This window comes from Micrasema longulum, unplaced genomic scaffold (assembly GCF_059751315.1).
Source record: "Micrasema longulum isolate JH-2025_06_02 unplaced genomic scaffold, ASM5975131v1 h1tg001802l, whole genome shotgun sequence".
NCBI lineage: Eukaryota > Metazoa > Arthropoda > Insecta > Trichoptera > Brachycentridae > Micrasema > Micrasema longulum.
Window position 1 is genome coordinate 891,294 of NW_028278976.1, and position 288,358 is coordinate 1,179,651.

Genomic DNA, 288,358 nt, shown 5'->3' on the forward strand with positions numbered 1-288,358 from the left:
TCATACTCACATTACAAACTAAAATTTAATGCGTACATATTATAAAAAAGACAAAAAATATATAAAGAGACTCTTGTCAAAATAGTAGGAGAATCCTGCTCCGGAGAACCCCTTCAGATACATGGAACAGATCAACATCCAGAGCGATGTTGTTTAGCATAGCGGTAGCCCTTCCAACAGGCATACCCATCGGCAGATTGGTTCTGTATATCGGAACATGAAACAATCTATGCTGACGCTGTCTTAGGTAATTATCAGGAACTGATAAAATAAACCAAAGTAGGGAACAAAATGCCGAACACACTGTCAACAGGCCGGCTTCTCCTGAAGAGTTTTAAGTGGTTTCCTCTCCCCATGAGCAAATGCTGAGAAGTACCTGATTGGCCCACATTAGAATATCCTTCCTGATGCCAACAGTTTAGCTAAAATAATTTAATACAATAGCAGAAAAATCCTCTTTTTGAAATATATACCTTGTGTATTATTAGCAATGTAAAAAATAATGCAACCCCAATATAAAAAAAATATATTTAAAAAATTATCAGGAACATACAAACCAATGCTTATCATAATCTCAGAATTATCGATCACACCGCACAACAATCGATAAAAATGTGTAGTCAAATACACATTCCTTCTAGTCTCTAAACTCTTGTAGCCAAGCATACCCCGGAGAAACTCGGTTGGGTAGAGCAAAGGATAATACCCGGACATTCCTTTAAATTTAATAATAATTACAGAGCTTATCACATGTATCTATATTTAATAAACACTATTGTACTGATTTTTTTTTGAACGTTTTATCTAGAGTAATTAAAAAAGCATGTTTAATTATTATTCAAGGACGTCAGTAGTAAATTATTGCACGATTATAAAATTTATTGTATCCGAAGATATTAATTACCATTAACCATTTGACGGTCAGTGATACTCAATAGCTTCCTAGGGAGAATATAATCAAATAAATTGTTTTCATTATAAATCAGAATCATGCATGTTGGCATTTATTAGATAACACTTACGATTAAAATGAGTTACGATTATTTGAAAATACATGATTATATTTTTTATACAGTACAGGACAATAATTCCTGACCACTTTGGAATAGAAACTGAGATTATGCAAGATAAGCGTTGTCCCACACCAATACATACAGGTGTTCTTTAAACCCTGTCTCATCCGAAACCACAATGATCAGTATGGGCAAGAAGACATATTAAAAAATATATTTAGAAGAAAGATTTTTTTCCAAAAAAAAATATTAAAGAAAACAAATGGTAGCTTAATTCTGCAGGGGAGAAGTAAGGGGAGTGCGGCGCAGTATCAGACTCCCCCCTCTCCCTCCTCGTTTCTCCCCTGCAGAAGTAAGCAACCAATTGCTTTTTTGGAAATTATATTTTTTTAAATTTAATTCCTTCTAAAAAATTATTTTGATATGCCAATATGTCTTCTCACTCATACTGATCATCGTGGTTTCGGATGTGACAGGGTTTAATGAACACCCTGTATAGTGTTCGTTCTTACCCGCTACTACAATGAAATTCCAATAAACCTTTATGTAGCGATTTGATATATAATATAAATATATAAACGTTTATGTAGCGATTTGATAACTATTTCAATATTACAAAAATTATGAATGCACAATGATTTATTTTGATAAAAATAATGACGAATACTGTCCCTCCTGATTTGGTTATTACAGTGCGAATTCCTCCCGGGAATCTTAGGCGCATTTTACTCGAATTGTCCAAACCCATACGGCACGGTAAAATTATTTATTCAAAAATGTTTTGGGTATGTCCAAATGTTTGCAGAGAGGTGTCAATTTAAACCAGCCGATGACAGGTCATAAGCCCTGTTAATCCCTAGATTTCCATATCCCTTCTCAAAAACGCTTTCCCTCTCTGTTGCAACAAATTTAGATCTAAGATTATTTATTATATTATTTTGTGTATATTTTTAATTTACACAGCGGCTACTCGTAGGCAAAAATCCAACAAAAGGAAATCGAGTGGCGATTAGTCGGCGTCACGGTGTACTGGTTATTGCGTTTGCCCGGCGAAATAAGCAATAACAATCTGAAAAACAATTATAATTCAATAAATATCAATCCATTATATGTCTGTATGCGAGAAGTAAACTACAGTTGCTCCAAATATGATGAAATTGAGTTGTAAATATGTCGAAATTTTTTTTTTCGTCCTCTTTTACATGGTAAATAATTTTGACTCATAATTTCTTTAATAACAAAGATTATTGTTTTATTATAAAACCACACCAAATTAGAGGCTAATGACAGTAGGAAAACATACGGTACTTCCAAAGATATTTAAAATGTGTATGCTTATAATGTGTGTCAGTAAATTTTAGCAAACAAATTGGATTTAGAATCTCTCATTGAAAAATACAAGATATTTCTAGTATGAAAAATCACCAATTTATTCTTACTGAAAAGTTAGGTTTTTGGAGATACTGTAGTTGATCCCTCGCATACAGATGTATTTCATCGTGCCGTGTGGATTTTTACCACGATGTAAAATAGGCCTAACTCTTAACCACTTTACAACTTTACAAGGACACCGATTCTCATCATCTTGGATGTCCAATGTTGACAATACACCGGAAGCGGTAGTTCGGTATTGAAAGGCAAGTGGTATTATATGTATATGTCGCCGCCAAATCATTATATCAGCCACTCAATTGGACGGCAGGGCTGTTCATTAAATGCCAGCTTTTGATTGGATGGCTAGGCCGTTCGTTGAATGAATAAAGACAGCTCAACGTTCAACGTGTTTACTGGATGAAAATTAGGCCTTTGAAAACGGCTGAACCAAATACCACTAATAGGTTGGGTTAAGTTACAAAAAAAAACATTATTTTTATTATTGAAAAAAAAAACCTAATCTAACTTCACATAACAAAAGCAATTAAATCATCATCATCATAAATATTCCCTTTCCGCATCTAATGATGCATAGGGCACTGCATTGGTAACCAATCGCAGCTTATCTTGATCATTTTTGTTACAAGAAGGTAAGACAATCAGTCTAACGCTTCAGGTACCAGTCCGGGGACTATGAAATATTCAAGTGTGAAAACACTCTTTTAAATAAATCTTTCATATCAACTATATCGGAAATCGAACCCGAGACCTCTTGCATGGTAGGCAAACGCGCTGACCATTATTACACCACGAGGCCGATTTTATTACGAAAATATTATTATATTTATATTACGAAAACAAAACGATTATTATTGTTTTATTAAAATTAAAGAGGCTACGCAATGTTCAGCCTTTTAGTTAAAATATTATTTTTTACAATTTGGCCAAGCGTCCGTAAGCTGTTTAATTGAATACCGGCATTTGATGAACAGCCTAGCCGTCTAATTGAGTAACTAGTTTAACTATTTGACGAATACATTTACATAAAACATATCTGATATCCGTATGTAGTTAATAATACAATTTATTTATTTATTCGTTAAAAATTACACTCTTTTAAATATTAATGAATTTTTTAAGGCTTTTTAGGCTGTGCCCGTGTCAAGCCATCATAATTGAGAATAAAAAATACATGGTTAAATTAATTAGATTACATTTTATTGACATGTAATGCAATAGAATAACAATCCAGAAAAACAAGGTATAAATAATAAATAATATAATTCCAAAGAACACAATGTAACAAAAATAATCAGATATAAATGTTAAAACATAAATTATACAAATTAAGATATATACAAAATACTGTTATCATTGAAATCAACAAAATATGGTTTCGGTATAGTAAGAAATAAGAGTAATAAATAATATGCAAATAACAGTGAGTAATAAATTTAATAATATAAAAATACCTAATGAAAAAACATAAAAATACCATTAGTAACAATTTTTAATAAAAATAGAGTAATACTTAAAAAAGCATTTTATTTATAAAATAAATTATAATTTACTTCCACAAATAATGCTTATTAAACTTGTATACACATTCTCAATGTGATTTTTTACCTACCTTTATTTATAACAACCGGAAATAGCATCGAGGCAAACATTATCCAGTATTATATATTTTTATATTTAATCTATTTGATAAAATGTGTCTGCATTTATGCAGTCATCTGAGTATCAACGCGCTTATAAATAGTACTGTAAAATACGAATATAATCAATGAGGAAGTGAATGTTTTTTTTTTTAATTGTTAATAGACTATCAAACTAAGCCAAAAAATAAATTATGTGTTGTATTCCATCGCTATGAGTTTCGTGATTTTAAAATTATTTCACCTGTGACGTCAAAAGTTCTCTACAGTGAGTTCTGCTGACATTTTAATATAGAGCTCTGTAGCGTAAAGCTCGGGTTTCCTAGGACAGCGGTGCCCGTATTTTAACGGCCGTAGTGAACATTAATGCGGTTCACAGCCGTCGTAACGGTGACTAGAGAGTGGTTTCCTATAAAAATGGTGTTGATAACACCGTTAAAAAATAAAACCACTCTCTAGTCACCACTACGACGGCTGTCCACCGCATCACCGTTCACTACGGCCGTTAAGATACGGGCACCGCTGTCCTAGGAAACCCTAGCTTAAGAAGACTCGTACACGGGTACACGTAACGTTGAAAAAAATAGCTATCGGAAAACGGGAATCTATCACATCACAACAACGCTGTAATTCATAGGTTGATTCTAAGGAACTTGTGATGTACTCGTAGTTCAAAATAGTTGGTTTTTATCAAAACCATTTTTATATTTTTTTTCATACATTAAATGTTCTAATTTTTACCGTGTGTACAATTTCCCGTAGCACTGAACTTCCTCATTGGCTTATTTTTACTTATAATTGTAATATTTCAAACAATGCCGTTTTCGGTTCATTCTTTCGTTAGTAATATAAAAAATCTTTTTTTCATAACAACATGATCAAACTTGTTAATGATTATATTGTGTTATTCCTATTTACGTAGATACATGAATGTAAGATACGTAAGTATGTAGATATATTTTAAAGTCTAACAATTTCGGTAAGTGGGAAGAAATTACCTTAAAAGGCATAGACTCGCCCTTTTTTATGCATAAAAACTGTATATTATGTGCAGGTATAAAACTTTTCAATGTGGATGATCATTGTAAAAAATCTTTCTATAAACACCATATAAACACGTTAAAAAATCTTTACACATCTCTACTTAGAAGCCAACTAGATTATAATTCTCCAATATGGTCACCTTATCAAATCACTTTCTCAGATTCTATTGAGAGAATTCAGAATAAATTTCTTAGATATATTAATTTTAAGATGGGTTTTTCTACTAATCAATTAAATTATTACAAAATTTTAGACTCTTAAATTAACTTAATTGCAAGAACGAAGAACATCGACCGATCTTACGACTTTATATAAAATAATAAAACCAATGTTTGATACCCCTGATCTACTGAAATTGATTTCATTCTATGTACCACCTAGATTAAGCAGAACATCTACAATATTTTATTGTCAAAATTCTCGAACGGTAGCTCAATATAACTCACCTATTGTTAGATTACAGAATACTGGGAATGAATATGCATCACATTTTGAAATATTTAGTTTATCTCTGCCTAACTTAAAAAATAAAGTGACAACATATTTTTATCAAAAAGAGCAAATCATCTTCAGAAGATTGGGTTGGAATAGTTATAATTTGATTGATTAATGTATTTTGTTATTGTATAATTTCTTTAAAATATATATGTATTTTAAGTAATTAATAATGTGTACAGTACGAGTATATTAATATTTCATACTCGATTTTTATTTTTAAGCACTCTTTATACCACATATATGTAAATGGCAGAAATGCCGTATATAAATAAATAAATAAATAACACGATATAAAATTGACTGTAAATATTTAAATACTTTATGTTTTTAATTATTTGGTAAAATTTTATTATGGTAAAATAAATATATATACAAACCTTAATAAAAAAATTAAGTACTTTGAAGTCCACATAACTGATGATGGAAGCATGCACAAAAAGCTCGCAACCCGCCTAGGAATTGCTGAAGCAACTTTTAACATTGTACGTGTTGTCTGGAACTCTAGTCTATACTCGGTCAAAACGAAATGCCGAATCTTGGCACCTTACCAAAGCTCAAAACACCAAACCTCTGAGTTTTGAGAGTAAGTGCTTGAGAAGAATGTTAGGAGTAAGGTGGTTCGATTTTATAACTAACATTGAAGTCCGAGAACGGGCGCAGCAGCCCCCTGTTACGAGCGTCTTGAGGGTGCGGCGGTTGACCTGGCTTGGACACGAGCTGCGCATGCCTCAGGAGAATCTAAACCCATGTTGTCTCGTCTTTGAACCGAAGGCCGTCGATGACGGTCTTTCGGCCTTAATCGGCGGAACTAATGGGCACTGGATTGACGAGGAAGGATGCGAAATTGCTGGCTGGCGATAGGGTCTCCTGGACGCAACTGGTGGACGCAACTCCTGGACCACATGCTCCACTTAGGAGCGGATGTGGAAAAGAAGAAGAATAAAAATAAATTATCATAGGATAACTGTAACGCAATGTATTAAATCAAATACTCCCTTATGTTAGTTAGGTAAAATGATTTGTAATAAACTGTTAGTAGAATTAAGCGTCATAACTTTCAAATTATTAATAGAATTCAATTAAGCTAGTCAATTTTAAGAAACAAAAATATATTGACTTTTTTATGTTGTGTTCACATATAATTGATGAACAATATCTAATCATAAAAAATATTATTATTATACCATTGTCGTATGTATTGCTTATTGTTTGTAAACCATAATAAATCAAGTTAATAAATAAATTTATGACTTTATATGTTTTATTTTTTTTTCCATCTCGTTTTTTATTTTCAAGTCTCTACTGATCTTATATTATCGGTTTTCAATGCTCGGCGTAGTCATTGTTTACTCAAGTGCACATTGCATATGTGAATTCAAGAACATGTAGATGTTTCTTTGAGTCAAAATGTTTCAAATTACCAAACACAAAATACTTCATAATTAACAATCGTATCGTTATTTTAAAAGATCTTTACTAATAACATATAGGACTAGTAAGTCGCGGACAATTTTTGGACCTTAAACGAAACAATCGGAAGAACTTACAGAGAAGAACCTCTGACGTCACATGCGAAGTTATTTCAGAAAAACAAAACTCAAAAAATCATAGCGCTGATAATACGATATATAAAAATACATTTTTTTCTGTCTTAGTTTAATCGTCTAAACCCTTACCGGTCCAATGTCGAATTTCATTCGACATCGATTTTTTCCGATATCATACTTTATACAAATAGCTTAATACTACAAATCGAGGTTTATTTTTTTAATGAAAAATTCGTTTCTCTTGAAATACTATAAATCTATTGTGGACCTGGGGGAAAGTTTTTTTTTTTGGGGGACCGGAAAGGGTTAACAAATAAATTTTAAAAACCCTGAACTTCCGCATTAGGCCTTCTGGCCCATTGGAACTGAAAAATACAAAAAACCAAAAAACAAGAAATTAAATTAAATTCATCTTTATTTATTATGGAAATCATACAGCCTTTTTAATAAACAAAAGGTATAAGAAAACAATTTTAAGACTTAAGACCAATTACAGATTTCTCATTTATATATATTATGAATACAGATGGAGAGCGGAAAAAATAAATACCAAAGAAAGAAATATTTTTTATAAAATGAAAAAAATAATGTACGCATTATTTATCATTTGTCAAAGTAAAAAACACATGAACATGTTTTGTAGATTTGATTATTCACTCTTTTCGCAAAGCGCTATTATCTTAGTTTTACTTTTCTATGGCCGGTTGTTTTCTGCATAACCATATTCATTTCAATTCTCTCCTCGTCATTTTCGACCTGATTAAAATTTTGCATAATTTGGTTAATCCAAATCTCCTTTCTGCCTTTCTCCTTATTTGTAAAATCTCTTCATCGCTCTGAGAAAGCTGTATTAGGAACTTATTATATAGCACCCTTGCTTAAATTTATGCAAAAACAGAAATTTAACAATAAAAAATGCAATTTATTGACTGCATGAATTTTTTATAAAATGGAGAACCACTGGGATATCATGATAAAGAGGAGACGATAGTTTGAAGACATCGTGGATAAGTCCATTGTATAGTCGTTTCCCAGATCTTTCGACATTTTCCCATCCGTCGCAATAGCGATACCAACTTTCTCCGAATACATTGTCAGTTTTTTTCTTATTTTATAAGACAGCTTACACTAAATAGGCCACATACAAAAGAAACAGTTGTAATTTTATTTTGACAAGAATGACTTCATCGAGAATATTATTATGAAAGTGCAACATGATATAACGTTCAAAAATCTGCATTACGTGCGATACAAAGTACACGTTTGTTTAAAAAGTAACCCACTGTTGTACAGATCAAGGGTCAAGTTGGAAATTGGGTATTATAGTCAATTGATATTATTATGGATAACTTATATAGCGCAATTTTCGTAATATAATACCTCAAGGGAGCTTGACAAAGTGATTATATAAAGATATAAATTTAATTTTCACTTTTTAATTTAAGAAAAATAATGTACTTTGTCACCACATGCTAAGAATTTATTCAAATGATTTAGAGAAAAAGTGGGTTTTAAGTTTCTTCCGAAACATCACTTCAATCTCACAGTTTCAGACCTCTGCTGGGAGAGCATTCCATGCCGGGCCTGCAAATGCAAATGCGCGTTCGCCGAATTTAGTGCGCTGTTTGCGTAGAGGTATAATAACTTTTCCTTTCGACGTATATGTAGCTGATCTAAGCGTAAGACATCTGTCAGCTAGTTCATCTGGAATGCAGAGTTCCCTTAGATATTCTGGAGCAGAGTTGTGCAGTGACTTATACATAAGCCATCAGAGTTTGTATTCCACCCTCTGTGGAAAACGTAGCTAGTGTGATTCCCGAAGTAGTGGAGTGATATGACTGAACTTAGAGATTCGGAAAATATCGCTAAAGCAACTTAAGGTAAATTTAATATTAAAAAATAACCCATTAACAGGTATTATTATGTTTTTTTATTTTTTTATCAAAAGCATACAAAAATTAACATATAATATATCAGGTCCTACTGAACTGCATAAAATGCAGTTCGTCAGCAGGTCCTTATAGTTAAGCTTTAATATACATATATACATAATCTTATTTCTTAAATTATTTAAACATATAAAAATTCTTATTACTTCGGAAAAAAAGATTTGTTCATCGAATATAAAAAATTGTCAAAATAAAAAAGAAAAACCCAAAAAATTTTCAATATAAAAAACCACGTTCTAAAAGCCAGATTTTTAGCAGACGTCTTTCTCTTGAGCCAGATAAGTTTTTTTAAATTTTTAATGTTTAATGGGAGCATATTTTTCATTTTTGGTATATTGTACTCTAGTGTTCTTTTCAATATTTATTATTAAATTTATGGAGAGCTAGTCTATCTACACTAGTGAACCGAGTATTATACATATACGTGCTCCAATTTATTTCTATATTCAGATAGAAACGCATGCTGAGAAACCAGCTTGGACCATGAAATAAAATGAGGACATCTTATGTGATGTGTTTTTTTCCAAGTCTTTTTTTTGTCCCGACAATGTGAGCATTTATTATAAATGAGTACAGTAATAACTATAGGTGACATATATTTTTTTATGGTATTTGATGTACATTTTATAAATTGTATGATTGCTAGCTATCTCAACAGATATGCTAACCTGTTCCGAGATAGAAAGCAATGTGTGTAGCAGATAAGTTAGCTCTTAAAAAGTAATCGTATTCGGGTTTGCATTAAAGAAGTTTTTTTTTGTGAGTTTCCAAAATAATAATTTAATGATTTTTTGAACGAAAATCATTGTATTGAAAGGGTTTTCTTTGTTTACAATGAGTAAGTACTTTAATTAAGTAATTTAGCATCGACTTTACCCTTGTATCTGTTTTTTATTTTTTTCTCGGGATTCTTTTTGGAGCTTTGTTTTGTAATATTGTGAATTTGTTTCAAATGTTTTGATCTCTTTAATGTTTTTATTGCATTCAAGTGATACCTTTCAAGTGTACATTTATATTGTTTAGAAATGTTAATAATTAGTATATATTTTAATGATAATTAGATATAAGTTAATATTAGGACATTCATGTATTATGTTTGTACTATTTTAAGACCAAAAAAAAATAAAAAAAGAAAGAGTAATAATGCACGAGAGAAGCCCTTTAGCTCTATTGTATACAGGGTGTTCTTTAAACCCTTTCACATCCGAAACCACGATGATCAGTGTGAGCAAGAATACATATTGACACATTAAAATATTTTTTTTAGAACAAATTTTCTTCGTTCTAAATATTTTTTTTAAATATGCCAATAAGTCTTCTTGCCCATACTGATCATCGTGGTTTCGGATGTGACAGGGTTTAAAGAACATCCTGTATAAAAAATACGTTCCAAAGTTTTGGTATGGTTTTAGTTTGGTTTTTTGTTTAACAACAAACGTGTAACTGACGGTTTCGGTTTGCGCTTGAAATTCTTGACCTGAGTACCTACGGCCCGCTGTATTGCTGTAATATGTAGCTAACTTCGTGGTTAATAATCATAAAATGGTTTTTCCATATGGGCGACTTTATTAGCCAGTAGCGTATTATTACTCTAAGGACAGATATGTTTTTTTTATCGCTACTATACCAAAAGCGAATTAAGTTAAAATACCGGTCAGCGATCGCATATTAATATAATGACAAAACGGACACGAAATCGCACCGATCAGATCAAAATAAAAATATGTCGTAGGTGTCAACTGTATAATAAGCACGATTAAATTTATTACCGGTTACTTTGTCTATTATGCAAGGTTATGCCGGACGAAAATCGAACCAATTGATTTTGTTTTTTTCCAAGGTTTATTTTAGTCTAGTCCATGCATCACTTCAAGCCCGAACGAGATCAAAAAGTATAAATATTAATCTCGTATGTTCGTGCGTACAGCGTAGAATTGTTTAAGAACTTTGGTTTAGGACCTACTTTAAAGTTCACCATGTACATACATAAACCGTCATGCAAAGTGTCTTGAAAAGAGCAACTTTGTCAATTTATTCCACAAATGAACGCGAGAAAGAAAATATAATTAATGAGTTACTTATCTAGGATAGAAATATGTAGAATGTTGCTGTGGAAACATTTATGTTAAGAGAGATTAACCAGGATTTAGTTGACGGCAAAATAAATATTTAGAAAAAACTACAAACTAAATATACTAGCAATAAGGTATAAAAAGGAGTTAGATGAAGTCTTACCTGATATAATATGTCATTTCAAATTGGTCAATATTCGTAAACGATTCTCATTTAGGTTAGTGATTCAGTATAATATGAATTAGCTTTTGGGAGGCAATCACATGAGATTAGGGTTAATGTGAAACGATTTTACCCCAGTTATGTAGCTCATTATAATATTATATCCGGTTCGTAAAGGTTCGGGCTTCAGACATTAAGAATATTTCTTCGGACGTGACTACGCACCGGGAAGAGAGAACATCATAATATTATGTGAAATATTTACGCATACATCATTAGTGGTTTCCAGATACCATTTCTGGGGTGGTATTTCAAACGCTCTCGCGGCCGTATTATCTCGTGTATTTACATACAAAATACGCGAGAAAAACTGTTCGTGCCGCGAGAGCGGTTCAGAATAGCACCCCTGGACCGCGATTATGAACGGCCATCTTCATCGGTATATACTGAGATGGTACAAACTAATATCGATATTTATGTACGAATGTGTGAATATTTGTAAGAAAATTTAGAGTATCTTTGTCGGTAACCAGTAATTGAAGATGTTAAAAATTAAAAAAGGTGTAACGTATGAGAAATGAGTACCTACGTACGTGCAAATTCGGAAACCTCACGATGTGTATATGAACATGAACTAAAGTTCCGGATTCGGTTTCCGGTGAGTTCGCAATAATTAAACGTGATTTTTCTCAACCCTGGTTGTTCAGCCCTGCTAAGTCTCAAATATTGTAGTTACGAATTTCTGTGGTTGAAAAACATATTGTAAATTTTTAATCTGTTTTAAGATGTTATTTATGGTAATTTTTTTCATTTATACAATTCATAGGGTATTAATATTACAATATAAGAACAGTTAAAAACATTAAAAAATAAGAAAGAAGCATTGACAAACATAAGGGACATCAAGACAGGATATGGACTATTTATTTAGTGCTCGTTTAAATCGTTGTAAACTTAAACCAAAAAGATCCAGATCTTGTCTTGAGTTAACAATACGACAAAGACGGCTCATTGGAGAATTAAGGCCATAGTTTGTTCTATGCTGATCGATGAACCGTTCTTCATTGTTTACGAGTCGGAATATGGAAGTTTACCTGTTCCAGTAATGATGGCACATCGATTATACCATTCAGTATGCTGAACATATATATGGAGTCAATATTAGTTCTACGTTTTTGTAGACTAGAAATATTTTACATTGACTCTATTTCAGCATATGAATAGTTACCTCTCTCTAGTCCAAGCATCCACGCTGCTTTTCGAAGCGAGCGATGTTGGACTGATTCAATGAGATTTATGCGATTCACATAGAATGGAGACCAGACCACGGAGGCATATTCTAGAAGGGGGCGAACAGTTGAGCAATAAAAAGTTTTGATAGTGGGGACATTAGTAAAATTAGAGGATATTCTAAACGAAGCCAAGTAACTTCAATGATTTATTTACTATATTATCTATAGGCTCTTTGTATGTCAGTTTATAGTCCAGAACAACTCCTAAATCTCTGATGAACTTAACTACATCAATTCTGGAGTTTTCTATTAGGTACTCGAAGAAAATCGGTTGTTTTGTTCTATGAAATTACATTATTTTGTATTTTTTAAATATTTAGTTCTAATCCTTTGATTATACTCCATTGGTTTAAAGAGTTAGTGTCCGATTGAAGAAGAAAACAGTTTTGTAAAGTTTGAATAAGAATTTTGATGTCGTCCGTGAAGAGCCTAAAGCGAGAGTTAAAAAAATATTTAGTTTTTGTTATATGTAATTTAAAATAAGGTCTAAAACCATAAATTTCATATATTTGATTTTTACAAACGCGAACCAATATGCTAACAACATCGATGTCTTTAGCGTGAGTCTTGTAAATTTTAAATATCAATGTATATGTTCCTTATCAAATAGAACTTAATATTCTGTTCATATTGTATTTTATAACATTATGTACCTAGCTGCTTTAAACCTTTAATTGTATTTCTTTAGCTTATTAAAAAAATAGAAATATATATATATTGCTTTAATTTTTTTAAAACCAACTTAACTTTAAAACACAGTTCTATATTTTATTACAGTATATTGTATTTTTTTTTTTTTTTAATTTATGTTGTTAATACACTCATCTTTTTATTTTTATACCAACTATACTTCTTAACACTGTTCCTTTATTTTGTTCCTTTATTTTATTTCTTTATATTGTGTTTTTTTTTTAATCTATGCTGTTTATATACTCATCTTCTTTTTTTATACCAACTTTACTTCTTAACACCGTTCTATCTTTTGTTGCTTTATATTGTATTTTTTAAATTTAATGTTGTTTATATACTTATATTTTGTAAAATTTTCATGTATGTAAAAGCCTTATGGGCGTGAAAAAATAATAAAATAAAATAAAAATAAAATAAAAAATAATGTTAGATGTAGTTTTAAGTAAAACTTTGACCAAAATTATTAACAGTTTAAAAAAACAATGCTGTATACTTTAAACATACTTAAGTAAAGCCGAAACACCAATATTGTTGTTTTCCAAAATGTCCTGATAGAAAACTTTAAGCTAGTCGGGACTAGAAACAAATCATGTATTATGACAACAAATAGAATGTAATAAATTAATTAAATAAAATGATAATATACTAATGTCCCTAAATAAGTTTTTATTAAAGAAACAATGCTATTTGATTATAATGCGATTATTATGCTTTGTTATAAAAATTGCGAACGATAACGAATCATTCGTCGTATCATTAAACTGGGTTAAGGTAGCTGACACTAATAATGTACACGAGGTAATTGTAATAACTTTTAGCACCTCTGTTTCCTTTATTTTTTCGCATTTTATTTAACGACTTGTGTTTACTTTCATCAGTTAATTATTATTCTTCTAATTATTAAATTCACTTGTTTGATTAGACTGATTTTTTTGTGATAATCCAATGCAACAGAGATATTTCGGGACATTTGGGTTCCATTTTTATTCCTTCTAGGGGTGCTATTCTGAACCATTCTTGTGGCACGAAAAATCAGTTTTTCTCGTGTATTGTAAATACACGAGATAATACGGCCACGACAGCGTTTGGAATACCAGCCCTGAAGTATCAAACTCGTAGGTTACAGACAAAATTGCCAAAACAAGTATCCTTCTGATTCTTGCAGATCAACCATGGCTTAATCCGCCAATAAACTTGAAGTGTTTGGATTTGTTAAGACTCCCATAGAAGAATTCTAGTACACAACACGTTTGTTGTACATTTAGAATTTTTATTAATTTACTTATTTTACTCGCAACGTATTTTTTTAACATTTATTAAGACCCAAATCTCAACTCCATGGAACTAAAGTCCTGTGTTGAGTTGAAACTATAGAGAAAATAGATTAAGGATTGAGAATAAAGATTAAGTGTAAGAAATACAGTAAGTAAGCATAGTAACGTGTATAGACATTGCGAAGATTTATATACAATGAAGTGTGTTGTCGAGATAATTGACGTTTATGTAATAATGTTTATCTTTTGTATTCTTTAAATATATGCGTACTTCCACTTTCCATTATATTGTATCCAAACTAAACATAGGGCTCTTGGCCTCATAGAGTTAAGGATCCATTTTTTTTATAATACCTGTTTTTGTATGAATAAATAAAATAAAATAAATAAATAAAAATATTACATATTGCATTCTCCTACTTGTCTTCAAGATCAAATTGCTATTAATAATAATAATAATAAAATGTACCAAATAACCTTACACATATTTTCGGGTATATTTTTATTATAAATAGTAGGGCTACATAGTTTTTAATTTAACAAAGCTGTAGTTGAGTGAGCTTAAAAGCAGTTGATTTTACTTTTTTATTCAAGTATCACTCTTATTTTATTTCTGTAATAAATTATAATGAGTTTCCTCCGAGAATTTTTACTAAGAAAATGAAAGGTTTGATTTTACGTATAAGTTTATAAATCATTGGTGTTTTTAATATGTTTAAAATATTACATTTGTTTATCAACAATCCCAGCAGTGAGCAATTTATTTAATTAACAATTTTAATTTTGTTAAGATATTGTTGGTCAACTACGATTTGATTTGAGAATGAAGGTCACTTGTTTTATCTGGTATTCAAAGTACTCAACATAACTTACTAATTACTTCAATAATTGAATTAGTCTAAACCTCATGGTGAAAACCGTGTTGGACAATGTGAATGAAGTTCGAAGTCTGTAGACCTACCGCGAAACCAACATGATTGTCGAGGTATGCCGCTTTTGTTAATTGCGAAGAAAATATGGTGCTTAATGTGTAAGTAATTTAGCTGCAACTAAATATTGGTTGGAAAGTGGATCCAATGCTAGAAGTGCTCCAGTAGACGCGGGAAAAGTGACGTAATACTGAATCGGAGATAAATATTACGCAAGTCTTGCGGTCTGCTCTAAAGAGAAGATAAAATAAACGGGTCGAACGGTTCTCATTTCTTCGGTGTAAATATTAAATATCGCAACCGAAATAGCTCTCCTTCCGAGCGTGAACAGACGTGATACTATAACATTCGAAAATAATACAGAACGGTACATATGACCAATATATTACAAATCAAACTGTACCTTTGGAATATACACCCGCAATGTTTTTTAGCAAAAAGCAAATATTCGTGTATTTGGTTCGAAGTGGACCTGCTATTATTACTGTTCAACTCCGTTATATTAGGTATTTACATTCACAAACCATTTATGAATATATAGAGAAGTAAAAAAATTGCGAGTTATAGTAATGAATACGTCCATGTTCCATGTATCAAATAAATATGCGAAATACTTACGCATGCATAGTGACGTATCTCATTAATTACCAACCATTTCTATTTTAGATCAAGGTATTCTCGTTCGAGTTCATTATCATATTTGGAAATTAATCTAAATATACACTTATGTATTGCATAGTTTAAGAAGAAAACGCTGTCTTTTTTTATTTAGTATGTACAGTTAATTGGAATAAAAACGTCATTTAAAGTGAGGCATACGAAAATGATGTGCCAATCACACAGACCTAGAAAAATAGTAATCGATGAATGCAGTACGTACGTATGACTGTATAATGATTTATGATTTTCAAAGCAGACTGTCAGGATTAGCCACACGGCTTATATAGGTAACACGGAAGTGATGGTTCGCTGACTGATGACCCCGTGTACGCCGCCCATGGAGTCCACCCACTTTCCTAATAAATATTAATAACAACACTAGGATTTATGGCGCGACTATAAAATATCCCAAGAGCTTCGTGCAAGTCGCGAAAAGGATGAACCATTAAAACAAATAACATCTTTATTTCAGATTATATCTCTGTTAACGACAGAGCTTCGATGAGATTCGAAAACGGGAAAGCGAAACCGAACGCGTGGGTAGGTATGCTATTAGCTATTACGTTCAGTTTAAATCGCATTTGATTACATACAACAAAAAATATCAATCACCGTCGTTTTTAAAGCTAATTATCATACTCGAGGTCACTCGGGGCACAAAGATTATAATGTCGAAAGTTCATCTTCGAAAAACTAGTTTTTTCCGGCAAAGAAAAAACTTTGAAATACCGTAAAACGGGGTTAAATTGCACCATCAAGGGTAACATTGCATCAAAAAAAAAAAGTTTTTAGAGACACCTGTTGTCATTGCTACTAACAATAACTCATTGTTTCTCCAAATATTCAATGGATGTCACTTTTCACTCTTACCTAAGGTTATTTTCCATTCAATATGGTACTTTAGTACTGAGCGATTAGCGGTTTGGGTTGGTTGTGCAGTTTTTATGAATAATTTCTATAGGTAATTCTTATCACATCTTCAACAGTGTGTATCATTCTAAGGTGAGTAAAGTGGTTTCGTATGTTGAATTTTGTCATGTATTTGATAATACCAGTATTTCTTACTAAATTTACCAAAACATATTAATATTAATATTTCCATGTCCATGTGGAATCTATTAAGATACTGAAGGAAAAAAAAAGTGATGCAATGTCACCCCGCCCTAGGGCTTACTTTGCATCATTTTTCAAAAAATTATAGCTTGTATATGAAACTACAAAATATACTTATAACCACAAAAAAGTAAAGGAAATATGTAATGTCAAAAACACTACTCATCTCCTCGATGAAAAAAATCATTATAGCTGAAAAGTTATTAAAAAGTGATGCAATTTAACCCCGTTTTACGGTACGCAAATAAATGTGTCATTACGGCGCAAAGCCCTTAATCTTTGGTGTTAAAACCCTTTACAATTTACCAATGTCGCATTAAAAATGAAACGCGGATTTTACTAAGACGACAGGTATTGTACATATAACCTAGTTATGTGGCCTGTTAGGTTTGCTGCAAAACGTTTTTCTTTCGGAGAGTGCGTAACAATAATTATATATCGGATGGCGTAGTAGTGCGACTGAATATAGGTCGACGGGTTACCGTTAGAAGTACCGCGAAATGATCGAGTCGAGCGTGCTGCTAGTTACTAGCGAGTAGCGAGTAGCGAGTAGCGAGTAGCGAGTAGCGAGCAGCGAGCAGCGAGCAGCGAGCAGTCTGGGTCTGTTACAGCAGCCGGTGCGGTGCCCGCTGATGACGGAATATCGCGCAATGTCAAGCAAGCCCACATCGCCATCGGGACTCGGGACTGCCAATTACCTAACATTATTATTCGATGCAGCCATAGAGCATGATCGCGTTTTAAATACACTGCGGACACGTGATGTTTTGAAGATCATTGAAATATTTCTCTTTTTATTAACGGATCGAAGCATTTTTTTTTATACGCCTCCACTCGTTCGCGAGAAATTTTGGCTCTTAGAAACAAGAATAAGAAAAAAAGAATAAACGCTTCAGTGAACGACAAAAAAAACCATACCCACGAAAAATTATAATATAATGTGAGGTAGTTAAAATCGATATGAAAGAGTTATGTGATAATACAATATTATTACCGTCTAAATTAAACGTGAAATAACATGAAATTTTGGGCCAAAAGTAAAGAGGGACATTCAATTAGACTTATTATTTAAATTGGCAAATAATATTAAACAAATTCAAATATTTTTATTATTTTTCCTTAAGAATTTAGTCGGAAGTAAATAAGTATCCAAATCATTCTGGGCGAGTAAAAATTTTACATTAAGAGGGAACGTATTATATTCTTCACAAAATCGAAGCATTTGGTTTCTTATATATTTGACTTGTTACTAACGGATGCTTTCATCTAGTAAATTAAGAAAATATTTCATTCCAGATCTAAAATTGAGGAAAAGTTCATAAACAATTTATGTATGTTTTCACTAAAATAAGGCATTCACTAAAATCATGGACCTAAGTAAACACATATATTTATTTTAAAAGGTGTTTTTACACTAGAATATTTCATAGTGTCTGGACAGGCACCTAAAGCGTAAGACTAATCATCTTACCTTCATGTAACAAAAATTATAAAGTTACACTGCAGTTGGTATACCAAGGTAGTAATTTTTTTATTGTTTACATAAAAAACGTAAAGAAGCAACAAAAACTTCCTAACCAAAAACAGAATATCAATTTGAAATTTGAATCGGGTTGTGGCCCCGTGGCTAGTGTCGCGGGCTCGTGGATTAGATGTCCAAGGTTCTGACCCCACTGTACCACAACTTGATAAGCATTTTCTAATAGTGAAAACAGCTAGTTGTATACAATCCCCAATAGCGAAATATTTGGATAAATCATAAAAACGCCAATATTTATTTTTTATTTAAAAAAAAACACAAAAATAGCTATTTAATTATATATAAGGTAGTATGCGTAACGTGTGTTTAAATTTGTGCGTTTGTTACTTTAAATTGATTTTAAAGCCAAAAATGATCGCTCTACGTCAACCGATGTCACAGGGCAGAATCTGGAATTTGGTGGCATGTCCATAGTAATTACCTCAGTGAATGTATTTTTATTTTATTTTATTTATTATTTACAGACAATATTACATTTTAGTTATTTTAAGACATTTAAAAATAAATTATTTTTTTTACAGGACTCACCAAGCCAATGAATATGGCTTGTCGGTAAAGATCCTTTACAATTAATCATATGATAGTCCTACATGGTTTTATAATAATAATTACTACTAACTTAGATATAGGGAGCGAAAAAAAGTACATGTAATTGATGCTTTCAAAAAAATATTTAGAAGATGCAAAAAAAAGCAAAAAATAAGTGAATGATAACGCTATTTTAAGATAAAAATAAATAAATACAGAACCGGAGTACCAAAATTTTAAACAGAAGTGTGTACATATTTAATATGCACAAAGCATTTTATTAAAAACATTATTTATTAACATTCCATATCTATATCTATATGTAAGTCTATATCTATATATCATCCTCATCCATATCCATACATGTTTATACCCGTACATGCACACATACATATCCATACATACATATATACACATATATACACATACATACAAACATACATATGAACATACATATGAACATACATATACACACATAAACATCCATGAGAATATTACTTAGTTATAAATTCTATTTAATATATATCTATATTTACAAATATTCATTTTTTTTAATATATAAACTCCTGATCGAATACCCAGTATAATTTCTCTGTTGCTTTAAGACCCGAATTTTTCATAACAACCAGTAAACCTTTTGATTTGTTCAAATTGGGCTGCAGTGGAAACCCCATCAGTAGACAAAACAATGTGTAGTGTAAAACTAGAGTGATTTTTAAAAAATGTGGATGAATATCACCGTTCAATACCTACAATATATCCTTACCTTTTATCCTGATTTGGTATCTGTACTCGTCGTTTTTTTGTATCTGTTTCATCTCACAAATAGTATTTAGATATTTTCATGTTGTATATATTGTTAATGTATTATTAATCACAATATCGACAGTGGAAAGGCAAAAACTCCTAAGCGATATGTAGCAACTTCGTAGAAGTTCAAAATAGATTGTTAAAATCTATGTCGTACAGAAACAATTATCAATTTATTAATTATAACGAATCGAGAAGACATTTTAAGATAGACTCCTTGAATAATAGACGACAGATATCTGACTCGATGTTTTTATTTAAGCTTTTAAATGGCATTGCTGACTGCCCTAATTTACTTAGTATAATTAATTTGTGTGTACCTTCTGAAAGTACCCGTCATATTTAATTGTTTTACTGTGCTGACGTAAACGCCAATGCAGCAAAAATGCATGCATACGTAGAATTTGCTGTTTGTATATATCGGAGCTAATGCGAACTTGAGTATTACTAAATTCGAAAAGGAAATTAGCGACAGCATGCAGGCATTATCGTTGTAGGCAAGCAATGATAGGTAAATGCAATATTTTTATTTTAAATTTACAAAGGCGTATATATTATGTACAAGCATTTAATTTTTCGTTTTTCAATTTTGATTCTTCTGTAATATAACTTAGGACACATTGTGTACATTGTTAATTATATGTTTGAAATCATCTTTAGTCTAGTATTAAGTATTATATTATTACTGCATCATTGTGTACACGACTGTAGGTTTTAATAAATCAGAAAAAAAAAGAAAAAAAGAGGAGCCAATCAAAGTTTTTTTTTTTACTTGTAAAAAAATCTCATATCGTCGGTGTTTTGTATTTCAGTTTCGGTGCTGCAGAGCAGCGTTTATTTTATAATTAAAAAATACATATAATAATTTGTTACCCACTAAGTCTAAAGACTTTTCGGTGGGACATATTTTTTTTTTATGACAGGTTTATATTACATTTATTTTATTTATATTTTACAGATTTATTTATAAACATGCACTATAAAGTATCTAGAAGATATTTCTTCAGTTCTTTTTTTTTCATTTGAAGATTTTTCATGTTAATGATGGTTTGAGGGAGATCATTGAACAATCTTGGAACAACGCAATTTAATGTTCGCTCTCCGAAGTAATTTGTAATTCGGGGAACAGACAGGGAGCCCTTAGTTATTACGGGCGAATAATGAAAATTCGAATTAAGATGAGATTATGTGAAAATGAACATAATAAGGGTATTAGAAGCAAACTTCCAAGTTTTCACCAAAAACGGAAAATTAGTTATTGATACCAAAATAAACTATACATATAAAATTACCTACCTAAATAAAAGCTTAATTCAAAACCGTCTCTAAATATTGCAAAAACAGATTTCAATTTTACAACTGGACACAGCAAACTTAACATTCTCCATTGAGGGTGAAGCATAATTAGAAATCTCACAAATATTTTTTCAAAGTTTTTCGCAAATACCTCAGTAACTTCATTCAATGGAAAGTTCTCAGTTTGCTTTTAATAGCCTCAGTATTTTATATTTTAGCATTAGGTAGTTTAAAATTAATCAAAAAATTAAAAATGCTTCTGTCAATTGGTTTATTTGTCCTTCGTACATAACACCGACGATATATACCTATTATTTAGGCGTGATTCCGAGATAATTTAAATAAAAAATTGAAATATGAAATTTTATATCAATTTCAATTCAAGTCACTTAATTGGCTCTTCCATAACGTTGGCTACATATTGCTCAAGAATTTTTCCTTTTCACCAACGATATGGTCCACAAATCGTCCTGAGTGGTGTCCAGATGGTGATATAAAAACGTTTTTGTTACAATTTTTATTTATTACTTTCGAATAATCATGAAGCTTCCACTTTCTACTATGTTGTATCCCAACTCAACACAGGAATTTTGGTCTCACGGAGTTTGGGATATGTTACTATTTTTTGTAATATGTTTACCGTCATAATAAATAAATACACTTATTTTTTTTATAATTATCATTTCAATTACTTACCATACATAATTTATTTGGTTCACTGCGATTTCATATCTGTTTCGTTGAGATAAAAATAGTGTGGGTTACAGAACACAAAAGCAGTGCTGGATGTTGCGATGTTGACGGGAGTCCAGCGGAGCAGAAGACCGCTGGCGACGGCGCTGGGCTGCAACAGCGAGGCGGGCACAGGAACCGTCGGCCATTACGCATGTGTGACGTGTGCTTAATATCTAAAATTCTCTCAGTAGCTTCATCCCGACAAACAGCCATAAATTACCTTCACATTTATGTTATATGTTATGTTTTTGGATCAGATTGAAGATCTGTAGCTTGATCATATCGAGGCTTTACTGACAAATGCATCAAGTCGTTAAAACAAGTTGCGGGATAATCGCATTTAAAGTTTTTTATTCTTATATTTAAATTTATTAAAAAATATTTGAAATACATATAGACTGTTGACTTAATGCATTCTATCAAAATAGCCTCGATATATTTAAAATATTTTTAAATATAGGTGCGATATGTTGATTTCAAATTTTATGCTATGCCTAGAATAATGATTACTATTTTAAAATAGCTTTAAAGCTTAAAAAAAAAGAAAATTGTGGGAGAAATAATACGTTGAAGAATAAAAAAACTTTAAATGCGACTAACCCGCAATCGGGTTGTGGTCCTGTAGCTAGTGTCTCGGACTCACGGACCAATGGTCCGCGGTTCGAATCCCACTCAACTCCAACTTTATTTCCATTTTCTAATAGTGAATTATTTACAACTCGTTGAAAATGGCCCTAAAAATTGAATATTTGGGTAAATCATAAGAACGCAAATATTTCTTTTTTCTAAAAATAAAAAAAAATATATCTAAATTTATTGCAACTGAGAAAGAAAACAGTTTTGTGAAGGGGATATGGAAGTCTAAGTATTACAGAGCGTATGACCTGCCGTCGGCTGGTTCAAGTGACCACTTTATACACTGTATAACGTTCACCATTCTGCCTATGTTTAAACAACCAAATTTCCTTAACTCTTCCGTCTGTTGACTTTTGTAAAGTAAAAGTGCTGAAACCTTCACTGAAGCGGGTGAGATTCATAGAGATGAAATTTATTTATCGATTAAGTATAAAAAAAAATTTAATACCACTGTAGAATTTCGAAAAATCGTGGTTATGTTGCTATATGTATCTGACACAATTTTCTACAAATACTATAATTTTCCTATGGAAAAATTCAATTCATCAAATCGATAAGTCATTATTTATATCCGCGCGGCTGAGGTTACTTCCGTCATTTCATTTTAAATTGATGAATTAAATCAAATATGCTACTGAAAATATTATAAATATGCATAGATGCTTATACTTAAAATTACATAACGCTCGAATCAAATATTTAAATTAAAAATGAATAATGTAAGCGAGCAGCAGTAGTTTGGCAAATTCAGATTTCAATAGAAAACTCGTTTTATTGTTCTCTCTTGGTCGGTAAAACTGGGGTTGCCCTCTAAATTTCAGCACCGCCCACTTGCTATTTCTATTGTTTTTTACGAAAATTAAATCCGAATATCGTGATTCCTGTCATCAGAGAATGGCCAAAATAGAAGACTACATAGTCTGCGTCATGAGCGAAACGGCAGTTATTTGCAAATGTCATATTTTGAGATATGACACTTTTTAGTGTTAATCAACTTTTTGCAAATTAAAAAAAAACTGTGAAAATAATCGATCAGTAAAAACAGACTATGCCATTTTTTTCTAAAGCATAAAACCTGTTTAGTTTTTGCTTACGGATCTTTAGAAATTGTATTTTTGCTTAAAAACATTATATCGGTTTCTGTACTGAAATATTAAAAAAAAAAAAAAAAAGATTTTAAAACATCTCTACATCATCTTTAACTCTAGTTTTAAATGTTAATGACTAGTTCACGGATCTCGACATCTGTGCACCTATCATGCATCGTTTTACCAAACATTCAAAATGTAATAAAATAATTAAATTGTAATAAATGTACTTACACATTGAATATATAAAAAATAAAATAAAACAAATTGAATTAGAAGACGTTCTTTTCTCGCTACGCAGAATATATTGTGACCAAAAAACCGCTAAAAAGCAGTGAGTAGGTTAAGTAGGTACATACCTTAAAAGTTTAGGCGTATTTTGTGAGGAATCTTGAAATAATAAAGATACTATTCATAGAAGCATAACTCTCGATATTTATTTATGTATTATATTCACGAAACGCAGTGCTTTTTACCTTACAAAAATACAATCATATTTAATAGAATACCTATAAAGACTTCAATATAATGTGAAAAAGAAAAAAGTATCAGTATTAGGTATGTTACATAAACACTAATCGTAAATTTCATAAATACTACAATACAAGTAATCGGTAACTGAGATCGATTCAAGGATGTTAATTTAACACGATATTAATTTGATGTAAGCTAGCACGAGTTAGATACATGACACATACGGAATGGTAAATTAAACAGTACTAAATTGACAGAAGTATTTTGAATAAATTATATCAATACTGTGTACCGTCGCCGACCTTAAAACCATTATGAACAGTAATTGAAATGGCAATTTGATACCATTAAATTGATAGCATTGAGAGCGCGCATATTTATTTTTAAAAGAAGATACTTATAGCCGCTAAAGAAACGGGAAAATCCGTTAAGGTATTTTATAATTAATATTTAGTTTAGCATCACATTTCTTAGCTTAATTTACACGTACAAATAACATAAATATTAAGAAAAGTAAATAAATGCTTAATTCAAAATTCAAAGAATATTTTTAATCAGTCAATGTACAGGAAGGAAGTACGAACCTACTTAAATAAATACACAAGTAATCAATGACGACGATATTTATTCCAGTATGCAGTGAGCGCATATTCTATGAATTCATTTAGTAATTTTACGCAAATTTCATTTATAGTACATGTCTTTTTAATTATTTTTATTTATTCATGTCAACGGCCGTAGCTAATTTATACAAAATGTATAACATGGTTAAAAGAAATATAACAAAGTGAAGGAAAGCATAGAATAGATATGGTTAAACATAATATAATAAATGTAAAGCGCAGTAAATATAAAGATTGTAAGATTTGCGATATAACATAAAATCAAATAAAATATATCAAAGATTTTAATCGTGGTATGTCTTTAGTTAACTGCATTTTGAAGTAGAAAAAATCTAACACCTTCAGTGAGCTCTGGCCCGTTACAATATATCTATACGGGTACCGTACTGTCGTAATGGCTAGTGGTTAATTAGTTGGCTAAATATTATAATCACAGTTTGCATTAATGACGAAGCGCAATTAAGTAAGCGAAAGATCACATTTCTGGGAAAAATAGCGCAGTAATGATGAACTCGGCCAGGAATACGTTATTGTGGAACATATAAACCATATCGGTACAATAAACCCGTCACGGTCTGGTGATGTAATAATTCCGCCGCTGGCCACTTAATCATCACACACCAAGTCGTTTACTTTAATTAATATGAACCGCTGACCCCACATATCTCAGCCGACATAATGCGCACGAGACGGGCGGGAAAGCTTTTAAATGAAAACCGAAATTAATCATCGCGTACTTTAAAGTCACCGGACATGCGCATCACTATTGCCTTCTACTCGGAACTCGGACCCTGCCTTCCTGGCCCGAGTCTGTACCGGGAAGGTTTCGATACTTTCCCAGAAACGGGGGGGGATTGGGTCCGGGCACTAGGTACCCTATTGAACTCGTTGCAACAAAATTCTCTGGCGTTTTTATGGGAATGGTAAAGTAATAACACACGAGAAATAATATTATAATGCCAACAAAATAAGGCATGTATTAATCGTGGCACGAAAACGTATTTCAATATTACAACGTCTTTCTTAACGAATTAAACCGTAAAATATTGCAGGCAACCCATAAAAACACGTGTTGCAAAATGGCATCGTAACCTTGAATTAGTTTTTGCCGATTTTAACGAAATCCATCTTGATTGATTAGCCACCCTGCTACCTACTAAACAAACGGAATTCATCCAAAAATATAACAGAAAACTAATGTAGTTTTTATAAATAAATACGTACATTTTCATAGAATTTACAACGAGGAACTAATGAAAAGACACACATATGATATTATACACTAACATCTGACTTTCAAAAAATTGTTTTATGTTAGCATTAATATCGTACGGATTTGTTTATCGATTTATTTAAAAAATGATAACATATTACGTACAATGACGAAACGTATATTTTCCTTTTCATTCAAATATTTATCATCTAATATCACATAAGAAAACATGATTTGTGTTCCACGGAAAAATGTAAACGGTTTTTATACGACGACTTGTTCTAGCAAATCTGCGTCACCGAGTATGCTAATTCTTAGCCGGGCATCGCGCTAAAGATTTGCATATTTTTTTAGCACATCATTCAATCTCGGACCATGTGAGATAAGGTAGGCAAGATATACATAAACAGGTACAACGACGCGAAAACACGCTTCCTAGAAACACCCGTGTCAGTTTAACAGTTTACTGTGCGTTCTCATCATCTTCCGTCTGCAGAAAACGTATTCCAACAGGTGGAAAAGCGGTCTTCGGTAGGTATTATTGTCAGATTTGCGTTGAATTTGAGAAATCGTTAGGTATCAATGAAATAAGGAAAGTGTACTGGCAAAAAACATGTTCGGGTGAATCATCTAAAAGCAATCTAAGATGGGTTTATACCTGCATTCATGATGTGAAACCGGAATTTCGATGACTGTACTCGTTCGAAGTGTGGGGTATGTTGCTCCGGTCATTTTTTGAAAAGCGAAACCCAATAATGTCATTCCAAACGCAATCGAGAAAAATGTATGTATAGATTTTTCCTACTGCATAAAAATTCTATGAAAATTATCGAATTTCCAAATTCGTATCAACAATCAAAGGGTGATGTTTTGTTATCAATAATATGTACCTTAGATGATAAAAGACGGGAATATAGTTTTTGCTGTTTTGAAGTTAAAAACGCAGAAATTGACAGAATAAGCTATTTTGAATAAAACGCCTATGTCCACTTTCGTCATAAAAATATTTTTTAAAGCTGGAATAAAAATCTAAAGTCCATATTGTTTCAATGCGAAAAAAATTGTAGTGCAAGATACGCTATTAAAATATGCGCTATTATTATCAAAACAATCATTATTTTACATTGAAAGTTGTTTATAGATTAAAATTATCTCATATGGTTAAAAAGTAGTTGACCTCGTGGTGTAATGGTCAGCGCACTAGCCTACCATCCTACCATGCAAGGGGTTTCGGGGTCGATTTCCGACATGATTGATATGAAATATTTATTTAAAAGGGTGTCTTAACACTAGAATATTTCATAGTCCCAGGACTGGTGTTGTACCCGAAGCGTAAAATGATCATTTTACCTTTATGTAACAAAAATGATCCAGATATGCTGCGATTAGTGTACCAATGCAGTGCCCTATGCGCCATTAGGTGCGGAAAGGGAATAGTGATGATGGTTAAAAAGTTACGATGTTTTGAAAATCGCATAATCACAAAATTTCGTTTTCTGAATATTCCGTTTAATGCGACTCTCGCGGTTTATCCTTTAAGGTACAAATCTACTGTATTCATTGAATTCTATGATACATAAAATAGGTAAGAAATGAGTAGGTATACGGCATTATGTACATTTATTATTTTAATATTTAGTGGTCAAAACATATCCCTGGATTCAACGCGGTCAACCATAACGGTCTGCATCGTGAAGACCGAAGGCCCGTTGGTATTTACATACCTGGCAGCTATAGCAAGTAATATCTTTTAAAAATAATTATTTTTGGATCATGTTAACGTATTACTTTTATCGCCCATGTATATTATCAATACAACCTGTTCAATCAGCAAAGGTCGGAAATCCTTACACTATAGTCCTTCAAATATAGCTTGATTAGAATGACAGCTGTCAAACTAATTTCATTAGTGATAGGAAATTACTGATCACTGATCAAATCGATTTTATCAGTTATTTCATGCAATCATGAAACTCTGTTTCCGAAAATTGATATAAAAAACGCAATAGCAAGCCTATTATAGTGTGTTTAACACAATAATTCACAAAAAAATGAGACATTTATACTTTTTTCATGAACAACATCAAATTAATTATTTTTTTATTCGATCAATTTACATTGATCAATTCGTCCCATCTCTAACGATTTTGCAAAATGATGTAACCTTGTAAGAACGTCGTTAATAATTAGGTTTATTTTAGTTTTAAAGCTGATTTTATATATTAATGTTGATTTATGTTTCAATTATGTTAAAAAAATAAATTAACACGCCAGATACAAATGAATTTTCGTGTCAATATAAATAACTCCTTTGACGTTACTACAAAGTTATGTCGTCACTTTTTCTGACAACTGTCATTCTAATCATGTTACATTTTAAGGACTATAAGTACCATTACCAAGACTTGGTTTAGTTTTGATGAAGTCCCCAGAAGAAATGGGTAGGTAGGTCGTAGGTAAGACTGATAAAATATCGTTGATTCAGTTTGAAGGTAAATGTAAAATGTGTTAAATTTAGATTCCAGACAACAACTGTGCAGCAAATTAAGCTTCGATATTTTTTAAAAATTGAATCGGCATTCACTTCGTAACACTTCATTATAAATTATTATGAAAATAAAACTTTGTTATTAGTGTTACACAATTTTCATTCTTTTACAAGAACACTACTATAGTTTCGGGAGAGCACACCTCTCATCGACGGGTGATATAAAACTAATAAAGTAAACAAAGAATATTGTTCACAATGTCATAGAATTTAAACAAATTAATCAGTGAAACTTAGAGCAGGAGGGTTTTTTTCCCACTTATCTAAGGTGTAAGCATATGAATGGATAGTTATCTAAAGTACAGATATAAAAACATGATCAATGAGGGAGAGGGCATTAACTAATAACAAAGTTTTATTTTCATAATAATTTCGATAAATTTATTTAACTTTTGCACATTGACGAGCTCATTGCCAAATGGCAATTTATTATTCTTACTATTATTTATTTTTTACTTCAACCGATCGAAAGGTTATTTAATAAACCCTTATAGATTGGTACATAAGCAGTAATTAATTAAATATATACAAAGTATATTCAAAAGAACAATACACTCATCATCATTATTCCCTTTTCTCATGGGGCACTGCATTGGTACACCTTATCTTCCGTATCTTGATTTTTTGTTACATGAAGATAAGACGATCAGACTCACGCTTCAGGTACCAGTACACGGACTATGAAATATTCTGGTGTGAAAACGCCCGTTTAAATAAATATTTCATGTCAACCATGTCGGGAATCAAACCCGAGACCTCTTGCTTAGTAGGTAAACGCGCGGACCATTACACCACGAGGTCGACATTAAACTACATATAAACAACAAAATATACGAAGAGATAAAAAAAAAATTAGAGAGACGAGACAAGACGAGACACCCTGTCGGTAAATTTTATTTGTCGAGAAATGCGGCCTCCGTGGTGTAGTGGTCAAGATGCTCGACTCACAGACGGAAGGTTCCGGGTTCGATTCCCGGTGAGAACACAAAAATTAAAATGTGATTTTTCTCAAGCCTGGGTGTTCTGTGATGTAATTCACCACTGTAATTGGGCCTCCTGGCCTGTTGTAGTGCAAAAAAAAATTAAAAAAAATAAAATGAGCTGATTTCTAATTTATTCCAACCAATCAATGAAATAAAATGTGTTATATCATTTTAGTTTCAAAACGCAAGGGAGAAATTTTAATTTTTAACACTAATTTTTTTAATCCAAATTTCACAGAAAAAAAATATAGTAATGATGGAAACATTTGTGTTCTATGGTAATATGTAAAGTACATAAAATATATTTTTAACGAATATGTTAACGACTGTTTTCGTTTCTGTTGAGATATCTATCAATATAAAGTCCCACGAGAGTTTTGGACACAATCCAAATATTATTCACTTATATTATTGTAAATGTAATTGAAAATACTTAATTAATTGTATATTTATTTAGTCATTCACATTACTTAAATAATTATTTATATTTGGCAGACTATTCGGTAGTGTGAATCTCCTTTCGTCATCACAATACACCGTTGAATATTTAAGTAGGTACATTATCGTTAGAAATTGATTCAGTCTTCTATTATGTTCTAAAAAACGTGATACGCACTCGTGAGTTAGAAAAAACATATTTATTCAAGATAAATACAAAATACGAAATTTAATATGTAAGCGATGAAAATTTAAAAAACGTATCTAGGGCAATAAACAAGTCATATTTAATTAAAATTTAGGTACGTTAAAAACTAATAATTGAATATAATAATTTACAAATTGAGTCAGCAAACATAAGACGATTATTTTAAGTAGTATGCAAAGAATAATGACACGAGGTAAATAAATAAAGTAAATCATCGAAGGAATACGTTTAATAAATAAATAAAAATTATTTCAGTATTCTTCGAACACTATTTAATTTTCCATGCAATACAAGCAAAAAAAAGGCTGTTCAACACTATAATTGAATCGGGTTGTTGTCCCGTGGTTAATGTTGAGGATAAGATGTCTAAAGTTCGAACCCCATTCTAACCTAACTTGATTTCCATTTCCGAATAGCGAGTTATTTACAACTGATTGAAAATGGGCAAAAAATAAGAATATTTGGGGATATCATAGTAACGTAAATATTTATTTTTATGAAGAAAAAAAACATACCTATCTCCGAAAACTGCTGTAATTTGAATAAGCGTAATGAATTATGAGAAGTAGGTACATTACAGATATGAAATGAAGTTAAAAATATACTCGTAACAATTTTTCTAGTAGTGTGTATTTCGATCGAATTTCTCGGGGGTTTAATCCAGTACTTATTTACAAAGATTTTGACATACTTCAGCAGTATCAGACTTTTTTTAAATACGCAACAAAAAGTAGGAGGTCGATACAAACAAAAACTATAAGAAAATGGTCCTTAGACTTTCTTCGGTACCCCTTGGATAGATTAGAATTTGTGATACTCTCTAAGACAGATGAATCGAATTAATTCAAAATTTACGAAAATGTTTGATATTACAGCACTGACCGCATTTTTAGTTAAAAGCAGTATCGAAATAGTTATTTTTGATTTTATACAAAATTTTATTTTATTAATATTTCTAAGAAATTGAATAAACATTTTGTATCATAAACATCATAATATCAATACGTGTTAGTACTTTACATAATTATGATGATTCATTAAGCTCACTTAATAATCTACTAATTGTGCAGATTTCTCTAATTTGAATTACGCTCACTCGAAGACGATATAATTATACTAAATCAGATTCAAAGAAAATTCACATTCAATTTAAAGAAAACATTTAGCACATAAAACTTTTGAAATAACCAATAATTAGCCATTATATTAGAACCCATTCATATTATCTACACAAAGGAATCTTTGAAAGGCCAACATAAATACCATTTAGAAAATATTTATACATCCAATACGGTTTGCCATTACTCAAATCGTGACAGGTAAAAAGTACTTTGATGATTAAGTTTTTTATCGGAAACTTAATTAAATAAGTATATGCCTAGGACTTCCATTTCCCGTTCTCAAAAATGCTCTCCATCTCTGTTATATAAAAAGATATTCGAATAAACATGTCTCGATTCATATTTTAAATAATACATACTTAAAAGAACATTAAACAAAGTGTTTTTGTACAAACCATCGGGCTTACATATTTTAAATTAAAAATAAATACTCAAGTTCTTACGATTTATCGAAATATTTTTTTTTTAACCATTTCTTCGTCGGGTTTTTGGCACAAGTTGGTAATTAACATTCCAGTAGTAGAGATATTGCACTTTTGAATTTAAAAACTCATCCCAAATCAACAATTCAAATAAAAAACCACAAGTATCTTACTATAAAATATTCTTGTTTGTATTTATAATATACGAAATATTTCTATTTACTTTTTATACAACGATTATTTGATGCCAGTTATGAAGAGATCTCACATTTCAAAAATTTGTAGTTACCAACTTGTTCCAGAAACTCGACGTCCTGTCAAGTTATTAATAATCGTTTTAAATGGAAATTGGAAAAAAAATTGTGATAGAACGGAGTTCGAATCTCAGACCTCTGGATCTACCACGGGACCACAACCCCTCTTCAAAGGTAAATGCAAAAATCACATATCTTATATAATTCCTCTATACGTGTGATGTCACCGTACTCCTCCTAAACGGCTTAACTGATTTACGTGCGGTTTTCAGAGAAGTATAGATCTTTGCGCTGTGCGTGTTCGTACATATTAAAATCTTCAATCGAATATATAAAAAATAAGTTAGGAGCATAAATGTTTTATTCATCAATCTATCAGGATTGCAATCGAGGAGAATGCATTTGCAAAAAAATGGAAAGATGTTGTTTTTTTGTGTATAAAAAAGTTTGTTTTTGAATGTTTACAAACAACATTAGATTTTTGTGGATCTTAATCAGATTTTTTCCTTAAATTCCTTATAATTTCTACCCATTTATTTATTTTTATTGGATTTTTGGTAATACTAAAATAATATTAAAATCAAAACATCGTTTTAAATCGTATTCCTATAAAAGTACACCCCTTTGTTGGTGGGAAAACCGGAGTTTGACGTTTGCAAAAAGAATGTCTTATTTGAAAAAATATTTATTTTATATTCTGGAATTCAACCATAAACAAGTACCTAGGTAACTACTTAAATTCAATATTTGAATATTATCAATTTTTAGTTTTGTAATATAATCACAAACACCTAGGTACCTACTTATCAATGAAAAGTATTTTTACAAGATAATAGCAGCAAACCAGCGTTCGGCCAGGACAACGTCTGTCGGGTCCGCTAGTTATTTATAAATTTGAACGAATCAGTAGCAAATTTGTACAGATTCCGAGTTTATGGTAGAAGAAAGTTAGCGCAGATTTCATCGCTAAATATGCCGTCTTCGTCCAATTTCTAAATGGTGTTTCAGCTGCAGTGAAGCAGTTGATACTGTCACAGTAGCTGGTTTCCAAGGTTCTGTGTTCCAAGTTGCACAGTTAGCCCAGTCGCCTAGTCAATGGGTTTACTAGAGAATTGTGTCGGTATGCAGTGCTGTGTACGAACAATGCCGAGTGCGCGTACGGCCTCACTGCACTGCTGAGGTAGGCGAGTATTGTTAGCAACAAAACAATGGATAATTGGGTAATTGCGAACATAAGAAACATAACACAATCGTGTATACAATTTACCTAACCCTTGTGCTCGATATGGTCAGAACTGGAGTTGCGAAACACCGTTCGCGCCTTCGCTGCCGATCCTAACTTTACTCAACCTTAGTGGGTAATTATCGTGTGCCATGAACTTGAATTCTGAACAGCGCCATGTATTATAACGCGGCGTATATTATCCCGACATTTTCCCTAAATAAGGAACATCGTGTCTAGTAATAGTAAGATAAATAATGTCGCACCTACTTAATGCATGACACGTTAGCAGGTCAATATGAATGCTTTTGAATTTTAAACCATCATTTTTAAAAAAATATTTCATATAGAGCAGGGGTGCTCAAACTTGAACTGCTGGCGATCTACCTCAATATTTTTAGACTACTTACGATCGACTTGAGAGGCTGCAAGTATGTGTGATGCAGGGTTGTCGTACATACACGATACACCCTACCTACCTAGGTAGGGTGTACCGTAGCATATATAGATATTAGCTTTCGACTCGGTCGATCGCGATCGACTGGTCGATCGCGATCGACCGTTTGAGCACCCCTGATATAGAGGGAAAACATTTTTGAGAAGGGAATATGGAAGTCTGGCAGAATGGTGAATGTTACACAGTGTGTAAAGTGGCCACTTAAACCAGCCAATGACAGGTCATAAGCCCTGTAAATGCCTAGACTTCCATATTCCCTTCTCAAACATGTTTTCCCTCTCTGTTGAAATAAATTTAAATATGAATAACTCCTTAGGGAGGAAATCCAGCCAGTCTGCAAGCATTTGGATATACTCAAACATTGTTGCGTCATTTTTTTTTCAGATTTACTCCCAGCTCGTTCCCTCGAATTAATTACTAGTTGAATATTAAAATGTTATTTTCTTTCCACGCCCAATGGCGCATAGGGCACTGCATTGGTACACCAACCGCAGCGTATCATGATCTACCAGTTGAATTCCATCTTAATCCGATACAAATCACAGAACCTGTTGAATATTTTTATGTTATTTGCCACAAATGAATTATAACTAATTTAACTCGTTAGTTAATGACTATCGGATGAAACCATTGAATATAATAATTGTTTATACCTGGTTATAATCATGATTTACTTAATAACCTATGAGGAATTATTGTTAATTTATCAGATCACGAATCACGATCGAGAGCGCCATTTAAGGCGCAGGAAAGCGACACCTTCGATAGGAACATGTCGCTAATCGAACCGGAAACTACGCAAGGAGGTGATGGAAGGAATAATTGATAAATACTGTTTCGAGATAAATGTACACACGACGCACGCGCGAGATTACCCAGGAACATTAAAGGAAACTTCAATTTATTATGGCTGGAAACGAGGGGAAAAAACGTTTATCGAAGATGCCACGTTCATTCTTAGCAGATGGAAAGATGACACATTGCCGGAAAGTTAGCGCACGCTGCGTGTCGCATTATGTCGTGTAGTGTTGCACAATGTGAGTGGGTAGGATATATTTCGCGTGCAGTCCCTTCGAAATGGCAAACTTGTCTCCTCGACTAGGTATCTTATTATTTACTTGCGCAATCATCTCGCAAATCTTCGGAGCAGTTCGTTAAAACTGTCGATGCAATCGTAAATCATCTGGGAGGCGCAATTACCCCGACAGGTGAGTAACCGAAAAAACAAAGATTCGTTATTTGAACTACCGCCATTTTATCCTAACCAGAAACAGATTATAGCATAAACTGGGACGCCATTTCGTTTTTCTACGAAGAACGTATTGAGGAAATTATCAAAACATGTTGATGATATTATTTCCAACGAATCGCGACGGTGCGGTGATAGAGCGTTTTTACGTTGTAATTAACAGCTAAACAAGAAGATAATTAAATAGAATGTACCTATTTCTGTAAATTAATCGACAGATAAGGTTATCGAGCAGCAATGACGCCGATACAACATATAACGAGAATGAAATTATTTGGAAATTAATAGAGACTTATTTCTGGGCGAAATACATATTGAGGGAAGCATCGAAGGAACGCAAATACATGCGCGAGTAATAATATATAGTCATGAATCATGAAACTTCGTTCCAATTATTTTCCAACGATCAAGTGAAACTTTGAACAAGACACGCGAGTTATCTGTAACCGCGAACCGGTTCGGGCATCTTGCTCGCGCGATGGCACGAAACAAGAAGCGATCATCGGAACCGTTTTCGTAACAGACCATACCTTATTACGGCTCGATTCCAATACCATGGTCCTCGTCATATTCCAAATGCGATAGAACCGAGTCCTAATAAGACACAGGAGACGCAGACGGCCAGCGCGAGCTCCACGTTACCGAGACATAATACGCGAAGTGCGGTACGCGACGCGAATCCCGAACGCGAAGTATAATGCGCGGATATTGTTTACGGTCGGACCTACGCAGAATACAATGAGATAGATACGCTATCTTCTGGGCTTCGTAACGAACACTTTAGGAATACAGTTTGTCAAATTTCCGAGAGTGTTGGTTACCCGCGCCGCGATATAAATCACCAACGGAAACATTAAAAATAGTATAGACGAATGTAAGGACGGATGACTTTCGACTGTTGTGACCATAAATGATAATAAGCAGTTTGCAGTTCGTGAAACGCTCGGATTTGATATACACATTAACATTAACTCTCTTGTGAATGGGAGCGAGTCGTAATTCGTAATCATTTTCACTTCATCTCGGGCTTTCTATAATTGACGGGCGATTTAATTGAAATTGGTCGCAAATCGCAATGTGATATATAGGTGCTGATGCACTACACTCTGGTAAAAACTTGACATTGCCTGTTTTATTGTATCATAACACATTGTTACTATGTATTGTGCCACATTTTTAGTAGGTAGTCTTTTTAGTAGTTAATTTACCTACGTGCTAAGGTAAAAACCGAGAACAGGGAACCTTCAGTGCTATTTATTTCCTCACAATATTACTTTCGTCATCATTTATTGAGACACAAGACACAAGTCCCAACTCCATGGGACCAAAGTCCTGTGTTGAGTTGGGACGAATCATTTAAACAACACAGCGCAACAATTGTGATACAAAACAAGAACATCATTAAAAAAAACACATGGCACATCAATATAAAAAGAACAAACTAAGACAAACACATGATTCACGTGAAACAAACCAACTCAAATATTTAAAAAATCATCAGTTTGCAACTCAAATCACTCCTATAAAATTCTAAAGACGATAGTAGTAAAATAACAAAAAATATTTTTATTAATAATGTCGATAAAGAGACGAGAATCAATAAAAAAAACACATAATTATGGCAAAATTTACAGACTTTTTTTTTTGTAAACGTTTTTGTAAATCTTGTTTAAAAGGAAAAAAATTCTAATTTGGGGTCACTCCATGTGGATCCGTTTACAAAAGGCATTGACATATTAATACATAGACGCGCCGTATAGAGTTTTTTTTTTAAAGCAGCGATACGAAGACGTAGATAGTTACTGAGTTTGTTTATTTATACCAGGGCTGCATCCGACGATCATGCGTATGCTACCAAAAAATGGAGGATACTTATTTTTAGTACATAAAAAAGTTCAGCATTCGTTTTTGCTGGATCGCAATCAGATTATTTCCTTAAATTCCTTGTAATTTCAATCCATTTTTTTTTTCACTGGATTTTTGGGAATCCAAAAATGCAAATTAACTCACGTTTATTATACTTTTAAAACATATTCCTAGCAATGCATCTGTGTAACTAAGAAGAGCTTCGTAATTGCGCCGCTAGGCGTAATTTGACGTTTACAAAAAATATGATTTATATTTTAATATCAATTGTATTATGCTTTGTTGATCACTCATGAACAAATATTAACCAATGAAAAGTTACACAATGCATGTTTATCCGAAAAGTTTTTACACGTTTTCATGACAAGAGCAGACATTTTGGTTTCGATTCTAAACGTCACACCTGGCTGGCGATCGAAGAACGACTAAATACGCGGTGGGCATATCTGAGCATTTGGGCATGAGTTAAGTATCATCATTTCTGAGGGCTCAGGGCATGTCTGTGTGTATTAATATGCCAATAACGAAAAGGTTTTCCTTGACAGAGTTGACGACAAAAACTTTTTGTTTTCATATTTACGAGTTATTCCTTAACAATAGCTTTTTTTTCTTTTGATGATATTGAACGATATGGGTGATATGGAGTGGCTTTAAAAAAGTATTTTGGCTTTGTATTTAGTAATATATAGAAAACTATAATTGGCCTATGATTTTGGTTTATTTGTAAACGTATTTTTGTTGCAATGGCTGTTGTTTTTTTTTAAAAATAAATCAAATTGAATAATGCAAAAACTCACAATGACGGTTACGAATGTCTAATATATTATTGATATTAACTTTTATATACCTAAATGCCGGTTGCACCAAAAAAGGTTAAGTTAAAAAAGGGTTATTTTTCTACGCAATCTATTTTAACGAAAACACAAACATACTTTTTTCAGCACAGAAACTCCTATTACTAAATTCCTATTTGGTTAGGTATAATATGAGCGAGTACCTAACCTTGTTTTAAGAAGCACTATCCTCATTCTGTTTTCTTTATTATCCGGATTTTATACCTGTAATATTTATATCGTAGCTTGACCTAATGTCTTCTACCTACCACTTACCACTACTAGCTTCTACTGTCTAGCTCAGGGCTGTCCAAAGCACGACCCGCAGGCCGCGGCTTATATTTGTGCGGCCCGCGACGTGTTTTTGATCCACCGAAAATACGAAAAATTTCCTCTACAGATTTCATTTCGTATAACATAATTTAATTTTTATGGCATCCTAAATGAAATATTTATTTATGTGGCAACAAGTTTTCTGTCACTATGATTAGGGGAATTCCCGAACTGCGTATTTGTTTCTCCTAACAACGAACCTTGGCTTAAAAATGGGGTCGATGATGGGCATTACCTATCTTTGTGAAAGTGCATATTCAACTATGAATTTTATAAAATCTAAATATAGGTATACACTGTCAGATAAGTCACACACGGACTGCGGCTGGCAACAACTGATAAAATTAATTATACTGTAACGATGACATCTCTGCATTTTTTCTTTAAAAAGTTGAAGTGTTTGTTTCTGCGACCCCCAATCCATTTATTTAGTTGAATTGGCCCGGAACCGTTCGCGGTTTGGGCAGCCCCGGCCAAACTCTAACATCTCTAGGCAGAAGATTTCAAGGACACAAATCAAGACGAATGTCAACTTTCAACGAAATGCCATCCTACTTTTCAAAGGAAATCAGTAGAGACCAATCTGTTTTACTTTATGTAAATATGAATTAATTAAAATAAAAAATACCCAGCGGCGGATCGACAGGGAATTAATTTTACTTTTAATGTTTTATTTATGTTTTCAAGTAAGTAAACATTCTCCCGCGACGTTCGCAGTGAAGCGAATCAATTAATTATGCAAGTTTCATAGAAATCGTTTCGCACAACCATAACCGTACATGTCATGTCATACTCATGCCTCGTAAATTTAAATTCTATTACAATGGCAGCCGACCGGTGTCGTCAACTGAGAAATGTTAGAAATAAAATATATAAATACTATACTAAATATAAATATGGGGCGAGTCGTGGCATGAAATTAGGTCCAATGATCAAGTGAACGTAGTTATGCAGAAAGCAGCCAGTTCACATTAAAAATAAAAAAATGAGCCATTGGCGTTATCGGGTGCATTAAGGTCTATTCAATGTTCTGCTGAAAACAGCCAGACCGCTTTCATACAAAAAAACTGTGATAATCACCTTCTAAAAATAGTGTTGATCACAAAAACAGCATTTCTCAAATTTGCAGAAAACACCCACAGCACTAGAATAAAATTACGGTATAAATGCTGATGGGAAGATCAATGCCTCCAGAAATCTAGTTCTTTTAAATAAATTAAAGTGGAAAAATATAAACATTTTTAAATGTTATGAATTATCATTTAAAAATAATTGTAATGAAAAAATAAGTTTTAATACAGAATGTCCCTTTATATATTCAAAGTGTCATTAACTTAAATTATTTTTAAAGTTAATATAACTAATTAATTGATTATTTACAATTAAGTACCATAATAAACATAAAATAGTATGTTCAATACATGACAGAACGCACGTTAGAGTTTTATTAGGGCTGGCTGTTTTCTACAAAATGTACATCTTAGGTTGTGTGGTCAGACTTTAAAAATCATTAAAACTGGTCAATAAAATTAAATTATTAAAAAACTTATGTACACATTATTTATTATTTATCAAAGTAAAAAACATTCCAACTGTTGGGTAGATTTGATTATTAACTCTTTTCACTAGAGTGCTGTTATCTCAGTTTCACTTTTCTATGGCTGCCTGCTTTCTGTATAACTACGTTCAAATAATAATGAAGTGCTGCGTTACTTGGTCACTTCAATAAATTACTTTTTTCCGAAACACGTGCTATAATAAGGATGGAAGTAAGACAATTCTATGGCAAATTGCAATCAGCCCATTTGTCATAGTATTAAAACCAACAATATTTGTTCAGTAGCAGTGTCCCTGGATGATAAATCGTTTACTTGAAAATATACCGATGAGAATATTAGAGGTATATCTGTTAGGAATCTGAGTGCTCTCTCAATAAAGGTTAAAATCACAAGAGACTATAATGAATAGATTCCTAGTACCTGCCTCATAGCTCCAAAAGATTATTTAGTAGCTACAAAACAATCTTATTTTTAATCTCTAAAATACGAGTAGCTAAGTAAAGAATAATAACATAGTCTTATTTTCAGGTGAATTTATCATTATCGTTCGGCCCTGCGGGGAAATTGAATGTAAAAACTAGAGCATTTAATTGTACGGCAAAGTTTCCTGAAAATGTATGAAAAAAATAAAATATTTTAATAAAAACGAACTACTTTGAACGACGTCACTAGTTCTTTTGAATCAACCGATGATAAGACAGTTGTGAATATTTTCCGGTTTACTTACCGTCAATAGATTAATCGGCAGAACTAACCGAGAAGAAGCGGAAGAGAACTCGAGATGTTATACGCGGAGTAATTTCAGAAATACAAAACTTTCAAAAATCATAGCGTTGATAATACGATACATATATGTTTTTAATTTTTGCTTTGGTTTTTAAGTCTTATTATAACACAATTTTTTTTTTAAACACTGAACTTCCTCATTCACACCCGATGGTGCATCGGGCACTGTATCTCGATCATATATGTTTAATAATAATTGTTACTTTCGACTGTTTAAAATTTAAAACTACTAATATGTATAGTGATATACCAACACATTTTCAAAATCATCACATCATGGAAAAACGTGTAAATTAATATTTTGGCGTCAATTTTGTGTGTAACACGTATTGAAATAAAACAACTTTGCTATAAAAAAAAGTATATCCACCTGTCGATGAGAAGTACTTACTGTTCCACGCAGGTGAACAAATAAATTTGCGCGAACAAAACATATCGGTTATTTTATCAAAATTCTTAATAAGACTAAAATCGCTACTTCAGCGTTTCTTCCCTATGTTTGTGTTAGCGCAGTACCTACATAACAAGTACAGAGTTAGTGACTTACAAAGTATTACTCTTCTGAATGCATACTGACAATGACTCAGTGAGTGCATGTTATGGCTTGTAAATGCAACCACGGATAAGTGAAACGGCAACAGTGTAAACAGTAACAATTTCGAGTGTGGTATTTCTAATATTTGGAAACGAACAGTCATTTGTAGGTTTAGTAAATGTTAGAAGCCTTGAAATGACTTGAATGATTTTTCAGAATACAGATACTTGTAAGTCTCTTTTTTAACCTACAAAACTCCTACTTTTCAAAACCAATATATTACATTAGAAAAGGCTACATAACCATTTTACGAAAAATACAGAAAGTAGAATAAAATAAGAACATTCAACATTAAACCTGTGATTAGCAGTATTTTATAATGTTATATTGGTTTTGCGAATGTTACTGTCATATTATGTTTCCTACTTTCATGTTTGCACTATGTACATTCAAGTATTGTGATTACTGAAAACAAGTCAATAAAGTATTATCTTGATCAGATCTACCGCAGCTGGCGATACCTTGAGTCTGTCACTATAGAAAAGGTCAACGTGGGTTTTGTTACATTGATTCCACAGACCCCAGTTGAGCGCACCTGGCTCCAGCTGATTTTGACAGTAATTCGCAAGTAGTGTAACTGAATATAAGGTGGTTGGTTACCTGGGCAAATCATGGAATAAAACGGCACTTTTGATTATACTCCCACTTTAAACTTTTATTAAAGATATTTTTATACGTATATATCACAAATCCTGGTAGACTTTTTAACACAATCACGCAGCATACAAACTTGAGACATGGGTCCATTTTTGTTACGTTTTTAAAAAAAAAAAAAAACTAATTACATGAAAAAACGTTTCGAGTTTCGGCACATGAATATTTCTTTCGGACATCGATATAACTTCACGCGAAATATTTCATCGGATTAGATTCACACTTTGAAGGATTTTGCTCTATTCACAGGTCTGGAGACCACGACCAAGGTTAACACGTACAGACCATTTAACACTAGCATCGACAAGATTACAGTACTTTATATACAGCTTAAACCTAATTCCTATGTATTTACATATCAATAGTCTATTCTCCTGGCGGGATACGCTCGCGCCTCGTCAGGGATACTGCACAGACTGCACTTCGTGTAAATGTAGAGTCGACCAGTCGACATCGCGGTGCCGAGATCTACGTACAAAACGAGTAAAAAGCCTTGTAGAAAGATAAAAAAGGTGAGCGCGCGATTAGAGCGCGAGGTTCAGCACCAGTCCAGTCCAGTCCGGTAGCAGTCGGCGGTCCCGTCTAGAGCACCGTACAGCAACAGTAGGACTTCTTCTCCTTTTCGGGGCCCGAGTTCATCTCGCGGACGATCTCCGCGAACATCTCGTTCACGTTCGTGCGGCTCTTGGCGGACGCCTCCACGAAGGGGCAGCTCCACAGCTGCGCCAGCGCGCCGCCCTCGGGCGCGGGCACCTCGCGCTGGTGCTCCAGGTCGGCCTTGTTGCCCACCAACAGGATGGGCACGCGTTCCTTGCCCTTGACCCTGGTGATGAGCTCCTTCATGCTCTTGATGTCTTGGAACGTCTGGTGGTTGGTGAGCGAATACACCACCACGAAGCCCTGCCCGTTCTTGATGTACAGGTCTCGCATGGAGGCGAACTGCTCCGTGCCGGCGGTGTCCAGGATCTCCAGCACGCATGGCGAGTTATCCACTTCGATCTCTTTTCTGTAAAAGTCCTCGATAGTGGGATCGTACTTTTCCATAAAACAACCGGAAACAAACTGAACAGTCAGCGCGCTCTTCCCAACCCCGCCCGAGCCGAGCACGACGACTTTAAAATCGCGCATTTTTGTAACTTTTACTACACCGGATGGTTAAATTGACCGTCACCAATTTGAATGCAACAATTTACTGGAAACATTTGAATACTCTGCGAACCGAGTTAGTAACACTTTGGCTAGAAAACAAAGCCCAATTTGACTGACTTCTGCCATCGCAACACTACTTGTTCACTCGTATCGCCATTTTAACCGACTGACGAACGGAGACGAAGAGCGGAGTCAGCGGAGTCCGACGCTTGACGTGACAAGAACGCCATACGAAGTGAACCGGCACCGACTGGAACTAACAACCGGATACTACTAGCGCTAATGCGGCAGAAATTATGACTAATTTTCATAACAAACATAAAAATAATGGAAACAGTAACTATTCATTTTCTAGTTTACATTATTATTATTAGAAAAACTCCATTTCTTCATTTAAAAATATGATTTGAATTTCCAAAATAAAAAAAATATAATCTTCTTCAGTTAAAAATAAAACTTTATATTTTCGTTACCAGCCGGTCAATTCCCGATTGTAAGAACCACTAAACGACTAAACAGATATGTAAAAATCGTATAATGCGATGATAAATAAAGTTTAATGCTCGTCATCATAAAAAATATAAACAATAAACGGAACTCCTATTAGTTTCTTGTGATGGTTTTCTAGTAAATTGTGCGGTGTATTATTTTACCTTCTTGCCAGCGCCGGCGTGACGCTCGGATAGCAATACAGCAAGAAGTCGGTAAGAAGTAAAAAAGTACAAGGCATAACAACCCAGAAAAAATATCCCAGTTATCTTAAACGCAGTGAAAACCTATGAATTTTACTTGTGTTGGTTATAAAAAAATGTTATGTATTTTGTTATAATATAAATTCATCGTCATCATTCCCTTTCCGCATTTAACGGTGCATAGGGTACGCACTGGTACATTGATTGCAGTGTTTCTTAATCATTTTTGTTTCAAGAAAGTAAGCCGATTAGTCTTACGTTTCAAGTACCAACCCAGGGAATATGAAATGTTCTAGTGTAAAAAAAAAAAAATTATATAAATTATATATGGAAAATGAAACAGAACGCGTTACCCATATAAATTAGTTGTTCATTTTTTTCTTATTACTTCGTAACAAATTCTACTATGAAAAATATTTATATCTGTGAAAAACTGTAACTGGTTGTTTGGACTACTTTTCATTTTTCATATAATTTCCGTTGTTTTACCTAATAAACTTAAAAAACAGTTCATATAAAGAAATACGTCGTTCTACGACCAAATGATATTTTAATTCACTGGTATTCAAATAATTATGAATAAATAAAATTGGATCTTAGCGTTCAGAGTTTATAATAATATACTATGCAATCACTAATTGATCCATTAAAAACTGAATTAACAAAATTTTAAATTATTCATTGTTCCACTAAAATCTAACTGCTGTCGGTTACCATTTTAATAAACACAAAATTCATTTGCGTTTTTTGGCAGGTTAATATAATAACCTCGTAATTTTCCTAATGTTGAAATTAGAGCAGAATGCAAGGCTGAGTTAAGCATTATCGACAAAATTAAGAAAGGTCTTTTGCGATGGTTCGGTCATGTGGAGCGAATGAATGATGAAAGAACGGCTAAAAAGATTTATGATGCGAATGTGTCTGGTTGTAGAAGTCGAGGAAGGCCGAGAAAGACATGGCATGATCAAGTACAACAAATTCTTGAAAGTGGTCATGTGAAAAGTCGGAATAATCGACGTGCGTGCATGAGAAGATGTATGAATGTGAAGGAAGCAAAGGAAGTGTGCCAGGACAGAGTGGTGTGGCGTTCTATCCTCTCTGCCTACCCCTCTGGGGAAATGGCGTGATGGTTAGTTAGTTAGTTAGTTAGTAATTTTCAGTGAATAGGTGTGATCATGTTGACCAACTTAGAAATACTGTACAAAAAGCACTATTTTGACTTTTGACTTTGACATAGCTGAAATCTTAGATCAGCTGTTCGCTGACAGCTTCAACGCTGATTCTGAGACCAAAATTTAAATACCCAAACTCCTTAATATTTTTAATGTTGGCTCATCACAAGCCCAAGTCCAAGACTTTCAAAAACCTGGCTTCTAGAAGTTTCAGAAAGGTTCGTTCTAGCAAGGTGTTTATTCGATTCGCAGTGCCCTGAAGGGCTCTAATGATTACCCTCATTTGGTTTGGGCTAACTTTCATTAGCTTTCATTTCGCGAGTTACCCCTTTAGTAGTCCCATCGCATGGTGCTGACCAGGTGCTTTTTTCTCAAAGCATTATGTTCTGCTTCCAAGCCCACGACCCAAGTTCATTTTTAAAGAGCCTTATAGGTGTTAAGTTCTGTTTTTCATCATCAAATTAAACATATAAAACAATAATAGTTCAAACAGAAATACTTTACCAGTTTAAAAAATGTTATCCTCAGAACTACAATTATTAAAAACATCTATTTTTAAATATAATTTTGTTAATAATAGAAAAATTCAAAAACACTAAAAGTGATTAAATATATAAAGAATTAATATATGCATATAACTTCCAAAGTGAAAATACAAAATACCAAATGAAACTTGATAAAATTTTCAAATATAGAACAGTATGTAAAAAAATATAAATAGGTAGGTACCCATTTTAGCATGGACACAGTAATAATTCTCTAGAGAAATCTTTAAGCTCTATTGTATTAAACAAAAGCATTTCAAATTCTTTGTTTGGTTTTAAGTTTAACATCAAATATGTAATGAACGGTTTCGGTTAGCGCTCCCAATTCTCTACCCGAGTGCCTACAGCCCGTTGTATTGGTGTAATCTGTAGCTAACGTCGTGGTCAATAATGATAGAATGTTTTTTCTCCATATTGGCGACTCTATAACGTTATTACTCTAAGCATGGACATCTTTATCTTTACTAGGAACTAGAAAAAGTCATAGACGTCCATATATCGCAGGGCAAATAGATAACTTCAAAATTAGCATTTGTGAGTTACCCATTAAAAACACATTATTTTATCCTCCTTCATGAATGCAGCAAATAATCAATTCGTGTATTTGAATTATGATAGTATGATTTTAATGAATCATGATATGCCTATTTGCAGCATTCATGGGAAATAAAGCTCAAAAATGATGATTATAAAGTTACCTAGTCGTTGTAATTACCTCACGATATAATGATGTCGGCCACGTGATGTAATGGTCAGCGCGTTTGCCTGCCATGCTAGAGGTCTCGGGTTCGATTCCCGACATGGTTGAAATGAAATATTTATTCAAAAGCGTGTTTTTACACTAGAATATTTCATAGTCTTTGGACTGGTACCTGAAGTGTAAAAATTATCATCTTACCTTCATGTAATTATTATTTTTTATCAAGATACGCTGCAATTGGTATACTAATGCAGTACCTTATGCACCATTAGGCGTGGAAAGGGATTGATGACGATTATGATGTACATATTGCACCTTTTTATCAATAATGACGCCATACAAAATTTGTCGATTTTGTATGGCGTCACACTCAGAGTAATGATTCTCTAGAGAAGCCCTTAAGCTCTATTATATAGAACAAAAGTATTCTGAATTTTTGGTTTGGCTCTAGTTTGATTTTTAGTTACAACAAATGTGTAACGGACGGTTTCAGTTAGCGCTCGAAAATTCCAACTCAAGTACCTCGCTGTATTGCTGTAATATGTAGCTAACTTTGTCGTCAATAATCATAGAATGGTTTTTCTCCATATGGGCGACTCTATTAGGTTATTACTCTAAGGTGTCACATTAATATTTTTAAATATAAAACAAAACAATTTTTTTTAAACAAACCAATATTTATTTGCATTCATAAAATTTACCCAAATACTTCAATTTTGGAGACATTTTCTTCTAGTCGTAATTAGCCATGTAATAGGAAACAAATAGAGCGGAGTACCAACCTCCGACTCCCGTGGGTAACGCCGCGGGCTCCATTTAGAGACCACAACCTGTCTCGAAAGATTGACAGTGAAAGACATACAGTAGGCCCTCGACTTTCGCACATATTTGGTTGCTGAAAATGTGTGCGAAAGTTGAGTGTTGGAAAGTCGAGGGATGTAAAAAAAATCATCGAAAATTGTATTTTAAAATATGTATTTACAAAAATTCATTTAAAATATTTATCAATTTTCATAATCAAGTCAATGAGGCATGTTTAAGTACTTTCAGGTGGTTTCTTTATAAATTTGCCAACAGTTAGTTGAATATTAGCCTTTTTTTTTCTTGATGAAGAGTTTTATAACATGCTGTCTTTCTCAATCGCCCTGCGTTCTTGAGATATATGTTCTCCATTGGGATCACATTCTTCCATGATAGTCAAAAATGTGTCGTCAATCCATGATGACAAAGATCTTTCCATTTATCTATCATTAACAATCGTCTTTTGAAAACAATCATTGAAGATATATGTTTCCACAATTTTGAAGTACCTATTCTTAAATAAAAATTTTGTTTTACAAAATTGAATATATAGTAAACCTGTTTATGTCTTACGAGCGGCCGATCGAAGCAAACGATTCACCGGTATCAGAATGTCTAATTATTTCTAACTCTGTCTGGATTTTTTTTTAAATGTGCGAAAGTAGAATGTGCAAAAGTCGAGGAAGGCCGCCAGTACTCATATAACAAACATTCTTATTTTTCCACAACGTTGACACTGTGGATAAGGATAAAGAAAACTTTTTACAAATTTCTACATTTTTCACACATTCTATTTAAAAAATAATTGCTACTTTTTCACGAATTAAAAGGCACTTCCTCTTATTAGTAGAAATGTTTTTAATTCAAAGATTTTAACTGATCTAACATCACACACTTGTAATGTTTGTATTACCATAGAGCATTTATAAAAAAAACCTACAACATTATAAAAACCCCCGAATAAGGATATTATTCATTAACTAAAAATGACGATGTTTATTGTAATGTGGTGCCCAGCCAGTACTTACTGAGTTCACAAAGCTTGGATTTTTTTGCATGCAATTTCAACCATTTGTGTTATATTTTTTCAATGCTGTCAGTGAAAACACCAACTGGGTACTTACACTTACAAAGTGTCATAACGATCATTTGATCCAGACGCCCAGTGGCATGGATCCTTAGTTAGACACCAGTTTGAATTTCAATACTTAGGTTCTTATTTTGAAAGTTACGTTTTAAAACGATTGAAGACTCTTTGTTTAGTTGTTGACAATATTTTAGCCATTTTCAACTAGTTGTGAATAACTGTTCTAGAAAATGGGAATCAAGTTGTGGTAAAGTGGGCTTGAACATTAGACCTCCAATCTACGATCAAGACCACAAACCGACTCTTACATATTGTGTAACATTCACAATTCTGCAGTTGTTTAAACATTCATACTTTTTTAATTCTTCCATCTATTGGTTTAATCCACAAATATTTGCACACAAGAACTGGATTTTACCCCTTAAGGAGTTTATTGAGATAGTCTAAGGATGGATAAACAACTGTTGTATTTTTTAGTCGGTTCTTGGAGGAATTCCGTGAAACAATTCCATTTCAGCACTTTCAACCTCTAATGGACATTTTTTAAATGTTTTATTATACAATACCTACTGTGTCCAATGAGGAATTTTCAAATATTTTAGTAAAAAAAGTTTTGTTGTCACCACATTATATAAGATCAAACTGAGAGGGCTGATAATGTAATGGCGAGTCTGAAATTTCTTATTTTGGTTATTGAAAAATCGTTATTATGCACAATACAACTCCAATTATCCAAATCAATAGGGACCGGACCTCATTCGGATAATTTGATTTTTTTCCGAAAATAAGCCTATTTTAATCAATTACTGTATGTACGTTGAAAATGAATGATTGAAAACGAAAAATGGGGTTTTAATTCATAATTTTTTGTCAATGCTTCTTTTCATTTTTAAATGTTTTTAACTATTCTTATATTGTAATATTAAAACCCAATAAATTGTAGAAATGGACAATGTCCGTTAATAAATAAATAAATGAAAAGTCAACTATTTTTTTTTCTGAATTTCTGAAAGCGATTCGGATAATCAGCGATTCGGATAGTCAGAGTTCGAATAATTAGAGTTCTGTTGTAGTAGTATTTAGAAAATTATAATTAAAAAAAATTACCGACATCTACACTTTTTGTATGATGGTAGTAGGTAATATGTATAAAATGTCAAATAGTTCAACTTTTGAAACATAGATGGTAATGATAACATACACAAATTTCAAGCTGAATAATTTTTGCGATGAGCGGTGACAGATCGTGAATTAGCGAGTAGTGCGAGTACGAAATGGGATATTTTCCGGCTTGACTTTGGTCGCCGTTCCTCGTAGTGCTCTAAAAATAAAATCTAGTGTTTTACAATTATACCGGGGGTATAGTTATATCTTTCGGCAGAAAGACATGTAAGTTACTCTTCCGTAATCTTGTTCAAACTCAATCATTAATTGTATTTTAACCATTAAAAACAAATTAATATCTTCCCAGATGAAAACAATATGACTCACTGTGGAAATACGCTAGGCGCTCAAAATAACATTGAATAATTTTCGAGGTTTAAACCCTAAAACTCCATTTTATTTGAACGAATACCATTTGTAAACTGATGTAGTATTATGAATTTGTTCAAACCTACCGTAATATTTATGATTGATGTGCAAATAAGCAGTTTTGGTGCAGCAAACAATCCTTTGAATTTTTTTGTTGAAATAAAATTCTTGCGTCCGCGTGACATCACCTTTATATTAAAGATAACTAGAATTTACATGATCCCTAAGTAATGTAAATTACCAAATTTTACACTACCCAATTTCAAATGAGTGCTAGAAACATTTATGTGAGGTGTTTATTATGTCATTTTGTCTCGATTGTTTGACTGTATGTTACTCATGTTATTTTATTATTTGTTATTTTCAGAATGTATCAACAAGGACAGGGTGGCTATCCACCTACAAGATATAATGGTTAGTACAAATTACCAATATAATATCTAATATTTAAGCAAATATTTATCACCAACAAGTCATGAACTCTAATAAAAACAACCTATAACCCTTGGATGCACCTCATCAATATTCAATAATAATTTCTTATTTGCTCGGGAATTCAGTTCGTTGCGTCAATGATATAATCATTTGTCTTTAATGTTTTGTGAACATATAAAAGAAAAACTTAAGTGATCAGATCAGTGTCTACCTATTATTTCATTTATTTAACCATCAACTCGAGTTCCTACTTGAAAGAGTTCTCGGTTAATATATATTATATATTAATATACATACATATTACATTATTTTTTGGTATGATAAGATATATACAAGAATCAAAATGGTACCAGTGTCGATATTCGCTAATAAGCGGAATGGGGAATGTTGTAAAAAACGTAAAGTGGCCACTCAACCCAGCCAATGACAGGTCATAAGCCCTGTAAACGCTCAAATATCGATAATCCTGAATTTGAAAAAAATCTACCTCAACTCTGTAGGAATATTGATAAAAAAAAAAAAAATAAATAAAAAAAAATACATACATATTATTTATTTTAAAATAAGTGTTCCCTTTTTATCAACAAAGAGACAAAATAAGTTTAATTAGAACTGCTTTTTGCTATCTGAAAATGTCCATTCCTTTTTTATGGCACAACGAGCAGGTACTGCTTTGCGGTCTATTACACTTTTATTTTATCTATTTGCACACAAGTTTCAATGTCATAGGCTTCGGTTAACATTGATTGTTTTTTTTGACAATTTACTTAAATATTCTGTTCTTAAAAGTTCCTACAGAAAAAAACTTGTGTGTAAATAAGCAATACCAGTCGCAAAGTTTGACACTTACAGTTATTCTAATATGAATAATTTCAATGTACATACATTTTTTTTTTCATGTGCTCTTCAACCGATGACTCCTCTCTTCTCTCTTCTGATCAACGTTTTTGGTTTGAATTGAAAGAGATAAATTCATTTTTCTTTGTATATTAGAAAGCGTGACTAAGAAAAAACATTCAGCATCTTTCAGTTTGGTATCTTTTTTAGTGTCGAATAAACCTTTGATAGATAATATTATATTACCTTAGATTAGATTTTGTTGCATAAACGTTGATGTATGACAGACATTTACAGTATTTTGAGTCATTCTCAAAATGTGTATCTTTAAGTGAACTGCATAATTGTTGTCAATTTATTTTAGTGTATATAGTTTACTTCCTGTACTATGGATTCAAGTAATGGTGAGAACATGTTTTTTTTGTTAAGAAGGATTAATTTAATCTTACTGATCCAAAAGAAAAACTAATCTAATTTTCTCCTATAATATATCTGATACATGGCAATAACTATTGGCAAGTCGATGTATATCAAAATAATGTTTTCTTTATTGTTTAAATGTTAGTTATTATACAATCCTTTCTGTAATTAAGTATTTCAAAATTATCCAATTTATATAGGTAAATATAGATATCATCGCTGATACTGCAATACCGCTGGTGGCGTCTGTTCGATTGGTCTACGTATCGGTGGACTTAATAATAAAAGGCGTTGCTTCTCTGTATGGATTTATCAGGTGTGGGTAGATGTAAATGCAGGAGGGCTCTGGTACTGCAAGTACCAACAAAATGGTGACCGCTAAGGACTATTATGATGAGCTAGTCGAGCATGAGAAACAATTTTTTCTTCTTTTTATATCCTCTGTGGATAGTTCCAAATACTAACTTTAATACTATGAATCTAATATATAGGAACCTACCCACAGAGGAACAGGAAATCTTAACAAACGCATAACCTAAGCCTAAAGGGCGTTTAAATAAATAAATAACCATTTTTTTTTACAAAAATGTTTATTATAGGGACCAAGAGCTGTTAGTTTTAAATTATTACAATTTTTACTCTAAATAATGATAGTTTTTCTGATACTCCAGCAGTATTTTTGATTAATTAAAATCATAAGTAATGTATGAACAGAACGCTTTTTAGGTCTCCCTGCCAAAAATATCTATTTATAGTTCCACGGCATTGCAGTATCACCGACGATATATTTAATATTAGGATGCCGATTTGATGTTCCCAGATTTTCGGTAATACTATCGTTTACAGCAGCAATATTTTCGATAGACCGGCCGGTACGTCGATGCACAGTAGACTTACTGTCCATACTCGACCCAGTTTCTTTATTGGTCACTCTTCGAATTGTTGTCACATTAGGTGCACTTCCACGGCCGAAAATTTCGCGAAATTTGCGAGCGATTTCAGCATAACTTTCCCCATTTTTGTAATGGGTTTTCACAATGATAACGCGTTGTTCAGCTCTGTAGCGCTCCATTTTTAATAATCAGAACAATCGTTGATGCCAGCTGTCAAATTTTAGAGCTGCAACCTGCATAAAAAATGTCGTCAAATTTGGGTCGTGCACTCTTATTGGGTCTCCCTTTACATCTACATTTCCTCAAGTCTTCCATCTTTTGACTTTTTTGAAGTTAACCAGCAAACAGCACGTCTTTTATAGAATTATCAGACCTAATAATATTTGAGAAGTATTTATTTTGAATTTTTCTTACCAGGCAACAAACATTGTTTCACAAAAATGTAACTTATATGTTTTTTTTCTGGAATACCTCACCGGAGTACTCTTCAACGGCACATTTAAGAAAAATATGTTCTGGAACATATGATTAATTTATTTTACAAATTTCATATTTTGCAGTTTGCATGTTTCCATAAAATGACCAGTATTTAAAATTGGATTCTAATAATTTGTAACGCACTCAGCATATGTTTTCTTATTGACAGTGCATATCATAATGTAAAATGACACAAGTCTCATTTATCAGTTTTATTGTATTGTTGAATTACGTATTTTGCGTCAATATTTCACACACCATAATGTTATTTTTTTATTTTGTCTTAAAATAAATGTAATAAATGAATAAATAGTACAAACATAATAAATGAATGTCCTAATATTAACTTATATCTAATTATTATTAAAACATTTACTAATTATTAACATTTCTAAACAATATACGTACACTTAAAAAGATAACTTCTATAAAGCTAACACGATTAAGGTTACTTTTTAAAAACTAACTTATCTGCTAAACACATGTTTTTTTAACTGTCATTTAAATGAAATAATATTTTTTTGCTCTCTTATTTCTAATGGTATTTCCTTATAATATAACTGTACAGCTCGGTGCATCAACGAGTTCCGTGTATTTGTTTTCCTACGAAATGGTAGTCTTACTTCATGTTTATTTCTTGTTTTATATATGTGTTCACATTGATTAGAAAAAACCTTTTGAGTCAACTCATTTGAGGTATGACATTTTATTACCATTAATCATTTTATGAACAAAAAACATTACATTAAAATATATTAGTTGACCTACTGTCATAATTTTTGCTTGTTTCAGCATCAACTTTATTCTAGTGTATTTATTTTTTCTCAAAATTACTTACATAGCCCTATTCTGCAGAACAGAAGTTTATTTTTTCCCCCTCAGTTGCCAAAAACAAAATACTACTACAATAATTTATATGAGGCACAATAATGGAGTCACAAATCATCCTGCACGAATCTGCAGTTAGATATCTTCTGATTCTTCCCATAAGAGAAACCTTCCTTTCTATCTTATTTGTCACATATCTTGTATTCTGGGAAAAAGTCAATCTAGAATCCATAATAATCCCCAAATATTTTATCTCTTTCACTTCCTTTAATAGTTCTTCATCCATCACTATTGTTGGTGAAATAGGGATTTTTTTATTTCCTATGTTCATAAACTTAGTTTTATCTGTATTCAGCTTAAGTTAATTCTTCTTCAACCGAATTTCGATATTTTTATGTACTATGGATTCATAATTTTCTCCTGCAATATATACCAGGGCATCATCCGCAAATAATCTTATTTTACGCATCATCCGCTAATAATCTTATTTTACAGTATTAGGCCCTGCCCTGGTAATTCAATAAAAGCTTATCAGCTATTATTTGAAGACAAGATGATCAAATTCTACATAAATATGACCTTATTTACCGAGTTTATATGTTTTCAAAAACAAAAACTCTCTGCTTTGCAGATGATACACAGATTAGTAGAGAGAGTACAAGAGGATTATAGTTGTTAACCCTTTGCATCCTTTCATTTTTATTTTTTTTTAATTGCGTAGAAAGTCAGAATACGACTAATTCAGTTGTGTTTTACAAATTTAAGTATTCATAATGCGTCATGTTTAGTATTTGAATGAAAATAATAGTATATTTTATAATGATTCTATAAATTGTGTTGCACACTGTCGAGTCTAGCTCGACATTGGTGTTACTGTAAGAAATACGATGTTGAGCCACACTTGACATGGAAGTGGTAAAGGGTTAACTTAATGAGGAAATTCAGTGCTACGGGAAATTGGATATAAAAAATGTTAGAGCATTAAAGTGTCCGATCCGATCATGTTAAACACTGTTGTAGAACGCCTGCAAGGCAGTGGTTCATACAATAAATGTCGGTCAACCCCATGTATTCTTTGCTTCTTGTCAGTTATTTTTCACCGTTCAGATGTGTGTTATGATCACTCACCGACCAGAACTCGTGACATTATGGGCGATGTAATTTTAAAGTTTCGGTGGGGATTCAAAATTACAGAACCTTACTTTTTCTTATTTAATATTTTTTTTCTTAATAGTGAAGTGTAATTAATTTTTATGTTTATATTTTTCAGGCTCAGCACCGGAAGCGTCCCCATACATGTCCCAGCCGCAACCGTACTCGCCCAACTTCCCCCCGGGAGGTGTAGCTCCACCCAACGCCCCCTATCCGCAGGCAGGGGCTGGCCACCTGCCCCCCGGCCCTCCCGGCCCCCAGGGCGGCTATCCCCCGCACCCGCCTGGCTTCCAGGGCTACCCCCCGGGAGGGTACGTGCCACCCGGCTATGTGCCCCCGAGCTACGCGCCCTCCGGCTACCCCCCTTCCGGCTTCCCCAGCCCCATCGTCCACCAGCCGGGGCACGGTCCACCCCAACAGCAACAACCAGCTCCGGGTCAGTACTCTTGACACTTCTCAGTTTCCAATTTTCAACATTTTCGCTTTTTATGTTAATCTCTGTGTCCGGCGGATCTAGAACACAGTTCTGTGTGTGAAATAGAACCAGAAACTTAGACGAGTGCTTTCGACTTGATGGCTACTTTTAGGTAACAATTCTGAACAAGGAAATCAAATGGAATAAGTTTGTGTCGTAATGTAGTAATTGGTGCATTCGCCTACCATGCTTGAGGTCCCGTATTCGATTCCCGGGAAGGTCGACATGAAATATCGACTAAAAGGTGGTTCTGTATCACTGTAATATTTCATGTTCACTTCACCTAATAGATGATCGATATACGCTGCGTGTACTAATGCGGTGCCCTTTGCACCACAGACAGGGGTATGACCAGTGGCGTGCATTTCATGCAGGCAAATTAGCAGTGCCTACCCTACTTGATTTGATATGAATATAATTAGATTTTTAAAAAATTATATAAATATACCAAATTATTATGAGAATTAAAAAAAATTGCCCTAACTGCCGAGTATTCACTGTATGTCAGCCTTCCGATCCGCGCGCTATACAGCGGCAAAGGCAGTCAATTAAAATGCCTTGTCCATTTACATCAAATGGACCTTTTTTACACAACAAAATGCGTATGAGTTTTTGTACATTTTACTTCATTAAAAGGCCCCACCCACTTACCCGAATCTGATTTAAAGGTCTCTGGCCTCTTTTCAGATCCGCACATTGAAAAAACAATAAAAAACTTTAGCTGTAATGAATGGTCAATTTTTTTTTCAAAAAATCTTTTTTTCAAAAGATTTGCATATTTTTATTTTTTAAATTTACATTTACTGATTTCAATGCCCCTATCACCGTCAGAGCAACCGAAGTATATACATTAGATTTGTCTGTCACCCTCAATCAAATTTTCCCAATTCTGACGGCGATGGGGTATGTTAGTTCATAAGCTTGTCAGTAAACCGCAAGAAACAAGTCCGATCGGGAGAACCAAAACCATTACCACCCCTCCACCAGCCAAATAATTAAAACCTATTAAGCCCAAAAAGATAAAATCATTGTTCGTAAATTCGCCCTATTCAAAACGAAAACCTAGCATTAACCTATTCAAAATCTAGCATCCTAGTCAAGATCTATCAACCAACCTAACAACCAACCTTATTAACCACAAGCAATATGAAAACCCAATCCTATCTAGGACAGCGTCCCCAATAATCCACCACGGCGGCGAAGGAGCAGCCCAGCCCGACCCCCGACCGATACAAGCCTCCCAGCCCTACCCGTTAGTGTATTAGTAGGTAAACCCTCTTCCCTTTTACGGAAATAGACAATACATGACTTGAGTTCGGTTCTGCATTGCCGCCATGAAGATCATCCTATTTAAAATCCCGTTAGAGCAAAAAAAAACAAACAAAACAATGCATTTACAAACAAACAACATTTTACTTCAGTTGACTCAACATTGGCATTGGTATGGGTTATTTAAAAGCACTGCTTTTAAGATTATAAAACGAGACACAGTAATGCTATTGTAAAGCAGATAAACACGTTTACCAGCAAAATTGATTCTCATGTATGATCTGTAACATCAATTGTCTTGTGTTTATTTTGTGAAATAAATATGGAAATTGAAAACTGGATATGTGTAGGATATGTGTTTTAAACTAGTCAAAAATATACAGCATTTTAACTGTTATATTTTTGTGATATTTATTTATTTATTTTTTCACCACAACAGGCCAGGAGGCCCAATTACATCACAGAACACCCAGGCTTGAGAAAAATCACATTTTAATGTTTGTGTTCTCACCGGGAATCGAACCTGGAACCTTTCGTGTGTGAGTCAAGCGTCTTGACCACTACACCACGGAGGCCGCCTGATATGGTCATACTTAAGCAAATGATTGACAGTAGTTGAATGATACCTATCAAATTTAGGTACCTACATAGGATCTATGTAATCAAAATACTGCTCAGACTCAATAAATTACTGGGCTGTGTTATTTATTCATTTAGCAAATTGCTGTTTACCGAATTATAAAAACTGTGTTGTATTTTTCTTTATATAAATATCTATATTAAAACTCTTCAATATGACAGCAGCTGCTTACGATGCTGCAATAGGAAAATGAATCAGGTTGTGGTCCTGTGGCTAGTGTCTCAGACTCATGGATCAAAGGTCCGTGGTTCGAATCCCACTCTACTCCAACTCGATTCCCATTTTCCAATAGTCAGTTATTTTAAATGTTGGGATTTGTTCTTCGAACTCATTGGTGCGAAGCAGACTTGAGTGTGGATCTCTGATCTGGCCACCCCACGAATTGAAGTACTCTCTTATGCTGGAGATAGTTCAGAAGAAATTTCTGAGGTATCTTTACTTAAGGAAGTGCGGATATTATCTGTGTTTATACCCGTCTGACTTCATACTGAGAATGCTTGGCTACAATAGTTTGGAGAAAAGAAGAAATGCATACTTGCTTATGTATTTTTTCCGATTGATCCGTGGTATTACGATCAACATAGGTGTAATGGAGAGTATTTTTCTTTATGTTCCTGATGACTACCTTAGACATAGACAGCTTAAGCTGTTTTATCTTCCTGCTTGCAGAACCAACCCGCCGATGGTAATGCCAGTAGGAAGAGCAATGTCTTTACTCAACTGTATCTCTTCGAAAATTGACATCTTTCATATTAGTGAAAAAAAGTTCAGAGAGGAAAGCATTCTTTCTCTATAATTGATGGGTATCGGGTAATAATATTTCTTTTTTTTCTCATATTATGTACACAAATTTACAAAATTATTTGCCATCATGTTGTAGTGAGAATAGGTCAAACAGACGTGGTGTGGTATAGCAATATATTTGTATGGATCTATCGGTTAGTAGTTGGAGTAGTATGATAGGGTAAATAATGAATTCCTGTTTGTGAAAATCAAAATAACTATAAGGGATATTTTAGTTAATAATTATTTTTCCAAATACATACATACTGATAGAACGTGATAAATTTTAGTTGTTTTTTAGCGTTACTTTGAGTTTGTTATGTTACGTGAAATGAGTTTTTGATATGCGTGTGATTATTCGATAAATGGATTTCTTTATTTGACATAATATATGTGATTAAATAAATAAATAATTTTTAAAACATAAGTTATAATACAATATTAATAAATAGTAAGTGTAAGTGAATATATTGTAAACAATTATTGTTATTAGTCAATTCATCACGCGACTTGGAATTTTTTGGGATAGATCTTCCGGCTTTTCGTAGATCTCTTCGCGACTAAACAGTGTGGGATGAAGTTGGATTGGCATGGTTTAGCTCAAAGTTTTTGGTCTTTCGTTTTTTTGAATATATTGTAAACAATTATTGTTTTGCCCTTGTTTGTCTTTGCTAAATAGTTTTATGTTCTTTTTGTTCAGTTTCTTGCATTTATGTTTCTTCATGTAACTGTTGTAATTGGCTTAGGCCGTATATATATAATAAATAAATAAATAATGTTCATTATTTTTAATTACTGATTTACTCTCAGAAAAGTTCGTACAGTGTAAAGATGATAATTTTTGTCTTCGTTTAAAAGTTATCATGTTTATTTATATCGTAAATGACAAAGTAATATTTATTATTTACTCTTCACACATTAATCTGCTTATATAAGTAAACAAGATATCATTGTAGTACCTACATAATACGTATATATTATGTACATAAACACTGTTAGTTACCTTTTGGCTGCAGCGCCTAATGTTCTTATTATCTAGTTGAGTTGTCATTAAATTGCCGCTGTTATGATGTTCCTTCAATTAGATTACTTATCCAATTGTGCTAGACAACCATAACTACTACATAACTCGACGTAAGAGCAGTGAACGTTATACCGGAGTCGGAACATCTACTAAGTATAATTCAGTGCTGTTGCAATGGACACCAAAAGGAGAAAAGAAGTGATACAAAAACCCAACCAAAAATCAGAAAGTGTCCCCAAACGCGATAAGTTATTCAGTGTAAAAAATCTTAAAGACTTTTTCCAATCAAAAATTGAACATGTTCGACAAAACAGCGTTTATATCGATACACTGTCAGTACATGCAATCAGGAGAAGTATGCGGCGAGTTGTGAGTGTTAATATGAAAGGTAGAACCGCTGGATACAATCAGTTGATTACGGAAGAAGAACAACGGTTGGTTTATTTGAAATAATAACAAGATAAGCACGCTTCAGCTATTGTGGAAATCGTTTCCCTTATGAACTCTTATTACTTTTTCAATATTTAAAGAAACTCTTAACCGATCATCCATCTAGTAAATTTACAGCTAGAGAATAAAGAAATTGTATTCATTATTAAGTTGCAGCTTAGTACAATAATCAGTTTCGGTCGGTGGCAAAACTTTCAGGGGGCGCAAAAGAACATTTACCTGACGGCCTGCGCAATGCAGCGAATCCATGGATTGTGGGTTCGATTCTCGCATTGGACAATGAAAAAGAGAGTTTTCCTTCTGTGTCTTTGTGGTGAATTAGTTATTTAAAAGAAAAACACCGAATTGACAAAATATACATTTTAAAACTACATGAAAATTACTCATATAGAAAGTCCATTCGATCTTTTGATCTAAAATAAACAATGAAGTTCACTTTCCACTGAAGTCATTGTACTATAGTTGTACAAATCATTTACAATAATTAAGAAGTTTCACTAAACACTCCTAATAAATTAATATTAGTTTTGAGTTACTATGTTAGTTGCTCTATCGATGGCTCAAATTCAGTAACACCGACGACTGATAACTTGACGTCATAACTGATCCGAACTCCGAACTGAACCCTCTACCAAGAAAAAGAACCGGATATTCTTTGTTCTTCTTTTAAGATAATAACAATAATAATTATACATCAATCCGAGATATGAAGAATTCAGATCTTCCTTACTCTTCTAACATATAAACCATAATAATCTAGTAAATCTTGTGATTTGCGAAGAAATATAATATTATATAGAATGCGATGAACATTCACCATAATTCGGTCTCATTCAATGTTCTCAGATTGGGTCAGGAGGAAGGAGAATCGCTCCATATTCGATCAATTCCTCATATGTACAAGTATTACTGCTATGTTTTATCTCACCGTTTGAGCTGGTTTAGCTTTCTCCCTCTAATACCGGTACAAAACGTGATTTCTTTGAGAGCAAATCAATTTATGCACCTCCTAGCCTTGCCGGATTAGTATAGGCGTGTGGCGGGCTTGCGGGCGGCGCAATCCGCGGTGTAAATTTAGTATTATTGTATTTGATAAAAATTAGACGATAAACAGATTTATTTTATTATAAGACTCATTATTTCTGAAAATATTAAGTGTTTTTAAAAAAAAAAAATTTGATGTTTTTAATCATATTTTATTGACTGATCTCTTCCTTTTACTGTAGAATTGTATTAAAGTTATTGAAATTTAAAGTAACATTTAACATTAAAAAGTAACACCGAAAAAATATTTTGAATTTGCTTATTAATTTACTTTGTGATTTAAAAAAAAAACTGTCTTCAATCGGTGTGCCACTGTGTGTCTATTTATATTATTTTATCACGACTATTGTTTTTGTCGGCCCCATGGTGTAATGGTCAGCGCATTTGCCTACCATGCAAGAGGTCTCGGGTTCGATTCCTGACATGGTTGATATGAAATATTTATTTAAAAGGGTGTTTTTACTCTAGAATATTTCATATTCCCTATACTGGTACTTGAAGCGTAAGACTGATCACCTTACCTTTATGTAACAAAAATGATCAAGATACGCCGCGATTGGTGTACCAATGCAGTGTCCTATGCACCATTAGGTGCGGAAAGGGAATGATGATGATGATGATTTTGCAGCAAAATATATCTAACTTTATGTACGGCTTAAATAATATGACTTATGCTTGTAAATTACCTCCACAAGCAGTAACAAATTAATCTCCAATTAGCCCTATGAATCTGATTAATTTTTAAATATATAAACAAACATACACGTACCATCACACTGTTTCCACACCGCTATCTTTGCACACAGATCTTGTTTTCTCTAAATTCTTCTCATGTACGCATGATGCAGATTGTAACGACTTTTGACATGTCCATCTTCAAGTATTTGTTGGATTCGGTTATGCTATGTCCTTCTCTGTCTTCCTCCTTTTCTGCGTGCATCAACATTTTATAAGTATTTAGGTATTATTATAGATTCCACTTTTAATTGGGAAGAACAGATAAAAACAGTTTGCAATAAGCTAAGAGTTTGCCTACTTAACATGTACCATTTAAAACCATACATACCATACCCAGTGCTGAGACTAGTTTACTTGGGGCTAGTTGACCCAATTATTCAATATGGGCTAAGAATATGGGGATTAAGTTTTAAATCTTATACGGATAGAGTCTTGAACTTACAGGTACAAATTTTAAAAATTATCGTACCTCTAAAAAAAAGAATGAGGCAAAAGACAACAATAAAATATTATTTGATTTTGTTAACGTTTTGCCAATTAACAAACAGTGTCAATATAAGATAATGACAGATCACTTCCTCGATTGCAATTTTAAATCCAAAATAAACCACCAGATCATGACCCGACAAGTATCGGCACAGCAGCTGATGGTACCACGACAGAAAAACTACTATGGTGACAGAACAATGGGTAGTGTAGTACCAAAACTGTACAATTTAATAACAGCTGAAAATCGTGAAGAAAAAAACGTAATTTTATTTAAAAAAATAGTCAAAAAATTATTAAACAGCAAGTGAAACTTAAGTGTATAAATATATCTTATTCTTTAATTATTATTAAACTATGTACTTACTTATAAATTTAAAAAAAAAAAATGTAATGTAACCCGCAGACAAGCTTCGGCTTTGCGGGAACAAAAATACAATTTTGTATGTTATTTACTTGTTAAAATGAATAAAACTTTAAAAAAAAAAAAAAAAATTTACATTGTAAATATTTTTAGTTGTTTTGCTGTCCATTCACTCTACATGTCCAAACCAGAAATACTAATTTAAAAAATTTACCAAGATTTCAACTATCTATGTATTATGCAAATATGACATGTCTAATATTGCATGATGTCTAAATAATTCTTTTTTTTAAGTAAACACGATAACATGAGTTCATAAAACTAATATTCTTTATCTCCGGGTATTATGTTGATAAATGCAAAGGGTGTTGCTTCTTACAATCTTAGGTGCAAATGCTGAATAAAAATAATTCTCATGTATTATTATGCTCCGAAAAATGATAAAAACACTAAAGTAAAACAATGCACTGTATGATTATGTTTTTAAAATTTTCTTTTATTTCCAATTAAGTTATTAGTTCATTATTATAGATAATGTTTTAAAATTTACCACGCACATAAATGTGTCATTTGTGATTTATAAATCAGCAAATACATATAATAAAATAATCAATGGGTGTCTTCTCGTAGCTTGCTATAAAATAAAGCCCTTAAAACAATATTTATTTGCTGTCACGGAAAAGGGGCACAAGTCTGTGTGGTGTAATTTTACAGTATAGCTGTTTTACTCATTGGCAGCTAGTGTCTCGGTGGTTTTTTATTGATTACAAAAGATCTGACTTAAATTTTTAAACTTCAATGCTTGAATATATTTAAATAGAGTATTTTTTACAAGATGTCATATTTATTTCTTGAAAAAATCGCGTATTTATGCTTATTTACGACTTGTGCCCTTTTTCCTTGTTATTTTTTACTCCATACTACAATCGATTTGGCAATAAGTACACTTAGGCCTAAATTCATAGATATATTTTAGCTTTTCTATTGCTCAAATTGGTGTTATATTTCCACTTGACACTCATTTTTTCTACATTTCTACTTATCTCTTCTTTCTCAAGCTCACCTACAACCTTCAACTACTCGTATGTTGGAGGCTCAAAGGATATTGGTACTTTCTCCTGAGGATTCTGCCCTTTGCTGTCTTACTGATCTTACTACTACTACTACTACTACCATTATGCCATTTCCCGTAGGGGTAGGCAGAGATAATAGACCGCCACACACGTCTATCCTGGCATACATTTCTAGCTTCTTCCACATTCATACATCTTGTCATACACGCCCTTCGGTTCTGCCTGCTTTTGACATGACCAGACTTAAGATTTTGGTATATCTGATCATGTCACGCTTTTTTGGTCATTTTTGTCCTACGTTACCATTCATTCTTTCCATATATACCTGTTTTACCATTCTTTTGTCACCCATTCGTTCTACATGACCAAACAATCTTAGAGACCTTTTCTGAATTTTATCAATTATACCTGACTCAGATATATATTCTCGCCTGATTTAATCATTTGTAACCCTCCCTGTCTTACATTGATTTCCCACACATTCATCTAAATGATCGCATTTCAACCACGTTCACTCGGCTCTCATCCTTCCTCTGCTCTTACTGATATACTTTAACTTATTATATATCATTACTTAATCTCACTGAACATTCACATTTTGTTCTCATCCATTCGTTTTACATGACCAAACGATCTCAGAGACTCTTTTTTATTTTTATTAATTATACCTGACTCAGATTTTTACTCTCGCCTGATTTCATCATTTGTTATCTTAAATTAAAAATTTTTGTTATTATATTTGTCAAGATAAAGTGTTCAGTAGACTCAAATTAGTGTTTGATTTCTTATATTATAAGTTTAAATATGGAGTTCTACAAAATAATCACCAAATCAATCAATAATCAATCAAAGTCTTTGTAAAGGAATAAAAAATGATCTAACAACTAAATATTTATGTATTTGTATGCGCAAAAACATAAAGTGCTTGTAACACAATTGTAAGAAGTTAGTCTTTTCGCAGACTGATTTATTTTTATAACTTTGTAATGTAAAATAAATATTTGCGTTCTTATGATTTACCCAAATATTTCATTTTGATGACCTAAAATATACAAATGCAATATAATAACTGACTGAAGACAATAAATAAATACACTTAAATGCATAATCATTATTTAATGATTCTTCCTTATTCACCTAAAACTATTTTAAAGTACACAATTATTGTATAAAGTTATTCAAAATTAGTATGTTATTAAGAAACCATAAAATGCTTTTATTTATTTTTTCTGTAAATTGATAATATACCTGTTTTCTATTCCCAGGTGGTTGGATGAATATACCGCAAGGTCTAACGAACTGTCCACCCGGATTGGAATACCTTTCTATGATTGACCAGTTGCTGGTTCACCAAAAGGTGGAGTTGCTGGAAGCTCTGACTGGGTTCGAAACCAATAACAAGTTCACGGTGAAGAATAGTATTGGTCAGAAAGTTTACTACGCTGTGGAAGAAAACGACTGCCTCACCAGGAACTGCTGTGGACCGATTCGACCTTTCGAGATGAAAATTCTCGATAACTATCGCAATCAGGTATCTACCCTTAAGTTGTCCTACTAAATTGTAAAAAAAAATAAAACGAGAACAATAAAATCTAATTAATTAGTGTCCGAGACTGTGATTCTTGTAGTTAAAATTAATATAACTTTTTAGGTTATTAACATACACAGACCTCTGGCGTGTGACTCTTGTTTCTGCCCGTGCTGTCTTCAGTCCATGGAGATCTCTTCTCCTCCCGGTACCATCATCGGCACCGTGGAGCAGGAGTGGTCCCTCCTGAAACCTTCCTTCTTGGTGAAGAACGCCTCGGGAGATGTGATGCTGACCATTAAGGGACCGATCTGCAGGTTCGCCATGTGTGGTGATATTGAATTTAAGGTATAAAAACATAATATGCATTTTTGAATTCCTACTTTTCATCTACTAGGAAAATAAAGTTTTAGTTTGACAATAAATATGTTTTTTACTTAAATCTATTTTAGATCTTGTCCAAGGATGGTGAAACACAAGTGGGGAAAATAACCAAGCAGTGGTCAGGCTTACTCCGGGAAATGTTTACTGATGCAGACTATTTTGGCATCACATTCCCCATGGACCTAGATGTCAGGATGAAAGCGGTTTTACTCGGAGCTTGTTTCCTAATTGTATGTAACCTTTTGATTGGCATATTTTTAATATCCTATGACTCGGATTAATAAAACAAAATCCTTGTATGCAATAGTTTCTTTTGTTTTTAAATAATACCAATAATACCACACTTCTGCAAATTAAATAATCAATACTCATATCTTCATTCATAAAGGCAGTGTTTGAATTGTTGATGAAAAAAATTGTTTTATAATTTTATAGAATGGTACCTAAATGTTTTACGTTAGCGTTCATTTCCAATCCTTTTTTATAAATACTTTAATATAATTTTATATATTACCGAAACTTTAGTAATAAGACTTGTTTGCGCTGACCAGATCTCAGATTTGGATTAATGCTGCCATATCAAATCTTTTGTGGTACTAGTAGATTTTGTTGAACCATTCGCAGATCATCCTTCATGCCAACGAACCCTTCCTTATCAACTCCACCTGCCTTGGACTTACATTATTTTTATTTTCCAGGATGCCATGTTCTTCGAAAAGTCCAACAACAGAGAGACTGACAGAATTGGAATGATCTAAGTTTTACAAATCCAACTTTGTTTCTTATTATCAATAGTTAAACCAAATATTTACCGCTCCGCTTGATGCTATTGTGCTCTTCAAACGCACAACTTCATTTTAGTTACCTGTGTAATATAACAACAGAATCGTTCATATAATTTTTTTTGGTATGTAAGAGTTATTTGTTACAATTTTAGAACTAAGGTTGTTATTATTCATGATTTAATTTTAATATTACTATAAGTTACCTTATTATTCAGTCATTTTTAATTCATTTACCTTCTAAATAACTTTATTATAAATAAGTTTTTTCAAGTGATATGCATACTCATTATTAAGACTCAGACGGTTCGTAGCAAAAGCATTGGGGCAGTGTGATGTCACTCAGTAAAATATTGTATGTTTTATTTCATTTCAATTCACTGCAGTACTTATACACATTTTCGTATCCACTCGTTATTTTGACTTAGCATAAAAAAAAATCACCAGTACTATTTTAGATTTTAAAAGATTTCTAAAATTGTATTAAAAATATCCCAGCAATTTCCACTTAAAGGTAAGTACCAACAGGAGAAACAGCCGACTTCTGGTAAGCTTGATACAAATCCTGTATTTTAGATTTTTACTACGCATATACTAATAATAGTACACATTTTTTTTTTAAAGTATGCCTTTAGATATTTTATAAATACTCGAACATTATTCTTCCATCAAATCTAAGGTGATTTGGCACAACAACCTATTGGGCCGTTTTGCAAACAGTAAAATCAATAAGTAATCAAATGCACTAAAAATTCTCAACCGAAAATCTTACTTTAATTTCACTTTTACAAGGTCAGGAAAGGATTGAAAAAAAATCTATTACCAATTGATATAAAAACAATTAAGTAGGCAACGATTTTATGGATACATTTCTCTGAACGTACAATTATTTTTAATTATATAATATTTTAGAAATTCCCTTCGAATATTGCCTGCATAATTAACCATGGTAATTCCTATTTAATAGAAATGAGGAATTTCAGTGGTTTTTAAAAATTATTTGTTAATAGACTCAAACTAAGCCAAAAATTAATTTTTTTATAGAAATAATTATTAGCGTTCTTATAATTTACCCAAATATTTCAATTTTGCTGGCCATTTTCAACGAGTGGTAAATAACTCACTATTAGAAAATGGAAATCAAGTTGGGGTAGAGTGGGGTTCGAACCTCGAATCTCTGATCCGTGAGTCTGCAACACTAGCCACGGTATTTATCGTATTGTCATAGCTATGATTTTTTAAATTTTTAAATTGCTTCGCCCATGACGTTAGAGATGTCTTCGATGAATTGTGCTATCATTTAAAAGTAGAACCCCGTACCTGTCAAAATATACTAAAAGTTGAACAAAATGGCTACCTGAAAACCGGAATTCTATCACAACACAACAACGCTATAATTTATTGATTATCGTTCACTAAAACCATGGACGTTTCAAAGTATGTACTTCATTTTTATTAATTTTTTCATACATTTTTGAGAAAGTTCAGTACAATTAAATGCTCTAATTTTTACCGCGTGCAAGAAAACATTTATTGTATTCAATTTCCCATAGCCCTGAACTTCCTCATTGCTTCGTTGAAGTGTTGACTGAATACTAAAAAAATATTATTTTATATGAAACTTTCTTGTCATCGAAATAAGTTGCAGATAATTTCTACGTACATAGTTGCAATTGGTCTTTATTTTATATAAGTATAAAATAAAGAGTCATGGTAAGCCACGACGTGGCACTGGCGAAAACTGCAATACTACAAACCGTTTGGGTCTTACTCATTACTTTGTATTAAAATACGTAGATACCAAATTTAAGAACCTCTTTTGAGGATAGTGCTTTCTACAATACTGTATTTCGAATAACTATTCACGGCCTAATAATGTTAATTTAACCACTGGACTTACATGGTTTGGTCAAATAAATAATTATTACATTGTATTTCTACATAATTCGTAAAAGGTTTTTTCCATTACATTATAATTTAATAGTGCAGTGGCTGCTAACAAAATAGATATTTAAGTGCTTATTATATAACTTAGCAAGTTAAAATACCATTATATTAAAATATTTTTAAGTCATAAATATACCTACAATTTATATTTTTTTACATAGTTATGAAAACTTGATAAATCTGTTTGTCGATTGAATTGTGTACTTTCATGTAACAGTATTGTGTGATATGTTATGTACAGAATGTGACTGTAACAGAAAACTCACCTATTCCTCGCGTTGGAGAAACAAGGTTCTATGTATACTCAAGGATTGATTTAGTTTTTCTTTGAAATTTCGATGCAGATAGAACCAATATTTAAATATTAATATAACAGAAATTTAATGTAAAAAAAACATATTTTGTCAGATAGAACCTTTTTTCCCCAACGTGGCGTATTGTCAAATGGTGGAACAATGCAGTGTATCTACAATATGTAGTTAAATCTAAGGAGTGGCATGGCATACTCAGGGTGAAAAGAGGCCAATTTTATCTGAAATTTTATTCTTTTCAGTCTGACAATACTTGTTTACAAAGTATCGAATAGAATATTTATGTACTGTTTCAAAAATATGAATTATTATATAATAATATTGTATTGAAATTTATGCCTGTTTAATGCTTCATAAATATTTTTGAATTGTGAAAAATAATGTTGCATTTGATGATTAACAATGTGCATTATATGAATATGTAGTATCTATATAAATGTTAACCTTTTAACATAAAAATAAATTTAAAAAGCTTTTATCTTGTAGTTACTATGATGCATAACATCTTTAATGACTTCAATATCGCATATTTAGAATAAAAGACTTCAATTATTGTTATATAAACTTTATAACATGCACTGTTATTGACCTCGTATAAAGTTGTTAAATATGGACAATTCAATTAAAATTCATATTTATTTCTATAAAATCTGTGATTTAAATGGATCTTTTAATATTTGGTTAGGAATCGGAACATTCTGGATTGACAAGCAACAAGAAGAGTAAAAAGTAAACGAAATGCTGCAAGACATATATTTTATAAAATATGTAATAACATCAATATTTTAAAATAAAAAATAAAAAATTAATAGAAAAAAAGAAATGTTTGTGTTCTTGTGATTAACCCAATTATTAAATTTTGAGAACCATTTTCAACGAGTTGTAATTAACTCACTATTAGAAAATGGGAATCAAGTTGGGGTAGAGTGGGATTCGAACCACGGACCTTTGAGCCGTAAGTCCGAGACACTAGCCACGGGACCACAAGCCGATTCAATTGCAATATAGCCAAAATTGAGTGATTTATATACCGATTATCTCAAAATTTTAAGCTGCGTCGTATGAGCCGACATCTATGGATATCGGACGTAAATTATGGTATTTACATGAAAAACCCTCTTGTATGACGCTCATAAAATTGACAGATTTTTACCACAGAAAAATTTACTTATTTTTACAAATTATCGTTAGGTTTATGTTTATGTTACTTAGTCCTAATAGTTTTATTAAAAGCAATCTTTCATTGAGTTCTCTGCAAAATTAATTTTGTGGCACATCAGTCATTTTGCCTTTCAACCATCAACATGCATTTCTATTTTTAAGTTTTACATAATAAATCTAAGCACACTGTATTTATTAACTATTTCGAGTTGTTAAATATTTATTCTACGTCTGTTAGTACCTATTCTCCTCTACGGATGACAAGTGTTATTAAGTGCAGGCGATATGGTCGGCTGGGCGATATACCGCAGGTGCCTCTCGAGAACCTTAACCACACTTTACAAGGCATCAGGGTCTCGACGTCCTGGATATCCACTGCTGGCTGTTTCAGTTCATGTCAGAACTATGGGATACGAACCTGACTTGGGAGGATGTACAGAAGCCGGCAGCCAACAGGGAGGGGACATGGAATGATGGTGTTAAATATTTAGGATAACCGAATGCATTTCTCAATAGTAAGACTAGTGTATCAATGCTTTTACTTATCTAACCCTTATTCAGCTGAATATTTAGGTCATTACTCCAACTACATAAATCAGCACATTTTTTAAAAATCTATTTAAATATCAGTTTTCTTTTAAACAGGAAACTCACAAACTAATTGAGATTATTAGCTACTTTTCAGATGTTATGTATATATATTATATTATAATAGCTTACATAAACAAAATTTTCAAACATAGATAAGAACAAATAATACTTTGTCAAAATAACTAACCACTATCCTTCCATTTTTGTTAGTATGCTGACGGATGCTTCATATTTAGTATTATGATGTAATTTTAAAAAATGTTATTCTGATATGAATAAATTCGTAAATGTAGTATGATGAGTACCCTCAAGATGGTTTTTCACGTACATAATTGGCGCTGTATAAATTAGCCAAGTTGAGAATGCTATGTTTACATATGTCTTAAGATTATTCTACAATATTTATTAAAAAAAACATATATTATGTATGTATTCATACTTATAAAAAAATAATTTCTTGTGTATAATAAAATGGCATGACCTGATTTCTTAAAACAAAGCTGCACAATATTATTTTTTAAAAAACCCACCTCTGTATTTGAATTTTATTATTTGCTAGTTATAAGTTTTTTTATAAAATTGTATTTAATTTATTTTAAATTATGCCTTTGTACATTATATTAGTTATTCTTTTACATAGCTGAAATACTACATTCAGAGTGATTTTTTTTCAAAATGATATATTTTATAGAAATAATTTGCAAAATAATTAAATCAAACTTTTTACATATTGCTGGCTAACAGCCTATATATCTGAACTGACATTTTATAAGCTTTACGGAAAAAAACTGAAAAGATATTGAAAAATGTATTTATGTATTAAAAACATAGCTGCACATTAATTTAGTCAAATGCTACTGGACAGGTAAAAATGTTGTAATTCGTGGTTTAAAAAAACACATGTCATTTATTTCTCTTTGCATATATTTTTATTTAAAAGAAGTAATGGCTTTGGTGGGACATTTTTATTTCAATGTGTATTAATGTGGATAGATAAATAAATTTTAGTTAATAATATCTAGCATAATCTTGATGTGCTTATTCTATTAATCTTGGCTTTGAGTGTAAAGCTAGGGTTTCCTAGGACAGCGGTGCCCGCATCTTAACGGCCGTAGTAAACGGTGATGCTCTGGACAGCCGTCGTAACGTCGACTAGAGAGTGGTTTCCTAGGAAAACGGTGTTAAATGGTGTTGATAACACCGTTTTCTTAGAAAACCACACTCTAGTCACCGTTACGACGGCTGTACTCCGCATCACCGTACACTACGGCCGTTAAAATACGGGCACCGCTGTCCTAGGAAACCCTAGCTTAAAGTGCACATTATTTTAACTCTCCCTTCCCGGTGATGTGAAACTAATACATATTGCATCTAATAACTTTTATGTCTCTTTCAATATAATTAATACTGGGCTAAGATTTTCGATGTACATTTATGAAATAATGAATACTTTTTGTGTACAGAAAAAGCATTTTATCAGAAATTGGAGATAAATTATCTTAACAATCAAAAGCTTACCAATGTGTCGCAAGTTGCGGCGTATAAAATAAGACTACAGAATGTACAATCGTCTCACGCACTCTTTGCATCTCACTCTCGATACTACAGGTATAATCGCGAGCGAGAGAGACAATTTCACGTGTGTCACAAGCCAGCCTGTACCGCTGCCACAGAACGCCAGGTGCTCTCGAAGCTCTGCCAAGGGTGGTCCGTTTGCCTGCGCTGTGAGCGTTAGCAAATGGGTTTTTCATGTTTTTAGCAATTATATTTCAAATATTATCACTTTTGACTTGAAATATACCCGATTGAAGCAATTGCCTGTGAATGTTCCATTTTTCAAATTTTAAATCCCTCATTACTCATTATGTGTATTGACTACACAGGACCGGAACGTGCAGACTTTTTTAGGGCAGTAAGGAAAGGGTTAAAATAAGAGATTATGAAATACAGAAATCTCATTTTTTACGAACTGTTATTGTCTTTAAATAGAAAATATATATATCTATTATTCCAATATTTTCATTTTTTTATTTCCACCCTCGTGACCTCTTTTTTTATTAGGATAATGGTATTTTAAAATAATGAAGTGTACAAACATTTCAGAAACCAACGTGAATTTGTGTCATTTGTTATATGGGCATTCAATGTGATTTCAAGAAATAAAAAAAGCCGTGATAAAAAAGTCCATGAGAATTAACCGTGCGAAGCAGTTTTGTTATTTATTTTTCATACATTTGACAAAAAAAATATTTTCACGTCCATTCTGTAGTGGTATTCTAAATTTTCTCTACCCACCCCGTTAGAGAGTGGTTAAATTGGGGATTTTTGTGTTTGTAATACCACGACACTTTGCTTCATATAATGGCCACACTGATGGTTAAATGTCAAATGATGTATTAAACTGTTTAAGAAACGGAAAAAAACTAATGCGGTTTAGTCAATTCAACCTAATTAAGTGTTTTGAGTAATGCTTAAGGTCGCAATAATGTTCTTAATGAAAATTATCATGTTTGATTTCATGTGTTCATATTTAATTGACGTTTAATCATCAGTGTGGCCAGCCATGCAGCAAAACGTAGATGCATGCAATAAATAAAAATCCATTAATGAATCGCTCTCTAGGGGGTATAGAAGATTCAGAATACCACCCCTGGAAGATATTTGGCCATTTTCAACCAGTTATAAATTAAATATTTATATTTTAAGCTTTATTACTTTGTGATTGTTCATTATATAGGTAATTAAAATTAGAAGTAAAATTTATTTTATTGCTGACCGGTCCCGAAGATACACAAGGATTTCTTAATTGCAACTTAATAATGAAGCTTGTGTAGCACTGTAGCCTCGAAACTGGTCAGTAATTAAATAAATATAAGTGGTTAAAAACAAAGTGTTTTTATTAGTATACATAGTTTTAAATATGTAACTCAATGATAGAAAACGGGAATCAAGTTATGATAGTGAGGTTCACATATCAGACCTCTGTTCTGGAAGTCTACGATACTAGCACGGGAGCGACACCTGATTCGAAGTGTGTTTTGCAAAAAATTTCATGGATTAAAATGGCAATCAAAGACAAACAAAGCTGTTAAATGTATATTTCATCCTAAAAAAGAGACAAATATTTACAAAAGAATAAAATAATGTGATCACAAATATTGAATTATTCTTTTAGAAAATAAATTACATCAATAATACTATTTTATAAATTATACAGCGTACGCTTTATAAGTTATAAGTAATAAGACATGGAAAGTACGAAGTTATTTATTACTAATCTTGATGCTGTTTTGCATCGGGGTAAATAGAAGGTCCTCCTAATTGAACAGATTCACTAATTGTGAGTTCTTCGTTTAGCCTTTTAGCCAGGAAATAAATTTCAGCTAATGCGATGATAAGAGCGCACATGACTCCCAGAAGCAAACGAAATCCGAAATCCAGATTGCCAATCATTAGTTCTATTCCTAGGAAGCCGAACAAAAAACCAGCGCCGACAGTTATCACAAATTGAAGAATGGCTACCAGTTGTCGGTTGATGCCCTTTACTAAAAAATGAGAAAATATTATTCAAACTAAAACATCCATGAAGCAATTGAGACACAAACAATAAAAAATGTTTGTTTAAGTAAAGAAAAATATGTTTGTATGGCAAAATACAAAGTTATACATATAAATTTTATCAACTAAGGTATGTATTTTGAATTTGTGCCAGCGAGGTTCTAAATTTAATTTAATTTAATGTTGATATAAGAATTAAGATTACATATGATTAGTAATCCAATGCAGTGCTTTATGCACCACTAAGTAGGATAAGTGGATTTTTTTTTTAAATTTTAAAGAGCGCTAAAAAAAGAATGAAGTTGAAAACTTATTGTTTGACTTCCGCGCCTTATTGATAAATGCAATTAGTATTATAGTGAAAATATTCTTACGTTGGTTGGCTATGGTGTCCTCGGGATACCTGACTCTTACATTATCCACATTTTTGGTCATTGCGCGATAATCTCTATTGGATTGGTCCCTCCTTAGCTTCACACACCTCGCTTCGAGTATTGGATTCCGTTTTATAATTTCATTTTCAGGAAGTACAATTTCTGATCCCTCCAAAAGCTCATGCAAGTAAATGAACTCACCTTCATTTCTCAACCTCTCTAAACAACCAGAGAGCCACTCCACGTCACTAATCAATAAGTATTTTGCGTAGTTTTCATTTTCACTATTTTCTTCGTTAATATTACTACGCTCTTCAATAGTATCTTCCCGTGCTAGTGATTTTACATCACCATTTTGCAAAAGTGACTTTAGTGTCTCAATATCTTTTGAATTCAGAAAAGACTTATGTTCTGTAGACTTCAGTATACAATTATTTATTTTTTGTGTATTTACTTCAGTATCTTTGAAACTCCTGACGGATGGTGGAATGTCCTCTGTGACCTTTAAATCATTTATAAATTCTCTAAGTTTTAAGGCTGGCTTAATTCGTATTGTTGGATCTGTCACAGAACCTGTTGTATCCATTTTTATTTACAATATTATTTTTATTTAGTGGTCAAATTTAGTTTATGTTCCAAGTCAGCATAGAAATCCTTAAGTTCCTCTTCTTTTTGCTCAAAAGCGTTATCTATACGAACAAATTTTTGAGAGATGTCTTCAATAAAAAGAGCCCATTCCTTTTTTCTTTCAGTTCTATTTTTTTCGAGAGTTGATTCCTGTGAAAAATCATTACCAATAATCTAAGTATTTGTAAAATATTACTAAATATTATTTATTTGAAGTTGATTCTTAGAATGTGTGTATGTTGTGGAAAGCATACTAACTTTTTCGTTTTCTTTTGCGACTTCTATATTGTGAATCAGGTCACACTGTATTAAGGCGTCATCCAATTTATCGATCAAAACGGGTACATTGGCTGATGAAAGCTGCTTCAGACGTTCTATTTGATCTTTAACCTCAGTTGCGTTTTCGATAACATAAAACAAATTTTCTATTTCCCTGTCGGATCTCTTTTCCTGTAAAAAAAATAGAAATGTACTGTTTAGATATTCATTAATGTCTTTTATTTACCAATTTGTAAAACTTACTTCAAATTCTCTCAGCATATACTTGATTTCTCCGTTCAAAAAAGGACGGTGGTCGAATAATCTCATCCAAATCTTAGAACAATCTGTAATTAAATCAATTTAATAAAAAAAATCTAAGAAATACTCATATTCTAAATTTCAATATTATATTTATCAGTCATATGACTTCGTACCTTTCTGCACATCTGACATTTTAACTATGGTGTTGCCTTTTGCCCAAAGACCACATATTATTTCTGGTGCTGCCATTAACTTATTATTAGTAGTAAAAAAAAATTAATTAAATAGTTCTCAAACACATCACATTATTGTTTTGTGATCTGTGAACACAGCGAGGTAATGTAAATTTGTAATTTATTGAATATACTGTACTTACGCATGATCAATAAAAAAATAAAAAAACTTTTCAAAAATATAATACAAATATAAAATAATCAATATACTTTTGGTGGCTTTTGATAAAATTAATAATCCACACAGTTATTTGTTGTAACCTTGGGTGTATCGTTTTATTTTGATGACTGTGTTGGGTTCTATGATTGAACCCAGTTCAATCAATACCTAAATAAATTGTATTTTTATTAATTTATTTTATTTCATAAAACCAACATTTGAAGGTAAATTTTAATAGATTCAGGAAGTTTTTTATGATATTCTATAATCAAAACAAAGAATATCGTAATAAAATGTATTCTGCTCCAATAATGTATTATTTTCGAGAAAAATAAATCTTCCTTTTGCAGTATTTCAACAGATGGCACTCGTGAAAAATATTAGTTCTTTCTTTGCACAATAGATGGCGGTGCATTGGCACACACCCGATGTAAAGCGTTTATCGCTTTCGCCCCTTTTTGGCAGTTTGAGATAGTCGACGGGCGTGTTAGTGCGTGTTCTGCCGCGTTCTTTATTATCCAAAAGATCGGCTATAATTCGTAATCAACAGTGCACGATGCTAAAAATAAAGTAATCGTGATGAAATAATGCAGCATTTTTGTTTTAGTGTCATCCATATCAGACAAGTGGTAATTTGTATTTTGTGAAACTTAAAAATGTCAATGTAGAAGTGTCAACGTTTATTCTGTGGTGAAGTGTCAGTGTTCTGTGAGCAACATGCCGGGCCTTATAGGTGTAAACGAATTTATAGAGGAGACGAGAGAGGATTATAACTCTCCGACAACCTCTACTTTTGTATCCCGTATGCCACAATGTCGTCAAACCATCCATTCCTTGGAAGAGGTGCGTAAACCATTTTCATAAAAAGGGGAGTTTAAAACTTCGCATAAGCCGTAAACAATAATAATACTAGCAAACAAAGGTGGCCGAACCTGCGACGATGCTGCGGACTCGATTAAACCGCTTCTGTAAACAATGTTTCTTTATAAACCTTAATGGATATTGCGAATGTGAATACTAAATGGTGATATTATAATGCATATTTTTATACCTATTTTGCACAAAATTTAATTTGCAACAGCTTAATATAATACTCAGAGCAATCGTTTTACTGAATAAATTATTAGTAAACATGGAAGACGAGACATTTACAGGGCTCACGACCTGTCAAAGGCTGGTTTACAATACCGTGCAAAATTCACCATTATGCCTAGATATGATAAATAAATTTTTCAAATGTTATAAAATTATAATCTGCTTTCCCCCATACTTTTATTTGCTTTTTATATATCTTGATATTTTTATGTTTTTTCATTATATATTTTTGTATTATTTAATTTCGTACTCACTGTTATTTGGAATATTATTTATTAGGTACTCCTATTTCTTACTAAAGTATAGAGTGAGTTTCTAGAAACCATATCTCAATTGAACGTAGTTATGCAGAAAGCAGCCAGTCCACAATTTTGAAATAATGAGATATTGGTGTTATCGGGTGCAGTAAGGTCAATTTTATGTTTTGCTTGGCTGTTTTAACAGCCAGAAGACCGCTTTCATGCAAAAAACTGTGATAATCACCTTCTGAAAATAGTTTCGATCACAAAAACGGCATTTCTCAATTTTCAGAAAACACCCACGGCATGCGGCACTCGAAAACCTACAATACTTTGAAAATCATTAAAACTAGTCAAATACATAATACGATTCTTGATTGTAATATTTAAAAAAAACAATGTGTTCATTGTTTATCATTTGTCAAAATCAAAAACATAACTGTTCTGTAAATTTGGTAATTGAGTATTTTCATAAAAATGCTATTATCTCAGTTTCACTTTTCTATGGGTGGCTGCTTTCTGCATAACTACGTTCAATTATTTTGTATTTTTTTCTATTGATGTCAATGATACTATTATTTTGTATATTGGGAGCGAAGTATGGAATTGGAAAAATAATGATGAAAGTAGGTTGAATGCTGTCGAAATGGGATCCCTCAGGCGAATGTGTGGTAAAACGATGTATGATAGGTGCACAAATGTCGAGATCCGTGAAGTGTGTAAGGCTGAGACATGCATTATTGACAGAATTAAGAAAGGGGTGCTGCGTTGGTTTGGACATGTAGAGCGAATGGACAGCGAAAGAACGACTAAAAGGATCTACGATGCAAATGTTGATGGATGCAGAAAACGAGGAAGACCGAGAAAGACATGGCACGATCAAGTCCATCAAATACTTGAAGATGGACATGTCAAAAGTAGGAATAATCGGCGTGCGTGCATAAGAAGATGTATGAATGTAGACGAAGCGAGGTCTGTATGCCAAGATAGAGTGTTATGGCGTTCTATCCTCTCTGCCTATCCCTACGGGGAAACGGCGTGATGGTTTGTTGTTGTTGTTGTTGTTGTTGTTGATTATGTATGAATCTAAATTTGTATAATTTATATTTTAATATTTATATCTGATGATTATTTTCTCTTTTGGAATTTTATTATTTAAGTATACCTTGTTTTTCTGAATTGTTTTTATATTACATCACATGTCATTATAATTAAATTTAATTAATTTTACTGTGTATTTTTTATTGTTAATTATTATGGCTTAACACGGGCACATCTTAAAAAGCCTTAAGTTCATTAATATTTAAACGAGTGTAATTTTGAACGAATAAATCAATTTAAAAACCGAATAACTTATTTTAAATAGTTTCTAAATTTCGGTAACCTGAATTATAAGGTAAATAAAATAAACAATGTTTTGACTATGCCCAAATGTTTGCAAAAAAGGCTGCATTTCACTCCCGAGGGAGTTAGGTATCGAGATTGGAATTTGTTGAAAAGAGAGGGAAAAACATTTTTAAAATGGGAATATGGAAGTACAGACTTGCTGTTGGCTGGTTTAAGTAGTTTATCATTTTTACTATGTTTGAACATACACATTTCCTCAACTGTTCTATCTGTTGACTTTTGTGTGAAGTAAATGGGTTATTGGCGTGGGTGGTATTCATCTGGCTGAATTATTTCACCAGACTAGGCAACGCCTAAAAATACTTATCAATTTTTATACTTCTTATACCGCTAAGTTCAATCAACATTCATTTCTAAAGATATATAATAATATGTCACGTCTGTTGTCATGTCATGTTTGTTGTTAAGTGACATATATCTCAATTTGCCATCTTTGGAAATAGGAAAATTGACATATTATAAAGCGATATGCCTATATTTTCTAACCTTCTAATTTATTTCGTAAATTCATTCGTATCGTATAAGAGATAACGAGAGCGAAATACGATTTTGATTGGGCTAGAGTGAGATGGATATATGACGAACGAACGACTTTTCGAAACGAAATTGTAACGGAATAAGCCTGCAGTTTACTAGCGAGAACTAATACCATAGAATTATACCAGAAGACGCGTAGAACCAAGTTTTTATGAATTGTACCTACTGTGTGCAAGTCTCCCCTCTACCTGACATCCCACCTGTGCGCATGCGTGAACTGGCCGCATAATGTTGCCAGACCGTGAACATTATAAACAAATATAAGATAATTTTGTGTTATATTATGTTATTTATTATATACATAAAAGACGAGTGATACTTTAATCCACAAATTTGGAATATCCAGTGACCGGTTTCATCGCTTTCGCGACATGGATAGTACACATTTGTGGATTAAAGTATCACTCGTCTTTTATTTATATAATAAATTACAATGAACTTCCATCGAGAGTTTTCACTTACAAACTTAAATGTTTTTTATATTATGTTATATTTTACAACAAAATATATTTTACTTACTGGACTATAAAAAAACAGGTACTTTTATTAGGCAAACGTAAAAAAAAACAAAACATTGAATAATAAATAATCATTTAGTAATTAAGTAAATTAATACTGTTTAATATTACACTAAGGCTTATTAATAGAAAGCCGGGTAAAAATTCAAATACCCGAAGACATACCATAGTTTGCCAGATTGTAGATCTCATCGAGACGAATCCGGTGATATACATATAAAACTCAATTTGCTTAAAAAGTGACAAATCGCTAGCCCAAAGCAACAGTGAAGAACACGTTTTGAAATAATCGGACTTTGAGGTGTGCGAAGGGTCTGACTGAATTAAATTATTTAAAGTAGATTATGAATACTTCTTTTTCACATATGTTAACTATCTAACTTCCATTTTTTATTATTTGAAAACATTCATTCATTTAATTTATTAACATATCTGCATGTGTATCTCAAAATAAGAAATTTCGGATTTATCTCACTGTTGTTTTGGGCTAGCGATATCATTCTCAGCCATCTTTCCGAACTTAATCTTGCATAGTCACAGTTCCCTAATTCACACACACATTTAGTGCAACTGTTCCACCGTGGTTCCACCCCTAAAGAGATCAGACTTTTTCATTTCTCTAATCGTATAGTACATAAAATACCAACATATTTTTCGAGTGGTGCTGTGATCTGCGATGCGTCATCGTTCAATTCGTTTCCGCTCCCTTACAATAGGTCCTTCTGTCCTGTCCACTGTCCAGTCTGCTGCTCTTCCCAAGCCCAGCATTGAATGCGTAGTAATAATGCATTAGGTACTTCGGACCTCCCGCATTATTATTCTCCTAAATTCATTTCTGTCCTTCGGCGACTATTGCGCGGATAGTATTTTACAATCTATATGTGCATTATATCAATACATTCTGACTTACAATTTATTATGTATTAGTCATATAATCAGAATAGTCCCTGTCTTTGCATAAATATCACTCTGTCTTTGCATACAGACATCGCTTCCTCTACATTAATTTATTTTCTCATGTACGCACGCCGATTATTCCTACTCTTGACATGCCATATCTTACGCCATATCTTTCTCGGTCTTCCTCATTTTCTGCATCCACCAACATTCACATCGTATATCCTTTTAGCCTTTCTTTCGCTGTCCGTTCGCTCTACATGTCCAAACCAACGCAGCACCCCGTTCTGGATTTTTTCGATAATGCTTGTCTTAGCATTACATAGTGGATCTCGGCATAAGTGCACCTTTCATACACCTTTTTACCACAAATTCGCCTGAGAGATCGCATTTCGACAGCATTCAACCTACTTTCATCATTATTTTTCCAATTCCATACTTCGCTCCCATAAATTAGGGTCTGGAACTCCATTATGAACTGCTAGTTTTGCCTCCTGCGACAAACATTTGTTTGCCAAAGTAGATTTCAGTGCACCGTTCACCCTGTTCCCGGCACTCAGCCTTCTTACAATATCTTTCTCAGTCTTTCCATCCCTAGTAAACATACTTCCTAGATACATAAATTGGTCTACCTGATTCAGAATATCTCCGTTCACATAGATCTCACATTTAGTTAAACTTTCATCCCTTTCAAACACCATTTCTTTCGATTTATCAACATTTATTCGCAAATCGCTTTTCTTGCATAATCTAGACTTATTTATCAATCATTAGCAGAATCAATTATTAGGTACGGTATTACCAGTTGGGGCCTTGTAAAACCAACATTAAAAAAATTCAATCTTTACAAACCTCGGCTCTTAAATTAGTTAACAGATCACCTAGACTTGATAAAGAAGAGGTACCCGAACTTTTTAAAAAGCAAGGGTGCCTGTCCGTAAATGCTATTCTATGGCTCAAATTTGTTACTAGATACCGATTTGATAGTAACTACCAGAAGAGGCATTTACATTCACATAATACAAGGCTAGCACAACGTGAAAGCTTGGCAGTACCGAGGTTTGTAAACAAGTATAGCCAAAGAACATTTCTTTACACAATTACTAAAATTTTTAACAAGATTCCTAAGATGATTTTAAAAGAAAATGTTGACAAAGATTTTAAGAAAAAAATAATTCAATGGTTAATGTGTAACAGAGCTTTATATTGATTATCATTTAATGTAATCTATTTTAATTTTTATAAATAAATTTTGTGTGAAAATTAGGTATGCTTTTAGTTCTTATTAATGTTTATATTACTTTTTAAATTTATATAATTTCTCTAACGTTTCTCTTTGTAAAGGAAAAATAAGAAACCTGCTGTCAAGCCGGTTTCGCGGTTTAGTGGGTTTCATTATTTTTCCTTTTATATTTTCTGTTCATGTTTTTACCTTCTTTAATAAAATAAATAAATAAAAAAAACAGTACTATGTATTATAATATTTATTTAATGGCAGGCAAATGCACTTTTTACTACACCATAAGGACGACTAATCTCCTCTTGATTTCCTTTTGCAAGATTTTTGCCGGGGAGTAGCCATTAATAAAATAAATAAAACAAAAAAGGAATATATTATCCATCTGCCCTAATTTATCGACCCGTGTGGATTTGATACGCATGAAGTGGGGTACATGAGTTGTACAAAGTTTTGTCTTAATTCTTACTTCTTACAAGTGTTTACTCTTCCTAGTATAAGTAATAATTCTTTTTAGTCAAATCTCATACTTTGGGGTCAGCTCCGACAGAAAGCGTCAGTCCAAGTTAAAATTAAGTATGGATTTTCTGTACGTATGTGTGGTGTCTAAGTACTTCCTAGTATTAAATTTACGCATCGTAATATATGTAGTAGTAGACTAACTTTACTGTTGTATTGCGGTGAGACTGTTCGCCTCCATTCTTGGCTAAGTGGGTCGCAACTAGATCTGTACGCAAATAATATTGTCTTTGAAACACCGTTTGAAAATCGCAAATTGCACGACTCCGCGACAAAGGCGCAAGTATTTCGTCAGTCGTCGACGAGGACACGAAGAACGATCGGGCTTCGCTACCAAGTCACTGTGGCGTTCTTTGTTCTGACCTTGTTGCGGGATTTGCTGGCAGATAGCGAGCCTCTGCCCACTGCCGGACTGCGCCGGCTTCGCTGTCGGCTGGTGGACGGCGGAACAGGTTTGGTGTTCACGAGTTGCCTCCGCGCAAATATCCTCCAATTCATACTCATCTAAACAACTGTCCATTGATTATTCGTTCAAGCCCAAGTTAAAATTAACGCACGAGCCTGACACACTCCACATAAAAACGATGTCAAAAGCTGAGGAATAAGTCATTTACGTTACAGCGTGTGTGCTTCCTCCTTTCTTTCTGGTAGCTGACATTATTTCATCATCACACTTCTTTTCGGCCTTCCAAATCAAGCATCGCGTCTTTAAAATTTGGTCGTGATCTCGAGAATTGCCGAAGAATTATCAGCAGTGGACGTCAGCAGTCGACGTCCGGATCGTTTAAATGTATAACTGTTTTATTTTACTACAGAGGCGCATAAAATGTTTAAAAAGGTAATATGGAATAGCAATTTACATCATTTTCAATATTAAGTGATAACAAACGCTGTACAGGTATCAACAATGCTTTGAGTATGTCTAAATGTTTGTAGGCAGGTTGGATTTCCTCCTTATGGAGTTATTTATAACTAAATTTCTTGCAACAGAGGGAAAACATTTTTGAGAAGGAAATGTGGAAGTCTAGGCATTTACAGGGATTATGACCTGTCTTTGACTGGTTTAAGTGGCCGCTTTACACACTGTGTAACATTCACAATTTTGCCCATGTTTGAACATCCATATTTCTTCAAATCTTCCATCTGTTGATTTTTGTGAAGTTAAAGAGCTGAAACCTTTATTGTTGTGAAGAGATGTATTTGATCGAATTATTTCACATACTAGGCAACGCCTGAAAACAATTTTAAAATTTATAAACTTCTTGGACCATGGAGTCATTAAGACCAACAAATTACAACAGAGATGGAGAACATTTTAGAGAAGGGATTATGGAAGTCTAGACGTTTACAGAGCTTATGACCTGTTACAGACTTGTGGTTGGTTTAAGTGGCCACTTTACACACTGTGTAACATTCACCATTTGCCCATGTTTGGTCCCAACACTTATGTATGGAAGTGAAACATAGAACTGGCAGAGGAAGGATGAAAGCCGAGTGAACACGGTTGTAATGCGATCTCTTAGACGAATGTATGGGAAATCAATGTATGACAGGGTTACAAATGATGAAATCAGGTGAGAGTGTATATCTGAATCAGGTATAATTGATAAGATTAAGAAAGGGTCTCTGAGATGGTTTGGTCTCGTAGAACGAATGAACGATGAAAGAATGGTTAAACAAGTATATGTGGTGAAAATGAACGATAACGTGAGACGAGGACGACCAAGGAAGACGTGGCATGATCAGATAAACCAAAATCTTAAGTCTGGTCATGTCAAAAGTAGACAGAACCGAAGGGCATGTATGAATGTGGAATAAGCTAGGAATATATGCCAGGATAGACGTGTGTGGCGGTCCATTCTCTCTGCCTACCCCTACGGAGAAATGGCGTGATGGTAGTAGTAGTAGTTGAATATCCACATTTCTTCAATTCTTCCATCTGTTGATTTTTGTGAAGTTAAAGAGCTGAAGCCTTCTGTCAACAAACATTTGGACAAACTCAAAATATTGTAACTAAACGTATTGTTTTTTCCATTTCTTCGTTTTAAATTAATGAATCTACCAATCATCCTTCTTAGGATGGATTTCCTTAATAAAAAAAAAATGCTTGGATTCCCCAATGAAGCGCTAGTGCTGGACATATCACACCTGATCAGTAATCAGTATCCGCTGGCGCTGGTCGGCTTGTCTCGCATTTGAAAGCGCGGATTACAAATTCTGTTTACGTAGTTGTCTTGGCATTTGGCGCAGAGTTGTACATATATTGGTGTTTGGTGTTCGTTTGTATTTGTATTCAGAGACTGAATCACGATCACGTTGTCTACGGTAGATGCAAAAACTGATTTGGTTCAATGCGGATATTTGTACTATTTATAAGAAAAACATTTTTATGTTTACTTCTATATTATTTGCCAATTTATAAATACTTATAATGTTAGGTATAAAATAATAACTTATATTGTCTCAATAGAATTAACGATATTAACCATATCAATTGATATCAACGACCTTCTCTCCCTTAGTCTTAGATTTACCACTTCTTTAATTCTTGAAAGTGTTTTTATATATTTATTTTGTTTGTGTTAGAAAAGTTGTTTGGTATATATTGTTGTGAATATTTAGTTATAAATATGTAAAACTTACGTTGTTTCTTTGTTGTCCTGAATATATGTTTTTTAATTGAAAAAACTATTATTTAAATCCCGATTTGAGTTGTAGTAGCTCTTGGAAATGTAATTTAAATATCATTCAAAAATATAATGAATACTTATAATATGTCATTACAACCAGCATTTATTGATTTTGACCAAGCATTTGATTCTGTAGAGATATGGGCAGTGATGAAAGGTTTAAATAATTGTAGAGTGGATCTCAGATACTCACAACTCCTAAAAAACATATACAATAATGCCACCTCTATTGTACAGCTCCTTGGAATATCCGAAAAGTTCCGCGTAAGAAGAGGAGTAAGACAGGGTGACACAATATCCCGTAAATTATTTACACTAGCTCTGGAAGATGTCTTCAAAACTCTTGACTGGAACGACAAGGGTATTAACATCAACGGCGAACTCATAAGCAATCTCAGATTCTCTGATATAGTCCTATTTGCTAAAGATAAGAAAGAACTTTAAAAAAACATGATAAACGAAGTTAATACAGCATCCCTGAAAATAGGCTTGAAAATGAATGTTTCAAAAACTAAAGTAACGAGTGATGCAAACCAAACATGAAACATCCTTGTAAATGGACAAATCATATAAAAGGTTGATAGTTATACCCCTAGGACACGAAAAAAAGCTCGGGAACGATAATCAAGGGGTAGAGATAAAAAGAAGGCGTAGTCTAGCATAGGCTGCCTTTAGTAAGCTTTCATATATCCTGAAATCTCTGAAGTATTCACATTACTTAAGGAAGAAACTGTTTGATGCTTGTGTTCTCACTGTACTGACATATGGCTGTTAAACTTTTGTGTTCATGAAAAAAAAATTATACAAATTATCAGTGACACATTGAACCATAGAAAGGAGAATGCTGTATATTTCGTTGAGAGACAGAAAAACTAGTACATGGATTAGAGTGAGAACAAAGGTCACCGATGTGGTCCACAGGGCTGCCAACCAGAAATGGAGCTGGGCTGGTCAATAGCCAGAACCACAGGCTCTAGATAGACCAAAAAAGTCCTGGAATGGCGACCCAGAACGGGTAGAAGAATCGTTGGCAGGCCTCAGACAAGGTGGTCTGATGACATGAGACGAATTGCAGAAAGTGGTTGGATGCGGTTGGCTAAGGATAGGGAGATATGGAGACTAAAAGGGCCAGCCTATTTTCTTTAACATAACAATATGTTATGTTATAGAAAATAGGAAATACTGATCACCCCCTATTCGCACCTGTCGGTGCAAAGGGCACTGCATTGAAAAACCAAAGGCAGCGTTTCTCAATCATCAGTTATATTATGAAGGTAATAATGTGTCAAGACTAAGGCTTCAGGTATTTGTTGGATTTGGTCATTTCATGTTTTTTCCTGCCTGCCTCTTCACATGCACTCGCAATATTAAAATTATACAATCGGAGCTTTTAAAAAATATCCATCTTCTAAGCGTTTCTCAGTTATGCGTAACAGCGTTTATTCATTATATTTAAAAACATAGTATAATTTTTAATACCCACCAAGTAAATCTAGAGACTTTTCGGTTTCTTTATCTTCTTATCGTACTTCGTACATTCGAAGTTTTAACAGTTTTTTCTTCGAAATTCTGCTTTGTTCAATACTATATTATTCTAGTATCTAGAACTAGGTATTTTTAGTAAAGTTTGTCACGAGTAGACAGAGTTTCTTCGAGCCAAGAACGTTTCTGCATCCTATATTCGTATTTCGTATGTTGTATCCATTATCCATTTAACATGAGTCAGAAGTTCGTTTTTTATGATTTATTTCGTTGTCTACGCATATATATATACGCATATACATACGTTATCCCATCGCGACAACTACGGGATATTATTTTTTCTCACTAATCCTTTTCTCTGATTCAGATGACGAGTATTTTCTGAACTCCCAATTTTTTCGTTCGGTTATCTTAGAAGGTAGTATACTACTTGCCATAGTAAGACGAAAACCTTCGTGACGCGATCCGCGTGTGTAGTTATTTCTAACTAATTTGTTAACTCCCCAGTTTGAGAGAAAGCACTTTACAAACACTTTAGCCGAACAAGAGCGGAAACTTTCAGAAAATACTCCTATTCTTGCCATCTTAATTCGCTGCCCTAAATATATTTGTACATACATACATATTGATCACATCTTCTTCTAGTACCTTATCAGGGTCCCCCGACGGTGGTGATCACCATAGAGTAGGCCTCTACCGCTGTCCGGAACGATTCCCGGACGCTTCTAATGCCAGTCCACTCCCGTGTGTTACGAAGACAGGACATCTAGTCGCTTTAGTTCGTTTTTCTCCAACATATCATTTTTAACGAAATTTAGTTAAATGTACAGATGTTCTGAGAAAGCCTTTATTTATAAAATGAAAATTAAAAAAAAAGGTTTTTTTACCAATTTTGTCTTCAGTTGTGGTACTAACTAACTAACTAACTAAACCAGGAAGTTTTATTGATAACTTTATTTATAATTTTATCAAAATCTTAACTATGGAGTATTATCAAGAAAAAACATTAATTTTATATATTCAGCTGTGGTCATTATTTATTCCTATTTTGTAAAAAAAAAACTTTTAAGCTCTATTTCTGTAGATTTTTGTTTTGGTCTGTTGGACAAAAACTATAAAAAAACTTAAAAATACATTTTAAAAAATATGCACCTTTAACCTCTTTTTCCATTAGGAAAAATAGTGAAACAACAAAAACTAAACGAAAGACAATATGTAACGTAACGCTCTGAATAAAAAATAAAAACTGACGGCGTGTACGATCGCCACAACGCTCGGGTTACAACTAACGTGGCATGCAAATATGGTAAGAGAGAGGGTTGTAGGGGACGATTCCATGCCATGATTTTAGTTGACTTCATGATCAAATGGTGATTTTTTTAATTAACGATTTTAATATTTTTTACTTTCGCCCGCTTTTCGCCTGGAAATACTCCTATGTGCGTCGTCCCATTCCTCGGTGTCCCTCTATTCTAATATGCAAAGGCAAATAGCTGCAATTTAAGTTGCGGCCGTTTAGCGTAACGGGGCTCAATGCATTCCTATCAGTGGCCTCTATCATATTCCATAACATAGTTTGCTTTATCTCTTTCCTTTACTGTTCACTAGGCAAAAAGTTGATACATTTACCGTGTACCTAGCTCATGCAAATATTGATTTATTTCAACAATGTTTTTAGTATGTCCAAATGCTTGTAGACTGGCTAGATTTTCTCCATAAGGAGTTGTTCGTATTGAAATTTGTTGCAACAAACAGGGAAAACATTTTTGAGAAAGGAATCTGTTGCAACAAATTCAAATATGAACAACTCTTAGGGAGAAAATCCAGCCAGTCTGCAAACATTTGGACATACTTAAAACATTGATGAATTAACTAGCTGGTAAAAGAAGAAGTATAAAAAATTGGAAAATCGTTTTCAGGCGTTGCCTAGTACTTAGGTGAATTGGTTCAGCTGGATGAATCTCACCCACATGATAAAGGTTTCAGCTCTTTTACTTCACAAAAGTCTACAGATGGAAGAGTTGAGGAGATGCGGATATTCAAACATAAAATTGTGAATGTGACCCTTAAACCAGCCAATGACAAGTCATAAGCCCTGTAAATGCCAAGACTCCCATATTCCCTCTTTAAAAATGTTTCTCTGTTGCAACAAGTTTAAATTAATTTATTTGTGCAGATGGTAAATTTACTGAGAAACTTAAATTTAATAACAATGTGATTAATTAATAATTAAACTTAATATACCTAAATTAAATATATCCGAAAATCTACATAATACATTTATTAATTATCTCTATCCCTAATATACCAATTATGTAGCGGCCAAACACATTTTCTTTAATAATATGAAACTTACTAAACATTTATGTCAGTAACGTGATTAAATCATATCTACGTACTCATTTTTACCTTTGAAACCTCCTTTGTATTAGAAAACTTGTTTACATTACGAAAAAACAGCAAAAAACAAAAAAAAACTATAAACGCATTTATCATAAAACGACTATTTTCAAGTAGCGGCTATCTGCCCAGACACATAAGTAAATTGAAATGTAGAATATCCTTAATTTCTTTCATAAATATACTACAGCTACTACGAAAATCTAAAATATGCACTGCACAGAACTTGTTACCCGATCAATGAAGCACTGATATCGGAGAATCAAGATGATAACATTTTTTTGTTACGAGCGCCTTATTTGAATCTTCAAATTGTAGAATACTTTTGTTAACAGGTTTATCTCAGTGAGTCAGAAATAACTGCACCTATCATAAACCTGTTTTTGTATTACCAATAGGTACATAGTACAAAGATAGGTATGTTGTTCAGGTTTTTTTGGTTTCCTGTGAAAAAAGTCTTCTGCAAACATTTTTTTATTCAAAAAATCTTTTCCCTGTGAGATTGTTTATTAATTAATCTTACATCTACGGTTGTTTTATAATAATACACGCGAAGTTTTCCCATCTTTAACACCATGTCACACAAATACTCACGTTGTTAGTTAGTTATATTCTAACAAATAAAAATAGGACACAAAATGCCGAACACTCTCAAAGTGGGACGGAAGGTCTGTCGTTGGTCCGGCTTCTCCCGAATTTCCTGCGGTTTCCTCTTCTGAAGCAAATGTGGATAAATTCTTCAAGAAGGCCTCATCCGATTATCCCACCAGATCCTCACACTGTAGTTTGAATAATTAGAAGGAATATACCTTTTGCAGTTAATATATATGCACTGAACATAATAAGCGAGGCAAAAATTAAGCAACTTCCATTTAAAAACAAAAATCAGTTATACTCACCCAGTTACATGCCTGTCGTGCCTATTTAATATTGTTAGGCAAATATATTGTAAATAGTGTCATTGATTTATCTCGCGTCTGTTTAAGATTCTATTGGATCCGCCCCACAATAAATCTCTTTTCCTCGTGACCTCTACATTATTTTTTACCACAGAATGTAATGTTAACACAATGCCTTTACAGTAGAGCAACAAGAAAAACATACCTAAAATCTTGGTATCCCTAAAATACTTTTGTATAAAGCAGAAAATACGTTATGCGTCAAGTATATCTACGTCTGATCTGTTACTCTGCAGTTGCAACCAGATTGTCACCAAATTTCTATCTTATCAAATTTTAAGCACCAAATTTTCTAGATCTAGGCATTACTATTTTGAGTTACTCCCCTTTTTTTGTTTTTTGTTTTGATAATTTTACTATATTTACATTTTACAAGGCAAAACAATACATAAATTAAACTATAGGAAAAAATACTTTTACAGTTCCCAAAATATTTCCAATAAAAATGAGAACTGGCGTAGAATTTTGTACATCAATTCATTTTCTAATAATATAGCACAAATTTTACCTAACAATATTAGGCCAGCTTTTTATACTAATAATAACATAGGTAAAATATTAACAAATTGTAAAGATAAGGATGATAAATTAAAGCATTCGGGAATTTATAAATTAAATTGTTTAAATTGCCCAAATTTCTATATTGGAAAAACTTCACGTAAATTTAAAGTTAGAATCAAAGAACATATAAGATGTCTGAGTTATAATAATTTTTCAGAATTCACAAATCATCTTATATCCGTAAACCATGAATTTAATCAAGAAACGTGTGTAGAAATTTTGCATGTCAATAAAAATGGTTTTCGTTTAGAGAATTTAGAACGATTAGAAATTAGTAAAGCCATTAATCAAAAACTTCAAATAATAAATAATCAATTAAATTTAACTTCGAGTCCTCTTTTAAAACTATTCCCGTTATGATTTATTTTATCTTCTTTCTCTCTCTTTCTTTCAATTTTCTGTCTCTTTCATGCAATATTTTATTATATAAATAGCAACGCGTGTAATTATAAGTGAGTTAAATTCCTGACGATGAGGTAGTAACCTCGAAACCGGTCGAAGTGTAATTAAAAAAAAATTAAGTGGTTTATACAAGTTTATAAACAAATAAGTGTAAAATACAATTCACTCACATTCAAGCAATTAATAATGAATAAAACTCTTTTCTCAGACCACTTGAGTTTATTTGAAAGCACTACTAGTTTCAGAAAGCGCAGATCTTTCAATCTACAGGTGATGTTATAAACTGAATATAAATATACATAAATGAAACATCTATGTTCCGGCAGGGGCGAGAGGACTCAATAAAGCTGGACGCCTATGTTGTTAGTAATGGTGAGGGATTTTTAAATATAAAATTGTTAACCAACGTTTTTTCCGAAAATATTTTTTTTAATGATCTGTGCTTTTTGAAACTAGTAATGCTCTAAAATGAACTAAGTGGTCTAAGTACAGAGTGATTTATTAATTACATATTTAATCATGTTATTGCGCGCCGATTCAATCAATAAAACAGTCATGCAATGTTGGTTGGTTAGAATATATTAATTTATATACTTTTTTGCAATAATGATCACGCTATTTCAACTACTAAAAATTACATTTATGATACGATTTTACATGCAATGTCTTTTCTTTTTCTTCCCAGTGCTGTAAATTTGAACGTAAAAACATTATTTAAAATTAACATATTACAACAGAGATGAAGAACATTTAAGAGAAGGTAATATAGAAGTCCAGGCATCTACAGGGCTTATGACCTGTCAATGGCTGGTTTAAGTGGCCACTTTACACACTGTGTAACATTCACCATTCTGCCTATATTTGAACATCTATATTCCTTCAATTCTTTCATCTGTTGATGTTTGTGAAGTTATCCAGTCCTTGTCTACAAAAATTTGGACAAACTCAAAATATTGTTGATCATTTAAAATGTTGACAAGGCTTTATATTGATTATTATTTTATGTTCACAGTCATCTATTTAAAATTTTGTGTAAAAATACGTTTGCTTTTAGTTCTTAATAATGTTCATATTAATTTTTAAATTTATATAATTTCTCTAACGTTTTTCTTAGTAAAGGAAAAATAAGAAACCTGCTGACAAGCCGGTTTCGCGAGTTTCATTATTTTTCCTTTTATATTTTCTGTTCATGTTTACCTACTTAAATAAAAATAAATACAAAAAAAGAGATTTTTCGGTTGGATTAGTTTATTTAATATAATGATGATGTGACGATGTCAGTGGCGTGCGTTGCTCCTTCCCCGGAAAATTTTCCTGACCCAGTTTCTTTGCCAGTCTTATAAAATCGGTATTATTCATGAGTGGGTGTAGTTTCCACCTCATTCCATATGTCTGCTGTTATCATTTATCATTAATTTATTCATATATATGTACATTACAAAATAAAATATCTTAATTAATACATATAGAAATAATTAGGTATATATAAAAAAAAAAACACATTAGTATACATAATATCCAAAGAATAATATGTTAAATAAATAAAAGAATCTTGTAACGAAAAACTCCCTCAGAGACGTGAAAAATGTCAATGTTCAAAGTGATATTGTTCAACATAGAGATAGCCCTTCCAACAGGCATAACCATTGGCAGGTTGGTCCTGTATATTGGAATGTGAAACAGTCTATGTTGACGCTGTCTAAGGTAATTATCAGGAACATAAAAGCTAATGCTCCGCATAATTTCAGGGTTGTCAATAATACCGCGCAACAATCGAAAGAAGTGCGTTGTTAAATACACATTCCTTCTAGTCTTCAAACTGCTGTAACCAAGCATACCCTGGAGGAACTCAGTGGGATAAAGCCATGGATAATATCCGCACTCCCTCATGTAGAGAAACCGAAGAAATTTCTTCTGAACCCTCTCCACCATAAGAGAGTACTTCAACTCACACAGTCCCCAAATCATCGAGCCACTCTCGAGTCTACTTCGCACCATTCTTATAAAGAATTCTCAGTACTCGTGTACTACCAAAAGTTATTGCTGGTTACCCGCAGACTGCAGACATTCCGCCGCCGCGCCGTGGTCGCACCGGGCGTCCATCTTCCACCTTCCACTAGTGTGACGCGTGAAGTGCGACTAACGGAATCCATAGGCGGTAAACGATACCCGATTCCTTTATAATGTTCGTAGCATTTACGCGAAAGACAATCTCTCCGGCTTTAACACTAAATCGCGTCGCACCTAAATCCGTAATAATATAATTATAATCTCGAGCCTCGAATATAATATTATTGCCTGACCAATAATAATTTCTCGGACTTCGCGAATCATATAATAGATAGTAATCACTCATTCCACAATCACGCCCTATAACTCCTACACCGAGTAAATAACAAAGGCAGTAATATGAATAATCTGGAAATAATAGAAATCCACAAAAATTTTAATTCTGACAACAGTTTAATTCATAATCACCCCTCGCCTTTATTGACAATGTTCCCTTTGCGACCTCCCACACTCCACTTACCCACTACCCACGTAGACCGCCGGTAGACCCGCGATGTCTTCCCACATTTAAAATCTTTTGCTTAATTATTCTAACTTCCACTAATGTGCTAAATTTTAAGAAATAAATTTTACTTAACGTTCTTTCCCTCATTGATCATGTTTTCATATATATACTTTAGATAACTATCCATATATATGCTAACACCTTAGATGAGTGGGATAAACCCCTCTGTTTTATGTTTCACTGATTTATTTGTTTATTTTTTGTTTAAATTCTATGACATCGTGAACAAAATTCTGTGTTTACTATATTGGTTTTATATCACCCGTCGATGGGAGGAGTGCTCTCCCGAAACTGTAGTAGTGTTCTTGTAAAATAATAAAAATTGTGTAACACTAATCACAAAGTTTTATTTTCACAATAATTTATAATGAAATGTTACGAAGTGAATGCCGATTCGATTAATATTATAATCTCGAGATTTTCTTTCTACCACTATTTACATCATTATTTATATAGCCCTCGACAGTCTTCCGATTACTCAGTTTGTAAATATTCAGTATCCTATATATAAGAAAGATGATTGATTTTTCAAGTCCGGCAGTCAAAATATGCATTTTTAAATTGATCGGTTACCATCGGATTGTATTCCCTGGAATATTCTAGTAATTAGCTTGGTACAATGCTAACCAAATTGTCGACTGACAAAATACACAATCGTGTTTTACAAAACACCGACCGTGTATCTTTTTATACTTTCAGGAAGCCATTAAAACACTTCTGGTTTTATGGCCAGGGTGTAAAACAATATTTTTCTTTATTTTGTCGCGTCGCGCGTCGGCCGGAAACTGGTCAGTTTTACAACTTTGTCAGTCTTCCGGTAGATTGGAATATTTATATACAAAAGCGATGTTATATTTCTAATCTCAAACGTGTTTCGAACGTACCGTAGTATCTCTAAATCTGTGATTAATGCTGAATTTCCGTTTGCTATAAGTATTCCCGCGGTGCCTTTAAATGCCATGGAATTGATTTATCCATTAAAAAAACTAGTTATCAAACATTATTTGTTTATTTACGTTATAAAATACCCTACTCAAACACTATTTCACATTCAGTATTTAGTTGTACAGCATTAGGCGGGAAATACTTTCATTTGAACGAAAAAATTTTTTGTGGAATTCGTACAATTAAATCATTAGTTTTTTTTATAAGTAGAATTAATCAAATTAAAAAACAATTTTCATTATATGGGTATAAGCTTAGAGTATATTATACTCTAAGGGTATAAGGAAGTAAGGTACTAACACTTATTTAAGTATGAATATTTTGAGTGGACTGGATTCAACTCCCTAGGGAGATGTTAATATTAACATATTACAACAGAGATGAAGAACATTTTAGAGAAAGTAATATAGAAGTCTAGGCATCATCAGGGCTTATGACCTGTCATTGGCTGGTTTAAGTGGCCACTTTACACGCTTTGAAACATTCACCAATCTGCCCATATTTAAACATCTATATTCCTTCAATTCTTTCATCTGTTGATGTTTGTGAAGTTAAAGAGCTAAAACCGTTATTTATGCGGGCGAGATTCATCTAATTAAGTTATTTCACCTACATACTAGGCAACGCCTGTAAATTAAAAAAAATATATTATATCAATTTCTATACTTCTTCATGGACCAGGTGGATTTATCAACAATATTTTGAGTTTTTCCAAACTTTTGTAGACAAGGACTGGATTCAACTCCCCGGGGAGATGTTAATATTAAGTTGCACAGTGTGTAAAGTGGCCACTTAAATCAGCCAATGACACCTCATAAGCCCTGTAGATGCCTAAACTTATATATTACCTTCTCTAAAATGTTCTTCATCTCTGTTGCAATATGTTAACTTATTTCAGTACTTAGATGAGGTATGTGGACTGAAAATATGCAAATAAATTCAGTGTACTTATGTATTATAAATAAGGGCGTAAGTATAGCCTGTGAGCTCGCCAATACATGACAGATGACAGTAAACATAACCATAGAAAAACATTGCAGTTGAGCTCTCAGAAGTAAAGCAACGTGAATGCAGCAATGCTTGAACTACATGTCAATAATATTCTAATAATAAATAATATTATTTGGACATACGGAACTTGAAAGCATTCCTTGGTTTCATTACTAATAGTATTTTATCGGTTAGGTAGGTGTATTTAAAAAAAAATGTTGCGTACCTGAAAAAAGCACAAATAATTATGTTTTTTTAAATGATGTCAGTAGCGACACTCAGAGAGTGGCTTTGAGACGTTTTGACATTTTTTATAAGAAATTCATGGCGTAGCCGAAATACTGTTATAAAAACGAGGATGTTTTTGTTGATTGACGTTAGCAGGCGCTACCCAGGGGCGACTTTGTGACATGAGAAATTATTTAAAAAAAGAGATTCATGGCGTAGCCGAAATATTGTAATTAAAACGAGGATGTTTTTGTTGATTGACGTTAGCAGGTGCTACCCAGGGGCGACTTCATAACGTGATGAAATTATTAATTTAAATATTTTTTTTCATTTTACATAGCGTAGCCGAGATAAGAAATTGCGTGGTGTTTCGAAATTTAACCGTGTAGGTAGCCGCCTAGTTGCAATATTATTTTTGTATTTGTATAACTCCTGTTTTATAATGTTTATGTATTTATCGTTATAAGAATTAAACTAAAGATAGTTTTTACTTTTAATCGCTATCCGTTTTTTAAATTATGTTTGTAACACTCAATAATATTTATTTTTCAAGTATTCAATGTTATTTTTGCATTTTAATTAATATTGTTAATATAAAGCGTATTTTTATTTATTCGAATTTACTAGACTGTTTTTATTACAAAAAATAAAAATGCATATTTCTCTATGTATTTTTCTGTTATAAACAATCTATTAAAATAATACACATCAAATTTCCATTGTCTGTTGATTTGATTTGCAATCTTCTTTTTTTTTTCGATGGTTAAAACTCTAGGAAATTCAAAGACAATAACATTTTTACTGTCATATATTGGCGAGCTCACACGCTATACATAGCCCTAAATAAGAAACAGCCGGTTAAATCTTAATAAAACAATCAAATATTTGTTTGTATTTATTATGTTATTGAACGATTTTCTTGTTATACTATAGTGTACTTATTGTAGTATCCGTTTCAAGTCTCAACTCGACACAGGATGGAAGTCCCATGGACGGAGTTGGGATTTGTGTCTCAATAAATGTAAATAGGAATACGCTAGAATCAAACTCTGTTTCGACCATTTATTTATTGACATCAATAAAATAAATAATCAAAACAAAACTAGGTTCTTTAAGTATATTCCTTGATAATTAAGAAGAAAAGATATCGAGCCATATTCGGCAGAACAACGTAAGCGACTTTTTTGGTGAGTTGTGTTTTTTAAAGGAAAAGTGTTCCTTTTCGCTCCCTGCACAAGTGTTAAAAAACATCATAGCGCTATAAAATTCACCTGCCACATTAAGGGTATTTATTCAAAGAAAATAACAGCCATTATAACAAAAACATATAATATTTACAAATAAACCAAAATTATAGACCAATTAAAGTTTTCCTTGTATTACTCCGCATCATTCAACTCTTAAAAAAAAAAAAATGTTGATATTTTTTTTTTAAGCTAAGCAAAATAACATAACCGACGACAATGTAGGCAGTTACGCTAGCTCGCACCACTGCGCACTGCCCAGTGACGAATGGTGATTTTATTTACAGGTAAGCTATAAAAAAATATCATATGTTTGTACCTACATAGAAGGTACATAATATAATTAATATATACTAAAAATGAATATTTTTCTGTGGTTCTGTGTGATACAACAACTCTCATCCATGAAATCAACTCAAACGACAACCTCGTGATATATTATACTATATAGATATATTATACATAACTCAAACTTAAACTAAAAAAAATAAAACAAATAGCACGATGAATTCAGTCGATATTCAATTGAAATGTCAACTGGCCGAATTGTTCTAGAAATTATTAGTGCTAAGAACGGCCGCGTCGAGCGCCATATTTCCTGCAATATGACGAATGAGTAATTATCGTCTTATGTCAAAAGTAAAATCTCAAAGAAAAATAGCTCTTAATGAAATACTGTTTTCCAAATCAAGAATCTTCAAATAATTTGTGTAATCTGCAAGTTTCATCTAGGAGAAAAAACCCGCACTGGGGTTAACACATTCAAAAAATAGTATACTTATTTGTATAAAAAAAAGCTGGAATAATCGGCTAGTTTCTTGGCTCACCGCAGGCGCTGGGCGCGCTTTATTAATATTAATATTTATATTAGGATAAAAATACAAACGGTGGAAACGATTAAAAAAAAAAAAGTAATTATTTATTTTTCTGAAAATAAAGTTAAAGTGAAACATTATTATGGTTAGTCAAATATAATGGTAAGCTGCGCATAATCGCTTCTATACACGGTTCGCCCCACTATATTAAAAGCGGAAGATATTTAAACAATTTGGCTCTCATTTCAGTATTGGCAGTAACCAACCATTATAAATCCCATTTACCGAATCATTAAAAAATATGTAAATGGAACAAAAATTTTAAAAATCCTGCTCCTGCACAATTCACTATTTGTCGCTTACGTTGTTCGGCCGATTATGGCTCGATATTCTCCCGTAAAATATTGTTCATGTCGGTTACGGTGTTTCGGCGATCGTGGCTCGATATTTAATTGAATTTCCGACGGACGAGAGAAGTGTCAGAATTTAAAAAAATCACGTTGTGGTTTTTACCGAACGGAGTAATGACTATCGATTTGAACGGCGAATGGCGACCCAACTTCCTCCGCGGTCATTCCTCCGCCAGATTGTTGCGCTGACACCCGACACCCAACACCCAACACCCAACCTAAACCCGGGGGCGCGGTGCGGCGCGGCGAGTAAAATACTCGATGTAATTGTTTTATGAATGTTTTGTACGGCTACGGCTAAGGCCGTTACTGCTGTAGAGGAACCGCACTGTGGTCATCGTGAGCCCGGTATCCGGCCACATCGACCTTGGAATTAATCACATCACGAAAAAGGCACAATCCACAGAATTGTACGCGCATTCTTCAGCCCACGTTTGGTACTCTAGTCTGTAGTGTTCTGAAAATTAGGTGTTTGGAGATTGTTAAAAATTCATCATGTGACTAACAATCTATTGTAGAAATGTAGGTACTAGGTTGTTACCCTTGATAACTTTCCTCTTGATAAATTTAATAAGATATTATTGATCTAAGAATCAAATTCAATGTTGCTAATAAAATTAACAAAATTATTAAAGGAATAGTTCCGAGATATTTTCTAAACAAACTAAAAAAATAATTAGTTCTTTCATATCTATGCAACAAGAGGATCTGAAAATATAAGATTGGAAAAGAAATCAAACGCAATGTTCCAGAACTGCCTTATGTACAAGGGAATACAGTTATTTGAGGAAATGCCAGAAAGCATAAAAAATGAAAAAAATGTAAATATATTTCAAATCAAATGTAAAGAGTATATATATAGTGTATATTGTAAAAAGTGAATATACATAAGTGTAAATATTGAACAGTTTGAATATTATAAATTAGGATAGTAAGTGTACAATAGTAATAAATAATATTTAAATATGTAAATATTGTGTTGTAAATATATATTAGGCTATGTTTAGGGTCAAAGCACCAGTAAATGACCACACCCCAGTAAATTACCATTGGTTAATAAAACACAATATAATAAAAATTTCTACATGTGTCCAGTCAAAAAACTTTTAACACCAGAAACTATGACAAAAGCAGTAGGCGGACACATCTTTTGGTAAGAAACAAATCTATCAGTTTTGAACTGTGAGTTGTCAAAAGGTAATAGTGCGTCTTCCCGTTATTGTTCTGAGATTGATAGTGTTTTTATAAGGAAAGGTGTGGTAAGTGTTTTATTTGATGCTATTTCTTATGCTATTCTTTGAATATATCTATATTCTAATGTGTTAGGGTGTTTTATAATGTTATGATGTAACTAAATCTGAGTATTATTTTTACTGAGGTAGTAGTGGTCATTCACTGGTGATTCTGCTATTTTCTTAGAGTAATATTAATTATAATTGTAATACTCTTATTCCAATAAAAAGTAAAATTAATGTGTTTTTTTTGTTTTCTTTTATTTTGTACGCTTAAATAATGAAATGTATACCTTTAATGTGGATTTCACTACAAGCTGAACCTTAAACGGTCATTCATTGGTGCTTTGACCCTATCATAGAACTAAATAAAATAAATAAACAAAATTAAAATAAATAAGATAATAATAAGTATGTTAATTATTATATTTTGTGCCTTTTACATTATTTTCAAATATCAAATACATATATTTACATTAACGTTTCCCATTACGTAAAAGAAATAAACAATTCTTGTGTATATAATGAGGAGTGACGTCTTACAATAGATTAAATATATGTATTTTTATTTTATTTGCAACTTCTAAGTGCCTAACATTTCTTAATTGTTCAATTGCTTTTATTTTGATACCGATAATGTACTTAATCAATGCTTACACCACTGTGGAAAATTTATATTTACTGTTTTCACAATTTTCGTTTATATATATTCTTATTTTCTGTATACAATATATGTAAAAACTGTTGTTTTTTTCCCAAATAAAAATAAATAATGAAATGATAAAAAAACATGACCTCTAGTTAGTTTTAACTTGTGCATTAACGTTTCACGCATTTATTTAATTCATTTATTATAAACGAAACGTTTTTAATTATATCTACTAAAAATATTTCTCAACAAGTATTAGAATACTTATTATGAACGAATACTGAAAACATAAAATAAATAACTTCAATTTAGTACACATAGTTAAGTAATTGCGTTTTTACAATTGTTAATATCGTAACATGCGCTGTTGTAATATTTTATGGTGAACGTAAGCTTATAGTAATTGTAATAAATTACATTCCATTTCAATAACTATGAAGAAGCTGCAGTACATCATAAAATCGATACCTTACAATCTAGAAGAATCATCAATGATACTGCTTTCCTTTACAAAATATGTAATTATAACTTAGATTGCCCCCAACTGCTTGAAAAAATTAAAATTCGTATTCCTCAACGTACAACTCGGCTGCAACAATTATTTCATGTTGGTATTTCAAGCACGAATAATAATAAGAAAGCATCTTTGCCCAGAATTTTAAATAATTATAACACGTTTTTTTCTGAAATAGATATATATTTCCTCACTTTAAACAAATTTAAAGAAATTGCTAGAACCCTAATTAAAAATAGTAATTATAATTCAATCTAACTGTACCTACCTAATATTTTGTTTTTTGTGCACTTTAATATTGTAATTATTTTCTCTTGTTTGAAAGAAGAAAGAAGGGAGGACTGATAGCTCCATATTACTCCGTATGGATCCGCCGGCGAAAGGATTTTTAAGTTCGATTAAACAAAAAACTTTTATTTTTATTTTTTATTATTATCATTATTGTTGTAATATTTTATTATTTTTTTACGTGTGGAATGATACGGAGTGGCTATTTCAATGTACGCTTTTTTTCTTCTTTTTTGACATTGTATTTAGTAATGTATAGACAACTATAATTGGCCTATGGCTGTTGTTTTCTTTTAATAAATAAATAAAATGATTAGGTATAAGTAATACTATAAAATATAATACGAAGATGTGTGTAGTTATTATTTTCCGATTACATTCCCTGTCAGCTATACTCGTGTACCTATATGAACTTACAATACGCATGAAAGGTATTCTCTGCGGTACTTACGAAGGTATTCAAATCAATTAGCATATTTTGGAAGAGCTTCATAACTCTTCTTTATGTGCGATGCCGCGTGAATCATTCTCGTACCATAATATTAAATATTATCCATATTGTGTTTGGAACAAATCCAGCGCCTGAATGTGTCACTCGGTACTAGTGTATAATACGAGAATTCCACCTGTCAAGGAGGGTCCACGCATTGTTCCGCAGAGCTGATGTAGGCATGCTGCGAATGCCTCGGTTGATGTGCGTTGCCACTGATTTCCATACTGCCTATGGTACATTGTACTGGACGGGACTTCCACAATCGATGAGAAGGGATCGTCCCACATTCTTCATAACACCATAATAGCTCTGACCCGAACTATTTATGTATTGTACATCGTCTCGTCACCCGACATTCCTCGTCCCGTAATATTTATTTCACATACCTGCTTATTATAAGTTACAAGCACGCTGATGTTTATAATGTTTTGAATATCCCGTTTATTTAATTTTGCACTCTTTAATCGTTTTCTTATTTTTAGCTCTGACGCTTTTCATTTCAGTTGCAGCTCTGAGCAACTCGACAAATCCGTATTTATATAAATTTACATTTTCTGTTGATTTGCTTAGTTCAAACGATGCTAAATACTCACCTATTTCCCGGCTCCACATGTTAGCAAACGTGGAAATTTAAATTTATTTCATTAATCTTTATACAAGTTAAAATCATTACTTTTTAATCGCTTCTTTCCTAAATAATAAAAATCTGCTTATTATACATCGCCTCTGTTACTTGGATACTTTTTATATTTAAACTCTTTATGTGTTGTTAATTTGCTGCATACCTTTGTTATAATTTCTTGTTTAATTTTCCTATGTTATTTCTTTATTTTCTGCTGATTTTATGTATCTTTTTTTTCTTCACTTGTGTACGGGTGTTTTGTATTTTGTTTTATTATAATTGAAGGTAGTTATGCAGAAAGCAGCCAGTCCACAATTTTGAAAAATGAGATACTGATGTTTTTGGGTGCAGTAAGGTCAATTCTATGTTCTGCTTAAAACAGACAGACCGCTTTCATACAAAAAAATTGTTTTAATCACCTTCTGAAAATGGTATCAATCACAAAATCGGTATTTCTCAATTTGCAGAAAACACCCACAGCACTAAAAAATCTTAACGAATTTAAAAATCATTAAAATTGGTCAAATACATAATTAAATTCTTATTTGTAATGTAAAAAAAAAAAAATATTCCTGGTTTACTATTTGTTAAAGTCAAAAACATTCCAACTGTTGTGGAGATTTGTTAATTCACTCTTTTCACAAAGGTGCTATTATCTCAGTTCCACTTTTCTATGGCTGGCTGCTTTCTGCATAACTGCGTTCAATTGTTTTTTATTATTATTTTATATTTTGTCAAAGGTGTAAGCCGACGAATCAATAAATAAATAATTTATAAAATTTATAAATATCCACCAAAAGGTTGAAAGTTGAAAATTCTGCCTCGTTTAGTTGAGTGACCATACATTTTGTCTTTCTTTTCGTGTTCAGAACGAAGAATATATAAAAAAGAGAATATGTCGTATTTGCCCGTGTTTATAATATTTGGATAATATCTCACCATCGTATACCTTGTGTATCTCGTCGGTGCGTCGGTGCGTGATCGCACGCACTCCGAGCACACTCGACACTTACCGCACACCTCGTCACACCCAACCGGAAAACTGCTAACTGTGGATTTGGGCGCAAATTGTTCCCAAATTAGTAATGCGATGTGAATCAACCACGCCAACAGCCAACTAGTCGGCAACGCATCATCAACAAGGGCTGAAGCCAACACTAAATCGTGAAAATGAAACAAAATTACACACTAATGCTTTATGTTTTGGGCGCGGTATGAATTATTGATGCCATGAAATTGACGTTTATTTCTTTGTTGTTAGCAAATATCAAGTTCATAGAAGAGTTTTATTGCGAACTGTTTTGCTTTATGATTTATAGATTCTATAAAATCCGTATTTCCATAACCCAATTACTTAGTCAATAATCAATATTTTTTTCATCCTTGAAATGTCGTGTTCTTTAGTACCTTCAAAAGAAATTAAGTAATTATAAATATATTTATAATTCTTCATAGTTTTATGCACGCACATTCGAACAACCTTACTTCACTATCCCCAACTTACCTATATTTTGTGGTCATGGGTAATCTACTTACAATAATGACCGACCAAAGTTTAGGCATACGCATCATTTTAGGCGTTTTGAAGTGAATTTTGACTTATTCAAAAAAGTTTTGGTTTCGGCTGAAAATCTTTTTTCGGTCGGTCGAAAACTTACGAGCATTTCGAATAACCTCCAAAATCGCTCTCCCATTCTCCAAAAGCCATCCGCAGCCAGCTGCTTGAGGGTTCCGCCTTCTTATTACCTTCAGTTTCGTGTTTAACTTTACTTAACAATACAAATCATCGATCCTTGATCATCGCATATTTTCCCAAACGCATCGATATATTTATGTTAAAATATTAATTTCACAATATGGCGGACACATAAGAGGCACGGGCGGCATATTGTGCCCTCGCATAACTTACGGTAGCAGATGTGAAAGTAATAATACAACTCAACCCCAGCCCTTAGCTCATAGGAACAACCCCATTCACCCAGCGCGCAGCGGCCTGGCGGCCCAGCAGATGGTACCGTACTGTGCTGCAATAACTATTTGGATTCTTTACTTTAATTGCTTTGGTGGAATATTTTGATTTCCCTGCCCTTAAACCCATAATATTGAATTACAGGTGAGAGTTTTGAATCGATGTTGTTTATTTTTTATTTCCCCTTTATCTCAAGTACCTATAGCCGTGTTCAATATTTATTTATTTATTTATTTATGTACGGCATTTCTGCCATTTACATATATGTGGTATAAAGAGTGCTTAGAAATAAAAATATAAAAAAAAAAAAAAATCGAGTATGAAATATTAATATACTCGTACTGTACACATTATTAATTACTTGAAATACATACATATATTAAAGAAATTATACAATAACAAAATACATGAATCAATCAAATTATAACTATTCCAACCCAATCTTCTGAAGATGATTTGCTCTTTTTGATAAAAATATGTTGGTCACTTTATTTTTTAAGTTAGGCAGAGATAAACTAAATATATCAAAATGCATATTCATTCCCGGTATTCTGTAATCTAACAATAGGTGAATTATATTGAGCTACCGTTCGAGAATTTTGACAATAAAATATTGTAGATGTTCTGCTTAATCTAGGTGGTACATAGAATGAAATCAATTTCAGTAGATCAGGGGTATCAAACATTGGTTTTATTATTTTATATAAAGTCATAAGATCGGTCGATGTTCGATGGTCGATATCTCGTACATATAATTTTATTTCAGCATGGCTCGATTCGGTTTGTTTTCGTTACATATTGAGTATGTAGGATGTCATTAGGAAGTCATTACTCCATATACGCCATGCGTACTTACAACATAATCTTGCTTAATATTTTTCCCGAATTATTTTGCAACCGTTAAACGCAAGTTACTAAAAAGCTTCGCGTGCGAAGTGGATACATAAAACAGGACCACGATTTAGTCATTACAACCGCGGTGATATTTCGGTTCATAAAATTAAAGTACTCTTAGATTAAAGTTATCAAATCATAATCACGCGTAATTGCGCTTCTTGTTTACTAAGTACATATAGATTTTTCACGGTCACAGAGTGTACTTGATAGCGTATTTTCATAATTTTACCGCACTTGTAGAGCAAAAAATGAACCACTTATATTTAAAGTTATCATTCTTCAGTCAATAAAGAAGTATCATTATGGTCTACTAACTGCCTTAAGAGAATTCGCCTGCGGTTCGCTGCTTTCGTTAAAGTGCTCGACGGTTGTATTTCATGTTTCGTCGAACGAAGTGTTTCGAGTATATTTCCTAGTTTTGTAAAATTAATTACGAAAATCTCTAAATCCTCTTAACAGTTTACTCTCGAGTCTCGAGTACCAGTTCAACGAGGCGCGCAAACGTATTTACAGTTCAAAAATAACAAGTTAGTGTGTTTTTATTATTATTTAGAATACAGATATGAACGTAAAAACTATTCTATCGACCTTTTCTCGAAAATAGTACTAAATGAATTATCCAACTACAGTAGTAATACTTTAATAAAGTATATTTTCCAGTTTTCAGTATGTTGTAAACAATTTAGGTAGGTACTTACTCATTATTGGTATTTTGTATGTACTATTAGGTATCTATACCTTACATCTACTTTGCTCTCAGACTCTCTCTTTTCTAAAAAAAGAAGTTGTCGAACTGATCAAGCAATATATTTGAAAAAAAAATGGAATTGGTTTTTAGGTCATTTTAAATTGAACGAGTGTAGTTTTAGATTATTTCCCCATCGAATAATATAATATATTGTGTAAGTAATATATTATCATATCCACTTTTTCCATTTTCGGACTTATCTTCTTATAAGGCCGTTGCTTATAAGACGTCGGGCCATATTTATTTCTTAAATCATTCGTTCAGTAAAATGATTCGAAGAGACTTGTTTAGCATTTGATCAATTCCTGTCTAATAATTGATTTTCTAGCGAAAATTCCGATATAGATGAAAAGTAATGAGGCGACAAATTGGATTTCAATTGCGGGTAATATGAAAGCTCGCCTCAAGACAGAATTCCGGTAATGTTCCCGCTTACTACGGATTACAGACTGTATGGAGATAGAATATAATATTATAGTGGAAAGCGGGTAGAGGTAAGCCGCTGTACGGCTGTAGGGTGATTTATGCGCAATCTGTCACGCTGAATCTTCCTAACGTTATTTTATTTTACATGGGTTATTATGCCCAGACATTTCAGTACATTGATATTTTATTGTAATTTAATGATAACCTACGCGAGATAATTGTGCAAAAAGTATTTTTAGTTTTCGAGTCAAAACTCGGTGATGTAAAATTATATGAACACGTACGTGAAACAAGAAACCATTTAAATGATATAAAATTCAATATTGTTCTCCTCATTCACTCATAGGGACATTGCCAAAAACCTTTAGAAGACCGGCTGACGCTATCGCATCTTCGTAACATTCTTATCGAGGGCCTTTCGGGACCACACTAGCTTGTAAATAGTTAAGAACCTAATCATAATTAAGCTAAATTTATAGTTTTGTTGTTCATAAAACTTAAAGTTGCCGATAAATATGTAACGCACAGTCAGTAGTCAGTAGTCACTAATGTAATAAAACGAAGTGCTTAATTAATCGAATTGATTCGGTCTCCCAAGGCCTAGCTGACATTCATTGCAGACAGATATGAATATGTTAAGCACGGAACAATGGCTGCTAATTAGAATACAATCACCTGCATTCCGATATGACACTAACACTACATCTGTATAGTACGATTTTAGTGGACCAACACACAGATTAAAATATGTATTATGTAGGTAGTAGGTATGTATATACGTAGCGTGTATCTGCAAACATCAACACCAGCGCGTCTAATACTGTAGCTGTAGAGGTATAGATAATATTATTACCCCTATAATCAACTTTCACATTATTCTCCACTCTCTGCGTCGGCGTCGGCGTCGGTTTCACCATTCAGGTTTAATTTATCTTACTAAGTCTATGCTAATAATATAATGTCTTTTTGCTCATCAGTATTAAGTACAAAACAAACAAACAAACCATCCATAGAACGCCACATCAATATGTCTTTGCATACAGACCTCGCTTTTTCTACATTCATACATCTTCTCATGCACGCGCGCCGACTATTCCTACTCTTGACATGTTCATCTTCAAGTATTTTATGGACTTGATCGTGCCATATCTTTCTTGGTCTTCCTCGATTTCTGCATCCCTCAACATTCGCATCGTAGATCCTTTTAGCTGTTCTTTCGCTGTCCATTCGTTTAAAATATCCAAACCAACGCAGCACCCCTTTCTTGATTCTGTCGATAATGCTTGTCTTAGCCTTACATAGTTCACGGACCTCGATATTTGTGCACATATCATACATCGTTTTACTACACATTCGCGAGATATCGCATTTCGACAGCATTCAACCTACTTTCATCATTACTTTTCCAATTCCATACCTCGCTCCCAAACATTAGGGTTGGCACTAGAACTCTATTGTGAACTGCTAGTTTTACCTCCTGCGACAAACATTTGTTTGCCAAGGTAGATTTCAGTGCACCGTTCACCCTGTTCCCGGCATGCTTCCCGGATACACAAATTATTCTACCTGGTTTAGAATATCTCCGTTCACGCTGATCTTACATTTAATTGCATTTTCATCCCTTCCAAAAACCATTACTTTCTATTTATCAACATTAATTAGTAAATCGCTTTTCTTGCATACATCGTAGACTTTTTTTTAATTACCAAGAATTGCAGGTCTTCTTTGCTGCTGGCAAGAAGCACGACACCATCAGCATACAGAAGACAGTTAACAGTTATATCACTCATTTTTGCTCCCATTAGGTAGATCTACACAGGTCGCAGTGACCTCAAGAGCATGTATAGCACTGATCCCCCCCCACCACTAAGAATAAGAATAATGGCATTTAAAAAAAAATATATATATATTATTTGTATATTTCTATTATTATTTTGTATATTGTTTTGATTATTTTGTATAGGGTTTTGATTATTTTGTATATTGTTTTAATATGTCAATATCGGTTATCATACGTATTATTATATAACTTTTCTGCATTCCATTTTTCGACATGTATAAAATTTTAATAGTTATATTTTCCTATTATAATTTTTATTATTTAGATTTTTCTATTATTATTTTGTACATTGTTTTGATATGTTAATAAATATTTTTGATTTATATATCGAAGAGTCCGGAATTTTCTAACAAGTCGGGACATAAAAAACATATAATTGTATCCATGATAAAATTGTGTATTTTGTGCATTAAATAAATAAATAAAATAAATATATTTGTAATTTCCATTTCATATTTCTATCTTGGATAATACCAAGGTACTTTATTTTATTTTATTAGGGAAATCAACAGTTCCACATACATATTTTTAGTAAACAAACAGATATAGTGTATAAACTCAGAACTAATAACAGATTTCCACATAGTATACAAAGTTAGTAAAGAAAATATATTACATATCAAATAAATACATACAATTTATACATATAAAAATGTTATTATAACATTAAAAATAAAAATTTAAAGCAGATAGCTGCCAAACTGTCGATATGTACAGAACAATATGTCCGTATTATGCGCAGAAGCCGTATCCAGCGAGCGAATTGCCCTATTAATGGGTGCAGTTATTGGGAACATACGAAACTGATGCGAGTATATACTCATACATTTTCTCCTGATGACCTTGGAAGGGTAGGATATGTAATACTTGGATAGTCTAGTAAATTCAGAAGCGCGTGACTGATGAGAGACACTGCCAGGGCAGTGGCGGATGGCGAAAACTTCGCCTTGTTCCTCCACTACTGGGCGCTAACTTGGCTCCGCGCTCCGTCTGCCAAGGCCAATTGAACGTAGGTATGCAGAAAGCAGCCAGCCATAAAAAAGTGAAACTGAGATAATAGCACTTTTGTGAAAAGGGTACATAATCGAATCTACACAACAAATGGAATGTTTTTAACTTTGACAAATGGTAAATAATACATGCATTCGCTTTTTTATTAAACAGAAAATAATTTAATTGCCTTTTTAAAAAAAATGTTTAATGCACACAATACACAATTTTATCATATTACAATTATATTTTTTTATTTACTCTTCTATATATAAATCAAAAACATTTATATACATATTAAAAAATATAAGTACTAAATAATCAAAACAATATACAAAATAAAATACATATTAAAAATTTATACATGTCAAGAAATGGAATGCAGAAAAGTTATTTAATAATACATGTTAATATGTAATTAATTGTTATTTTATAATTTCATTCGGTAATTAATTGATAGTAAAAATAATTATGAAACAATTTAATAAAGTAATAATAGTAACACATTTATATGGTAGAACATGTAATTTAATAAAGATACAAATAAATAATGTTTTGCTTCGTTTAGCAATAGTTTAAATATATATTCACAAATTATTAAACATCACTATTACGTTTATTCAAATTCACAAATTATTAAGCATCAAAGCTTATGACAAGATTTAATGATTTTTTATGTCTGGCTGACCACACAACCTAAGATGTGCATTTTGCAGAAAACAGCTAGCCCTATTAAAACTGATGTGTGTTAAACATATTATTTTTAATTTATGTATCAAACATTATTTTATATTTATATTTGGGTTCTTTATTGTTAAGAATCATTCAATTCATTTTTTATAATAAATTAAAAAATAATTTTATTATGCCTTTAAAAAATTCTGCTGATTTTTTTAAGTCTTGCTGACTACATAACCTAAAATATGCATTTTGTAGAAAACAGCCAGATCTAATATTGAATGAAACATTGACAGGCGCCGTGGCGCAGCTAGTTACACGGCCAACTGTGAAACTGGCGTCGCGGGTTCGATTCCCGCCAGTTGCAAGAAGAAAATCCAAAAAATACTTTTTTCTCAATTAGTCTGGGTGTTGTGGTGTATTTTTCATTACCTCCTTCTATCTCCCCTCTATCCCACCTGCTAACAAGCCTCAAGATAGAGGCTTAAGGTTCATTCCTTTAAAAATAAAAATAAAACTCACACAAACTCTAAATATATGAGGTGACATTAATTTTCATGACATTTTGACATGGAATTTTCAGGAGGTGATTATTACAATTTTTTGTATGAAAGCGACGTGGATGTTGTAAGCAGAACTTGACAGATTTGACCTTCCTGAACTTGATAACACCAATATAGTTTTTTCAAAGTTGTAGACTTGCTGCTTTCTGCATAACTATGTTCAATTGGTCTGTTCTCTGTAATCAGTACGTCTTCGGGCGATTCATGTTATTATTAAAGGGAATCACGCACATTCATCCACGTTTTGTTTTTAATTAAATACCTACGCGTACTAATTAATACCTGCTATTTTATTATTAATACAAGTGTTCTCATTCACACTCTCAAGTTACATGAGAGATGGAGCTAATATTTTAGATTTAAACTTGTGTTGAAATCTGAAATAAGAAGAATAGTGTCACATGTCATTCCATTGCCTGTTGTCACTCCAAAACAGTATTGCCAAAATATATTTTTTAAGTATTTTTTATCTACACTTAAGTTTTGGGTATAAATATGATCCTTTGTTATTGGAATAAGATATTTTTCAACAGATGAGAATAAGTCTAGTCATTTACAAAACTTGTAAACCGTTATTGGCTGAGTTAGACTAGAATAGCTTAGGATAAATGATCATTTAACACATGGTGTAAAATTCACCATTCTGCCTAAAGGTAGTTGACATCCGTGTAAACTTTTTGTCTACAAAAACGTAGAACTAATATTGATTCCATATTTATGTTCGGCGTACTAAATGGTATAATCGATGTTCCATCATTACTGGGACAAGTAAAATTCAATATTCCGACTCGTGGGTTGAGAAACAATGAAGTACTGTTCATCGATCAGCATAGAAAAAACTAGGGCCTTAATTCTCCAATGACCCATCTTTGTCGTATTGTTAACTCAAGACAAGATCTGGACTTTTTTGGTTTAAGTTTACAACGATTTAAACGAGCACTAAATAAATAGTCCAAATCTTGTCTTGATGTCCGTTATGTTTGTCAATGCTTCTTTTCTTCTTTTTTTCTCAATGTTTTAAACTATTCTTTTATTGTAATATTAAAACCCCATAAATTGTATACATAGACAATGTCCGTTAATAATAAATAAATAAATCCATATTCTTCTGTTTAGAGAAATTCACAACTTAACTTGTAAAACTCATAAGTCCACAGATGGTGAATAAATTATATTTGGCGTTTACTATTAGTACTTCAAATAATCTCTATGTGCGTAAAACTTGTATATTCATGCAGCGTTACATTATTTTTTAAATGTATCGAAAAAAACCTTCGCTACTGAAGTAAAAACTGTTTTTACTCTCCCCTGAACAAAGGTAAGTTTAAGGCTGAACAAGTTAAACCGACGATATAAATACACTTATTTTATTTTGTTAATAGCATGACCCCTTAAAATACATCTTGTTTAGAACAGACATGTAGACATCGGAAGTACAATATTTCGACTTAACATTATTTCTGACATCAACAAATTATTAAATTATCTTCCGCACATAGCCATAAAACAGATGTCGTCTTTTTTGGTGATCCGCGCCTCTTACACAACAATATCTCAACATCCAGTTATTATGGACCATTTACCGCGGTAAAATATAAAATTAAGTAAAAAATGTGTCGCTCCCCTTATCTCTAAAGGCTTCATCTAAACTTTTGGCAGATTGGACATACGTCGGACCGTACTAAAGTTGAGTAAATTTCGTGTGCTTTTTCACAAACGATATCGAATTTCTCCTTTATTTTTTTTCTGAATAGAGATAGTTTGTTTATATTTTGTTCAACTTATTTTTATTTCTTCGTTATACAAAAATATGCATTTATGCTAAAGCAAATTATTATCCCAAAATTGTATGTGATTCCCGCATTTTCAACTTACTTAAGAGTATATGCGGTTCCAGTCAATTTTGAAGAATAGGCATTAGAGGGGGTTAAATAAAAAACCGCCGCTGTGTATCACTATTTTTTATTTAAAACAAAAATATTTGCATTCTTAAGTCCGTGAGTCCGTGACACTAGCCACAGGACCACCAGCCGATTCGAAATAATTTATGGGAAGATCAACAAAACCAGTAGCCAAATGACTATTTCTTTTAAGTTCAATGTGCATATTCAACTTAAAATAAATAATATTTTTCCTACCATGGCCCCGATTACAATGATAAGTTAACCGAGCTATCTTCGACTGTCTATAAATAAAAATCGATATGTGTTTACGAAAATGAGTATATTTGCATGAACATTTAAAGTATCTTAATCGGTTACCTAAAATTGAACATGTTTAAAATAAAAAAATGCATGCATATTCTGCATTTCATACAGAATACTTAATTTTACTTTGTAGATAAAATTGAAGAAACATGTTTACTTCCCATTGTAATCGGGGCCCAGGGTACGTATTTTTGCAGTTTCCCATATAGAGTATATTTACAACAAAGTCTAGATTTGGTGCAAAGTAGGCAGCGCAAAATCACTCCGGTTTGCGGTACTCGTATGTTAGTGACTTAATAAATATAAATATCGTAATATGTAATTACTGTTGAATAACGAAGTCGTCAACAATCCGCATCCCCTCCTCGTCTCGCTGTTCGCTGTCAGTGGGCTGAATGCCTGTCAAGGAAATGGGAACCGGAGCAGGAAACAGTCGAGTCTATCCACTTCCTTTACGGCGGAAATCGCATTCACCAGAAGACGCTCGAGCCCGGGTATTGAAATGAAAGATCAAACTTCTAGTGCATTTATAATCGTTTTGACGCTGAGTAGTTTTAAAATAAGTGTCTACTGCTCACACAATATTATTATTGCATTATTTTAGTAAACATTAAAACATTCTTGACAAAAATACTTTAAATCATGTATACTACTCAGTGTGTCAAACCATTATAAATTACGGAATAATTGCATGGGGTGGAGCCAGCAAAAGTGCTATGCATACCTTGGAAATAGAACAAAAGTATGTACTCAAGGTTTTACTCGGGGTCCCTATCAGAACACCCACAACGGAGGTGTTTAAACAAGTAGGTGTTCTGGACGTCAGGCAACTGTACGCTAGGGCACTTCTCGTTTACATACATAAAAATGGTGGGTGTAAATATAATATAGTCTATAAAACAAGTGCCTTCTAAAATGGCAACATCGTTTGGTCAGAGGAGTCATATCTACCTTGCTCCAAAAATTTACAACACTTTTTTTTTTTTTTTAAAAAACCTTTATTAGCATAAATAAACAATACATTCAGTAGAAAAAAAATACATTCACTATACCTCTTGATTCAAAATTAAATATAAATAAACAGAAATTCAAATTATTTGTTAAAAAATGGCTTCTGGATTTGGGTCCCGAGAACTGCCTCGAGATGGTCACCCCCCCGACAGTAGTCTATTTGAACTCGGAATTATTATTGCATGCTGCTATTTATAATTTATGTTTATATCCATACATTGTTATTTATTATAATATATATATTTATTATGTAATAGAACATAACATAAAAATAATGTACATGAATGCCTCGATACGGGTTATGCCCAGTGAGGTTAGTTTTTGTTTTAAAGTAGAAAATTTATTTTATTGGTTTTATCTGGAGTAATAATTATTGTATCTCTGTCCAGGCAGATGAAGAGTTATGTTGTGTGTTTAAATAGAAACAGAACCCTGGACGAGTGTTTTCGACTCGAAGGTTGCTCGCAGGTAAAAGTCCCGAATAAGGAGATCGACCGGAGGTAAGTGCGCCTCGTTATGCAGTGGTTTTCGCGCTCGCCTACCATTCTCGAGGTTCTGGGTTAATTTCCTGCCAGGGAAGGTGGACGTGAAATATTGATTTAAAAAGTGTGGACCGCAATATTTCATTGTTCCTCTACTGGCATCTGTGGCTCAATCGCAAATAATCGACATGCTAATAAGCGACCTGATAACAATTTCTCACCATGGTTGTTTATCGTATTCGCGATCACAATGGAACATCCGTGAACACCTAATATTAAAAGTCAAAATATTTACGTTTCGCGACGTTTAATCCTGCTGCGCAATCACATATTTGAATTTCACCGGTGTCAATGTGGAAAATATTCCAAAATAGCTATTTTTATTTATTTATTTATTATTTATTGCATTTAGCCGGCGGTTGGCAAGCCAAATGCCAAGAAAAGCAGTCGCCATAGTAATTGTAATTTAATTTTAGCTTTTTTATATTAGAAACTCCTTACTATTTTGCAAATGCAATATCGTCTGTCTAACTATCAAAACTCCAATCTCCAAAAATACCGATTTTAAAGGATAATAAAAAAATTTTTTTTTTTGATATCATACTGTTTTTTCACCCTCCTGTAAAATTAGTATTTTTTGAGTTTGGAGTTTTGCAAGTTAGTCAGACGATACATTGTATTGTTTTTTATAGTAAACGCCGATTTTTCGCTAATAAACTGAATTTATTTACGAGGAAAACAAAAAATAAACCGACACACTCGTTGACTTATGACTGCGATACCTTAAGCATGTGCGTTATTGTTTATTGTGATCGCTCAAATGCTTAGCATGTTTTTAAACACGTCGATAGTTATTTGTGATTGAGCTACTGAAAGGTAAGACTGATCACCGTACCTTCTTGTAACCGATGATCAAACTACGCTAAATTCGGTTTCCCAATACAGTGCCCTATACATCACAGGGTGTGGAAAGAGAAGTGATGATGATTAATAGTATTATGAATGTACTCTGGTATTTTAGTGTACATCTGGAGATATCATTACTCATTACGTTGCGCGCTGCCTAATACCACATTGTCATCAATGAATGTTTTTATCATTATTTTTTTATGTATGGCACAACGCACAACTAGTCAGTAGTCAGCTGTTATTATAAACACAACGCTGATTCACTTCTCGTACCCTGAGTATCTCGAGTCGTTGTCACTGGTGTGTAAAATATTCACGATAATTAACTGTGGCATTGCGTAAAAATTTGTTCAGAATGCGGGTTATTTATTTAATGTTCCCTCGAAGAGCTGCGAGACTCGAGGCGTACTCGACGAGTATTGTATCTACATCGCGTGCTTTCTATCCACTCTCAACATCGGAATGTCTTACTTCCCTTCTATTTAAGTCCCCGGAATGTCTCGTGTCTCCTCTTCCGGCCGCGGCCGTCTAGCGTCCGCGTTCGTGGCCCACTCACTACGGTGTCCTCTAATTACAGGACAGACACGGAAAGCTTTTCTCGGCTTATCGCATAAAAGTTTTTCACTTGGGCCACTAGCACTTATAAATACATCAAATCATGTTGTTTTAGTACGGAGCCAACTTGAATACAACTTGGTTATATTGTCACCATATTATAAAGTGCATACATGGTGTTCATTAAACCCTGTCACTTTCGAAACCACGATGATCAGTATGGACAAGAAGACATATTAGCATATATAAAAAAATATTTAGAAATTAAAAAAAATAAAAAATTTAACAAAACAAATGGTTGCTTACTTCTGCAGAGGGGAGCGCGGCCGCGCATTTTTTGGCGTATCAGACCCCCCCCCCCTTCCTTGTTTCTCCCTTGCAGAAGTCAGAAACCATTTCCCTTTTCTGATATTATATTTTTTTAAATTTTATTCATTCTAAAAATTTCCTTTCATGTGCCAATATGTCTTCTTGCTCATACTGATCATCGTGGTTTTGGATGTGACAGGGTTTAATGAACACCCTGTATAAATAATATCGAAAGAATTCAATATAATTATTTACGTTTCGTTAATTTTAAATTAGGCATTACAGTTGAACATATTAATTATACATAAAAAATAAATATTTAAATTTACATACATTAGAAACTAGAAGAAAATTAAATAATATTTTAAATAAAATAAAGAATTCAATATTTGACTGTTCCGAACTGATAAAACTAATTAACTTGCGAGTGTCCGGCCGGATTACTCGATTTAATAAACTCTTCTATATGGGTATAAATGTATCTACAACAACCTACAGTGCACAAGTGCACACTCGCCAATAAGGAGAATTCATGCGTTTGGAAATAAATACGCAAATAATATAGATATATTTAATAAAACACCTTTGAATTTTAAAAGGCGGTGTATCAATTTATTATCTCCAAATTTGAATACTTAGATAATACTAGGTATGTTGTTTTAAATTGTATACATTTTATTAACTTATATCTGTATTCTGAATTATTATTTTTCTAACTTCTTCTAATTTTAAGATTCTTTTAATACAACCGATGGGAAAATATGAACTTCGGTTCTCTCTACTGGAATATATGTATGTGTGTACTATATCGTCACTTAAGCGGCAACATGACCTATCTCATTTTTTTGCACTTTACAGGAAAGACAAAAAACTGAATAAGATATACTTTATGTTGTCTAGAAAATTTTGATATGTCATGTTAATATGAGTTGATTTGCGGCGCCTCTAGTGGGAGTTTGTCAAAACTGAGTATGCAGGTCGATTCAGAAGGCTACAAAGCCTTTTACATACTTATCTCAATCTAGTAAAAACATGAGATTGGTCATGTTGCCGCTCAAGCGACGATATGTAAGATTAGTTTTTATATATTTTTGTGTCTTATTCTTATTACTTCAGTTTAATTTTTTGCTATTTTTGTGTAAAATACATGTCTGTTTTATATATATATATATATGTGTAAAACTTGTAAAAGCCTACAAGGAGTTTAAATAAATAAATAAATAGTCTTCTGTACTTCGAATTGACTGGGTATTTTATGCAGGCACTGAGAACACTTCTTTTGGAAGTTATATAAAAATATGATTCTCAATTGATTAGTTGCGTATTATGTGAATTTATTGCGCTGGAATTTCAAATAAAACTTACGTCCATAGGAAAATTCCTCGAAACTTTTATCGTTTAATTCGAAAAATTCTCAACCATGTTCGCCTTAGGTACTGCAGAAGATTTCAGTTATTCCGAATATTTTTAAGGCGCACTTCTCTTTCGGTACACTACTCTCGAACAACTCCAAATTCCCGCTTCTATTTTACTCTCTGCCGTTACATACCAGAGAGAAGTACCCACTGTTCGAAAACCGCAAAAGTTTCTATTCACAGAAAAGATGTTTGGGAATTTTAAAGTTTCACTGCTCTCTTTTGCGGTATCGTATCGACTGTTGTACCTAGCGGTATGTATATCTGGGTATGTATTTGCGGTTTACGAGGAACGCCGACAGTTCTGCTCGTCCTCAATCTAAACGTTGTTAGTATTTTTGTTTTTACTTACTTCTCGAGTCTATCGACCGAATGCTGATGGCCGTTTTCACACCACAGCGAAAATTCATCCGGCCCGATAAAATAATACGGGATGGATTGACTTCTATCGTATAATAATTCATTAAAAAAATAGTAGGTACACGCGCGAATCGAGTACACCATGAGGCCGATTAATCTCCACTAGATTTTCTTTAGTAAAATTTACACTCGCGAGTAAAAACTGAAGAAATAAAATTAAAAAAGAAAGTAATAAACAAAATCCACCCACCCTGGTTTTACCGGGACGGGTGGATTGGCAAGATACATGTGAAATGGGTCAATGGCTGTAGTCTTAAAGTTGTCATTTCTCACTTTTCCTCTCTTCTTATTTTCCATATCCAATAGTACATAGATTTATATTTAATTCTCGTTAAATTCCGATCTCCAAAAATGTAATATTAAATTCTATATAAACTATTTAAAGTTCATACAGTAGACACTATTTATAAAATAAATTCCACTGTACAAATGTACAAAGAAGAAAAAATAAATGAATTTGAGAAGAATAAGTCACTCAGATACCAAAATAATATTAAAATCTCTAAATTCCACACAAGTCATGGTCAAAATAGCTTTGTTTTTAAAGGTGTAAAAAATTACAATAATCTCCCTATTGAAGTAAAAAGTATTAAAACTAATATATCAATAAATAAATTCAAAGTAAATTGTAAGAAATTTTTTGAACAAGTGTAAAAACTGCATTCAATTTTAATTAGTATGAATGTATTATTATTTTCTGTTTTTCCTTTTATACCCTAAAATCATATAAATTCTAATAAATAAAACATTTAAGTTTGTAAGTGAAAATTCTTGATGGAAGTTCATTGTAATTTATTATATAAATAAAACACGAGTGATACTTTAATCCACAAATTTGGAATATCCAGTGACCGGTTTCATCGCTTTCGCGACATCTTCGAGACTGGTATCTTTATTAAAAAGTTAAATGTATTTATACAGAACAGAGGTGAGGATACATAATTCAAAGTTATATGTAAGTAAATTAAATAAAGTTATTTTTATCTTAAGGATCATTATCGACAAATTTTCTATGGGTTAACTAATGAATGGATATAATGTTATTTTAATGAGTTTAAGTATTTTATTTTATTGTTGGTGTCCCATCCTTCGTGAGTGTGGTCCACACTTTAATTTACTTACATATAACTTTGAATTATGTATCCTCACCTCTGTTCTGTATAAATACATTTAACTTTTTAATAAAGATACCAGTCTCGAAGATGTCGCGAAAGCGATGAAACCTGTCACTGGATATTCCAAATTTGTGGATTAAAGTATCACTCGTGTTTTATTTATATAATAAATCTAATAAATAAATAACTATAACAGTGTAAGTCACTCTCCAAGCACAAGAGTTAGTCTCTATTTTTTAGAGTTACGGTTATAACATTTACTAGGTTTGTATAAAATAAAATAAACATGTACCATTTATGAAATATATTAATTAATAAAAATATTAAAAAAATAATATGTAATGGTAAATACTTTAATCGGCGATGTGGATGAATCGGTTTCCATAGTTAATCGGCACATCTGGTTAATTTGCCTATAAATGCTATTCGGAGTCGTAACCGGGTTAACTAGGTTAGACCGAAAGCGGATCGATTTTGGCATACTTATTAAATTATTTTAGTTTTTTACAATCGAAGTGTATCGATAGTAAATGTGTAGAAAGTACCTATAATAAACTCCAAATCCTAAACAGTAAACTTGAAATCTGATTGATCTGATTCCAACCAGATGAACGATCAACATTATAATAATCGGTAGATTTTCGTAGCCGCTATAGTGGTGCCCGGTGCCCGGTGCCATGTGACATATTATATATCAGATAACGACATCCACCCATCAATACTGAAGGTTGATATTCTCATCACGTATCTCTAATCTCTGTGTTATATTTCTACGAGTATCATATTCTTTATTAATGGGGCGGGGGGCGTTCTTGGTGATACCCAATATAGTTGTGTTTGCTATTTTGTAATTTTACTTTTTATTTTATCGTCTCTTACATATTATTATGATGCATTATAAACTAGATAGGTTTGCTGAATTGTCTTTCGAGTGTACTAGATGATTAACGTTTTTATATTTTTTTTGTTTTAGACTCTGGATTTCGATCGAGATGGGCTGATGAAGATGAAAAAAGCTATCAAAGCTATTCACAATTCCGGAAATTGTAAGTTTCACGAGTTTATCTACATTAAAACAACCATTATTTGACTTAAGAGCCATAGGAGAATAGGTAGTAGGTATGAAAATCAAAAATAAACAAATGAATATTTATGGTCCACGTGATTTTTGTCTCACGCACTTAATGCAGTATTTTTATCGTGTTTTATATGCATTCGAAATTTCTCTATCACCCACATAATTCCTTCAAAGCCATAGACAAAACTACGGTTTCATGTACCCCAAACAGAAGTTTCCTAAAATTTTTGATGCAAAAATTATAGAAGGAATATTTGTGGGTCATACGATCACTAATGCATGTTCAAAAGTTTGAGGAACTATTGAATCCACTAGAGAATGCAGCTTGCAAAGCGTCCAAAAACGTTACTCACAGTTTCTGGGCTAAGTTCGAATATTTGAATATCGAGCAGTTAAGAATGCAGAAAGTTTAAAAGTGTTAAAAATTATTAATGCCCGTTTCTTGGAAACCTTGCGCGACGGGGAAAAACCGATATAATATTTGAATTCAGGAGAAAAAAATATCAGAATCACACATTTTTCTTTCTGTAACAAAAAAATATTTTCTTTGTTGCCCAGTGTTATTCGTGATTTGTGACACATGTTTCTGCTTTGAAACGAATTTGTCAATCACACAATAATATCTGTACCTAAATATAGAGGATAAAACACGGACATCCACCCTTTGCCGTTTTAAAGTTAAAAATGCAGAAATTGTCGCAATAAGCTATTTTTATACGTAAGTATCATTCGTCATGTAAATGCTTTTTTAAGTTGAAATAAAAATCAGTAGTCCACTTTGTTTTAATGCATATAACATTAGTAGTCCCAGATACGCTATTTTTATATGTACTATTATTATCAAAAGAATAATAATTTTACATGGGAAGTTCTTTATATTTTGAAATTATCTCATTTGATTAAAAAGTTACGATGATTTTGAAATTGCACTATCACGAAAACTTGTTTTATAAACGTTTCGTTCAATGTGACTCCCGTGTTTGATCCTTTAAGGTACAGATTACAGATTATATTTTTCATAATTAATATACTTCACAACGATTCTACTCTCGTATACTTCTAAAAGTTGCACGTACGTTTATTCAGTAGTATTTGCGTTAGTTTGATTTAAAAAAAAAAAACTATATTTTTTTAATAACAATGTTTATGAAAAAAAAAAAACAGCTCGTTCCGTGACTTGGACCTGTTCCCCTTCGGATTATCGGTCAGTGGTGGTATTTTAAATCCTCTCTACCCCCTAGAGAGTGGTTAATTTTAGGGGTTTTTTTTAATACGACAACACTTTGCTTTTTATAATGGCCACACTGATGATAAACGTCAAATGATGTATAAAACTGCTTAAAAAACGGAAAAAAAACCAACGCGGTTTGGTCAATTCAACTTAATCAAGTGTTTCGAGGAATGCTTAAGGTCGGAATTATGTTCTTAATGAAAATTATCATGTTTGATTACACGCGTTCATATTTATTTGACGTTTAATCATCAGTGTGGCCAGATATGAAGCAAAATGTAAACGCACGCAAAAAACAAAAATCCGTAAATTAATCACTCTAGGGGGTAGAAAAGATTCAAAATATCACCCCTGGTGTCCATTCTCGGAGGAAGTCAGGAAATGATTTCAACAGAGAAATCGATTAATAATCGTACGTGTAGTGATTTTATTTTATTTCGTTATCGCCGCGATATGCTCAATCGAATAAAGTAAAATATTCTTAAGTAGCGTATGAGAATTTTTACCGAGATTTTACCTGACGTACTGCAGTGTCCTTGAGTTGATTGTATCGCGTGGCAAAATGCAGGTACCCATTCATACTATAATAGTATATGTAAGTGCTTGGAGTATAATCGACGTTGAGGTATTTTCCCCGCAATGTATACCGGAAGTTCCTATATTACGAACATGCAACACAACCACAGGGTAAACACAAACACAAACACAGAGTGTGTATGACGTTATACGAGAACTTTATATGTATGTATTTATGCCATTCACTCCAATATCTACAATGTACATTTTATTATGACTAATACTCATCATCGTCATCATTCCCTTTCCATAGGGCACTGCATTGGTACACCAATCAGAGCGTATCTTGATATATATCTGGCCGAGGAATTTTGAAAGGCCGGCGATTGAGGACTGGAGAAGAGCATCTCTTGTCTTTCGACCACCCCGGGTGAAGTGGGCAATCAACAATTTTATGCCATTCAAAACTGGGGGAGAGGATAGCATCTTCTCTGCTCTTTTACAACGAGCGATTAGACGTCATCCTACCTATAATAGTAAAACTTTTTAGGGCTAGCTATGCATGGGGCTATATACCAAACAGCTGGACCAAAGTCCGGGTAGCCTTTATCCCCGAGACTCAAGATAGAGACAAGTCTCAGAATAAGTCCTACATACCGATCAGTTTCACTTCTTCCCTTCTTAAAATAATGGAGAATTTGGTTTATATTTACATGCCAGAGACCACTCTTAAAGTAGCACTTCTTCACGTTAATCAACATGTCTATAAAAAAAGCAAGTCCGCAGAGACTGCACTACTTGCATTAACTGACAGAGTTGAGAAGGCACTTGATGACAAAGAAGTTGCCCTTTGTGCCATTTTGGACACTGATAATACCTCAACTGAAGTAATTACTAATAGAATGACGAAACGAGGCGTTGATTCGACCACTGTAAAATGGATTGAGTCAATGCTATCGAATAGAACGGTCAGGACGACACTTCTAGATACCACCATAGAGGTATCGCTAACAAGGGGCTGTCCTCGAGAAGGTGTTCTATCGCCACGTGAATGGTCCATTGTGGTTGACGATCTATTGTGTGAGCTCAATAATGCACAGTTTGTGACTCAAGGATCTGCTGATTGTCTCGATTGTGGGTAAATGCCCGAGTACTCATATCAAGTCTCATGTAGATGCCCTTGAAAAAGATCAGAAGCTGGTGTGAAAATACGAAACTTTCTGTCAATGCCGACAAAAAAATTATCGTCCCTTTCACCAACCGGAGGCAGTTAGCTGCTCTTGAGCCCCCTACTATTTTTGATAAGACCATAAACTCTTCACGAGGATGTTAAATATTTGGGAATAATCTTAGATCGAAGACTAACTTGGAATTTACATATACAAAATGTGATCAGAAAGGCCAAAATACTGGACACTGGTTGCCGCATGTTGAGCAAAAAATGGAGCCTTATACCAAAAGCTGCACTTCAGATATATGCAGCCATAGTAAGACCTGTTGTCACCTATGGATGCATAGCTTGGCACAAAAAAGCCCAACAAAAGTTATGCAGCGGTGCATTCACTGTCTGCAAATAATGTCCTCCAGCATTGTCACTGGAGCAATATGCTCTACTCCAACAACAGCAATGGAAGTGATGTTATGCCTAAATCCTCTACATATCGTGGTTATACAAGTAAAAGTGACCATTTGCAAAAATGACAAAATTGAGATTATTGACTTTTAGATATCGTATTAGCATAATTCTTGACTGGTAAAAATGCCAAGTCGATATGACACTCCAAAAAAAAATTAGTTTTTAAAATATGTGACCATTTGATAGAAGCTCACAGATTTTCGACAAATAAAACTGACCAACACACATAGTCACTCCAATCCAAATCCAAAGGATTGACCAAGTAACAGTTAGTCAATTTTACTTGTAGGTAGATGTCACCAGTGAAGAGTAAGTTAGAGTTAGTAGTTAGTAATTAGTAAGTTAGTATACGTTTATTTGACAGATATGTTTTTTTTTTTTTTAAATAATTAATAAAATTATTCTTTAGATTATTACGTAACACTTCTTCATTATTTGTTCTTTTTCATTTATTTTGCATTTCTGTGTTTATTTAACCTTTATAAATATTGAAAAATCATAGAAACTTATTTTATAGTTCTAAAATAAAATACTATCCCCCTCAATGAACGAAACAAAAATGATTATCAGCAAAATTTCATAACAAATTTTACAGGCAAAATTGACTGAGTTTTTTTTTTTTAATTTAAAAGCGATATCGTTTTTGAAATACGTTTATACTTTACATTAAAGTTGAAGGTACCGTACATATAATGTATAATTACCAACCACCTACTTGAAAAACCTGATCTTTGAGAAGCAATTGAACTCTAGAAAAACACTAAAATGGTTCCTCTGAACATTATTGATTTTGTCACTTGGTGAATTTCTCTTGTATGCCCACGATATTTATGTGCAGATGAACGCAGGTATGACCATGCCTCGTGCGATGGAGGCAGACAATGTCAACTTTAAGTCCAGAACTATGAAGAATTTGCAGCAATACCGCATCGATAATTCGATGTTAGCGATGCTATCGGATGAAATTCAACTTCCTAAAGTACTATAAGGTGCTTATATCTGGTAGGGAACAATGCCTGCCCGACAGCCCCCTACCGTACAGGGAAGAAAACTTGAATTATATGTATCGATTTCAGTACACTGTGATTGACGATTCACATTATTAATTTGTTAATTCAGAACCTATTTGTATGTAAATAAATGTTAGCCGCAGATAAACTAAGTATTGATCAGTTCAGTCTATGGTGGAGTTCAAAAAATAATATTTGGATTTTATTTTGTTTTATAATTAAGCTGCTAATAATTATTTGCCTAATTCAAGTTTAACATAACCATCTATAAAATCATATTTAATAGTTCTCCAGTACTAGCGACACATTCACAGTATTGTCTATGCATTCTCGTTTCCTTATGCTTACTAGAGGGGAAGTAATTTTCCTCCCCTCTCGGGGGTAGGTACTAGGAATGGGTTTGTCTAGACAGGGCGGTCTGTCCGTTGATTTGTTTGTAGGAAACGTTCATAATGAACGGGCCTTACTGTCCACTCGGCTTCTATGAATTTAGTAATCTAAAATGGTATATATCTTGTGTTTCAATTAAAAAGAATTTCTTCATTACTCATTGAGTTGTTGTGTACAGACGTCGTTAATAATGGGTACTGTGAAACTTTTCCCATCTACCGTAAAAAAACACCATCAATAAGGCAAAAGTTGAAAACAAAACTTAAGTACTACTCATTTCATTTTTTTTTTCAACAGTTTTTTTTTATACATAATCTAACTCGTATTTCTAACTAATTTTATACCAAATACATTAATATTTTAATTGTTTTTCTTTGTAAAGTAAGTGCTTCAAATATTATTTTTAATAAACAATATTTTTAATTGTCCAAATATTTGTGGACAAGGTTGGATTCCACCCCCTACGGCTATTACAAAAGTCAACGGTTGTTCAAACATACGCAGAATGGTGATAGTGATAACTTAAACAAGCCAATAGGCGTGTCACAGGCCCTGTAAATGCCTAGAGTTCCATATCCTCTTCTCAAAAATATTTTTTTTCTCCGCTGCATTAGATGTCAATATTAATTATCACATAATTAGATCGTCACCGAAATGAACATTCAAATGTAAAAAAAGGCTTATGTTAAGTCAGAGCAAAAGTTATTTGATAGTGAAATGAATGAATTAATTTTACTCGAACTTTTCCATTATAGAATCTAACTTTATCTTTTTATTATATAAATAAAAGACGAGTGGTACTTTAATCCACAAATTTGGAATATCCAGTGACCGGTTTCATCGCTTTCGCGACATCTTCTAGACTGGTATTTTTATTAAGGAGTTCAATGTATTTATACAAAACAGAGGTAAGGATAGATAAATCAAAGTTATATGAAAGTAAATTAAACTTTATCTTGACATTTTATTTATTTTTTTCATTCATAAATTTCATAAAAAAGGTATAAGTTTTTTGTAAAATTCTAAACATAACTTTTTTTAAATTTCATTATTCATTTTGATTTAGGAACGTCTTACCTACTAGATAATAAAGTTTAAAGCTTTTATTCTTATTCTTAGAGGCTTCTATATTCAAATGCCTAATTAAAAAGAAAAAAAATATTGGCACCTACTTATTTTTGCAATAATGTGTTATCACTTGCAAAACCCATTTTGTAATAATTATTTTAAGCAATTTACGGTCGTCTTATAAAAGGGGTTCAGTTTCTAAATATTTATCCTCAGTTGTTTTTTTATCCTATTAAAAAAACTGCCGTTATTTTATATAACCGATCCGATTTATCGAAAACAAGAAAGAATAAGTTTATTGATTTTACGTAAAATATATTTCAGGCAACACTCGAGCCTGAATCCTTTTCAAAATACAAATCTGGTTTGAGTAATTGGAATGAGAATGTATCGCTGTGATATAATGTAAAATAACTGTTGAAAGTAATATGGAGATGCTCAAATATATAATGTATGTGTATATTTATAATTGCATTACAACTGCCCCTACTCAGTACGGATTTTCTATCGAGCCGGATCAAGTTCACAGGCATGGGTCGTTATGTCACTATAAGTTACCTCTATTTTAAAAATAAATGTATTTTATTTATTTATTTTATAAACATAAATGGCAAATCTGCTTTTTACAAACATTTATAATATTAACATATTTGGCTTAATATATATTTTTTTAAAACATGAATTTCCTTATACCCAAGATTTATAAAAAAAAATTAAACCAAAAATTATACAATATTTATATTTAAAAAATAACCTAAAAATTATTCAGCATATTCAGTAGAAATTTTAAATAATAAAACATTCTACAGTAAAACAAAAAAAAAAGTTCAGGGCAATCCCATATTGAATTTACAAGTTTGAACAAATTTAATGTTTTTAGTAAAAAATCGTAATTTAAAAATTCATGACTGATTCTAAGTTTAAAATTTGTATACCGTAAGAATTTTTTTTGGACTCTTTCAAGAGAATTTTGGTGACAGTTGTAGTAAGGAGTCCATATTGTAGAGTTATACTCTAACTGGCTTCTCACTAATGAAGTATACATCAACTTCAAAGTGCCTATGTTTTTGAATTCCTTAGTCACACGTAACATGAAGCCTAACATGTATGTATTATGTTATTATTTTAAAAATTGAGTAAACGAAAAAGTCTTCTTAAACTAGTGTTTATTTACAAGCTTTAATAGCATTTCCATAGTTTGTTAATATGACTTGAGCTTGATTATTCACAACTTAAAAACATTTCTTGTAGGGCGCGTATATTTTTTTGTGCGTGACTATAAACCGCTTCCAATAAAGACCGTCGGCGTCGGTGGAACAATCGAGTTACATATTTAATAACTAACGTACCTGCCACCTGTTGCCGACCTGTTCTGGTTAAGAACGATTCCAGGAGTTGATGGCTGGTGTGGCCACAGTTTGCAGTGCTCGCGGTACCCCAACAATAAACAAAATATCACGGGTGAAAAGACACCTTGACCTTTTAGCACGCACAGCGCCATTTGCGTACATAAATATTCGATTATCGTTGGATGAATAAATACAAAGACCATAGCATTTAATATGCACCATAAAGGCTGTTCATCAAAATTTTTTCTCAATATGGTTAGCGGAAATGTGCACCCCACGTTCATAATTATACAGGAACAATATTGTGCTGCCCCATTCAACGGAGCAGTTTCCTGGGTATATTATTATTATTTTAGATACCTTATATAGCGACATATTCGTAATATAATACTTCAAGGGCGATTTATAATGTGATTCTATGATTATTGATTTTAACTTGACGTAAAATTTACGCAAAAATGTTCATTTTATGATTACACGGGACAGAATTATTCAAATGATTTAGAGAAAAGACGAGTTTTAAATTTACTTCCTTTTCATCACTTTGTTCCCACAGTTTCGCTCTCCTAGCAGAACATCTTATGCCACAGGGCCTACAACCGCCTTCACCGAATTTAGTGCGTTGGTTGCGTGCAGGTTTAATGAATTTTTCTATCGCCGTAAATGTAGCCGATCTAAGCGTAAGACTTTTTTCAGCTAGTTTATTTGGAATGCATAGTTCTTTTATATATTCCGGAGCAGAGTTGTTCGATGATTTACATATACATAAGCCAAGAGAGCTTGTATTCCACTCTTTGCGGAAAACATAGGCAGTGTAATTTCCAAAGTAGTTGTTTTTTATTATTCTTTTATTTTATTATAAACTATTTTTTATTACTATTTTTAATACTATGAAAAGATTGAAAGTAATGCAAAAGTTGTGAAGATTTTTCCCCATCTAGGTGTGATTTTTTTAAAAGTGGACTTACACTAGCTTCCTTTGTGGCTTCGAGGAAAGGAAAGAGAATGATCAGCGGAGGGAGCAAGTTTCGTCACGTCATATCACGTCGACTGTGGCAAGCAAAACACGTAGTACAGAAAAAAGCACGGACGGAAGTTCTATTCAGTATGTCGCTCCCTTCCGCATACGCGTCACCTTTGTTTTGTCGTTTCACTATACTCCCGAATAACTGAGCAGGGCAGAGACAGAAGATAAACTCACGAATTGGTAACATATTAATTAGACGTTTTTGACATTAAAATAGCTATTTTAAACAAGTATTGATTAAAATAAGAACATTACTTACCGGTGAAAGGATATACCATCGCTTTTCCAGATCGATTTTTGCCGTATCTTAGCGTACATATCGGCATTTTAGTAATTGCAAGGAGAAACGTAGCCGGGAATGCTCGCAACAAAATAAAATCCGTTCTATCAAACATAATTGGCCACAGGTTGAGGGGCCATATTTCGAACGCTCATGCTTACTCTAGATATATACCTCAATGGTCGTTATAGCGTTTTTCCTGTTGATTAATTGCTAGTTTTTTTCCTTGTTTAGTATTATTATTTTCCTAGCAACTAACCCAATTTATCTCACACGCTGTATTGAATTTGTCGATAATGGTTATCAAACTCATCAGTTTAACCGATATTTTTTAAACTATTGCAATGGTGAGTCAATCTGATTTCTAAAAATGTTTCTATAGTCAAAACCCACAACAATATTGAAGTTAAGTATCTATATTATATCAACAAGTACATGCGTATTTTAGATCTACACACACAGCTTAATATTTATGTTCTTATATGACATTCGGAATACAATGCATTATTTTTTGATTATCTATGTATATTGCAATGCATGTCTCATAAAGCATTTTCCTCCTTAGGTTAGGCTCATTCAATCCACTCCATATTTTATCAATCTAGATCTAGAGAGTATAAAGGGACGATAACCCTGCTCATCCACCTACACTATTCAGACTACTTTCGCTTCTGGCAACTCGCAAGCAGTCGACTAATGTTTGCTACCCTCCCCCCTTCCTGGCAATCTTCCCATTCGATTTTTTGCTGCTTTTTAAAATACGTAACAGCGAAGAAATATTAAATATAAAACTGTCCATCGTGAAATAAGTACTTTTTATATTGCTGTTATAGTCGAATTCATCCAGTAAAAATAAATATAATTTCAGAATCGTTGCATTAAGTGTATTGCATTTTTATTTTTGCGTTAGACAGCTTTGCTTTTAAGGATTTTCTATCCCTTACAATGGGACTTCCTTTCTACTAAATAATTTATTGGTTTATTTTTATTTAACGACCGAATCAGGATGAGCCAGTTTAGTTTTGAGGTTGAATAAACTTTTCTATCGGTCGATCTTTGAGTGACGTAGAAGAATGATTAGCTGCCCTTTGATGTGAATATAATTGGCTGTCTCGTCAGCAGAACTTCCCCCTCCTCTCCTCTCCCCTTCCCCCCCCCCATCGAACCTCCAGGAAAGGGGATCGGACGAACCTCCATAATATTACATTCTTTTGTAGTCATTTTACTCACCAAACTTTGCGGGGTTTTCAATGTACCTATGTTTCATAGCCTTTTGTTCAATGAATGCGACGTGTATTTTTTTCTAAAATACCCTAGCAAATAAGTGAGAATGCTTTGGTATGTGAATTTATTAATCAGACTTTTGGAAGATATTTCGAGCAATTTATCAATTTTATTTTGGAATCTAACTTATTTAGCACAACTCATACAGCTTTTACTTTTTAAAAAAAATTACGTTTATACATTAACATGTAGGTATCTATTTATTTTTATAAAGGAATAACGAAAAATTCACTACAACACCCAGACCAATTAAGAAAAAAATCTTTCATGAATTTTTATCTTGCAACTGGCGGGAATCGAACCCGCGACGCCAGTTTCACAGTCGGCCGTCTAACCACCTGCGCCGCGACTTTATTTCAATTTAGGCGTGTACTTACCTACTTTTACTCGAAGATATTTCATTTATACATTATTTTCCACAGTGGCATCCCTATTTCCTCTAGAACCGGCTTATATCTTCGTTAGCATTAGTATGAGTGGAAACCAGGGGCGAATCGTCCATATAAGCTATTATGCGCAGCTTACCATTATATTTGACTATCGATAATAATGTTTTATAGTAGTTTTAACTGTGGAAAAATAAATAAAATAAATTATATTTACCAAAATTAAAGCAACCGTTTATATTTTCCTCAAAAAATAAATATAAACATTTATAAGCGTACCCAGCCCGTTTCCAGCGGGGGAATGAAACTGGCCGATTATTTCAGCATATTTCTGCATGCAAAATGTATACTTTATTTTAACATATCAAAACCCAGTCGCTGTTTTTTCCCCCTTAACTAAGCTCGCAGATTACATATACTAATTGAAGCTTCTCTATCTGGAGAATAGCATTTTGAACATTATTTTTTATGGAACATTTTCCTTTGCTGGTATACAGTTGACATATGACATTAATTCTTTCGTCCGCCCGTCTCAATTTAATGTTAGTGGCGCTCCGCTCGGTCAATTTTTGGCATTCTTCATTTTGGAGCGGACGGTGGCAATCACGTGGCGGTGCACATTTTTGTTGCAATATTATTGGGAACATATCTAATGAATGTCATTCTTTAACTTTTGCATATACGTATTGTATTAAAACAATGGAGTATATACTTGCATATATCGAAAAGTGATTTATTGTTGTTTAAACTTAATCGGTGGATTATTGGTAATAATTTTTTTTTTTTTTTAAAAGTAGGTACTCCGTCTTCTGTTGTCAGTAGCTGAAGCGGAGAGAGGATGTTGTATTCACACGAAACCACAGAAAAAGAAGCCGCGTACATACTTTATTACTCGTACGTGCAGGTACAAATTATGAAAAAAAATATAGCTTACTTATATAAAAAGTCACCGTTCGCCACTGGTAGAAACTAATGATTAGGTACTTCCCTTTGCACTTGTTTAGATATCGTCATTTTAAGCAAAAATGCAACCAACAACAATCGCTAGCCAGTTTATGCCGGCTTCTAGCACGTATTTTATTTAAAAGATTTTATTAATGTTTTACCATTCATTTTAAATGTAAATGATATTCGGGATGTATGATTATATTTATAATTTTAATTATAAGTACTTGTGTCCTATGTCCCTTTTTTATTGTTGTCTGATGATAAATGTATTAATACAGTTTGCCCACCACATAAACTCTAACTCTACCGGTAGATAAAAAGATCTACGCTTTCCGAAACTAGTAATACTTCAAATAAATTCATGTGGTCTTAAAACAAATTGTTCAATTTAATATATTCAATAATGTTATTCCGCAGAATTAATGCCGGTTCGATAAATAATATTAATAATAATCCGCTTCGAAACGGATTAGCTACGTACTCGTATAAGTATTATACATCACATTCTAATTTTACAAAAAATGTTTCCTATAGTTAACTCCTTTAATATTCCCCCAAGATAAAGGTGTAAATTGGTGTAAAGTGGAGATTCTAACCTACACAAAGTTTGTTTTACCTTCGCGTACAGCTTTCCAAGGTATTCCATATATTTTACGCAAAATCCAAAGCGTTTTGCTCGGTAGTATGTGTATGTATCTTAAAAGATTTTCGTACAATCTCGATGTTTACGAACCTGACGGAAAAATAAATAGCGAATAATTTATTCCCGCGTGGCGCGGGTGCAAGGCTAGGGATGGATGGCGGTTCTAGGTACCGGGAGAACCTCCCGTGTGGGGTAGGTACGGGACGGGGGAGGAGAGGGGAGGCCAGCAGCAGCCTTTGTGGGGAAAATCAATAGCACTGTGAATTTCGCCGACTGCGTGTATCCTGCTGCTTCACAAAGTCCGTATTAGTCCTTTTACTTTATCCGTTATATTTCTTCGCGTTTGTAAACAGATTCTACATACAAGTTCTCAATGGTATCACAAGAAATTATTTAAAAATACTTATTCACTAGAATAACAACAACTGTTTTTCCCTCTGTTATTTATTTGAGTGGGTATGTAGTAAATTTAAGCAGTAGTAAATCGGAACGTACATAATCAATTTTCAATACCAAACGAATTCGTTTATATCTTATGAATGAAATAAATATACATTCTCGGGAGTTGATATTGATAAAAACATCAATCAAATAACATTTCATTATTAAACCATAATTTTTTCAGTTGAAAATATCCGACTCGCGGTCTATGGCCAGCGATTTTGCTTCCCATGAAAGAGAGGTCCATTTCCGACATGGTTGGCATAACGCGTTCATCTAAAAATTTATTAATACTCTTATATATTTTGCAGTCCCTGGACTGGCATCTGAATTATCTCACCTTCATATTAAAAAAACATATCTAGATATATTGTTTATTGTGTACGGATGATACGAATGATGATGGAAATTTTTTATTATTTCAGATTTTTAATTAAGTTAATTTTGTTAATTTAAGATTTTCTGTTACGTCACACGTAATAATTATGTATATCATTGCCAAAATAATATCCGTCTATTAATCACTGTCCAATCACATTCAATCCTTCAGCGCATAATTTAACTGGAAAGCCTGTATTTTATATTGAATTAATTATATTTTTGTATTCACTTACGGTTACCATACATAAACATCCATAAAAAAATCTTTTGACCCTTAAGCTTAACGTATTTTTTTTACGTTATAAATATAAAATAAAGTTTTTTTTTGTTCTCATAATAGACAGATTGTGGTCCCGTAGCTAATAAGACGGACTCCGGATAAGGGGGTCCGAGATTCGAATTCCGCTCTCCCACGACTTGTTTCCCATTTTCTCACATAGTTATTAACGACTAAAAGAAAGTGGTCCAAAAATTTAAATATTTGGAGAAATCATTAGAGTGAAAATATTTATTTAAAAAATGGTGCATTTATGACAGTTATTGCTTTATTTTTGTAGTTTTAATTAAAAAAGGTTTTTTTTTTTTTAAAAACCCTATTTTAAAAGAAACGAATTAATACTTGCGATGGAATTATTAGACAGTCAAAATAGCATGTCCATATTATAAAAATAATCCTAAAATATAACTTACTAAGTAAAACTGTTTCACTAACTCAAGTAAGATTACGCTATCTTTAAAAAATCCCACTTGCTTTTTTTCTTGTGTTATACGGTGTAGGAATGTTAACAGGGAACGGCTTATCTCTTTTTATTGTGATTTCTTTTGCTATTTCCTTGGAATTTCTCGTAGGTATTTTTGTAAAACTTTTACAATATTAATACAATATTGAAATACAATATATCCACATAAAAAATAATATTCGCCATAGAAACACATTTATTTAGAGGGTTTACAAAAAATAAAATTTCGATTTAAATGTTTCACTCGATATATTTTTTAATAGGTATATAGAGGAATAAGTTTAACGAACATTTATATTTGTAATTAGTTTAATTAACTATTTGATACACAATTGAAATAATTTATTTACATATTTTGGATCTTTGTGGTTCATTGTTATATTTTAGAGGCATAAATAAATATAATAACTTTATTTTATTATACACTTCTTTATTGTCACAACTGACTAGTTTCGCCAACTGCACGTTGCCCTCTTCAGGGTTATATGATAATCAAACATACAAATGTAAAAGGAACAGTGAACATAATAATGGGTGTCGATAAGTATAGAGGAGGGGGTAATTGTGTTTATGGTTAGGTAGGAGTAGGGGAGGGCGAGGGCGCTTATTCGTTTTTTACCGAAAATTACCGTAAAATACCGTATTTTACCAAAATCTGGTAAAATTACCGTAAAATACTGGGGTAATTTTACCGCCTTGCATCTCTAGTTATATGTAGGAATTTGTATTTGAACGTACCAAATGCTATATTTTGGTTCTTACTTTATATATTTTATCTATGCACCATACTTGTAAAAGCCCTTCGGGTGTTTATGTGAATTACATAAATAAATAAATGCATGTATATCCAGAAAATCTAAAATCTATACAAAATGCAAGAGCATTTTTACATGAATACATTATGGAGTGTTTTCCGGTTAGCTGTCTCCATCTAACGTGGTTACAAGATTATAGCCGACATAATGTATTAAGTTTTTGATAATGTGTTTATTTTTGTAATCTCCGGTTCACCTTACGTATGAAGGCCTTCTAGCAATGTGGGATAGGTCCTGAAGTGTACCGAAATAGAACGGGAACAGATGGTCACCGCTTCACCTTCACACTTCACACGTCACACGTGCGAACGTGCGCACATTTTGCAACAAATGGGGAAACACTCATCCAATTTACGACCACTATACATTTTTTATTATAAATTTTATGGAGACAATGCAGTGTTTTAGTCTTCATCAAAACTTATTTCTACCCATTGACTATTTGAAACAGTGGAAAAGTTGTAGGTTTGTAGGTACATACAGTTTTATATACTATTTTCAACAATCCTTAGAGTCAATTTATAAACAATGCAAATGGGAGCTAGATTTCTTCCGTCCATGCGCTCTGTAGCTGCAAGACGCGCTGTAATCTAGCTGCTATCTGTTATTGAATTATTACTATCATTTTTTTTAAAGAAAATAAAATATTTGCTTTCTTATGATTTACCCAAATATTTTATTTTGAAGACCATTTTCAACGATTTGTACATAACTTACTATTAAAAATTGGGAATCGAGTTGGGGTAGAGTAAGATTCGATAAATAATAATAATAATTATGGATAGCTTATATAGCGCCATTTTCGTAATATAATACCTCAAGGGCCCTTTACAAAGTGATTATATAAAGATATAAATTTAATTTTAACTTTAACTTTTTAATTTAAGAAAAATAATGTACTTTTTCATACTACTTTTCCACCACATGCTATGAATTTATTCAAATGATTTAGAGAACAAGTGGGTTTTCAGTTTCTTCCGAAACATCACTTCACTCTCACAGTTTCGGATTTCTGCTGGGAGAGCATTCCATGCCGTAGGGCCTGCGACCGCAAATGTACGTTCGCCACATTCGAACCACGGACCTTTGAGCCGTGAGTCCGAGACACTAGCCACGGGACCACAACCCGATTAATTATATCATAATTGGAAGCGAGAAACTTGAATCCGAACTGCCAATGCGCTATGTAGCTGCAAGACGTGTTGAGACAGTTATTGTACAGCGCCCTTGAGGTGATTTTCACAAAAAATTGCGCTGTATAATTATCCACATTAATAATAATATCCGTGGAACAGTTGTCCTCGTGTTAACGCGCACGGATAAGACCTTATGACATCAGCGATTTGCTAGACGTGTACGTGTCGCTCTCGCCCATTCTTTATTCGTCCTTAAACAATTTCAATTCTTCTTATAAAATAAACAATATTTTTTCGTGATCTCGCTCGTAATAAAAAACGCCGTCGCGTATTCATTTTCTCACTTGTAAACTGCGACCGAATTTGTGTTTTGTCCCAGCGTTCTGTCCTGCACGGTCGATGCTGTTCGCGGAGCTGGGACAAGACAATACTGTCTTATCTGTTGTACTGTTCACGTATTAAGGATATAATATCCGCACTGTACCCAGTGAAAAAGTTCTGTATGAAAGTGGAGAATAAAGCATTGCGAATGTTAATCTCTACCGACATCCCCTTACAATTTCTCCCGATGTCGGATTACGGTACTCAACACAACTGCCATGTGAAGGGATATCCATCATTTTTCAAATTAATCAGTCACTCATCCTGAAAGATTGTACTCGTTGCAGAGAATGGCTGAAAGCAGCCAACTGAAAATAGGGGAGGATTGTTTTATTCTGTTTCGGTCTATTAGATAAAGCTTTAGCGCTTTTGTCTCCAAAGTCTTTGTCAGTAAAAAAGACTTAGAAAAGAGAAAATGCTACAATGTACTTTTCTGGTGATTTTACCATTTTAGCCTATAATCTATGCGTATACCCAAATATAGTTTTCCTCTGAACTAATTTGGTAACACGCATTACAGACATCTATACAAGTATTTAATAACATTTAGTAAAATGTTTGACCACAAAGTTCATGCTTTAAATATTAGTAAAATATTTCTTATTTTAATTCACAGTTAACCTGGGGTTGGGTATCAATTGATTCCTGAAGATTATTTGGGAAGTTGGGATCAAGTCGACAGTGTCGGTAAAAGCTCTATTAAGTGTAAGGTTTACTTTAATGGTAAATACACATTAGTGAACTTTGGGGTTTAAACCTTTATTATGTGCTCCATATTCGTATTGCTTCCGGTTCCGTTCCTACAAACTCCCGAGGATTATCGGATACCGCTCGTAGCTCCAGAAGCGACGTGCCGATCTTCCCATTACATCGCAAACTTTAATTATAATTAATTCACACGGGCCAAGTTTACCGAAAGCTAAATGCTTTGTGCCGAGTTTATCGTGTAATATAATATAATATGTACCTACGAGTATCTAATATTACAAACTTTGAAATTTCAGGATTACATTGAAATCGTAATATTTTGAACCCTTATAAATCAACAGAATTTTTTTTAAAGGGTCTACAAATAAATATTTTCTGACTTTTTTATTTTGAAAATGTCTGCTTGTTTGTTACGATTTCATAAAAAATAATGAGCATTATTATTTTATCACAAGTTTAGACGGTCAAGGGAGTTTTATATATTTTTTTACATAATTTTAAAGTGGCTTGCCTTGTGGAATTTAGTTCATGACTTATGGGGTTTCAGAAAATTACAGTTGATTTGAAATGAATACCGATATACCTAGATCTTTTGTTTCAGTTTTTAGTCTCGAAACATAAAATCATCATGATCGTAGAATGACGACGCATGCGATTTAAAAAAAAAAACAGTCCTACAGGATATTGGATACAAAAAATGTTTTCTTACGCGCGGTAAAAATTAGAACATTAAATTATATGGCAGTTTCTTGAAAATGTACAAAAGAAAAACTTAACATATATTAATAAAAACAAACTACTTTGAACGACGTAACCAGTTCATATGAATCAACCAACGGTATGAGAGTTGTAGAATATTTCCGGTTTACTTACCGTCAACGGGCTAATCGGCAGAAGTGACCGAGGAGAAGCGGATAGAACTTGAGAGCTAATACGCAGAGATTTCAAAAATACAAAACTTTAAAAAATCATAGCGCTGATAAAACGATACATTAAAATAATAAAAAAAAGAAATATATATATATTTCAAACCTGGAATACAAAGCCTTTATATAATATAACCTTTTCAAGATCAAATATAAAAGAAAATCAATGTCGCATTTTTCGCACATCCGTTGTTCTTTTACAGATCACGACGAAATGTTATTAAGTTAAAGGAGAAAATTAACATCGTCATCATTCCCATCAACCTGTGGTGCATATGGTACTGTATAAGTAAGGTCAGTCATCGTTTTACGCTTTAGATGCCAGTTCAGGAACAATGAAATATTACTTTTAAAAACCTTCAAACTCAATGTTTTACGTCCACCCTGCCGGGAATCGAACCCAGGACCTCGAGAATGGTAGGTGAACTTGTCAACCACTACACAACGAGATGGACTATCTTCAATCGATTTTCTTAGTCAGCATTTTTACCTGAAGGCAGCCATCGAGTAGAAAGCACTCGTCCGGGGTTCTGGTTCTATTTCACACACATAACTTTATTCTTCATCAAACAAGAACACGATTAGTAATAAACATGTTTAACACAAGTATCCGAAAATGTATTGATCCTGGGTGGGATCCTGCGCCCTTAACTTCCTACTTAGTTTGATATACAACATGTAGTGTATTTACTTATCCTATTTGCCACCTTTTACTATCTTCGACCTCGGGTACTGACCGCCTGACCCCTGTATCTACATAGTCCCTGGTCCTATCCTCTAGTCTTGTCCCTAGAGCCGTATAATCCTGACACCAAAATTTATACGTTTCATATCTGGTGAAAAATAAAATACGCATAAATCAAACTGCGGCGTGACGGACTCCTTAAGAAATATTTCACGTTTCCATATTTCCCGCTACAAAAAAATCAATTATTTTTATATTATTTTTTGCAGTACACGCAGCTCATTGTAGGTGAAGTGAACCAATTGACAAAATGGTCAAACTTTTGTTTTCAATGTTTTTTCTTTACAGGGTGTTCATTAAACCCTGTCACATCCGAAACCACAGTGATCAGTATGAGCAAGAAGACATATTGGCACATGAAAATAAATTTTTAGAATGATAAAATTCAAAAATATATAATATCAAAAAAAGCAAATGGGTTCTGACATACTGATCATCGTGGTTTCGGATGTGACAGGGTTTAAAGAACACCATGTATAGGGTTTTTGCAATTTTTTTAAAACAGGCTTATTTTACACACATACATATCACTAGTTCAAAGTAACAGTGAGATAAACCCGATATTTCTGATTTTGAGCACATACAGATATGTTTTAAAATTATTTTTTTAAAAGGATTTACCCGCCAAGCCTCTATTTAGAGGCTTGTCAGCAGGTGGAAAAGAGGGGATATGAAAGGAGGTTATGAAAAATACACCACAACACCCAAACCAGTTTAGGAAAAAATCTTTCTTAAAGTTTTCAAACGCACCAATTCCCTCTTAAACTTAATAAGGAAAACATTCGCTCACATCACCCAAGATTTGTTCCTCAAAATTAAAAAAAAAATGTATTATCGTCCACTCCTTAAGTATGCCTACCATATCTGAAATTCCTATTTTAAAAAAGACAGAGTTGTTGGAGAAAGTCCAGAGAAGAGCAACTCAAATGGTAGTTTCTCTAAGATATAAATCGTATGAGGACCGCGTAAGGGAGAATTTATAATGTTTAATAACGACGTACACTTGATAAACACGCATCAGCTTAATAGCTGCTAGTGCATTATTCAAAAAATAACTGGCGGGAATTTGTCAGGCGCCGTGGCGCAGTTGGTTAGACGGCCAACTGTGAAACTGGCGTCTAACCTACTTTATTTTCAACATCTTAATAATATTCTTTGTGATTAGAACTTTTGTAAAAATAAAAACAAATTCGCGCCTTCTCGGATCTTTTGTCCCAGTTTCCGTTGTTTCCTCTAAGAGATGTATCCTGGTTACACAAGCACCCATTAATCACCCTTCTTCCTCAGGAAGTGGTGACGCGGTGGGTGGTGGGTGCGAGGGTGGTTGCTGGTGTCATAACATTTTCTCTCTATAGCAGTACTCTGGCTCGGCGGATGTCTCCAATGTTTCCAAGCCCTACTGATCCACTGACTGGCAGTATGTCGACATTTTACTTTACGTCCTTTAAAAAAAAAAAACACTTATTACTTTAAAAAAGTTGTGTAACTATACGTTTGTATGCCTGTATTTCTTTTAAACAAAATTCACAATTAAAATTTACAAGGCCAAGTTAAGTACAAGTATATTTGAATAATTTATATACCGCTATTTTTGTGAAAATCACCTCAAGAGCGCTGTACAATAAATAAATATCCCAGCACGTCTTGCAGCTACAGAGCGCATGGACGATTGGGATTCTAGTTCCTCGTCTCCAATAATGATGTATTACGATTCTGATATATAGGAGCTAGATTACAGCACGTCTTGCAGCTACAGAGCGCATATACATTAAGTAATCTAGCCGCTATTTGCATTTTTTATTTTTATTTTATGTCACAATGAAGTTTAGAGTTTAAGTGATATTTTAAAAACTAAATAAAAAACAATTTTTTTAAAATAGATGTTAGATTACAACATGTCTTGCAGCTACTAAGCGCATGGACGGTTGGAATTCTAGACCCCATTTCCTAAATTTAGATATTTAATAGTTGATAACATTTTGTTATATTGAAGCAGCTTCTATTATTGTGGATAATGTATATAGCGCCATTTTTTTGAAAATCACCTCAAGGGCGCTTTACAATATCCCAACACGTCTTGCAGCTACATAGTGCATTGACGGTTGGGATTTAAGTTCCTCGTTCAAAATTATAATTTAATTCAATAACAGATAACAGATGGAAGCTAGATTACATCATGTCTTGCTGCTCCAGAGCGCATGGACGGTATGAAGCCTAGCCCCCATTTACATTATTAGAAAATTGAGTTTTGGTTCACAAATAAATTCTGGGTTACAACATATCCTGCAGCTACAGAGCAATTAGTAGTAAATTTTGTTTTATATTTTAAGTTTAAAGTTCATTAATTCAATTATCTACTCTGTTATGCCAATCAATATTTCCGCGTGCACAATAAAATTTTAGATATATTAACAGATTGTTTTTATTTTACCTTACATTTGTGTTATAATTATATTTTTTCCCATCGTGCAACATTACACGGCGGCATCACGAATGCGCGCGGCGAAAGTGAAGCGTAGTGGGGGAATTATTTGACACAGTTCGATGTATTCAAATATGATTCTACGCTCCTTCTGGACTATTCTTAATTCTATGCATTCAAATTTTGCATTTTTACCGGGAATCGAACCCGGAACTTGTCTTAGCCAGTTGTGTGTGTTAATCTTTTTTATCTTGGAGAATATCGCGAAATTTAAGCATATCATTTACGAAACAATTAACGCAGCTAAATATAATCAGTCTTTTTGAGACACAATTCTATAATTAATAGTAATGTGAATTATATTGCTGTATTATTAATGTTGTAATTATGATATAACGTATGACCGCCGGAGCAGAGAGTTCGTTCACACCGAGAACTGAGTTCGCTACAAACGTAAGCTACTGACTACTGGCCGAAGCTACTGAGGACCTACGTACTATATTCTCCATACATTGTACACTGTTATGTTGATTACGTCACGGTCTAGTAACGTTTCTTTGTTTTAGTTTCTCTGCTCTAACTCCGAAAGTATATGTTGTATCTTTTGCTATAAACATCCTATATATTGACGTCGTGGACCATGACCAGTATCCTAAGCTGGCGCTTCATGACACCAAGGTGCCAACATGGGTTATATCATAGTTTAGTAATACTTACTATTGGAACAAAAGGCATCATCCCTCCCCTCGGTAACTACACATGGGCATCAACCATCTTCCAGAAATTAGCAAACATCCTGTTAGCCACACGTGCGACAATAACTACCCAAAATCTACGAAAGCTACCCTACATATTTTTTTATTTGTTTTGTTATTTATTGTGTTGAAACAGTTCTTTATCTGTTAAGTTGTTTTTTGTTTTCTTTTTAGCATTAGCACTTGACTTATGCTCAATGTTTATTTTTGTAAATTTATAGATAATTTCAAGTTGCTAGAATTTCACTCGTCCGTGCGCTTTGTAGCTGCAAGACGATTGGTACTCTAGTTTCAATAGGTAAATGTTATCAACTATCAAATACCTAAATTTTGTAAATGGGGTCTAGAATTCCAAACGTCCATACGCTCAGTAGCTGCAAGACTTGTTGTAATCAAACTCATACTTTTTATTAATTTATTTTTTATTTTGATTTTTAAAATATACTTAAACTTAACTTCTTTGTCAAATAAAAAAAATATAAACGGGGGCTAGATTTATTTCTGTCCGTGCGCTCTGCAGCTGCAAGACGTGATGTAATCTTGTTTCTATAAATCGTAATTGTAATATATCATAATTGAAGACGAGGAACTAGAATCCCAACCGTCCATGCGCTCTGTAGCTACAAGACGTGCTGGGATTTTTATTTATTGTACAGTACCCTCGAGGTGATTACCTCAAAAAATGACGCTGTATAAAGTATCCAAATATAATATAATATTTACCTTAACCTTGCTGATGACTATAAATTTAGTTACAACTGCGCGCAATTTTATTTTTTTATAAATTTTTTGAAATACTTCTTAAATTGATAAAATTCCAATTGCCCATGCGCTTTGTAGCTGCAAGACGTTTGGTTATCTACCTTCATATGTAAATATTATCAACTATCAAATTATCGACAGCAACAACTGAACAACTATAAATTTTGTAAATGAGGTCTAGAATTCCAACTGTCCTTGCGCTCTGTAGCTGCAGGACGTGATCTAGCTCCTATTTGCATAAAATGCTTTTTTTATGCTTAAGTAAATTTAAAAAATAATTGAAATGCGGGGCTAGAATCTGTTATTGAATAATATAATTATATAACTTCCATCTGTTATTGAAATCGAGGTACTAGAATCTTAACCGTTCATGCGCTTTGTGCCTGCAAGATATGTAGGGTAAACATAACATATTGGGTTGTATTGTACATTGTACAGCGTCTTTGAGGTGATTTTCACAAAAACGTATTTCAACAATTAAAAAAAATTGACATCTAATATCAACAGCGATTTTATTTAACCTTAGAAGTTGCCCATTGTATTGTATCAAAAGAAACCCAAAACAAATATTTTAAAATTCCGCATTTCACTTCACTTGATTTAATAATATTGATGTTTTTTGTTGATATTTCTTGATAAAACTCCACAGTTAATGATTATGATAAAATTTTTCAAAATTAATAAATGAAACTTCTTGGTTTAGTTTTACTTTTTATTATTTTGACCACCGAGCGCTTTCGCCTAAGTAGGCATCTTTAAGACTGGTGAATTGTGTACAACATTTACATTTTTTAAACTATTTTGGAGATAAAATCAAATAAGTATTTTAATAGGGGACAGAAACATAAATATTTACAACTAGTTTGCTAAACAGTTCCTTTTTTTGGAGTTTTTGGATCGAAATTGGGATTAAGCTTTTATTATTTAAAGGTGGGAAAAGAACACATGGCGAAATACAACAGAGTGGGATATACACATTTTAACAAATAAAGTTAGCACAATACTTGATTTTTTACAGGGAAGTTTATATACCTATAGATGAATGACGAAATATTTTAAGATACATACTTAGATAATACATTGTTAATGAAATGAAGTTATTTATTTTGATAGTTAATTTTATGTTAATTATATTATTTTAGTAGTAAATAATTCAATCAAAAGGAGCGTAGTTATATATTAAATTAATGGTTTAAGTAAAGGAGAGTTCGATAATTCTAATTGCTGGTTAATTATTACTTCATTAAGTTTAATTCTATTAATTTCTAACGATTCTAATTTATCTAAATAATAAAGAGTAAAACTAAACCAAAAAGTTTTATTGATAAGTTTATTTATAATTTTATCATAATCATTCACTTGATTTAGTTTATCATTTGCTATTTTCAGCTGCGCCACAGTTCCGTTATAAGCATTTAATAATATACTTTTCAGTTTGATACTACTCTTTCAATGCCGTATTACCTATGTATATAAATACGATTCGTGGAATGTAATACAATGTGACGAGTGATGTTAAAAAGTTCTATTGTGATATAATGTGACCTTCACGTAGTGTCTAGTCGGTTCTGTAAAAAATGCGATTATGCTTCCGGAGGATCGCTGGTTTTCGATAATGTGTAGGTAGTATCTGTGACTTTTCCTACGTGCGATGGTCGTAGGGTCGTAGGGTCGTAGGCAGCATTGCCAATCTCATGCGAAAATCGGTATATGCATAAAAATAAATCGGTAGATTCATTGTCCTAGAGGCGGTAGGGGTGGGAAGAAGGGGAGATGTACCAAAATTTTCCTACCTTTTTTCATTACTAAATTTCGCTAAACATGAAAGTGTTTTTTTTAAATCAAATTAAATAGCGCCCTCCTTAGACTAATGGTTGACACTTGCCTGATACACGGAGAGTTCCGGATTTAATTTCCAGTGAGATTACAATAATTTACGTAAATTTTCAGTTTAATGATAAGATAATAACCACTGATCGCTAAATAAGATTAGTAAATTTAAGCAGAAAATAGTTAAGTCTCTTTCTTAAGCCCGATGTACCTTATTAAATGCCGGCTCCTGCATGTACGACCGAAGGATAAGCAGTATTTATAATAATAAACAGATGGCAGAAAAAGTACCTTTCTGAGCAAACACAAAAAAGTGAGTAATTGGTTTATTCATTCATAAGTGGATCGACTGTATTGGGGACGAATAAATAGTTTTTAAAAAATGCAATGTTTAAAAAACGGTAGATTTCACAAAAAACCGGTAGATCTACCGAAAAATCGGTAGGGTTGTAACGCTGGTCTTAGGTCGCACATCTCACAGCACGTCCTTCATGTGTTATTATTTTATTTATTATTCACTGGAATATTTATAAGTATTAACCTAAAACATATATTATTTTCTATATTTTGATACCGTGTCAAAGAAATTGTAAAACATATTTGTCCAGTGACCTCCCTCGCTCTAAAATGGGTTAAAAAATCTTCTAGATAAGAATTATAGGTTCGACTGAGTTTGTTTTAACTTATTTGTATAAAATGTGAGAAAACGGGTGAAATCCGAAAAAAAGTCGTATCGAGTTCTTTACAATTATTATTTCTAGTATAAATAATTATTTTGTAAATGATTAATATTGCAGTAGATGATATTATTATCAATTCAGCGTTTCCCAACCGCCGGTCCGCGTACCGGTACCGGTTCGTTGGGATTTTCTGCCGGTTCGCAGAAATCCCCCTTTTTAAATTCCTGTGATAAAATAACCGACATTTGTTATTTCTAAGCTGTTATAATATAATATTAAAAACTAATAAACAAAATAATACATTAATAAATGTTTTAATATCTGCGTTCCCGGTCTGCAATTTTTTTCTCCTATTTTCACCGGTCCGCAGGCTTAAAAAGGTTGGGAAACGCTAGTGTCAAATTAGTATTTAACTACCGGTGTTTTGTAATCAATTTAAACTTTCTAGTTTATTAATAACTATACTAGCAGAAAACCGTCTGCTTTCGCCGACTGTTACATTTTAGAACATTCGGTCTTTCGGCCCTCGTGTAATCGGCCCTCTGGGCCTCATTTCATCGTTCCAGAAAAATAAGATTTTTCGAAATGAAAAATAGGTTGTGACACTTGACAGTTTTTCGGCTATCCCTATGCAAAAAATAACATCGATCGGTTTCTCCGTTACTATGTGAAGGCAACACGAACAAACAGACTAACAAACTTTTGCATTTATTACATTAATATGTAAAATATTTCATTTATTATAGATTACTCGATTTTGGCTCCTACGTATTTTAGATATGAGTGATTTTCTGGTACCAATTAAATATAATGTTTTTAGTTTAAACGCCTTGTTACATGATGGACAATATTATTAATTATGAGACGCGTGGGCGCAATTCCACTTTGCCAGCCGTGAGGTTGGTTTTCAGGGTCGATTATTTTATTTCTAATTGAATCCTAGATATTTATTTATTTTATTTTTATTTATTTTCTTTTATTCAGGAAACATACAGTACAGTTACAAAGTTTAATATTCTACCCAATTAGACTTAATTCTAATGGACTAGTGAAGTTTCCATATTATAAAGCAATTATATGTAAGGTTAATTATGAAAGTATAAAAAAGAGAAGGAAAAAGAAAAACATAAATGAAAGTTGTTTAAAAATTAAAATTTAAGTGAAAAAAAGATATTTTCAAGTTTGTAGTGAGTATTTACAAATGGAAATAATATTAAAAATGAAGAAAATTTGTAAGAATAATTAAAAATTAAGAATTGAAATAAAGAATGAAAAACATGCTCAGATGTAAAAATAAAATAAAATAGTAATAACATTTAAAAAAAAAAAAGGAAAAGCATAAATATACACATATTTATTTTAAGGGATTCAAAGAAACGATGAGAAGAATCTTTAAGTGAAATATAAGACAGTCAATTTAGGTCAATTTAAAAAACATCTTCAAAAAAAAAGAGCAGCAATATATTGATTTTATTTACAAATATAATATAAGTAATTAAAAGTAGTTTAAAAGTATAATAAAATGCCAATGCAGCAGAGAAAAAATAAAGAAGGAATAACAAGTATAGCAAGTAATCATTAAAATTTGAAAAAGCAATATAAGGAAAAGATTTTAAACCAAGAGATGTCGATAAAATTATTATTAAATTCATTAAAGCGATTTTAGTAGTAATACAAATTTCAAGAGAGAAATTTGATTTATAATAATAATATTAATGTATGTAATTTGAGTGATATAAGAGAAAAAGGGACCAACGGGAGTTTTATTCAAAAGTTTTCAATACACTATTTTTAAATTATTGTAATCCTGTATGATAGATATCTATATGGTTAAAAAAGCTGTTAAAAGTGGAACACGATCTAGAACGAACTAGATATGATTATAAATTAATTTATTCACAAGCTGCCCTTTACGAATTACTATAATAAACATAATTATTCTTTTCATGCTTATTGTTTTTATATCAATCATTGGTGGTCGTTTCTTGCTCTTTCATTCCGTTTCACACGCAACTTTCGTACATTTTACTATGTAAACTCAAAATATTCATTTTTTTTATTATAGGTAGAGCCCTATCAAAATTAACAAGCAATAGGGAAATATCACTTTTTATTAAAACATTTTTAAAGTAATAAAGGTGTATGAAATACTGTACAGTAAAATTATTTTTTTTTGTTTCTTATTAATAGCATAAAAAATATGTTTAAATTTGTAATTTTGAACTCCCGCAAAAACGGTCATTCCATTGGCCATGGCCCTGATACGTCACGATTCATGTTTATTTGTTTCTGACCATTCAAATTTGTGTAGAACACTGGCACAAATCTTGACGTCGAAATTATCACGGCCAAACAATGTGGCGTTTTTCTATTGACGTATTCTTATTAAAATTTATATAATCATCATCATTCCTTTTCCGCACGTAATGGTGCATAGGGCATTGCATTGGTACACCAATCGCAGCGTATCTTGATCATTTTTGTTACATGACGGTAAGATGATCAGTCTTACGCTTCAGGTACCAGTCCAGGGACTATGAAATATTGTAGTGTGAAAACACCTTTTTGAATAAATATTTTATTTCAACCGCAATAGAATATGCCGCATGTTGGGAATAGACCCCGAGACCTTTTCCATGGCAGGCTAACGCGCTGACCGCAAGGCCGACATACGAAATTTATATATGAAAACATTTCTCCACAATATCTTTAACGATTTTGAAAATTCAATTAGGTAATTATTCTTAAGCCATTTCATATATTTTTATCGGTATTCGTAGTATTTGATATTACCCTATTTTAAAAATATTTATTTCCTAAACGAAATTTCAAATTTTTTCGACAATTTCGAAGCATTTTTGAACTTATTTGTGTTTTGGTAGTCTCTGCATTTTTGTGGACTACATGTAGGAATGATTTAAGTATTGAAGACCTATTTTATATGATTTGACATAATTGCTCTGAATAGCGCGTGGTGCAAAAGTTGAGCGGATTTCCAGTTATGTAATTTGACCTTAGTTGTAGTAACTTATCCACATATTTTGTAATGCAAACTCATTGTTGTGTCAGAAGAATTTAAACCTATTATACGACTTCGCACAAATCTAGAAAGGTTAACTGAAAAGTCTAGTGTATTTTATATTGATCAGTAATCAGCCATTGTTACCTTTAATCCACTTATGTTCAATTTTATGGGTGTGATAGTTGGCTCGAATTTAGACTCCCAACTTATAAATAAAAAAGAAACCGTGTTTTGTGGGACTTGTATAACTACATGTTAATGTAATATTATGTAACGCAATAATTCGGTTAAAAATGTCATATATCTATGGCATGTATCCAGAATTAAGTATTTTCTGACATTATCTATATTGGAATTATGTTCATTCATCAATTCAATATTGTATTGATAAAAATAAACGGATTCATTTGACGGAAAATAAAATGTGCACTTTGCTTTATGAAAACTTAATATTTTTCTTATAATATTATTTTTTTATGAGAATTGAAAAAAATAATAAACCAACGGGCTGGTTTTGATAAAAATGATATCCGTTTCCATATCTCGTTTAGCGATGATATAATCCAGTATCTGTCTTGGAATTTTTTTTGTACCTACAGCCCTTACATCATAAGAAGCCCTAAATAATTTTATTTTTGATATTTATTTATTTTTTCGTATTATTTTGTCGCATTCATATATATATATATTAATTTTATGCAAATAAGGGAACGTGTACGTTCATGTACCTTACTTCAGTGAAACATTAATTGGACGTTTAAAAAAATATATGAGAGTTTTTCTATGCGAGATAAAAAATAAAAAATAAAAATTCTCTAATTTTTGTGCTTTGAACATTTTATAATCTATATATATATATATATATAAAATACATATATTTAATAATGGAATATTTATATATTTAAACATTTCTTCAGTAAATAAAACACATTAAAGCATCAAAAAAATTTTTTCGTTTAATTAATAGATACAATATTTTTTTTAAATTGACCACTTTTGGCCTCGATCACACTATTTTGCGTCTCAGCGTGGATTTTTAGAGATGTTTAAAAATTCTCCGAATTTCTTCATACCAATTTTTTCTCTAACTTTTTTGAACTCCTGCACCGTTTTCGGTGATTTTTCACCAAATTTTTTTTGCCCATAGATTTTCAATTCAGTTTGAATGTAGGCTGTTTCCTGGTGACAAATGTGAAATAAGTCTAATGATTCTTTAAGTTGCGATACCCGAGGAAGAAAGACACCGACATTTGTCTAAACAATTTAAATACGATTAGATAAAGCATCAAACGTTTTTAAAAAATTACGTACTTACAGAACGAACCCGATGGCAAGGCTCAAAATCATCCAAAAATACTGGGTCATCAAGTTCTCGAGTTTCGAGTTTCTCTCTTCTCTCTTAACATTTCTCCCATAACTACACTATTTTTTTTTTATTCTTTTATAATCGAAATTCCTCCCATCAATGATGACATGTTTCTAATGAAGCACATTGTTTCGCAGCTCACGTGGATAACGAGATGTACCTGTCGCGGGCACTAGAGAGGCTGGGAGGGAACGCTCTCTGCAAGGACAGGGAGTCGGAACCTGATATTGGCGCTGCCTTCCTCAAGTTTGCCGTTGTCACCAAGGAACTCTCCGCCCTCATGAAGACTTTGGTAAGGATTTATTTTAATACCCTGCGAGATCGATCGGAACATTTTTGATTACTATTTTAAGATTTTGAGCATAACTCAAAAATAACTGTTCTTTAACATTTTACTTTTCGAACACTTATTTATTTAGCGTTTTTAACCTTTAATGATCTATTTTAACCAGTTATTTACTCATATACAATAAATTATTTGTGCAATTAAAGTACATTATAAAATATTATGTAAGTATATTTATTATTGTCCTAAAGGTATAACGCTGTTTCCTCTTTTCCTTGACGCAAAAGTACCCGTATAAAGAGTTTTTTTAAACTTTTTTTACAGTCGTAACCTCATGAAAATAAACAGTAATAAGTATGAATGCTGATAAAACAATTTGATATGCAAGAAAGTTTGTATAGGATGACATTCGAAACGTGAAAATACATATGTAGACATAATATAACATTTCAGCTAACGCCTCTTAAAAATGTTGTAAATTTGAAACAAAAAAAACTAAAAAAATTCAAACCATGCGAGAGAAGTGTGCTTGTTAATTTAATTGATGGATGCATTGAGAAAATAGGAAACTGGATAGGTGAAAATATATTAACATTAAACCCATCTAAAACGTAACAGAAGACAGAATTTGATTCAGGATACGCCACTACCCGATGTAAGGAGTACCCTTTTACCCACCGTTAAACTACTGGGAATCTTCCTTAATTCTGACCTTTCTCTTAACGCTCAAATTAGTAGAACGATAAGTTCATGTTTCTATCAGCCGAGACAAATTAAATGCATACGCAAAAATTTGTCGGTTGATGCCGCCCGTCAATTGATAAATGCGTTTGTAGTGTCTAGAGTCGATTATTGTAATGGTATTTACGCAGGTCTACAAATGAACAAATGCCGCAGCGAGACTTATTTTCGGAATCTCTAAGTTCAGTCATATCACTCCACTACTTCGGGAATTACACTGGCTACGTTTTTCACAGAGGGTGGCATACAAACTCTCTTGGCTTATGTATCACTGCACAACTCTGCTCCGGAGTATCTAAGGGATCTATGCATTTCAGATGAACTAGCTGACAGGCGTTTTACGCTTAGTCACCTACGTCTACGGCGAAAGGAAAAGTTATTACACCTCTACGTAAACAGCGCACTAAATTCAGTGAACGCGCATTTGCGGTCACAGGCCCTATGGCATGGAACCCTCTACCAGCAGAGGTGCGAGGCTGTGAGAGTGAAGTGATGTTTCGGAAAAAACTTAAAACTGACTGGTTCTCTAAATCATTTGAATAAATCCGTAGCATGTGATAGCAAAATAAATTATTTTACATAAATTAGAAATTTAAAAGTTTCAAATAAATTTATTTATCTATAGAAGCACTTTGTAAAGCGCCCTTGAGGTATTATAATATAAAAATGGCGCTTTTTAAGTTATCCATAATAATAAAAGTATTTTTTTATTTTGATAATTGACTCTTCACATTCGTCTAAGTTTTTCATACAAATCCTTCTTGAGGTACGCTTTGCTTCTGTTAACATCCAATAAGCTACATTATAGTATAAATAAAATTATTTCAGTTAGATACTTAAATTTATGTCTAAATATTTACACGATTTTTTTCTATAATTCTCTAAATAAATACTACGGGCGGAACACAAATGTAAACAATGAATGTTTGTAAAAGACCTTGGTGTATTTTTTACTTCGCGAATGCAAAGTGAAATGATTCAAAGCGCACAAAGGAGGAAATAAAAGGTATAATCTCACGGTGAGCTTTGGTTCGGTGCAATGGGAGATGTTATCAAAAGTGAGGCAAGGCCGAACTGTCGGTAGCGGGGGTGAGGGTGGGGGTGCGTACACATTATACCTAATACCCACGCCACGTATTCCAATCTTGCACAATAGCACTTGCACAAGGCAGGGCCGCAATGTGAGTTGGGAGTAGAGAGACTGGGAAAAAACCAGGGTACGATAGCTAAAAGGTTTTCATTAAAAACTGACTAAGGGTAGTTGTAAGTAGGTAATTTCTTTGTGCGAAGTTACAAAACTACAAACAGAATAATTGTAGTATCCTAGCCAGAAAGGAACAGGGGTGGTATTCTGAACGTAAAAGAGCACGTATAAAACGCATTTTTAACGCGTATTTAATTAGGTTTAAATGACTAAACCGTATTGGTTTTATACATTACTAACCGTTTAATCATCAGTGTGGCCATTATATGAAGGAAAGTATCGTCGCGTGCAAGAAATAAAAATCTTTACATTAATCACTCTCTACGAGGTAGAGACGATTCAGAATTTCACCACAAAAAACTGTATCTGTCTAGAAAAAAGTTTTTTTTTTTTTTATGTTTGTATCACTAACTGTAGTTCATTGTTATATTTTAAAGGTATAAATAAAATTACTTTATTTTATGAGCCACATTTTATTGTCACAACGTGTATTATATATTCACTGGTCACTACCGACTAGTTTAAACTCAGGGTTAAATGAGTCAAAAACTGAAGATGACTCCTGTAATGGTAGCCGAAACGTCGAAACAAATCCAACACACACGGTATCACCCAAAAAAGAAACATATTAATGACAGCAAGCGTGAAAACCTTCGCAGTTATTATTATTTATTGTTTTATTCTTAATTTTTTATGCTTTATTTTTCTGGATTGTTATTCTAACGCAATACATGTAATTATAATTTAATTTATTTCGGTATGTATTTTATATTCTTGTTATATTATTATGGCTTAACACGAGCACATCATAAAAAGCCTTAATAAGCCATGAATATGTCAACTAGTGTAATTTTAAATAAATAAATCAATCTAAGATGTAGCTAGTGTAGGAACGACATGTCTATTTACTATACGAGTACGTCAGTAAAAAGGAATACTGAAGGAATGCAATTTACGAAAAAACTCTTAACACCTTATTTAATAATTTCCGGCTCTGGTAAATACTAAAAACTACACACTTCGCACTAAGCGATGAACAATGAGTAACAATAATTGAGGTAGGTATTCACTCTCATTTGTCTGATTACGTAGTCAGTGCTCAGTACTCGGTAGTCTACGCAGTAATAGGCGAGTAACACGTGGGCGATTGTTTGCAACACACGAGTAATGTAGTTAGCGTTTCTTATAGTCTCCATTGTTTCACCTGAGAAGTTATTTATGCGTTAGGTACTCTCAATTTGAGCGCTGAGCATGGTGTTCTTATTCTTTTGTGTCTTCATTAGTGAAGTACATTTTTACACGCTTAATTCTCGGAATAGCGTCATCTTGTTTTGACAGAAAGTAAAAGTTACTGAATGTATCGCTCTCGGTGTTAATGAAAAAATTATCCATCGCGTTACCTGCATTTATTACATACGTTTGCTATCGCGGATTCTCGGATCAAAGTTCCGAGGTTCATACCCCGTCTACCACAACTCGGTTCCTAGTTTCTAATAGTGAGTTATTTACAGCTCGTTGAAAATGGTCCCTTAAATTAAAATATTTGAGTAAGTCATAAGAACGCAAGTGTTTTTCCCCACAAAGTATAACCAAACCTTGATTTGATACTAAAATAAATTAAGATTGTAGGAATTTTTTTTTCTAGATGCATAGCACCTGAATCAGGTTTTAGTTCTTTTACTTCACAAAAGTCAACAGATGGAAGAGTTGAGGAAATGTGGATGTTGAATGGTGAATGTTACATAGTGTGTAAAGTAGCCACGTAAATCAGCCAATGACAGGTCATAATCTCTGTAAATGCCCAGACTTCCATATTACCTTCTCAGAAATGTTTTTCCTCTCTGTTGAAATAAATTTAAATGCGAAATCAATATTAATTTGACCTTTTCACAATGTAAAACGTAGAATTCGTAAATGACTTGTGGCATGTGGCACATAACTTTTCTCCGGCACGCGCCTCTCCGGTCGCTCTCCTTCCATCTGTTGACCTCTACACTCCGAGTCGCCGGTGGCGGGTGCCGCGCCGCCCGCGCCGTGTGCCGTGTGTCGCACGCCACCACTCGGCTGCTGATTAACAGCGATCTGTAAAGATAAACGTAAAGCGGCATTTAAATTTCGCATTTACTTTCAGTTTACCGTTATTTCCGATAATTTTCCCGTAAGCTCGCGTTTTCCGCAATGACCTTGCCTTGTTTATATTTCTGCCCATTACTGCGAAACTTCAAATAACATTGCTGGAATTTTTTAAGCGATCCTGTATCAGTACTTAATACGATTTGTTGAATTGGAATGTATAATAAGTTATTATTTTCCCATACCTTAGAAATTTTTGTAATAAATTAATGTTAAGTGTTTGTTCATTTATTTATTTATTTATTCATTTCAACACTTAATATATAATACATTTGCATAAGGGCGGGCATTTTGCCCGAAGGAAATTTTTTCCAAACCGTTTAATTTTAAAAAATCAATGGTATATGAACATATTGTAGGGATATTATAGTATTTTCATTAAAATATGTATACATATTTATATATATATATATATATTTTCAAGAAATAAAAATTGACTAAATATCTACTCTATGCTATGAAGACTAGTGGAGGAGGGAGTAAAATGTTTTTTTATTTATTGAAAAAAATCTTGACAAAATAAGAAAAAAATTACAAAATGGTTAATACATAATTAATAATAACGGTTCTACCTCTCTAATAGAGTAAAAACTTATGATTAGAGAGGGAGTTCGTTTTACATTTATTTTTACGCATACAGTATATATATTTAGTATCTATACACAGATTTTTTAAAAATAAATTTATACAGATATTTATTTACATCTTATTTTTACATCTTATACTTATTTTTACATCTTTTTACATCTTATTTTTTAAACAGATATTTTATTTACATCTTATTTTATTTACAGATATTTTATTTACATCTTATTTTTACTATCTAAAACAGATTCCTTAAAATTAGATATTGCATTCTAAAATATACACAATTTTCTACTGTATGGAGCGCAGGCTAGGGTGGGTTTCATGTGTTTTTTTTAAATTTATATTTAAATGTTTTAATATTTGGTATTGATTTGTGGAAGATTATTAAAGTTTTTTTTTTTTCAACATATGGATAATGATTTAAAGATGCAGTTGTATTGCATCTGTGTACAGTTAAATTAAATTGAGATCAAATAAAAGTGATTTCACGAGTTCTACTACACCTAATTTTTTTCCATGTCAACCCTTATGTAAAAAGTTATTTATTTCTTTCATATTACAATTAAAACATAAATGGCATTTATTCTTTCAATGTATTTAATCTGGCGATAGTAATGTAACGATAATAGCCTATTAATTGAACATTTAGTTAGCAAAGTTGCCCTTTGAATGTCATTTGAGCTTCAAGTTTGAACTTATCACATGCCAGGCCCTACTTCAGGTGACCCGGAGTTTGAACTATGGCGCCTGAACTGCGGTGTTATATTTAATTTTAAACTTTGTTCATTACGCTTTCGAGCAAAGTTCAGACGCCGTATCTTATTTAACTTTTGCCATTTTCTAAAGTTCCCGCGTGACCCTTGTTTACGAATAGATATTTCCATATGTTTATTTTTTGGGTGATACTGTGTGTGTTGGATTTGTTCCGACGTTTGATAAGATGGCTCCTGCAATGGTAGTCGAAACGTCGGAACAAATCTAACACCCACGGTATCACCCAAAAAAGAATCATATTGATAACAATGACCGTGAAAACCTTCGCACCTATTTAGATATTTCCATGTTCAGAAAAAACAATTTCAAAATATTAAATACCCGACTAAGGCCTTAATTCTTATACTTATGTACTTACACGTGTAACAAGACCAAAGTCAGATCTCTTTTTTTTTTAAATAAAGTTGAGTAGGTACTTCATTTTTAAATGCTGGATCATACTGCCTAAATTAAATGCGTTCTGAGATTTTACTTCATACATAAAATTTGCCATAAAGTACTTAAAACAACCCTTATTCCCCTTGAGTACCTATTTCATTTTTAATCAATCAGTCTTTATCGTAAAAATTGTATATATATACATAGTTGGATAATTCATATAGCGCCATTTTTGTGAAAATCACCTCAAGGGCGCTGTACAATAAATAGTATTCCTGCACGTCTTGCAGCTACAGAGCGCTTAGACGATTGGGATTCTAGTTCCTTCTTTCCAATTATAATATATTTCAATTTTAACATATAGGAGCTAGGTTACAGCACGTCTTGCAGCTACAGAGCGCATGGGCGGTAAGCAATCTAGCCCTCGTTTACATTTTGTTTTAATTTGACAATGATGTAAAGTGTTTAAATGATATTAAAATAAATACATAAAAAAACTCATTTTTAAATATAGGAGTTAGATTATAATAAGTCTCGCAGCTACTGAGTACATGGAATGTTGAAATTCTAGACCCCATTTTCAAAATTTATTGTTGATAACATTTACATATTGAAGCAAGATTACCAATCGTCCTGCAGCTACAAAGCGCATGGACGAGTACGTGTATCTATGGTATTTCCAAAATAAGATGAAGTCTCATATTTTATTTTATTTTATTGAAATAAACGGCACTTAGTGTGATTTACATATTAGTTACATTTACAATAAAATACATACATGTAAATGGAATTATAAGTAGGATATGGTATTTAAAACAAATAAATACTAAACAGTTATTTACAAATAAAGAAGTAAAAAAAGGTACACAGTTTAAAAATTATATAATTAGTTATAAAAACATTGATAAAGAAGAAAATATTTGGTCATAGAAATATTTTGAACCTGGAAAATAAAAACTATGAATGTAATATATAATTAAAACAATTTTGAATAACACTAAACGATAAAAAAAGTAATTATATGTTTTATTATTTAAAACTACTTCTCAGGTAACTAGTGTAAATATACATAAAATACATACTGATATTGAGAAAGAGAAATATTTTGTACTTATAAATAAAATCAAGAAAAGAAAAGTTATCTATAAAAATGATTATCATATCCATGCTTTAGGTAACAGTTGCGAGCTGGTGATGGAATGCATTGGTTTCTTTAGGTAACAGTTGCGAGCTGGTGATGGAACGCATTGGTTTCTTTTCCTGTTTTTTGTTTTTAAAATCCGCCGCTAATCAAGTCGACTGTGGATATTCGGAATCCGGCATTGATATTCACGGTACACAATAGTGGTCTAACGAGTTCTTGAAATTGTTGCGCATCTACAAAGGTCAAAGCTTTTATGATTACTCTCCAGTCGGAGAAGACTTACAACGCTGCCATTAATAGAAACACGGTGCTGTCTTTGTGTGGATGTGAAATAGCGCTCCTCCAAGGGCCGACCTCCGACGGATCCGGTCAGCTAACGGCATCGCCGCTATACCCAATGCCCACCGCCACCGTGAGCTGAGTGGACTTGCGCCTACGCCCTCCGCCCTGCGCCCTGCGAGGCGAGAGGGCGCCGGCAACCTTTCGGGTTACATCTATAGCTAAATTTATCTTCTAAATTTGTTGCAACATAGAGAGAAAACATCTTTGAGAAGGGAATATGGAAGTCTAGGTTTATGGGGCTTATGACCTGTCAAAGGCTGGTTCAAGTGGCCACTTTACACGCCGTGTAGCGTTCACCATTCTGCCCATGTTAACATCCAAATTTCCTCAACTCTTCCATCTGTTGACTTTTGTGAAGTAAAAGAGCTAAAACCCTAATCATGTGGGTCAGATTCACCCGGCTTAACCAATTTACCTACTAGATAACGCCTATAACAATTTTTAAATTTTTAAATTTTTACACTTCTTTTTTATTTTTTTTTATTTAAATCTTAAAGTAGGGCACTCATATCATACATATTGTTATGTGTGTTCTAATAATAACATTGCAAATATATTTCATTTATAAATTGTTTATCACATATGTCTTGACCATTATTTTAAATTTTGATATGTTTTTTTCTTCATAAATATTTCTTTCCATTTCGTAATACTTTTTAATTGCTTTAAATAAAATTGAATTTTGTGACTTTGCCTTTTTCCTAAATGGAAGTCTAATTTTGTTCTTTTCTCTAGTATTGTGATTGTGTTCATGCTGGTTCCGATCAATTTTTTTCCAAAATTCTGTTTTTTTATTAGAGTTTATAATTTTATGAACAAATATCATTGTATTGTATAATATTCTTTGTTTATATGTTAATAATTTCATTTCATTTACCATCGACTTTACCCTCGTATATCTGTTTTTTTTCAAAATGATTCTAAAGGCTTTATTTTGTAATACAGTTAGTTTATCTATGTTTTCTTTGTTTGATAAAAATAAAATGCTACTACAGTAGTTAACGTGTGGTTCAATAATTGCTCTGTAAATAGTTTTGCAGGAGTCCTTATCAATAAATCTTCTGATCCTTCCCAAAATTGATATTTTTTTTGCAATCTTATTTATTACCATCTTAGCGTTTTGGTGAAATGTAAGTTTTGAATCCAACATTACACCTAAATATTTAATTTCAGTGACTTCATTAAGTTTTTCATTTTCTATTACAATTGATGGTGTAATTTCTATTCTTTTGTTTCCTATATTCATATATTTAGTTTTGTTAACATTTAATTTTAATTTATTAATTTTTAGCCACAGTGATACACTATTAAGATCATGATTTAGTCTGTTCTTTTACCAAGTAGTTAATTCAACAATGTTTTGAGTATGTCCAAGTGCTTGCAGACTGGCTGCATTTCCTCCCTAGGGAGTTATTCATACTTAAACTTGTTGCAACAGAGAGGGAAAACATTTTTGAGAAGGAAGTCTAGGCAATTTACAAGGCTTATGACCTGTCATTGGCTGATTTAAGTGGCCACTTTACACACGGTGTAACATTCACCATTCTTCATATGTTTGAACATCCACATTTCCTCAATTCTTCAGCCAGTCTGCAAGCATTTGGACAGACTCAAAACATTGTTGACTTTATCTTCGTTCAAATTGTATTTCTAATAACTTCAAAATATCAAATTATGAAAGCTATTTTTACCCCGCGGTTGTTGAGTGGTACGCGTCGTGGCGCAAAGCGCGTTCGTCTCCCATTCATGATGTAATGAGTTTTATTCTGGAGGTTCACATTCAATATTTGTACATAGGTGTTTTTTTTTACCGAAATATTTCATAGCCGTATGTTTGATCTCATGTAACAAATAATTAAGATACGTTGCAATTGATATAGCGATGTAGTGCTTTTTGCACATTAGGCGCTGATTAGAGTTGGAAGTGTTCTTTAAATTATACGAAACAAGAAAACTAGGTACTCGATTTTTATAGATTATTTAAATTATTGCGTGTGTTTTACCAGTTTGTACGTACACGTATATTATGTGTATGGTAATGATCTTAGAGTAATAATACAACACTGGCTAATAGATTCGCCCATACTGACAAAAATTATTCAATAATTTCCAACCACGAAGTTAGATACAGTTTACAGCAATACAACAGACCGTTGGTACTTGGGTGGAGAATTGCAAGCGCAAACTGAAACCGTCAGTTACATATTTGTTGTCAAACCAAAAACTAAACCGAAAATTTGTTTGAACGATTTTGTTTTATGCAATTGAGCTAAAATAACTTATCGAATTATAGAAACTTATATATAGAAATTTTGCATGTCAATAAAAATGGTTGTCGTTTAGATAATTTAGAACGATTAGAAATTAGTAAAGCCTTTAATCGAAAACTTTAAATAATAAATAATCAATTTAATTTAACTTCGAGTCCTCTTTTAAAACTATTCCCGTTATGATTTATTTTATCATCTTTCTCTCTCTTTCTTTCAATTTTCTGTCTCTTTCATACAATATTTTATTATATAAATAGCAACGCGTATAATTATAAGTTATTTAAATTCATGACGATAAGGTTACAACTTCGAAACCGGTCGAAGCGTAATAAAAAAAATTATAGTGGTTTATACAAATTTATAAACAAATAAGTGTAAAATAACTTATCTTTAAGCGAGAGCGAATTGTTACTCTGAGGTAATCTTCTTCTTCTTCAGCCTTATTCTCTCCACTGCTGGATAAAGGCTTCTTCCAAAGTCTCCATTCCTTCCTATCGACCGCTTTTATCATCCACGTTTTACCGGCAGTAGAGGCAATGTCGTCGACCCATCTTTTCTGTGGCCTACCAACACTTCTTTTGTTTGCCCACAATTTCGCTGCACGATTCATGATATCCACGACTCCGGTTCGGCGCCTTATTTCTTAATTTCTTATTCTATCTCTTAGACATACACCGAGCATCTGTCTTTCCATGGATCGTTGCGTGCATTTTAATTTCTGGCTACTTTTTTGTGTTACAGACATGGTTTCTAGTCCGTGTATTGTCACCGGTAGTATGCACGATTCATATACTTGTCGTTTCAAGCATATAGGGATTTCTTTATTTTCAAAAATATATTTTAGTTTGCCGAAAAATAATGATCTGAATAAATAATCAATGTATCTAATTTATGGTTTGCCGGAATGTGGACTACAATATTATTATCTATTTAGACAAACACGTAATGCATAATATAATACTCGTAGATAATTTTGTAAATGTTGTAAAAGGTTTCGTACCCCTTCCTACAGGGCCCGGGTAGATGCTCTGCTCCCAGTAGTAGTGCACTACTACTGGAACCTTCTCTATGTAGCCTCAGCCTGACCTACTTCCTCTCTTTGTCTGCGCTTGAATTGGGCCAAGTAGATGCCACCTTATTGAAATGTGTAGCTGTAGAGAATAGGATGTGATCAGTATTCGGCTATCTTGATTTTATGTGCTGTGTTGCGTTCGCTGCCTCTCGATACGAATGGTTATTTTCTCTGGGATGATGTCAAGCTATATATGGTCTTCGGATGACCTAATTTCATTAATGTCTTATGTCAATATTATGAAACCTGTTACATTTTTAATAGTTTCTTTTTGGTGAATCAATTAACTTCGACATCATATGGTAAAAATGCAGTCATCAATAGACTTCACTCTCTACGCAATGAGTACTAGGACGTCGGTGACTCATTTCACATGAAATTTAGTACATTTAGAACGGCTCTTCTTTATTTCATTGGTAATAGTTCTAGGTAACTATTTGTTACTATTGTTAAGAATTATTTTAAACTTCTTGATTAGTGTTTTTATTTTTTTGTCTCTTTTCTTGAATTAATTTACAAGTACAAATATTTCTCTTCATCATTTTTTTACATCATTATATATTTTTATACATTAATATATACTATTTACCCAAGTGTTAGTTTTAAATAATTATACATATATTTTAAATTTTATTTTAATGTTATTCAAAATTGTTTTTTTAGTTTTTTTTTTTAACTGGTTCAAAGTATTTCTAATACCAAATTATCTTTTTTTTTATCAATAATTCTATAACTGGTAATATTTTATTATTTTATATAGTTTATCTTTTTTAGACTTTCTTAATTTGTCAATTAATAATATTGTTTTAAATGCTCTGTATTACTTATGCTTATATGTATGTATATTTAATTGTATTTGTAACTAATATGTAAAAGGCACTAAGTGCCGTTTATTTCAATAAAATAAAATAAAATTAAGTAAAATGATTACATACATTATTGTTTTTTTACCCCCGTAATGCAAAACTTCTGTTAATCTCCATTAAATTGTAGCTTTCACGATAAAACATGAGTAGGTAGTGTGTAGGATGCAATATGGATTATGATAATATAATCAATAATGAATGTTGCTGCCGTGCGATCATGCATGACCTTTTCAGCTTTATTGACTTTTCCCGATAAAAGATGGAATTTCAACTAGAAAATAGCCCCTGAATGCCTGGAATAATATAGAACCGGTAGATAATTTGTTTGTGAACCTGATAGGGAAGTATGCCTTGGCTCCGGTTCTTGCCAGAGCCGGGTGAGTAATCAGTATTCCAACGACGATGCAGGAAGAATATTGCCCGAGGTGCTGTTGATGATACGAATAAATGGCGTTAGTAAGTCACGCGCCGCGCGTGGTCTCGCTTAGGTCGCGGTCGCGTGAATTATTGCTGTTGCTTACACGTGGTAGATGAAAACTTTCTATTCCGACCAAACTGGTTTCCGATATTCAATCATCTAGTCGGAAGTAGGTAAGCATATCTGTCTATTACTGGATTTAAAGCATATCTTGCTAAATCTACCTAAATTTAGTAATTTTATTATGTACTAGCTGAACCCGGCAATGTTTGCTATTGCAAATGCTGAGAAGTTCCTGATTGGCCCACTTTAGTATATCCTTCCTGATCCCAACAGTTTAGATAAATTTTTAGTAATATAATTGCAGAAAAATCCTCTTTTGAAATATAAACCTTGTATATTATAAGCAAGGTAAAAAATAATGCATCTCCCATATAAAATATATTTTTAAAAGTTAGATAATAACAAATAGGTACCCATTACTTTACAGTAAAGAATATTCTCACAGAAAAAATGAAGATCCATTTCTATCTGCCCCATACCTCTTACCCCGTATTGACTTCCCGTTTTTGATTTAATAGCATAATTATACATTTTTACAATTTTAAAAAAAATTCACTTGTTATATTTTTACTAAAACTAAAATCCCACCAAGCCACTTTTTGTAGCTTGTTGGTGAAGATTATATTTATACTGACTTAATAATATTATTTACATTTATAAAAACAATGAATTACATATAAAAATTAACAGCCGGATCTTGTCCCATCTTGTCCATTGGCAGAGTTTATTCCTTATTCTCGCTCGTATTCACTGCACGCCCCAATCCCCAAGTCCCAACAGTGACTGGCCATTCGCGATAATCGCAGCAATCGGTGAATCGCTTCAATGGCCACAAATGTGACCAATTATTGTCACTGCAATGTGGTTGTTTGAGTCACGTTCTATTGCAGATTGGACTATAACCTATTCCTTTAAATTGTTGGACGATAGAAAAAAAAAAGAAATGAACCAAAAATCTTCAACCGCTTGCCGCAGAAGTTATTGGACAAAGAAGATTGTGGACTTATCCGAGCAGTTAGTGGAAGATTTCATTTACGTATAATATAGTCATCTACTTGCTTACCGTGTCCCCTCCAGACCAACTCGACTGTCTGATATTTTCTATATTCGTAATATTAACACTAATTATCGGAAATACTCTACCATCCCTCGTATAATATGTGAAGCATTTAACAAGAATTTTAAAAGTCATGATATATTCAACACTCCATATACTAGGTACAGAAGATAACTAATACGCTGGATTCAGAATAACGGAGAATAGACGTTTTGTCTCTTTTCTTGCTCTTAATCATTAAATCAAATGCATTTTTCCACTCCTACTTCCCTTCATTCATCTTTTACCATTCCTCATCGATTTCCTTCTTTTCCTTCCCACTATCTCCTTGTTTTGTCCATATTTATTTTATTTTAATATATTGTTTATGTATTCTTTATATAGTTTGAACCGTCGGCGTCGTCACTTTATTGTAGTATAATTAAGTGAATTCATATTATTGGTTGGCAGGCCTTACTATTTATACATTTTTATTTATCATCATTTAACCTGTAGGTACATATGTTTGTATTCGAAATAAATAAAATAGTGTGTTAAATAAAAATACCTACTGACTTATAAACCTTTCTGAAAAAAAAAAAAATTATTAAGCAGAAAATTATGAAAATTTAAGCCATAATTGGCATTTTAAAATTATTATTAGATAAACATCGTCCAATTTAAGACTTTTTTTGCTCAAAATGGGTTTTTACATAAAGAGCTGAAATGAGGGTACTACTTGCAAACCCGGCAAAATCCAAAATCTAAAAAAAGTGAGATATTAATTGAAACTTATTCAGAATACAATTTTTTACAATAATTATAAAATTTTCAGTTAAAAATACGGCTTTATTTGTAATAACTTGACTTTTAAATTGTCGGGTTTGTTGCAAACATAGCAACCTTTACTTGAGTATTGTGAAGTTAGAATGTTTAATTTAAATTTATTATTTCACCACTGTTTCTTGACATAATCATGCTTATGTCACCACTGCTTTTGTGCAAAGTATTTATTTATTTATTTATTTTATTAACATTATAATAAAAAATTGAAGTTTAAAAAAGTTGAAGTTAAGTATTGAATCAGTTTATTGCGATTTGCTCAAAATAAAGAAATATGGATTTTGCCGGGTTTGCAAATAGTATCTACCCCCAAATGTAAACTTCATAAAAATGTATTTTGTTACATTAAAGTAAATAAAATAATACATTAATTTAAAAATAGTATGGAAACCATAGTCAAGTTATGATATATGATATTTTGTCCAAAAAAATCGCGCGTTATCCAATGTACGATGTACCGATGCGCGGAAGTACATATGATTGAAAGACGCGATTACGGCGAAGGAGAATTATGCTAACAAATAGCTTTAGATTGCTACACTAACCACATATTTTTTTTGTGTTTACATATCTTAAACAGACAAAAGTCTGCAAACGCTGCGGAATATTGAATGCACCATGAACTTACCACCCAGGTATGGCCATGTAAATTAATAGATTAACAATAATTAGTTTACTTTTACCTTTGACTGCGTGTCTGCATAATTATTGCGCTTTACGCCAATTAATTAAAACGCTCACACTCGACTGCACTTGTTGTTTTCATCGCTACACTTTATTAAGATAGGAAGGTGCAATATTATATTTACCAATGTAATATTACATCTTATGTCTGTGTCCAGGCGAATGAAGAATACAGTTCTGTGTGTAAATTGGAACCAGAACCCTGAACGAGTGTTTTAGACTCCATGGCTGCTCTCAAATAAAAATCATGAAAAAGTGGAATCAAATCAAGCGGGAGATATGACAGCCTCGTGGTGTAGTGGTTGGCGAGTTCGCCTACTATTTTTGAGATCCCAGGTTCGATTCCTAGCAGAGTGGACGTGAAATATAGATTTTTAAGTAGTTCTACTCTGCAATATTTCATTGTTTCTGGACTGGACAATGGAACATTGCAGAAATCTGTTTACCCGAACAATGAGGAACTTCAGCCCTACAGGAAATTGGATACAATGAATGTTTTCTTGCGCGCTGTAAAAATTGGACCATTAAATTGTACAGCAAAGTTTCCTAAAATGTACGAAAAAAATTATAAAAAACATTTTGATAAAAACGAACTACTTCGAACGACGTCACTGGTTCATATGAATCAACCAATGATGAGACAGTTATGGAAGATTTCCGGTTTGTTTTCCGTGAATGGACCAATGGACATAACTGATCGAGAATAAGCTGAAGACAACCTTTGACGTCACACGTGGAGTTATTTCAGAAATACAAAACTTTTATAAATCGTAGTGCTGATAATACGATATATAAAAAATGAAAAAAAAAACCACTGAACTCTCATTACCAAATATCCGGATTGTTATCAGGGAATAAAACAAGAAAAAAAAAGATGTTATAATAAAAAAAAGGGCGCTGGCGGCCAGCGATGTTAGCAATTAACTTTGCTGGACATGTTTAAGAAAGTTTTTAATATTATTCCACTTCGCTGTATTGTTACAAAAGCAATAAAAAAGTGATATTAGTTACCCTTTCTTTCAAAACATTGCCTTAAATTGATTGTAAATTCAGTTTTACGAATAACGTCTGGCACTCATTAATCCAAACAGTCGGAGTTTTACTGTATTTATCGATTTTATTTTTTTCTATAATTAATAGACCTCGTTACGTATATTTATAAAATACATTTTACTAAGCATCCGAACGTTGAAAAAAAAAGAGAACATTACATTAAAATCATTATTGGTATGACTTGCGATCTTAATTAAACTCTGCTGTGACGAGTTCTAAATCATATTTTGATATAATATTAATCAATGTATAATTATTCATCCACGATATTATTTTTCTCGATGGGAATTCGCAAGCTGGGCGCAAGTACCCACGCTCGCCCTGGGCCGCGGCCGCGCCCCTCCCGGCCGCCCTTGACCTACTCGTGCCCGCCCTCGTCACTCACTGCACGTTCCTAAACTTCTTCCAATTTATGCGCTCCTGTCGAATTTAATTCATTCTAGCCAATCGATAAAAAAGAAAACGAAGGAGGAGTAAAATTTAGAGTGGACTGTATTGTTGAAGGGGAAAGTCTGTGCAACTCCACTGATCTGCTGTTGTGTTGAGGCATGACGTGGTGCTGGAACCTGGGCTGGTATTCCGAATGCAATTTTAGCGCGGTACAGCGCGTTTTTACGTACTAAACACGCGTTATATCGCGCTGTAAATGAGTTCGGAATACCAGCCTTGGTGGAGAAGCTGGCGGTCTCGTGACGTTGGCACAGCTTGTGTTTGGAGCTGGCGGTTTGGGTGAATGTCGAGCTGGTTGTTGATAGTTGTTAAATTTTAGTTTGGTAGGTATTAATCTAATGTGTTTTTTACAGACACTACACGCGTTATTATTGTTAAGTGGAGCTGCGCTAGGAGAACGGGAAGGACGGGTAGGTAGATATAAATTTAGGGCAATATAGAGGAGTCGGTCCAAACATAATGAATACAACTTTTCATATAAAACATGTCCTCGCTAGGGCAACCCGTGCCGATGACACCTTACAATATATTTGATGTAGGTATTACGAAAATACGGAAAAAACTTTATTTGAGAAAATAATATCAAAGCCAGGCATTTAGATACGGGCTTATGGCTTGTAATTGGCTAGTTTAAATAAATTATTACTACCCACATAAATTATATACACCGCAAGACAAAAAAAATTACGAGTTTACCTGCTACCGCGCCCCTTGACTTTACTGAACCCTTTTTCTAAGAAATCCTTTATCGATACCTCTTTCTTTTGTTTAATAAATTAAGGACACTATGTGTCACCTTTCTACAATATTTACATTTTAAAATGTCTCAACAGTCTCGTTTTACCCGCGTTTGAGTGAACATAACACAACAATCATGGAAAGTGCAAAGCAAATGTCGATTGCGATAAAATCCAAAATAATCACATTGTCGCAAGAAAACATATCTAATTGTGAAATATCTCGTCGAGTTGGGTATTCAGAAGGTGCAGTGAGGTTTTTATTTAAAAATATCCAAGAAACTGGATCCATAGAACGGAAAAAAGGAAGCGGACGGGGGCGCGTGACATCTGCCCGAGATGATCGCTTAATAAAAAAAATTGTTATGCGCGATCGATTTTTAACGGCACCTGAAATACACGCAGAGGTGCAGTCTACCAGCACATCAACATTTTCAGTAAAAACAGTGTCCAGGCGGCTGTTGGAGCATGGTTTCCAAGCACGGAGTCCCGCAAAGAAACCATTACTCACGGACAAAATGAAGAAGGCTAGACTGGATTGGGCGAAAGAGCACCAGAATTGGACCTTGGAGGATTGGCAAAATGTTGTTTTCTCTGATGAATCAAAATTCAACCTTTTTGGTCCAGACGGCAGAAAGATAGTTCGACGAAAACGTGGGGAAAGATATCATCCGTCGTGCGTCACTCGAACCGTTAAACATTCACCCTACGTGATGATTTGGGGGTGCATGACAGCATACGGTTTAGGACCTCTAAATTTTGTACAGGGTACGATGAATGCCATTCAGTACAAAAAAGTGTTAAAAAAACATATTATTCCAACAATCAAGGACATTACGCAGTATACCGCGGACCCAATTTTTCAGGACGATTCTGCGCCGTGCCATAGAGCCCGCACTGTGAGTACAAATATATATATTTTTAAATGCATTTTGTGACCACATGATAAATAATTTATTGTTTTTTTATAGATCAATGAATTCAAGGAGAAAATTGGCTTAAAATCGTTGACGTGGCCCGGGAATAGCCCTGATTTGAACCCGATAGAAAATTTATGGGCGATTATGAAAAAAAAAGTCGGGAAAAAAAAATCAAAAAACATTGAGGAATTAAAAAAAAACTTAATTCAAGTTTGGGAAGAAGAAATAACATCAGAAATTTTAGATTCGCTTTACGCTTCTCTAAATAATAAAATTTTACATGTTATAAAAAATAAAGGTGAATTCACTAAGTACTAAATATTTTTAAATGTTATAAATATGTTTAAATGTAAAATACTTTAATTTAAAATAAAGCGATAAGAACCTACTTCTTAAATATGAATTAAAAAATAACATGTCTTTTATTATTCCATCACAAACACTCGACCATAAATAAACCGTTATGGGTCTCTAAGGTTCGGGTAATCTGATACCTGATATATAATGGCAATTTCTAAGTACAATTCATGAGTAAGATTTTTTATTTTAACCTTGAAATAACGAGTAGTCATCACATATGTCAAACAATATAAAAAAAACTAATTAAATATCAAGAATAATTCATTATATGTCAATTTTAGTTTTTTTTGAGAACTCGTAAATTTATTTGTCTTGCGGTGTATAACAACACTTTTTCTGTTACATAAAACTAAACATTATATACGAATATTATTTTTTTATAATATTGAAAAGAGAACACTCTCTAGTCTGCAAGAATTCATTATGATCACTTGTAAATAAATATGCTTGTCTGGTTGATGTTTTGACGCTCTATGGAGGTGTATTGATTGTAAGAACAGACTGTGTAAGTCATTTGTACGCGGAGACTCAGGAATAGCAGAACCAGCAGCAGGATGTGGACAGGAGACAGGACACAGGACAGAGACAGTCCGAGTACTGCGTAGTTGTGTGGTAGAGACTGCCGGAGACGGGAGGTGGTGACAAGTGACAACGCAGTATTATCTCGATTGTATCGGATTCAGTAGCTGAGAACTTTGCATATAAATGCGTCCGTCCGGCTTCGCACAAAATATTGTATGCGTTGCACGCGCTAGCATCGTTAGAAGAAGCTTTACCGTCCTTTGAGATACAGAGACAAAACAGCAACTCATTAATCGACGGTTAATGATTCGAAATTCTTAATAAATTATTTCCATCGAGCCATTTTGTTTCATAAAAAACAAAATATTAACCTCGAGATAAATCGAATTTATTCTTTCAAATATAAAAATAATGGTGAGATGTTACAAAAACTTAAAAAAGGCATAAGTAGTATGTTGAAAAAAAAACTGTCTCGTCTATTCATCGCCGTATCTTATCAAAATAATGTATTTTTTTACAGATTAAATAAATAGTATTATTAAACAATATGTTGTAATATTTTTACGATTTAAAACGTATTATTTTTTTAAATAATTATCACAGGGTCATAAAACGTTTCATTTTTATGACGTTATTCTTTATTTCTAAATCGTTAGCTATTGAACCACTTTTAATTTTATGTGTAGTCTAAATTGTTGGGTAATGTATGTTGGCTCTTAACTATTGATAAATTTACTACATTTGTTTATGTGCGTTCCTTGATTTAACAAATTATTAATGAATTGTTTATTTCAAGAATTCAGTCGGAAGTCTTTCGTGTTCGAGTTAAAATAATTAATCGTTATATTCTTGAGTTTGATTTCGTAAACCGCCTCCGCAGTGTGTATTGAAATTAACTTAAATACTTAAAATATTATAGAATATTACGTAATATTTAACAATGTTGAAATAAGTTTCCTGAAGAATTAGGTGTGGTACCTCACCATTCACAATAAATACAATTTAACAAATCTTTATATATATATATATATATATATATATAATTCCTCTGTACGTGTGATGTCACTGAATTCCTCCTAAACGGCCTAACCGATTTACGTGCGGTTTTCAGAGAAATATAGATCTTTGCGCTGTGCGTGTTCGTAGATATTAAAATCTTCAATCTAATACGTAAAAGAGAAGTAAGGAGCATAAATATGTTATTCGTAGATCTACCAAGGTTGCATTTGAGGATAATGCATTTACCAAAAAATTGGAATGATGTTGTTTTTTTGTGTGTAAAAAAGTTTGTTTTTTAATGTTTACAAACAGCATTTGTTTTTTGTGGATCTCAATCAGATTCTTTCTTTAAATTCGTCAAAATTTCTACCTTTTTTATTTCTTTTTACTGGATTTTTGGTAACACTAAAATAATATTAAATTCAATACGTTTTTAAGAATCGTATTCCTAGATAAGTACACCCCTATGTTGGTGAGAAGATCGGAGTTTGACGTTTGCAAAAAGAATGCCATATTTGAAAAAAAATATTTATTTTACGTTTTGGAATTCAGCCATAAACAAGTACCTACTTAAATTCAATATTTATTAACAATTTTCATTTTTGGAATTTAATCACTAACAAGTACCTAGGTAACTACTTATCAATTAAAAATCTTTTTCCAAGCTAATAGCAGGCAAGCCAATGCGCAACGTTTGGGCAGGACAACGTCTGACAGGTCCGCTAGTTTCTAATAAAATTAGATGAAAATGCACTATTACTATGATGGAAGTCACGAAATAAAACTATTTAAAAAAATCTGTGTTTCAAATATACATTCATAAAAGCGTATTATACACGATGAAAAGCATACAATATAATAAAGATTTCCACAGTTTTGGAACGAGAAGTGGATGTGATTTCAGGCTTCCTAGGCTGAGACTGACTGGAACTCAAAACAACTTTTTATTTAAAGGTTTTAAATGTTTGACGAGTTGCCAGAAAGTCTCCTGAGACTTTCCCTGGAAGCTGGAAGCATCTCCACTTTTCGAGCGAAATGCTATTTGCGCATTAGGTATAGCGATAATTAATAAATGTATTTATTATTTAGTTTTTTAGATATATTTAATTTGGGTGTATTAAGTTTAATTATCAATGAATAGTATTGTTATACTAGTTAGTAAATTTAAGTTCATATGTAAATTTAAATCTAAACAAATAAATAAATAATTTATTAAATTTAATATACTTAGGATGAATTTTTTTATCAGCGAGTACAAGTTGATTATTGGTGTTTATCAGCTATATAAATGATAGGAAATTCAATATTACTTTTTGTAGTGGCTTTGATTGCGCCAAGTGGGTGTGGTAGCTGGGTTCCGTGATAGCTTTATCGTATTGCTAATTTCTTCGTTTTTTTTTTTTTTTTTTTTAATAAATTTCACAAATGGTACATGTTTTTTTTATTCTATACAAATCTACTTATATAAATCTAGTAAATGTTATAACTGTAACTCTTCAAAAAAAGAGACTGACTCTTGTGCTTAGAGAGTGACTAACACTATTATAAGTTAGCTATTTTATTAATTAGAATTGATATAATTTTGAAGATTACAGTACATGAAAAAAAAAACTTATAGGATATATAAAGAAAAGCAAAAAATTATAACACGTTCATACTAATTAAATTTGAATGCAGTTTTTACACTTTTTCAAAAAAAGTCTTTAGATTTACTTTGAATTTATTTATATTAGTTTTAATAGTTTTTAGTTTATTGGGGAGATTATTGTAATTTTTGACACCTTTAAAGACAAAGCTATTTTGACCATGACTTGTGTGGAATTGAGGGATTTTAATATTATTTTGGTATCTGAGTGACTTATTCATCCCAAATTCTTTTATTTTTTCTTCTTTATAAATTTTTATAATGGAATTTATTTTATAAACTATTAATAATTAGTATCTACTGTATGAACTTTAAATAATTGATATAGAATTTCCGTATTGAATGTTGAGGGTTTTTTAAAAATTATTTTAATAATTAATCTTTGTACTATTTTAAGAGGGTTTAATATATTGACATTTGCACCACACCATCCAATTATACCATATTGTAACAAAGATTGTACAATTGAGTAATAAGCTATTTTTAAAATATTCCTTAATTTAATAAATATATAAATACTTTTTCTAATACGTTTAACTAGTTCACTAATATGGTCTTTCCATTTTAAGTTTTGGTCTATGTATACACCAATTTTATCTGTTGTATCAAGTATTGAACATGGTAGATCGCAGTTAGTTTTGTTGCAATTGCTTTGGTGAATAACTATTTTTACCACTGAATCTAAATTTGTTTTGTTATAATTTCACTTTTTTTTTAAATCAAATTTTAACTTAAAATCTATCCTAAAAGGTGATCGATAAATAATATTGCGCCACTCGTTTTATAAATCTCGCAAATATTTTTTTAAATCTACCTCATAATTCGTTTATGCACTTTGGAAATAGCATCGATTCAACAGGATATACCTATGCTATGTGTAATTATCTAGTAGCATTCCTTCCCACTCAACGTTTAAGCTTAGGTTTAATTTATTTCATGGACGAAATACCCACTGACTAAAATGTTTCCAAGTTCTATAAATCAATTTTCAAGTTAGCCGTGAATTTTCAACGAGAATCATTTTAATTCAACCGGGCAAAGATAAAGTGGAATAAAACAGTCTGGACAGAAGCGAGCCCTACTGAACTCAACTGAACAAGGATGCGTAATCCATTGCGAGCTGTTCCGAAAACTGAATTGAATTATTAAGCACTTTAACTGGTCGGAGTTCCCTTTAAAATGAATCCTTCCATTTCTCTGGTATAAAATATTCGTATTACTGTCCTTAAAATGTTTACATATGAGCAGAAATCCCGGTCCCGAATAATTAAAGCGACGCAAATGATTTCGAGTAAAAATTTCAACCATGGATATATTTTTTGCTTTGTATCATTAATAATATTGGATGAGTTTGCACTTCATTTTATTTGAAAACAAACGTGATTATTTTCAATATAAATTATCTCTTAAGCCTAATTAAAATTCCTTAAGTATACAGGTTTAGACGTTACATTATGTTTAGCACAGAATTAAAATGTTTTTTTTTTCAGCTTTCTTATTGAAGTTTTAAGAGAAAAGTTTTTTTATTGATCGGCTTAATTCGCTGAATATAATTTCGTACGGTGCGTTGCGTAAGTTTAGTCCCCGAGTAGTAATAATGACCATTCGAAGACACTCCGGCAGCGGGCGGTAAAGATTGAGAGACTCGTACAGCAGATACAATGCTGAACTTATAAGGAAACCTGAAATGCCGTTTAGAAAGTTACATACATCTCACAGCAGGGTTCACCACGACGCCGACGTATTTCCACACATTTTCTTACTTCGCAAAGTGCATCAGCATGGGGAGGATTTGATGGATTACCAGCGCCAACGATCGCGTCAGTTGCTTATCTTACAATATAGAAATATCACTTTTTTAAAACATTTTTAAAGTATTAGGGTCTATGATATACTGTCGAGTAAAAAATTTTTTTTTTGCTACTTATTAGTAGCATAAAAAATATTTTTTTTAAATTCCCGCAAAAACGGTGGTTGCATTGGTCACGCCCCTTAAACGTCACGATTCATATTAATTTTCAAGTTTGTTCCTAACCGTTTGTTTTTTTATAGAGCATCGTCACGAATCTTGACGTCGCAATTATCAATGCCAAACATGTCGCGTTTTTCTAGTGACATATTTTTTTATAATTTCTTTTTTAAAGTTATATATAAAAACATTTCTCCACAACATCTATATTGATTTTGGAAATATAATTAATTATTCTAAATCCATTTCGTATATTTTTATCGGTATTCGTAGTTTGTGATATATCCCTATTGCATTTGTCAAAATAAAAAATACATAATTATTTGTGCAACATGTTTATCGTCTTAGCTGTAAAACGACGCTGACAATGCCATTTAGTCCTCGCAAAAAGACTCCCATTGAAATGTTTTTAATTGACACAGTAACAACGTTTTTCTATTCCGCCTACATATTATTACTATAATATACATAAATAGGCATTAGGAAAATATATAAATATGTTAATTTAGTTTATGTAATGATTTTGAATCGAATATGTAAATACTTATTTGATGTTCAGTATCAACCTTTCGGTTTTCAGCTTTCATCGCTAAATAAAACAATAGTATCTAATCCGCCCGTAAAACAATGTACCCTCAGTTCATCGGTGATGTTGTATTCTTTTCATTACACTAATGATTGTTTTATACATAATTTAAATAATTTCTTGGAAGAGAAAACTTACGCAATAAATACAACTAGGTACTAGGTACACGTTGAATGAATTTATAACAGCGGCTGTCACCCGCAATCTCCTGTCAAGCCTCGTCTCCTGTCACTTCAGGTGGCCTTCCCCCACCCCTGCCCACCCGGGACGCGTGACGTAATGACTTTCCCGTTTTCATAAAAGTCCTTCCGGAAACTAATTAAGTACATTAGCTCAGTAAAAATATCCATAGGAAATTGTTTAAAAAATATTCTTGTTTTATTATTTTTTTATTGAAAATAACAAATTGAGAGCGAAAATAATAAATGTTGATGTTTGTACCGTATTCAACTGAATACGAGTAAGTTGGATTTTTTTGTTTTTTAGGATGGTTCATAAATAAATTTCTGCCTTTTTTTTAAGTTCAATAATTTATATACTTTTACCTCGGAGCTTTTCATTGTATCAGATTTGTCCCATTCTTTTTTTTTTACGAGAAGTGAGTTAAATAATTTATTTATTACAATTTAAGAAAAAAATTGACCGATTTTTGTATTTTGTTTTTTTTTTTAAATTTAAAAATACGATAAATGTACAACACAATTGCATATCCATGAGCTAGCAAACTCATTCTGAGACAGTTACAATTAATAAGATTATCAGATATAAAGATTTATAGTTATACACAATTAAAATGAAAATTGACGAATCTTGGAAACTTTTTTTGAAAACAAAATATAATATATTATTTAGCATTAGCTTACACAAGTCAAGGGTTATTGAGAAATAGTTATAATAGGAAATGATTGTTTAGCGTAATATGATTATTATTGGTAGACTGACAAATGATTTTTAAAATAGTAGACTCAAATTAGTGCTCGATTTTAATACTAAAATTACAGGTTTAATACCATGTTTTATAATGATGTTTTTACGCATATTATATTATGTATCGTGATAGATTTCAACAAAAATTATTTTCTGTTAATACCTTGAAGTAACTTCTGTTGATACCTTTCTTCACCACAGCGGGCCAGGAGGCCCAATAAGTGGTGAATTACAACACAGAACACTCAGGCTTGAGAAATATCACATTTAGTTTTTGCGTTCTCACCGAGAATCGAACCTGGAACCTTCCGTGCGTAAGTCAAGCGTCTTAGCCATTACACCGCGGAGGCCGCCTATATTTTATTTTTATAACATATTTCTTTCTTTAATACAATAAATTACAACTTTTGTCATAATAAACAAACAATAAATATCTGGATTTGCATGTTACTTCACTGTAGTTGGTAATGAGACAAAACATATCTACATATATTTTTGAAATTATCCTCTCGATTTTTTTTTTAATTAGATAAAATTCGATTGTTTTAGTTAATAATAACAGGTGATCTATGGTTATAATAAATATGGTAGTTAAACCTTTAGTATAATTATTATATGACACAGTAACTTTATGATTTTCTTGTTATATTAATCCTCTAAAATATTTTTTTATTTCATTTGACTTTTACATTTATTTTTAAATTGTTTTAAACTTTTACTGAACTTTACCAAATATGCTCATGTTACAAGTTTTGTAAAAGGCAATTTTGCCGTATTTGTTGATAAAATAAATATTTTTTTTTAAATAATCAAAGGCTATGAAATATCAAATAAAATACAAACCTTGTTATTGCCTAGACTTCTAAATTCCATTACCAAAGAGGTTTCTCCGTTTGTGTTGAAATATCTACTAAATAAATAATAAATTGTGAGTGTGGGCAGGTGTGCACCTTGCGCACAGCAGTGCGCTTCTTACCCACCCACGGCCACGCGGCCCGTCACGGCATAATGTGTATCTTTTGTGCACTGTGGGGTGAACCTCTCCTATTCTACAATCCACCTGACCCTGGCAATCAATCGTATCTAGAAATACGTATCTCCATTTTACCTTTTTAAAATTAATATGGGAATGATTTCACATGTTGCGTTAGCGGAGTAACTAAATTACACACAAAATACCGCATTAGCCCGAATAAAATGCGATATTTTTTACTTGAAATATTTTTCTGAAATAAACATTCACATTATATTCGGGGTTAATATTAGTGAATTTTTCCTTTCATTCTGCTCCAAATACATTGGTCGCGTTATATTCGTACAAATACGATAGTTCCATTTTGATTTTCATTAAATGTAATATATAATATATCATAAAATAATTCAAATCACCACTGACATAATAAATTAATCCTATACTAGCCACATATGTACATCTTAAACATGGTAAATATTGCATTGACCTTAACAATTGTAAAAAAGAGAGTAAATTACAATATGCTTGCAAATATTTACGACACATCGCTATTTGTAAAAAATGTACTTAAAATTTTAAATAATTATTTTATTTTATTTGATTTTATTAGGGAAATCAACAGTTCTACATACATATTTTTAGTAAACAAACAGATATAGTGTATAAACTCAGAACTAATAACAGATTTCCACATAGTATACAAAGTTAGTAAAGAAAATATATATTACATATCAAATAAATACATACAATTTATACATATAAAAATGTTATTTTCATGTACTCAATAATCAAAGATTTTTTAAATATGAATTTTAAGAACATTAAGTTACTGTAAATTGGGCGGGATAAGGACAAAAATGCTTAAAGAGAGGATAAGGAGGGGGGGGGGAGATGTACATATTTATTAATCTAATGTCTACTAAGTTACATAATACATTTTTAGTGTAAATTTTAAATCTGACAGAGTGATGTTTGTATAATCTATATTTTTAAATTTTGTATTGTACATTGAAAAAGTCCTACGAAAAAAAGCATTTTTAACATACGATGTTTTACTTATTGGTACATGAAACAGGTGGTACCGTCTACAAATCAATTATCTACTAATTCAATAAATTCGATTGTATTAACGAATGATTTATAAAATGATTTATAAATTATGTACGGTTTTTCACAGTTACAGTTTAATGAACATTATTTCATCACACGGGACAGGATTATTCTTTGTAGCGTCACGTTTGATCACGATCCATTAGGATTAAAGAATGAAGCGAGGAAGAAATTTCCCAGACCGCAACATGTCCCATCGGTACGGAAGTTAATCTAATGATTGACAAAGATTAAATCAAAATAATAACGGGTATTTACATAAGTTCGACAAAAAATACCAACATTAAATATATTTTTTTATCGGAGTTCTATTTTTAAATATTGCCTCTATGTAGTAATTTTTATTATGAATCCCGAAAACCCCGCTTTGTAAGTACCGTGTTTTCTTGTGTAGATGCTCATTATAGCGCCTGCCTAATGTTGGCCCACAAAGGGTCAAGTTAAGCCTGCTGTATCCTCTGGGAACCTTTATCACGCGTTCATATATCCCCACCGATGCTACGCGCGATGTGGTCATTATCTTCATAAATAGCATTACAGTAAACCCCTAATACGGCGGCGGCGGTAGATTTGTTTATTTATTCACGAATAATTGATTTATTTACATTTATTGAGACAACTCCATGATACTGTGCGGAGTTGGGAGCGTTGGAACGAATAATATGCTAGAATAATGTAGTACAACAATATTATGTTATAGCATAGCAAGAACTCAAGAACATCGTTAAAAAATAACACATAGCACATCAATATAGAAACAACAAATAAAGGCAAACATCTGATTTACATGAAACAGCCGACTCAAATAATTAAAATCTCAAGGAGGTTCTAACTCAAATTCCTTCCCCCGAGAAAAATCCAGTTCAAAACCTCTCTCCGAAAAAATGATTTAGTACTTGAGAGATTAAAAATATCAAACGCTCGGGCGGAATATATGATCCTTAGAAATAATTTCTGTGGAGAGGCTTTATGATGGATGTCGCACAAACCCCCCAGACAACTATTCCTCAACTTAAAACCCACTTGTTCTCTAAATCATTCGAATAAATCCGTAGCATGTGATCAAGTAAATTGTTTTACTTAAAGCACAAGTTTAAAAAGTTAAAATATAATATTTATAGAAATCTGAGAGTGCCAATATTCAGAATGTCTCTAAGAGCAGAATAGCAATAGATGACACGCATTTCTCAACATACAAGCAAGTGACAGAACCGATTCCTATCAATGGTAACTCCAAGGCCTTTTATGGAATCTATCCGTTTCAAAAGTAGACATGCGTTATCAGAGTAGGGATTATGCGCACCGCTTGGCAGAGTATTGTTATTTATACATAAAGTAAGGTATTTAGTTTCATCGGAAAGTGTATTATCATCCGACCATTGTTTAATTATGTTTGTACCAGTTTGTTTTCTAAAAAAATATTTCCAGCCACCAGTTTCGAATAACAAAACCGCATCGTCGGTAGGCGAGATTGTTTTTCCGCCATTATTTGATCGACGGAGGGAGTTTGCGTAGACCAGGAATAGTATCGGTTCCAGGATGCTGCCCTATGGAATTCCAAAAGTAATACGTTTTTTTAGTTTACGAGAAGACCTCGTTCGGGCGTTCTGTTGAGACCTCCTTCCGTAGTGGCCTGAAAAGGTGAGTTCGTACTTTGCGCTTCTTCGTGTGATGTACGAATGACTGAGTTGCAACCTCAAATATAAGAAAGTCTGAAGCAACAGAAGAGCTTTATAACTGACGCCAATACGTTTTATTTGTTCCGAGTGAATCAGATGGGAAACTGTGTCGAAACCTTTGACAGGCGACGGTGGCGTAGTCGGTTAGACGGCCAACTGCTTCGCGGGTTCTATTCCCGCCAGTTGCAGTTGCATGAAAAAAGAATCAAGAAATATTTTTTTCATAATTGGTCTGGGTGTTGTGGTCTATTTTCCCATAAATTCCTTCCAAATCTCTCTTTACAATGCTAATAAGCTTTTTAAATAGAAGCTTAGCAGGTTATTCCTTTTTTTTAATATCTAAGAAAACTGCAATGAGCTTTTGAATATCATCAAGGCTTTGCATAATATTTTGGGTAACAGCAAAAATTGCGTCTACCGTACTCTTGCCCTACCGGAAAAACGGTTTATTTGAAGGAGCGTTCCACATTTTGAGGAATTTCATGGGTCTTTTTTTAAAAAAAAAAATTCAATAATTTTTGTTATTATATATTCAAGAGGGCGATAATCTAAGATCAAGGTTTTTTCACCAGCTTTATAAATTTGAATAATAGAAGTTTCAACAATGTTTTGAGTATGTCCAAATGCTTGCAGACTGGCTGAATTTTCTCCCTAGGGAGTTGTTCATATTAAAATTTGTTGCAACAGAGAGGGAAAACATTTTCGAGAAGGGAATATGGGAGTCTAGGCACTAACAGGGCTTATGACCTGTCATTGGCTGGTTTAAGTGGCCACTTTACACACTGTAACATTCACCATTCTGTCTATGTTTGAACATCCCAATTTCCTCAACTCTTCTATCTGTTGAATTTTGTGAAGTAAAAGAGCTGAAACCTTTATTATGTGGGTGAGATTCATCCGGCTGAACAAATTCACCTACTAGGCAACGCCTGAAAACAATTTTCCAATTTTGTATACATACTTCTTTTCTGTGAGTGTCTAGACTCCCATACCCCTTCTCAAAAATGTTTTCCTTCTCTGTTGCAACAAATTTAAATAGAAGCTTCTTTCAGGCAAAATTTTATTCGAGTTTTTACTCTATTAGAGAGGTAGAAACGTTATTATTAATTATGTATGCACAAAACATTTATAATTTTGTACTTATTTTTAAAACATTTTTTTTCCAATATTTTTTTAAAAAAAGGATGGAAAGCATCCTGATTCAAAGTTAATGTTTATTATATGTGTGAGAGGTATAATAATATGAATATATGAACTTTTTAAAATATTTCCTAACTGTTCGTTTAGTTAGATAATATTGTGATTTAACTTCTTGAATGGTTGTGAAGAGATTGGTTGAAGCTGAGGTCAAATTATCGACCTTAAGTACGATATCACTTTCCGTGGCTTTATTTTTTCCTATGCGATCAATATTAATCAGATCATTATATTTACCTCTATGGTACTTACAGTTCTATCTTATATCGTTGCCGGAAATAATTCTATTAACTTTTCTTTAAAAAAATTAACCACATACCCAGTTTAAAATTGTCATAACTAAAAAAACAAAACGCCCCTGTGACGTGATAATATTAATAGCGGTTTAAAACACAGGTAATGTTTAAAAATTTTAAAAGAATAAATCTTTTTATTAATTTATTTAACACTTTATATACATATACAATATATGTATATACATATAAAGGCGGGCATATTGCCTTAATACAATTTCTTCCTACTTTTTTATTTTATTTACCTACCCGAACCGTTAAGTTTGAGAAAATTACAAGTACATGGACATATTCTAAGGAATTATACTCAATCTTAAAATTTTATACAAAATTAAAAACAAAAATTGACTAAAAAAAAAATTAACACTATACCACGAAGAGGGGAGAGGAGATGGGAAGGAAATATGAATGCGAAAGGAACAACTCAAATATTTAGATAGTGATATTTCAATCTTGATTTAATAGTTATACAGTTAAGAATGTGTTTTTTCTTCGGTTTAGGATATCCGCAAATAACTGTATATCAATATTGTATAATACTAACAAATTACAACAGGGATGGAGAATACCTTAAATAATGTTACACAGTGTGTAAAGTGGCCACTTAAACCAGCCAATGACATATTCCCTTATTTAAGGTATTCTCCATCCCTGTTGTAATTTGTTAATCTTAATGACCCCCGAGGGGGTGAAATCCAGTCTTTTGTCTATGAACATTTGGACAAACTCAAATATTGTAATTGTATAATACGTTTTTATTTTACAAAGCACGTCATTATTTCGTATTAAATATAATATTATTTAGTAAAAATACTGTAACAGAGTAAAGAGATAAATGCCTATTGACAAATTAATATGTAATGAGTACAGTCCCACGATCATTTCGGGCACCAGATCTTACGAAGATAGCTTATGTTTCAGGCTAAATATAAGAAAATTGGTGCCCTCTTAATAAAAAATATAGTTGATGGTCTATTCGAGATTTGTATCAACTGCTTTTTTTCCAACTCTTTTCAGTTTTTATTGTATCTCTGCTACCGTAGCTGTTACGCCCCCCTTTGTAGATATAACGCGGTGATTATTTCGGCTAAACGTAACAAGTGAAGAAGTTGCGCCTATTTTTGTATTTTAAGGGAACGTTTTACAGTGGGCCGTTTGAATAGAGATCTTACGGGATAATGGGATTTGTGGATTGTATGCGCGGAGGCCCCTATCCAGAGGGGGGCGTGTTGACCATTCATCTTGTATGAATTATTACCGAGAACGTTACGAATAACAGTCGCCACCTCCGCTCTATAATACCACCAGACCACACAGTCTGTTTCCACAACCCATTCGGAATTATTAATGTTTCTTTTTGTCGGAATAGTCTCTTCAAATTTTAAATGATCCCTGGAATTATCGTTTACTCTTGTCTGAAAATTCCATCTGCTTGACTCCGCACTTGGGGGAATAACATTTTGTGTTTTGTAATATGCACATTTCATTACGTGTTCAAACTTAAATATTTTTATTTTATTTTAATAAAAAAATCATTTTCGGGTTTTCCTTGAATTCCGTCGTCATTTGATCGAATTTCGGGATCGAGAAACTGTACCTTTCACAAAAAACGAAAATATTAAAAAAAAAAATCGAATACTCGTCGAGAGTTGAGACGGCAATGAGGAAGTACAGAGGTTTTTTAAAGACTAGTTGAGACTTTTAAACTAAGCAAAAAAAAATAAAAATATCTTATTATCATCGCTATGATCTTTTTAAATTTAGTAATTTTGAAATTATTTCTCCCGTGACGTCACATAACAACGATATAATTGTTATTGTTCACACGAACCTGTGACGTTTCAAAATAGTTTTTTTTTTCATTTTACGAGAAGCTTCGCCGTACAATTAATTGTACGGCGAAGCTTTTAAATGCTCTATTTTTTACCGCGCGTAAGAAAACTATTTTATATAAAATTTCCCGTAGCACTGAACTTCCTCATTTAAAAAGCATAATAAAATATATCTTCACTCCAAAATTGCATTAGGAATTTTATGTAATTTTGTACTTGATTTTGTGACAGTCGCATCGCAACTTTACATAAAATTATTATACTTTTCTACTAAGTGGTAGATTTATGCATACATACACAAAATCTGTAAAATTACTGTGATATATAAAGATCTGTAAAAAAAAAAAAAAAAACACTTATAAGGAACTAAATAATATTTATGTACCGGTATTTAAGGTCAGTTATAATGCACACAATGCTGCATTCACGATCGATTCAAGACTGCATTGGCCATTGTACGACATTTTACTACATCATAGTATAGCATAATATTGTAACAAAGTACGTCATTGTCGTGTGTAAAAAAATAAATACCACCTGCAATACTGCCGTGTAGAGCCTAAACCGCCGTAATTCAACTTTTGTCATTTTAGAGTTATTTATTGATTCGTAATCAGCTATAAGTGTGTCCAACTCTTTGCGCTACGACAACTGGAAGTTTGTAAATTAAATACCTACCCATGCAGTAACACCAAATTTTTAGTCCATAAATTATTTTATTTTATTTTTTATATGTATATTTGGACCCCTGTATTTAGTAGCCTTACGTGTCATGTACATATGTACAAGGCTAAGGTACTCGGAAAAAAATCGTTTTTGTTTGTCTTGGAAATGGGATGTTCGATCACTGATTTTGGTTTATTACCTTTATGAGTCCAATCACCATTGTTGCAAAGTTCAAGAACAATAGCGCGTGATAACTACTTTTAACTACAGTGTGGATATCTGTTAAGGATATTCCATCTTTCCTGCATTCTGATTCAACATTATGGCGTTGCAAACTGAAAAATGGGCACTGAAATAACAGATGTTCGATACTCTGTGAAGAAATATCATCGCATGGACAATAGTCATCATTCCTTAATTTAAATCTACACCGCAAGACAAATAAATTTACGAGTTCTCAAAAAAAACTAAAATTGACATATAATGAATTATTCTTGATATTTAATTAGTTTTTTTTATATTGTTTGACATATGTGATGACTACTCGTTATTTCAAGGTTAAAATAAAAAATCTTACTCATGAATTGTACTTAGAAATTGCCATTATATATCAGGTATCAGATTACCCGAACCTTAGAGACCCATAACGGTTCATTTATGGTCGAGTGTTTGTGATGGAATAATAAAAGACATGTTATTTTTTAATTCATATTTAAGAAGTAGGTTCTTATCGCTTTATTTTAAATTAAAGTATTTTACATTTAAACATATTTATAACATTTAAAAATATTTAGTACTTAGTGAATTCACCTTTATTTTTTATAACATGTAAAATTCTATTATTTAGAGAAGCGTAAAGCGAATCTAAAATTTCTGATGTTATTTCTTCTTCCCAAACTTGAATTAAGTTTTTTTTTAATTCCTCAATGTTTTTTGATTTTTTTTCCCGACTTTTTTTTTCATAATCGCCCATAAATTTTCTATCGGGTTCAAATCAGGGCTATTCCCGGGCCACGTCAACGATTTTAAGCCAATTTTCTCCTTGAATTCATTGATCTATAAAAAAACAATAAATTATTTATCATGTGGTCACAAAATGCATTTAAAAATATATATATTTGTACTCACAGTGCGGGCTCTATGGCACGGCGCAGAATCGTCCTGAAAAATTGGGTCCGCGGTATACTGCGTAATGTCCTCGATTGTTGGAATAATATGTTTTTTTAACACTTTTTTGTACTGAATGGCATTCATCGTACCCTGTACAAAATTTAGAGGTCCTAAACCGTATGCTGTCATGCACCCCCAAATCATCACGTAGGGTGAATGTTTAACGGTTCGAGTGACGCACGACGGATGATATCTTTCCCCACGTTTTCGTCGAACTATCTTTCTGCCGTCTAGACCAAAAAGGTTGAATTTTGATTCATCAGAGAAAACAACATTTTGCCAATCCTCCAAGGTCCAATTCTGGTGCTCTTTCGCCCAATCCAGTCTAGCCTTCTTCATTTTGTCCGTGAGTAATGGTTTCTTTGCGGGACTCCGTGCTTGGAAACCATGCTCCAACAGCCGCCTGGACACTGTTTTTACTGAAAATGTTGATGTGCTGGTAGACTGCACCTCTGCGTGTATTTCAGGTGCCGTTAAAAATCGATCGCGCATAACAATTTTTTTTATTAAGCGATCATCTCGGGCAGATGTCACGCGCCCCCGTCCGCTTCCTTTTTTCCGTTCTATGGATCCAGTTTCTTGGATTTTTTAAAATAAAAACCTCACTGCACCTTCTGAATACCCAACTCGACGAGATATTTCACAATTAGATATGTTTTCTTGCGACAATGTGATTATTTTGGATTTTATCGCAATCGACATTTGCTTTGCACTTTCCATGATTGTTGTGTTATGTTCACTCAAACGCGGGTAAAACAAGACTGTTGAGACATTTTAAAATGTAAATATTGTAGAAAGGTGACACATAGTGTCCTTAATTTATTAAACAAAAGAAAGAGGTATCGATAAAGGATTTCTTAGAAAAAGGGTTCAGTAAAGTCCAGGGGCGCGGTAGCAGGTAAACTCGTAATTTTTTTTGTCTTGCGGTGTATATAGATAACTTCTCATAGCTCCGTGTCCGGTAAAAATTTGGGTCGTTTCGAAAGTACTTTGGTGATGATGACGGAAGTTTGCTGCATCAGCCAGCGTCAGAAAACATTTTAGTGATTTTACCTGTAGGAGAAGCGCGGTAATGATCCTCCCAACGCTGCTGCGTATTTTGTTTTATACAGCGTTTAGCAAAGCTAAGGGGAAATTCTGAGAAGAAAAGTGCCGTTCTTTTACAAGTTGTGGCTCTTGCTCGTTCATCCGCTCTCTCATTTCCTACGATGATTAAAATATTGACTAAAATGCCGTTTTTATAAAAATATTTTTAGTTTGATTATGTTGAATATTTTTATTTGTAAAAATAAACGCCACGTGTATTATATGTAGAGAATAGACCGCCACACACGTCTATCCTGGCATACATTCATAGCTTCTTCCACATTCATACATCTTGTCACACATGCCCTTCGGTTCTGCCTGCCTTTGACATGACCAGACTTAAGATTTTGGTTTATCTGATCATGCCACAATTTCCTTGGTCGTCCTCGTCTCACGTTACCGTTCATTTTATTTATTTCCAAAAACCAACTAAAACGCAGTAAACCTTATGAAATACCGCAGTTTAGGCTGTAATGAGAACTAAAAGTAGCGTTTTTTTGCAGTATCAAATTTTAATACTGTATTTTAAAACTAGTTTTAGGCAACTTTTTTTTGCGGTAACTTATGCAAATTTGAAAAACATTTTTTTTAATGATACGCTAATTTCAATTACTTATTTGACACGCTTTTTTATTACAATTAATCGTCTTCATTTTCTTATGATTAATCATCTCCATTTTCTTATGATTAATCCCACAGATATATTAATATCTATTCAGTGATTAATCCCCTTATGACAATTTTTTTTTAATTAAAGTTTTTATCAATATCATTGCGACTTACTTGTTTGAAAAGTTTTTTGCGTTTTTCTCGAAAGTGGATTTTCGAGTTACGGCGGTTTGCACGGCAGAATACTGACGTGTTCCGTCTTGTAGCTTATTTTGTTCCTATAACTAGCACTAAACTACTAACTGGTTCAAGACACGCTGTACTTATATGGCGTATGGGAGTATTAGTTCAAAGGGACCGCGTTTCTTACGTGTAGTGTAGGTATTCCGTACTATATAGTAGGTAGATATATTCAATAATATGTTATAATATGTTGTATTTGCCGTGCAGCTTTTCAGCACACTTATTTGTAACATCAGGAGACAACCGCTGGCACAGCACAGATTTAAACTGTGCAACCCGGTTAGGCTTAGACTAAACTCTGTCTGCGCTATCTATAAGTGCGAAAGTACAGGTAAACGTCGTTTTACGCCGGAGTTCCGTACCGAGAGACTCCGGCGTTAAAAAAATCGGCGTAAAATGAACACAAATATAATGGAAGATATAAGATTAGGTTCCGTGTCAAAATTCTAAGAATAATCTAACATGTTTATTTAACGTATCATATACAGGTGTTATTTAAACCCTGTCACATCTGAAACCACGATGATCAGTATGGGCAAGAAGACATATTAGCATATTTAAAAAAAATATTTAGAACGAAGAAATTTTTTGAAAATAAAATATTAAAAAAACAAATGGTTGCTTACTTCTGCAGGGGAGAAGTGAGGGGAGCGCGGCGCAGTATCAGACTCCCCCCTTCTCCCTCCTCGTTTTACTACTGCAGAAGTAAGCAACCATTGGCTTTTTAGATATTTTATTTTCTTAATTTTATATGTTCTAAAAAAATATTTTAATGTGCCAATATGTCTTCTTGCTCATACTGATCATCGTGGTTTCGGATGTGATAGGGTTTAAAGAACACCTGTATATATTCAAAATAAATTCAAATGTATTTAATAAAATATAATGAAATACAGATTAAATTCGTTTACAAAATAAATAATAATCTCTTGATATAAATAATGATTTTTTATAATAAATACTAACTCACCAGTTCGTCGGTACTTAATTCAATTCTTACAAAAAGCACACACTTTCATTTGCTTTGATTGTTGCTTCCTTTCTTGCAGAATCATAGCATAAACTACAAATATTTTAATATTGCTTTAATTTTAATAATAATAAAATAAAAAATATAATCATACCTTTTTATTTTTCTTAAATACAAAACGAAAACTAACTCGGAAACAATTTCACACACTCAATAGGCTGCTCGCATACACGTTAATAGAATAAAACAACGTGTAAAAGTGTGTCTGCTATTAGAATCGCGGCGCCTACTGTCCTCTGGTGTCGGCTGAACCGGGGAATCCCACGCCGGCACCAACCGGCGTAATTGTAAATCGGCGTAAATCGAACTGGCGCAAAACGACGTTTAACTATAATATAAACATAAACACGCGAGTCAAGGCCCTGCAAGAACATTCTAACCGACTTGACCGAATATTGATTACCTCCTCAAGTAAATACCGAAAATAAGTAAATACATAATGCTGAAAAAAAGATTAACAATTCAGCTACATATTATTATTTTAGCGCAGTGCAACTTTATGTATCTACTAGTAAAATATTAATAAATAGTATAAAAGCAAATATCAAAAATAAAAACACAAATTAAAAGTCCTATTGTATCATTTTCCAATACAAACGTATTATTTTGTTTTGTGTTTATTTTTTATTTACTATGAAAGGACCAATCAGGATAAGGAGGCTGCGAATTCTACCCTCGCGGACGCGGCGCACCTTGCTGGCGTGCAGAAGTCCGGTGCATGTTTCAACCGTTGGAGAATACGACCCTCAGTCATGAGGAACCTGACTGCGGAATACGAATAAAAGCTATATTTACATACACATTGATGGAAGCGTAAGCGTATAAACAAGTATCAACGCGGTATCAACTATCGAGCTAATTGAACTCAGCCGGATATTAAAATGCGATTTATTTTTCAGATGCAGAACATCAACAACATCGTAATGTTCCCCGTGGACAGCTTACTCAAGGGGGAGCTGCGGGGGGTAAAGGGAGACCTCAAGAGGCCATTCGACAAGGCGTCCAAGGACTACGACTCCAAGTACGTGAAGATAGAGAAGGAGAAGAAGTCGCAGGCCAGGGACGCCGGCCTCATCAGGACGGAGGTCACCTCGGCGGAGATAGCGGACGAGATGGAGAAGGAGAGGAGACTCTTCCAGCTGCAGATGTGTGAGGCGAGTCGATCTTGTTGCTTATAAATCTCCACTGACAAATGCTTGTTGCAGAAAATGTTGACTTCTTGCTCTGTAGTTATGGTTAAATGATTGTGTACTATGTATTGCATTATCATATTTGAATCGGGTTGTGGTCCCGTGGCTAGGGTCTCGGACTCGCGACTAAAGGTCCGTGGTTCGAATCCAACTCTACCCCAACTTCATTCACATTTTCTTTTAGTGAGTTATTTACAACTCTTTGAAAATGGCCCTAAAATAAAATATTTGGGTAAATCACAAGAGCGCAAATATAAAAAAAAATATTTGCCACACTGAGGTATCATTAAATAAAGATGATGCTTCATAGAACGATAGTTTGAAATTATGTTCTGAAAAATGAGCGTCGTCGCGTTAACATTGCCTTGCAAAACGCGTAGTAGAGTAAAAAAGACTAACTACGAGTATCTATGCAAGTAGCTCAATCACAAATAACTATCGACGTGTTAAATAAACGACGTGATAACAATTTCTCACCATGGTTGTTTATCGTATTCGCGATCACAATGCAACATCCGTAAACAGTGAACACCTAATATTAAATGTCAAAATATTTACGTCTCGTGACGTATAATCCTGCTGCGCAATCACATATTTGAATTTCACCGGTGTAAATATGGAAAATATTCTAAAACTGCTATTTTTATTTATTTATTATTTATCATGCTATTCATTGCATTTAGGCTGCGGTTTGCAAGCCAAATGTCAAGAAAAGCAGTCGCCATAGTAGTTATAATTTAATTTTCACTTTTTTGTATTAGATACTCCTTACTATTTTGCAAATGCAATATATTGTATTATTTTTTATAGAAAAACGCCGATTTTTCACCTGTGAACTGTATTTATTTACGAGGAAAACAAAAAACAAACCGATACGAGCGTCGACTTAGAGATTACACACGCGTTGACTTATGACTTCGATAACTTAAGCATGTTCAATATTGTTCATTGTGATCGCTCAAATGCATAGCATGTTTTTAAGCACGTCGATAGTTATTTATGATTGAGCTACAGTTTACTGTGAATTCAAAGCTGTATGTCGCGCCTTTTTTACGCTGCTTCACGTTTACTGACTACAAGTTAAGTTCCGGAACTTAGGTTGATTGGAACACAAAACTCGTGCTTAGTGCTGCATCTAGTGTTTACATATATCGTCGTCAACGGGAAAATACCTCCCGTGTGTCAAAAACGTAATTGTTCAGGAGCAACTAAAAACTGATTTCTGAGAGCTACGAATTGTTTTATAAAACACCAAAAATACGCTTTTTAATTTTAAATGTCAGAATGTATTTTCACGAAAAAAAACCTTTTTATTTGAAGTACAAATAACATTTTTTGTGATTTTAAACACATGGTAGGTTTTTTTGGACATGAAATGACACATAGGAGGTTTTTAACTATACATGGGAGCATTTTTTCAGATGTTAAGAGATGTACAAAATGAACAATCAGCCACATAGGATACTTGAATTGCCAGTTAAAAATTAAAAATTCAAAATTCAAATCAAAATATTTATTCAGAAAAAAGTACATACAAAAATTAAAGTAAATAAAACAAAATAAAAATAATATTGTTAAAATACAATCATTTTATGTCAGCTTGTAGCTGCCTGCCCTTTATAATTAATAATTTTAATAATGAATCTTTGCAGGTATGTAAGAAGTTATCAACTTAGTACTTTAACCTATTTTTTTGTTGATTTTTTGTCCTTACATGAACTCCCTTTTTTAGTTTTCTTAATAACATTTTTTTTAACCTTTCCTGAACTCCTTTTTTCACCTATGACTTGAGGAGCCTCGTTTACAGATTTAATTTTATGTTTAACTCTCGAGTCTGGCTTGTGAGGAAGGCTATCGTAAAATGAATGACTGTCTTTTTCTACTGCGCTTTTAAGGGATTGTAAGTCTTTAAACTAAGAATCTGTTATAGGAATGGGCTGATCATAGAGGGGTTTAATGTTGTTCAATGGCACATTATGTTCAATGGTACGCCGCTGAGGTAGTATTGCCCATTCGTCGGTAAATTTAGTTTTATAAAATACATTTCCATCTGGGGTGTATTTTAGTTTACACAACTCAGCCACTGTTGAATCCCCTATTTGGTTTCCAGGTCTGATTGATTTAAAATTAGTTTCTTTACCCTCGTAATTTAAAAAGAAATCATAGCTCGCTACTTTCACAGTGTAGGGCTTTTCAGGCCTCGCTGCTCGCATCATTGCGATGTAATCTGAGGGCGTGTTTATTGGAGGGATAAACAAGTGCTCCAATGTAGCATGGACACTATCTACTTCCATCATTGTATGTCCCTTAGTCAGGTAAAGTTGCTCGATGGTCAAATTCTTTTTGACAGCAACATCACTGAGGGCACTAGCAAGGGTTTTATTTTTGTTTTGATAACCGCAACCATCTGACACTAATGTAATTTTCTCACATGTTGCATCACAAGTCAAAATAAAATTAATTATACACGTGGTAAATTCATTTGCAGTAACACCACCATTTACTTCGTGCCACACATAAAGGTTAACATCACGATTTGCCAAATTGTATATTGAAAAATTGTGAACCTGTAATTTCATTTTGTAGTACATTGCAGATTGTAATGTCTTTGGGCACAATAGAATGCTTTGAAGATCCATAGCCACTACAATATGTTTACTATTGACTTGAGCATCAGTTTTTGCTTTATTTTTTTCAAAGCGAGCCTGATCTTTCCTAATCACATGCACATTGTACAGCTCTTCTGAAATATGACCCAGTTTGAAGCTGCAACAAGTATCACATTGATCTTTTCTTGGACTGTGAATAGCAATATTTTTGCTTTTGAGAACTTCCTTAAATGCGCTCAAGGAAATAGAGCATAATTCTTTTTCAAGGCACCATTTCAAATATACGTCATGCATGCGCTTCTTTGATCGAAATATCGGTTCTACATACATTTTTTTTGGATGATTTCCTGCAATAATGACTAGGAACCTTAGGTAATAAATCTAGCCAATTATTTACAGATTGGGAAGTCTCAATTTTCCTTTTTTTTCTTGGCGGTAATTGTGCAGTTGTATTATGTTCAGCTGAATCATGTTCAATAATATTTTCTTTTTTATTCCATCTTTTGAACGTATCTTCTCCTAAGCACAAGGTATTCAATAAAAACCTCCTACAGACCTTTACCATTTCACCCCCATCTTTTGGTAATAAAATATCATGGCCTCGTTCTTTTTGTGAAACTTTAGATTCAATCACATTTTTATTTCGTCTTTTTCTTATAGATCGTGTGTGCACAAATCCTCTGATAAACACCTTTTTTTCAGCCCAAGTCTTTAATTCCCAAAATTGTTTAAACAGACCTTGACGAATGCAGTCAGTTATCTGGGCACACATGAAAGACCTCTGAGTTTTTTTTTACCAACAAATTATGCTCACAGCGACTCTTCATAAGTTTTGCTGATTTTTTCGAATCGTTAACCACCTTTTGATTAACTTTACTATATCCCACGTATGGACTTCCTGATGCTCGAAGAAGTCTTCCAGTTTCTTTTCTATCACGCAATGTTTTGTCTATTAATAAATCAGAACTTTCTCGAGTTGCAATCCCTGCTTGTTGGTCTAAGAATTGAATCTCCACTTCATGATTAATAACAGGGTCCTCAGTGTGCACTGTTTTATCTACTGATAAATTAGAACTTGCTTGAATTGTAGTTGTAGTTGTGGTCCCTTCTGCTTGATCCAAAAATTGAATTTCCATTTTATTTTCAATATTCATAAAATTGATAAAAACACCATCATCAGTCCGCTTTGCAATCTGCGATTCGTAATCATTGGTGGATGGTAATACTTCTGAAATTATTTTCTTCAAGGACTCATCCGGGATGTAAGAAAAATATTCCTCAGATGATAATGTCATCTGAAGTGTTGAATGCTCGCCAATATTATTTTCTACTTCTGTTGCATTTTTTGTTGCTTTATTATTCTCCTCGTTCACCATTTCAATCATACGTCTTCCTCGACTTGTCATTATCTGAGAAAAGTTTACACAATCAAATTTGGTTTTTGAACAAATAGTATTAGGCATTAGCAATTTTTAAAAGCTTTGGTTCGAATGAACTTGCCGAAAAGTTAAATGCATAATATTCCGCATTATTTAAACTAAACAACATAACCTCAATACTATGTGAGTAGTAAAGAAAACAAAAAACCTCATAATTTACGTAATAAATAATAGTACTTACATAAAGTATTATCAGTTCTTTCCTATAGTATTCTATGTTGTTTGTAATGCACCACTAATATGCTAAAAATATGCTTTAAAACGTTTTTAGGTGAGAGTAAATCAATCTGTCAACACTGTCAAAAAAAGGCGCCAAAGGCAGGAATGATCAGGAAGAAACAATGAAACATCTCCTATGTGTTTTTTTCAAAACGCGCACTATGCTAATATTCATAGAAGTTTGCTAAATCAAAAGCTCCTATGTATACATGGAATACATAGGAGGTATTTGAAAACGATTTTTTTTCAAAGACCACATAAGAGATACAAATAAAGGTTTTGAATTAAATAACAGTATTATCTACGCATGGGAGGTTTTTCCAATCGGTAGAACAGTTGAAACTCTACGCAATGTCATATTTAACTCATTTTCGTAAAATCGACCACATAAGAGGTATTTTCCCGTTGACGACGATATATCGATGATTTGCCATGGCATTTTAAATATTCTTTATTACAGTATTTCAGGAAATCATTGGGTCATTAAGTTCAATGAATGTTATCGATGTAAACATTCTTAGAAATCGCCGATAAGAGTAGGGAAGCACGGGTAACAGTGGATCATGGGTAACAGTGGATCATGGGTAACAGTGGATCATGGGTTTCAGTGGATTTTAGCAATTAATAGCGTCGTGTGTATTGCACGCGCACACACACTAATTTGTGTTCAGTAGACAATTTTTAATACCCTTACTAGTTTCCTTAACAACATCAGAGCCGGAGGACATGCTGCGACGCTTCGGCCAATACGTTAGGACAAAACTATTTTTTCACGTGTATTCAAAAAATGTTTTGTTTTTAAATGGATGTGAAATTTTAAAGATTCGATTTTTCCCTTCATTCGTCAATGTTTAATAATATTAATATAAGTACACTATTTGACTTTTCTGAGAGAGGAGCTTTCTATTTTTTTATTTACGAAAACTACCATTGGGTTACAGTCAATCATTATTTCATCTCGTGTCACAGTGGATCGCTTTTTTTCATACAAATAAAATGTCGTAAGTCATTTCCAGTTTTGTGGATTACCAAAAGCATGTCCAAGAAAAGACTGAAGAGGGAAGTCTATTATTGCAACCGATACCCCAAAAAAACTCAAACAGAAAATGTGATTTTTATCTTCAAAGCCTGGTGGAATTTTGAGTTTACATAAAGTACAAATAGCAAACAGTTTATTTGAATGAACACCTTGTATTTTATTTCAATAGCATAATTCAGTATATTCCAGTCGGGTTTTCGTCGCTGTAACCTAAGTTTGATTCACTGTGGCCCACTTCTGGGTCTCAGTGGATCGATTACCTTAAACTAATAAAAAAAGTATCTATTTTAATAAGCTACTACTACTAATACTACTACTAACATCACGCCATTTCCTCGTAGGGGTAGGCAGAGAGAATGGACCGCCACACATGTCTATCCTGGCATATATTCCTAGCTTCTTCCATATCCATACATCTTGTCATACATGCCCTTCGGTTCTGCCTGCTATTGACACAACCAGACTTAAGATTTTGGTTTATCTGATCATGCCACGTCTTCCTTGGTCGTCCTCGTTTCACGTTATCGTTCATTTTCGCCATATATACTTGTTTTACAATTCTTTCGTCGTTCATAAGCTATAAAATGATAAACCGAAACCATTACCTTGATGACTGAATGCTTCTTTCGATTTTATGAAATAGACCAGAATTTAATAATAAACTTCAGAGCTATGGAGGTTTATAAAAAAAAGTGATGCAATGTACCCCATGCTCCCCTAATGTTACGAGGTAATGTAATCTTTATCTAATCTTTACTCTCAAAATGAATCACGGATTTTTATGATTAGATAAAGTCAATTTCTTCAACAATTTCCTTTAATATGAGTACCTAACTCTATTCAGTTTGCCCTGGTTTTTGTATTGTCTTCCTTTTTATTTTAACAAAATTTCCTAAAATAATTCATAATGTATGTACATATTATGTACAATGTTTATACCCACGCTAACGGTTAAGTTGACGAACGGGGAAAAACAGTATTTTTCGTGACAGCTTGATAGATGATAACCAAATGATTTCGGTAAACATTGAAAGCTGTTTTATTAATAGTCTGTCATTGTTAAAGGTGATATTTGACGTGATTGATTGATTACTTTTAACTCTCTAATGATTGTATTTCCTCGTCTCGCACATAATATATCGGGAACCAGAGTTTCCGTGTCGTGTACCATTCGGTATTCGGTATTCGGTACATCGCTGCTCGCTAAGAGCGATATGCCAAAAGCCTAAAAGCCGTCCCGAATATTTTCTTATATGCCTAAATAGAAAGGTAATTATTTTACAAAGTATTACCGAGTAAGTTCCGAATGAATTTTCCCTTTAAACAGAAGCCGCGATGTGTGGAATGAGCTCCCGCGGCGACGCCGACGGAGGATTTCATTATATTCCGGACATTTTCCTCGCATTCTCGCTTCCAGCTTCCAATCCCCAGTTCCCATTACACTCGGGAAATGAGAAATGTCCACCCGAAGCGCCAGGAATGTGCGCCATGTCTTTTTATTTTCTGTCGAGTGCAATTCCCGCCACTTTCTTTTAAAATTAATTCTCCGGATTCCGTACTCGCCTCGCCCTAATTCACATCTAAAAATGTCCTCTAGTAAACACGTTTCTTTGGTAAAATGTAACGCGAAGCATTTTTAGTAAGTTCCTCAAAATTTGATATAGCTAGCACCTTGCACAACATTTCGTAACTGAAGTAGTAATTCTTACGCGAAGTAATGTCTGCTCCCTTGCGAAGATTTTCAAAGGAAACGAATTACAGCGATCGGCGGAATCCATTTTGGTTCCCGAAGTACCATTACATTGATCATTCTTGCTTGGAATTGTATGAATATCAACCGAATCTTCGGAGAAATGAATTAAGGACTGAAGTAAGGATATTTGAATTCTACTTTGGGATCTTCAACTTATTATTTGGGACGCGAAATTGTCAACTTTCCGTTGACAATTTACAACGATACAATATTTTTTCTTATATTTTTCATTTAAAATAAAAAATACAATAATTACATATAGGTACATTAAAATGATAGATATCAAATTTAAATTCATTGGTTTAATTCCTTTTTGGTTTTATGGTAAATAAGAGATCTTATAAATGAAATAATATTTTTTTTTTGCATTTTTAAACATTTTCCACATAATACTGTGGAAGCGCAGCGTTCATCCGTGTTTTGGTAATAGAGTTAAAGGCTGTTTACACGTAGACAATACAATATTGTTTTCCAGGGCTCGACCATTGTCCACGTGTAAACGGCAATTTGTAGGATAAAAAATTGTCCCGAGACACGGGAATAATGATTACCCCAACCACCGCGCGCGGCCGCATTTTACTTGTGTGAAGACGTACGGCGGACAGGACCTTGTGCCAATAGCGATTTGCTTGATGTGAACGTGTCGCTCCCAAAAAGCGAAAATGGCGTCAGAAAAAATCCTTTTAATTATTTAGTTCGTCCTTAACAATTCCAATACATCTTGGCATAAAATAATAAATTTCGTGTATTTTTTTTATTTGCAGCATTTATTGTAAAAATCAAATAAAACACACTTAAGGTAATAAAAAAAAATAAAAATAATAAAGTATCGCGGAATGTAAAGGGAACATGCAATTTTGATAACTTCTTTCAGAAAGAAAGGCTTATCTAGTTATTTAAATCTATGATTTTCAATCGAGGAATTCTACTAAAAATGTTGAATTATCAATTTAAAACTGTATTTTCAGTACCTGATAAAGTTCAACGAAATAAAGACGAAGAAGGGGATCGAGTTGCTGCAGCACTTGGTGGAGTACTACCACGCGCAGACCAACTACTTCCAGGACGGCCTGAAGACCATCGAGCACTTCGGGAGCTACGTGGCTGACCTCAGCGTCCGTCTGCAGAGGATCCGCCAGCAGCAGGACGAGGAGAGGCGCCGCCTCGCCGAACTCCGCGCTACACTCCGCGCTGCCGCGCCCCAGGAGAAGGAGGTACGATGTCCACTACCTAGGTGGAGCATATCGTGGGCCTCGATTATGATGGGAAGATAAAGACGTCATACGATATATCATACATATCTTGATGGTATAGTTGAAGATAAATTCTCTCTAGTGATTACGAAGATACACCACCGACCACCCACCTTCAAGTTTAGGGTGGTAGATACATCGACATGTAACAAGGGGAAGCGTATGTCTCGGTGCACATATCTACATACTAAAATGACATAGCTTCAGTATGACGTCATAGTTGAAGATAAAATTCTCTCTATAAAATGTCGCTAGATTCTGTCCTATTAACATGTAATCTAGGCGTAAGAAAGTTGCCACTATAAAAAAATAATTAGTTATTATATTTTTCTGTCTGTTTTACTATCTTCCGGAGTGTACGTATCGAGGTGTTAAAGGAGCCGGCTTTGTAATCACTCAGTAGATAAAGACGGACGATCGTTAAGCATACCGTCTTGGTAAATGTCAAAAGGTGTATCAAAATTCATGTACAAGCGAGCATTTTTGCTTGAATTGGGACTCATTGGAAAATATAATCGCTTTGAAGCGAGCACTTTTTATCAAAGAAGCCTAATTAAAATATAAAAACACAAGAATGTTACATGGTGTGTTCACGTAAACCCGTCATGGTCCGGACAGGTCCTAAGCCCAGTAAATGTCTAGACTATATTTATCTTGATAAACTGTAAATGAAGTATCTGTCAATCAATAAACTCCTTAGTTTGATTATTTACTAGTATATTTGTTTGATCTCTGCTTTGTAATAAGAATGTTACTGATTGATTTATTTTGTCATAGACTGGTTCATCTGTGGGTGGATACTCCCTCCATCAACTCCAAGGGGATAAACAGCATGGGGTGACTAGAACGGGACATTTGTTGAAGAAGTCAGAGGGGAAAGTCAGAAGAGTTTGGCAGAAAAGAAGGTTCATTTTACTCATTCATTCATATTATTCCTCATAGCGAGAATAGTTGGTAACAAAGTATGATTACTCATATTAGCTTTAAATTCACACCATACCACCCAACTTCAGAACTGGTACGTGTATATCTATATACATAGTTAGGTTTGCTTTAAATATTTGGCTTAGAATTTATTATTACGATTTTTTAATTTGTCAATGTTCTACAGTACCTGTAACTATGTATCAGGGGTGTGCATTGAGGTTTTTGAAAGAACTAAATATGATTTTGACCAAAATTAATAATAATTACGTAAATACCCATATAGTAATAATTAATTATTATGACAAATCAACCCACTAACTATCACTAGGTGCTACTTAAAAGAACTGTTAAGTATTTTATGGCGGAATATATTTTATAAAAATCCACTTGAATTAAATTATTTGAAAATAAACAATAAATCAATGTAGTGTTTTAAATAAATTATTCATTTAATTTTGTACCAGAATACAAAATTAAAAGTAAGAAATCGTTGTGGAAACCATAATCACATTTATCGTCAAAATACAGTATAGTCTCTATAGTCTTTAAAATTGTATTTTTTTTGTGTTTTATTCATCAGTAAGTTTTTTTTATTTAACAGTGGTATACACATGTTTTAAGGCATAGTAGGTATATTATATGCGTTAATTATGTATTTGGTATAAAAAATCAGTATTTTTTTGACGAGCTAAACTATAATCTGGTGGGGTTCCACTAGTTTAGAGAAAGAAACATAACTGTAATTTGTCCATCATCGCTTATCAAATTGATGCAATTCAATGCTTTGGAGGCAGCTTTAGTTCTTTCATTCCCCCGCCCTTCATCCGATGCTATGGTTCGGATTACTGAAACTATACTGTAACACCATCGGCACGGCGGCACGGCGTCACGGTAGCGTCATAAGTAGATGAAAAAACACAGTCACAAGTCACAGTGCAATGTACGAAAAATAATGGATTGGGTTTCGGAAATCGCTTCCACACTCGTGTAAGGATTTTAATTTCAAATTCTGTATGGTTCTTCACGCACCACAGGAAGCTAGATCTCGTTTTAGTTCCTTTGTTCCGCACTGACAAATGGATGCACGGGGGGAGTGCGTCACCATATTTAGATTTTTTGTATGGTGGTTATCAAATTCATGCGAAGGTTTTCACGGTCTCTGTTATCACACACGTGTATACACACGGTATCACCCAAAAAAGAAACATATTGTTATCTAATTCCCTTACAATTTATTGCAATTATTTATACAATTATTATTATAATTTTTTTAATATAGTCATTCATACATTAGGTATTACAACTGATGATTAAACTATTATTAAACATATAAACAACTAATTGTTCGACTAAATTTAGAAGAAGCAATGTTTCCATTTGTTCAATGGACGGATCGCACGTGCTATGTGCAGTCTAATTTATTATAATTATATATTTATGTTTTGTCATTCTAGTGCAAGCTGTATTGAAGTATTTTTATTATCAGTTTTACATTAAGGCACTGAAACTGGAAAAAAAAACTTAAAGAAACAGGTTATGTTGGCAAAATTTAATGGTTTTAAAATAATAACCAGTCAATCAAACCAAATTTTATACAGTTGCAATTAACTTGCACTAAGAAATTTCGCTAATGAATTTTTGTCATAAATTCTAATGCTTCTATTCCAGGTGCCGAGTAACTGCTGAAGGATATCTGGATATATTTCACGCCGATGAATCAAAACCCCCCACCAGAGTAAATTTGTTAACATGTCAAATCAAAGTAGTCTCGGATGATAAAAGAGGGTTCGACCTAGTTTCTTGTAAGTCAAGTTTCTTTTTTAGTATAGATAATATTTAATTATACCATAATTGATAGATATTTCAATAGATATGGAGAACCCCCTTGAGAAGAGAACAAGGAACTCTAGCCATTTTTTGGGGCTGGATGAACTCCTTAGTGATGTGCAGTACAAATTACCACAAGGCTTATTACGGGAGTATGTAAAAAAAAAATTCTCACATCTCACAACATCTTCGAGATTTGAACTGGTTAAAAAACCCAAAGATAATAAAATACAGTATTCAAATCCCTTCATGAAATAGCTCCAAGATACCTATCGGACCTTTGTATTAGAGAAAATACATGTCAAAGAAAATCTACTCTTAGGTCAGCATTTGATTCAGGCAGAGGAAAACTTTTCGAAATCCGGCGCTCCCTAAACACTAGATTCGGAGATCGTGCTTTTGCCGTTGCCAGCCCCTCTGCCTGGAACCAATTGCCTTCAAACTTACGAATCATTGACAGTCCCAGTCAGTTCAGATCCCAACTAAAATCTCTCTTTTAAAGTTTTTCAGACCCTCAATTTTAAATCAGAAAATATAAAGTCACTTTAGTTTAGTTAGAATGTAAGTTTAATTATACAATTGTAAAGCGCCCTTGAGGTAATTTTTTACAAAAATGGCACTATACAAATCAGCCAAATATTATTATCATTCTGTTATCCTATATGATATATACTGATAGGCAGAGAGGATAGAACGCCACAACACTCTATCTTTGCATACAGATCTCGCTTTCTCTACATTCATACATCTTCTCATGCACGTGCGCCGATTATTCCGACTTTTTACATGTCCATCTTTAAGTATTTGTTGGATTTGGTCATGCCATGTCTTTCTCGGTCTTCCTCTATTTCTGCATCCATCAACATTCGCATTGTAAATATTCTTAGCCGTTCTCTCGCTGTCCATTCGTTTTACATGTCCAAACCTGCGCAGAGCTCCTTTCTTGATTTTGTCGATAATGCTTGTCTCAGCCTTACATAATGTACGGATCTCAACATTTGTGCATCTATCGTACATAGTTTTACCACACATTCGCCTGAGAGATCGCATTTCGACAGCATTCAGCCTACTTTCATCCCTGTTTTTCCAAGTCCATACTTCGCTCCCATACATGAGGGACGGGACCAGGACTCTTAATAATACTGATATTATATTATTATAATGTCCAGTATTTTTTGTAGTATTTGCTCGTTTGACTGTAAAGTATGAAAAAACCATTTTGGCGTCATAATTACTGCAGTGTTCTTCTCGATATTTCACTCAATTGATTTCAAAGAACACTGAAATTTGTAGGCTATATCGCTCAAAAAAAATTATCATAGAGGTACTTGGGAGCTCTCCCAAGAAAGAGAAAATAAAGTGGCTGAACTGCGTTCATAACATAAAACAGTAACATTTTAAAGACTTACAACAGTGTTCTTCTGGGGGTGCGATAGTTAAAAGAAACTATCCTCATAAACATTTTTGTTACAGACAATCGAACATACCACTTTCAAGCTGAAGATGAGAATGACCAGCGGGCGTGGATGTCTGTGTTAGTCAACTGTAAGGATGGCGCTCTCCGGAGGGCCTTCCGGGAGGGGGAGGAGGGCGGCGGCGGAGCGGGTGACGGGGAGGGGGGCCATTCTCTACTGGACCTGCACCAGGCCATCATCAGGGCTGTACTGAGGTTGCCGGGCAACCACGCTTGCTGTGATTGTGGATCAACCAACGGTAAATAAACTATTTGTGACAGTGAGTCTTGATGAAATGCCTCAGTTGTTAAATCCATTACTAACTTAAATAATAGTCTACAAATATTTTAGCATAATTTTGAAAATATCGTTGAGAATTTATTGTCGAATTCAAACTCTGTATCGAAAATGTATTCATTATTTTATTACTGTTTAAAAAAAGAAAAAGTAAATTTAGAATATATGTAAACAAGTTTTTAAAGATTTATTTTAATTAGCTACGTATTTGTTTGATCTACAAATGACTAGAATATGATTTCAATTGACTCAATAATAAAAAATAAATTATGTTTCAAAATGTCCTGTTAGGAAAATGTTAGTAAAATCAAATTACATAATTATTAAATAAATTGATATTCTTGATCATAATTGTCCTTATTGAAACCTTAAACCTTCGGCAGACAAGGCTCTTTTGTCTATGAGCAGCACGGGCGGTGCATCAACCCACTGCTTTAAATTTTAAATAAAACAATATCACACTTATATATCTCACTTATTTATTATGAGATCACTTATTTATTTCAATACAAAACTGAAAAGTCTTCTTTTTAGTATTATTGTAATTTTAACATATTATTTTTTATATTAAATGCAGTTCAAGCAAATATCTTTGCGGTGTTTTAGAGCATGCGGGCAGTGGCCATTTGACTTAATTTTATCTCGTTTTCTTATACACAGCACATATCTTGCCTGCTTCTGTAATTTCACCGGGGGTTCACCTCCAGGAGGTTCTTTGTTCATATTAAGAATATCCCGTATAGTGCTTCCTATTTCCTATGAAGGTACCTGTTATAATTTGTGTTCATAAAATTTATATTCATACCTCTAGATGCCACGTGGTTGTCAACGAACTTCGGAATAATAGTCTGCATCGAATGTTCCGGAGTCCATCGTGACCTTGGGGTCCACATTTCCCGTATCCAGTCCTTAACCTTGGACCGCCTCACCACGTCACAGCTCCTGCTGGCTCGCCACATCGGGAACCAGGCCTTTAATGAGGTCATGGAGAGGACACTCAACCCCGCAGACAAACCCACACCTGAAAGTACAATGTAAGAGCCGTTCAGTTTATCCTCACAGAGATAAAATAAAATATATCCAAATATTTATTATAATCGAAGACATAGCTTGTTGGCAGTTAGAATCTAATTTTGGTACTCTTTATGCAAATTTGATTGATCCAAATCAAACCAATTATATTATTTCTTTCCATAAGGATGTTCAAATGGTCCGCGACTCGGTTGGACAAGAAGTACTTCCTGGGGCTGGATGTAATGCGGTTGTGCTCAAATTTAGTGTTATTTAATGATTGAACTTTGGTTTTATCAGAATTTTGTAGGTCTGTGTTAAATCACCATGCGCTTATTTCAGTTTATGTTAAAATTTTATTATTTAATTTACGTCATTAAATTTATGTTTTTTTTTAAAGCCAATCAACAGGCTTATGAAAGCCTCAATGAATTGGCATTAATGATAAAAAATATATTGTTTAAACTTATCCTAAACAATATTTACGGTCTTAGAATCTTAGAAACTATTTAAAATTAGAGTAGGCATGGTCAATGGTCATGGCAAGATCTAGGCAGACATCGCAAGTGTGTAATCTTCAACCCAGGAGCGATAACACCGCTTGCTTCTTGATTGCTTGCCTTAGCTGTAGGAGAACACAATGACAGTACTGTTTAGTGAGATTTTGTTAACTGCTCCAAGGATCCTTGCCAAAGGTGAGAAGAATCCAATGTTGTTTCTAAAATTTCCTTAGCAAAAACAGCATTGGTGAGGATGTCATGGGCATCTATATAGTTAGATATTATTTTGTGCAGGAATAGTAAACCACCCAAAACCCTTCTCAATTCTAAACTGTAAATGTGAAAGTATTCATGTGTATTTGAATTATTTTTATGTCTGTTTATGTTTTATTATTTGTAGTCCTTTCTGATCTTGTCGTTTATATGCATAGTATACTTTGTAAATGTATGTAACTTGTTTTCGGCCAATATTATCATGTTTTCGTAAAAGGCCCCAAAGAGGAAAAAAAAACATGTTTCTTCAGTGTCCCTATACCGATTGAATTTGAATTTGGAAATCAATTAGTAATGTGATATTGATTGTATCTTTTTTACACAGGGAGGAGAGATTGCAGTTCATCAGAAGCAAATACGTGGAGAGGCGTTGGGTTCTGAGAACGTGTGCTAGTGCAGAGGAGAGAGCCGGGGAGGTGGAGCATGCTGTGAATAACGGGGAGCTGCTCCAACTACTGCAGGCTATAGGAGAGGGTGCTGACCTGCAGGCTGTCATGCCTAGTTCTGTATGTACTCCTTACTTTTAACTTATTTTCTACCTGTATGTACTAATTCCTTCAAGTTGTGGTCCTGTAGCTAGTGTCTTGGGCTACAGAGTCATGGGTCAGAGGTCCGAGGTTCGAACTCTGACCATTTTATAATTGTGAATAATACAATTTACTGAAAAAGGCTCCCAAAATGTTAATATTTATGTAAATCATAACAACACATATTTAAAAAAAAAAGGAAAGGGTTATGCTAAATCAACTGATTGTGGAATGGTCTATTGCAAGATATAATCATGGCGTTATCTAAAAATGCATTTCAAAAAAAATTCAATCGATATCGATAATTGCAAAAAGAAGTCCCCCTAAATAATATTTATTTAGTCGAATATGAAAATCTTTTTAACAATTTATTACTCACTTGATCCACTTAAATATCAAATTCACGCAAAAGAAAATATGTATTTTTGTAGTCATTGGAAACATACTCAAGAATTAAAACTAAAGGGAATTGAACGTTTATACAGATTAATTAAATAGTTAATAATAAAATATAAAGGATAAAGTTTTGGAATATCATCAAACAACTGTTGGAATATCATCAGACAACCAAAGCTCTTCATTAGCATCTGTGATCAACGCCTTCTCCAATTCAAATCAGTATGTCTGGGTTCATGATGTAGGTTAAAATATTTATAGAGGAATACCAGTTTCGTGGCCTTTTTATTACCTGTCAACTGAACTAAACCAAAAAATAAAAAGTATCTCTCTAGAGCTGCTGTTGTTGAACTACACAATGAGGCAGACTTATCTCCAGTGATTTCCTTATTCAGAATTTTTACCCGAGAGCAGCCATCAAGTCAAAAACACTCGTCCAGGTTTCTGGTTTTATTTCACATACAGAACTGTATTATTCATCCGCCTGGACACAGAAATATATCAGTGATACATATCCTTCGTACCCTGCTACGATGTGCATATTTACATTTTTGTATGTACCTGATACTATGTGTATACCTGTAGGACATGGAGGAGACAGCGCTCCACCTGGCCGTAGTGCGTGAGATGGGCGACGGGTCGCGGCTGCCTCTGGTAGAGCTGCTGCTGCAGGCGGCGGGGGCGGGGGGGGCGCTGGCCGAGCGTGCCACGAGCGCGGGGCTGACGGCCGCGCACCTGTGCGCGCTGGCCGACCGTCCCGAGCCGCTGCGCCTGCTGCTGCGCGCCGGCGCCTCCACCGCGGCTCGCGACGCGCGCGGTCACACGCCGCTTCAGATTGCCCAGCAGATGGGCCACCGCATCTGTCAAGAACTGGTAATATATACATATTTATTTATTACATTTACAACACTTACACGAAAAAACATTAATATAAGAAACAGAATATAAATTCGTATAGCAAGGACAGCTAAATAATGGTACATAGTATATAAAAAAAAATACAATGTACATAGACTTGGTGCTAAGTCATGCCAATCCTTCTTATGTGTGCTTATTTCTCAACTATGGGAAAATATACAGTGGGTAGGAAATAATTTTATGTGTCTAGGAAACTAAATTAAATCATAAATAACTTTGTTTTAATGCAGGACTTTTTCACATAACACATTTTTTTAAATAAAAAAAATCTAATATATTTGTCTTCGACGGAACTCTTCATAGGAGATTTTGTATGAAAAGTGAAGTGAATGTTTTATGTACTTAAATATTATGATTTTTTTAATAGAAAATTTTAGTAGACTGTATCCATATAAATTGGTACTTAAATCTCTTACCTGATAATTTTAATCAAAGATTAAAATATTTAATTTAACTTGTTAATTTGATCTGACATTTCTTTTTACATAAGTACATAAATATAACACGTATTTTGAATGTTTAATATATGTTTATTTTTGCTTTTTTGCTGAAATGTAAATGGTATAATATTCTTTGTAGATTTCATGAAAAAATAAAATAACCTTGATATTAATAAATATGCTAGAGTGTAATAAAGAAATACCTCATTTTTACGTTCCTCAATTTTACATTTTCCCGCTTTTTACGCTGAAATGTTTAGGTCCCATTTTTTCCATACATTCTCATTAAAATATCCCCCAATTAACGTTTTTTATAACCCCGGTTTTACGTTGAAAATTTTACAAAACTCATTCCATCTGTCAAAAGACGCCGAGCCGCGCGCGTGCCCAAAATTTGCCTAAGGTAAATAAAAAAATGTGTAAATTGTTGTCTCAAACTAAATCCAAAGTAGGTTCAGTATAATTGACCATTTTGTTTAAGTGTCTAATTTTGACATTTTACTAAATTGTGGCATACGGTTGACGCATGTTTAGGAAGAATAAAGTCTTTACATTAATAAATAACGATGCAGAAAGTTTAAAATTTGGTAGAAAAAATATTATTTGAAGTTATAAACATATTTGGAAAGAAGATTGTGTAAACAGTTATCATAAAAGTGTGAAACAGTTTTGCGGCGATGTAAATGACAGTTGAAATTATGTGGTGCCACACTAAAAAAAGTGATACCATATAAATAAAATATCTCAATATTTGGGGAAAAAAATCATTGTAGGCACTTTATGCAAATCCAAATGTTTATTTTCGTGTTTTTAAGGTTAAGTACCCACATAAAATTATTGAAACATGTATTTTTTTTAAATTCAATAAAAAAAAAACACATGACATGGTACTGATTGAAAAAACATTTTTTTTTAAACGAAATCATAGATAAATATGAATAATCTCCAATTATTACTGTTTTTACAATTTTACTGCAGTTTTTCATTTCCTTACTTTAGCGTTTTCCTCACCTTAACACTTTTTTTTGCTGCTCCCTTGAAAAACGTAAAACAGGAGTTTTATTGTATAATGATTAGTGTTGTTTTTAAAATTATAGGCCGGTGCAGCTGAATTTTTTGTATGGATCTAATAATCAAATACCCTCGGAAAATTTTATTCCTTCGTTAAAGAAAATTTATAAATTATACTTTTCTTAATCACTTTCTATCAATATAATAAAATATATTTTTTTTTGTTTTAGTTGGAATGCGCAGACAAACGAGAGAAGAGCATGTTTGAAAATATTAATGTGGATTGGAACTTATCACATGATGATGGCTCCACAGACTTCTCAGATGATGACACCGTTATTGATGAAAGGGTGAGCGTCTTACTTTGTAAATCATTATGAAACACACCACATTCAATTGTATGATTATTAAATTCTTATATTTAGTTAGCTATGCATTTATAATTCAGTAGTTACTTTTTTTTTGTTGTTATATTAGTTTAGAACTACTTATACTTTAAAACATAAATAATCTCCATCAGGAGAATAGGCTGAGCCATGTTAGATGAAGACTATCCTAACCAGAGGACGCTCCATATAAATTTAGACTCTCCCGCATAGAATTATAATATACCAGAAGCGTAGAACCAAGTTTGAAAACATTGCACTGTGTCCAAAATTTCCCTAACTAACCCCCCCTGCACGACATCCTGCCTGCGCGTATGCGTGAAGTGGCCGCGTCATGTTGCCAGACCGCGAACAATTATTATCATAACACAAATAAAAGTTAATTTTATGTTATATAATGTTAAGTTTTACCACAAAAAATATTTTACTGACAGGACTGTAAAAAAAAGGTACTTTTATTGAGTAAACGTAAAAAAAAAGTTAATTTATCATTTGGTCATTAAGTAAATTAATACCGTTTAATATTTTACTAACGCTTATTAATAGAAAGCCGAGTAAAAAATTCGACTACCCTGGCCAATACTAACAAAATGTCCATCTTGTTTTATTTCACAATCTGACAGACGGTAAAATAATCAAATTCTTAAACAATATTATTTGTGAATTCACTACTCACACATGAAATATGATCCCACCCTATTCCCATTTAATCCCAGAAGTATTTTGACAGTTCAGTGGTTTTTTATTATTATTTGCTAATAGACTATCAAACTAAGCCAAAAATATAAAAAAAAATTATGTATCGTATTATCAGCGTTATGATTTTTTGAAGTTTTGCAATTTTGAAATTACTCAGCCTCAGTTCTCTATGGCTTCCCATAAACCAGAAATCTATCACAACACTATAATTGGTTGATTCGCGAGAACTCGTGACATTATTCAAAGTAGTTTTAAAAAAAAAAAATTTTAAACATTTTTTTATACATTTTTGAGAAATTTTGCCGCACAAATAAATGCTCTAATTTTTACCATGCATAAGAAAACATTTCCTTTATCCAACTTCCCGTAGCACTGAACTTCCTCATTGCAGTGTATTTTAATCATTTATTGCATGTAGGCAACATATGATCAGTCTTCAATTTGAAAAACCACATTTCGCAATAAGATTTCGAAGCATAGTAGCTTAATGCACTAACATTAACAATTTTTATGCTTAGATTAAGTTTTTAGATTTTTACGGCCTTTCAAATAAATTCTATTTAGTTTGATCTGGATTATTATGCCGTTGTTCATTCTTCTTCCTGACTTTTCAGACTACATTGCAGTGTCCACAAACTAACATAGTGGGCGCAATACATGTCATAGTAACCCAGAAAAACAGTACTCCTACACTTCCTTTTTGGGTAAAATGTTGTAACATAACAAGTCACAATATTTTACTTTTAAGAATCATGTAGGCATAATAAAGCTATCAACAAATGATCCATGTTCATTGGTGTGATGATGAATATTTCAGCATAACGGTAGCGTGACTCCCGAGAAGAAGAGTCGCTCCCGCCCACCCTCGTACGCGGGCGGCGGTGGCGGAGCGGGGGGCGGCGGGGGCGGGGACTCCTCCCCCCTCACCTTGCGCTCCCGCTCCTCCACCTGCGACTCCCTCCACGCACCTCATGCGCCACCCACTCCCAACACTCTCCCCAGGAAACCCAACATGTGTGAGTATCTTTTTATTTATTATGTGTGAGTCATCATAATCATGCTCTTAGTAGCAGTTAATGGTGGTGCAGCTTGGTAGAGATCATAAAGCCAGAGTATGCCACAAACCTGGACCAGATTTGTACACAAACATTTTCAGGTAATTAATCGTTTGGAAATAGTACATTAACATGTAATTCTTGAAAGGAAGCTGTTTTTGCACATTTTATTGTATTGGGTGTTTTTTCAAGTGTGATAGAACCTAATAAAAAATAAAAAAATGCTGTAGGCAATTTTTTTCATACAAAATAAATTTAAGAGTACTCCTCACTAGAGAAACCTGTTCTAAGAAGGACTGTACACTGTTCTAAAATTTATTCATATATTTCACACATCACTCAAATTTTTTTTTTCTCTGCTAATTTGCTTCAGCCAGAATTGAAAAAAAAAACTTTAAATTGAAATGAAGGAATTAAATACTTGTTGGAATGAATTCGTTTTTATTGTGTTTTAACAAACGTCCTCCGCGACTAGCAGTTACGTAGCGCAGTCGGTCCAATTTTTGTCAGTTTTTCCACCTAATCCTGCATTATCTCCAAAATGGTGCGTGTTATATTGACTTCCAATGCTTCAAGAGTTTTTGGTTTGTTTCCATAGACTCAGACTATAGGAAATAATCCAATTGCGTCAAATCACAGCATCGTGGAGGCCAATTAACAAGACCATTTCTGGAAATGATGTTGTCGCCAAACTTGTCACGCAGTCATTTCATGGTTTTATAAAAACCCACGTATGTTTGGCGTACTGACCACTGATTTTTATAGTAAAATTCCACAATTTACAATCATTTGAGTGTAAGGCAATTCATGATTTATTTTACTATCGTTGTTACTGAGCACAAATATAAATTGTCATTATTAGTTTGACCAGAGACAGTATTACCAATCGAAATAATTCATAATTTATTCTTACTGGCATTCTCTTGCCTTATGTACTGCACTAATGTAGCAAACATAAAAAAATTGTTACATAAAGGTTAATATTTTATGTTACTATTTATATGCCAGTCTAGAGACTATGAAATATCGCTGAGAAAAATACACCTTACCGGGGATCGAACCCACAACCTCATGCATTGTGCGCTAATCATTACAAATGAGGTGTCCTATATTTAACGAGCACTTGAGTATCATTTTATTTTTATTATGTAATTAAATCAATAATAGAATTTATACGAGGTGTGGCAATTAAATTCTGAGAATTTAGTTGCGGCGCGCGAACCGGCAACACTGTATGACTGGTTAGATAGGTTCCACTCAGTCGCAGTGAAGATTTAATGGTAATCGGGCGTCTGGTTCTTTTTTTACGGGTGTTCTTCGGCTACAAGTTTTTTAACTTGGTCGCAGAAATGACTGACTCAATTTTTAAGCAATGTGCTGTGATCTAATTTTTGGTCATAACTGGTGTAAAACCTGCAGAAATCCTACGAAAATTACGGCAGGTGTATGGAGATAAGTGTCTGTCACAATCACGTGTGTTTGAATGGGCAAAACGGTTCAAAAATGGTTGTGAATCGTTGGATGACAATCCACAAATGCCGACCGTCTTCGAGAGCTAGTTCTGTCTGACCATCGCCTAAACCTTTGTGCGTTATCATACGAGTTAAATATAAATAAAGAAACAATTCGGAAGATGTTACACGAAAATTTGAATATGCGAAAGCTCTACGCGAAGATGGTGCCCAAAATTCTCACAATGCAACAAAAACAAATGCGAAAATCAATTTTTGACGATTTGTTGTCTCGCATTGAGAGTGATGGCAGAGACTGGATGGGCCGTGTAGTCACTGGAGATGAGTCCTTGATATTCAAATATGATCTCGAGACCTGTAGACAAAGCCTACAGTGGATGGAAGAAGGTGGGGAGCGCCCAACAAAAGCAAGGGTGTCAAAATCGCGGCTGAAGACAATGCTGATCATTTTCTTCGATATTCATGGCACTATTCACCGCGAATATGTGCCTGAGAGCCAGTCAGTGACTGGAACGTTCTATGTTGAAGTCTTGGAGTGGCTGTGGCAGCGTTTTTTCTGTTAACGACCCAAACTCGCCGCAAACGGCTAGCTTTTGCACCATGATAACGCGCCGGCTCATTCCTCCTTGTGAGGGACTATTTAGAGAAAAAAGGTATCCCAACGTTACCGCATCCACCATACAGCCTTGACTTGGCCCCCTGTGACTTTTTCTTGTTCACTAAAATGAAGAGTCACCTCAAAGGAACCCATCATGGCAGCGTAGAGGCCGTCCAGGAAGCTGCGACCGTCATCTCGAAAGACCTAACTTTAGAGGACTATCAAAGCTGCTTCCAATCACGGGAAACGTTAGAAATGATGTGCTGAGTTAGGAGGGGACTACTGTGAAGGCCGTTAAAAAAGTTTGGTTGTTAACTTTATTTACAAATTCTCGGAATTTAATTACCACACCTCGTATTTTAAAATTAATATATTACAAATCTGGTTGTGGTCCCGTGGTAGTGTTGTGGACTCACGGATCAAAGGTTTGAGGTTCTAATCCCACTCTACCGCTACTCATTTCACATTTAATCATTTATTTAAATAATAAAAACTAGCATACTTATATTGTCTTTAAAAAAACATTGTTTTAAAATGCTTTCATTTTCATCTAATTGAATTCATCCGGTCAATTGTAATTATTTAAATTGGGAAATGGAATTTGTAATTTGGACAGCAAAACATTGGCGGCCTCCGTGGTGTAGTGGTCAAGACGCTTGACTCACACACGGAAGGTTCCGGGTTCGATTCCCGGTGAGAACACAAAAATTAAAATGTGATTTTTCTCAAGCCTGGGTGCTCTGTGATGTAATTCACCACTATAATTAGGCCTCCTGGCCTGTTGTGGTGCAAAAAAAAATGTTAATGTTAATAATGGAATCCTCTAAAATATTTATTTTTTCTTACAATCGATTTGTCATTCTCACCTTCATCAAATCACAAAAAATCGTTTTCTTTATGTGTAGAAAAAGCAAAAGTTTTATAACTAAACCATTTTCTTTTTCCTGGGACATATAATTTTTTATTTGTGGTAAAATGTACTTCAAATCTGTAACAATATTACATACTCACTTGCTAATGAATAGGTTTGTTCATTATTTTTTCCGACAAATAACTGATCCGAGAGCATAGTAATCTGTACCTTATAGCTGAAATGCTGGAAGTCACATTTGGTAAATGGTTCAGGAGAGTGGTTTAAAGTTGTAAAACTGTTTCAAATGTATCTCTCTAAGTAAAAACACAATTTATTGCTGTTTTTTTTTGGATTTATAGGCTTTTGATAAGAATATTTAAGAAAAAAAACATTTTAAATATGGACTATCAAATAATTATGGGACTTCAAGGTTTTTTGTTCTAATCGCCCGGCTCGCGCCCTAATTCCTCCTCAGACTTAAGTATAAAATGTCATGTAGAATATTTAATGAAAAAAAATGTATTTATAAAACTTTCGTAATGCAAAAACATTAAATTACGTGCCATGAATTAAAACATGAATTATTTATGGAAATAACAGGTATATATAAATTTACTGACATGATATTAATAACAATAAAACAGTAATTGAGAGTAAACAGCTTGTGAGAAAGAGCAAAGTAAAATAATGAAATTAACGGCAAAAGAAATGACATAATGTTGAAGTATGGTTGATTATGACGATAAGACTTAATCTTGTGCAAAATTCCTTGCTGCTTCAGAGGTAGTTTGTTATAAAAATGGTGGAATTTATTCAGTATCCACTACCTTAATACCTGCAAACCATTTAATTTTCTTGAAAGCATAAGTATTATTACTGCACTACTGGTGTTTTAGAAGAAGCTATTTCAGTAGTGGTATACCTGAGGACTGAGGACTCCAATGTTTTTAGCATTAATAGAATATGAATATATGAACAAAATGACATTCATAACTTAATTTTGCCAAAAAAGTGTTTTTTAGCCTTTCAGCTTTAAGGTACCGATATGAATAAACAGAAATTTCACATCCATGAAAACATTATGCATAAAAACAAAAGACAGAAGAGAGCATTGTAAAAAAATATTTTTGAACTTGGAACAGTGTGTAATATTTTAAAATAATTTGCCATATTATAAATAATAATTCTGTTTAAGTACCTACCTAAGACGAATAACTACTTAGGCCCCATTGATCAATGGTAATACATATTTGAAAATCAGATGTGAATAAATAAATTTTTAAAAGTTTTTTTTTCGTTCAAAAAGAACCTTTTTTAAAAATTGTTTCTATTACTCTACTGATGTAACAGCTGGCCCATATTAGCTCACTTTAGCAATAAAGAGCCCTTAGTGAGGCATTTCTGTAGTAAATAAAGTAAATACCTTATTGTATTAGGAGAAAGCAACGTTTGTAATTATTGAATCAAAACAGTGAAAATACGGATATACATTAGTTTTAAACTCATAATCAATCTACAGATATTTTTCTTCAATCCAACCTAGAACATACTTAATAAAAGTATAGATTATTATTAATTTGTTTTATTAATAAAACTAAATATTTCCGTTCTTATGTTTGATCCAAATATTTCGATTTTGGAGGCCATTTTCAACAAGTTGTAAATAGCTCACTACTAGAAAATCGGAACAAAGTTGTGGTAGGATGGAGTTCGAACCTCAAACTTCTGATTCATGTGTCCGGCACAATAACCCGGTTCATATATTCTGTAAGGTCCTTTTAAATTGCGGGATCGAAAACGATTTTTTTGGGATTTTTTTTTTAAATGGGAAAGGTTTTTTTAACTGAAACTATGTGTTTGTTTTCTTACTAACACCTGTGTTGGAGATTAATGTTTGCACTTGATCAGGTAATGTGGGTAGCCTGAAGAAGCGAGCAGCACCGCTCCCCCCGGGCGGCGCCCTCTACCCCCCCCATCACAACACCCTCGGCCACCCGAGGTCCACCCCTTCGCCCAACAGCGACAGGAACTCACTCGGTACCACACTACTAATACCTGTCTAACCAATCTGTGATAAATATTTTTATATTATGAACATTCACAGATAATATTACTAGTTTGTTAATTTGTTTCTTGTTTTTCTTTATGTCAATAATTTTTACAAAAGACGTATTGGCATTGACATATTAATACACATAGACATTCCCTGAGCCTTCAAAAATGATGACTCTTAACTTATGCCCAATCGCTCAGTCATGCTCAACGTAGTGACACGAAAACATACCCATAGTTACTGAGTTTGTTCATTTTACCAGAGCTGCATTTAACGATCATGCATATACTACCTAAAATTGGAGGATACTCATTTTTGGTACATAAAAAAGTTTGTATTTTAACGTTAACAATCAACGTTCGTTTTTGGAGAATCCTAATCAGATTCATTCCTTTTAGTTTCGACACATTTATTTCTTTTCACTGGATTTTTACCTCACGTAACTTAATTTAAAAATGTATTCCTATCAGTGCATCACTGTAACCAAGAAGAGCTTCGCAATTGCACCGCTAGGCGTAGTTTGACATTTACAATAAATAATATTTATATTTACCAATGAAAAGGTACACAATCCTTTTTACAATGTTTATCTGAAAGGTTTTTACAAGTCTTCATGACACATGTAGGCATTTTTGTTTCGATTCTAAAAGTCGCCCCTACCTGACGATCGAAGAACAACTAATTTCGCGTTGGGCATGACTGAGCGTTTGGGCATGAGTTAGGTCTTATCATTTTTGAGGGCTCAGGGCATGTCTATGTATTAATATTTCAATGGTTAAAACGATGCATTGTTTTAATATTAAGAAAAACAAGAAACTAATATAAAAGTAATATTTGAATGTTCTTTATATGAAAACGTTCATCTCACGATCATCCGCTATTAGTCAATACATGCGGAGGGTAGGAGAGGGAATTCAGGAATACGGATAGCACTTTTTGGGTTGTCAAGCGCACAGCTTGTTGATGTTTCGGATGGCTCAATGCCCGGGTGATGGGCGTTGCAATGTGTTCCAAAATATCTGCAAGACAATGTATCGACACGCAGCATAACAACATAGGAACTACTCAGTATCTAAAGAGGGCGTGAAATCTAAGAAGTTGATTCAAAGTATATTTTCTGCGGCGACTTTAAGCACTATCAAAAAGCTTCTTAGCTTAGTCGGCATCTTTTGAGCAAGCCCTGTAAATGCCTAGTCTTCCACATTTCCTTCTCTAAAATGTTCTCCATTTCTGTTGTCATTTGTTACATCTTTTAAAATTAATTATAGGGCGCTTGTGTCGAGTTAGAAATGTGTAGTATGAAAAATGTAGAATACCTAATCGTAAAAGAAACCCATGCTTGTTTTTTCGTAAACTCCATCGGATGAATATTAAGTATATATATTTGAATTTCCATAGTGATATTACCAAATTTTATGAAGTGCCAAGCTTTGTGGTCTCATGCAGTTGGTACCCACATGTCATTGTGATATAACATGTGATATTTCTTTTCATGGTCATGTCATACCATATTTATATGCTATAAACTTATTAATAATAAAAAAGGAATGGCCCACGCTCAGACGCTGAAGTCTTTGCGGACTTTTTTTCCAATTTATGTTATAGCTTAATTTAAGATGTATTTTTTTGAAAGTGTATTTTGTAATTAAAATTCTATGTAAATGTATGTATGGAAAAATAAACAAATAAAAAAATACGCTTTTATATACGCAATGTCAATTTATCAGTTTATTATTGTGATTGCAGGGGGTACATTAAAGGCAAGACCGCAGCAGCCCCCGCCAACTCCCCCTCTAATACCTCCGCCATCACAGTCTGTCCCCGGGACCCCTCTCCATAACGGTAACTCACACCATCACAATGCTGAAGACCCCACACCACCACCCAGAAAGGTAACTATTTCACTTACAAATTACATAAATCTACTAAAATTATATTTTCAATTTTACTGTTAAATAATATTACGCTGATCACAATTAATATAAAGTCAGTAGCAATCGCGCGGAGGTGAAAAATCCTTCATGATTATTTAATTGTTGCTTTATATTCGGTTTGTTAAATTAACAATGAGGTTAACAGGAATATTTCATTATATTTGTGATTTTCCATAAATATGACCCAATTTTTAAACAATTTATTTAAAATCAATGAATAAAATAATATTTCTGAATTTTATTTTAATTGGGTTCAATTATTTAAAAGTAAATATTTTACAAAGTTAATTATGTACGAAGCCTCAAAAATCTATATTCGATGTTAGGTACTTTGATTCCTAATAGTTTTGTGTTTTTAAAACCAGTTTTCATTTGCGAAAGTGTATTCCAGTAAAAAAATTTACGTTGCACATTTGTAAGTCTATGACTTTACAACAGGATAAAGAATCGTTATATGAATGTTTTTATTTCTCACCAGAAAAAAAATAGAGCAAGTCAGCATTATGTCACGCAGAAGAAAGAAACAAGGGTAAATTAAATTTTGCTGGAGGCCTTAATAGTTACAGCTTTCTGCCCACTTACTATTATGTATGTTTCCCTTGGTTATCGTTATTAGCATGGCTTATATTGTGTCCCAACACTTGCGGTTTATTTATTACATGTCAACTTTAATAATATTATGTATTCTCTTGAGTTACCAGTTATTAGATTTAAGCCAGTTTTTGTTTATATACTTTCTCGGTCATTAATATTATAGGTGTATCTTCATAGAATGATGTGTGGAAAAGGGTAGGAAAGGAAAGTCTCCCCGGATTGCTATGTCCATTTCAAGTTCTTACCTTAGTGACAACATCGCTTCTAAATTAGTCATATATTTAATTTTAAAATGTCAGGATACCAGGATCTGCTATATAAACCGTTAATTTAGAATGTTATTAACTATTGTGATAGCAAAACGGAATTTAGTGGTCATGTTATACCCATTAAAAACTCCGCCAATCAAGTTGCCAGGGTGACAGTTTTGTTTGTTGACAATCCGGAAACTTGATGTTTCCTACCTTTTTACTATGTACATAGAATTAAGAATAGTCCAGAAGGGGCGTAGAATAATATTTTAATACATCGGTCTGTGTCCAAAAAACCCTCCACTTTGCCCCACACGTGAAGTCTCCGCGTAATGTTGCCAGATCGCAAAAAATGTAATCATAACACAAATTCAAGATAATTATATTTAAAAAAAAAGCAATTTGTTAATTTCTCTAAAATTTTATTGTACATGCGGAAAAATTGATTGACACAATAGAGTAGATAAGTAAATGGTCATTTAATAGAGTAATTGAATTAATGAACTTTGAACTTAAAAAATAAAACAAATTTTACTTCACATAAAATTGATATTTTCATGTCATGTTAAATAATATTTGTTGTTTTAAAGATAATGTCGGTCAAATGTCCACCACGGCATTGTTAAATCCGAGATGTCCAATTTTCATTAGTTCCCTCATAAAATGAACAAAGTAGCGTAAAAAATTCGACTACCCTGGCAACACTAACAAAATATCTATTTTGTTTTCGTTGACTATCTGACGGATGGAAAAATACTTCAATTTTTAAGTAATGCATTCGCTAGTTAAGCATGCATTTACTACTTACACATGAAATGTGATCCCGTCCTGTTTCTTTAATATCCCAGCAGTATTTCTACACTTTAAAATGACACAACAGGGCATAGTTGAATTAAAATCGGGAAGTGCGTACTGAGCGACATCTACAAAAAAACTAATGGGTCAAAATGTAAAACTACTCGTTTAAGAGTAGATTAGTCACCGTCTGTTTGGTGCGCAAATGCGATTTCTGGACTATTCTTAATTCTACGACTATGTATAATTATTTTTTCATATTTATTCTCACCAATCTGCTGCTCACTTTTGTATTCCATTAAATGTAAATAGGAATAAGTGGAGATGTATGTCGAGATACCTGTGATTTCTTCATTTCACTTTATATTATGTACCTTATATGTGGTTTTGATTTTTGTGTTGGTTTTATCTTTTATTATACATTATATTTAATTATTTCTCCATGCACAATAAACAGTTGATGCTCAATAGCAGATGCAATAAATCCTGTTAATTCTGAAATGTTTATTTGAATTTTTCAATAACAAAACAAATTTAATACATTTTTACTGGTTTTAAAATCCCCAATTTAACAAAAATAACATTTCGTGAAATAATTAATCATATAGTTTTTGATCAATCACACCTGACTAAATAGAAAAAAAAACTTGTTTATAGGTTTAATAATTATTAGTGCATGTTTCCTTTTATATGTTTGTATTGATTAATATAAATTTATTGATTACAATTCTCATTTACAGATACAGTTTTGATTTATTTTGTAAAATTAATTATTATGATTTTAATTATTAGTACACATTATATTTTCCAACTGTGAAACATCATGTCATGTTTAATTTACATTATCAAAATAAAGCATAAATCGGGGGTTAGTTTAATTTAATATTGATATTTTGATTTTTTTATTATTTTTTCCCCTCTCTTCCTGCATTGGTAATAAATTAATGTGAAATCTGTAATTAGTCTTACTTTTTTTAATTGTTCTTTTGTACCTTGCATTTATATAAAGTCTGTATGATTTCCTTCATAAATAAATTAAGAGGTTTTCCCATTTGAATTGTAAGCTTATTGTTATTTCTATATTTTCTAGGATTGTTCTAGTCAAGACTCATCGCTGGAGCTGTGTGAGTTGTCTGATAGTAATATAGATGACTCCCGTCACCACTCGGTCATATCATATGATGCTGACCAGAGGTTGTTGGAGAATCGCCTTGATGCGTCAGATATCTCCAGTCTCCATTCGAGGTCGCCAAGTGCTTCTATTAATATGGTGAGTAAAACAATATGTAAAACCTGACTGAAGATTTTAAAAAATACATACTAGTTTTGGTTTAGACCTATCTCTGTACAATTTTTATGTCTTGCTATAAGCTAAAAGCAATTATAATATTTAAAGTACCTACGATGCCTACAGTTTATTAAACACTGCAGTGAGACTTCTAGGTTCACTCGTTACCTAAGGATTAAATTGTCTGATTTTCCATTAAGAGTGAAATATAAATTCTTTTGATAAAATAAATAAAAACAACTTTAAACAAAACAACTTTGTTTTTAACCACAATTTTTTTTCCATCGACCGGTTTCAAAGCTTAACAAGCTTCTTTCTCGTTAAGTTAAGTATACCCTGAGAAAAAATCTTGTTTAGCATTGGAACCGGTCGGTAGAAAAATAAATAGTGGTTAAAAACAAATTACTGTAGTGATTAACCGCAAAGTTAGTGCTTCAAATATTAATTTTAAACTCTTTTGGTGTATGTATAATCATTGCACAGCACTGCTCTAGTATATTTAAAAGAACGGCTATGCATTCCACTTGAACTAGCTGAATGACGTCTTACACTCCACTCTACATCTACAGCAGTAGTTATAGTTTTTATACCTGTACACGACCGGTGCACTAAATTCAGTGAATCAACATATGTGGTTGCAAGGCCTATGGCATGGAATTCCTCGTTTGGAAGAAACTCACAGTTTCATAAATAATTATGAATCTGTTTGAATGATCTGATGTTTTGTTAAAATAATTAAACCCACTTATTCTTTCAACTGTATAAATTCTTAGTACTTAACAAAAAAATATTTTATTTACACCGCGTAAAATATTTTTGAAGAGCTTTGAGACATTATTATGAAAATTTGTATTTGTTATCTATTAGGTTGAGCAATTAGTTCGTAACATTTTAATGAAAGAGTTTTATTTTAACAAAAAACAATAAATTAATCAGTAATAATGTTATATTATATTCGCCATTGCTTTTAACGACTTGCTCCCACCTCTCGACCAATTGGTTGATTCCGTTCTGCTAAAAATCGCCCAGCCTGGTGTTGAAGAAGTTGTTGAACCAGTTTTTGAGGTCCTTTTCGTCATTGAAGGTAATGCCCCTCATTTGGTTCGACATTGAGCGGAACAGGTGGTAATCGCTTGGCGCCAGATTCGGAAAGTATGGCGGATGTTTAGTTTAGTATACTATTTACGTAGGATTTATTGAATAACTTATAAAAGTCAATAAATTACAACTATATAATACAATTCAACAATTAGTAAATTAATTCAACAACAAACAAATAAATTCAAATCAACGACACAATTTAAATCAACAAACTTAAATCAATAAAAACGAATCTAATGCCAAGCTGTCTTGTCCTGCAAATATTGTTCGACTCTATAGTAGCTCTTTCAAACAGCTTGACAAATTTTTTATTTTTTTTGTTGGCAAAGCCTGAATTTCAAGAAGTACCTTGTTGTAGAATCGTATGGAGTTTTAGGCAAAAGAATTATTAATTTTTTGCTGTCTAGTAGCAGGCACAACTAGCATATCTTTATTTCTCACGTTGAACCTATGGAAATCTTTATTCCTCTCAAAATCATCAATATTTTTATGTACATAGATCAAGTTTTCATAAATATAGTGATATGTGACTTTCAATATATTGATTTCTTTAAACTTATCTCTAAGTGATTCTCTTGGATTTATATTGTAAATTGCTCAAACAGCTCTCTTCTGCAGCACAAAAACAGAATCAACATCTGCAGCACTTCCCCACAGCAGTATACCAGAAGTAAGACATAACGCTGTGGAAGTAACTGAAGTATACCAATCTAGCTATTTCTACATTATTATATAAATAAAAGACGAGTGATACTTTAATCCACAAATTTGGAATATCCAGTGACTGGTTTCATCGCTTTCGCTACATCTTCGAGACTGGTATCTTCATTAAGGAGTTCAATGTATTTATACAAAACAGAGATAAGGATAGATAATCGATGATAAGCGATGAAACCGGTCACTGGATATTCCAAATTTGTGGATTAAAGTATCACTCGTTTTTTATTTATATAATAAATTACAATGAACTTCCATCAAGAATTTTCACTTACAAATTTAAATTTCTACATTAGTAAGATGTCGAATCTTTTTAACAGCATAGGCTGCAGAACTAAGCCTGTTCGATAAACCAGCTATATGCAGACCCCATTGAAGCTTAGAATCTAATTTCATACCCAAGAACACTGTAGTATCAACAAGATTCAGTTCTTTGTTTTACATTAAACATAGTTTATTTGACATTACATGTCAAAAATCTTATACATTTAGTATTTTTTTCATTTAATAATAAATTTTTGGAATTAAACCAATTCAACACAATAGAAGAATGCTGAAGAACCTCCCACTCGAGCTCTTTGAGTGCGGCTATGACGACTTGTGCAACATGAGGCCTGGCGTTGTCATGACGCAGAATAGTTTGGCCTTGTCGATCGGATCTCTTCAGCTGAATTGCCTCATTTGCGTGGCGCAGTTGGGCAATATAAAGTTCCTTCTTGACTACAGTCAACAGTACGCTGTTTCTCTCGAGCATCTCCCAATGCAACATACCCTTTCAGTCCCACCAAACGCAGATCATGGTCTTCTTTGGGTGGAGGTCTTGCTTGAATCTCGGCTTCAGCGTATTTCCAAAAGTCAAATTATTCAAAACAATGATTAGCATAGTTTCGTAAAGCTGAAAGAGCTCTTTCAAATAAATATTTGCCAAAACTTTGCCAAACAGCAAACAAATTGTATTAGGACAAACGAAAACATAAAACGCTACGAACTTATTCCTCAACCCAATATAATAGTAAAAGAGACATGTTAATAAAGATAATGATTTTTGTTTTTAGGTTCCATTAAAAAGATGTCGCGCGCTGTATGATTGTTCAGCAGATAATGAAGATGAACTCTCATTCAGAGAAGGAGAAGTTATAATTGTCCTGAATGACCGAACTGAGGACGACAACTGGATGGAAGGATCTGTCGAGGGTAATCCTAATCGCAGAGGAATGTTTCCCATTTCTTTTGTTCACATGCTACCGGACTGAAGAAATCTCTTGCTACTACTAAATCCTGACATACCCTTCCATGTTTTAGACTTTTCTAGTCTATTTATAAGTATAGTTCTGTTCTACCTACAAATTTATAGCAACATACTTACTTTATCTGATCGAAATCACAACTCTTCTACAATGTTTAGAAAACATTATTTTAAATTATGTCTGTACTAATTTTATTTCCATCATTTAATGGTTTGCTCAGGACATTAAAAGAATCTGTCATAATCATTAATCAAACATTATGAAATCATAATTTAAATTAACCTAGTTCTTGGATATACTCCACCCATTTGACGTATATTAGAAAGTATGCGCATTATAAAAATGATGTATTTTATTTAACGTGTATTTCTCAAATGCTCTTTACTACTTCATAAAACGCCAAGCTTTTGTCATGACATAAAATATTTTTAGTTTTCCAAAAAAAGTTTTTAAAAGATCGTTTTCAAGTTAAATAAATTAAAATTTATTTTATTTATTTTTTTACATCCATTAATTTGAACAAATATTTTGACTGAATGTATTTTTTATTCTGATTTAAATGAGAAGCCTTCTTAAATATGGAGTATCTAATTATTCCAAGTAGCCTGTATAAAAATAACAGGGACAGTCTATAGTATTAGGTATAATTTTTATTTGGGTAAAAGTCTTCAACTGTTTCTATGTCACTTTTATGACTTTCTTGTCCCATAAACAATAATTCAAACATTATTTAGAAAGAAAAAAAAATAGCGTGTCATAAATATTAACTAATTGGTTTTTAGTTTTAACCTTATTTTTATGGGTAGAGAAAGTTCTAAGTGTTTTAGTCAGTGAGTGATTTTTCGCCTAAACAGTGATGATATTACTTTTAATTATTTTATGTACATTTTCCTAGGAATATTTCTACAATGTGATATTTAACAAAGTGAACTGCTTTTTATGTAGACGTGAATAGCAATTTAAGGATTCTCGCCATCAACCTCGAGATATCATGTTCATTTTTATAGATATTTAATAATTTGTAATGTTTTTAGTTTTAACCAAACTCACATAATATGGTTTAGATTTAAGCAATCCACAACTCACTCCAAGGCCATTTTTATTAGGATATAAGATGCTATCGCATTGAAATGCCATTTGTTGTAATATCTTATTGAAAAATTTATGCATATGTACATATTATGTATAGATTGATTAGATCACTTTTATAATGTTTTTCCTCATCTATGTAACGAAGAGAGGAAACCAACAATATTATGGTACATAATTAGAAACATTTTTTTATGAAATTATTATTTGTGCCTTATGGGCTTATTATTTTATTTCAATTTACAAGCAGTAAAAACACATTTTTAAGCCCCAAAAAAGACATCTCATTGTGCATTTTTAGATACATATTATAGTAATATCTAGATATATCTAGGTATTATATTATAGTAAATCTCACAGATGCATATTATAGCAAAAATATAAACAAAAATGACGCAACCAACTTTTCTTTTAGACTTTGAAGAACAAGAAAAAAAATCTAAAAGTTCTTTTATTTAAAAAATATTTTGACTGTGAAACAGAACTATAAAACTAATTATTTGCAGAAAAAACACATACATTGATGATTTCAAATAGTTTTTCACTGTAAATTGTTCAATGTAAAAACCATAGAATTAAGAATAGTCCAGAAGGAGCGTAGAATCATATTTGAATACATCTGACTGTGTCCGAAAATCCCCCCACTCTGCCCCACTTTCGCCGCGCGCATACTTGAAGTCGCCGCGTAATGTTGCCAGTTTGTGAAAAATATAACCATAACACAAATGTAAGATAATTATATTTTAAAAAAAGCAATTTGTTAATTTCTCTAAAATCTTATTATACACGCGGAAACATTGATTGACACAATATAGTAGACAAGTAAAGGGTAATTTAATAAGAGTAATTGAATTAATGAACTTTGAACTTAAAAAATAAAACAAATTTTATTTTACATAAAACGGATATTTTTATGTCATGTAATAATATTTGATGTTTTAAAGATAATTTTGATCAAATTTCCACTACGGCGTTGTTTAATCCGAGAGGTCAAATTTTCGTTAGTTCTCTCATTAGATGGGGAAAGTGCTAGTCCACGATTAGAAAGTTAAACCAAATTCTCAGATAGATACCGAGGTGCCAGGTTTCGAAGAATTTTGTATAAAAGAGAAAGAAATTTAAAGTTTATGTCCAAAAGAAAGCCATTTTGATTCTTTTCCAGAGAAAGACATCAACGATTTTTTTCAAATGAAGAGTTCAGTAAAACTTTACCAATTTCCTCATTCCTATAAACAATACCTTTTTAATAAGAACATATCAATACAGTCTACCCGATAGTTTTAATTTCCCCTTTGTTGAGTAAGCTTTTTTGTAATATTGCCTTTTAGAAACAGAATTAATCAGTAGAGCATTTGGATAAATGACCTTTTGTGTCATAAAAACATTTCTCCTCAAAATGTATTGAGCAAATAATACTTCGCTTTGTTGGTTTCCAATACTCATCTTGCCGTACTCTTTGTATTATTTTTATCCACTCTGTTTTCCTTCTTTCATCAGAAGGGAAGCTAAAATTCCACTAAATTAATGTTCTTATTGTTAAAAAGTAGTATGAAAAAATTGACTACCCTGGCAACACTAACAAAATATCAATTTTTGTTTTCTTTGACAATCTGACAGGTGGAAAAATAATAAAAATTTTGAGTAATGCATTTGGTATTTACACATGCATTTGCTACTTCACATGAAATGTGATCCCATCCTATTTCTTGTTGATCCCAGCAGCATTTCTACACTTTGAAACAACACAACACGGCATAGTTAAATTCAAATCAGGAGTTGCGTATTGAGCGACGTCTACAAAGAAACTAATGGGTCAAAACGTAAAACTACTAGTTTAAGAGTAGTTTAGTCACCTTCTGTTTGATGCGCGTATGCGGTTTCTGGACTATTCTTAATTTAATGGTAAAAACCCTTGTGACAGATGTATTTATTAGAGGGCCTAATAATGTGGATTATGTATCCATACCATGTGTGGATGAAAGTATAAACAAAAAATCTGTAAAAGCGGGGAAAACATTTTGTCGAAGTCTTCGTAAAAACGTTTTACTGCATAAAGGAATTAAAAGCTGCCATATATGTAATGCATTCTTTTATGTAAATATTTCCTACTGAACAAAAAATTTTGTGATGGTCAAATTTATGATATGTACTTTTTTTATTATATTATGTTGACCCCTCCTACTTTGATTATTTTTTCTGTGAAATCTGGTTTTTATAAAACTTTGAGTTGATCAAATTTATGATTTTCAAATACTGCATTGTTAAAATGTGCTGTATTGTAATAAATATTTAAAGAATTAGGTTAACCTCAAAATTGTGTTTTCAATGTGTTATATAATATAATAATGTAACAATATTTAAAAAAGTCATCGCTTTTACAAACAGAGTTTATTGGTAGTTTTTTTTTTATACTGTACCAGTAACAATTCGAAAACATGTTATTTTTGGCAAATGATTTCACAATTAGTCAAATATTCACCACAGTATGTGAAAAATTTAGCCAATATTTTCATTTTCTCCAATATTAACCCTGCTTTTATTTATGTATTACTAAACTACGCACAAATAATATATGAATTTTTTATGTATTAATATTCTTATAAAATGTTTGTACTAAATAGGTACCCTTGTAATATTCTAGCGTATGTAAAGTTTAGCTGTTCCAGTAAAACATTCACACGAACACTAATTGTATGCCAAAGACGCTTAGCTAGTTTTTCTTTATGTATTTATGTAATATAATAGACTGTAGGAATTAGAAACACTTTTATAAATATATTTTTACAGTGTAATTATTATTTTTCAAAGTCTGTAAAAAAAAGAGGAGTTATCTATTATCATATTTGTATTTATTAAAAAAATATTGTGAATAGTGTGAAATATTTTTTTATCATGGCGTTGTAAATATACATACTATGTTCTAACTATTTATATTAATTTTAAATGCATACTGTTTTTTTTATTTATCAGATGCAGTGTGTAGTATGTTCTCATGATAATGAAGGTAGAATTTGGCCAAGTTTTTCAAAGTTAAGGAATTTCAATGGCCTACTGTTTCGTAACACGCAATATTATCATTGGCAACTTCTGAGACTGGTAGAATCTTTAATTAAATTCGAATAAAAAAATATGCTAAAACTGCCTATGTAAAAAGGTGCATGTTTATATGCAATACATAATATTTATAAAATATATCAAACAAAACTTTTGGTTGACTCAACCCGAATAAATGTGTAGTATAAAAATAACGATTCGGCCATAATAAATTGTGAATTATATTTATCTGCATTCCTCAAAAATATTTTAGTAATTAGAGTTATTTTGTGTTAACAATGTGTTCCTTCAGACATTACTGAGCATAATTCATCATGAATATGCGGCTTTTTAACTAATATTGAACACTTAATAATTATACTAATTAAGGATCTCTCAGAATATCTTCTAAATTTAATGTTCTTTATCTGCAATATTACTCAAAACATATTTGCTAGGTTTATTTATGTCCTTCGTCAGTGTCATTAGGAATTTTCGAATCGTTGATGTTGGAGTATTGATAATTTCAACAGAAGTCAAGTGAGTCAGTTCTGTATTAATGCCACAATCGCAAGTGATGGTTTATTCCATATTTTGTGGCAGTGAATGTGAATAATATACAATTGTTAATTACTCTCCTGTAGATACCTGAAACTAATAGAGTAAATAAATTATAAACACTTCGGAATATGTTTTTTTCTTCTTCTATTAAAATAATCCCTCCTAATCCAAAATATCAAACAGTATGAAGAAAAATTAATGATGAATACGTGTGAATATGGCTATATGTGAATATATTGTATAGTGAGAAACTAACCTAATTGTTTTCTTTTTGTATTGTATCAAAATTTATTATTTTTTATACTATGATTTGCAGACTGACATCGCGAGGTAATTATTACAATTAGGTAACTTCAAAATCAGGATTTTTGTGTTGACCACTAAAACACATCTTTGTATCTTCTTCCATAAATGCTACAAATAGACAAGTAGTGATGCATTAAAATAATATGAGGGCAGTTCAATAAGTACCCGTGTTTGACGACAGATGACATTACTAAGGCAAGTTGCTGTTACCATTTATTTATTCATATAAAGATACATAAAAAAAAAAAAACATAACCCTAACTGTATGAGGCCAAGAGCCCTGTGCTGAGTTGGGATACAACTAAATAGAAAGTGGAAGCATGCATATTTTTAAAGATTACTGCAAATAAAAATTATAACATCAACATAAATTTCCACAAAAGAGAAATTTCTCTGAGCGAAAGTCATACGTGATTTTGGTATTGAATAATTCCAATTACAGGAAAATCTCGTAAGAACATTCTGCTGGGATCTATTCTTGTAACCACATGACCAGAAATGTGTAATGGCTCCTTAAAAAAAATGTCTAATACCCAGTAATAAATTGAAACAATGTCTCAACTATCTAATTGTGTGCCGCCATCTGCTTAACGACACCAACAACAAATTCGACTCTGATTCATAGGTTAGTTAGTTTGGTATTTGACAGCCATTGGCGACAGCGTTACCAACTCTACCAATTTTTCGGTAGCTCTACCGATTTTGGGCGAAATTACTGTTCTACCGAATTTTATCAAAATTTGACTGATTTTTAAACACTACTTTTTTCGATAGAATAATTTTTTTACTATTTATTCGTCGCCAATATAGACAATTCCCTTATAAATTAATAAACCAAATACTAATTTTTTTTCTGTTTGCTCCGAAAGCGACTTTTCTGCTATCTGTTTATAATTATGAAAACTTATTTTCCTTCGGTTGTACATAATACATTTATTAGTTAGTATTGGCAAATGGTGATATCTGGTTATTTTCAAAGTTAGTAAGTTAAAAATATGTAATTTCTCTTCATAATTTCGTAGTTTCTATTTTATTAAACGGAATGTCAGTGGATCATTAGTTTTAACAGTAACAAAATGTTTTTGTAACTATTTATTAAGGGTTAAAAAAACGGCAGAGACGCTGGGAAAAGTGTATAACCTAAATAGTGGATGGGACTATGTTGGAAAATAAATTACTTATAGTAAATTATTAGTTTTAAAAAAATGGCGTCCTTATTCCCAACACAAGGTCTTATTGAACCGACCTCGTATTATGATGATTTGATTGCATGACTAGTCTATTTGTAGCATTCATGGAGGATAATATGTGTTTATTGTGATAAACTAAAAAATTGAGATTATGAAGTTACCTAGTTTTAGTAATTACCCCAGGATATAGAATCAAGTGGCTGGAAGTTGAGATAGCTGAAAATTGACCATGTAATGTTTGTCAAATATTTTACTTCTAGCAAAATATTTACAATAAATAATATAGATGAGTTATAGATTTTGCTACGGTGATTACTTGAATTGAAGAACTTTTGTTTTCCAAAAATATATTTATTGTAACATAATATATAGGTATGCATTTTCAAAACAAAATGTATGATTTATACAAATAAAAATATGTATGTATATAAAATGAAATCTCTTCAAAATAATTCAATATAATTTATAAACTTACTACGATAAAAATTATGGCAGAACAATATGTTCATGTTCTTTAAATAAGAAGTTATACACACAAAGATAATAAGACCTCAGAGTAATAATTCTCTAGAGAAGCCCTTAAGCTCTATTGCATAGAACAAAAGCGATACAATTTTTGGTTTGGTTTTAGTTTGGTTTTTAGTTTAACAACAAACGTGTAATGGGCGGTTTCGGTTAGCACTCGCAATTCTCAAACCAAGTACCTATAGCCCGTTGTATTGCTGTAATCTGTAGCTAGTTCGTGGTCAATAATCACAAAATGGTTTTTCTTCGGATGGGTGACTCTATTAGGTGTTATTACTCTAAGGTTAAGGACCGTGATTTAGAAAACCTTCATGGAGTTTAGGAAAAGTTGAGCGAGATCCTCTTCAGATTGTTCCCTGGGTGCCAACTTTGTTATGCGGTGCTAGAAAAGAAAAGAAAATAGTTTGAAATCAAAATAAATAAATCGACTCAATTTAAAAATACTGCTTACCAATATCTAAGAATTTTTCTGTAATTCTATTTTTGATTAGCCATTAACTAATGTCAACCATACAAAAAGAGGTAATGTCATTGAGAAATATCCACTATTTATTTTTTTAATGTCTTAAGATTAATCATAGCCAAAAAGAAAAAGGTCACATAAATTTTAATATTTCAACAAAAATTAAAAATTTCAAATTTACACTAAAAATGTATTATGTAACTTAGTAGACATTATAATAATAAATATGTACATCTCCCCTCCCCTCCTTATCCTATATTCAAGCATTTTTGTCCTTATTTCGCCCAATTTACAGTAACTTAATGTTCTTAAAATAAATATTCAAAAAATCTTTGATTATTGAGTACATGAAAACAACATTTTTATATGTATAAATTGTATGTATTTATTTGATATTTATAATATGTATTTATTTGATATATATATATAATATATTTTCTTTACTAACTTTGTATACTATGTGGAAATCTGTTATTAGTTCTGAGTTTATACACTATATCTGTTTGTTTACTAAAAATATGTATGTAGAACTGTTGATTTCCCAAATAAAATAAATAAATAAATAAATAAAATAAAAAATTGAAATAAAAAACATAAAAAAATAACTTGAATTTGCAAATTTGGAGTAACCAGTGTCCGTTTTCAGTTTTCGCTACATCATAACCGGTTTTTTATTTTTTAAATAAATTATAATTAACTTTCACAAAATTTTTTTTCAACAAACTTGAATTTTTGGTTCTTTAAAAAAACTTCAATTTTACACTATAACAAGGTGAAAAGCCCAATTACAGTGGTAAATTAGAGTACAGTTTACCTAGAGTTAAGAAAAATCTGATTGAATTATTTCCATTTCTCTAAGAACTGAACAGAATAATTAGATAGCTTATAAGTTGTATGGTGGTTTCTCCTGAAAAATAAATTATAAATTAAAAGTAATTGTGGTTCTAAACTAAATTTAGCATCTAGCTCCTATCTGTTATAATTGAAATAGGTCATAATTGGAAACGAGGAACTAGAATCCCAAGCGTCCATGCCCTCTGTAGCTGCAAGACGTGCTGGAATATTTATTTATCGTACAGTGCCCTTGAGGTGATTTTCACAAAAATGGCGCTATATAAATTATCCAACTATAATAATAACCTGAGGAAGAGTTCCCTTGACCAGGTTAGGAATGTCATCCTTGGTGTACCCCAGCTCAGCCAGCCCATTTTCTATCTTCATGATGCTCATATATTTGCGCACTATGTCGGCGAGGATGGCTCCAGCGTCAGCCTTCTTGGCATTGGAGATGTCGGCGCCGAGCAGCTCCGCAGCCTCCAGGTGCCGCTCCGGACACGCGGATCCCGTGAAGGAGAACACAGCCGGGGCAGACATCACCACCGAGAGGCCGTGGGGGATGATGGGATGGTCATCGCTTCGGATCAAATAACAAATCTAACTTAAGATAATAATAAGCAACTTTAGATTAATTTATGCCTTTTGGCCCTGTGGATATTACAACGAGAAGATGAGAGATTTGCCAATAATTGTTGATACAGTAAATATAATATTTTAATCTGAAAATTAATTTTGCCATCTTCGCGATTAATATTAATGTAACCGATGAAGGCAATTAAAAATGGAATAAATCATCACGATCGTAGAACAACAACGCATGTGATTTTCTTCAACTTTACATGAGAGCAGTTAAAAAAAAATTTGACACTTTTTTTGTCACAATTTGATATGTATACACATTGAAATACAAAAGTATGTAATTTGATACTTTGGGTTAGTTATATGTATTTTATTTTGTCAAACCTGATAAAGCTTTTATATAACCTTTTCAAGATCTTATAAAAGAAAGTCAATGTCGCATTTTTTTAATGTCCGTCGTTCCGTAGATCGTAATCAAGACAAAATTTTTATATCATGGGATAGACAATTTGAATTGTCAATAGTATATTAACAAATGTTTGAAGGATACAAGGCAAAAACGGGCTCATTAATAAATAATTCATTTTACAGGAGAGCAAAACCAAGAATTTTATTAAAAATAGGTTTTTAATTAAAGTACAATATTTTTTTATGCACAATCACAGTAAAAAAATAACGAAAAACGTCTTCTTTAAAATGAGTAAAAAAAAAACTCCTTCCTTGAACATACGAAAACTAGCTCATTCTTGCGATTATTGCATTTTTTACTGTTATTTTGCTAGCCGAGACCCCATACTTTTCCTACATCTCAGACAAGGAGTCACATTATGTTAGTTTTTAATATTTCAGTCTATTGAACTCATTCAGGAGAAAAAAATAGCATTAATATCTCAAAAACAAAAAAATGGAATGAGCCAAGAAAATTTTACATTAAATTATTTATGTTTTTACCTATATCCTTTTGGTAGGAATTTCTTGACATTTCCGGAGATAGGATAAGACAGACCGTGGCATAAGTGGACTCCAGCATTTCCGAATCCTACTCCAGCCATGGTAGAAGCCAAATGCATATTGGAACGGGCTTCCAGGTCATCTGGGTTATATACAGCACGTTCAAAGTATTGCCGGATGATCTGTGGTTCAGCATATATTGAGAATATTAAAATGAAGCTTTGAAATTGACACATTTATTCTCACAACCTACGTACAGATCTCACAAATATGTAATTTAATGATAGACATTCAATGTTTCCAAAACAGAAAATAAATTTACAAGCCCATCTTATTCAATGAAGAGGTTTTTACAGTAAGCCCCATATATTGAAAAAAAAAGAATAACCTGTTATGCCTCTATTTTAGAGGCTTGTCAGCAGGTGGGAAAGAGAGGATATATAGGGTCTTTCATTAAGCGTTTCCTATCTTTAAATTTAAATAAAACAAAGTGTGTGTAAGATATCGATACCATTATGTATGGAATATAACATAGTTCAAATGTCCGCCGCGGCTTCTCTCGGCGCATCCGAAATGTCAAATTTTCCATAAATCAGGTTGAATTTGACCGATGGCATGGATTATGTTGGCTTTAGGGGCCGCTGTGATTTGTGGCTTATTCGCATAGACCTGCGACTTAAGAAAATCTCACAAGAAAAAGACTAATGGGGTCAAATTCCACGATCTCGGTGGCCAGTTCACATTTCCTTCACGTGAGATAGCCATGCCCTCAAATCGTGCGGAATGTCCAATGAGCTGTATGGCACGTAGCGCCGTCTTGTTGAAACTATATGTCATTGGTGTCCATATCATCCAATTCAGGTCAAAAGAAGTTGGTACTCATCAACTTACAGCGCTCGCCGTTGACGGTGATGGCAAGGCCAACGTCGTTCTCGAAGAAATATGGACCGATGACGCCGCCAGCCCAAAATCCACATTAAACAGTGACTTTTTCGGGATGCATTGAACGCTCTTGGACCTCGTGTGGATTTGTTTCGTCCTAAATTTGTTAATTTTGTTTGCTGACGTACCCATTCATCCAGAAAGGGGCCTCATCGCTGAAGATGATTTATCAATGAAAATCAGGGTCAGTTACCAACTGCTCCAGAGCCCATTCAGCAAACACACGTCGTTGTCTATGGTCGTTAACCTTCAGCTCCTGGATCAGTTGAATTTTGTACTGGTGCAGGTCTAAGTTGTGGTCTGCGAAAGGCCGAGTTTTTGTGAGGGATTCTCCTCTATGCTCTCACGGACAGCGGCAATGTTTTCGGCAGATCTTGCGTTTCGTCAACATACGAGTGCTGGTTGATTGATTATTGAACCAGTGGACTCAAATTTATCCATCAAACTGCGAATAGTTCTCTCGGTAGGCGAAGCGCGCGGAATGTTGCCCGAACAAAACACCCATTTTGATAAAACAATTTTATCATTTGCACGTGTTGTTGAACGCTATATCCGTCCATGGCGATTTGGCAAAACATACTGAATAAATGACAGACAATTCGACAGATTGATGTCACTTCAACAATATGGCCGATATCAACTGTCAAAGTTCGGAAGTTCCCATTGGAAGACCCGTTTGAAGAAAATTAGGAAAATACACCACAACACCCAGGCCAATTGAGAAAAAAAATATTTCTTGGATTTCTTTCCTTGCAACTGGCGGGAATCAAATCCGCGACGTCAGTTTCCCAGTTAGCTGTCTAACCAACTGCGCTACTGTTTTTTTTTTTTTTATATTAGGCAATATATTTGTTTATTATCATTATCTATGAGTTCATCTGATGCGAGTTTTAATAGAACACATTTTTTCAATTTCGCTACAAAATAATTTAAGATTCCACCAAGAATAAACTATCTTTGTATTTAATACATAATTACATTTATATTATTAAAAATTGATCAGTAAGTTAATTAAAAGATATTTGTACAATTTGACATTGAGGATAAGAAAAACAGCCCAATGAGATAAAAGTAATATTCAGTGATAACACATTATCTCCTTGTTTCCAATGATAAATAACAAATACTGAAGATAACAAAATTATTTATACACATTGAAGTAAATTGTCATGTTACCTTCAGAGCATATCTTGCCCAAACATCAGATATAGGGTTCTGCCCCTGGTAAGCCGGCCTCAGGATCGGGTTTGTGGGTGCGGGACCTCTCTCTGTGTACGGAATAGCGGTAAAACTTTCCAGCGCGTGGCAGAACACATCGAAGCCGGAGTATGAACAAACTCTCTCGGGCAAGGACAGGGTGTGCAGAGGATCCACAATACCCAGTGTAGGGCGGATGGCCCGATTAGCAATACCGGTCTTGGCATGGAGAGGTTCATAATCGAAAATACTAACACCGGTAGTCTCACTGCCTGTCCCAGATGTTGTTGGAACTAAACGAGAAAATATATTTTAAGAGCTTTACTTATAAAAAGTACATGTTGTAAAAGCATTTTCTACAATTTAATGAAAAACATAGAATTATTTTAGACTAGTCGTTAGGATTTCAGATAATTTGTAACAATTTTACATATTAATACTATTTTTTAAGAAATAAAAAAGTTTTTGAACGATGACAATAAACTCTCATTTGGCTTAGTAGTGATAAATACTTAGCCACATATGTATGTATGAGTGAGGTACCGGGTTTGATTAACAGCAGTGTGTAATGTTGGAATATCAAAATGTTTTTTAAAAGAAAACAAAATGTTTAAGATACATTTTCACAATTTTTTGTTGGAAACTTTGCCCAGCTCACAAGGGTACGTACCCCGTTCTAAGCCGGGCAATCACAATGCAATGTTAGTTAATATATATTTTTTGAAGAATGAAAAGAAAAAGCACTTAATAAATCTAAATTGTCATGCAATTTTATATTAAATTATAGAATTTAAAAACTGAACAAAAACAGTTTGGAAAAGTGTTGTGACCTAGTATATTCAACGAGGGGTACGAACATATTCCGGTGCATCAAAAACTACCGTCAAATGACAGACAAAAATAATTGTAATTACTTCTTACTTGCAATTAATGGCTTAAGTGTGACCAGAACTGGCTTTCCTTTACCAATGGGAGCATTAACATAGTCAAGGAACTCTGCATCAGGATCGGAAGCATATAAGTTGGCAGCTTTACAAGTGTCCATTACAGATCCTCCTCCGACTGCGATAAACGCATCAAACTTTCCATCCTTAGCAAACTTTGTAGCTTCTAATAAACTAGAATTTCGATCAAAATAAGATTCATTATCATTGCAAATGGATTGTGTCCACTTTCGTTGATTATAAAAATACAAATTTTCCAGCGTAAAACTGTCCACATTCCTACTTATTCTATTAAATAGGTAATTTTTTTTTTTCTGAACTAGGAAAATAGTTTCCTATTAATAGTAATATCCACTTTGATGAAAGATTTACTTAGAGATTATATGTCTACTTTTTATATAAACAGTAAAAGATTTTAATTCACTTTATTTATTCTAAATGTTGTTTGTTGCATTAATTGAAAGTAATCTAGATTTGATCTCCATTCTATAAAATCTCCATCTTATAAGACTCAATAGTATGGTATTAGAAAAAAATCAACGTATATTGATCCCTTTCCGTTGCACTGAAATTTGATTGTACTTATTTCTTTCGACCTGTTTTTTAAATGTCATAAGATGTTGCAATAAGGATATTGAATTATGAGAGAGACTTTGGATATAAGAATATGTTTCACATAGGTATTTCTTATTTTCTTTTGAAATATTAAGACTTCTTCATTTGCGTACCTCTGTTCTGTGGGTTCTACTCGAACTTTATCATAGAGCTGGAAGTTGACACCACTTTTGGTAAGCGCATCAATAGTGGTCTTCACAGGTGACAAGTTGACGAGATGAGGATCCGTCATGACGCAAACCTTCTTAGCGCTCATATTTACCATGTCCATACCGACTTCACGTGTCACGCCAATCCCATATCTAATTGTAGAGCATGCCATCTATAAATAAATAAATATCGTAAGGCAAAATAATTTATTCTATTACAATGTTCTCTTGCCACCAAAAAAATAATAAAAATTTAATACTATCATCATCCACATCTGATAGTGCATAGGGCACTGAATCGGTACACAGAATACAGCATATCTTTGTAGATCTTTCTCTGTGTCTAGGCGGATGAAGAATACAGTTCTGTGTGTGAAATAGAACCGGAATCCTTGACGAGTGTTTTTGATTCAATGGCTACTCTCAGGTAAAAATTCCAAATAAGAAAGTTGAGCCAAGATAAGTCTGCCTTGTTGCGTAGTGATTGACGCATTCGCCTACTATTCTTAAGTTCAATTCTTAGGAGGGTGAATGAAAAATATTGTTTTTTTAGATTGTATTAACTGCAATATTTCATTGTTCCTGCGGTGGTATCCTGAACCACTCTCGTGGCACGAGAGAGCAGTTTTTCTCGTGTGTTCCATACAAAACACATGAGAAAAAATGTTACTGGACTGGTACCTGTAGGTGCGGGGCGCTATGAAGTTTTTTAATATATAAAACAATTATTATTATTTATTTATTTTAATAAATATTTGCGTTATTATGATTTACCCAAATATTTAATTTTGAGGGCCATTTTCAACGAGTTGTAAATAATTCACTTTTAGAAAATGGAATCGAGTTGGAGCAGAGTGGGATTCGAACTACGGACCTTTGGTCCATGAGTCCGAGACACTAGCCACAGGACCACAACCCGATTTTAAATTAAAAATAAATATTTACTATCAACTTTGCTACTTTGCCTTACTTTATACCGTAAAATAATATAAATTAAAATAAATATTACCTCAAAGGCATAGTCTTTCGATGGAACGGCATTAGGGACCGTGCTAGCATGGCTGTGACCAGGGTTACCATGTGCTGGACATTTACAACTGAAAATGAGAGTACGGTAGGTAAAAAAAGTTCAATTATAGATTTGTGGTGCCCGTGGAATAAATTGTGAGATAAAAATTAACATGACACTAACAGAAGCACACAATTTTACCAAGTAGCGTATTTTAAAAAAGAAATGTTAGTTCGAATTTGTGACTGGATCTCTTTTTCTGAAGATATATTTTGGATGCCTGTAGTTAGTAGCCTATAGTAGTATATAGGGCATATCGCATGGACAAAAGTAATCATTCCTCGGATCGCTGGATGTTGGATCTTGATTGGATGTTTGAAAATCCCGCTATTATTCGTCGATATACGCGATCGATTACTATCGAGCGGCATCTAGCGGCCAAATTTGTCAACCATGGACATGGATCAGAAAATAATGATTTATGTATGTAAATTTGTAAATGATTGGAAAAAAATATTGAACATTGCCAAAAAGAGTTATTGTTCTATTTTTTTATATTATACTTACGAAGCACTAGATATAACTTGCAACAAGTCTAAAATACGTCTCCTTGGAACCATTTTCGCGGGATTAAAAGTTTCGAAAAACTTTATCTGTCACCGGTCACTGTCAACTTCACTCAATCGCTCTCGAATTGGACTAAGATAAAATACGGTCACGATGTTCTCGGTGCTTGGTTTAATAAAATGATATAACATTCATATCAATTATACGTCGTATGCTTCTTCACGGATAACAAATAACAAGCGCGTTATTTACACACCTCCCGCGCCTCGCAATCAAGTGTAATCTCTGCGCCAACAAATCGCGGTAATACATCAACTTGTTCAAAATTCAAACTTTAACTTCCAATTTGGTTACATTTGCACTAAATTCTGATTGTGTATGAATTAATTACAATTAAATTTGTTTGTATGCGTGCGACACGGGCGGGCGACGTGACACTTTTTTTGTTTACGTGTTCGACTTCGATATGAGGACAGGTTATTTTAATACCCTAAGGACGCTTCAATAAACGAATACCTAGTTTATAACTTATCATTGGCATTATTACAACAGAGATAGAGAACATCTTAGAGAAGTAATATGAATATAAATTGTTTGAACACCCCTATTTCGTGTATTCTTCTTCTTCGTTTTTATGACATTTTTAACTCCCAACGGGGGTTTTCTAGCCGATGTCAAGTTTTTGTTTTTCGTTAGTTTAAATAATTGCACATGTGTTAGTAATATATATATATAAGTATATTATATAAAATATTTGCAACAGGTGAGAACCATTGTAGTAGTGCAATATGGAGCATGTCTCAAACATGTTCAGAATCATTTTGGAAAACCATGGCTTTTCTGTTACATTTGGCTTCAGTTGGAAAAGATGTTTATTCTTGGCTTGGGAGGAGGTTACCCAATATTTTTGCCAAGTATATCAATTTTTCCAACTGTTGATTTTTGTGAAGTAAAAGAGCTGAAACTTTTATTGATTTGAGTAAGATTCATCTGACTGAATTAATCCACTTACATTATGTAGGCATGCCTAGTATTATAGGCAACACCTGAAAATATTATTCAATTTTTATACTTCTCGGATCGATTAGTTTAATTGTCAATATTTAGAGTTTATCAAACTGTTTGCAGATGAGAACTGGATTTTACCTACTATTAGGGACATCGTGGAGAACCTAGGCAACTTCGAAATCGGAATTTTTGAGTTACCCACTAAAAACATCTTAACTCCATGAATACAAATAGGCAAGTCGTGATTTATTAAAATCATATTATGATGATTCGATTGCATGCCTTGTCCATTTGTAGTATTCATGGGAGAAGGATAAAAATATGTGTTTTTAGTTGGAAACTCACAAATGCTGATTATCATAAGTTACCAAGTTGTAGTAATTACCTCGCAATATTACAACAGAGATGGAGAACATTTTAGAAAATGGAATATGACATCAATCTAGACATTTACAGGGCTTGTGAACTGTCATTGGCTGGTTTAAGTGGCCACTTTACACTCTGTGTAACATTCGTCATTCTGTCTGTTTGAATAGCCATATTTCTTGAATTCTTCCATTTTACTATATTTGAATCGGGTTGTGGTCCCGTGGCTAGTGTTCTGGACCACGGATCAGAGGTCCGAGGTTCGAACCCCACTCTAACCAACTTGATTTCCATTTTCTAATAGTGAGTTGTTTACAACTCGTTGAAAATGGCCACCAAAATTGAAATATTTGGGTAAGTTATAAGAACGCTTGGTGCTCGGCAGAACGTTGAAAATACGCAAATGGGGAGTAGGGGGGGTCATCTGCTACCTACTCGGCCCCAAAGATTTGACCTAGGCCCCAAGATTTTTTCTGATTTTTTTTAAATTTTGGAATTTCGTAACTTTCATACCTTTAGAATAAAAATATATACTCACATTTTACAGTTGAAAAAATAGAACAGCTTATCCACTCTATTGATATTTTGACAAAGGTATTAATTGCTCCGGGTTTCAGTAAAATCTTTTAACTGATTCTGAGACCAGCAATTTGGAATTCCTGATGAGAAAGTTCACTACTATTCGTCTAAGAGATTGCATTTTGATAGCATTCATCCTACTTTCATCCTTGTTTTTCCAATTCCATACTTCGCTCACATAAATAAGGGTCAGCACCAGGACTCCATTGTGAACGGCTAATTTTGTCTCCTGTGACAAATATTTATTCGTCAAGGTTGATTAAAGGGCACCGATTACTCTGTTCCTCGCACTCACCCTCCATTTAATATCTTTCTCAGTCATTCCATCCCCAGTAAACACACTTTCCTACCTATATACAAATTCCTCTACCTGTTCCAGTATAACCCCATTCACAGTTATCTCACATTTAGTCCCACATTTATTTCTTTCATAAACCATCACATTCGATTTATAGACATTCATCAACGAATCGCTCCCCTTGCATACATTGTAGACTTTCGTTACCGAAAATTGTAGGTCCTCTTTGTTGCTAGCAAGAAACACGGCATCATCAGCATTCAAAAGACAGTTCTACAGTTAAATCACCCATTTTTGTTTCCATTCTTAAACCTTTCAGTTCTTTCATACAGTTATCGATATATTAAGTTTTTCTACTGACATTTCTTGGTGGAACTGCATTTTAATTATAATAATAAAAATACGTATATAGTTTTGTGCTGTAAAGTGTGTTTGTGTTGTAGTTTTGTGTTTAAGGTGTTTTGTTGTTAAGTGGAATAAAACTATAAACAAATTTTTATTATTATAAGTTATCCATATATAAGTTGAACAGCCATGATGACATCATCGAAGACACATCCCTGTTTGGCTCCTTTAGGAATGTCAAACTATGATGTGTACGTGTTTCATACACCTCCTCAAAATAATCCTTCCATCTCGTTTTTATTCCATTATTATTCGTCATAATTTTTCCATCTTTACCTATCACCTATCATTGTTGTCATACATCCACTAACTTTACTGTTTTGGGAATTTTTTACTGCTTTTCAGAATATATTTTGGAAGTTCTTGGTCATTTTGTTCATTACATATATGTACAATAGAGTGGGCCGATGATGTATAAGGTTTTTTATTTTTTTAGACACCAAAGTGAAAGGGGTCTAAAAAGTTGCATTTTGAATCACATTGAACGTAAAAATTATTTAAAAAAATATTTCATACTTCTTTTGGCCCTAAACCGAGGTTTGAAGTTTATCAGTGTCTGAACATTTTGTAATTTATCTATATTGATAAAATTATTTTTTGTTTTTGTTTGAGGGCCAAAAGTAGTATCGAATATTTTTTTTGAAATTTTTTGCATTCCAAGTAATCCAAAAGGCAACTTATTAGACCACTTTCATTTCAAAATTCGGAAAAAAATAGTATCGGCCCACCCTAATATACAATATGTTATTTTGTTTGAAAAAATAACAATAATGGTTTGTCTTTTTATTTGTTGTAGGTTATTATAAAAAAGAAATTAAATTAAAATTAAAAAAATACTTGTTCATAACTGTTAAAAGTTAGTTTTTAAATTCACTAATCTATCATGTTTAAAAGTACCAAAAAGAAATAATATAGTAGCCTCTACAATATTCAATTGTATCGCCTCGGATGTCGATATTTTTCAAGACAGTGGGATTTCTCTTAGGAGGGCAATTTCCAAATTGTAATATGTAAGTAAATTTTACATGACTTTTTTTTTCTCTTTTCTATTTAATAATCTGATGTGTTATGTGTCGAGAATTAATTGGATACTCTGTAATGTTCTCAATGTAATAAAAAATAAATAAATTAAATGAAAGTTATGAACAAAAAGAGGCAAGTGTTGTTCTTTCTCAATCTGTTGGTTTTTTTTTTCATACTTTTGGTTATTTGCTGTTGTGTTTGGATCGAAGATCGGTTAGGAAATTATGGGCCAAAGATATGCAGAAGTTTTTGAATTTACAAAAATTTATTTTACGCTCTAAAGATTATAAACATATTACAATCACTAATTTATTGAAAGTAGTTAAGTTCATGTTCAATTAATATATGTATGTATAAATAATTACTAATTTTATTAAGTGTTCTTTTAAACTTAAAATCTATTCACATTCATGTTGTTCTTCAATCTATCTACATAGCATAATAATATATTATTATTCAATTAGGATTGTTGTGATACCTTTTACAATTTACAAGGCATTTATATTTCAGTAATGCTTGGATATTTTTCAATTATGAAAAAAATGTAATAATAAATCTAAGTATAAGTACTTTCGTAAGCCCCTTGATTTCTTTTTGGGCACAGAAATAAGTAACATTAATAAAATTCAGTTTTTTATGTTGTTAAATTACGAGCCTTATTGATAAAAAATATTGTTAAGAAGACATTTTAAAGAGTAATGTTAAATATGGCTTCAAATATTTGAGTTAAACTAATTTACTACATAACTATACATGTTTTCTTTTGTGCTATTAAAATATTTTTCATACAAATATGTACTTTTACTTGTCATCAAAAAACTACTTTTGTGGGCAGTAAAATACACCTAATCAGTTTTTCAGTAATAAGTAGAGGCTAGAATTGTAATTAATAAGGATATACCTCTTGATCACATATTTCTTGTAACTTGTTTATTTAGAATTCAAATAAATATATATTTTAATTTAAGAATTAAAATATCTAAATAACCAATGACTTATTATGAATTTTCAATTACTTGTAAAACCAGAACTGATCCACATTATTTCAACCTCTACTTTAAGTACTACATTAATAATCTGTAGCATCTACAATTTTATTGGTCCAATAATGTATCATCTAAAAATACTTTTGTAATGACTAGCTGTCACAAACAAAAACTGGAAGTAAATGTGATAAAGGACTTTTTAATTACTTTTAATGATATGAATGTATTAATTTGAAGAATTTTTTATCTTCTGTATCACTGTGGATTCTATCCCTTAGTTGCTTTTATTTCAAAGGTTGATTTGGATAGTGACTTTTAGTAAATCAACTGTCTAAAACATAAAGTAATCTCACAATGAAAACTTTCATACATGTTCAGGAGTTATATTACTATGATGGAAAGGGCTACTTTGATATGAGATATCAGTAACTTTAGCAGGTTGATTACTTCCGAGAAGTTGTCTGCTAATAATGGGAGTCTTGGGACCTGTAAGGTCTTCAGATAGCTGCTGGTATACAAGACCACAATCTTTCTTTACTCTGCCTTGATTGGGAGAAGTGATAGAAATGATGGCGCATCGGAATCCCTTGTCATTTCTCAGATTTGAAGAGTGTTTAATTAGTTTCACTAATACAAATACGATTATCAGCATAATTAAAATGGCAATTGCCAATGGCTGAAGGTATTGTATGTATGTTCTCTCTCTATTTTCCAAACTGTATGTAACATCCATATCTTCGATTATATTTGGAATTTCCTTTATTACTTCATCTGTATATTCAGAATGATTTATCGTATCTTTGTTAGTTTTGGTATTGTGAGTGATCTCTAAAATTTTGGATAAATCATCCGATACTTTAGGCTCACCATCTGGGAAAGTGCCTTCATCATAATCATCTTCTTCATCTTCATCGTAATCCTCTTTGATACCATCAATATTGTTTTCTTCTATTTTTTTCAGCATTTCTTCTACACGAGCCTTTTCGACGGAAATACTCTCCTCACTTGACGATGGTACTTCTTTCGGACTACAAACTGTTTTAGCCAAAAATGACCATTTGTGTCTGACGTCGACTGATTTTTCTGAAAGTTCCATTTTTGAAGAAAGTAAATCTGTAGCCGCAGGAGACACATTATGCTCTCCTAACCAAGTCATCAGACTTTGGAATGCTAATGTACATTCCAAAGGATTACGTGAAATGTCTAACGTAAATAATTTGTTGATGGTTTGTAGTTCATTCAAGTTGATAGATTTAATGTTATTGTTAGAGATGTTAACAAAGTGAAGGTTGTTCATGATACTTCCAGCAGGTAAATCTTGCTTTGCCCAAAGAGACTCGAGTCGGCAAGAGCTCACATCAAGCCAGGTGAGGATGGGATTACTAACAAAGAGTTCTGCGGATAATGTTGTGAGTGGATTCCCAGCTAGATTTAATTTTCCTAAATCTGTATTCATACTGAATGTCTTTTTGTCCAATAAAGTCAAAGAGTTATAAGAAAGGTCTATTTCCACAAGCCGTGGAGATTTCTGCAATGCGGAGCCGATGCTCTTAATATTATTGTGAGACAGCAATAGCTGAGAGAGTGCAGGCATCGTTTTAAAAGTATTGTTGGAAATCTTTTCTAGACTGCATTCAGATGCGTCGAACAAGTAAATATTGAATTGCTTTCCCGAGCATACAAAACCTTCTTCCGGAAGGTTCTTCAAATAAGGGTTCCTTGAGATTTTGAAAATATCTAATTGAATATTATTTTTTATGAGTTGGTCGGAAACAAAATCTAAGCTGTTACTAGATAAGTCTAAATAATTTAACATAGTAAGATCGTGGAATGCTTGATTGTGGATTTTTCGAATTCCATTTCCACTTAGGTTCAAGTTGGATATCAAGGGTATACTGCTAAACATAGACGGTCCAATTGTGTTTATTTTAGCCATGCTCAGATCAATTGTAAGTAATTCATTTATATCAACTCCAATGACTGAGGTGATGGGGTTCCCCCTCAACCGTAGGGTGGTCATTTCACTATTATCGGCAAATAACTCATCAGGAAGACTTTCTAGATAATTCTCTCCTAGATCTACTTCTTCCAAGCCTCGGAGATTAGCAAACACACTACTGTGTAGTTCTTTGAGTTTGTTTCCAGACAAATTTATGTACATTAAATTGGGTAACTTGGACAGAGTGTTCTTTGAAATTCTTTTAATGCCACATCTGGCAATTTCCAACTCTTGAATTGACGAAGAATTAATAAATGAAATATTGGAATACGGATTAACATTTAGCGGATTATCGGACAGGTCTACTAGTGACAATTTATCATTATAGGCAAATAGATCCGGATCAATCTTTTCAATTCCATTGCCTGTTAAATTAACACTGTAGAGTTCGTGTAGTCCTTTAAAGGCTGTTGGGCTAATAGAGGCTATTATACTGTTAATAATTTGAACACTCGTTATTTGATGGAGTCCTAACTTTCTGAACATCATATCAGTTAGAACAAGAGGGTGTTTTTTATCAACGTTTTCAACCACGATTCCTGTTATATCATCTCCAAATTTCTGAGTGCCTACTTCTAGGCGACTGCATCGAGCGATCCTAGCATTGATGGATGCTTTGCATATACAATCTCTCGGACAAGGTTTATCTTCGCTGAAGAGCACTTTGTCTTGTTCATCATCATAGATGTAGTCTTCATACTGATAGTCGGCAGATTGGTCCACCTTTTCTTTGCTGACGACATCAGTAGATGTCGGAGAAGAGTAGGTAGTGGTAGCTGTCAGTCCCAGGATGACGAGGGTCAGCATCACCTCCTTGAGGGGCACCCCCATTTTGGTCAAAGAAAATTTCTGCAAAGAGGAAAAAATAAAGTTTAGAAACAAGTTAATTATGGTTTTAAAGGACATTATTACGAATTGTTGTTTTTATGACAGTTTTGACAAAAGAAGATAAAATATTTTTAATGTTATCAACTTTTTTACAATATTTTCTTGATAATGATTTGTCTCTTTATCTTTATTTTTTACCTGTGACGATAAGATAAGACAGCAGAATACTGTTAGTACTACGTTAACTGGATAAAAATAATATGGTTTGCCCACGTACTTATAATTTTCACAATATATTTAAACCAGTATTTCAATCTTTCAAATAATTGTGGGTTTAAAGAAATATTTAGATATTTCATTTTTGGTACAGAATCTTAATTAATTTTAAAATTTATATTTGAAGCAGTAACTTTGTTTTTAACCACTTGATCATTTTTCTCTACGGACCGGTTTAAAGCTATGCAAGCTTCTTTATAAGGGTATTTAATCAATGAATATCGTATTTTATTTTTAACAGTGTTTACTAAATATTAACAAATTAGTCGATAATGTATTCTTCTTAATTATTTTACGTCAATTTGGTCAATAATGTATTTTCCTTATTCTTATTTGTTTTCTCTTTTATTCCCCTGACTGAACGTAAACAGAAGGGGGTGTTGAAAATGCTCACATTCTTCTACTTGGCATTCCATTTTGTATGCTTGTAATAAAATAAAAAAAAATATATGTGACTTAAAAGCAAACACAATATCTTGCAAAGCAAAATTTTTTATTTCAAATGACGTGATATAACCTTTACCATTTTGTTTTACTTTTGGTGCTAATTTTAAATAAAAATAAGACATAACTTATGTTTAAACCTAATAGTATAAACGGGTTAAAATTTATAATGCATTTTTGAGTTTTAGGCACTGCGACTAAATAAAGAACTGAATGCTTTTTTATCAATGTAAAATTAATAACTACTTTATAATCCACAAAGTTAGAAGACTACTGCAGCCTTAACACTTGCAACTCCCATGTCCAAATGGCTTACTGAAATAAGAAATATGTAGATCTAATGGAGAGCAATTTGTCATTCCATGGATCGGTAAGTAATCCTTTGCGTGCCAATATTATTAAACTCATCATTGTGTCTAAACTTCCATTTAACTGAAAGCAGGGCCGGATGTATGATATCAATTCTGTTTTATTTAATACAGTTTAACATATTAATCATACATAACTCTATATGTATCTACAACGAACTACAGTGAACTCGCCAATAAGGAGAATTTTTGCATTTGCAAATAGATACGCAAATGATGTAGATATATTTAACACTTTTTAATTTTAAAAGGCACTGTACCAATTCAATATCTCCAAATTTAAATACCTAAATACTACTATGTTAATTGAAATTGTGTACCTTTTATGAACTTATATCTATTTATGCTTCATTAAGTTAGTTTACATTATATCAGTTATTATTTTTCTAAGTTCTTCTAATTTTAAGATTCTTTCAATATAACTGATTTGAAAAAATGCACTTTTGTTCTCTCCACTGTAATGCATGTATGTATTCTATGTACACCCATATATATTTTTACTAATATATAAACATGGTTGTTTTATTTTTCTATTCTTTTTAATTCATTATTATTTGCTGCTTTTTTGTAAAATATATTTCTGAATTTATATTCATATGTGTAAAATAAGTAAAAGCCTACAAGGCGTTTAAATAAATAATAAAAAAAAAATAATAATAATACAGAGAGAAAATAACAGGAACTAATAGAAGGGCATATACCATATAGACAAAAAACAATTTTATAATTTTATTTCAGCATAAAATGGCATGTAGCATCGAGGTTCCACTGACAATCATTGACTTTTGTGAAATAAGTATTGTTTTATTGAAAAAAAAACAGTGAAATTGACTTAATAGAGCTTTGCATAAAAGTTTTTGTTGAATTATTTTTTTTTAATAAAAAAATCATGTATACTCTTCTACTTGGGCATAATTCAATTCTTGCTTGGGATGACTATAACAATTATTTGGTCAATCTTAAATTTTAAGTCTTAACCATAGAATTAAGAATAGTCCAGAAGGAGCGTAGAATTATATTGGAATACATCGGACTGTGTCCGAAAATCCCCCACTTTGCCCACTCTTGCCGCGCGCATTCGTGAAGTCGCCGCGTAATGTTTCCAAATGGGAAAAAATAAAATCACAACACAAATGTAAGGCCAAAAAAATCTATTTGTTAATTTCTCTAAAATTTTATTGTGCACGCGGAAACATTGATTGACACAACAGAGTAGATAAGTAAAGCTTCATTTAATAGGAGTAATTTAATTACTGAACTTTGAACCTAAAATATAAAACAATTTTATTTTACATAAAATTGATATTTTTATATCATGTTAAATAATATTTTATGTTTTAAAGATAATGTCGGTAAAATGTCCACTACGGCGTTGTTTAATCCGAGGTCCGATTTTCATTAGATGAGCAAAGTAGCGTAAAAAAATTTACTACCCTGGCAACACGAACGAAATGTCCATTTTGTTTTCTTCGAAAATCTTTTGTAAATTTCGAAGGAACTCGGTTGTCAGTGTATCAGACTCCCCCCTCCCCCCCTCGATTCCCCCCTGCAGAAGTAAGCAACCATTTCCTTTTTTTGATATTTGATTTTTATAAATTTCATTCGTTCCAAAAATTATTTTAATGTGCCATACTGCCATATCTTCTTGCTCATACTGATCATTGTGGTTTCGGATGTGACAGGGTTTAATAAACACCCTGTATATCACATATTAAGTACATTAGATCATTTTTAAATAAATATTTTGTCCGTCAGGATGTTCAAAAATGACGAATCTAAAGCAAATATATAAAACATTCATCTGAGAGAAAGATATGTAATCTAATTAGATCACTAAGAAAGACACAAATATAATATTAATAGGATGAAGAGACCGTGATTATCAGGCGATTATTTCCTAACTTCAGGTTAACGCGCCACTGCGCGCAAGTCACTACTTGTGGGAGTTTTTTTTACACAGTATGTTAAAGGTTAAGAGGGGTTGCGGTCCCGTGGGTAGTGTCGCGCAATCAGGATCAAGAGTCCCGAGGTTCGGACTCTTTCTACCAAACTTGTTACCTATTTTCTAACACGGTTATTTACAAAATAAATGGTGCCGAAATTAATAATATGACGGCAAGTCATTGCAACGACACTACTCTTTTTTTATTAAAAAAAAAACAAATTTACTTAATTCGAATAAAATAATAAAGTAAGAGGTACCTAAGTCGGTAGGTACTTGACTAGGTACGCAGATTTTTTTAAATGAATTAGAAAAAAAATTGGTTTTAGTTACGCAATAAACATATTTTGAAAATCAGTTTGGCCCGCCGACAATGGATTATGCCGGTTCTGTCAATACCTACTGATAAAGCAGTCCGGTGGCGTCATGTACCGCGCCTGCAAGGCTTTATAATCATATAATTATTCTATATGTGGACCTCATACCATGAAAATATTACATCACTGTGCAACAACTGACTAGTGGAAATGTTGAGCGCTGTAGTCAGAACCAACGTGCAAGGATACATTGAACATATCTATCCTATCCGAGAAAACTCTCGGTGGAAGACTTTAATGGTCTTGAAGATGTCGCGAACGAGATGAAACCGGTCATCGGATATTCCGAAATTGTGGATTTAAGTCGTGTCTTTTATTTTAAAAATAAATTAAAATGCAATACCTTTTGAAATGAAATATGAAAATTTCTTAGTTCCATTTACAGTTATGGTGCAATGGCACTGCAACGGGAGTATCGGCGTACCAGGAGCTCAATCACAGATGGCTATCGACATGCTAAAAAACGTGCTAAGTATTTGAGCAATCACCACGAACAATCATGAACACGCTGAAGTTAAAGCGGTCGCGTTGCAAAACGAAATTCAACTTCGGTCAGTTCAAGAGGATTGGTTGAATCTCGCACACGCCTTCTTTCAATTTTTCTCGAGTGCCGTATTGCATTTAGCCGGCGGTCGGCAAGCCAAATGTTAAGAAAAGCAGTCGCCATAGTAATTGTTTGCGTTAAAAACGCCATAGATAAGTTCCGTATCCGTAGTCCGTGGTCAAACGTCAAATCAAAAAAGTCAACACGCGTGTAATCTCGTGCCGGTTTATTACGGTTATTTCGTTTTCAAGTTACAAACAATTACTATGGCGACTGCTTTTCTTAACATTTGGCTTGCCGACCGCCGGCTAAATGCAATACGGCACTCGAGAAAAATTGAAAGAAGGCGTGTGCGAGATTCAACCAATCCTCTTGAACTGACCGAAGTTGAATTTCGTTTTGCAACGCGACCGCGATGACTTCAGCGTGTTCATGATTGTTCGTGGTGATCGCTCAAATACTTAGCACGTTTTTTAGCATGTCGATAGCCATCTGTGATTGAGCTCCTGGAGCTCAATCACAGATGGCTATCGACATGCTAAAAAACGTGCTAAGTATTTGAGCAATCACCACGAACAATCATGAACACGCTGAAGTTAAAGCGGTCGCGTTGCAAAACGCCATAGATAAGTTCCTGTGCGAGATTCAACCAATCCTCTTGAACTGACCGAAGTTGAATTTCGTTTTGCAACGCGACCGCTTTAACTTCAGCGTGTTCATGATTGTTCGTGGTGATCGCTCAAATACTTAGCACGTTTTTTAGCATGTCGATAGCCATCTGTGATTGAGCTCCTGGGGTGGTATTCTAAATCTTATCTACCGCCTAGAGAGTGGTTAATTTAGGGATTTTTAATTTTCTTAATGCGACGACACCTTCTTTATATGATGCCCACACCGATGATAAAACGTCAAATGATGGATAAAACTGTTTAAAAATCGAAAAAAAAAACAAAAACGGTTTGGTCAACTCAACCTAATTAAGTGTTCTGGGTAACGCTTAAGGTCGCAATAATATTCTAAATAAAAAATTTCATATACGGTTCCACGTGTCAGTATTTAGTTTAACGTTTAATTATCAGTGTGGCCATAAATGAAGCAAAGATTATGTGCATGCAAAAAATAAAAATCCCCAAATTAATCACTCTCCAGGAGGTACAGAAGATTCAGAATACCACCCCAGTGCAATGAAGGCAAGATCAGCGCTATATTTTAAATGCCAGATAATATAATTGCTGTTATTGTTTAACAACAGAAATATTTCTGGAATTAAATAAATAATAATTAAATAAAATAATAAATTATTTAAATAAATATTTAAGTTCATATGCACCTAAAAATGAATTATTTCTAAGTTGAAAAAAAATATTCAGTTGTAGGTGCTACGTCCTACGTAAGCTTACACACTGAATTGTTTTTTTTTAAATCCAATCAAAAAGTGGATATAAAATAACAAACAAATTGTTTCTACTTACAGCTAAATAAGTAAAAAAAATTACTGTGAGAAAAACGATATTGTAATCTGAATATATTTTTGTTGACCTAAAATATTAAATACATGTCTCCTTGCTTCTTCAACTACATAGACGATTCATAACCAGTCAGATTAGTTTACGATTAATCTTCAAGGTGACTATGGAGAGTTTCATTTATCACTACTTTGTAATTAGAGATGAGAAAAATATTATCATTTCAATCGATATGCATGGTTGAATGTATCGCAGTTAGTAACAGAAACAACACCCAATTTGAAAGTGCTTGAAAAAAAACACTACTTGTAATTTGTAAAATAAAAAGATGTCAGTCAATTCCGGAATTCAAAAACATGACTGAATTTATACGTATTGTAATTTGATTCGCGAGTACTTGTAAATAAAAAAAGGGTTTACTTTCATACTTCTTCTTTTGCCGCTCTTACCGGAGATTGGCGACCATCATTCTGAATTCATCACGATCCTGGGCCAGTCTAATCAGCCTTGGTGCATCCGGCACACCGAACGCCTGAGATTTCTGAGCCATGATGCTCTTTTCCGTCCCATATCTCTGCCTGCCCTCTATCATTCATTCCGTAATAAGTAATAAGTTGAAGAAGGGCAAACTTCTGATTGCGGAATATGTGATTAAAGTATGAGGCTTTTCTTCCTTTGGCAGTGGTCGGTAACTCCCTCTATTTGTGTATAGTGCTTAAAACCGCTTCATTGGAGACACGATCAGTCCATGAGATTCGAAGCATTCTTCTGCACAAGCAAAGTTCAAAGGCCTCAATTTTGTTCATCGTTGAAACTTTAAGAGTCCAACCCTCTACTCCATACAGCAACACTGGCAATACGTAAGCTTTTATTTCTCGTAGTATTTGTTTAAGTTGTCTTTGTGTTGAGGATCTAGTGATTATATTATTTGTATGTGTTGTATTGTTATGGTTATGTCTGTCGTTTGAGAAAGCATAGTTTTTCAATCTGTAAGCGAGTATTGTTTTAGCGTATAATTGCTATGGTGTCATAAGTTGTGATTTGTGGAATATTTCTTCAGTAGACGTCTGTATCGGGACTCTAAGTATTATTTTAATTATAGATTTTAGTGCAACAAATACACTATATGCTGTGTCACTCGCACCACCCCATCCGATTATACTGTACTACGAAGTTGATTGGCACAATGCAAAATAAATCTTTGGTCCTTTTACATTAATTATATTTCAATCTGCTGTTTTCACATGCAATTTATATAAATAATTACTCCAAAGTATTTGACACTATCCATATCCAATATTGGGCAATTACTATGAATCCATTTGTTTGTTACGCTAGCTTATATAGTAGGAAAATGGCATGTTTGGTTTCTTCTACCGATAACACCCGCCTACGCGATTCCTCCTGTCTAACATACCTCCGGACAGTTAGACGTTGGAACCTACTATGCAACGAGCAATACCCGTTTTGCCGCACTCGGTTCTTTATGAATGGGCTAGACATTTTTGTGAATGAAAAATAAAGTCAACGAAACATCTCAAACAGGAATTATACGTAACCACCTTACGTAAACTTTTTCTGATATAAAACAACCTACTTCTGGATTATTCTCTCGGCTTCTATGAGGAAGTGGAAATTGGGAACATATAGGTAGAGAAACGTTAAATCACGAAATAATTTTACCGATTGTTTTTATTACCTATCTGTACTTATTATAAGTAATTGGGTAGTTATTTACCAACAACATAACAATATTACATGGTTTCATTTTACAACCTTATAAAAGGAGTTTGAGTTCTTTTGGACGAACAGGAATTCGTTGAAATAAAATGGAATATTCTTCAAAGAATGTCTGTTTATCTGCCAAATGCATGAAACGTGTACTTGTCGATTCCACGATTATTCTTATATCTAAGAACTACGTGTAAAAAAATAATTAAACACGAATTTCATAAGATAGATTATTCATAATCAAAGGAAATCAATATTGACAATTTATGGTTCCATGGCTACAAATAATAGTATTTGTTACAATATTTGAGTTTGTCCAAATATTCATAGACAAAAGACTGGATTTCATGCCCTCGGGGGTCATTAAGATTAACAAATTACAACAGGGATGGAGAATACCTTAAATAAGGGAATATGGAAGTCAAGGCTGGGTTGGTTTAAGTGACCACTTTACACACTGTGTAACATTCACCATTTTGCCCATGTTTGAACATCCACATTTCTTCAATTCTTCCATCTGTTGATTTTAGTGAAGTTAAAGAGCTGAGCTGAATTGAAGAAATATGGATGTTCAAACACAGGCAAAATGGTGAATGTTACACAGTGTGTAAAGTGGCCACTTAAACCAGCCAATGACAGGTCATAAGCCCTGTAAATGCCTTGACTTCCATATTCCCTTATTTAAGGTATTCTCCATCCCTGTTGTAATTTGTTAATAGTATTTGTGCTTTTACGAGGATGTATTTCAATATTTATATGAAACGTAGTTCAGATAAATCGTTCACAGCTTCACAGTAAACATAAAATAAGTTCATGGTGTAAAAAAATACTACGTATATATTGACTAATCTTAGGGTTGGGTAAACGTGACAATATTTAATCATTAGTAAGGAGTAGACTTGAACACTAATCTTCGGTTTGGTCTGCCTACTATGAAATTCATTCACATGCTATCGAAAGGGTACAAAATAAATTCTCGCGTTTTATAAATTATAAATACCTGTAGAATCCTTAAATTATGATTTCCTTAGAAATGAAATGAGATTACTTGAATTATCTGATCGCAGAGTAATAGCTGATTTGTTATTCTTATTTAAAATAATTAAATCGATAATTGACAGCCCTGCTCTACTTGAACTAATTCAAATTCGAATACCTGGTAGGTGCACTAGAAGTAAGCAACAATTCACGGACCCACTTCGAAATGCACTCACCTATACTTAGGATACATGGGTATGGAAATAAATTAGAACAAATGTTCGATATTTTCAATACAAATTCTGTTTATGAATTAAAACGAATTCTCACTCGTTATTTATTAGAAAAATAATGTATTTAAAATATAATATTGATTTAACTTTGTTTCCTGGAATACGTGATTTTCTATATCTTTATTTAACATGTTAGACATAATTTAAATTGTACATTGGTGGATTATTGCCAAATGGCAACTTCTTCCAACCAACTGATGATGATGATTTCACTAAATAAAGGTATTATTTAGTTAACGTAAGTTTTTTTTTTAGTTTTTATTTTATTGCTCAAAAAACTTACATTTTTTAAAATACTAATGTTGTATTATTTTTTAATTATTATTATCTAGTTATTCTCAACTTTACTGTGTTATATTTATATTTAGAACATGAGATTTTCTCATGGTTATTGTTAAACACTATTTAGAGATGTTATGTATCTTTTTTACTTTTTGTTTTTTGTATTATATCTTCACTAAATTTTTTAGTTTTAATTATCTAATAATTCATTCTATGTAATACATGTTTATTGTGCACTGCTGTGATATTTCTGTAAATATTTATTTTTTGTAAAAGGTTCTTTAAACCGTTGATGTATAAATAAATAAATAATTTTGAACCACAGATTTCGTTTGCGACATTGTGGAATTGTGACCTACGACGAATCCAATACCTATATATTTACATACATATATTTTTGTCTAACAGAGCGTAGCTTCAATATACAAAGTACTGCTCTGCATTTGAATATTAAACTAATCGGTATTTTGCAAACTATGTAGGTACAGAATGGAGGGCAGATGCAGATAATAGTCTATGTACGTGCATACCCAACTCGTGAGTGGGTTCATACGTTATCGCAAAAAAGTATTATACAAACGAGTTGCGACGAGGATATTGAAGTACATTAATTTTACACTTCCATATTACAGCTGTGTCAATATTTTCAGGTGTAAACTCAGAACAAATAATAAAACACAATGGCAAACGCGAGGCTGGCAACATTGCGAGAGATGTCACCGCTCACACTGTTCACGGTTTACAGTATAACACAACACATCCACATAAGAAAGCAGACATAATCTTACTATTATGTACACAAACTGACAAAGAAGACTGCCTTGTACAATATTTTCTTCTGAAAATATCACGTGACATAGCACGTATAAATGAACACATTTATTACAACTTTTATTTTCGTAAATAACAACAGCTGTTTGGAGAATTATAAATAAAAAAATCTGTATACATACATATGATTTTTGCTATTAAAGGTTGAAATGCGATCTCTTAGACGAATGTGTGGGAAATCAATGTATGACAGGGTTACGAATGATGAAATCAGGCGAGAGTGTAAATCTGAGACAAGTATAATTGATAAGATTAAGAAAGGGTCTCTGAGATGGTTTGGTCACGTAGAACGAATGGACGACGAAAAAATGGTAAAACAAGTATATATGGCGAAAATGAACGGCAACGTTAGACGAGGACGACCAAGGAAGACGTGGCATGATCAGATAAACCAAAATCTTAAGTCTGGTCATGTCAAAAGCAGACAGAACCGAAGGGCACGTATGACAAGATGTATGAATGTGGAAGAGGCTAGGATTGTATGCCAGGATAGACGTGTGTGGCGGTCCATTCTCTCTGCCTACCCCTACGGGGAAATGGCGTGATGGTAGTAGTATTAGTAAATATGACGATCCACTCACTTTAATACCCATAGATAGGGCATCTATTATTTTATATTTGATCAACAAAAAAATCCTAAAGGCAGCTTTGCGTGGTTTCAAATAAAAAATACAATAAATTATCAATTAATTGCATTGTTATGGACGATGAACAATACGAGACTGTCATAACGCCTAACAATAAAATGAGTGACCGTAATGTCAGTACTGCTGAGGAGTTATTTGCTTTGTCCGGAGATAGTGAGCGAGAGGCATCGGACGAACAAAATATCAGACATAGGCCCATTTCACAAGTATCGTGCCAATCCACCAGACCCGGTAAAATTAGCGCGGGTAAATACTTATTTATTATTTTCTTTTTTCGATTTATTTCTTTATTTTTTGCGGATGAAACTTTTGCCGAAGGAAATCAAGTGGAGATTAATCGGCCTCACAGTGTATTGGTTTGTGAGTTTACTTGTCAATTAATAAATAAAATAATTTTAAAAAATAACTATTAAAAAAACCAACTATACGATAATATGTTGTTTTATCGGGCCGGTTGGATTTTCGCTGTGATTCGAAAACGGTCATAAGGTCAAATAAAATGTGATGCATAGTACACCCGCTGACGTATAACAGAGATGCACCTCAATTTTTATTTTAATATAGTATAAAGCTGTATGCTGATGACGTCGTGCTTCTTGCTAATAACAAAGACATTCTGCAATTTTTGGTAACAAAATTCTATAATGTATGCGAGGGAAGCGATTTGCTGATGAATGTGATGGTTTTTGAAAGAAATGAAAGTATGAATAGATGTGAAACCACCGTGAATGGGGTTATACTAAAACAGGTAGAGGAATTTGCGTATCTGGGATGTATGTTTACTAGGGATGGAATGACTGGGAAAGATATTGTAAGGAGGGTGAGTGCCGGGAACAGAGTGAACGGTGCACTTGAATCAACCTTGGCAAACAAATATTTGTCGCAAAAGGCAAAATTAGCCGTTCGCAATGGAGTCCTGGTTGGAGTAGTATGGACTTGAAAAAACAGGGATGAAAGTAGGAAGAATGCTGTCGAAATGCGATCTCTCAGGTGAATGTGTGGTAAAACTATGTACGATAGATGCACAAATGTTGAGATCCGTACATAATGCAAGGCTGATATAAGCACTATCGACAAAATCAAGAAAGGAGCTCTGCGTTGGTTTGGACGGCTAAAAATATTTACGATACGAATGTTGATGGATGCAGAAATAGAGGAAGACCGAGAAAGACATGGCATGACCAAATCCAACAAATACTTATAGATGGATATGTTAAAAGTCGGAATAATCGGCGCGCGTGCCTGAGAAGATGTATAAATGTAGGGGAAGAGAGATCTGTAAAAGATCTTACGGGGAAACGGCGTGATGGTTTGTTTGTTTTTGTGTACAAAATAGTATGTAGCTAATAATTTCAAGCTGTTGATTTAAAGATTATGTATATTCAATATATTTATATTTCACATAGTAAGTGACCCGTTAGTCTTATTTCGTAACATAAAATGTGATATGTAAATAATAATGGCACTTGTTCAGCACCTAAGACGTTTTTTCACAGCGAAATGTTGATTTTAATGTTTGTATTTTGAACCAAGCTTGGTAATGCAGTATAAGAGCCGAGGAACGAAACAATGGCCAATAAAGTCACTTCAGGACGATTGTTAAAGATGTCTGTGAATACATTTATAGGTAGGTGCATTCATTTGTGTATTACGGCCAACGTACCGTGAAGGTTATATAATTGTAAATATAGAATTCAAATTAAAGCTTTATTCGCGAAATTAGCTCATGCAAATTTTAACAGTCTTTGTGAATGTTTACTGGACTATTTGGTTATACATTTAAAGGAAAGAGAATTGGATAGAGAATTAAAATAAAGAGAATTAAAAGAAATAATTAAATATTATAAATTTTATATTTCAGTGAGGTAAACCAAGTCAACATTTTGCGAACATTTGTAAATTTGCATTTGTAATTCAAAACCGAGGAAAGTAATCGTAACCGAGTAAAAAATCTCATACACATAAATATTCCAATTTTGGGATATACTCGTACATATAACAGAACCAATGTATAAATCACTGTATAACTGTATAACAAAGGTATGCAAGAAAAAACAGTAAGCATATAAACAAAAAATGCAAAGATATAAGCTTATGACATAAATTCTGTAAAGCAAACAAGAAATAAAGTGTTACGGTAAGCAAGAAAGACATTTTTAAGTTAAATTAATAAACAAGCAAGCATATATTATCACGAAAAAATAAGAAATAAAAATATGTATCTATGAAATGCGTATTTGCCAATACTTCAATGCAATTTGATATAATAGTAAAAAATAAAAAACAAGTATAAGGTAATAAAAATAAACAAGTAAGTATTTTTTTTAATTTATGAAATTGAATTGTCAAAAATAGTTTGACGAGCAGCTACAAATAAACTTGATATTGTGGACTTATAAGATGGTAAATAATTGGACAAAATGTCTGCAGCCGTTCCATAAGTGTTACCTAACCTATGCAGTCTCAGTATCGATGAATTGTTTTGTTGGTTGGAAGAAGTACTGGAGCAATGAAACAATAAAGTACTCCTAGTGTTGACAGCAGGTACTCTAAAATGAACCAATTCAAGTATTTTTGGTGCGTCAAAAAGAGAGTTTACAATTTTATACAGTACAATGAGATCATTAATAGTTCTTCTTTCAGAAAGTGTTGTTAGGTTAAGCAGTGTTAGTAAATAGTCATAATTCACATTTTGTATTGGAATGTTTAGTTTGTAGTTTATATATCGTAGAAATTTATGTTGAATGTTTTCTATATTACAAACATGAACATGGCTTATGTATAAGTCACTGCGCAACTCTGCTCCGGAATATCTAAGGGAACTATGCATTCCAGATGAACTAGCTGACAGGCGTCTCACGTTTAGATCAGCTACGTCTACGGCGAGAGGAAAAGTTATTATACTTCTACGCAAACATCGCACTAAATTTAGTGAACGCGCATTGGCGGTCGCAGGCCCTATTGCATGGAATGCTCTCCCAGCAGAGGTGCGAGGCTGTGAAAGTGAAATGATGTTTCGGACAAAACTTAAAACCCACTTGTTCTCTAAATCATTTGAATAAATCCGTAGCATGTGATAACAAAATAAATTGTTTTGATTAAATTACAAATTTAAAAGCTTCAATTAAGTTTATTTATCTATAGAATCACTGTGTAAAGCGCCCTTGAGTAATATAATAATAACGAAAACCGTAACCATACCAGACAAACAAAAAAGTACAACATATTATCGCCCGTCTCACTGTAAACGAGGGCGAGGGTGTGAGAGGGAAGATGTTTGTACATTTTTCTTTTATTTTTTTATTCATACAAAGATACATATTCCAAAAAATAATAACGTATCCCTAAGAATACTACAAATAAAAATGATCACATAAACATCAGGACAACACGCTTAATAGTATACAAATCTATGCAATGTCTTGCAGCAGTCTCCAGCGATGGTCTCTTCCCTTAGACACAATCCAAACTTGTGCACTTCTCCTGAAAATGTCTTTCGTTTTGGAGAACTTAGTTTGTTCATCCAGGACATTGAACACTCTTGAGGCCACAAAAGAGAAATTTCTTTAAATTAAAGTTTTTGGTATTACATAATTTAAATTACAGGAAAACCTCGTACGAGCATTTAGCTGGAATCTCCTCTTGTAACCGCACGACCATATTAAGTCCTCCGACTTAGTCGAGAACTGAAGACATTTAGACAGGGTGTTCATTAAATCCTATCACATCCGAAACCATGATGATCAGTATGAGCAAGAAGACATATTGGCACATTAAAATATTTTTTTAGAACGAATAAAATTTAAAAAAATAAAATATCAAAAAAAGCAAATGGTTGTTTACTTCTGCAGGGGTAAAACGAGGAGTGGGAAGGGGGAGTCTGATACTGCGCCGCGTTCCTCTCACTTCTCTTTTGCAGAAGTAAGCAACCATTTGTTTTTTAAAATATTTTATTTAAAAAAAAAATGTTTGTTCTAAATATTTTTTTAAATATGCAAATATGTCTTCTAGTCCATACTGATCATCGTGGTTTCGGATGTGACACGGTTTAAAGAACACCCTGTATACATTCATAAAGGAATTTTGCAAACTAATTTGAATTCGTGACTTTTAGAAGTACTGCATAAAGATATAAAAGAACATGCGTCATGGAAAAAATGTCTACTACAGGTAACCTATAACACGATTTCCCTCTGACACTACTAACATTTTGCGGAAACCCTCCTACAACACGGCTTTTTACAACATGATTGTGTAAATATTGCCTATGTGCATCAAAGCAAAATTAAATCGTTGCCATTTGCTTTGATTTGATTGCAGGCGACCATTTTCACGATATGAGCATTCAAGATTTATAAGTAAGATGAAATTGGCGAATCAAATTTGCTGGAAAAGGCTTCAAATCGATTTCAAGGACAATAACAGTAATAAAGATTTTAAAATAAAAGAACAGATTTATTATGGAAAATAAAAGACGAGTGATACTTTAATCCACAAATTTGGAATATCCAGTGACCGGTTTCATCGCTTTCGCGACATCTTTGTATTGTATCTTTTTCAACTTATTTTTAAATTACCTACACTTAAGATAATATTTAGTTTTATATAAATTATCATTACACTGTATAATATTCACCGGTCTGAAGATGCCCATTACAGGGTGAAAGCGCTAATTGGTCAAAATAAATAAGTTGAAGTGTACCAAGTATTTAAAAAAAAATTAATAACTTATATGTAAATATAAGTTATAACATCATTTTAATGGAATTCCATCAAGAATTGTCAATAAATAATTTAAATGAAATAATATTAAACTAATTAAAATGTTATTTTTAACCGTTAAGCACATAAATACGTTATTTTTCACGACTAAAGAATCTGTTTTTAATTTTTCGGGAACTAGCCGCGGTTTTTGTACTGGCTTTGAATTTCATATTACACGGTTTCAAATAACACGACATTTTATAGGAACCTATCTACCGTGTCGTAGGAGGGTTACCTGCACATATGTTTGAATCTGAATAAAAGTTGTATAAACAGATGAACACTTAGAGTCGACCGCGCTCGCTGTAGAAATGCAGATTATCGATTGATGCCTTCATTAATAATTTTCTATTTTAACCTAGAAAAAGAAAAGGTCGGTGGAGTAACATTCCGCATAGACTTTTAAAATGATCAATATTACATACAATGTCAACAAAATAATTATATAAGTAATTGAATGAATGCGGACATTTCATTAGTTAAAAAATCTATTTTTATACACGTGTAGGTCAAATAAATCATAATAATTTATCTATGTGACTTGCGCTATGTTATCCACGGAATTAAAAATATTTAGTAATTATTTAGTAAAAAAAAAAAAAAAATGAACGAATTGTGTGATGTGATGAGGAATAAATGTTTACATATATTATGTATAACGGAAAGTTGGAAAAAAGGAAGCGGTTCGATGGAACACGGTGACGCCCTGGTTCTTTGGTCAGGTGTCCCAGATACAGACAGAGCCTGCCAGGGTGTTGCCGCGTTTCTATCGCCCAGAATGATAGAGTGTATGAAAGAGTATGTCCTTATAAGTTCTAGACTTATGTTTGTCAGATTCAAGATTGGATTGACGAGTATTATTTTATTAATAGGATATGCTCCTGTGAATTCCGACTGCGAATCTGAGAAGGATAAGTTTTGGACAAGTGTGATGAATGTAATGAATGGAAAAAAAGATAGTGAGAGAGTAATACTTGCGGGAGATTTGAATGGGTGGGTGGGAACTCGAAGAGACGGGATGGAGTCAGCCCTAGGCATGTTCGGGGATGGAAAACAGAATGATAATGGAAGAAGACTGCTAGAAGTATGCCTGGAATGGAATCTTTTTGTGTCAAATACGTTCTTTGATCATAAGGAAATCCACCAGTATACGTGGGAGAGAGGCAATGAAAGATCTATTATCGACTATGTAGTCATTGACTCTAGATTGAGGCCTGTAACAGTTGATACGCGGGTGTACAGAGGAGCCGAAATGGAAACAGATCACTTCTTGGTGGTATCAAGGGTAATCTTGTTTCAAGGATGGCGGTCCAAGACCCGCAAAATGCAGGCGCCTTCTAGAGTCAAAGTTGAAAAACTCCAAAATGATTGCATAAAAGATAAATTTGAAAGGGCCGTAAATCTTAAACTGATCGATGAATGTGTGGAAAATATGAGTATTGATGCAATGTGGGAATGTTTGAAAAATGGTATGTGTGAATCTGCTATGAAAATATGCGGTATAACGAAACAAGGAAGAAAGAAAGGTGATGCTTGGTGGGACGATGGAATAAAAAAACTAGTGCAAGAAAAGAAGGAAGCATGGTTAAATCTGCTGACAGTGAATAAAGCGATTGGTAATAGGTATGCAGAATTAAAAAGCATATATAATGAATGTAAGAAGAGAGTGAAACAAGGTGTGTGTGAACAAAAAAAATTGTTGAAAAAAAAAGAGGGAATCAAAATGACCGAGAACTTCCAAGAAAATATAAAGATATTCTGGAAAGCGGTGAAAAATTCCCGAAACAGTAATGAAAGTGGATGTATGACAGCTATAAAAGGAAAAGATGGGAAAATGGTGACAAATGATAGTGGAATAAAAACAAGATGGAAGGAACACTTTGAGGAGGTGTATGAAACACATACAGGAAATATAAGCACTGCAGCACCTCCTCAGGTAAGTTTAAATGCATATGATGGTACGACAGAGATAAGAATGGAAGAAATAAGAATTGCTGCCAAATATATGAAGAATGGAAAAGCGCAAGGTTTTGATAATGTTGCTACAGAATTTATAAAGGCGGGCGGTGAAATAATTTTTGTATGGCTGCACAAACTTTTCAACCGATGTTTAGAGGAGGAATACACTCCTCCAGACTGGAGAAGGGCTGTTGTTATGCCTCTATACAAGGGAAAAGGTTCAAGAGTAGAATGCGGAAATTATAGAGCAATCAGCCTTTTGAGCGCTGTTGGCAAAATGTATGGAAGAATACTGATTGATAGAGTAAGAAAAGTTACAAAGGATAGAGTGTGGGATATTCAGAGCGGTTTTATGAATGGAAGAGGATGTATGGATCAAATATTTGCTTTACGAAACATGACAGAAAAATTTCTTGCTAAAAACCAAAAGCTTTTCTGCGCATTTGTCGATCTGCAAAAAGCGTTTGACAGAGAAAAATTATGGAAGGTGTTATCGGAGTACGGAGTAAGCGTAAATCTAACACGTGCTATTGCTTCTCTGTATAAAGACAGCACAGCATGTGTTAGGGTAAATGGATCATACACATCGTGGTTTGACATTCATAAAGGAGTGAAGCAGGGATGTGTTATGTCACCATGGCTGTTCAACGTGTATATCGATAACTGCATGAAAGAACTGAAAGGCTTAAGAATGGGAGCAAAAATGGGTGATTTAAAAGTCAATTGTCTTTTGTATGCTGACGATGCTGTACTCCTTGCTAATAACAAAGAGGAACTGCAATTCTTGGTAACAAAGGTCTACGATGTATGCAAGAGAAGCGATTTGCTGATGAATGTCGATAAATCGAATGTGATGGTTTTTGAAAGAAATGAAAGTATGACTAAATGTGAAATCACTGTGAATGGAGTTATACTAAAACAAGTAGAGGAATTTGTGTATCTGGGAAGTATGTTCACTAGGGATGGAATGACTGAGAAAGATATTGAAAGGAGGGTGAGTGCCGGGAACAGAGTGAACGGTGCACTTAAATCGACCTTGGCAAATAAATGGTTGTCACAAGAGGCAAAATTGGCAGTTCACAACGGAGTCCTGGTCCCATCCCTGATGTATGGGAGCGAAGTATGGACTTGGAAAAACAGGGATGAAAGTAAGCTGAATGCTGTCGAAATGCGATGTCTCAGGCGAATGTGTGGTAAAACTATGTACGATAGATGCACAAATGTTGAGATCCGTACATTATGTAAGGCTGAGACAAGCATTATCGACAAAATCAAGAAAGGAGCTCTGCGCTGGTTTGGACATGTAGAACGAATGGACAGCGAGAGAACGGCTAAGAATATTTACAATGCGAATGTTGATGGATGCAGAAATAGAGGAAGACCGAGAAAGACATGGCATGACCAAATCCAACAAATACTTAAAGATGGACATGTCAAAAGTCGGAATAATCGGCGCGCGTGCATGAGAAGATGTATGAATGTAGAGGAAGCGAGATCTGTATGCAAAGATAGAGTGTTGTAGCGTTCTATCCTCTCTGCCTACCCTTACGGGGAAACGGCGTGATGGTTTGTTTTGTGTTTGTTTGTTTGTTTAGTAATTATAATGCCAGGTCCTCGTTTTCGAAATGGTTACCTTTATAAACTATATTATGATATGGCGCATACGTATCAAATCATTTATTTAATTTTGTCTTCGTTTATTTTGCAAAATTTAAAAACTATCGAAACATATTCGTTGGAATTATAGTATATATGTATAAATTTATAATATTGATGTTTTTTGTTGATATTCCTTGATAAAACTCCATAGTTAATGATTATGATAAAATTATAAATAAACTTATCAATGAAACTTCTTGGTTTAGTTTCACTTTTTATTATTTTGACCAACGAGCGCTTTCGCCCACGTAGGCATCTTCAAGACTGGTGAATTGTTTACAACATTTACAGTTTTCATACTATTCTTAACATATTTTGGAGATAAGATCAAATAATTATTTTAACAGGGGACAGAAACATAAATATTTACAACTAGTTTGCTGAACAGTTCATTTTTGGGAGTTTTTGAACCGAAATTGGGATTAAGCTTTTATTATTTAAAAGGTGGGAAAAGAACACATGGCAAAATACAACAGAGAATGTTGAAAATTAAAAAAAAAATTATAAAAAATTTAAATGAGAAATAATATTTTTAAAATATGTATACACATATCATCTTTCTTAAAAACACCCATTGAAATAAATATTTCATGTCAAACATGTCGGGAATCGGACCGGAGACCTCTTATTGGTAGGCGAACGCGCTGACTACTACACCACGAGGCTGATTATATTTCAGTTATACCTATATAAATATAAGTCGTGAATTATTATTGGAGAGCCGAAAATGAAAGAAATGAAAAACACAATAGAATAAGGGACTACCCATTTTTTTTTTAAAACAATTTTTTAAAGTTTATCATTTTTAATTTTTACGTAAAAAAAACTAAAATAAGAGATTATTGAAATTTAACACGTATCTTTTTTGGATGATCCTGTTTAAGTTGAATTCGTTCCGACGTTTCGGCTACCATTACAGGAACCATCTTCAGGGTAAACTGGAACATAAGCTGAAACGTCGGAACGATTCTAACATACACGTGATCACCCAAAAAAAGATATGTATTGATAACAGTGACCATGAAAACCTACGCACCTATGATTAAAATTAGTTGTATGGTATACGTTATAATATACATATATACACTAATAAATTTATTTTGTGAATTTGTCATGTAAGATGATTCATAAAAATAAAAAAAAGTCCATATATTTTTATCAAAGCAATCTTATCAAAATCATAAGATGGTTGAAAATAAATTATATCATTTTTAAGTTATGATAGAGAGCCTTTTAAAAGCAATTAATGAAATGACGATTGATTCCGTAGGACGTAAAAACAGTATCATTATTATTAAGTTTTGGAAAATATTCAAACACATTAAATAAAATAAAAAAAAACAATTCCCCCCCAAATAAATGAATGAAAATAAAATTCTTAAATATTCAGCATCTTCTTTTTCTTCCCGTGTCATCTCGGGTCCCCCGACGTTGACGACCACATAGAAGAAAGCTTCCCTATCATGAGCAGTGCGAAACGGCTCCTCAACAATTCTAATTCTGGTCTATGCTCGGATGTTTCGAAGCCAGGAGAGTTGTTTTCTTCCAACCCCTCTACGTCCCTCGATCTCCTCCTTCATGACGACCTGAAGTATGGCATATTTATCACCTCTCAACTCATGGCTAAAATATGATATCTTACGGAGCTCAGTGGTGAATAGTTTTCTATTAGTATTGGCTCTACGTAATAATTTATTGTTGGTTTTCATATCGGTCTAAGATATTCGTAATATTCTACGGCGGATTCACATTTTAAATGCTTAGTATTCAGGATACTAAATGAATATTTTAGTATTTGCACGACATCGTACTCTGGTCTGTTTCAATTTCTTAAATACCCTTTTATGGAATAAATTCTTATGTGTAAAATTCCCGCAGGCCTTTTAGTAAGTAGCTAGTACCGTGCGTTACAACGAGGAATACAGGGGAATCCACCGGACGCGACAGGAAGGTAAAATAAACACAACCTCTGAAGAATTTCATGCCCGCTAGCCATGGTTCAAGGGAAGCCCAGGTAAAGCGGGAACATTGTGTCAATATAGTATGTATGCGCTTGCTCCTCTGGACGAGCGAGTATAGATTTTTCTACGATATTCTCGTGCCTCATTAAAAAAAATCAACTAAGAGGTAAATATTAATACAAATATGGGGAGATAATTATTATTCCCTTCGAAGATTAAATTTTAACATACGAAAATGACCCTGATTTAGCGTTGATACCACAATAATAATGATAAAATTCATGTGCGCGAGTATAAGGGACAGACGCAATCAATCAATTCTAGAGTATTTATTTATAGATTTTTTTCACGTTAGAGTAATGTTTTGTTAGTGAAATATAACCAGAATAGGGAAATATAACGTACTACGAATACCGATAAAAATTTATGAAATGGATTTTGAACAATTAATTATATTTTCAAAATCAATATGAATATTGTGGAGGAATGTTTTCATGTATAACTTTAAAAAAGAAAATATAAAAAATGCGTCACTTGAAAAACGCGACATGTTTGGCATTGATAGCTGTGACGTCAAGATTCATGGCGATGTTCTAAAAAAATTCGAATGGTTTGGAACAAAGTTGAAAATGAACATGAACCGTGGCGTTTGCGTGGCCAATGCAATGACCGTTTTTGCGGGAATCCAAAATTTCAAATTTAAAAATATGTTTTATGCTACTAAAAAGAAGCAAAAAAATTTTGTTACTGGACAGTATTTCATAGACCCCTTTTATTTTAAAAATGTTTTTTAAAAACGTGATACTTTCCTATTCTGGACGTGTGTTAATTCGATGGCTAATAGCTACCTTCAGGTAAAAATCATGAAAAAGTCAATCTTGTGGAGATTAGTCCGCCTCGTGGTTGGTTAGAGCTTTTGTATACCATACCCGGGGCCCCGGTTTCGATTCCCGGCAAGATCGACACGAAATGTGAAGTTAAATGGGTGATTTTCAATGAAATTACATAGTTCCTTGACTGGCTCTGGCGTAGCACTGATCATCTTATAGGAATATTTTGAGGATGAATTATTCAGAATTCTATTATTTAATAATATTTATTGTTTATGCCGTGTATTGCTGTATGAATATGTTTGCCCTAATAAAAATATGTTAAAGCAGTAACAACTACTTACGGCCTTAGAGCCTTACCCGCATTTAAGGATAAGCTCCTCTTTTATAAAAACCCATACCTTCCTAGAAAACTGATTGCATCGTTGGCTTTTACCGCGGAAAGAATTTTAACCAGTAAATTGAATACACATTTGTGTTTTTAAAAATACGATATTTTTTAATGTCTATACCCTTAACTTCAATTTAAACACAATATAATTTGGCAATATATCGATTAAAACATTTTTTAATAAGGAAATAACACTTTTTTTTAGCAAGAAAAATACCTTTAAATTTTGAATTCCCACAAAAACAGTCATTCCATTGGCCACGGCCCTAATACGTCACGATTCATGATTATTTGTTCCTGTCCATTGAAATTTGTTTTGAACATTATCACGAATCTTGACGTCACAACAACCAAGGCCAAACACGTCGCATTTTTATGGCAACATATTTTTATTAAATTTATTTTTTACATTTATGTATGAAAACATTTCTCCACAATATCCATATTGATTTTGAAAATACAATTAATTTTTCTAAATCCATTTCATATATTTTTATCGGTATTCGTAATATGTGATATTTCCCTATCGGGGAAGAAAGATATAATAAATAAATATCTAGGTAAAAAAAAACCAACTCTGTTTAATTAATGTCAGTGTCAAAAACGTGCAATAGTTTATGATAAAAACTTGTCATTACAGAGAGTCAACGACTTTTCATTATCAATGACAAAAATATTATAATTTGTATGACTGATCGGTATCTGACACGTAGTATTATATCTGAGATGCAATCATAAGATCTTATAATATTTATAATAATGGATGCTTACTGAAGTTTAATAACTTTGTTATATTCATGTGTTCATTGCAGAGATATGAGAGATACACATAAATCGAATATTTCGTGATCTGTGAAATCATGAAACGGGCGTTAACATGTGTTTGAACATAAATTATTTATCAATAATAATAATATGATACCGACCGATTCAAACTAGAGCCAGTTGAAAGCATAAATAATATCCATTGATATAAACATCATGTGTATGTTGATGTAGGTACTCAATTTAAAGTCTTTCGTGCTGTGTTTTAGTCGTTTTACTCTGTAGTAATTTCAACTAAATGTAAATATAGCTTTAGGAGTCACCAAACTCTAGAATTGCAACGCCCAGAGACTCGAACACGCAAAATTACCCCATGTAACTGTACGAGTCGGATATTAATAACGGCTTTACTTACGAATATGGCGAGTAATATTTTTCAATTAAGCAACAACAGAACTGTTAATATATTTATGTATTGTTGCGCCTTCATAATTCGAAAAAAAAATTGCATCATCATCATCATCCCTTTTCCGCAGCTAATGGTGTATAGGGCACTGCATTGATTCACCAATCGCAGCGTATCTTGATCATTTTTTGCTACATAAAGGTAAGATGATCAGTCTCACTCTTCAGGTACCGGTCCAAACTCCGTTTTTAAATCAATATTTCGTATCAACCATGTCGGGAATTGAACCCGAGACCTCTCGCATGGTAGACAAACGACTTGACCATCACACCACGAGGCCGACAAATATATTTCACAGAGCAAAATCATCGATGTTTTGCTACGTATTTATTGAGGGGTTAGCTTGTTGGAAGTTCGCAATATTTTGATTATAATAAATATTGTAACAATGGAGTTTTATTGCATTTATTAAGGTCGAAACACAATAGTAAAAAGTTAGTCATCAGCGAATTTAGTTCGGGAATTTCGATCTAAAAGCGTAGCATAGTTTTTATGCATCATTTGGTGCGGATCGCACAAGAAGAATAATAATTATTATTCTATTAAATGTCGAGCCACAATATGTCGTGAATCAGTTTTATTTGTTCGCAAAGGTGACATCTTGTTTGTTCGTTGCATCAAATGGAAGATAATGAATTGTAAGATGGCGACTGGTTGTCGTGCGGCGGAATAGGAGGTAACTCCGAGTATTCTTATGTTCTTATAATCCTGCAAATCAGTTTGGAAGATTCCAGAGGAATGCGAACAGTCCACCGTGACTGTTAACCGCATGGTTCGCTCGTCAGCAGAAGTAAGGAGTAGATAGTCAGGTATCAGAGTAGTTGCCCTTGGAACTAACTGCGCAGTATGAGGCGCAAGGAACAAAACAATATCACACCGGTAACCTGAAACGTAACCAGGTTAAATACATTTTAACTATAATACTGTCCGAAAAAAGTGAGCTTGCTCTATATTACCTATACAATGTTATCAACTCGTCTCCATGATGATTACATCCAAGTTTTATTTGGGAACAAAACGACTGTTTCAGATGTATATGGGTACCTTTTGTCAATGCACTGGTTCAATGATCTTCATATTTAGAAATACAGATAATAAGCTGATAAGAGTGGAAGAAAAACGGTGAAAAATATAATGGCTGAAATTGCGAAAATAAATTATTTTATGTAAATAATCTAAAAATTAATACTTTTAGTGGATATTATGAATATGGGTTTGCATAGTTTTTAAAAAAATAAAACGAAAACTAGTAATTTAGATAAAATTACCAATAAAAGTTATTGGTTAAGTTTCCCTTTTATTTAATTTTTACCAATGAGCGCTTTCGCCCAAGAAAGCATCTTCAGAATCAGTCCTTAAATCATTAATTATGAAGTTTTATCAATAAATATCTACAAAAAACATCGATATATTTTATTTTTTTGTAAATTGGGTTTATATCACTAGATCCTCAACACAAAGACAGCTTAAAAATATACAAACTAATACCACTTTCGGAAATAGGATTTTGAGTATTGTTCAATTAAAATCTATGACCTACTTCCACTATCTATTACAACAATTAGTAACGATAAAATGTTCAAAAAGGCCATAAAAAATGGATATTGGAGCTAGGTAGAAGTAAAATGGATTGTCTCATTCGCTCAAACCAATACTGAATCACTGCTCCACACGTGCATAGCTTATGTTATTTTGTTCTTTTATTGTGCGTTTTGTAATATAAATAATATAGATGTGCATAAATTAATTATAAACATAAATACGTAGTGTTTAAAACTGTCTAAACATTTTGTTAATTATCTCTGTTTATTAAGCAAGTCTACTTGGTTTATTCTCAAATGCCAAAATATTTTTTAAAAAGTACTTTGTTAAGTGTCCTCGGTACGAGCAACCTCAGTGAGGTCACATTATTTTTATTATTCACTATAGTTTATTATGGAAAAAATGGAATAAATTAAATAAAACAAATATGAACGAAATTACAAAAATTAGATTTAATATTTCGAGTATAATAGTATACCATCAGTCATTACCATTATACGATATTACAGTCATTGTAAAATAACTGTTTGTCATTTTCAGTATATTTTAATAAAGGATGTAATATTTTCAAAGTGGTCAAACTACTTTTTACAGCTTCTACAATTTTTTTGATGGTTTTATTTATTTTAGTATATACAAAAATAATTTTCAATTCTCGTATAACCGATATAAATACCATTATCTACTTACGCGATTTAAAGACTATTCTAATATTGAGTCTATTTAGTCTGGTTTACAATCGAAAATTCTCGCGGTTGACTTTGACGAATATTCAGCCGCCATTTGGTGACGCGGCCATGGGAATTATTAGAATTCATATTGCGGAATGCACTAACCGGCAACTCGGAATACATAATGAAGAATGTTGAAAAGGATGCGCCGAAATTGCTTTCGTCCATGTCTCTCCTCGCCCTGGAGAAAAGAAGATTACTGCCAAAAACAAACCGTGTTATCCCTGTAAGGTATTCGATGCTTCCAGAAAAGGAGTCTAGACTTGCAGGCGGGCATTCCTTATTTATACCCGAGAGGACCAGAACTGAATACGACAATATGTTATCTCCTTTATACAACTACAAAATAAAGCGAAATTCAATGGAACTTCAATACGTTTGAAACAATAGAATAATGCGATTTATATTTAGGTGGAACTGAAGAAAATAATAAATATGTGAATGTACAGTAGGCACCTACTGGGTTACAAGAAATTATGAAGAAATACCTCTTTTTTTACTATACGTAAATAAATAAAGTACGCTTAGAGTACTATCCTTGAATTATTACGGAGTTTTTAATGATTCATTTTGATTTACTGGACACCGAAATAAATGCAAAATAAGCGAAGGTATCGAATTAACACCTCATAAATTTAATGCTGTTTAAGATTGTGAAGGCCTATACAATAATAAATTGATCGCTTTAAGAATTATGTTCAACTAGTTTATGACAGGAACATTGCAAACAAAATAAAATGGAAAATTATTTTTGATTGATATAATAAAATCACCTTTAACAGTTTCATAAGTGAGCCAAAAGATATTAAACTTTAGTTTATGAATGTTAGAAAATGGCGTTAGTGTTATTACAACGAGGAACTTCAGCCCCACGATCCATACAATAAAGTTTCCTGAAAATGTACGAGAATAATAATAAAATATATTTTAGTCGAGAATAATAATAAAATATATTTTAGTAAAAACGAACTAATTTGAACGACGTCACTGGTTGGTATGAATCAAATAATGATAAGAGTTTTTTTTCCCCTTGAAAATATACTTTATTTTGTTTTATTTAAACGCCCTAGCGGGTTATGGAAGATTTCCGGTTTGCTTGCCATCTTATTTAAACGCCCTAGCGGGTTATGGAAGATTTCCGGTTTGCTTGCCATCTATGGACCAATGGGCGGAACTGATCGAGAATAAGCGGAAGAGAACCTCCGACGTCACACGAGTTATTTCAGAAATAAAAAAAATCTGGCTTAGTTAAATACTCTATTAACAAATAAAAAAATATAAAAAAACTACTGAGCTTCTTCACTGAAAGCTAAAAAAAGGGTACCCTGAGAAAAATTATGCCAAAAGAGAATAAATAGATTTTGGACGTTATTGGCATTGTTTCCGTTATTTTGGTTGAATTTGATTTTGACCTTATTATTAACCCATTTACCTAATATTTGGGTAAATAGTAAAACCGAAAATATTTTTAGAAAAATCTGGTTTCTACGGGCTTTGGGTTGTACATTATTTCATTATTTGCACAATATTTTTTCTATTTGATATACTTTAAATTTTATGTACAACGTTAAACTTTAAACACGACACACAGGAAAAAGACGAAATTATTTCTAATTATCTCTATTTACGTTACGCATAATTTTTAGGTTTAGTTTAACAAAAATATTAGTTAATATTAAAGTTACAATAAAATTAACATTCCGGAAATATTTTTTTATTTTTAAATTATTTTAGAAATATCTCAATTTATCCCTGGTAATATTATGATCATCTTTTTAACATGAACGAATATATAAATTGTTATTCTATCATCAAAAATATATATTACTAATGACTGTATTCAAACTGAAATAAACGCCTAAATCAAAGATAACAATACTCCTAGACAGCAGAATACATTACCAATAAGATACGATTGATGTACATCAGATCAATATTTCAGTGACCTTACACGATAATGTATTATAATGGAGCATTCACGATATTCTCCGTATGTACATAACATTTTTGTGGAATAATTTGAAGGAACAGAATATTTTGCATATGTGTTTTAAACAGTTTGTTAACAAGGCCACCATCTTCGATACCCGTTTAAAAGGATGCCAAAAATTGTAAAGCAAAAACAGATTTTAAAAACGAGTCTAGGCCTCCGAAGGAAATCTCCCCATTCTTTCGCTGTCCATTCATCTGTATGTAACTGTGTTCCCAAATCATAGCACTTCATAAAATTCACTCAGTATGGAAATTCCCGATTTCCTGTGGGTAATGCAATTGAATTTTTTATTTTTATTTAACTGACAATACAGTACAATTCATAACAATAAAATTACGGTAGGAGCATGAAATAAATATATGGGATAGTCATTGTACTCTCATTTATACATAACTTATGTGAACAAGTTGATTTATTTTCAACAAATTTAAATGTAAACATATTCCGTTGATGAATAACTCAAAGGTGTTTAATTATGACATTGTTAACGGTCTAAAGTAATGTTTACAATTTTATATTAGTTTACCACAAGGTTCCAACAAAAAGAGGTGATCTTTGCGATCTACTGCATTTTCGACCTTCGCTTGGATAGTGAAAAACCTGGTTAAATCTCGAGGAAATGGGTATTATCAAAATTTTATTGATTCTAAAAAAGTACAAAGCGATAAAGACACTAAAATCCATTCAATGTCTCGCTTAGTAAAAACATTTCACAACTAAATTAATAGTTAAAGATTGCTAAGCAAGTAAGACGTATCTTCTTTTAATCATCTTAATGTCAATGGTACCAATATCCAAAACTGGAAATTTATAAAAAATTTAGGAGTACTAATGGATAAATATCTATGCTGGCGAGCTCATATTAATGAATTAAGCCACAAAATATTTTTCAGTCTACACTCACTTAGAAGGTTGCAAAATTATTTCCCATTAATAGCAAATGCTTACTCGTACAAGCAATACTACTGCCCATTCTGATTACGATGCTGTTTCCATGACTGATTTAAGCTGTGAGCAACTCGATAAACTTGAACGAATTCAGAATACATGCATAAGGTATATTTTTGGTCTTGGGAAATATGACCACATTTCTGATTATCGTAGGCAACTGAAATGGCTCAAAATTAGACAGCATAGAGACTATCACTCCCTCTCACTTCTGTTTACTATATTTTATAGTCCTAACGCTCCTATATACCTCCGTGAAAATTTTCAACGCTTATCAGTTCATGTTTTACCTCTTCGTTCTAATACTCAAAGTACCTCGTAATACCCATCCACAATTCCTCTTTCTTCTCTAACTCATATAGTGTCCCTGTGGCTCGACTGTGGAATCATCTCCCATCCACTATCAGTGATGCTACAGGATCACTGTTTAAATCACTTCTTAAGAAACATACTCCTTTCCTCTTTACTCCTTTTTCTCATCAAGTAATTTTATTGATTAAGGGTAATTTATATACAAATACTATTACTTATATTTTTGTAGATCATTACCTTTTTTATTTATATTTTTTATTCAATGTGTTTTGCGACTTGAATTACAAAAACGAAACATTATTTTATTGATTAGTTGAAAGAAATTGCCATTTGGTAACAAGCCAGCCAATGTACAATTAAATATATACGAAATAAATAAATACAAAAAACATATATTCTATATAAATTGACTTAGTGTGATTTACATTTGTAATGAAAGTCTGAGAAAATGATTAGTTTTGTAGAATATATTGTTCAAATTCTGTAATTTAGTATATTTTCAACCAAAAATAATTTCTTTAGTATGTTATGGATTCAGGAATCAGGTAGAAATTTTGCTTCTAAAATAAATGTGTTAATGTTATGTAATTGAATTCATATATTGTAAGGACTGTTGTTTTTATTTAAAATATTTTCTTTCTAATTTATTTCTGTGGTTCGTGTAATAAACGTCGAGCCCATTTGAACCTGTCATGTTCAAGCGTTGTAGCCTAGCCGGTGGCGATTGATTTTGTAAATGGAGGATCGCGGGTTTAGAAATACAATTTGGGGTCAACTCTTTTAAACTTTAACTTAATTTTTATTTTTTATCGATCTGCCACGAACAAATCGTTGCAATCTGTCGGAAAGTATCGGTTTGTGGACCCGTGACTAGTGTCTCGGACTCACGGATCAAAGGTCCGTGGTTCGAATCCAGCTTTACCCTAACTTGATTCCCGTTTTTTTATTTTTTATTTAATTTTTTTATTTTTTGCACCACAACAGGCCAGGAGGCCCAATTACAGTGGTGAATTACATCACAGAACACCCAGGCTTGAGAAAAATCACATTTTTTTAATTTTTGTGTTCTCACCGGGAATCGAACCCGGAACCTTCCGAGCGTGAGTCAAGCGGCTTGACCACTACACCACGGAGGCCGCTAATATTTATAATATTTTCTAATAGTTATTCATTCACTAATTGTTGAAAATGGGCCTGAAAACGAAATATTTGGGTAAGTCTTAAGAACGCAAATTTTTATTGTAACTTAAAAAAAAAGAAATAATCATGTTAAGGCATTATTTTGAAAAAAACGAAGTTCCGTAGAAATCAAGAAGCGTACGAAGAATACAGCCGAAGCGCGGTGCTGTACAAATAGTTACACAGCTTATCTATTTTTTGCAAAGTAACAAACACATTAAGGTGTGAAAGAACTGTTTTCCCAAGATAACGAACTTTTGAACATATTTTGATTAAATGACTTACATCTACATATACCGAAGAGTTACATAGTACACATTACACATATACAGTTTATTGCATTCCAAGTGGCGAAATTTTTAGCAAAGGAATTTCTATTGCATTAATTCTTGTGTGACTGTGATGTCACACTAGTCTACATACGATACAAGATTTAATATATCTCTCTTATTTTTTTGAACGATAAGGACGTATTTTTTGTTATCTTCAAATTGACATTTTCACACTGAAATTAGAAAGCAAAATTTGTATAACTACACTGGATTTGAATACAAAAAATATTAAATCTTGCTACGGGAAGAATGAATGTCCGCCAATCATCATCATCATCATCATCATTGTTCCCTTTCCACACCTGATGATGCCTAGGGCACTGCATTGTTACACCAATAGCAGCGTTTCTTGATAATTTTTTTTAACATGAAGGTAAGATGATCCTTCTTTTTCAGATTGATTTTAAATTTGTCTCCATTAAAAGTTTTCAAGTAGTAAGGTAGGTCGTTGTAGTGTTTAAGTCCATTATGTAGTATTTTTGACTGTCCTGTGTTTGTCTTTGCTTTTTCAATATGATAGTGTTTTTGTTGTCTGGTGTTATATTTATGTATGTCAGCATTTTTGACTAATATTATGTCGTCGTCTTGTATGTTTTCATATCAACCATGTCGGGAATCGAACCCGCGACCTCTTGCATGGTAGGCTAACGCGCTGACCATTACACCATGAGGCCGGATGTCCGCCGATACAGAAATAAATTTGAATAAGAGAACGCACGAAGATAGGTGGAACTCATAACAAGGAAGCCAGAGCTCTTTGCGTTTTTATGATTTACCCAAATATTTATTTCATTTTAAGGGGCCATTTCAATGAGTTGGAAATAACAGGACCACAACCCGATTCAAACTTCTGTGGTTCCGTGGCCAGTGTCTGTGTGAAACAGATCCAGTCGGTTAATGACAGTGACGGGGGACGCACGCGTGTATTTATGATTTTAAATTTATTTTTGTTTATTTTTTTTAATTATGGAAAAGGAATTATTAAACAGTATGTCTTCATGTTTTTTTTTCAAATGTCTGAACTTTAGAATATTCCGTCTTTTGCTTGTGGTAACACGATGTTACATCACCGCGCGGAAAGGTATTATTCACCACAGTATTTTAATAGTTAAAGCACAAACGTTAATAAATGAGGCCATTAAAAAGGACTGCCTTGTCTATTTAGAATCCCACTGCATACCCAATTATTATCGTGTGCTTCAATTACGAATAATTATAAAGACACTTTATAAGGGAGTAATTTATGCCATTTTAATTTATGGGTAGTTGCCTTCTTGCATCTCTTTCTCACATAAATATTTGCTCTTTTTTTTTTAATTGTTGAGGGCTAAGCAATATTAAATTTGCTAAATCTTAGATGCAATTAGTCAATAAGTAACGTGCAGATTTATTATGGGTCACTAAAAAAAGGAAAAATAAATACTAGCGTTTTTATAATTAACTCAAATATTTCAATTTTGGTGACCATTTTTAACGAGTTGTAAATAACATTTTCTAATAACAAAATGGAAATCAAGTTGGGGTTCGAACCTCGGATCTCTCATCAGCGAGTCTGCAACACTAACCACGGATCTACGACCCGATTTAACATTTAATTAAGAAAATAGATTAAATCTGATTTATGATAACGCTATTTAGTTATAGAATCTTAATATTATTTCACAGAATAATATTTTAAGTATGTCAAAATGCTTGTAGACTTATACGGGAATTAAATCCTATTAGGATTTCATCTACAGAGATCTTTATCTCAACAGAGACGAAGGAAATAGCTTTTTAGTTGATATCTCAAACGACATAAAGAAATTATTAGGGAGTGTTGAAATCAAAGCATTTACAGGGCTTATGACATGTTATCGGCTGGTTCCAATGATAATTTTACTCCATGTAAAACATTCACCTGTTGACCGAAGTCAACAGATGTCGCCGATGAGCAAGCATCAAATAATGTGAAAGAACGTCTGTTCATCGAACTACTTAGTTATACAGCTTCTGAAAATTATGTAGATTTCGAAATCACAAACATTAGGCAGAATGGTGAATGTCAAATTGTGTAAAGGGATCATTAAATCAGCCAATTGTAGAAGCCCTGTAAATGTAGAGATTTATACATTTGATAATAATTTCTAGGAATAAAATAACGAGAGGAAGAATGTATCACAGCGATATCTATCAAAAAGTTATTACCTTCGTCTCTGTTGAGATATCAGTCTTGTTTGCCTACCACGCATCGCATCTGAGGACTTCTCCTTGGCGGTGCCCACATAAACGGAAAAGTTGCTCGTTGCCGAACGAGAAAAGCTGCGCGAAGGAGCTCTCCGTAATCTGGTAGTCGTAGCATCTTTATGCTGAAAGAAGGTAATCCAGAAGCGCACAATATGCACTTCGTTGGATTGTAGAAAAGTGGGAAGTGAATTTTTCACTGACTGGAGTTAAATCGATTGGACATGATCACTTCGCCGAAATTATTACAAAACTTTTTAAAAGTCTCGAAATTCTTTTTGGAAGTCACCATATCTGTAGAGCAGACAGGATCTATAACAGGGCCACAGATAATAGCGAGAAGTCTCATTCGGTAATCACAGAGAAGGAAAGTGACAAGACCACACGATGTGTTCAGAAGATTGATTAGGATATCCGCAGCAGTAATCATACTTATGAGATATTTGTATGTCATAATAACCTCCGGTAATCAGAAAAATCATCGCCCGAATAAATTAACACTTAAAATTATTTCATGAGAAAATGACTTCCATAAAGTAAAAATGAATCACGATATTATACACAGGTACATTAATAATATATTTGTTGAAGTAAATTGTGCATATTTGACATTTGATAAGATAAAAGACAGGAAAACTTCATGTCATGACGATTAGCGACAAATATTTAGAGTTTAGAGACTTGTTGCCGACACGCGCGCGCGCCCTTACCAGAAGGGCACGAGCGGCCACTTACTTGTAGAAAATTTAGCCGATCCGACGACGCTCCAGAAAACTCAGATGAGAGAAAAACTTAAATTCGTCTGAGTTGCACAGGTTTTATTGAAAAATTTGCACCGTGTTACAGCCGGTTAGGAAAAAATGTGTGTTTTTAAGGTTTTTTGTTACACAACATTGCATGTAAGAAAAAATGTACAAATATAGATAAATATAAAAATGTTTCTAGTTTATCAATAACGAATCGGCCCTTAATAACGCCACCTTACCGGGTGGAAAAAATTCTTTATCAAAGCGTTGGCTAAACGGGCTAGATTTACCTGGATTTTGTGAGCAAAAATTGCGGAATTAATTCGTGTAAAATCGGGTTGGTAAAAATATAAAACGTCTGAATTTGTTATTGTTACCTTAAAAGCGAAATCTGATACGGCTGTTCAAAGCTGAGATATTGGAGTCAGGTGTCTTTTTTCAAGCAACTTAAAAAAGTATGGATAATTAAATGTCAAAAGCTTGTGATTTTTTTATGTCGAATTGTAGATGATTGAAAAAATATATTGTTGGCGAAGACCGCAGCTCGATCGGGCTCCGGGGGCGCCAGCCGCAGTCCTTTCCATACGCGCCGGCCGAATTAGAATGTTCAGCCGCGGCCGGCTGAAATTTAGCAAGACCACGGTGGACGCTTCTAGGGCCCGATTCCGCCGAGGAAATCACCAACCATCATGGCTTCGATCTCTTTATCCGATTCTACTCGAAAAATATGAAAAACTTAAAAAAGAATTTCCAATACAAATTACGTAAATAGCCCGGAGTCGAAACGGCGGAAAAATTCCAATTTAAAAGGAGACAATTGAAAGTTGCTTCTAAAAATCTGAAATAAATAACCTGTACACTCCAGAATGATTCTAAATTAACCACACAAACAAAAACAAAATTTAAATCGGAGTGCATCGGACCTTCTAAAATAAATATAAAGTTCAACCATAAAATATTAAATTACTAGAATGATTTTCATAAAAGTATGAATTTAAATTACAACTAAATTTTAATTGGATTTCAATTTCCCAATAATCTTCCATAAATTGTATATAAAATATGTATTTAAAAAAAGATAAACAGAATTTAAAATATTAGACATTGGTGTCCGACACAAGACTGCATTGTCGGCCCCTCAGGAGTCTTTATTCTTTAATCTCTAGTCCGTAGTATAAAACTAACCAATCACATGTATAGATTTGTATAGTCTTAGAAACCAACAAAATTCTTAAAATTAGGTAAACTTAGATAGTGTTGCTGCGAGTCGAATAAAATATTATATAATTTCAAAACAAGACACATCCCCCAATAGCGTATTTTCATGTCTTTTTATTATTCTTATAAGATTTTAAATATACATAAGCAAAAAAATACAATAGTAACGGTATTAATATTTTTTTCGGGTAAATTTTTTACAAGATTTTAAATATGCATATTTCGAATTACCCAAAAGCGAGACGTTTCGCGCCTTGTGGGTCAAACGGCACGTATGACGTTTTGGCTCAGGAAAAAATAAATCGAAAGGAAATCGAGTGGAGATTAGTCGGCCTCATGGTGTACTGTACTGGTTAGTGCGTTAACATGTCATGAAATAATGTGTATATTTGTATGTTTACGTTTTCGAAACATGTTAAATTACAGGCTATCAACGAAGATGCATGAAATTCCAAACAAGTATACACATTTTCTAATATTTCAAATATGAAATTTTAAAATCTACTTTGTAGACAAAAGATAACTTTGTTAACTTCCCATTGCAATAGGCGCCTTGGGCCCAAAATATAATACGCATATTTAATAAAAAAAATCAAAATGTTTATATACTCGCATACGTTACTGATGATAAATATATTAAAAAATGCTACAAAAAATATGTATATTTTTCGTTCAGAAAATTAAACGACAGTTGAATATAACTTTTAATTATTGTAATCGGCTCCCTGTTCTGAGATAGCTACCAATAACCGTTTAACCATTTTTTTATTACAACTATTTCATGAAAAAAATAAACATGACGTGTGCATTAATACATTCATACTTATAGACAATTTACCAGATTTTAAAATGTTTAGTGTGAATTTAGTAGTACTACATAGCATTTATTATAAGCATGCAAATGGCGTTTTCTAGTACTATTATAACAGATCTGGAAAGTACGATTTTTTCCAGCGAAATAATAAATATGATTGTAATCAAGGAAGTGATATTTATGAGAAAATTATCGTATTGTTGCATTGATTCTCATCGAATTCTTACAAACTGAACTACGCGTCGTTCGGACGATTATTTATAAAAAATAAAAACTTAAGTGAAAACCGGTTGTTTTAGCATCCGAACTTGCGGTGCTTTGACGATTAGACGACCTTCTATTTTCATGTAAATTTGCCAAACTCAATATAATCACAAACATTTAATTGATGTTGATAAAGTGAAATAATCGCGAGAGTGAAAGGTTATTGCTGAGACGACATGTTGATGAATGCTCTCATATTTATTATTTATTTATTGACACCTAGAAGGCATCAATAAAAAATATAATTACATACACGTATGCAAGAAAAAAGATTATTTATTTGTTTATTATTAAATGCTCGATCGCCACTCTACAAGAACTTCAGGCGAATTTCTAGCGTAGTTATTATAATAATATTTTTTATTCAACTATCATCATCATTATCCGCATCCATTGGTGCAAAGGGCACCGTATTGGGACTCCGTTTGCAGCGTATCTGGATATTTTTTATCATATGGAAGGTAAGTTCAGCTTATGGACTGAAATTTTACGGTGTATTTCACGTTGACCTTCTAAGAAATCGAATCTGGCACTTTAATCATGGTAGACGAACGCGCCATCACCACATCGGTCGATACGGTTTCTGTTTATCAAAATAATTTATCATATTTGTATACCCGTACGTCTGAAGATGGCAGATAAGACAGGGCGCTTTTTTGGGTTTTTTGATGGTCCCAGTTCTCATAAGGAACAATTTATTAAAAAAGAGAAACGATAGAAACACGCCGATGATAAATACCTATGGTGTGCAAAAAAATCAGTGCTCTAGTGCCATAATCCAGTGAGAAAATGCGGGAAAACGCTTGTATGAGGAAAGGTCAGACCGCCGCGCCGTAATACTGTTGCTATTGGAGAGTGCTATACTTTTATAATATCGAGCCATTGCTCAAGGGTTCCTGGCCGGATATGTTATTATTATTATTATAGTTGGATAATTTATGCACCGCTATTTTTGTGAAAATCGCCTCAAGGGCGCTGAACAGTAAATAAATATCCCAGCACGTCTTGCAGCTACAGAGCGCATGAACGATTGGAATTCTAGTTCCTCGTTTCCAATTATGACTATTTACATTATAAACGAACGGAGCTAGCTTACAGCACGTCTTGCAACGGTAAGAAATCTAGCACCTATTTACACTATGTTTTAATTTATTTAACAACGAAGTTTAGTGTTTGAATGACAGTTGAATAAATGAAAAAAAAACTCGTAAAATAGGAGTTAGATTATAACAAATCTTGCAGCTACTGAGCGCATGGAATTGAAATTATAGACCACATTTACAAAATTCATGTATTTGATAGTTGATCAAATGTCCATATTGAAGCTAGATTACCAATCGTCTTGCAGCTACAAAACGCATGGACGAGTGGAATTCTAGCAACTTAAAATTATATCAATAATTAAAAAAAAAAAAAAAAACTTTGATTAAAGTAGATAATTTGTTAAAAAGTGTTCCTGCTAAAAAGTAAACAGAAAAAAGAAATCACTGATTTAACATCATTTTTAACACAACAAAAGAAAATATCCGAAGGGTAGCTTTTGTAGATTGTAGATATTGTAGTTACTGTCGGACATGTGGCTAACAGGCTGATTGCTGATTCTTGGAAGATGGCAGATGCAAATATGTGCAGTTACCAAGGGATGGTGTTGTCCCAATTTAACGCTTTAAATATTATGTTTTATTTTTTATGTTATTTTGGTCAAATAAATGAATTTCAATTAGACTTATTTTCACTCGATTTCCTTTTCACCCGGATTTTTACGCGGGAGTAGCCATTGAGTCGAAAACACTCGTTGAGGGTTCTGATTCTATTTCACACACATAACTGTATTTTGTATCCGCGTGGACATGGACAAAATAAAATACTTAGTGCAGGTAACTATTCATAAAATAACATAGGCATAACTTTTAAAACTCGTGGAAGAATAATAAAATAAACATATATGTGTAAAGTGTACATATTTCTGTTTTCAATCTAGGAAATAGCGAAGTCGATCGAAATTCCACGCATTTCCTCCCAATTTGTCGTGTGTATAGTGTATAGTGTATAGTGTTAGAAGGTCGGACGTGATATATCGAAGAAGACCGTATCTACCATAGTACTTATCACCTATACATAGTTACGGCACCTTTTTGCAATAGAGAATACGTAAGCACATTTTTAGAATTTCAAACAACGCTTTTATGATTTGGAAGCAGAAAAGAAAAACAAGAATTGCGTCAGATTTTTTTGTAAATTCAAATATTGCCGTTTACGAAAAAAAGGTGTCGATGTGAATTTTGAGAACGAAAAAATAAGATTAACAAATTACAACAGGGATGGAAAACATTTTAGAGAGGGGAATATGGAAGTCTAGACATTTAAAGGGCTTATGACTTGTCATTGGGTGGTTTAAGTGTCCACAGTAGACAGGTCATAAGCTCTGTAACTGCCTAGACTTCAATATTTCCTTCTGTCCATCCCTGTTGTACGTTGTTATTGACCATGTCTTAATGATTCCTTAGGGGGTAACATCCAGCCTCTGTCTACACACATTAGGACTAACTCAAAATATTATGAAAAAAAAAGACTTCTTGATTTATTAATAGCTATTAAAAATACACCATTTTTTTCATCATAAAAACATCTTTAATTTTTTCAATGATTGAAAATACATTTGCAATTAATTATCCAAGAATATTCCAGAAAGTAATGGTATAAGACAGGGAGATAGATAGTCCGAGTCCTATTCTGTTTAATCTTATAATAAATAAAAATATAGGAGAGGTGACTGGCTTGGGACTGGGTTACAAAATGGACAATAAAACATTACATATGATATGTTATGCAGACGACGCAGCTATAATAGCTAAATCTGAGGATAACCTACAAAGAATGTTGTATAAGTTCTCTCTAGTATCACAAAGGCTAAACATGACAATATCAGTCAGCAAAACAAAAAGTACCTACATTATCCAGACAATAATGTGTTAGCTGACTATTGACAATAAGCCAGCGAAACAGGTCATCAGTTTCAGATATCTGGGAGTAAAAATCTCAAGTCAAAGCGATTTGTACACTTAGCCCGAGAACAGGTCAACATGTCAACAGAGCATCAACTGTGTCAGGGCGTTTAGAGAATGTAATATAGAGAAATAAGGATGTGTGTATCAATAGCAAGGTCAGAATATACAAAATATGTGTGAGACCTATCATGACGTATGCTGTGGAAACGCAGGCTGACACTGTACGTACCAAAGGGCTGATAAGAACCGCTGAAATTGAGGTCTTAAGATCCATTACTAGAAAAACGCTTCGAGACCGAATTCGTAATACTATAATAAGAGACACGTGTGAAATAGAGGATATCCAGACGAAGGTACTGGAGGGACCATGTGGACAGAATGAGCAGCGACAGACGTTTGTACACTGCAGCCAATGAAATCCACCCAACAGATGGAAGAATAGTTGGACCCCATCATCTCAGGAGAACAAGTAGTTCTATACCGTGGAATTTAGACTCTCTTTAAAGGTGAAGAAGAAGAAATTTGCAACATTTTTTTCGCCTAGTGGAAAAGTTATTAGCGTGTTTTGCTAACATGGATGGGTCATGAAGAATTTGGTTCATACTAATGGTTCGATATATAATACTACGCATTTCTACGCATACATGGCGTCGAAGCAAGGGCAAACACACTCAGGTCCAAACAAGTATTGAGGGCTTCCGAGGTGAATAAATTAAGGATGAAAGCAGGTTAAACTCTCAGAGTTCATGTGAGGAACACCAGAATAAAAGAGATATAAGAGGCACCGGATATCGTAGGATGGAGTAGACAGCGAAAGAGGGACTGGTACGGTCATGTACGAAGAATGGGCACTACCAGACTCCCCCTATATTGCACTACATAGTCAGCCTCACGGGACAAGTCCTCGTGGAAAACCTTCCAAAAGATGTAAGGACAGCTGGGAGGAGCAACCCACTGGAGAATAGACCACATAGGTCAGCGAGGGAGAAGACATCTCTATGCACCGCAAAGTGCAATACAATGGAAAAAAAGGGTGGCGTAGAAATAAATTTTAACATTTTAATTAATTGCGTGTTGAGCGTTCTAAACATGTATGCCAAAATTCTTCATGTTTAGCATTTTTTATATTTGTAATGATTTCGGAAATTATATAAGACACGGATTATGTTTCATATTTTAAAAAACAGTTTGGAAGAAAGAAAATCGCAATTGATCGCAATGCAGAAGTTTGTTTTATTCATGACCGAAATCGCGTTTTAATGCAACGTTTTTTGTGCAGTGGTCACTGTTATACGCAGGTGTCCCGCGGTTATTGCAACTTCCGAATAAGAATCCCGCGTCCTGTGCATGTTGTGGAGCTTCCAGCGAGAGTACCGAGCGCGGCGTTCCGAGAAGTTCCACCCGCGAGGTCGCCGCTGGCGGCTGCGGCTGCCGGCTGCGGCTGCCCGCGCGGCAGCAGGTACGCCGTCAGCGCGCGCCGTACATGGGCCAGGAGCAGAGCGCGTCGAACTTCTTACTTCTGGCAGGTGGAAATAGTGGTAACCAGGGGTGTAAGTAGGACAATAACGAAATAGTTTTCTTCACAAAAATGATATCAATGCGTTGAATATAACGTGGGTATTATAGTTATATTATACGGACCACAAAATTGGTCGGAAAACTAATCAGATTTTTGCTGAGAAAATATTGTGCCGTGTAATGTGTAATACACAAAATGGTGAAAATCTTGAAAGCGAATGCTAAATTTTAGTGAATGCCATAATTTCATTATATATTTTTTGAAAAAAGCAACGCAAATTTTCTTAATATGATATACAGTTACTATAGGAATAACGTCTATTTATCATACGTCAGTAAGAACCTTGTCTAAGAATTACATTGCGAGTAGAAAATTTGAGTCTGACTCGATTTATAACTTAAATATATTTGGTAGAATTTTTTTGTTACATAGAGGCAGCATTGTTACGCTTCAAATGCTGGTTCAGGTAAACAATGAAAGGTTTCGAGGAATTTAATAAATTGCCACAAAAATTTAAAGTACCAATTTCAAAATACAGAAACAGGACGTGCGAATTGAAGAATTATTTTTTGAAGAAGTACTTCGAATAAATAATGTTAGTTGATCCAGCGAATGCGCATCTTGAACACATAAATTGTAATATTTTACTGTTTTTGCTTGTATATGTAATATTTAATACTGTTGAAATGATTTTTATGCTTTTTCATACTTTTTTAGCTTTTATTATGTATATGTAATTTTAATACGCTTTTGATATTATTTTAACCTGTATTGGGTACATATATTTTAATAATTTTTTTAAAATTTTCATTCTTGTAATTTTTTAACATTTTCACTCTCACACTCGTTCAGCTTGTGTATAGCATACGAACATGTAATTTTAAAAATTTCATATGTTTAATTTTTTAAATCTTTTTTCTTTTATTGATTGTATTATGTATAAATCATTTTGAATTCTTTGCCATACATTGTATTATGTTTATCTTGTAATTTTTTGAAACTTTTTTAAACCCTTTTAATTTGTAGTGTACGAGTATCATAATTTTTATTCTGCTTTTTAATATAATGTTATATTTGAAAATATAAAAACTTCTGTAAATAAATATTGTTGCTATCTGCATGTCCCTAAATGAGTTTTTTTTTTTAAACTCCTTGAGAATATTGTGTAAAATTATGCGTAATATGTTTTCAATTTAAATTTAAAAAAAAAAAAAAATGAAACATCATTTTAACAACAACAAATTTCTCCCAATCCGTTTCTGTTGATGCATGCTCAGAGGTAAACAGGCTTCATTTCTTTTTGAATTGTAAGACAATATAAAAAAAATGCTACTCTTGGGTCCAGTTTGAGGTAACTTTTTAGGTTTCTTGGCTGGGATTTGAACTTAGTATTACTAGCAACTAAAGTGGCTACGTACCACTTTAAAAAAAAATAACACTATACTTTGATTGAGATCGGGGTCGTTTTAAAATCAGATTTGTTTTATGTTGCATCAATTAATCTTCAAAGATCAAAATATATTGAAGAGAAAATTATATTTAATTTATGTTTAAATAATGTACTAAAAAAATACTTATGGCATAATTGGATGGGAGGAGCCTATAATAATTATATTAAGCCTTTAGAAATCGCACTCAAACGAATTCTTAAAATCATAAAAATATTCCAGGAAGCTGAATTTTGGAGCTAGGAGATTTATTGCCAACAGTTTCTATAACACGTTTTTATTCACCAACACTTATTTCTTATTTCCAAAAAAATGATTTAGACAAACAATGAAGAATGTACTAGAAATTCAATATTGTAAATCAAGACCCACACAAAGACATTAATTTTTCATAGGTCCAAAACTGATCAATGCATTCCCTAAGAATAGTAAAATTATAGCGATGAATCACTTGAATCTGCTTCAATTGATTTTTAAAAAATAAATATTAAATTAAATAGCTTTTTTTAAATGTAGGTACAGCATGTACTTATTATTAATTTATTTTTATTGTAAGAAAATTTTTTTTATACTAGCTTTTTTTAGTAAATTAAATCCGCTTCGTACTGTTGGCTTTTTAAAAAAACAGAACGAACAAAAAATGCGTATTGATCTCATGGTAGTGTCACACGAGTAGTGGAGAAATCTTTCGAAGAAGTTAATATTCTTCAGGCACTTAAAGAGATGGCTTGCAATTGGGTAGTTCTAAACTCTTATTTACACAATATTCACGACCTTGCATATATTTTCACATTCAGAATCTTAAATTTATGTGCTCATTTCTGTGAAATTGGTTATAGATAATTAGTAAAAACAAAAATTTGCCAAAAAAAAACAAAATTCAAACCAGTATGTTTTAACAAATATTTTGAAATGCTCAATTTACCGTTGATAAAAATAATATTATGTGGTTATACAAAATTGTGATATTGTCAAGTACCTAGACAGTTATGAGTACAAAATAACTTGAAGTTGGCAGGTGCTAGGTTCGGTGTATGGTAACAGGGTCATTGATAAGACCAATATCTGATAAATGTCCATTCGCCTTGTCTCGTAACAAAATGGCAATTTTAAATTTCCGATCCATTTTGCCACACCACAATAATAATCCGAGGAAAACATAAAACTTTGAATGACAAAAGCTGTATTTTTACGTATGTATCAACTATGCCACCATACTACAGAGGTCAGATTGCAAATAATGGAACCAACATCTGAAATGTTCGACAAGTCACTATACCTTTGCGTTATTTTCAATAAACATATATTTTATTCATAAATGCAAACTGTCCTCGAAAAAAAGTGTGAAGAAGTGGTTTTGAAGAACGTAACCCATATCGATGGTATCGTAGTATTTTTTTAAAATATTTGTTTATTTAATGCCACTCAAACGCAATAATCAGTACTCCACGACGCCGACTAATCTTCACTCGATTTACTTTTACAGGATTTTTACCTGAGAGTAGCCGCTGAATAAATATGAATTAAATATGTAGTATTTAAAACTGTCTGAACATTTTGTTAATTATCTCTGTTTATTAAGTTAGTCTTCTTTGTTTATTCTCAAATGTAAAAAATATTTTAAATTTTTTTATTTTATTTATTGGGGATATCAACAGTAATACATGTAACAAAAATACAACAAATAAAATTTACAGAGAATAAAACCAATGACAGATATCCACAGAAATACATTAAATACACGTACAATACATTCTAGTGTGTTTGTGTGAGTGTAAGAGAGTGAGAGGGTGGGTGTTATATTGGAATGAGGGTGGACTTGTGTGTAAATATTGCACAAGTGTCAAGTGTCGAAAATATAAATATATTTAAAATATTAAGAATTAGAGATAAAATATAATAAAATAAAATAAAATAAGATAAAATAAGACTTTATTATTGAAACTAAGTATAAGACAAAAAAGTATGTTTTAAGACACGCATTTTAAATGTTATTTTTTTACAATCAAATGGATCAATAAGGGGAAAGTTCAATTTATATTCACGAGCAAAACGTATAAGTGGAGAGTTCTGGGCATAGCATATATTTAAAAAAAGTATATTGTTAATTGTCCTCGGCACGGGTAACCCCAGTGAGTCATATTATTTTTATTATTAATTATAGTTTGTGTGAGAAAAATATAAATAAATGTAAAAGAATATCATAAATGTCAATCCACTCTAATTTTACCGTGCCGTGTGGATTTAGACGATATTCGTGAAATGACAATGAACGTTAAAATGATTTAAATTAAAAACATATTTTTACACCTGTTAGATTTGATATTATAAACATACGTATGCTCTAAAGCTAAACTACATGTACAAATAAAATAATACAAACATGTTTGCTAGTTTCTTTATTTTATTTTTTATACGCGAACTATATTTTAGGTTTTATTTTCTTTCAGGATTTTTTATGATCTTTAACAAGGAATATTTCAGTATTTTTTATCTCATTCTAAGTTAGTGACGCATTTAGAAATAAGAAACCCTGGATATTGTGGGGACATTTTAGAAAATAATTGAAAATAATTATTATGGTCGAAATAGCTTTGTCTTTAAAGGTGTAAAAAAATATAATAATCTCCCCAACGAACTAAAAACGATTAAAAATAATATATCAATAATTAAATTTAAAGTTAATGTAAAGAAATTTTTTGAACACGTGTAAAAACTACATTAAATTTTAATTAGTATGAATGTATTATTGTTTTATGTTTTTTCTTTATAAATCTTTTTTTTTCTCATGTACTCGTATTTAAAATTATATAAACTCTTATAAATAAACAACTACAACAGTGTAAGTCACTCTCTAAGCACAAGAGTAAGTCTAATTTTTTGGAGAGTTACAGCGATAACATTTACTAGATGTGTTAAAGTAGATATGTATAGAATTTTTAAAAGCATGTACCTTTTATGAAATTTATTAATAAAACAAAAAAAAATATCGTGATAAATTTTCCTCATCACTTGCATCTCGTCACTTTAGCTGACAGACTAAACTGTAATTTAAAACGACCGGAATATTTGAACTACAAAAAAATTCCGCGAATTACTATATTGAATGGGTACAGTTGTATTATTATACAAAGATACCGGCGGGAGATAAAGCCTTTGCGTCGGTTATACGTACACAGATACAGGTATCTGATCTCAGTAGGGTCTTTCCACGTTTTCTTATTATTTTTATTTTTAAATAAGCAAAACGTTACCATGAAACGGTATGAATATTTTCGTGCGATGTCGGATAAAATTTCTACAAAGGTTTAGAATATGCATACTTTGAATTACCCGAAAACGAGACGTAATACGCCCTGTGGGACAAATGGCACGTATGACGTTTTGGCGCCAAACTTGTACGCAATGTTTATTAGAAGCCCAGTCGGCGGTCGTAACGTGTGACGTCAAAATGACGTGACGCCAACTGAGAGCCGTTTTGTATGTGCTCATTTTTAAACCCAAAAATTACAAATGAAAACTCGATTTGAATACATTGATAGTTATATAGTCTATTTAGTTTTTCTATTTAGTTTTTCTACTTGGTTTTTCGTATTTTTTTTCTCTTAATCAATCCTTGCCTCTGTTGTATACACCATGATTTGGTCTGACACACGTTTTGTATATCCGAATTATGTTTCAAATAATCATGTGTTCATTGTACTATACGACATTTCTTAGGCATCCAGATGTTTACTAACTGAGATGGATATGTTCTCATCATCACTATGGCAGCATCATCTGCATGGCATGTGATGTTAATGACCTTATCTCCCTTAGTATGTTCACTACTTTTTTTTATTCTTAAAAGCGTTTTTTTCATATGTATTTATTCTGCTTGTGTAAGAAAAGGTATTAGGCGTAAATATTATTGTTGTATATTTAGTTATAAAGGTGCTAAACTTGCTTTGTTTCTTTGTTGTTCTCAATATGTGTTATTTTCTAAATGCTAATATTATTTATGTTCCGAATTGAGTTGTAACTCCAGGGGATGTAATTCAACGTATTATACTTGTAAAATACTTTGTGTTATATGATTTATAAATAAAATAAAAAATATAATCAGAATCGTAAAAATCCGTATTTTTCTCGCCATATTGCAATTTCACTAATGATAAGAAAAACTGGGTTAATTTTTTCTTTAGTACTTAGTACTAATTTAGTACAAATTTAATCTAAAAATAAATAAATAATATTACAATCTGCATGTTTTATTTTATATTTCATATCCGATAAGCTGAAACAAGCCAACATATTTTTCACTGAAAACAAACGAAAAAAAAGCCGGTTTAATTCTCACAACTAAAAATATGAATCTGATGTTACCATAAATTTTAGATAAGGCAAGTACGTCATAGTACCTACTTAGTTTATGCTCTAACTTTTCACAAATTATTATTATAATTTATTGAAAATATTTAGGACATTTATTTTCACGAAAATATCAGTCAATAACTTAAACTTATAATTATTATCGACGTTTTATATTTTTAATTCATGCTTTGATGTGTAAGGCAGGGATGTGTAATATCACCATGGTTGTTTAATATATACATGGACAACTGTATGAAAGAGATAGAATGTATGGGTATTGGAGCAAAAATGAATAGTTATTCAGTAAGCTGCTTGTTGTACGCTGATGATGCAGTTCTGTCAGCAAGCAGCAAGGATGATTTGCAACAAATAGTCTCTATAATGTATGATGTATGCCCGGTGAGCGAATTGGTGATGAACGAAATGAAGTCAAAAGTGATGGTATTTATGGCTACTGACTGCATAGTAAATGTAAACAACGAATATCTCGAACAAGTAGAAGAATTTGTGTGTCTGGGAAGCATGTTTTTAAGACATGGAAGAGATGGAAGAGTAGAAAAAGATGTTGAATGGAGAGTGAATGCGACAACAAAATGAACGGCGCACTAAGCACAGTAATTGCTAATAAAAATATGTCAATCGAAGCTAAAGTGGCAGTGCACAACGGTGTTTTAGTCCCAACACTTATGTATGGAAGCGAAACATGGAACCAGAGGAAGGATGAAAGCCGAGTAAATGCGGTTGAAATGAGATTTCTTATTATGACAGGATTACGAATGATGAAATCAGGCGAGAGTGTAAATCTGAGTAAAGTATAATTGATAAGATTAAGAAAGGGTCTCATGGATGGTTTGGTCATGTAGAACGAATGGACGACGACAGAATGGTAAAACAAGTATATATGGCGAAAATGAACGGTAACGTGAGATGAAGACGACCAAGGAAGACGCGGCATGATCAGATAAACCAAAATCTTAAGTCTGGTCAAGCAGGCAGAACCGAAGGGCATGTATGCCAGGATAGACGAGTGTGGCGGTCGATTCTCTCTGCCTACCCCTACGGGGAAATGGCGTGATGGTAGTGGTAGTAGTATCACACGTTTTGTACTTTGTACATAGTGGGTTTGGCGGCGTCTTATCTTTATAGTGACAATTGCCTATATTTTCATGAAAATTCAGATTAACTTTTCGTTCCGTTTATTATTATTATCATTGAAATTCTATTATAATCGAGATATTTCCTAGTATCGAGTAATAATAATTACATTGTATTGTGCAAGTCCATTATTCTTGTATTAATTCATTGAATCACAAGTTGATAAATAATAGTTTTCGTAGCTGTGTCCTTTATTTTGAAGAAGTAAATGTGTCTAACTGTATGTATTGTATCGCATCCACATTCCTAGACTGTACTTCCTAATACAGGCGCAATAAACTTGTTTGGCTTGTGTGTGTACGATGCGAATACTTTATAAACTTAAACCCAGGGATGACACACGCGTTATTATAAAATGACGAAACGAAAAATTAAAAAAAAGGAAAATATTAATAAAAATTTAACCGTAGCGTAGAATGTTGAATTTATAACCGATATATATTGCTTTATTATTTACTTTGAAAATACGGCATGAATTTCAAATGAAGTATTAAAAAAAACACATTTTCTTTGTGAAACATAAAGAAATATGAATGTTCGAACATAGGCAAAATGGTGAATGTTACACAGTGTGTAAAGTGGCCACTTAAACCAGCCATTGACAGGTCATAGGCCCTGTAAATGCCTAGACTTCCATACTCCCCTATTTAAGGTATTCTCTATCCCTGCTGTAATTTGTTAATCTTAATGACTCCC

The 288,358-nt window shown here is 32.9% G+C and overlaps 7 protein-coding genes and 2 long non-coding RNA genes across 12 annotated transcripts; 2 read left to right on the forward strand and 7 right to left on the reverse strand.

Annotated features, from left to right (window-relative positions):
* Positions 1–41,721: 41,721 nt before the first annotated feature.
* Positions 41,722–51,358, reverse strand: Rap2l (Ras-associated protein 2-like). 2 transcript variants are annotated; one of them, XM_088237912.1, is made up of 2 exons: positions 51,337–51,358; positions 42,189–42,877 (listed from the first exon to the last, which is right to left on the reverse strand). In XM_088237912.1, the coding sequence occupies exon 2, from the start codon at positions 42,873–42,875 to the stop codon at positions 42,330–42,332; it is 546 nt and encodes a 181-aa protein (XP_088094038.1). In that variant the 5' UTR covers positions 42,876–42,877; positions 51,337–51,358; the 3' UTR covers positions 42,189–42,329. The 2 variants fall into 2 exon arrangements, with proteins under 2 accessions (XP_088094037.1, XP_088094038.1); XM_088237911.1 differs by lacking the exon at positions 51,337–51,358 and having other exon boundaries at positions 41,722–43,192.
* scramb1 (phospholipid scramblase 1) lies at positions 49,132–66,309 on the forward strand. 2 transcript variants are annotated; one of them, XM_088237908.1, is made up of 7 exons: positions 49,132–49,282; positions 49,794–49,840; positions 54,587–54,904; positions 64,080–64,345; positions 64,466–64,690; positions 64,795–64,956; positions 65,425–66,309. In XM_088237908.1, the coding sequence occupies exons 2-7, from the start codon at positions 49,795–49,797 to the stop codon at positions 65,482–65,484; spliced, it is 1,077 nt and encodes a 358-aa protein (XP_088094034.1). In that variant the 5' UTR covers positions 49,132–49,282; position 49,794; the 3' UTR covers positions 65,485–66,309. The 2 variants fall into 2 exon arrangements, with proteins under 2 accessions (XP_088094034.1, XP_088094035.1); XM_088237909.1 differs by lacking the exons at positions 49,132–49,282; positions 49,794–49,840; positions 54,587–54,904 and adding an exon at positions 58,776–59,093.
* Positions 66,310–72,600: 6,291 nt separating this feature from the next.
* Positions 72,601–74,036, reverse strand: LOC148273937 (vacuolar ATPase assembly protein VMA12). Its single transcript, XM_088237910.1, has 2 exons — positions 73,451–74,036; positions 72,601–73,063 (listed from the first exon to the last, which is right to left on the reverse strand). Exons 1-2 carry the CDS (start codon positions 74,034–74,036, stop codon positions 72,792–72,794), a joined length of 858 nt encoding a protein of 285 aa, XP_088094036.1. The 3' UTR covers positions 72,601–72,791.
* On the reverse strand, positions 73,729–74,827 carry Muted (biogenesis of lysosome-related organelles complex 1 subunit 5). The gene is made up of 4 exons (XM_088237913.1): positions 74,773–74,827; positions 74,600–74,682; positions 74,336–74,527; positions 73,729–74,227 (listed from the first exon to the last, which is right to left on the reverse strand). Exons 1-4 carry the CDS (start codon positions 74,789–74,791, stop codon positions 74,057–74,059), a joined length of 465 nt encoding a protein of 154 aa, XP_088094039.1. The 5' UTR covers positions 74,792–74,827; the 3' UTR covers positions 73,729–74,056.
* Positions 74,828–75,452: 625 nt separating this feature from the next.
* On the forward strand, positions 75,453–219,178 carry Asap (ArfGAP domain of ASAP). Of its 2 annotated transcripts, XM_088237901.1 has the most exons (17): positions 75,453–75,835; positions 118,448–118,520; positions 147,568–147,722; positions 185,228–185,482; positions 193,546–193,791; positions 194,608–194,735; positions 196,426–196,559; positions 198,058–198,297; positions 199,147–199,369; positions 200,445–200,625; positions 201,628–201,915; positions 203,642–203,761; positions 205,314–205,512; positions 210,383–210,511; positions 212,274–212,419; positions 215,192–215,371; positions 218,263–219,178. In XM_088237901.1, exons 1-17 carry the CDS (start codon positions 75,710–75,712, stop codon positions 218,458–218,460), a joined length of 3,021 nt encoding a protein of 1,006 aa, XP_088094027.1. In that variant the 5' UTR covers positions 75,453–75,709; the 3' UTR covers positions 218,461–219,178. The 2 variants fall into 2 exon arrangements, with proteins under 2 accessions (XP_088094027.1, XP_088094028.1); XM_088237902.1 differs by lacking the exon at positions 210,383–210,511 and having other exon boundaries at positions 75,456–75,835.
* LOC148273940 (uncharacterized) lies at positions 150,593–163,083 on the reverse strand. The gene is made up of 2 exons (XR_015824426.1): positions 162,692–163,083; positions 150,593–151,302 (listed from the first exon to the last, which is right to left on the reverse strand). It is a non-coding gene; the product is annotated as an uncharacterized LOC148273940 (long non-coding RNA).
* LOC148273941 (uncharacterized) lies at positions 188,705–190,205 on the reverse strand. Its single transcript, XR_015824425.1, has 2 exons — positions 189,748–190,205; positions 188,705–189,536 (listed from the first exon to the last, which is right to left on the reverse strand). It is a non-coding gene; the product is annotated as an uncharacterized LOC148273941 (long non-coding RNA).
* Positions 219,179–224,963: 5,785 nt separating the features above from the next.
* T3dh (Type III alcohol dehydrogenase) lies at positions 224,964–233,545 on the reverse strand. Its single transcript, XM_088237903.1, has 8 exons — positions 233,412–233,545; positions 232,845–232,932; positions 231,800–232,008; positions 231,049–231,245; positions 230,107–230,420; positions 227,989–228,170; positions 226,762–227,035; positions 224,964–225,540 (listed from the first exon to the last, which is right to left on the reverse strand). The coding sequence occupies exons 1-8, from the start codon at positions 233,462–233,464 to the stop codon at positions 225,457–225,459; spliced, it is 1,401 nt and encodes a 466-aa protein (XP_088094029.1). The 5' UTR covers positions 233,465–233,545; the 3' UTR covers positions 224,964–225,456.
* Positions 233,546–237,336: 3,791 nt separating this feature from the next.
* Positions 237,337–242,464, reverse strand: Gp150 (leucine-rich repeat domain-containing glycoprotein 150). The gene has a single exon (XM_088237914.1). The coding sequence runs from the start codon at positions 240,979–240,981 to the stop codon at positions 238,441–238,443; it is 2,541 nt and encodes an 846-aa protein (XP_088094040.1). The 5' UTR covers positions 240,982–242,464; the 3' UTR covers positions 237,337–238,440.
* Between the last annotated feature and the right edge of the window lie 45,894 nt (positions 242,465–288,358).

Bases quoted from the DNA above. Each gene is read 5' to 3' on its own strand.
- Rap2l (XM_088237911.1), bottom strand. From the start codon at position 42,875: ATGCGCGATTTTAAAGTCGTCGTGCTCGGCTCGGGCGGGGTTGGGAAG.
- scramb1 (XM_088237908.1), top strand. From the start codon at position 49,795: ATGTATCAACAAGGACAGGGTGGCTATCCACCTACAAGATATAATG. The intron at 64,691-64,794 runs GTATAAAAACAT...AATCTATTTTAG, and splicing joins GTGGTGATATTGAATTTAAG to ATCTTGTCCAAGGATGGTGA. The intron at 64,957-65,424 runs GTATGTAACCTT...TTTATTTTCCAG, and splicing joins TCGGAGCTTGTTTCCTAATT to GATGCCATGTTCTTCGAAAA.
- LOC148273937 (XM_088237910.1), bottom strand. From the start codon at position 74,036: ATGGATACAACAGGTTCTGTGACAGATCCAACAATACGAATTAAGCCA. The intron at 73,064-73,450 runs GTAAGAATATTT...CTCATTTTTTAG, and splicing joins GGACACCATAGCCAACCAAC to TAAAGGGCATCAACCGACAA.
- Muted (XM_088237913.1), bottom strand. The intron at 74,528-74,599 runs GTAAGTTTTACA...TTTTTTTTACAG, and splicing joins ATATGCTGAGAGAATTTGAA to GAAAAGAGATCCGACAGGGA. The intron at 74,228-74,335 runs GTTAGTATGCTT...GATTTTTCACAG, and splicing joins TCGCAAAAGAAAACGAAAAA to GAATCAACTCTCGAAAAAAA.
- Asap (XM_088237901.1), top strand. From the start codon at position 75,710: ATGCCGGGCCTTATAGGTGTAAACGAATTTATAGAGGAGACGAGAGAG. The intron at 118,521-147,567 runs GTAAGTTTCACG...ATTGTTTCGCAG, and splicing joins TATTCACAATTCCGGAAATT to CTCACGTGGATAACGAGATG. The intron at 193,792-194,607 runs GTACGATGTCCA...ATTTTGTCATAG, and splicing joins CCGCGCCCCAGGAGAAGGAG to ACTGGTTCATCTGTGGGTGG.
- T3dh (XM_088237903.1), bottom strand. From the start codon at position 233,464: ATGGTTCCAAGGAGACGTATTTTAGACTTGTTGCAAGTTATATCTAGT. The intron at 231,246-231,799 runs GTACGCAAATGA...TCGAAATTCTAG, and splicing joins GTAGAACCCACAGAACAGAG to TTTATTAGAAGCTACAAAGT. The intron at 225,541-226,761 runs GTTATTATTATA...TTTCTTTTCTAG, and splicing joins TCAAGGGAACTCTTCCTCAG to CACCGCATAACAAAGTTGGC.
- Gp150 (XM_088237914.1), bottom strand. From the start codon at position 240,981: ATGTCCTTTAAAACCATAATTAACTTGTTTCTAAACTTTATTTTTTCC.